The sequence below is a fragment of the Indicator indicator genome, chromosome 1 (assembly GCF_027791375.1).
Source record: "Indicator indicator isolate 239-I01 chromosome 1, UM_Iind_1.1, whole genome shotgun sequence".
NCBI lineage: Eukaryota > Metazoa > Chordata > Aves > Piciformes > Indicatoridae > Indicator > Indicator indicator.
The window spans coordinates 99,235,730-99,524,087 of NC_072010.1; the positions used below are offsets into that span (position 1 = coordinate 99,235,730).

A 288,358-nucleotide genomic window follows, 5' to 3' on the forward strand; every position below is an offset into this window, starting at 1 on the left:
AAACCTATAGTAATAATGTAGTTTTCATCTTTTCATCATGAAAAGGATGAAATAAACTGTACTGTAGTGAAACAGCTTTACTTGTACATACTTTGCCAAACTGTCTTCATCAATGATTTTTGAAAGCAGTAGTTAAACATTCAGAATGGTATAAAAACACTTAAAATTCATATACAAAAATCATGTGTTGGAAAGCTTTACTTCATTGTTACTGTATTTATACTTTGTAGAGGTTACACTATGCCCTTAAACATCTGTATTTTCTAATTATAGAAACACCAGCTTTGAACCATGACTTTCTTTATATCCACTGAATCAGAGAATACACAACTGTAAGACATTTCCACTTTTCTCATGTGTGTGGGACCTGACTCCAAACAAGCATCTCTATGCAGGTAAAAGTGGGATCTGTATACACACAGTGCCTGAAGTCTACTGAAAATGCCAGCTGTAAGGATTTCTGGAATGGCAACAGCCCATCATTGGAAAAAGAAGAGTTTATTTCATGTAAACATGTAAAGAGCTTACAGATTAAAATTGTTTACAGTCATTACTTGCATGGTCTGGTCTTGAAAGGATGATCAATTTTCATTTCATTCTACATAGTAACTGAATTACTCATCTCTCAATTAATGTACTGTGACATTAAAAATGGGTAGATGAGATCTTTCACTCCTCCCACCTCAAGAGACTGTGCTTTTGCGAGAAGGCAACACCTCTTCTGCTCACAGCAGTGATGGAAGGGTAGAGCTATCAGTGGTGCTGTCCAGATGTATATTTTCACAGTTTTGTCCAGGCAAACTAGAGTTGTTTATCCTTGTCTAGTGAAACTGCATGTTCTAACATAGTCTTTTATTTTTCTACCTGTGGGCCTGTCTGCTGTGGGCAATCATTTTCATAGAATCATAGAATCAACTAGGTTGGAAGAGACCTCCAAGATCATCCAGTCCAACCGACCACCCAGCCCTAAGCAATCAACTAGACCATGGCACTAAGTGCCTCATCCAGTCTTCTCTTGAACATCTCCAGGGATGGCGACTACACCATCTCCCTGGGCAGCCCATTCCAATGGGCAATCACTCTCTCTGTGAAGAACTTCCTCCTAACATTCAGCCTATACCTCCCCTGGTACAACTTGAGACTGTGTGCCCTTGTTCTGCTGCTGGTTGCCTGGGAGAAGAGACCAACCCCCTCCTGGCTACAACCTCCCTTCAGGTAATTGTAGACAGCAATGAGGTCACCCCTGAGCCTCCTCTTCACCAGGCTAAACAGTCCCAGCTTCCCCAGCCTCTCCTCACAGGGCTTGTGTTCCAGGCCCCTCAAGAGCTTTATTGCCCTTCATGTTCCAGTACCTCAACATCTCTCTTGAATTGAGGAGCCCAGAACTGGACACAGTACTCAAGGTGTGGCCTCACCAGTGCTGAGTAAAGGGGAAGAATAACCTCCCTTGTCCTGCTGGCTACACTATTCCTGATACAGGCCAGGATGCCATTGGCTCCCCTGGCCACCTGGGCACACTGCTGGCTCATGTTCAGCCTACTATCAACCAGCACCCCCCAGTCCCTCTCTGTCTGGCTGTTCTCTAGCCACTCTGTCCCCAACCTGTAGCGCTGCATGGGGTTGTTGTGGCCAAAGTGTAGAACCCTGCACTTAGCCTTGTTAAATTTCATCCCATTGGCCTCTGACCATCCATCGAGCCTGTCCAAGTCCCTCTGCAGGGTCCTCCTACCCTCCAACAGATCACCACCTGCTCCTGACTTGGTGTCATCTGCAAACTTACTGATGATGGACTCAATTCCCTCATCCAGATCATCAGTAAAGATATTGAACAGGATGGGGCCCAGCACTGATCCCTGGGGGACACCACTAGTGACTGGCTGCCAACTGGATGTGGCACCATTCACCACCACTCTCTGGGCCCGGCCTTCCAGCCAGTTCTTGACCCATTTCAGTGTGAATCCATCCAAACCATGAGCTGCCATCTTTGCAAGGAGCTTCTTGTGGCAGACAGTGTCAAAGGCTTTGCTGAAGTCCAGGTAGACTACATCCACAGCCTTCCCTACATTCACCAGGTGGGTAACCTGATCATAAAAGCAGATCAGGTTGGTCAGGCAGGACCTACCCCTCCTGAATCCATGCTGGCTGGGCCTGATCCCTTGACCATCCTGTACGTTCTGTGTGATTGTACTCAGAATGACCTGTTCCATAACCTTGCCTGGCACTGAGGTCAGGCTGACAGGTCTGTAATTTCCAGGTTCCTCCTTCAGGCCCTTTTTGTGGATGGGCATCACACTGGCCAGCTTCCAGTCATCAGGGACCTCACCTGTGAGCCAGGACTGATAATAAATGATGGAGAGTGGCTTGACCAGCTCATCTGCCAGCTCTCTCATCACCCTAGGATGGATCCCATCTGGTCCCATGGACTTGTGAGGATCCAAGTGGCTCAGCAGGTCCCTTACCACTTCCTCCTGGATTACAGGGGGACTATACTGGTCCCTGACTCCATCTGCCAGTTCAGGAGACCGATTGTCCTGAAGACAGACTGTCCCACTATTGATGACTGACTCGAAGATGTTAATTACCTCTTCTTTTTCCTCATCTTTTGTTACTATATCCCCCTCCACATCCAATAAGGAGTGGAGGTTGTCCTTGCCTCTTCTTTTGTCATTAATATATTTGTAGAAATATTTTTTATTCTCCTTTACGACAGTGACCAGTCTAAGTTGTAAATGGGCTTTTGCCTCTCTAATTTTTTTCCTACAAGACTTAGCAACATCCTTGAACTCGTCCTGGGATACCTCCCCTTTTTTCCAAAGGTGATACACCCTCTTTTTTAACCTTAATTCCTTTAGAAGTTCCTTGCCCATCCAGTCCGGTTGTCTCCCTCATCAGCTCCTCTTCCGTCACATGGGCACAGCCTGTCCCTCTGCCTTCAAGAGTTCTTTCTTGAAGTAAGTCCAGCCTTCCTGGACCCCTTTGTTTTTAAGGGCTGTTTCCCAAGGAACTTTCCGAGTTGGTTCCTTGAATAAGCCAAAGTCTGCCCTTCGGAAGTCCAGGATGGAGGTTTTGGTGCTGCCGCTCCTGGTTTCACCATATATTGAAAACTCAATTATTTCGTGGTCACTGGACCCCAGGCAGCCTCCAACCACCACATCTCGCACCAGCCCTTCTCTATTCGTAAACAGCAAGTCGAGCAGGGCTGAACCCCTGGTAGGCTTGCGTAACAGCTGGGATAAGAAGCTATCCTCCATACACTCCAGGAACCTTCTAGACTGCCTCTTCTCTGCAGTGTTCAATTCCCAGCAGATGTCTGGCAGGTTAAAGTCACCCACAAGAAAAAGAGCAAGCGATCTTGAGGCAGCCTCCAGCTGCTTGAAGAAAATTAAATCAACCTCTTCTTCCTGGTTAAGTGGTTTATAACAGACTCCGACCAGGACGTCAGACTTGTTGGCCTTCTCCCTAACTCTTACCCATAGGGACTCAATCTGATCATCCTTAGCCTCTAATTTATTGTTAAAAATAATCAATCCACTAATAATAACTGTACCTATAAAGCTTCCTCATGTTAGCTTTTGTCACTAACTGAAAAACATGTTTTTGTATTTCAAAAATCTACATACTTTAAGGAAATTTTCATATAATATATCCTGTACTTCCATTTTGGAAGTTTTTCTGATTTTATCAAGTACATAGTCAAAGTCTGTAGCATGATTTAATAGCTGATCAATATTCATAACTATACTCCTTTAAGTACTTACAGACTTTCTCATTAATACCTGTAAAGATGTCACAATAGATACTACACACCAGATGGCATTTACCAAAATCTTGCCCCCTGTATCATAAGCCTGTCATCCTGCATGCTTCCACAGAGCTCTAGGAGCCGTCTCTTCCATCATGATTCCTTGTGCCTCCAAGTGAGTGCTCAGTTCACCAGTAATACTTTGCAAACTGCTTTGTAGTAGTCACCATAAAGGTTTGGACTTCCTTAAACTTGTCAATTGACAAATGGAAGTGTGGTGAATAAGGATGGAGGATGTTATTAATTTAGGAATTATGAAATATGAATTATGAAAATCATTGCTTATTAATTATTAAGATTGTTAATAACAAATTAATCACCTTTATATATTGATTGTAATGCACGGTTGTGAAAATATATTCCATAACTGGTTTAGTATCATAGAATCAACCAGGTTGGAAGAGACCTCCAAGATCATCCAGTCCAACCCATCACCCAGCCCTATCCAATCAACTAGACCATGGTACTAAGTGTCTCATCCAGTCTTCTCTTGAACCTCTCCAGTGATGGCGACTCCACCACCTCCCTGGGCAGCCCATTCCAATGGGCAATCACTCTCTCTGTGAAGAACTTCCTCCTAATGTCCCAACCTGACCAGAGACAGGAGTAAGAAGGAGGGGAAAACAAAATCTTGATAGATAACTTCTCTGATTTTTTTTTTTTAATAGACATTCTGGGTTTGAATTGACTGAAATCTGTTGCATTGGTTAGAATTTGTTGTAACTATGTAAGTGACACCTATTATGATTCTTGAATTTGTGAAATTGAATAGGAAACTGCTACACATGGCTTAAAGTGTGTCATCTTAATTTTATGCTTGGATAATTTCTATTTGGTAGTAAGACTGATGCTTAGCAAGTATAGCAGAGAGCAAAGAACAGTGAACAGAGTATGAATATTTTGTCATTAGACCTTGCAATCTATGGGAAGGGTGGTTGTGAGCTCTGAATTAGTTAGCTGGACAGTAACTGGAAACATACTGATGGCCAAACAGCTAATTCACATCAGAGTGTCCTTAAACATGTTATCACTAGAAAGCATTAAACACATGAGTAGGTACCAAAATTATGCTCTTGGAGGTCTCAGGCTAGAGGAATATTTGGTTACAGTAGCCCCTTCCTAGATTCTTTGGAGACCTTCTTTATGCACACAAGGAGCAAGCTAGCAGCAGAACTGCTGTGCATATGACACACATCTTTGTTCCAGTCATAAGCAAGGCATGCTCCAGTAGACCTATGGAAGTATTGCATGCACTGAGTATATACACAGTAAATCAGGATTTTCTATGTTTGCAGCGTAGGTGTGGATGTATTTCATGAAAGAAGCCACTTAAGGCCATTAGTGGCCTTGTGTTTGTAAAGGCCAGTCCACAGAGGCTTGTATGAGAGAGGTATTCGTTAGTTTATACTTCTTCCCATGTAAAAAGGCAGCTGTGTTGTGTATTCCCAAAGGACAGCTTAGTTCTTGTGGATTGGAAAGATCACCTGTGAAAGTACTAAGAAAACTTGAGCTGAATTTCCCAAAGCTCGAAATAGAAACATGCTTATGTAGTAAAGATAGCTGAATCCAGCACTTGTTCCTGCTGTAGGCAACTAGTGGCAGAGCTGCATTTTGATGAGGAATTATATTGTCTGACTATATTGTGCCATTGTGGAGAATCCTTAATTTCTTTGAAGGAATGTTTTATTACAATTACGTTATGATTAGCTGTATCAAAATACAGGCATAAGTCAAGCAAGGCAGACTCTTACACTCTCATGAACAGGCAATTTGTGTCACTGTTGTTGGGTAAATAAGGCACATGCGCACCACGGTGAGGCAAGGTTCCTCAGTTAATCTTGCATCTGCAACTGATGTTCTGGTTGCCTTTTTCAGAAGGTTCTTCACATTTCTTGGATTTTGGAAAACAGAGTGGTAACATGATAGACTTTGATCTTGAAGATTTAAATTCTATTTGTTCCCCCGAATCCTTTGATATCTTCTTTGCTTTCATGAAGTAAATGTATTAGCTAATTTCTTTAAAACCACAGACAGCTGACTGGTAATATTCCTGTTAGTGTTAGTCACTTGCCTGACTTTTAACATGACTTACTACTCTTATAAATTACCTCCTATTATGTGCCACTTTGCCTTAATTCCTTTTCAGCAATTGCCATTAGTGCTTATATAATAAAAACAGAGCAACCTGTACATACTTCACCCGAGATTCTAGCTGTTAGGGTTGTTAGTCTTCTTAGTAGCTTTTCTAGAGGTAAAACCAACAACGTCTTTGAGGCTTTTATCAATGATGAGCCTATTGCAGAACTTATTACATATACCAAGAAATGTGCTATGTACCATTTTGGAGTGGTGGTGTGGTTTCATAACATTCTATCAGCACGTAAATACTGCAGTAAGAAGCACCTGATTCTGACACAGCTCTTAGCTTGTGCTGGAATAGCTCTGTTGTTTCAAACAGACATAAATGAATTCAGTTATATCCAGTAGAGTTGCACAGATGAGCTGGTGGACTAAGCAGAAATTCTTGGACCTGGTTGGTAGCTATAAACATTCTTAATTCTGCAGAAAAATTTTAATTCATCTCCCTAGGCTTGTCCATAAATATATTGCAGTCTTGGTGCTTGTAGGCCCCAAACCTTTTGTCTGCCAGTTTTATTTGGTTCCAGGTGTCCTCTTACCAGGACAATGTAAGTAGAGCAATACCAAGCATCGCTCATAGTGGGATTCTACTGCTTTCATGGTGTTACTGCTGCTCACAGGGCTTTTCCCAGATTAGCTTTAAAATACCTGCTTGGGTCCCTCTGAAAATATAGCTATGACTGCACAGCATACATTGAAGCTGCCTGAGAAGTTTGGTGCATATCTGGCCTTTCAGTCTGTGTTGAGATCCTGATGATGCAGCTATACAACTGTCAGCACATGACCTACTTAAATTAAAGTCAGTTTGAGCAGTACCTTAAGCAGCACTCCCCGCTTTTTATTTGGGGTGCATGAAGTCCCAGGTCCAAGTGTCTATCATTGCTGTGCAAATTAGTATTATCTATGTGCTCATACACTTGTATGCAATTATTTGCATAATTTCCTCCCTATATGACCACTAGTGTAAGTCTTAGTTAATGAGATGATTATACATTGGCAGTGGTTTATGGGTATTAATTTTTTAGAAATATAAATGTTTGTTACCCTTAAAGTTTTTCATTGTGGAAAGATGAGTGAAGTCTGATGTAACGAGTCTTTCCTTTGTAGTGGCTAAGACTTCTTGTATTATCCAGTATGGGTGCCCATTTTACACTTTATAGCATCTTGCAGCCAACCAAAACGACAATAGAAACTTCATTCTCTGAAAGTTAGAGTCAAAATGCATCTGAAAGTATTTTCCTGGAACTTCTCTCCACATCCACATATCCAGCCTTAGTTCTTCTTTTTTTTTTTTTTTCCTTTTCCTCCATCTCAAATTCTTGCAGGCCCACATCACAGAAATGTGATACTGCATTTTTGCTGTGCTGTATTTCAATTGCTGTTTCTGCACTGAGTATCCTAATAATGACTTCCATGATTATCCTTAATTGGAAGCACTGCCAGTTTAATGAGTTTCCTGCTGGCTGTGTTGGCCTACCGATCTAATCTCCTCCTTGGAGCTCTGGTGCTTATGTCTCTGTCCTCAACAGAACGAACAAATAATACAGATGGGTTTTGAAGTTCCAGAGAAGCTCACCTCTCCTCTGCCATTATGAGCAGTATCAGACCCTTGATTAAGGGTACTGCAGCACAAGTTATGGGTTGATTGATTGCTTGCTTCTTTGTTCTTTTTGGATAACGTTCACTTTACTCAGCATCCAAGGTGTATTAAAGGCAGCATTAATAGCTTAGGCAGCTTTGGAATTGCTGTAGTGATAAGAATTTAAGAAATTGCCTTCTGGCTTGGACTTGCTGTGCATTGTATCTGTGGCTGGGGCAGCCAGAGCAGCTATTTGGGGAGCCTGTCTACATCCTGCTGTTCATTCCCTTGCTGCTGCCCTAGAGTCAAAATTTGTGGATTGGAGATACCAACAGCACACTCCTGTCTGTTCCTTTTCATATCTGATTATGGACCTGTTGCCCACAAATGTGTGCATCTGCTTTTTGAACCTGTTGATACTCTCTTAATCCACAAACCCCCATGACAAGTGTGGAAGGGAAAAATTCAGCCTAAACCACCACAGTTACACAAAAATCAACAGGTTTTGGGAGTGTTTTATGAAAGATGACTTCTACCATAAATATAATCTGCCAATACTTTGACTTTTTACTGTAGTAGATAGCAGCATGAACCATGAAATCAGCAAGGCATAGAGGCATTTTAATGTGTCAGAAGACATTGAAACACAAGAAAAGGAGTGGTGGATCAGATAAAGGTCAGGGGTTTCATTCAGTTTCCTCTTCCCAACACTGGCCTTCATGCTTAAAATATGTCATAAACAGAGGAAATACCTGTATTACTTTCCCAGCACTTTTCCCAAGCTTCCAGTGATTTGCAACTCAAAAACATCCTGATCCAAAAGTGGTGGTCTTTGGGTTCAATATCAGTTTTCTGGATTTCTCTTTCACAAAATTATCTATTGAATTTCTATAGTCTGGGCATCCAAAATGCTCTGTAACAGCCTGTTCCCTCCATATGAATTCTGAAGCTCCAGCATTTGCATTGAGTTTCACTGAGTGCCTCATGTGTGTGTGGGGAGTTGCATAGATAAACCCCTTATTATTTTGAATAACAAATTCAAAGCATGTTTATGAGCTGTGAAGAGAAAGAAGGAATGATTTGTTTTAATTTATTCATTTGAATTTTTTATAAATGCTATTGACATGACATGCATGAACCTACTGCCTGATTCCTGACTATAATAATAATGAAATAAAACCAGAAACTTCTGAGAATCACAGTCCTAATTCTGCCAGACCCTTGAGAATATGTTGCATTTTAAATAAAGGTTCCTTCCTGCTGCAGTCCACAGTAGTGCTTATCCGAGAAAGCCTGGCTTGAGCCTTCAGATCTGGCACTGAACTGGAGCCTGTCAACAAAACTGGGATGGTGAAGTGTGTGGAAGGTTTGTAAACAGGTGAAGTGGAACCTTCTGGGTTTAGTGTTCCATAATCAGTTCAAACAGGGCAGAGACTGAAAACCTTAGATGTCAGAGTTACACAACAGCTCCTTCAGAAAAGCAGCTTTAAGTTTTCAGTGGGCTTTATAATAAAGAGCATGCATGAAATGTTCACCCACAGATAGTGAAGTGTTTGCTTTGCTAGCAGTACTCACCCACCATCAGCTCTCAGCTCACCCTTTCATAGGGGGAGAAATGCATTTAATATTCTTCTTCATCCCTAATGCATGTTTTACATTACCCTTCTGTTATCATGTGTGGGTTGTGTATAGCAGACTTAATGCAGCAATTTGTAGACCTGCATCAATTTAGTGCTTTGTTGTTGTTGTTCTTAAAGAAATGCTATATTGAGTGCAAAGCCTGGAGCTTTTTTCCACCTGGGCTAAGGTTAAGGACTTTGACTAAAAAGAGAGGGTTTTTTGAAAGTAACAGAAATTTTGTATTTTATATTCATACCTGTAGCTTTGTATGCCAGCAGTGTTCAATTGCGTCTGATCTATTTCAGCCACATACCATGGGATGTGATAAGCTGCATCCTATGAGCACCTGTTTCTCCCCTGCTTTGAAGGGTCAAGTCTAAGTACAAGCTGCTTGAAGATTCTCACACCAGGTAACCTTTTACATTTTCAACATTTCTAAAATTTCCCTATGAAGTACTGCAAATTTAGTGTTTCTTATGGACAGTGAAGTCAAGTTCCACATGGCACTTGTATTTGGCAGAGTATTCTTCTTTTCTACTGCATATGTATAAGAATGTATGTATGTATGTGTGTATGTATAAGAGCACTGCTACTTGTTTTACTGTCTCGTAATAACTGAATTTAAAACATTCAGTCTTTTTAAATAGAAATTTGTTTTGATACTGAGGAATGATTTAAAAGGACTAACACTGGTCTTTGTATTCTCATTTTGGTTAAGTCTAGTGCTTTGGTTTGATTAATAATCTAAACCATGATGAACTGTCAATAATGTGGACTCACATAGTCTCTCATATCAGTTTAGTTGAGTAGCTTTACTTTAATGCAACCTTTTCATAAAAAATAAAAATAAGGCTGTAGCTCTGCCATTCCATAAAATCCAAGCTGTCATCTCAAATTTCACAGTGGCAGGCCTACTTCATTGTGGAGCACTTCAGGTTCTGAATGCTGTAGGCCAAAGAACTTCACCTGATACTCATTGCAAGGCTCAATGCATCATATATTCTCTTGTTATCATGTGCAAGACTCTTTGGCTTTGATGCTTCCCATCTGCTTAGAACACCTTCAGACTGACAGTGAGGTTTTGCCACAGTTAGGACCTTGCTGAGCACGGTCTAACTTCTTTTTTATCTGTATTTTTCACTAGCTTTTGATTCTTGCTGTTGTGTATCATAAGTACTCTGATCTGTGCTCATGTGTGTTAATGACCTGACCCATTTGTTTTTTCATTTGACTGTAGTAAAGAGACAAAAGTTAGTCAGGGTGTCACATCTCTTCCTCTCACACCTCAGTATTTCCCTTACTACCTTACCTCTCTTTCGCTAAAGTAATTACTAATGCCTACCTCTAAAAAACCTACCCAGCAGTAAAAAAGCTTCTGCTGAGAGCAGTCTGTAATTGTTGACTAGTCTTGACTGGAGCATTGTAGCAGGATTTTAACAGGGGTTTTTTCCTATCAAGACTTGGTGAGTAAAACCTGACACAATATTCTTATTAATGAGATATATGACTGTTTCACTGACTGTTTATTTTTCATATTGTACTCAACAAACAGTGTAATATTATAAAAAATGAAAGGATGCATCAGATGGCATTTTGAATTTATTATAAATCAGTAATCAGTAACCATATTGTCTTACCTTATTTTGCCAGAGAACAGGAATACAAGTTCTATTTCCACAAGTGTGAGTTAAGACTTCATTAAATGACAATTTCCTAGGTGATTTTTCACCTTCTGTGTTTGATCAGCTGTACAACTCACTGCTTTCCCTTAAACACCACATATACAGGGAAGTAAAAGCAGAAGAATCAGACAGCTGTCCCTAGCTAGCACAAACCCTGATACGACAGCATGAGGAAAAGAACAAGGGCCTTTTCCTGCAGCACACAAGTAAGGTGCTCGCAGTAGCTTCTTCAGAGGCTTTCTGTACACCAGTTCTCAAACCACTTTGTTAGTGTGTGCTGCTGTGAGGCTATTTATGTGGTTCTTCACAGATTACTGTGTCCTACTCCACATCCATCAGAAGCAGTAATTGTAGTAGGGTGAAACCTTCCTTGCAGACATCATGGCACAAAATGAGAACAAGCCTCTGCAGTCCATTAAAGCTTTGCATTTTTAATATATGGAAGGGCTTCCTTGTATTATGGGATTAAAGTCTTTTACTGCATCACCAACAGAATCCTACCTATTGGGCTGACTATGTCACACATTTGAGGACTGAATTTGGGCTTGAATTGAATATGTCAGTGATCTGGAAATGACAGAGGTTGGGAATAGTTAATTACACGCTGTGTGATGGACTTTCACCTGTCTCAATATGTTTTGTGCTTAGAACAAGTTAACACTTTGTGCTAGCAGAGATGCAAAGGTATTAATCGGTATTTAGCACAGCCCAGAATTTGAGCTTAGGTGAGAGGTACCTAAGCTGCCCTGGCTATTATTAGGAAATCCACAAACTTTTTACATATTTTCAGCAAGCTTTAGTTATTCCATCATTTACATTTCCTACTTTCAATTTGAGCTAATATACCACAGGTAGTAATTTAAAATGAGGCTTATTGTCCGTTATAATAAGACCAATATTTTAATTTTTTTTTCCATATAGAATTCTCTTCAGTGTCCTTGATGCAGAAGTGTGAAATGTTTCTGTAATCAGGTGGGTTTAGCTCAGGACTGTAGTATACTGATGGCTGATGTTTTAGCCAGATGGCCAGGATCTTCTCTGGAGGAAACTTACAACAGCAGACAATGCTGATGAATGCCTAAAATGACTGAGAAACGTGAATTGCCCATTTTACTCCCTCCCACACTATGTTTTTTTCCTCTGACTCTTTTGATGTGGGAACAGCTCTGGGGTAGGAAGGAATAAGCTAATTTGTCAATATTTGTTTTTTTCCAATAACTTATGTTGGCAAGGTCCAGATGGTCCATACTTGAAAACTAAACAAGACATTCTTGCTCTAGCTGAACTGGCAGGATTACATTGCTGCAGCAGAGATGCTTGTAGGGTCTATTTCACTTCTGGTTTTGGACAGTGAGTGCCTTTTCACTCTGGGACAATGCAAATGCTCCTGCCTGTTTTGAGTGCATAGTCCTTAAACTAAGTATATCCCCTCCCCTCCTCACAAATGTGAGGACCCTACACTGGAGAAGATAAATTGAGTTTGTTATTATTACTTAGCTTTGTAGTGACTATGTTATTTATCATGACCTTTCTCTCATAGTTTTTCTCTTATGGAGAGAGCAGCTTAATACAACTGCAGGAGTGATGGGGTTGTGGTAAGAAGCATATAGAGCTTGCACCAAAGGGTAGTTTGAAAGCGTTGAGTCTTCCTAGAGCTCCTAAAGATACTGAAGCTTACTTGACTTTGACTCCAAATAGTGCAATTCTTTGTAATGATGTTCTAATACACTACAGTCTTGTTCAGTTAGCATGGCAAGCAGTCCTATTTTGTGAAATCAATTTTGTTTTGAAGGTTCAACTTTCATCTAAATTATAAGAAATACGTGAAAATACCATCTTCTATTTATCAGCAGGTAGATATTTTTCCATAATTTGTGGGATATGAAAATAGAAGTAAGGTATAAATGTGACAGAATTAATGTAGTACATAACTCTGGAGGCATTGCTGGAGTCATAACAAATCCTAATGAAATCATCAGTCAAAGGATGCTTCAGGTTACAGAATTAATATGAAAATTGTAGATTAATATGCTTAAAAAGAAGGTAGATAAATAGACAGGAGGTATGATTGAATGAAATTCAGATAACTTGGGTAGTTAGCATTTCATTCTGTATTTATAAATCCAAGTTATAGATGTCTAGCAGAGACAGTATTTTTCCCTGATTTTCTACCAGCAAATTATCACTGTGGATTTCTCTGCTCCACCCCTGACTGATATCACTGACTGTCCAGTGGCAACTACTCCCCAGCAATTTGCCACATCTATATTACTCATTTTTAATCAGATAAAGTATTTTCTTCAGCACCATCTTTCATCCTCAGCAGGCTTTTTTTAAACTTATGTGAATGTTACTAAGAAATGATTTAAGCCCAGTAATCTCTATTAAAAAACGAAACAAAAACAAACAAACAAAACCCCAACAGCAACAAAAACCCAAACAAAAATCAAAACCAAACCAAAGTATTTTTCTTGCACCGTAGAGTAAAATCTACTTTAAGGACTGTTTTATGATCACATTTGATGGCATTTAACAGGAAGTTATACCTTTTTCACTTAAGTGGCTTTATCTATGTCCAAGAAGTCACAACCTCGTTCTTGAAGTCTGCCTCCTCACACAATTCAGGTTGTCCCACTGAGTTCGAAATCAGACAATTTTTATGTGTTTCCTGTAGTTGTTCAGAGAGGCATACTTTACTAGCTTCTCTTTCTGTGATGCCTGTAGTTCCTGTGCTCCCAGAAAAATGCACATTTGACTGTGATGCCTGAGTTAGTATCAATTATTCCACAGCTCTAGTGAACTCCATGGGTTATGGTCAACATCTGAATTTCTTCTCCTGTGATGAGCAACTTTCTCTCACCAAGAACAGAAAGGCATCATTTGGTATGACTCTGTCCTACAGTCAGGAGCAATATTTTTATTTCCCTTGAGGAATGGTGGTCATATTACCCAGTTAAAATAGTCCAAGTTTTGATGTTCCATTTGGGAAACAAATTATTCATGTATAACCTCAGTTATGAAAGATTTACAATGAAGAACAGTACGAAACTGCTGATGCAATTAAAATGGAAACATTATTCACAGGTAAGGTTATAGGATGAAGAAGAATATATAAAAGCATTCTATTTAATAGGTTTAGGAAGAATTACCCTTCATCTATTTAAGATCTATTTTTATATATTAAAAAAAAAATTAGCCTGGAAGTTAATTAATTTTTTAATATATGCTTGCCTTTTAGAAATTTAGTGATTTAAGCACTGGTTTGTATGGCAATGGTCTAGAAATACCAATTTCCATGCACTGTATTTCCTCTGAAAACTACACAAATGGCTTTTTGTTAAAACTTCTTTCAATGGGTTGGGTTTTTTTGAAAATAATGCTCAATGCAGATTGGTCCACTATTGAATGGTTCCATGATCCATAACGTAGTTTGCTTATACAGGCCTGTGCCCTATATCTATTACCTTTCCCACGATGATCTTTCACATTCCCTCCCATGTAACACCATCAGATCACTGTGCGCTTAACTTCCCTTTCTTGTCCCTCAAAACCCGCATGACTCACTACAGGCTTCACCTTCCTTCTCTGGCTTGCTGGCTGAACCAGAGGCAGAAAAACCTGCTGGCTGACCATCTGGCTAGCATCAGACTGTCTTGTTAGAAGCAATAACTTCTCAAGTAAGTAGTGCTCTGTAGCGTTAATTAAAAGGGTATTAATCTAATCCATACATGGTGGCAGGTCATACTGTGAGGCAAATCTTTGACTGACAAAATCTTGTGCACTCTGACTAAACCAAGCACTTTGTTGGTTTAAACCAGAGCCTAATCCTGAAAGTAGCCAGGTAAGAATCTGCTGGATCATCTCATAAACTGAATTTATCACATCTCTTATCCTGCAGTTTTCTGCAGGTTACTATAATAATCCATTCTTACTTGGAGCCTGCTGTTGTTTCAAAATGCCTTTTTCAGAGATTCAGTATGTTCCAGGACTTCTTGGAGAAATCTGTTGATTTGCTTGTTTTCGAAGCCAAGTGGCATTCACATCCAGAAGAAGATGGCTTGTTTTGCAGGTTATTAAATAGAAGCTCAAGTCTCAGTTTAAAAATATGTATGGTTTTGAGTAGAGCCACATGTTTACAAGAGTGCCTGGGTGTGTAATGCCAAATATCAGCCCAAAACAATAAGAAAAGGAAACTTGTGTCTTCCAGTTTTGTCAAAAATTTTTATTCATGTTGCTAACCACACAATATTTGCTCAGTTTGCTCATGTGACTATTAGTTGTACATTCCTTACCTTGCATTGAAAATGCAAAGCAAATTTTGTTCTCAGTTACTGAGAGAACACCAGAATGGTGTTTTCCAGACAATCCAAAGCAAATAAAACCCAAGGGAGGGTAAAACCGGAGTCAACCAAAAAGCTAAGAAGTCTGTAGTCTAACAAGAAATCCAGATGGGCTCATTCTTAAAGTAATTTTTTAAAAGTCTATTTTAAATTATTATTTAGAGGCAGGTCAGCTCTTGGGTTTTGATTGCATTAGGCCAAAATGAATGTCTTTGTTATAATCAGGTGATTAAAATGGAGAAAATAACCAGCAGTCTTACCTTGTGGGCAACCTTCCAGAACGGCCACCTTCAATGCCTGTTTTTCCTAATACCGTGGCAATGTGGAAATGGACATCATCATCAGTGGAGGTCATCATAGTCAGCTATCGCTACTCAAGTGTCTGTTCAGTGTTAAACAGAATAGAAAGTTCCCTGGAGTTGCTAAATCGAGCTCCGGAGCTCGGGGCAGATCCAAGCCTTTCAACTTCTTGAAACTGACGTCCATCTAGTGGACACAACTCCGTATTACAGCAGCAAATAAAATCGGCTTCTTGAGAGGTATGCCAGCATTGTCTATACGTATAAATGTGATTTTTTTTTCTTTTTATTTTTTTCTTTTTAAGGAAATAGGATTTCTGTAAATTCTCGAAGCCTGTGGGGAAGTTACTTTGATGGCTGCTTTCCTCAGTAAGCCTATCATTCTTGATGGAGATAATTTTTTTTTTAATTTATTTTTTTCCCCAGCTTCTCACAGACATCCTGATGAGGCTGCTGGAATTTCCTTCATATACAAAATCTGAACTTTATCTGGTTCCCTGATCATAAATGGACTTTTGTACTTGATGATCTTTTGGACTTGATGATCTCTGAGGTCTTTTCCAACCTTGTTGATTCTAAATTTATCACCAGAAAACAAGTGGAAATCTTGAAGAAGAATGACTAATAATGGACTGAGAGACCTAAACTGCATAAATAAATTAAAGGAGCAGTTCTACAAACCTTCTCTATTTGCTTCAGCAGACATTACACCAGGAAGCTTCCTGAGAGATTTGAATGAAACCTCTTACTTGAGTACACTAGATCTTGCTGCCTAGGAGATGTACAATTGACATATGTAATAGAACGTTACCTGAACTATGTTTAAAAACAGGAACACTGTGAAACAGAAAGGTAAAGTCATGATTAACAAACAGGTTCTCATATAAATTTTATTTATGAAGAATAATTGAGAGCACACCAAATACTATGATCTTGACTACCCATGGAAGTAATCATAGGTCAGAGAACAAGAAACAAATCACAAAACCCTTTTGAAAATTTTATGTGACTTTAGAGACCATCTAATCAACAATATTCAGAATTAAAGCCTCAAACCAAAGAGTTGGACTGCCAGAAATGTGAATCCTTCGCCGTTTCACATCCTCCTCTCATATCAAAGTGGAAGAGTAGCATCGTTGCTGCCTGTATGCTGCTGAATGTCATCTACTCTCTCTGGAGCTTCTCTTTACTGGTGATGCCTGAGAGAATTAACTGAGAGATCCATGTCTCTGAAGCCCAGCCAACACAGTGATCATTTACATCAGTTGTTTAACAGAAGGGCTGAAACCACAGTGTAACTGGAAAGTGGCTGCAACTCTTGCTTTGATGGCTTCTGAGCATTGGAGCATCCTGCTGTGCATGCTCTATTTCTTCTTCAAGTACCCGTATCAGACTAATTAATTACCCAGTCAGCTGTGTTGTCCCTAATGCTTTGCAGAATGAGCAGGGCAGCATTTGCAACTATTGATGTCCCTTAAAATTGATGTTTGTAATTTGACAAGACATTTTCTTCTTGTGATGTTTTTTCTATGCTTGTTACAGCAAAGAAGTTCCACTGAAACAGTATACCACTATCCTGGTTTCAGGATTACCAGCTCAGCAATTCTGTATGAAAACGACACTTTTTCAGCAAGTTTTAATTCTAACAGCCTTTAAAGGCTAGTCTAAACAGAGAAAGTCAACAAAACCCTACTCAAGCTCTCATTCGGAAAATTAAAAAAGATAATAAATAGTGAGACAATTGTTATGTGTTAGTGTGTGTTGGTGTTTAAATATATGCAATAGGTTAACTTTCTGTTTTGACTAACTTAAAACTTACCATATGCATTCAGCATCCCTCTTTTTTTTTAAGACAAAGCCATGAATGAATGTAACAACTTTATTCTCTTTCTCACATCAAAAATGTGATTGCTGTTAGCACTAGTATTCGTACACCAATTCTATTTCTTGCAAATAGCAAGAGAAAACAACTACTGCAATATCAGAGCACTTTCCAGATATGCACAGTAATGTTTACATTCTCTTCAGACAGGTGCAAGTGTGAAGGCAAAGAGTTAGTTCAACAGATGTCACTGTCTGTGTTTTGGAGAAAGCAGTTCATTATATCTGACGGAAGCAATATTGAGGTTTGCAAAGACTTTGGGAGAGGCTGTCCTCTTTATATCTGTCTTCTGTGGAGATTTGTGTCACCTTTACTCTAAAGGTTTGGAAGCTCTGCCCTCAGAAACCTCATGAAAAAGAGGGTTTGTTTCCAACTAGTTTTCAATATGGAGCATTAGGCAGTTTTCCCAATATCCTGGAGTGACCTCCAGGCACTGACTGTAAAAGCAAGTGAAACACAGATCACAACTACTCCTTGACCTTAAGACTTATTATGATATTGTTTTGCAATATAGATGCCATTCAGAACAAGAGGAATATCTCTGCCAAGGTTAAACATTCTGAGAAAAGAGCACTTACTTTTATAAATATTGCAATATGCCTAAGAGACATTTTTTTGTTTTACATAGCATAAATTTTAAAAGCAATCAGATCTCCCAGGAGTGCAATGTCACATGAAGTGGTTTAAAGTGTCAGAAGAAGAACTGAAAAGTTAACATTCTCATTTTATCTTTGCCATTTTCTCTGGCAAAATATAATAATGCATGTAAGAGACCTGGTAGTCTGATGTCTGTCCATCCTGAGGCAAACAGAGGGAATCAAGAATAGAACAGCTGCTTGATTTTTGAACCACCTTGTTTTTATAGGCTCTTACATAAGCCTTTTCTTTTCTGGCTCTGTATTTACCAAGTCAAGGATCTATCTCATTGTTCTATTAGTGCACTACCTGAATTCACAGCAAGCTAATGACATATAGCAATAAATCTTATTAGATGCTATATGCGGAACATAGCTCAGTTCGAAACACGGTCCTTAAAGAACCCCATCCCTCTGAAGCAGCTATCAATGAGAGCAAGATTATATGCAGCAAAAGAGAACAACAAAGTTTTTCAAAATGATGATATCTAAATTGCATGGCCCAAATGCCATCCTTTGGGAAAGTGTGATTTTTCAAATGAATTCTCTTTAAAACCATGGATGGGATGTGCGAGTAGAATGGATGAAGTGCTCCCACCATCATTCCTGCCTCTCCCTCCCTGTTGCAGGCAGGAGTCTAAGTGGGGCAAGGCAATATAGGGATTGCCTCCCTGTGTTCAGACAGTACAACATCAAATGTTATTCTGACCAGAGAGATGTAGTGTTTTATTTTAAAAAACATTTTTTTTTTCCTTCTAAGGGACTTGTCCTTCATAATCTGCAGCTGAGTGCTTCGGAGACTATAGGATTGCCTCTCTGTTGTATTCCTTCCTGTTGTATGACTGCTGGATCTGTGATGTGTCGCTGAGCAGGCCTGTTTGGTTGCCATATTACAATTTACAATTAAGCCGGCTGAAACCTCTCAGGTTTGTCCTAGCTCTAGAAAGGCTCAGCACTGGGCCAGCACAAGCTTCCTCAGCACTGTCAAGAATGAAGTGTTTCTTGGCACATGCAGAAGCTGAATGGTAGGTACCTGGAGAATTTTAAAATGGAAATAGGTACCTACTTAGGTTTAGGACCCTTCAGAGCTGGGCAGCAGCTGAGCAGAGATTTTTAATATCATTGTTTGTAACTGCAGCTAAATTTTGCCTAGCTGCCTAGTTAGATAACTAAATATCTTTTTGGAATCTGGCCCTAAGGATTTCTTTAAACCTTCTTATGCATTAAATGATAAAGAGCAGACAATTAAGAAGTCTTGCTTAATTGGCTTAGCGTCTTGAAGAGAGCTACAAATCAGCCTGGTTTCCTCCTCCTGAGAATCATTAGATCATTTTTTACAAGGGCAAAGGGAGCCTTTGCAGCATTTCATACTAGAAGTGCTAGGGCTGCTCTGTGGAGTTCTCTGTTCAGTTGATTGCAAACCATGTGTGCTAGATTGAGCATCCCAGTTGGATGTTTCGTTTGAAAAGCGATATGTCAGTTGCCATTTAATTAGGACTCTACAACCTACCTTTCTCAGATGCTGATGCTTATTAAAATGTTTCATGGTTGGGAATACACAGACACTGTTGGGGGAACTAATAGTTGCCTTTAGTGAGACTGAAAGTCTCTAACTTGGTTGTAAGGGATTAGGTGTAAGGACAGAAGAGGCAAATAGGGTTCTAGTCTTATTCCAAGGAAAGATGGTGTCAGCAAGGGGTGTTGCTGTGTTCCCAGGCTAAGGTGAGGAAACGTTTCTCCATTGCTGCCTGTGTATACTGCTAACATTTCTTCTTGGGGTTTTTCTGCAGGAATTTCAATAGCAGGTGAGCAAATTCTCATTTTTGCAATATGAAAGACAAGTTTAGAAGAAAACTTTTTTTTTTTTTTGAGAATGCTAACTTTAATGAAGTGTTGAGTATTGTTCTGTTGGTCCACTTCCAACAGCAACAACAAAAAGCTGTGAAAGGCATTATACATTTTATCTACTTCAAGACAGAAGCACAATATTTCTACTTCATGTTAAGAATAACGCATGTGTATGTGTATAGGGGTGAGGGCTGTTTAGCAGGTAAGAAAATTCGATTGGGGAGGAGAAGATGGAGCATTTTAATCTTCAAGTTTCTTATTCCTGTTTTTGGGAATACTCATATTCCGTGCCTTGCTGTAGCATTGGTGCAAGGAAAAATCATTCTATTGTACTTCTCCCCATCCTCTGGCTTTCTGGGAAGTGGAGTCATCAGCAATATACTTCTTTAAGGTGTTCTTTCCAGACAGTTTCAGGAATCTTGTTTTGCTTCTTTGAAGATCTTCATTTTTATTAAGGCAATCACATCCCATAGCCCAGAGATGCCCATGGAGTAGGGAATAATAACAATGTCAATGAATCCTGCTCCCTACAGGAGACCAAGCAAGACATATGACTTAAGCCCATGCCTGAATGAGAAAAATTCTGGCCATGATCTTGAGACGATGAAGCCCACAGCCTCTGTATCTCCACTTCTAAAACAAATAGTGGCGATAGCATACACTGTCATTGTGGGAATTAATGCATTTTATATATAAATATTTTACACATTTTACTATACAACATATTAATACATCAAGAATTAACTTCTTGCTTTCCCATTCATGCAGGGTATTCTGGGAAAGAATGGTGCCATAGACAACTGAAAAGAGCTGATTAAGTGTGATTGATAACTGCATTTTATTTACCAAGAGACTGGTAATACTCCAGAAGTATTTTTCTAGCCATCTCCTTCACCAACACATGTTCTTTTGATAAGCAAAAAAAGCTAATGAAAAACCTGTTGTAATCAGGTCACAAGTGCAATAGGAAAAGAAACTGGGAAATGCTGACAGACCTTATTATAATAATCTAATAGAGAAGAAAATTTCATTATTATTCTAACATGCACTCTCAGCAAAAGGAGTAAAAAAACCAAGCCAAACAAACAACAACAACAAAACAAACAAAACCAATAACCCCTCCCCCCCAGCCAACCAAATACAAATAATTGAAAAATTGTTAAAGGCATTTATGAAATTGTGCGTTGTAGCAGCAAAACAACTTTTCCCTTGTATTTAACTTATATATTTAGAGTTAGGAAGTGGTGTGCAGTATTAAAAGTGGGGCTGTGTTTCTTGTGGTAAATGCTTTCTTGTCATTTAAGTCAAAGACAGGGTTTGCATTGCCTCATTTCTGATAACAAGAGGAGTGTTTATCAAATGCTCCTACAGACACTAATAAAACATATGGAGTGCTTCTAGCTGAATTATTTTAGAAACCATTTATGCCAAGAAAAGGAGGAGGAAGTAAAATGAGTCCACAGCAAACGGATACAGCACTGCAATGACCTTGTTTCATGAGAAGTAACCTGAAGTAACCTACCTGGGATTTGCCATGTTTGGTAACAAAACTGTATGATTTTGACAGAGGTCTGAGGGTGAAGGAGGAGCATAAAATTATCCCTGCTCTCCTGCAGACTGTAATACCTGAATGCAAGCTTGGGGCCAGGGGGAGTGGAGAAGGGGGGATATTATCTATGACAACAGGGATGGTTGTAGAAAATCTAGGTACCATTTGGGTGTGGGGAAGTCAGATTGTAAGATGGTGGAGTTTTGGTGGGGTTTTTTGTTTTGGTTTGGGTTTTTGGTGTTTTTTTTTCTCAAACTAAGAATTAATCCAAGATAAAACTGAACATTATTTTACTGAGTTAGTTCTAGCATTGACTGGTGTCTCTGTCCTATTAACTTTTTAGAAACACATCTGTGCTGACATGAGGGGAAGCAAAGGAGAGCAGTCAGGCAGAAAGGGACCTGGGGGTACTGGTTGACAGTAGGCTGAACATGAGCCAGCAGTGTGCCCAGGAGGCCAAGAAAGCCAATGGCATCCTGGCCTGGATCAGGAACAGTGTGGCCAGCAGGAGCAGGGAAGTCATTCTGCCCCTGTACTCAGAACTGGTTAGAACACACCTTGAGCACTATGTCCAGTTCTGGGACCCTCAGTTTAAGAAGGCTGTTGAGATGCTGGAACATGTCCAGAGAAGGGCAACAAAGCTGGTGAGGGGTCTGGAGCACAAGCCCTGTGAGGAGCGGCTGAGGGAGCTGGGGTTGTGTAGCCTGGAGAAGAGGAGGCTCAGGGGAGACCTTATTGCTCTCTAGAACTACCTGAAGGGAGGTTGTAGCCAGGAGGGGGTTGGTCTCTTCTCCCAGGCAACCAGTGACAGAACGAGAGGACACAGTCTCAAGCTGCACTAGGAGAGATTTAGGCTGGATGTTAGGAAGAAATTCTTCACAGAAAGAGTGATTGGCCTTTGGAAGGGGCTGCCCAGGGAGGTGGTGGAGTCACTGTCCCTGGAAGTGTTTAAAATAAGACTGGATGAGGAACTTAGTGCCATGGTTTAGTTGATTAGATGGTGCTGGGTGATAGGTTGGACTTGATGATCTCTGAGGTCTCTTCCAACCTGGTTAATTCTGTGATTCTGTGATTAAGAGAGGGGAACCAAAGGTAAGCAAGGAGAATGGATTTTGTTGTTTGTTGGTTTGGTTTGAGTTTTTTTAATAGCAATTATGCTTTAAGTGTCATCAAAAGCCTTTATCCTGTCTTTGAGCTGGTTGGACTGGATTAAGCCCTTTGCACTGAGGTGACACAAATGGTCTTTTCTACAAAGTCGCTTTGCTGGTTCAGATTTGGTCTAAATATGCTGCTGGGCTAATGTTTTGCTATGGGCTTCATGCCAGACCAGGCATTGTCATCTTGCCCCCAGCTGTTGTATTCTGGCTAATTCATCCAGACAGTGTTCCCGTGCATGCCATTCAGTAGTTACAGGTGGTGTATCAAAGGCTGGAATACCACTGAAATACTCTGTGAGTGGCTATGCTGATGACAATAGGACTGATTTCAGAGCAAAGCATCAGTCAGTGCTTATGCACTGGTTACTGGTCCCCAGTCTGCAGAACAATTACACAATATTCTCCCAGGCTTTCTACCCAGTTTTTGGGTGCTGCTGGGCTTCATTGTCAATCACTATATTAACTGCTTTTTTTGTAACCCCAGAATATTCCAAGAGGACTATGGAGTGAGTCTATGCTTCATCTGTGACCAGTTAGAGATGAAAGAAACCTTCAGGGTAACTGTGAACATCATTGAAGCTACCCTACATCAGGCCAGCTACTAACTGGAATTTTGAAGGAGAACCCTAATGTGCCTTTTTTTTCCCTCCTTTCTCCTGTGAGACAGAGGATAGAAGAGAAAGGTATCATACAGCATGTGAAGATTTCAGTTTTCTGTTCTCCCCAGCTGCTTTGCACTTCCCCCACAGATGCAACAGGGCCCCAGAATTCAACTGCTGAAATGGAAACATGTTTCATAGTATATTATGAAAAAGACATGGTGAAAAATTCAATATAGATGGAGGATTTGAGTACCAGATTGTGCCCTGGGATTCCTATACATATCTTCCATTAAAGCTATTAAAAATGTTTGCATTTCAAGGAAGAATTTGGACTTTTGACACAATTCCCTCTTTTTCTTTGAGAGCCAAACATTTTCTGTGGTAACAGAAAATATTATAACAAGAATAAATATAACGCATTTAGGCACTAAAATGAATAACAGTCCTTGATCTATTTGCTGAAGATTACAGGCATGAGATGTGAAAGCTGTTAGTGGCTTGAGGAAAGATATTTGCTGTAATTGGCACTGCAGCTTTACTTGTACTACAAAATATGAAGGGGATGAATAGAGAGGTTTCCAGATCCTCACATCATTTGGAGAGGTCACTGTGCATCTTGTGATCTTAGGGGAGGTTCTCCAGCCCTCTGATCATCTTTGTGGCTCTCCTCTGGACCTGCTTCAGCAGCGCCATGTCCCTCTTATGCTAGGGGTGATATGGACAGTGGGATTGAGTGCACTCTCAAGCACTCTCGGTGGCTTCAGAACATTCTTCAGGAGAAGGACCTGGGGGTGTCAGTTGATGAAAACTCAACATGACCTGCCAATGTGTGCTTGCAACTCAGAAGGCCAACTGTGTCCTGGGCTGCATCAAAAGGAGTGTGACCAGCAGAATGAGAGAGGTGATTCTCCCCATCTACTCTGCTCTTGTGAGACCCCACCTGGAGTAGTGTGTCTGGTTCTGGTGCCCCCATTCCTTTTATTCAGGAATGAAAGACAGTGCCTGGTTGGCTGCTTTCATCTTGTGCATATTCCCTGGGGAACAGGGAGAGTCTGAGCTCAACTCAGGAATTTCTGAGCTCTCTGTTGCCTTCTTCACATTTGGGATCTGCACTGCATCAGTTGGACGTGTAGACCACAGTGGTGATGGCACTGAAGTTTTACAGGGAAAAGCCTAGCAGCCCTGGAGTCCCTAGGTCAAGCTAAACTCCCTAGCTGGGCTACCCAGCATCATGTAAGCTGGTGTGAAACCTTTCATAAATGCATGGCAAGTTCTACCAGAAACTTAAACTTGCTTTAGACAGTGTTTTGTCAAAACTGAGTCACCTCTACAACAATGCTGTTTCATCAAAATCAACTTAAAAAACAACAACAACCAAAAAAACCCTATTTTTTTTTATCTCATCAGAGAATTCTCAGCCAGTTAAGAAGAAACATTATTTTTCCCATTCCTATTAATGTTATACGTGGATAGGCATGGATAATGGCTGGTGATTATTTCCTTGGGATGCTCTGTGTATCTTCAGATTTGGTCTCTGCATTTAGGAAAAACTAATGTGTTAGATATTTTGTCTGTTGAGTGGACCATAGCAGCAAAGCCAAGGGGCTTTGCCTGTAAATACTAGCCACAGCCAGCTAGGGTGTGGTTTCCAATGATTTAAATATGTATAGGATGCCAGCAGAGGGTGAAACAAGGCGGAGGAGGGAATGGATATTGAAGAGGATTTGTTAATTATGTTTGTTTTAATCTTTGTGGGACTGGTAACTCAACAGAGTTGTCTCCTCTGGAAATAATTGTACAGTAGTGAGAAGGAGGGGGAAGACCCTTACTTGCTGTTATTGGTCAAAAGGTTTGAAAGGCTCATGACTGTTTTGTGGCATTTATTCAGACCTCTACATAAATTTTGTGATGTGTGGAAGTGGTGAGCACCCCCAACTCCAACAGGAGAAGCTCATCTCAAAACAGACCAACAAATGAATTCTTGAAGAGCCTGTGCAGACTGATTCCACCATGTTGCCACACTTTTCCTCTCTTCTCCAGTACTACAGTGAACAGGACAAATTGCTTGCCTTGTGATGTTACAACCCACACGCTCCTGTTTGGCAGTGAGGCACTAGGTAGTGCTCTGTCAGGATTTTCTGGTCTGTGGTTGTACTTATCATCACTGAAATTCAGCTAGAACTGAAGAATCAAGAAGCAGTGTAGGCTGATGGATTTAAGAAACTAGAATACACAGCAAAGATGAATGAACCTTACTTAACATACAGCCAGTTGGTTCTGTTCCTTATTAAAAGAAAGGCTGTGGCATAAAGCTGAGGCATTTCTCTTCTGCAAAGATATCATGCCAGTCATACCTTAGCCTGTTCCTCTCCTCTCCTTTTGTTGGTGTGATGCTTCTGCACTAGCAAGCTGTGCTTTTCATTCCGGAGTGATGAAAGAGGACAACAATAAATTACAATGCCTTTTAAGAAATCTTCAAATCTTATCAGATCTCACATTTCATTCTGTCTGCTCTTTCATGCCATTCTTTTACTATTACCCTAATTACCACTGAAAATGTACAGTTTGCTGCTGTTCTTGGGCACCTAGTGCTTGAAGCTACTGTTGTGAAATAGTATGGAGGCAGAAAGTGGAGATCCTTTCTTCCTTTTTTGTAAATTCCTATTCCTTGTGAAATCCCCAAATTCACAGCTTCCCATGCTTCTGGGGAAAAAAAAAAAAGTGACCCTCAATGTACTCTGAGGTATTGTTATGTTGCTAAAAGTGGAAATTTAATGGCATTTCCTGTCGGGTCGAGGAGAAAAAGTTGAGAGGTGGTAGGTTTACCCTAACTGGCTTATGATGCTTGAATGCTGGGAGCAAAAAGCAATGTGACAAGTATCTGAAAATGCAGCCACTAACCACTCTTTTATATAAATTCCAGATTACAGGCCAAAGTCACTGTTGACATAAGCAGATGCAAATCTAATGAAGTCACTGCTGTTACTTCTACTTATGCCAGAGGTGGCTTTGTCCCTATTTTTGGAACATGCTAGTTTTGTGCTACAGCATTGGTACACTGTGTCATGTCAGAATCCTTTTCAGCAATGGCTGTGTGCCACTGGCTGACTAACATGATGCATCATGTCAAACATCTGCCTGATAATAGTCCTGTTCCGCTTTTTGACATGATATATCAGGCCACTGTATCATGCCGGAAGGCATCTGATAGGAATTGTGGTTGGATCTGATAATAAGGAATGTGTGCTAACTGAATATCAGAACATTTTGGCATCCTGTGGAAAACATATATCTGTGTTCTGCATATCTATAAACCTCTTGCAAGTGCCTCATGTACTTGAGTGTAAAAGGATCACTAATTTACTTCTACCTCAATGTATCACATTAGCATAATAGATGATTATAAAATAATGCTCTATCTTGATCTGATTCTGCTTTAAGGATTCTCCTAGGAATGATCATTAGTATTGAAAGAAGTTGTTCCTACTAGTGATTTTACAGACTTGTTTTGTTACTAAGAGTAGGAGGGTGTTGTTTTAGGTTTTTTGTTTTGATGAACTAGCATCAGGCCTTATTGACATAGCATCTGAAAGCATTTTACCTCAGATAGAATGGTGCTAAACAACATCTAACTTAAACCAGGGAACATGTTTCACAATCCTCTGTGGCAAGAACACAGATTCACTGAGAGGATCTGTGAGGGTGGATAGCAGCCAGTCGTCCAAATGTGAGGAGGCTGGATGCCAGGAGACAGGGCGGCCAAAGGAATGCCTGAGAGAGCCTGGCCATACGCTCCCACTGAAAACCTCCAGGTCAGGATCAGGCTCACGTCCAGCAACAGCAAACTTCGGAAGATGGTACTTGTTCCTCTCAATCCATAGCCTCTGGCTCCTGCAAACATTGCCATCGGCATCATGCTCTCTGCCTTAGGTTTGTTGCAGTACAAAACAAGGGGAAAAGAGACTTCTGAAGTTAATAGGGCCCAGATTGACTAGAGATCTGTAGATAGCAACCATTGCTTGGATTTTTTATTTCCCCAAAGAAACTGTTCAGAAACTCATGTATTTGGTATAGCAAAGGTGCATGCTGTACACCTATTGTGCCCTTGTGGAAACTTCTGAGTGGCTGCAAAGGTTAACACTTAAGATTGAACCCCTTTCAAAGTATTGCAGTTGAATGTTTCAGAGAAATTCTTTCTATAAACAGGGAATCCTACTGGGGTCAGACATAGCTATTTTAACCTTGTGTATCCATCTAACTGTTCTGGACAAGATTTGTGTGTGTGTTTGTGTGTATATAGACACACAAAGAGTATCAATTCAGGCTTCAAGTTTTGGCTATTATTAAATGTAGGTAAACTTCCAAACAAATTTTATGAAAAAGAAACAATGAAATAATTAATTTCAGACCAAATGAGAAGAAAACAAGAGCCAACAAGTATAGTCATTTCCAGGCTCATAAGCTGGGATAATGTTAGCAAGCCATAGGCGTAGTCTTTTCCATGTGAGGAATGGTATTGAAAGCCTTCAAGTGTGGGACTGAAGCAGGGCAGCTCGCTGGCAATATATGTGCATACAGAGGTAGGCTGTGAATGTATTTGAGTAGGACTGGAGCCATCAGAACCAGAACATGGCTTTCTGCGTGTTTTTTTCAAGTAGAGCAGTGCATTTTTTTTTCTTTTTATGTGTGTGTTGTGTTGGATTTGATTATTTAAAAAGAGAAACGTTCTGTACCAAATGTGGCAAAACTTTCTGGGCTAATCAAAAACTTACCCAACCTGCCATTTCCTTTGTTACAAATGGGTTCCTCCTTCCTTCCAGACGAATTTCCAGGATGAATCCCTCGGGAAGTGAAGGGTGGCAGATGCAGGTGACACCTGACTATGTAAAGTCCTTGCTGCTTTCGCGTGGCTGAGCTTTCCACGGATCGAAACCCAGAACCGAGATGCTTCAATCTCCCAGACAGCAGCCACAGGGACTCGCACCGCAAGTGAATGAATAAACCCTTTTGGGGACTAAACCTGCCCCACAGCCAAGAGCTGCTGCAGGACGCCCGGCACGGCTCCTCCGTGGGATGGGATGGGGACAGGTGCTGCGCGCCCGCGGAGCCGCTGCTGGAAGGGGTTGGGGGTTGGTGGCGAGAAGGCGGGCGGTTGGGCGCGGTCCCCGCCCCCGCGGCCGCGCCGCCGCTGCTGCTGCCGTCGCCGCGGCCGCCGGGGAGCCCCGCGCTGCCGTCGCCGCGCTATAAGTGCGGGCGCGGGGCGCAGCGGCTGTGGAAGATGCGCTGGCAGCTGGGGCTGCGCGGTGCCCTGCCGCGGCCGCCCTGCGCGGAGCAGAAGGAGGAAGCAGGCGGCGACGGCGGCGGCGGCGGCGCCGGGCAGCTGCGGCGATGAGCTGTTCGGACGTGGCCATGCAGCAGCCCGCTACGGCGGCGTGCGGGACACCCCGCTATCTGAGCGGCGCCGCAGTCGTATCCGCGGCGGGCTGCCCGCAGGTGAGCCGCGAGTTAGCGGGAGGGAAGTGTTGCGCAGGGTACCGCGCAAGTCGTGGCGGTACGGCGGACTGAGAGGTCAGGGAGGTTTTGGGGCAGCCTCCCCGCCCCGGCTTAGCGGGTTGCATAGCGCATCGCTGGCTGGCCGGGGCGGAGACCTCCGCCCCGGCCAGCCAGCGATGCGCTATGCAGCCCCCGGCCTGATTTGGATATGCGGGGAGTTGCTGAAGCTGCCCCACCGCAGCGAAGCCTGGTAAGACTTTTTTGGTTTTATTTAAAGAAAAATAATTTATTCCCGCCCTCCCCCCGAATTCTTCTATTTGAGGAGTGAGTGTTGGCTTGCTGGGCTGGAGTGGGAAAGAGAGGAAAGTTATTTCTTTCTTCCTCCTCCTCCTCTTCGCTCTCGTTCCTTACTTGACGAGCCTCCCCGCTTTGCCGTCTGCCGGCGCGGTGCGGTCCGCGGGTGCTCACACGGGCGCAACCTCCGCTGCTCCTCGCGGATAGGGCGTGCCATGACGCTCTACAGTAACTCTCGTGGAAAATGAGCTCCGGCGAGTTTCCAGCTGAATTTGGTGATCAGCTGTATTGTTTTGATAGCCCTCTCCACCACCCCTCCCCAAAAAAAAGAGAAAAAAAAAAGTGAATCAGGAAATTCTTATCAGGCTGACAGCATTTTTAGACTATGCAGTGCGTGGGTGAAGTGAGACTAATATTGACTTGGCTCTAATGTATTCATCTGAGAATACATTTTTTGGTTGTTGCTGCATTCCATAAGGTTTTATCATTATTATCCATGAAGATTGTTTTTTTCTGTACATGGGAAGTGACCCCTAATATCAATTTGCCTGGGAGACACAAATATGGGCTAAAGCATTAAAATTCCTATCGTGTGCTACGGGTTTTTTTTTGGTTTTGTATTTCTTTACTGTTGGAAGACAGAATGCTTTGCAGAAGTGATACCCCAAGCAAACTATTCCAGGTTGCTCACGTTGTTCACTGTAGTCACAGACTGGAAAACTTGTGAGTTTTGCCTCTTGCAGTGTGCCTTCGCTATTATTTCTTCTGTGACCTAGGTCATAGCTGGCATCTACATGGTAATTTTAGTTACGAACTTTAGTTATGAACCTGTGGAGCTACATTTTTTAGCCTCCATGATTTGAAGGGACAATAAAAAAATAATCCCAAATAACCTGATGCTGACTAACTTATGTAGAAGTAGAAAACTGCCATTGAAACTTTGGTGAACTTTTTGGCTTTTAATTCTGTAGGTGATAGTCTGTATTCCTCTTTCAGATCTGGAGTATAGAACACAGTACATGAAAATGATTAAATTATCATCAGCCACTTTGTCGCACTCACGTGCCATTGATTTTTATTTTTAAACAGCATCATGAAGTTTCTCCATCAGCTGAGAGCAGCACCATGCATGAAATGTCCCAAAGGCACCCTAGTGTATGCAGGGGTCATCTGAAATGTTATTTTAAACAAGCTGATTTCTGGTGGGTTATGCTATTTAGGAAAAGACAGGTAGATGCACAAGGCAAGGAACGTGGATAGCTCTCTTAAGCCAATACAGCTCATGAGGTGTGGCCAGCACAATCTATCCTATTGCCACCAAAACCTATTCTAAAACTTGCTATCCAATTCACTTTAGCTAATCCTGTTCATGCTAGTTTCCTGAAATCGTTGGAGCCGAGTCTTGAGAGAAACTAGTCAAATGTCAGGCTGGAAAACCAAGCTGCTGTTGCTGAACTAAGACTGTTGCATTCTCTAATTCTAGCAGCTGCAAACTTCAGAGCATTTACTGTATTTTCTCAGAATTTAATGCTTTTTGAATAATAAAAAAGTAAATGTAGAATGAACTACTCATGCCTCTGTCGTTGTAGTGGAAAGATGTATTGTTTGGGTAATGTATGATGTTTTGCAAGTCTCTGTTTCTTCAGAAGTGCCCTGTCAGGGACATTTAATCAACTGCTAAACAACATTAGAAAGAAGGATGAAAAATCTGTTACCAGGTTTTTATTTCTTCTTACACATGTGTTCAACATATAAAAAACACCCTTATGATCTTCATGAGGATGATGGTCGCTTTAAAGAATGTTCTTTGTTGGAATTAAGTCTGGTTTAAAAATAACAATGAAGGAGATGAATTAGTGTGATATCTTCAAAATAAAGCTGTGCGTTTGAGCTGATGAAGTGGAGCTCACTCTTAAAATATCTGAGAACTCCACTGAAGCATTTTTCGGTGGTGTACTACTCTGTTGTCTTTTGGCGCCCAGTAAAATGAAACTTTTTTTCCTGAGAAAGCTCGCTCCACTGTGCTCTCCTCCTGTTGGGTTTTCCTTCCTTCAGGGTGTGAGGAGACATAGATATATTGTTCTAACTAAGGCTTGTGCATCTTCATAGGTATTTATAATAAATCTGTCACAAATATGTATTTGGCTGTGCCAGCTTTCGATATCAGTTTTGTATCCTTTAAAGAGCAAAGCAGTCTCCTTAGCTGTGGAGCTGCTGTTGCAGATGTATAAGCTGAAGTTCTGGGCTATGATGCCTCTCTCTGGAGAAGTAAACTCATCCTGTTTCTGTAGGTCATGTGCTGCATACATGGTCCAGCAGAAGGGTCTAGCATTGGGTAAGTAATGTCACTTACGAAAGTCACATACGATGCCAGCAAATGACTGGCTAGTGCCACTGCTCTTCAGTGAAAGGTGTTTGAATGGATGTCTCTCTTTTTTTTTTTTTTTTTTTTTTTAAATAACAGATCTTGGTTTCTTTTAAATGATGGACTAGAACGCTCTCAAGTTGTGCAGAAGTGATTTTTTTCCCGAGGACATGCCTTTTTAGAGTTGCCCCATTCCAAAATTACTCCTACATTTCTGTATTTGTAGTTTTCACTGCCTTAAAATCAGCACAGAAATAATTTTTGCCTTGCACAGCAATGCAGACTTTCTGGAAGCCTAACTTTCACCAATCCATAACCAACAGAGGATTTTCTGGCAAATTAATTTAGATGGAATTTTTTTAAAGAGCTCTTAATGGACTGAAGTCTGAATTCCTGCTGAATGTTAATGGCAGTGGAGGCTTAGCACCTTAGATCTTTGAGATTGCCGAAGTTCAGGGTGTTTGCTGGAGGGAAGTAAGTTGAGTATGGATATATCCATGCTTGCATGGTGCCAGAAGGAACTGATGAAAATGGGATATGGCTCTAATTCTACAGATAAATTGGAGTTTCCATATTCCTTTGCCAAAGGACAGAGAATGTGTTACAATTAAGAATGTATTCCTGGGTATGGTAAAGAACTGTGACTGCCTCAGGTGTAAAGGCCTGCAGAATGGCAAAATACAAACTTTCTTCATCATATGCTTTCCTGAGTGGCTGTGCAGATATAGTAGTAACTTCTGGATTTTCTATGGATTGGGTGAGGAATGTGTATAAGAGAGGTGCTCATTTGAAGAGACCCTGGAAGCACATAATTGGTGAAAAATCCCATTCTATTTTTTGTGCATAAGAAATGCTGCAAGGTCTTGCCATGCCTTGTCAACCTATATATATAGCAAGCTGCAGAGCTGAAGCTAAGGTGGGATTCACCTTGTCTCACTAACAGTTGAACTTGAGACCTTTGAAATGAGAAGCTACAGTAAATGTTACTTTTGGAATTTTTGCATGGTATGTGCATGTAGCAAGCTAAGGCAGCACCGTCCTTGCTAAATTGAGTCTTGCATAAAAAGTTGTGATATGCTCAAGTCAGACTTAACTGCTGGCAGTACTGTAGAATGACTTTTTCCAGATAAGGGCTTGTCTCCATTAGCAGATTAGGTCACTAACTCAACTCTTCCTTCCAGACTAACAACATTGCAGACAAGGATGAGCCACATGTAACATGTCAGCTATCTCTAACTAAACTATAATTCACGTACTGTAACTTAGTTTTTTGGTAAAGTTTTTTGTATCACATGCTTACAACTTTGAGAACTGGTGTATTATACTCGAGGATGGGTGTATTATACTGCTTATATTATACTATGGGTCAGTCTGCAGTACCTACACAGCAGATAACAGCAGAAGATAGCTTCACATGAATTTTTTTAGTTTACATGCTTTTTTCAAGGCTTGTTCTGAAGTCTGGTGGTTGCCCTGCTACTGAATTTGCTAGAAACTGGATCAGACCTATATAACTCACCTTTAAAGGCTTCTCTTGGCATTACAGGATTTAAGCCTTGACCTCTGGGGGGGCGCTTTTATTTTGTGTAATCCCATGAGACACTGCTGGTTTAAAAAATTTGGTTTGCTTTACCTTGTTGTTCTGTTTGGGACCAAATTCTATTTGATCTTCTTCCATCTACATCAGAAAATACTTTTAGACTTCAATGGTACACCTCTGCTTCGTTGTACAGCAAAAGATGTATAAATGAATTGTTTTTCCACCACTTCCCTCCATAGAGTAGAACATAGCAGGAGGTTTAGGCTCTAGTACTGCAAATCCAGTAGCTCTCCTGAAAGCAGGCGTGTGGTTTTGCTCTCGGCTTGCTCATTTGCAAGGGTAGAAGTTAGCATTTCATGTTTTCAGGGCATGCTGTAAATACCACTTTTAGCCCCATCATTACATGCTCTGATTGCTTGAAATTGTCTTCTTCCTTGAATGCTTTCTGTGTTATCAACGGGAGCCTGCTTGGCAGACAGCTCCACAAATGGAGGACTGTCCATGATTTGCCTTGAGTTTGTTGCAGAAATTCCTCCTCAGAAGTTTATGTCAAATGACAGCCTTTTTCTCAGGATAGAATCATACAGTGTTTCCTCAGTGTAGTTATTCTTTTTTTTTTTTGTTTCTGTTCTTTCTCTCATAATGTAAAATTTGTAGCAGGTGGCCACAGGCATATTAGACTTTCATGCTGGGGAACATAAAGACCCATATGGTGTATGATGGCATGCATGAAGATAATAAGTTGTAGGAATAAGCAACCAGCTTATATGTAAGATAAGAGCTGGCTTGAATTTTTGATTCAAATTTGACTAAAAACTTTCTCAGCTGTGGCTGCTTGTTTCTGTTTTGCTGCCTACTATCTGGTTTCAGCTGGAAGTTTGCTAAGAGGAATGTTCTCTCGTTTTTACCAGACACCCTGGGTGAGATCTGGGACCCTTGAAGTCAGTTGGACTTTTGCCATTGGCTTTAATGTGGCCAGAATTTCACAGCATGAGAACTATTTTACTCGGTTCTGGATAGGGTATGTCAGAAAATAGCAGGCATCTTCAAGATGGTTTTATTTGTGAAATTTTGGACCACATGCTTTCTTGGTCTAAAAGTGGTCATTCTTCCTCAAGAAGACAGGATGATGCTTATTCGGCATAAACCTTCTCTTTAATATTACTGTATTAGCAGTGATTTGCTATTGACCTGTAGTTTCCTTTTGCTAGAAAATTTGCAGTAAAAGTTAAAATTCTCTTTAAAAGCCTGTTTGCAAATGTATGTAAGAATAAAAGTGATGTTGGGGTAAGCTGAATTCAGTCCATGTAATACAGCATTATTTACTCGAGAGGTTTTAACATTCATCATTCCAGTGTGAATTTATTATAAACTGACACCAGGTGCTATAGACATCACATTTCCCTATTTCCCAGTGCACTAACATGACTTCTAATTCTGTATTGTAGGTCTTGGCCAAAATGAGATTTTGCATTTTTGTTATGTTTTGTTTTTCAGAAGCTGCTTAATTTCAGTCTCTAGATATTAAGGAAGGAAGACATGGAATTCATGAATATATGAAAGTATTTGAGATCCTAGAATCATAGAATGGTTTGGGTTGGAAGGGACAGTCATCTAGTCCAACCTCCTCTGCAGTAAGCAGAAGCATCCTCAACTAGATCAGGCTGCCCAGAGCCCTGTCAAGCCTCACTTTCAATATCTCCAGTGATGGGTCCCCAGCCACCTCTCTGGGCCACCTGTTCCAGTGTTCCACCACCCTCATAGTAAAGAACCTGTTCTTAACATCTAATTTAAATCTGCACTCCTCCAGTTTGAAGCCATTGCCCCTTGTCCTATCACCACAGGCCTTTGTAAACAGTTTCTCTCCACATTTCTTGTAGGCCCCCTTCAGGCACTGGACGGCCATTATTAGGTGTCCCCAGAGCCTCCTCTTCTCCAGGCTGAACAACGCCAGCCTGAACTTAGGGAAGAAATAACATTTTGTTTGGTCAGAAAATACTCTTTGTAAAGATGTTGTACATACCATCCACTGTTCAAATATGTGCCAGAACTGTTCATATGAATAAAGTACAAGTGAAACTGTGCTAGCCCAAATTGGTTATCAGAAACCTAATCAGTTTTGGGTTTGTTTTGTTTTATTCCCCCAGCAGTTGATGATCTTGCATAGTTTTCCACTCACACAAGATGAGTCAGAAATACTATGGCAGGATTACTGTTAAGGTGACAATCAGGAAGACAAAATTTGTGTTCAGGAAGGATTAAAAACAGGGTTAGCAGGGGAAAGAACATTATTAAAGCAAGTATACAAGGGAAAGGATGTATATATGTTGCATGCACTTTATCTCACCAGTGTCCTACTTGCAGAGTCTGATAATTTCCTTCTTGAAATACAAATTTAGGCTTTATGCAGTTTTGAAAAATCTTTTAATGTAGAAGTGGCATCCCTTGCAACACATTCACCGCAAAACACAACTATGCACTGTAAATAACTTCAGTCCATACTGTAATTTTGTCCATCAATACTACCATCCTTTTTTTTTTTTTTACATTAAATAAAAGTCAGACTTGATGCCTTAAAAAAACACACAACACATGCTCAGAATATCTTGTAATGACTGTCTATGGAGTAGAGGTGAGGGATGAGAGTTGAAGCGGAAAATTAATTTGATTCTTAGGCTGGGGAAGAGGGAACATTCCTGCAGAGAGAAGCAGCTCTGGAGATAAGTTTTAATTTCCTGAGCTCCAGTCTCTATATAGGAACACTGAAATACTTCCTTCCTGATAACCAAGTCAGGCCAGGGGCTAATTTAAATGATGTGTTTCTGTATATAATTGCATTCTTGTGTAAGTATTTGCATACTCTCTGTATAAAAACAAATAGTGTACCTATGGTGATAGAAGTCAATTTTTAAGTGCATTGCGTGTACTCAAGGTCTGGCATATCCACACACCTGAGATACAATATATCACCATCTACTTAAACTTACATAAAGGATCTCTTTCATACTTGGTCTTTACATAAACCCAAAACCCAACCAAACCAAAAAATGACAAAAACACCCTCCTCAACCACTTCTTTGGCATTTTTAAGAGGTTCTGGATTATGATGCACCTTTAAGAGTTGCTGAGATATGTTACAGATTTCTAATGCATATATCTCCTGTATACACAGTTTTGTTACAACCATTTCTGTCTTACTAATGTCTCATCGGTCCATGATTATTTAGGCAAAACCATGAAGCTCACTATGAGTAATACCTTAGTAAGTAATCCATTAACAAACAGTAGGAGACTATTTAGTTGGGTTTTTTCCCAGGTACAAAGCATTTACCAAAAAAAGTACAGTTCACCCAAAACTCTGCACTTGCCACAATTGATTTCAGAGTCTCAGACTATGTTTCCTTGTAGTGATCAGTTTCTAGTAAAGCTGGTTTTATTTGCAGTGTCCATCTTTGTGGGTTTGTTTGTTTGTTGTTGTTGTTTTGGCTTCTTTTTTTCCATTTTGTTAAAGTAAATACCACAGTTTTTTTCTTTATATATTTTGGGATAAAACCATATATCTAAGTAAGTGATATTGTGTTAAGCAGAGACACAATATAATTTGCTTTTTGAAGCACAGATTTACTTGAATTCCAGATCATTGTCTAGATATCCCAAGCTGTAAAGTAAAATTACTTTAATCTCTCATTGCAGGTTGTGTAACAGCATCAGAATTAAAGGCATTACTGAGCTGTTCGACATTTATCAGTTAACCTACTGTATTGTCAGATATGTTGCTTAATTTCTATCAGGTTTTGTTATTGTAGGGTTTGGTTCCACTTGTCAATAGCTCTTTCTTACAACTATTTTTTTAACTATTCAGAATATCTATTTTTCATCATGAGAGAATTTGTGCCTCCTTACATGACTTGAAAGCACCAAATGTAAATATATCAATGGTGTACAAGATTGAAAAATGGCTTTCCGTTATTTCTAAATCAGATAAGCCTATTTATTGGATAAATAATATAAATGGAAGTCTGTAGACTGTGTAGCTATTTCTTTTTCTCTTTAGAACAACTTTGGAAAAGGGGGAAAAAGCCGTAAACTTCAAGAGATTGCGATGGCACTAAAGTGTTGCCAAGCAAACCATAAAATATGTCAAACTAGTTCTATAGAAAAGATATGAAAAACTTCTAGGTGTGTGTTGTAGCTGTTTTGGGGTTCCCAAAGCTGCTTGTGTGTAAAGTCAGCTGTGGAAATGGCTAACTAGCTAAACGCCATGATTCCTGCAGCTTGACTCTTGTGGGGAGGTTTTTTTTCTGTGAAAACAGTTGTAAAGTGGAACATCTGAAAAATATGTTCCATGCAAATTGCATCTTCACACGCATTTATTTTGACATTTAGGTTTGGTTTGAGAGAGAGAGAAGATTCTGAAATAGTCATTCACAGATGGCTTGTGCGGGTTTTGTTTTTCATACGCTTCTCTGCGTTTTTGGTTTGGGGTGGATTTTTTTTCTGCATGTGTTTGCAGACTTGTCAATCCCTCTTTTTCCCCCTGATCACATGTTTAAATTTTTATGACTTGAATTTTTGCCTTTTTTTTTTCTCCTAGAAGCTGATGTTTAAAAGAGAAAAAAGATAAAAAATGGGGGTTGGGGGTGGTGGTGGAGGGGAACAACCCACCTCAACCCCAAAACAACACTAAAACAACACCCCAAATCAATTGAACAACACCTCTCTCCCCTCCCAAACCCTACTTGCCACCCTAGGGGTATAGCTTCCTATGATAAAGATTTTCTTGGCAGTGAGTGAGAATTTGTGTATATACTTACATAATATAGTGAAAAAAAAATCAGGAATCATGGAATTCTCCCATCTGAACTCTTTCAGCAGTGAATAGATGTGGGGAGTCTAGAAGGCTATGTACTGTTGACTAGGGGAGTGCTGTTAGCAAAACCTGGTGTGCACTCAGCTAAATGGGTGAGATGCAGACGTATATCTGGCCATCCTTCTGCAGGGCTGAACTTGACCTCTGTAGCTTTTGCTGGTGGGAATATGCTTTCCAGGTGGGAGTCAGGAGCAAATTGTTAGAGTCTGTTTTCTTTTGAAGGTGTTGCGTGAAAGCAATTGCCAATAAATTGTGGTTGTGAAACCTGCCTGAGAAGAGGTCCATCTGTGTGTGAGGAATAAAAACTCCTAAGTGGCACTGGTAATTTCTTTGTAAAATGCCAGAGCAAAGTATCCCTGTATTCCAACTGTAGTTATAAAATGAATATCCAATATATTAAGTTATTTTTCTTTAAGGAAACCAGATGTTGAACTTGTACTGAATGCCATCAGTGATGCATCTCTTTTTTGTTTTGTTTTTAATCCCAGAAGAAGTTACCTGTATACAACAAGATGCAGGAGTCTCTGGAAGTGACTCTTCCTGGCAAGCAAGAAGAGGATGAGAAGGACCAGCCTGCTGAGATGGAGTACCTTAACTCTCGCTGCGTTCTTTTCACTTACTTCCAGGGAGACATTGGTTCAGTAGTGGATGAACACTTCTCAAGAGCTTTGAGCCAAGCCAGTTGCTTCAATCCAGAAACTGCCCTTACCAAGAGCAAGGCAGGGCTAAGTCCTCTGTGGAGAGGTAAGAGGAGCAGTAACTTGCTGTCTGTGGTACAGCATACTTGATCTGTCTTGTGGTTGATCTGTATTGCAGCTGAGACTTTGCTCCTCTGTGGAAGTGGAAAAATCCCCCCCAGATTTGAAGGGGCTGAGTTGCTTCTTGGGGTTGAAAGATCTGAAGTGTTAAAAAGAGGGAAAGAGGCATCAAAGGTGCGGAAGAAGCAGGCTTCTGCTTTCTTGCCATAGTCCGTGGCTCTGCTGAGGCCTTGAAGGAACTGGGCAAAGCTCACATGGCTTCACAAACATCTGCTGCAGTGTTGGAGGCTTGTTTTTAAGTTCTAAGTGTGAAACTTGGCCCATGAAGCAGGAGCAAAGCTGTTTGGGATATTGGCCTTGGACATGAGGAGACCCATGCAGCCTTCTCAGATGACTTTGCCAGGTGATTAAGATTTGTCTGTGGCTGCTTTCCAGGTTGAGAAGAGCCAGCATAGGCTGGAGCAGGCTCAGGTGCAAGCTCTCGCCCATGCGGTTGTAGGCATGTGGTGAGGTACATTGCAGCCTGCTCGCGAGAGACATAAAGCCATCAGTACTGGCTACCCACATGTAAGGTGGGGATGACATTGCTCTGCTTTCAAGCAGGGAGCAGAAATATGGTCAGTATTGCAGGTATTTGCATACCACTTAGCACTTAGGTCTTGCTACACATAGAAGTACGATCAACGTAACAAAGAGCAGATCTTGCCAGATACTTCAAAACTGCAGAAAGTGTGCTAGTAAGATGCTAGTTCCATGTTATTGAGTGGGTCAGTCTGGGTAGTTTTTTAAATCCGCAGCAGCATTATTTCTGATCTTATACGGACTAGCAAAGGCACATGAAAGAAGTATTGTGAACAATGATCTTGCATCATATTGACAGGGAGAGATACCTCAAAGATTCTTGTAGAAGAGATGGTGTTGATAATCAACAATGCTGAGGTGAGAGTGAATTGATGAAAGTCACAAATACTAAGGAGAGACAGGATTTTTGGAAACTGCTGTCAAGAGGATAATAGCTTTTCAGAAAGCTGATTACGAATCCAAGGAAGTTTAAGCAAAGGTCAGCACAAGTGGCTAGGGAGCTAGAGGAATTTATGGCTTGAGCTGGGACCATTAATGTTAATGGGAAATTTTCTGTTGACTCGATGGAGAGTGGAATTGAATCCATGCTTACTAAAAAGGAGACTGGAGCATTTATAAATGGCCCAGACAGGCTATAAGTGTTTTAGAGATGGGATCAAGGCAGTCCCCAGAGACCCCCTGCCTACAGCAAGCCCTCTTCACTGGGTTTGGAGACATAACATGGAAGGGGCTGTGTGTCTTCTCTTTGGCCTCAGACATACCTGTTGCTTTTTTCCTGGCTCTCCCTGCGGTTGTACAGCCTTCCCCAAAGGGCTCTGCAGGGAACAGGGTGGCCTGACATAAGGGTTCTTCACCCATGCTGCCTCCTGACCCCGTATGCCCCATGTTATCGGTGCATAATGGAGATCTGCATGTCCTGAACGTCCTCTAGTAATAAAGTAAGGGGATATGCCCTCTGCTGTAGCTATACCTGCTGAAACTGTATGAAGATCCCTAGGGAGGCTGCTAGGGTGTTTGGTTCTGAGCAGTGGACGCTGGGAAAGCTGAGGGTACATTCTTTTCTGGAGAAGAGGACAAGAGTTTTATTAGGCCCAAAGGCTTGAAAAAAGTAGGGCTGGAATGAGGCTAATGCCGCGGTCTTCTGCTTTGTGTACAGTTGTCAAAGATGCACAGTTATGCATCCCATTGCCTAAAGAAGTTAATGTACCATTAACTCAAAGATCTTTTGTAAACAACCTTCACAGGTAGTCAGCATTTCTGTCAATAAATTACTCAAAGATAAATTAAACCAAGAAAATAGCTTTTGTGTTTTGGAAGCTACAGATTTTAATGGAAAGTATGGCCATGAACTGACTGCTCAGCTCACTGTGTTATTTCTTGTTTACCTGAAAGGGGGCATTGGCAATGTTTTCTGTTTTTTCTCATCTTATGGTGATTTTTTTTTTTTTTGGTGTCCTGATGCAAGACCAAATTAAGGGGGATTTTTTTGTTACAAGGACAAATTTTGAGTGTATATAGAAAAGAGAACCTATTGTCCTGAAAAGAGTAAGTTTTTTGTCTCTATGTGTTGAAAGTATTGATGAGTTTAGGCTAAAATTAACTTAAAAGCTGACTTTTTATAAAATATTTTTCTGCAATGGGCTCTGGTAACATGGACTTTGAACACGCAATTAAAGGTGTAGCTACCCAAAATCTTTTGCAGGGGCTAATGAAACTAGTAATGGAACTAGTAATATCTTGAAACTAAATTACCTTTAATGATGTTTTTATCAATGTGTTTTTCCTAGCTGCAAGTGTCCGGGTCTAGTGTGGGGTTTTCTCTTCCTGCCTTAACTGATAAGTGATGTTGTACTACAGAAGATTCCATGCATTGTCTTCTGTACAACGCATACACCTTGGCACATTATCAGTGTGTTGTCCAGCCACCATGAACATTTGCGTTAATCACCACTTTGTAGTATCTGAGATGTTGCGTCTCCTGGCCTCCCTCTGCTGAGAATAGGCACTTGTGATAACTGTGGTGTCTTGGCAGATAATTTTTGTTAAAATACCTCCTTCCCCACTCCTGAAAGCCCATGGAGTCTATTCATATTTTTTATTTCCTTCTTTCTCAGAAACAGTGCTGAAACAACTATTTCTCCATTGTCATGTCCTATAGAGGCCAGATATTTGACATGATGGTATCTGTAAAGATCATTGGTTGTGCTCACTGCTTTAAAGGTAGGAAGCAAGTGAGAGCCTTTAAACACCATGGAAATGTGTGGTGGTCTGGGGTTGTGTCTTCAACACAGATATGGTTCTGCCTTGATAAGGTTGTCACACACTTAATTCTTAGTAGCATCCTCTGTGAGAACTCAGGGTGAATGAAGCTTTCTTGCATGTTCATATGATGTGGATGGACCCTGTATCTCCAGTTACATGACTTGCCCTTCATCAGTGAGGTTACATTGGCAGTGGTTTCTCAGTAGGGGCCCATGACAGTTTCTGACAGTGGTGTTGGCTTTGTAAAACATGCATGCATTTCAAAATGGAGAAGACCAAACATGTTTTCTGAGGCTTAGACCTTCTGTATGATTGGTAAAGCCAAGCTGATATGCAGCGTGAGATGAATTCATATTGGCAAATCCAGCGGTTTAAAGTGCTCTCTCCTGGTATTAGTTATCTTGCAGATACTTGGTGTTTTTCTGTGCTTTTTTGAAGTGAGATGATTTGGACTTAGGGCTTTTCCATGCAGGTAACAGACAGATAGTTTCCACAAACTCTGTTACAGAGGTTAATTTTTCAAAATACTGGCAATACGTTGTCAAGCTGTGCTTCTTTGTAGAGCAGTGGGGGAAACAACAGACTGGATGTGAAGAAGCTTGTTTTTGTTTTTTTTTCTTCTCAGCCCTGCTGTTAACAGTATAAACCATGTGCACTCTCCATCTCAGCCTAATCCCTTGTAACAAGGAACAATTTACAAACAAGGACCAATAGCAATTTTGTAGCGTTGCTGAGACTTCTGTAATAGGGCTTGAAGCTCTCTTTGGTCTTCTAGCATGAATTACAATAGTTGCTAAAAAACCCCAAACCTTTTGAAGAAAGCCATGCTGCAGAGCAATTTGTTAGACAGGCTGGCGGCCTCTGAAGCAGTTTGGCACAAAGAGAAGTTCTCCGTGTTTGTCCATAGCGCCTTTGCAAATTTTATTTCCAATAAACTGCCTAAATCATAGCAAACTGATATGTGGGGAAAAAAAAATCTGTGGTTTTGATGACTTTTAAAACCACATACATGAGTGTCCTAGTGATGCAGTCTAAAAACACATCCACAGTTTTTGTTTCTAAAATATTCTTATGTAAGCAAAGTTCAGAGGCAGGAGGAGCATTTGAAGAATCTGTTCATTCTCAATGGTGTCTTCACCCAAGTCTCCTTCCAGTTGCTTGTTAAACAAAGCAAAACAAAAGGTCATTAAAAAAACCACAGCATAAATATGAGGAACAGAGGATTCCTTGTCTCATCAAATATTAAACTTTCCTGTCTATTTCTCCATAGGCTATTTTTATGACTGCTCTTTCATCAGAAGTGAATTCCTGTATTTTTATGTTTCCATCTTTGACCAAAAAAAACCTATTAGAGCTGAGACAGATTGCATGAAACAGTACTTTCAAACATAAGCCGGCAAGAGGATTGTGAGAATGGAGATGCCAATACTTTCCTACACATGAAAAACACTAACAGCTTCTTCAAAAGAGGAATTTTTAGAATGTGATTTCATAATGTAGAGGTATTTGAATCCATTTAAATATAAGCTGAGCCCTAACTGTAAGAACAGTCTTTTTTTTACTGACAAAAAATTCTTTCAGTTGCATAGCTAGGTCAACAGTTGGACTCAAGATCTTAGAGGTCTTTTCCAACCAAAGTAATTCTATGATTCTGATTATATAGTTGTTTCTGCTTGTTTGATCCTATTTGGAAAAGGGCAACATGATATATTCTATAAGGAACTAACATAAAGATGCATTAGCTATGATCTGTGTTTCCTGTTCTGCAGTGTGACCTGGTTCTCTGTCTTTGAAAGTATTTACAGGCACAACAGCTGTCTTTCTAAATTATGTGTTCTGGTCTGGTAAGGTATTAGGCTTTCTTTGCAATTCCTGTAGCAAGATCTTGGGAGAGCCTTAAGAAGAAAAGTCTTCTTGGGAAGGATCTTATCAATATGAGTGAATATCTAATAAAAAGGAATGAAGATAGGGGAGCTCTCCTCAGTAGTGCTTGCTTTCAGGGTAAGAGGCCATAGACACAAACTAGAATACAGGAAATTCCATCTGAACATGAGAAAACATTTTTTTTCTTTTAAAGAACAACAAACCACAAAACTTTAAGGGTGGCTGGACAGGTTGCCCAGAGAGTCTGTGGAATTTGGATGACAGTCAAAGTCTGACTGGGACTAGGTGATCTCAAGGGATCCCCTTGTACTTCAGCTGTCCTGTGATTCTGTAATTGTTGAGAAAGCTTGAGTTCAGTGTCACAAATTTCAGAGTAGAAAATAATTGTCATTACATTTGTTGTTCAGCTTCAGTTATACTTTATTTCTCTCTTCTCTACCAGAAAGCTCAACAATTTCAAGCCAAAGGAGCAGTTTTCCAACTTCATTTTGGACCAGCTCTTATCAGCCTCCCCCTCCACCATGCTTAAGCGGAGTACACCCTGATTTCCCTGTTACTGCACCAGGCACCTTCCCAACACCAGATCCCAGCAGCTGGCCAGGACATGGTCTTCATCAGACTGTCCCACCTCCTCCCCCTGCTGCATCTGAATCCTGGCATTATCCTTTAGCATCTCAGGTGAGCCCTTCATATGCACACATGCATGATGTGTACATGCATCGCCATCACCCTCATCCACACATGCACCATCACCATCCCAGCTCGCACCGTGACCCACGTTATGGGTCCCTGCTGATGCCTTCAGTCCGCGCAGCCAGGATTCCTGCTCCTCAGTGTGATGTGACAAAGACAGATCCTGCTGCTGCTGTCACCAGCGCTACCTCAGCATGGGCTGGAGCCTTTCATGGAACAGTGGACATTGTGCCAAGTTTTGGGTTTGACACAGGTAAGATGGTTCAATTGCGTCCATGACTTGTTTTATCAGGAAGAATTTGAACAAAGTGGGCTCCTTGCACTTGTAGGTGGACTTGTTCTCAGAGCATTCTCCAAATATTTCTAGGTGGGAATCGCTCCTGAAATTGCTGTCGGAGTAGATGAGCTGTGAAACATTCAGCTCTCCCTGCCATTTGCTGATAGACCTTTGTCTGCCTTGGTCCCATTCAAGCCAAATGAGTTGTGACATGATGCACATTTTTTTGTTTGTTTAAATCTTGTGGGAAATGGTTAAACTTCTATGTGGAAGCTTCCAGCTTGTCCAATCAGTTCATATGTGCGTTCACCAAAATATAGCTCAAATGAGGACTGAAGTAATAACTTGTCAGTACATGATGACATGAGTAGATCTTACTCATCTAAATTGGATCAAATCAGTATTTCCCTCCTGTGTTGTATCCAGGTGTCACATAGACAGATGGTGGCTGAACTGTGCTTGCCATCAAACTAGACTTCTTTCTGTAGGATACAGGTAGAGGTCTGTGAATTAGATTAATTTTACTGTAGAGTCCTTAGCCATAGAACAGCTTCTATGAACTGTGTCTGCATCTGCAAGCTTTGACTGGCAGGCACACACCTCAGTATTAGGAGCGGTCTAACAGCCCTTGCTGTTCATAGTTGCTTGCAAACAGGTGATGGGTAGCTAACAGTTTCCATTGCATCCATCCTCGAGCTCATATGCACTGCTGAGGTCTTCTTTTTCTGCTTGGTATTTATCTCACCAGCATCAATCCTTGCAGATCAGTAGGTCTTAAAACACATTATGTTATTTATTAAGGAAATAATAAGTTTGAATCTCTGTTCCCTTTTCCCTGAAGTATCTGTCCATCTTGATATCTCTTACTAACTGATTCAACGTGTGAGAAGCACTTTCTTGCTTTGATTAGTGTGCAGGGCAACAAAAAGCTAGTGGAGTGTAACAGTGTGAGAGCTGAAATCCCTGTCCACACTGACAATAACCAGGCTAGCTCAGTCTGGAAGCAAATGAAAGCTGTATTTACAAGCAAATCTACAATCTATGATGAATGCAATGAATATGTACAAATATACACTATTCACAACATTTACAAATATGTACAATCAACAGAAAAGCACAACCAAGCCCCCTTTGCTTCCCCCAAGGGGACTTCCCCAAAAAATTAAAAAGATGGTCTTAAAACCATCACATGGGGAAAAAGAATGTTATTTTGCAAATATGAAGCGTTGTGAACCCCAACCCAGTTATTATTGAGCTAACCAAATACAACTCTCTCTCTTCCCTTAATAACCACTGGGAGCCAATAGTCTCTTTGAAGTAAAAGGCTACTTGCTGACTCAAGAAATCAAGAAAAAGCTTAACAGGATTCTTGACAGTGAACACTTTTATATCTCATAATAACACTTCTAGACATGTCAGTGATATGAGAGGAATTACATTTTATGCTTTAGGGTATAAAATGATAATCTGACAGGACTGGGATTCTTGAATTTTACCTTTCTGACAAATTCCATAAGGGAAGTGAGCTATCTTTTCTAATTGTCACTGCCAGTGGTAGAGGGGAATGAGCCCCTGCGTCTGACAGTAGCCCCAGCAATCCAGTTCCAGGGCTCTGATATTTTGCTTGCCCGTTGGGAATGGAGCAAAGAGTCGCATAAGGGATTGTTAGTCAGGGGAAACCACTACCTGAGTTAGGTTTAAGTCCAGTTTACATTGTGAGTTGTTTCAGTGTTGGGCAAGTTGGTTTGTTTACTCATACTAGAGTTTCTGAGTAGCTGTATGTCTAATAAACCAGGTGCTTTTTCTCTTTTCGATAAGAGTACAGTACCTCAAAAAGGACTGTGAGTTCCAGCACTAATATAACCTCTGCTTGACGGTCATGGCTCCTTTTGAAAATCCCTGTAGAGGGGAACAATTGGATGCTAATTTACAGGACCTGGCTTTGACAGGACTTAACAGAATTTGTATGTCGTATAGTTGTTTACTTAGCATGGGAGGGAGTGGAAAAGGCCTGAACCGTTAATTTTTGACCCACGCCTAATGTGTGGGTTTTAGTACGTGAGTTCCTATTGGGGAAAAGAAAGAGGAAAAATGTGTGACTGGTATGCAGGAATGGAGGATCTCAGCAGACCAGTGTCCCATGGTTTTGTCTACTTAATATAGCCATGAACTGAAACGCAGCAGCAAAACTTATCAGGCAGCCACAGTTTAGCTCATAAGGCTTTGGAGACAAGGGAGCAGGCAACAAAATGCAGCACGTAGTGGTAGCCTGTGACATTACAAATATTTGCCTATTTACCCTACACACTCAATCTCTCTCTTGTGCTCTCTTAAGCAGAGGCTTGCTGGGAAGGGCAGGAAGGCTCTGACCTCCTATTTCAACTTTGCCTGCAACTTGTACATTTGAGACAAATGCTTTGGTGACAAGCATTTAAGGAGGGACCATGGTGAAAAAAGGGAGCTTAACTTGCCCCAGTGTTTTGTGGGCATGTGAAATCCCAGGGAAGGTGTATTGTGCTGCCAGGAAGTGGGGTGGCCTGCTAAAGCACGACACTGAGTTGCATCCAGCAGTCACCAGCGGAGGTGAAGCTTTTCTTGCACCATATCCAATCCATGGGAGGATTATAATGGATAATACACAATTTCATTACATGTAACTCTAATGTGAGAAGACAATCTCAGCAGAGAGGCTGAAAGCTGAAGGGGTTGGAAGAGTGTCCAGGCTTTCTGTGGGATAGAAGTGGTTTGTACATAGTAAAATAAGGCCACAGTGGCAAGAAAACTTCAGTTCTGGAAGTCTTTGGTCATATGGCCCTGGAGAATAAAAGTCATCAACCTCAGGAGCTGTCAATATATCATATTTCATGAGCTTCAGATGATTTATATAAAAAAAGATCATTTGGTGTCCCCTTAAATGTTGCTTTTCAGAGCTATTCAGATGCCAAAATGATTCTCTTGCCCTCTTCCCCTTTATAGTGGGTCATGTTTCTTGTGCTACTGTCACATGCGATTATAGAAACATTTGCAAAATTCCTCACGCTGGATTACATGGAATGATAGTGTAGGGATCAGTACAGGCTGGCTGTAATCTTACCCTCCTCCAGCTACATTGTTGCATCTCTCCCATACTAAACCAAATATTTGATCTCATGAATGGATGATGCTCATCACTTCAGAGGTTAAGAGAGTATTCCTCTTGCATGCATAGTGTCATTTTGGAATTTGTATTTCAGAACAGATTGTGTGGGACATCAGCATGTCACTGTTCTGAGAGCTGACAACATACTGATCTGTCCTGCACATCTGTTTGAACTTACATGGTCCCAGTTTAGAGGATGAAGGGGGATTTAGCTATCTGATTCTCATTTAATGTGCCTTAATCCTCACATTGTGTGCTGCAAATTAACCCTTTTAAAAGCTTCTTTATTGGTACAAGTGGGATTAAAGAAATGTTAGTCTGCATCAAAATCTTACTAAAAACCTATTGTATTTGTGGCTGATGGTATGCAATGTCTTTCCAAAGTTGAAGTGCCCAAGCTATAATGCTCTATATAAAAGTATGTTTTGTATCAAGCGTTGATATAAACACATTAATACAAGCACAGCATATTTGTGCTTTAGGCCACAACTCCCTGCTTTGCTGATGTCAGGCAATGCAAGTTCAGTCTCTTCAAGAGCAACAACTGCATTTGTGGCATACGTACAGAGAGCATTGCTGCAGCCATAATCCCACAGTGTTGGGGTTAAATCCTTGTGTTTATGTTAAGGGGGCGCAAGCCAAGTTGAGCACTTATGACCAGAAGGGTGAGGAGGGCAATTGCCCTCTTGCAGTGAGGCTGATAGCTATGGCCATTAGTGTTTCCCTCTAGAGCAGAGTGGGAGGCTGCCCTGTGACCAGGTGTTTCAGGTGGTCAGTTGTATCTGGCTGTGCTGGCAGCTTGCCAGGTCTGTGAGCAGCCCTGTAGTAGGAGAGCAGACCAATATACCCTGCTAAGCCTATGAGGGTATCCTGCCCTGCTGTTGGACAGATGTGCTGGAGGAAGCTTTCTGTAGTCTCAGCACACTAAAAACAGAGTAGGATTTTGGCATATCTGAGGACAGTAAGTCTGTCTTAAGTTTGAGGTGCACATCCTTTATCATGCAAAATTATGTACATTGAGGTCTATTACATTTAGGTGAGTTAATCAACATCCTCTAATTGTCCTGGCTAACTGGAAAGTCCACTTTTGGAAATGCCTGTACCTCAGTGTATCAGGTTGAATATGGAATTGCAGTGGTTGGTTTTCTGCCTTCTGTAGAATTATCTGTTCACACACAACCCATGGGTTTGTTGCAACTCATTAAGTTTGTTTAGAACTTGCATTTTGCATGTGTGGCAGTTAGCTATAACATTAGTAGCCCAGAGATGTAGAATTGTGCTGGTATGCCAGTACTGACTTATGCAACACAAGCAAGGATGTCCTTGCTAAGAGGAAGATGTTCTTGCAGAAGGCTGCAAGTGAAAATTCTAGCTTAGTAGCAGGATTGCTCTTGGATGATGATGCATTAGAACTTCAGATAGTTTTGCCATGATGGAGATGGGATTTTTGTGAAGAAAAGGTATGGAAAGTGTTCAGTTCAGACACATTCAGTTCTGTAACCAAAGCAACTCTATTTTTTTGGATTGTTTTCTCTGGCTCTAGATATAATAGCTATACCTTAAACCTTGTTGTTATAGTTACTTCGATTTGTTGCAAAGACATCTAACTAGAAAGATAGCTGGTTATTCCCCTTATACTAATTGCTAGTATCAGGTGGACACCCTCTTACACAAGTGTGTGTTTATGTTTGTTTTTTTAGCAGGTTCAGCTGGTTATTCCCCTTATAATAATTGCTAGTATCAGGTGGACACCCTCTTACACAAGTGTGTGTTTATGTTTGGTTTTTTAAGCTACTAGGAGCCGTATAACCTGTTCTCTTTTCATTTGTTTCCATTACCTCAGGTAGTCTTTAGTCACTGAGAGGTGTCTACCTCTCAGTAAGTCACCATGGGTGACCTCAAACAACTCTTTACACTCTGAAACACTTCTGAAATCTTCTCTGGTTTTGGAGGGGGGGTTGTGGTGTTTTTTGTTGTTGGTTTTTGTGTGTGTGTGTGTTTGTGTCTTCGGGTTTTTTTTTTTTTGTCATCTTCAATGAGTGAAGAGCCTCTGAACATGATTTTATAGGCATATTTTTAATTGAGGCAAGTCCTGTTTTTTCCAGTATAAAAAAACCTGGAACTGCAATTCCATGTGAAATATATCAGCAGAATGCCACTGAAAGGAGTTTGTCATGTTATACCTGTATGTTCTACTTTTCCTCTCTGTTCACTGCTGGACACAAAAGTGTCTGGACACTGCTTAGGAGTCTTCATGTGAATAGAGCCATGTGTGGAATAGAGCCATATGCAGTCATCTTTTATTGCTATTAACTGATCACTTTGTAGCTCAGTTTGGAAATTACATTAATTGTTTGAGCTCTTAAAACAAGGATGTAGTGATCAGATCAGATGTGAACTCCTCAGGCTTGTTAGACTTGCTGAAAACATATGAGTCTTCCTTTGTGTTTCACTATATGATCAGATATGGAAATCAGAGATCCATGCTTAAAACATGGGTCTGTCATTTTTCACTGATTACATGTTAAATGAACATGGAGCTTCAAATGTTGCATCACAGAAGTCTGGAGGTGCACCTACTTGTATTAGTTGTAAAATTTCCCCAAAATTTTTAGCAGATCGGGTAGTTGATGCATTGGTCTAAGTGCACTGTGTAGCAGGGCAATGTATAGTATGACACAGAGTGGAGTATATGGATGATTTATAGTGGGAATCACAGAACTGTCAGGGTTGGAAGGGATCTTAAGGATCATCTAGTTCCAACCCCCCAGCCATGAGCAAGGACACTTTCTACTAGATCAGGTTGCCCAGAGCCACATCCAGCCTGGCCTTAAAAAATTGCAGGGATTCAGCTTCTACCTCTTCTTTGGGCAAACTGTTCCAGTGTCTCACCACCCTTATGTTGAAGAATTTCTTCCTAACATCTAGTCTAAATCTACCTTCCTCTAGCTTGGATCCATTCCCCCCAGTCCTATCACTACCTGACACCCTAAAAAGTCCCTCACCAGCTTTCTTGTAGGCTCCCCCCTTAAGATAATGGAAGGCCACAATAAGGTCTTGTCAGAACCTTCTCTTCTCCAAACTGAACTCCAACTCTCTCAGTCTGTCTTCATAGGAGAGGTGCTCCAGCCCTCTGATCATCCTCGTGGCCCTTCTCTGGACGCATTCCAGCATATCCATATCTTTGTTGTAATAGGGGTTCCAGAACTGGACACAGTACTCCAGGTGGGGTCTCACAAGAGTGGCGTAGAGGGGGAGAATACATCCCTTGACCTGCTGGCCACACTTCTCTTGATGCAACCCACCCAGGATACGGTTAGCTTTCTGGGCTGCAAGTGCACACTGGTGGTTCATACTGAGCTTCTCATCCACCAGCACCCCCAAGTCCTTTTCTTCAGGGCTGCTCTCAAACCAGTCACTGCCCAGCTTATATCAGTGCCAGATGCAGGACCCTGCACTTAGTCTTGTTGAACCTCATGAGGTTGTCATGAGACCACCTCTCCAGCCTGTCAAGGTCCCCCTGGATGCCATCCCTTCCCTGCAGCCTGTCTGCTGCACCACACAGCTTGGTGTCATCAGCAAACTTGCTGAGGGTGTACTCAATGTCACTGTCCATGCCACCAACAAAGATGTTAAACAAGACTGGTCCCAGGACTGATCCCTGAGGGACTCGACTTGACTGGCCTCCACTTGGACATGGAACCATTGACAGCCACTCTTTGGGTGTGGCCACCAAGCAGGTTCTTTGTCTACTGAGTGGTCCATCCACCAAACCCAGACTTTACCAACTTGGAGACCAGAATGTCATGTGGGACAGTGTTATAAGCTTTGTTCAGGTCTGTGTAAATGACACTGGTTGCTCTCCCTTTGTATATTGATCTTGTGACCTTGTCAAAGAAGACCATCAGGTTTGTCAGGCAGGATTTGCCTTTGAAATCACGTTGATTGTACCAAATCACCTCTTTGTTATTGTTCTGCTTCAGCAGTGCTTCCAGGAGGATCTGCTCCATGATCTTACCAGGCACAGAGGTGAGACTGACTGGCCTATAGTTCCCTGGGTCACCGTTCTTTCCCTTTTTGAAAATGGGAGTTATGTTTCCCTTTTTCCAATCAGTGGGGACTTCACTAGACTTTTGGAATATAATAGAGAGCAGTATAGTGACCTCATCTGCCAGTTCCCTCAGCACCCATGGGTGTATCCCATTGGGTCCCATGGACTTGAACGCTCTCAAGTTCTTCAGATGGTCACGAACCTGATCTTCACTTACAATGGGCAATTCCTTCTTCCATCCCCTGCCGTTATCTTTTGTAATTTTGGGAGTGTGGCTGGAGCCCTTGCCAGTGAAGACTGAGGTAAAGAAGTCATCGAGGACCTCAGCCTTCTCCGCATCATTTGTCACCGGTTCTCCTTTCCGAGAGGGGCCACACCTTCTCTAGTCTTCCTTTTGCCACTAATGTACCTGCAGAAACTTTTGCCATTCCCCTTGGTTTCCCTGGCTAGATTTAATTCTAACTGAGTTTTAGCTTTTGCAACTGGGTCTCTTGCTGCTTGGGCAGCTTCCTGATTTGAATTTCCTGATAGAATTCCCATTCTAGCTGTCCTTTCTTCCACTCCTTGTAGAGTTTTTTTTTGTGTGACACTGTGTCTGGGACCTTCTTGCTCATCCAGGCAGGTCTCCTAACACTCTTGCCTTCTTTGTCAGCGTACTTTGCTCCTGGGCACAGAGAAAGTGATCCTTGAATATGGACCAGCTGTCCTGGGCTCTCCTTCCTCTTGGCCAGCAGATCTCTTAAGCGATCAAAGTCTGCATGCCTAAAGTCCAGGGTTGTAAGCTTGGAATATATCCTCTTAGATGCTCTGAGGATCTTAAATTCTGTTGCTTCATGGTCACTGCTGCCAGGGTTATCCCTGAGCCTCACATTGATCACCAGCCCTTCCCCGTTAGAACAAGTTCCAGTATAGCACCTTTTCTCATTGGTTCCTCCACCATTTGGAGGAGGAAGTTGTCATCTGTGCATTCCAGGAACATCCTGGATTTCCGGTGCCTTGCTGTGTTGTTCCTCCAGCAGATGTCAGGGTGATTGAAATTCCCCATGAGAACCAGGTCTTGTGAACATGAAGCCACTTCTGTTTGCCTTTGGAGGGCCTCATCTGCTTGATTCTCTGGTCATGTGGCCTGTACCAGACCCCTACAGTATCATCACCTTCCCTTGTCTTCCCTTTAATCTTCACCCATATGCTCTCAGCCAGTTCATCATCCTTCCCCAGGTGGAGTTCCACTGATTCCAGCTGGTCATTGATATAGAGAGCAATATCTCCTCCTCTCCTAGCCTGCCTGTCCTTCCTAAAGAGCTTGTACCTGTCTATCCCTACATTCCAGTCATGGGAATTATCCCACCAAGTTTCAGTAATAGCCACCATGTCATATCATTCCAGCAGCACAGTGGCCCTTAATGCTTATTGTCCAAGCTGTGTGCATTTGCATAGAGGCACTTCAGCTGGGCTGGCTGTGTCACCCTCTTAGTTGAATATCCCTTGATTCCCTTGGGGTGTCTTGGTGCCTTGTCCCTGGCTTGCCTCAGGGCAACAAGTTGAGAGCCCTTACTAGTGCTCCATCCCTCTGCCCCTACTGTGCTGCCTCACTGTGTGTCATAGGCAGGCATGAGATTATTAACCCCTTTCTGCTTAAAGCCCTATCAATGAGTCCTGCCAACTCCTGCTCCAGATTCCTTATCCTCTCTGGGACAAGTGCAACCCATTTGTTGCTGGTAGCTCTGGTGCCCTGTTAAACTCATCAGTGATCATAAAATCCAAACCCCTGTCAATGACACCAGTCCCAGAGTCATGAACTGACCTGTTGGCTCTTCCTAAATGTTCCCTCATCCATTGCCGCCGTCGCTGATGTCAGAGGGATGGAGGAGACCACAGTCTGAGCTCCTGATCCCTTTAGCAGTTGCCCCAAGGTCCTGAAATCTCTCTTAATTGATTGTGAGCCTCTTGTTGCTAAATCATCACTACCCACCTGAGAGACCAGAAGCAGGTAATAATCTGAAGGCCTCACAAGGGTGAGAAGTTTTCCTATAATGTCCTTTACCTGGGCACCAGGGAGACAGCAGGCGTCCCTATGGAGTGGGTTCCATCTGCATATTGGGCCTTCTGCTCCCGTCGTGCGCTTTCGTTTCATGATGTGTGATTCACTTGGCTCAAAGGATGAAGGGGCAGGCTTTAAAACGATGAGTCCAAAGTGCCTTACCATGTCTGCAAATACTGGCTTGCACCTCTCTCCTAAAAATGAGTAGGAACGTATCTTTGGGAAATTTCATCCACACCTCCCCCTCTATTGTCTGGATTTTAGGTATACGCCCTGTTGGGTGTAAATCTAGCAAAGATTGAATCCCTCTGGAGTAGAGAAATCCCATATTGCAACACAGATTCCAAGTCTATAATGCTAAAGCCACAACACAGCACCAGTTTATTAGATAGTCCTCGCTTTTTATAAAGGAAAATGTTAGAGGAACTCATAACAAATGCAAGCTGAAAATCATTAATTTTTCCCATGTGGAAGCACTAGCTGTTCTTGGCTAAAAATCTGACACTGTAGGTGAAATTACTTGGGTTTCTTACATGCTGCAGGAACATTTTCCCTCTCTCCTCTGTAAGGTGAGATGCTATACATACTATAAGATCCTAAAGTGTCACCAGCCTTTTCTAAAAGAAGTAGCATCTGTTGCTGGCCTCTACCAGGAAAAAACACTGTTTTCTACCAGATTATCTATGCAGACCTTGCTGAAGGATTTCATCACACCATGCCATGCTCCAAATGAGATCAAACCAAGGAAGCACACACAGGATTTTATCAGCTTTCCTGAACTGCTTGAGCCCATCTAAAACTTAAGTGCGGTTTAAGCTTATCCCTCATAGACTCAAAAAGCCCTCAACCAACGCCCAAAACTATTCTGAGCAATAGTGATATTCCTAACAAGTCCACTAGGCTGGTAAGTTGTGGGGGTTTTTTTTCCTTTTCTTCAAAACTTGTTTGTCCTTATTTCAGTTGTTTGAGGAAGAAGAAGAAAACATAGTGTAAGATTTTAATTTTTTTTTTCTTTTCTTTTCTGAAATGTAGGTCTACAGCATCAGGACAAGAGCAAGGAAACTTCTTGGTTCTGAAGTTCAGATAAATTAAGACCAGCTAGAGCTGGAGTCAGCAGCTGGGCGGGTGATAAAAGAGTCATTGCCTCCTTCTGCAATGGGCAAAGGACACATGAAGATGAAGAGCCAACCATTCTGGTTTTGCTATTGAGCCTTTTGTTTATAAGGCCATTTTTGGGTCCCACAGTGTTGGAACAAACCAAAACCCTAACTTTTCTTTCTTTCCTCATCTGAGCCTGCTGCAGCTGGGCAACCTAAATCCTTTCCGCTCCTTTAACAGTGTTTTGTTTTGTTCAGCTTGATATTTGTACAAACAATCTCAATTGTCAGGAAAAAGACTTTCCCTTGATTACAGTGCGCCTCCTTTCAGGAATACAGTATTTTGTAGCTCATTGTGCATCTATTTTTGTAGAAATACAGAAAGTTTGGGTAAGGATTGCTGGGTTATTTTAGGATGACATATTTTTTTAAAAAAAATTGTAAAATTGTTAAGTTCTGTTTAAAGAACTTGCTCTCAGAGAAGCACTGGCAAAAAAAATGTATAAAATGCTATTTTTAGATGTCTGTGATGTGTTTGTGCATTTTGGGTTTTTTGTTTGTTACCTCAAATGTCCATCTTGCCTTTCTTTCTAAAGATCTAAACCTTGCTTCTTTCCATAGTACTAGATTTTGATGTTTTTGTCCTTTTATTCTAGCTTGATCAAGTACAATTCACACCTAAAGTTTCAATGAAATATCTTTCCTGATGTTAGATTGTAGCCAGGGTGTTTTTATTATATTGCTTCTAAAGATGGTTTTTTTTCTGTGCTGATAATCAGAAACTTGCAAACACCTTTAGCACTGAGCAAAATCTGGCGTTTACAGAACCTGCATTTTCAGGGCATCCATTCTTTCAAAATTGACCAAATACTCTTAGAGATTCAGATCAAACATGAGTTTGGGCCTGATCTATGATCCATTGAGGCTATTAAACACCCTTCCCTATGGGTATTGTTTTGGGCCCACACAGTGCTTATAAATATTAGTATACTCTTATTTTAACTCGTAAGGCAGGAATTTCAGCGAAGCCATTTCAAGAGTGGTAACTTTTATTCAGGAATAAATGTCAATTTTATAAAAATGTGCAAATTGTGAAAACAAAATGTTTTCAACTGGCCTGACTTGTCTGTTGAGCACCTCAATGAAAGCACTGACATTTTCAACTCCTGTTCACTTCCAAATCTGTTTGTCTAATCTAAGATTTGCTGTGGGCCTTACGAGACCCCACCTGCAGCTCTTGAATTTCGTAAGAATTTGCACGTCCTCGGTGTGCACAAACTCAGGCTTGGCTGCTGTCTCGGTGAGAATCTGAACTTGGAAACGACATGGCTGTGACTAGCCACAGCGCTCTGCAGGGTGTTTGGAAAACTCCATTTCTGGCCTGGGCCTTGGGTCTGACTTGCATAATGAGGACTTTAAGTTGAAGCCAAGGTGAGCACAATTGAATCCTGAGTAAGGACTTTAAGATTACCCTTGACAACCCTAGTCCTTTGACGGGCTGGAGCTGGGTCAGCCTCCAAACCCAGCCTTTGGTGACTCTGTTCTGTGTCAGCGTGCTCTTAGGTGAGACTGAGTGCAGACCTGGGCAGTGGTTTGCCAGATCCTAGGTATTGCCTGGAGATGTTGCCTTTCTGTTCTGTGCACCCAGGGTGCCTCTGTAATATTTTCTGAAGCTCTCACTGTTTTCATACATCCTTGTCTGAAAGACAAACCAACACATAAGCATATGCCTGAGATAAGAAACAGTGTAATTTTAAGGCAATGAGCATTGCAAATTCAGGTTTGTCAGGTGGAGACCACATGGATCTGTGTGTGAAAGAGGAGGGGGAGTGGTAGGATGTGCGTGCCACTGCAAGGTTCAGGCCTCCCTCCCTGCGCTGATGCTTTTCTCTCCAGTCTTTTTGATCTTGATCCTGTGAGGTGTTGAGTGTTCTCCCTTACCATGTGACAGGGCTTCGCATGCTGGCACTGGAGGCATTAGGATTATGTCATAGTTTGGCAAGAGCCTTAAGTGTGTACCTTGCTGATTTCAATTTTTGGACAGTGTAAAAGTGCTGAATGGACTATGCTTAAATACTACATTAAAATAGTAGGGTTGTACTTTCAGTGTTGGGTTGCTGAATTAAACATGATTTCTTTTTTCTTATTTTTATAGTCCATCAGCGTTTTTATTTTCTTAATTTCACTCTTATGACAGTTCCATGTATTATTGCTGCTCTGGTGAAGCTAGCTTCTCAATTTGTCAATGAATTAAGTATGCAAAGGGAAAAATTATGGTAGGAATCCCAATAATAGCTGCCACAGTTCATATTCTTATCAGAACAGTATAGCTCAGGAAATATCTCAAGAACAAGAGTTCATACTTAGGAATTCTGACAGAAGTACTGGGAGGAAAAAAAAATCCAAAAATCCCAGCTTTTTCAATTTAAAAGTATTTATAACTTTTTTCTGGATCTGGCAAATCTGGAAGGCAAAGAGGCAATGTGTCCTTTGAACTTCAGGGCTGGAGAGTTTGAGGAGCAGAGGGAGCAAAAGAAAAGGCAATGTTTCTTTTTGAGGTCTAGTATGCTTGAGTTCCTGAAATAGTTTAAAGTCTAGCAAGAGCAGTTAATTCACTCCCTTCCATTTTGGAAGTTCAAATGATGAGCACCTCCTCCTGTTCCCTAAAGATGTCAAAGCAGAATGGGACAGGGAAAAACCAGGGCCACAGTTTGCACTGGAATCCCTTTCTGGATTGTTTTATTGAGTTGATGGGTAGTGGGGATGAATATGTGGTGAAGCTATTGCCTTTTCCACCTCAAAGACTACTATTACATGTCCAGTTTCCACTGCTGAACCTGTGGTTGTGGTTAAGGAACTGAAGGGTCTGGGAGACAAGTGCCAGTTAAAACCTGCAATCATCCGTAGCCATTCGTGCACCAGTTAATTGACTTGGAAAGTGAAATTAATTATTTTTTTTTTCCCTCAGTCACTAACTGTCCCCTGTACTGAGTTGAAAGTAAAAGCACAAGTGCATAGCAGTAGCCCTACTTCTATGTTCTACATTTTGAAGGATAGAAAAGAAAAAAATCCTTCTCTGTGACAAACTTTTAAATTTGATTCAGCAGATTTACCTCTCTCTCTTTCTCTCTCTCTCATACACACATACTTATACACACGCACAAATGTGCTTATGAGAAGCAGATGCTGTGATGGTTTTGTTCTTGAAAGAGGAAGGGAGTGCTTGCTCACAACATTGCAGTTACAGAAAATTGATGGCAGTAAGAAAGAAACAGAAATGCTAAGATTGCTCATGTTTCCTCAGATAGGAAAAAGAAAAGGGCCCTTAAAATCAGGTCACAGACAAGTTATGTGTCTTAATGCATTGCTAAAGGAGTTGTTTCGTTCTTTTTATGTGTGGTGAGTTTTCAGATCCTGTCCCAAGAATGTGGATGATTCACTTTGCAAGGACTTATAAAACATGATGTACTCTGTCACTATTTCTGAGAGAACACAGGGAAATTACTGTTTTATTTCCAGAAAATCTACATACTAAACACCTTGAAGTTGTCCAGAATCTTATTTTGTTCCTATTGAGAAATCTGATGTCAATTATTGTCTTCATTTGAAGACTGGGAGGGTTCAAGCTGCCCACTAATTTTTGAAAACAAAATACCAGTTTGTTCCTACTGGGTATTTCCATCCCAACAAGATGACATAATAGTGCAGCTACTGACTGCCCAGCGAATTTGATTTCTGGAGAGCTGGATAAGCTTTGCAATAGTAAAATGCACTTTATTCTGATTCCTTACCAGACGCACGAATTCAGTTATCATTTTATTTGATACTTCTTTCATAGTGTGAAGATCTTCAGAGAATGGCATTTTTCTCTAAGTCATTTACTTCTTCCTCAAAACGTGCTTTTAAGGATGAATGTCTCACCGCAGCTTTCTCAGACAGCAGAGGTTGTGGGAGGGGAATGTCACATTTCCCCCCATCTCCACATAGGATTGGCTTGCCTGTACCCAGCCTTTCTGCTTCCAGGCTATTGTGCATGGCTTGTTCTCCTCCTCCTGCAATTCCTTATGTGCATATATATGTGTATATACGTATATATACACATACATGAGTGTGGTATACCTGGTTCCCTCCATTTCACTCTCATGCTTCAAATGGATATTCTTTGTAAATCAAGTGAACACTATCACTAAATCTCATCTGAGAGTGAGAAATGTAGGCATTTTATTACATTCTCTGTTAACTCAGGAGTGAATTGATATTTTCCGTACTTGTAAAATGTATACAACAACAAATACCCCCCAAAACCCCTGACCCTTTCAAAACCTCTGATTTGTTACATCTGTAAAGATGACTGCGTAGTCAGCAGAGTTGTGTGAAGAGGTGCAATATACTACCTTTCAGCAGAGGAGTATGTCTTTTTGAATAAGATTCTTGTAATTCATTTCAGGTACAAGTGTGGATTTTTTTTCCATATCAATGAACCAGCAACATATATTTCTTATAAGCAATTCAGAAAAGAAAATATATATACTTTTAAAAATTACTTCTTGGCCTTAGTATGTCAGCTTTTAAAGGATATTTGGATGATAAATATTGTTTATGTGTGGATTAAAAAAAAATGCATGCTATTTGGAACTGAAATCTCATGTAAAGTGGGAAGGTATTTAAAAATAAATACTGCTTTTACAAGTTAGCCCTATGGGCACAATCTGACAGTTGTGATGCAGGAAGATGTCCCTTTTTAAAAACTAAGGGACTCTTGCCTGAGCAAGGTCAAAATCTGGTCCCTGTGACAGGAGAGGCAGGAGCAGTGTTCTTGCAAAGGTTGAGCTGGTAGAGCTGTGAGCAGAGATGATCCTCTCAAGCATTGTATATAGATGGTTGGGTAGCCACTGCTCAACACATTAAAATGAGACTGCTGGAAGGTTTATACTTGCCTGGCATTATCAGGTAAACTGGCTGCCAGGGGTAGTTAGAGATGTACCTGGAAACGTGTTTCAGCTGCCCTTGGTGCCCTTAGCTACACTGCACAGCGCCCATGACCCTTTCTCTGTCCTTGCTCTGCAATCTCTGACACCACAGTGGGACACATGAAAGCTGGGCTGGAGTTCCCTGTCAAATGCAGGATATTAGCTCCCAGTAAAGATAGTTCAGGATGGGTGTAATTAAAATATCACAGTTATTTCATGCACCTGCTCAAAGGCTGAAGCCTTCAAGATGGATCAGCTGTGCATCATTGATAATGGCCTTTGCATACAGGAGCAAGAATACTGCTTCCTATGCTCACTATCTTTGGAAATTGATGGCATCGAGATCAGTGGGACCAACCTTGAATGCCTAAATAGTGTTTGTTGGCACTGCGTGATGGCCTGGGGTCTGGTGCCACACTGGTTAGACATCAGTTGGAAACAGCATTGATTCCAGTGAGCTTGGGCTCTGGTAACTGATACCTATAGAAAATTAATGTTTATAGCAGTTGAGGTTTACAGCAATCTAGTAAAGTATCTGCAGAGCTGTGCTGCACTTTCCCTGCTAGCTGTTTGTAGCTGTTGTTTAAAACCATCAGCCGAATCAGGGTTCCTCCCTTCCCCCTACCTGTTTTCTAGCCCTGCTTCTCTCAAAACTCCATTGAACTATTTTGCCCTTCTCATCAAAACTGATGTGGGGAGGCTTTGTAGAAAGAAAAGCATCACTGTTTTAATTAATAAATAAATAATTTAATGTGAATTTTATTGTCATATTTTTTTATGTAGCATTTCCAGTTTGGTCTGTATTTCTCAACAATTAGATAATGCTTTTTAGTCTTAGGCAACTGAAGAACTCATAAATCTCTTTGCAAAATTCAGCATCCTGAGTTTCTATCTTTTTCATAAGGTTAATTTTTAGAGCCAAGGATTTGTCTTCTGTTTAAAACATTGTAAAATAAGTGTTCTAAACACATTCTCTAGTAAAATTGGAAAAAGCATCAAAGGGGTTTCAAACAGTGCTCTCATGAAGGCACTAGATTTCCACTTCAGATACTGTCAATTCCTTCTGCTACAATGTCTTCCTTTTTTTTTAAATATCTTTTTAAGTTGCATTATCACTGGAGGGTATTTTACAGGCAGATACTGAGGGGCGAGCACGGTCTCCACAGGCTGCGTGAAGCCAAGATGTTTCCAAGCGAAGACAATTCCAAGTGAAGACGTTTATTACATTACACAGACAAGTTATATACTTTTCTTTAAGCAGAGTTGGCATATCCTAATTGGCTATTAATTCCTGACATGCATTTAAGCGAAGCATACAATAGGTTAAAATTAGCAAACAAGCTTTTTAACACATCCAAACAAATTCTGCCTAGTCTTTCTCTTCAGTTGCAAGATATTTACATTCTTTTCTAAGTCAAAGATTAAACATAGCTTTCTCAAAAGTTGTCCAAAGGTAGCTCTCTCCTCCTACATCTGCCCCTTTTTTTTCTTTTTCCAAAAAAACACAGTATTAATCGATAACATTTTTTGCATATATAAAAGCAGGCAAGGTAGAAAGTTTCTTTCCATCATAAGTTACACCTCTTCAAAATCTGAACAAAAATAGATTTTTCTTGTTTATACATTTGATTCCCCATTTTGTGCTCATCAAAAAAAATTAAAAACCCAAAACTTTAATTACCCCAACTGCTCAACTCTGGCCCCTTTGTCTTAATTCTTCTTCTACTTCAGTTTCTTCTTTTTATTTCTTTTTTTTTTCCAGAGGTGCTTTTAAGTTTTGTCCAGACTTTTACGCTTCATTTCAGCACCTTCTTAAGCTAAGTTGGGGAATGTTAGTGGCTACCTCTACCCAGCAGAATAAAGCCCCTTGTGAACCCCATGAGAGTCAACAACATCAGGGCCCACCATTTACTGATGAGCGAGCACGGTCTCCACAGGCTGGGTGAAGCCAAGATGTTTCCAAGCGAAGACAGTTCCAAGTGAAGAGGTTCATTACATTACACAGACAAGTTATATACTTTTCTTTAAGCAGAGTTGGCATATCCTAATTGGCTATTAATTACTGACATGTGTTTAAGCGAAGCATACAATAGGTTAACATTAGCAAACAAGCTTTTTAACACATCCAAACAAATTCTGCCTAGTCTTTCTCTTCAGTTACAAGATCTTTACATTCTTTTTCTAAGCCAAAGACTAAACATAGCTTTCTCAAAAGTCCAAATGTAGCTCTCTCCTGCAGTCAGACTCAGTAGAATCACAACCTGATGCTCTTTAATGTAAGACTCTTTTTGGTTCTATCATATTCTGGCACTTCTGACATCATCAAATAGAGACTTTCCATGCATGCTATTTATCTGAAATTGATTTTTATTTTGGTCAGAGTTCAGTGATTCTCCCTAAAGAGGTAACTTTTCCCTTGCTAAAATTTTTTACAGCTGTTTAATTAAGAAATGTTTTCATCTCTCTGTTCTGTCTTGAGGGCTGAAGATTTGGTGTTTTCATCACAGGTACATAATTTACTGTTCCAACAGAGGTGAAAAAAAAAAATCCTGCAAATTTTGGCCAAGCACTCAACTTTTGAAAAATTCCCACTTGCCCTCTATTGGCAAGGAGCTGCTAAAAGAGCTTAGTTACAAAATTCCTTGAAGATCCTGACTGTATGGGATGTACTCTGTTTCAGAGCATCAGCAGGTGGGTGGGATTTCCCCCACAAGTCCTGCTCCTGGCCCTTTTTCCAGGACCAGAGAGCAAATGGGATGCTTTTCCTCTGTGTGAAATCACTGTGTTCCTCTTTCTTAGACTGTGAGGAAGAGATGGAGAGAGCTGCCAGTCAGAAATTTAAGTAGAGGAATGCCAGGAAAGGAAGAGACTGGGTTCAAAATCTTCCTGTAGGAGAGAATGGGATTAGGAATTACCAGGAAAGCAGCAGTCTTCATGGACAGCAAGGGATGAAGATGGGACATGGACCACTGGAAAAAAAAGTGAATAATGCCTCCTGATTGTTTGACTAATAGATGAAAGACTTGTAGTGGGACATAACAGCCATCAAAAGATATCAGGATAGTGTGAGAACGTAGAAATGTAGCATAAACTAAGTGTCAAGGAAAACACGATAAGCATTGCAGGAAATTTCTTTTATTGAAGTGAGCTTTGTACATTGCTGTTTAGTCTTTAATAAAAGACGTAGGAGCCCTGTTGCTTTGAGACACAATTGCCCTCAGCAAAGCAAATATTCTTTAGGAAGCAAGAGTGTGTTAAGCTAGGGCTCCAGCTGTGTTGCCCCACACCTGACTTTCCAGGTGTTCATGGAAGTTATTTTTACATACTTTCAATCAAGGAACGAGAGCAGGGCATGTGATACTCAAGAGTAAGATTTATATGTGACTGATTTTGTTTGTGACAATTCACATCCTCTGTTAATGTAAATCAGTGTCACTCAGTTGGCTTTAGTGACCTTAACACCCATGAACTGATTACATGTGACCTTAACACCCATCTCATTGATTACATATGGAAAAATCATATTTTGGGAAATACCAGCTGGAAACCAGGTCCCCATCTGGTGTCTGGAGGAGGTGCTTTCCTTGAAGCCAGGATGCAGCTAGGTGACATCAGTGGTGCTCAGCCTGGCTTGTGAGGGGAAAATGCCATGGACAGTGTGAGCAGCAGGACTGACATCCTCTGTGTTAGTGAAGGAGGTGAGCATGGCTAGAGACCACTTGCAGGAACTGGAGCTGGTTGTCTCTGGTGGGACAGGGGGGCTTTCAGCCCTCATGGAGACTTTGGGCACGGCAGGGGCCATTCCTTCCAACAGGACGTTGGATTCCAAGGGGTTATGCTCCCTGCATGATGTGGGAGGCCGGGTGGAGACCAAGACATCTGGTGAGAATTCCTCACAGATGAGCTGTGTGTTGGGCTGGGATGCCAATTGATTTAGCTGATTTCATTTTTGGGGTTGTTGGAAGGAGGAGGAGGGCTGGATGCTGTTGCCTTCCAGTAATTGTATCTACTTCAGAATATCGCTTTTGCTTTCTTTGAAGACAAGAGAGAAATTATATTTAAAAAAAAAAAAAACCACCACAAAAAACCCAAACAAACCAACACCAGGAACTATACCAATGCATTTTCCTTGGCAGTAAATGTACATCTGCAACGGTTTATCACTATGGGAAAATAAGCAAGTAATAGTTTTGATGTTACCAGTTGCATGTACAGAGGTACAGAGGGCTTTGAAAATTATTTGGTATGTGAATGCCCATAGTAGCACCAAGGTTCAAAGGGAGGTGGTTTGTTTTTCATGCCCATTTATTTATTAATAACACTAGCTCTAATTTCCTCCTCCCACCAGCAAGTGGAGAGCCTTACACTAGAACCCAAATATAGCAACAAAGATTTCTATATCTGACCCAAAGCAAAAAAATCTGTTCCATTTTAAGAATAACACTATTCTTTTCTGATCAAGATAGATAAAGAGAAAATTCAAGGAAACCAGCTTCTCAGTGGGAAACTCCTTAGTGTCTCTCAAATGCCCAATGTAAAAGGTATGAACTTGCTTTTTGACAGCTGTGTAGAAGCCAATGGGCAGACTTCTAAAGCACTTCCGGGGTGGCAGTCTGGATAAATCTTCCCCACTCACTGATGTGCTTTTTCTGCCCTGATTTGACTGTCCTCTGAGCAACAGAACCAATGCTGAATGGAACTCCATAAGTTGCACAACTGTTTTTTCATCATCTTTTTCTTTCTGGTTTGCTTTTGTGGAGCATTCCTTGACTCTGAGGGACAGGTCCCTGCTCCATCCAGTGGATAAGCTTGATGAGGCAGCATGGAACAGCAGCATCGCTCCATGCTTGCTTCCTCCTTGGCTTTCTCATCAGGAGAGTATGTGGGAAGCCAGATTTATGGTTTTTCCCATGGCTAGAATATCAAGTTGTGGAGTATCCACAGAGGGTAACCAGGGATGGTGGGGCTGCCCAGTTTCCAGGCTGGCTGGTTGTACTGGAAGAGAAAAAATGTCTTATAGATAAAACCCAAAAGTGACTATGGCCAAATGCTTCCTTAGGTAATCATTTGACCTTTTATAAATAGGAGATAATGCTACTTGAAGATGAACACATAAATGGGTGTCACTCTACCTGTTTTTAAGGTAGAATATGCTTTTAGGAGGTAACACCCCCAACCATACCATGTCTTTCTGATCTTAAGCAGTTTCTTTGACTTCTCCACACCATTTGAAAAAAGGTATTCAGCTTTTCTTCTGAAGGATTTATTCCCATTCCAACCCACACGCACCACCCACCTGTAAGCAACTGGTATCTGTGGCATAAGAGCATAAAAATGCCCTTCTCTAAGGTACTGACAATCCTTGTTTCAGAAGTGCTGCCTCATTCATTGTCAAACTGTTTGGATGAAGACCTTTGCAGTAAAGTGATCACTTCAGGATTATGGAGCTAGGGTTTTTTCCCCTTTGGAAACCTGGGATATTTTGTTGTTGTTGTTGTTTTTGACTTCAGTAGAAGCAGCCTTGGATCCCTGATGTATTTTTAAACCAGTGCAGGGAAGTGTCATCCAGTGAATATATTTGCATTGGATCTGTTCTGCCAGGCATGTTGCTGATGGTGTTTTAAATAAACACAGGGATGTTTGGAAATATTTAGTATATGTAAATATCTAAAATATGCAAAACAAAGCTGACAGCTGTGGGGTGTACTCTACTCACGTGAGGAGGTTTTGTGTAATGTTTTTGCCATCATCCTGTCTTTTTGTTTTAAGCATCTCTGTCTGTTCCAAGATAATTCCATCTCTGTGATTCCCACTAGACAAAGAGGGAGGAGGCTGGATGGGCCTCTGTGATGCCCTAAAGTCAGCCTGAACTGCGAAGAGCCCTGTGGTATGCTGAAACCTGATTTCCACAGAGCACAGGAGAACATGCCCTGATGGCATCACACACCAATCACTTTTCATTAGGTTTGGGATGGCATCGGGGGTCCCACTGAACTTGGCCTTTCAGGAAGGGGAATGCAAGATACAACACACTGCACACAACATTTGCAGCTTTCCTTGTGTGCTTTCATAACTAGCCTGACAAAAGCATTAGTCACTGGTGTATGACTTAATTTCCTGAACTGAATCTGTTGCTTAGGAAAGGGTGACAGTTTTGCAGCCTTGAGTGCATTACATAGCCAGGGAGAGCTGAAGCCTACCTATGCATGTAATCCTACAGAAGACATGGGGAGAACTGCAGTAAGAAGCAAAGAAAGTCACCCAAAACAAGCTCAGTCCATATCACTTTTTTTTTTTTTTTTTTAAATCAGACATGCTGCTTTTTAGACATTCTTTCAAAGAGGGTAATTCATCCTCTATGCACAGTAACTCTCTGCACCACTTGTGAATTCTACAGGATATTTTATGTGACTTAGCCACCTGTTGTTTTTAATAATTTTTTCCCACCCTTATTCCTGCTCTTGTTTTCCAGTTCCAGTGCTTTAAGGGCAGTCTTCCAAACTCCTGGCTGTCTGGCAATGTGAATGTCCATGTCCATGGCCATGGCACAGCTACTCTGTGTCACATTAGTTAGTGTCTGTCTGCATGGCAATTTTGACCTGTCCATAAGCTGTGATGCTTGGAATTGTGGATGTCAGAAGGTGCAATACAGATACAAGCTCTGTTTGTTTATTTGGTTTCAATGACAGCAGATGGAAATGCTTGGCAGGAGTAACAGCCCTGGGTAAAGGGCAAAGGGGAAGTGGAGCATCACTCAGCAGGATCCCAGAAGATGTTCTGTCTCCCTCAGAAAAATCCACATTTACTCTAACAAGGGAAATAGATAAACTGCATACTGCAGAAACCTACTACTGCTTATTCTCCTTGCTCCCTTGCTCCTTGTCCTTTCCACTGTGCTCTCAATGACATTTCTGTTTGAATATGCTTGAGGGGATCTTCATGAGATCCAGTACTATTAGGAACCTCATCCTCACCTTTCTTGAGTTGCAATGCAAAAAAAAGCAGCACTGTAGTAACAGGACAGTCTGATTTTTCAATGCCTTAGTGACAGACTTTTATCATTTAGAAAGTGACAGGTTTCCTGTTTCCTCAGCTCTTATACTACACGACATCTTCCAGTGGTGATGCATATTCTACCACCAGTTTCCCCTTGCAGTGACTGGAAATTACTACCAGTGTGGATGATGCAGTAGTCTTTGAGACCACTGCTAAAGCCCATGACTTGAATAATTTACTGTTTCACAGCTCATATGTGGCCTGGTTAATTTTTCTATTGTTTTCTGTGATGGAGGAATAGTTAGACCAGAACACACTGCTCTTGCAGAGAGCCCCAGACATGGGTGAGCCAAGCAAAGACTCAGAGGCAGAAACAACTCAAGAACAGGGCACTGAACTCTTCAGTTTCCACCTCACTGCAATTCCTGTGTGCTATCCTGAAGAGACCAGCACAAGAGATGCCATCCCATTCTTCATTCCAGTATCCCTAGGCAGAAAGTAACTTGGTTTTGTTGCTTTGTATTTATGATGGTTTGCAGCATGTGCTGGTCTCATCAAGCGTGGACAGCAAGCGCTGAAACCAGTTGGTTAGAGATATACCTTCAGTAGCTGATGTTCTTCATGTATGCAAACTCATCACTCACAACATTCACTTGCGAAGTATCATTGAAGGAACGCTGAAATTAATCACGACCTTCACACTTCAAATCTACCCCTTTCAAAATCATTCCTTTCTAATATTTTGGACTGTATTTCAGTGGTTTTCAACAAAGGTTCTTCTTAGTAAAGGAGAAAAAGTAGCTGTCATCCACTGCAGACATTGCTTATTATTTCACCTGTGGCTGTTTGCTGATTTGAAGAGGTCTGAGAGGAAGGGTAGAGAACACAGATCAAATGGCAAACCCTTCAGGTCTCCCATGCACAGTTTAAATCATTATCACAAGGACTCTTCTACAAATATCAGACTAGTATTTTCTTTATATAAAATCAGTGATGATTATAATTTGATCTCTGATAGAATATTATTTCCCTCCCCCCCTGCCTTTTTTTTTCCTTCTCCTTTTGATGGGTCAGATTTAAACCATCTGCAAACAAATGGAAAGGAAAAGTGGAATTATTGTTTTCACCAAAAAATTTTGCAGCTGTCAGGGTGTGTTTGACACAAGCCTGATGGCTCAAAACAAAGACAGGACACATTGTCCCAGCTGGATATCAGAGAGCATAAGAACTCTTCATGGCCAGAAGAAAACTTGGGGCTAAATGAGGTAAACAAGGTCATTACTTAGACATACTCAAGGGCTTTTCAGAGAGAATTTTTCACTGACTTATGTACTGATTTTCCTGGGCCTCAGTGAGACCCTGTTGGTCTCAGCATGATGTGGGTGATTCTCTAAGTGATGATCACAATATATCATTTAGACCACTATTTTGTGACTAACCTGCCACATGGCAGAGGCTGCAGCAATTGCTTCCAGTGCCTGTCATGACATAGTACTTTCACAATTCAGTTTAATTTCTGGCCCCATTACTCATAACTGCAACCAATGAAGACAGGCCTAAAGCAGAGTTTCTGAGGAGGAGCATCAGGTCCACCCTTCCAGTGTGGACTAGATTACTTCACTGCTTTTTATTCAAACACCCCTTTGAGTTATGCCAACATGTCTTCTTTTCAAAGCAGGGCTTTCCACAGGAGCTTAGTCTGTGTGGAAGTCAGATCCACCACTGGGAAGGAATTCATCTTCCTGATGATGTTCTTGTTGTTACACAAGAATAAACATTCTGTCAGCTCACAGCAAGGTAGACATCTTCAAGGAACTTAAACATATTTCCAAAATGGAATGAAACTCCAATATTTTTAATGCTCTTGTAGGTGGCTATGCCTTTAGAACTGTAATATTTCACTGGCAGTGTGAAATTTACAACTGCAAGGCCTTCCTGATGTTTTTGTTTTTCATTTAATGGCAGACTTTTGCTGTGGTTTTGTGTGTGTTTTGAGTTGCTGGGTTTTTTTTAACTACTTCAGAATTAACATCAGCAATGTGGACTGAGAGATAATAATAATTTTTTTGTCATTTTCTTCGTGAGTTTTGATAGTCATAATCCTATGATGTCATTGGGATTTATACTTTCCTTCTCTGAAGTGACCACAATCATTCCCATCTCCTAGGGCTGACACTGTCATTTCAGTATTTATTCATTTATTTGTCTGTGTACATCTAAAGATAGAAAATACTTGAGCTAAGCTAAAACTAACAGAGTAAGACATTCAGCAGCTGTGAGGTATTATCATTAAGTCAGTTGAACTCTTGCAATGCACTAGTTTTGAGTTGCACTAGTGGTTACTGAACGTGTTGTACAGCATCTTTAACTGAAAGCAATTTGGGAACTATTTCACTGGATAGGCAGTCTTCTGAAATAGCTCAGAAGACCCAGCTTCACACCAATCTTGGATCAAGGTAAGATGAGACAAATCAGCTGCAGTTGTTACAGTTTGGCTAGTCTGTGAGGAAAGAAAAGCCCTGAAAACGTTTCCTTTCTGTTATTTCACAAAAAAACCTAAGAAATTGGAGATCTACTGGTAGATCACACAGACTAGAGGTCAAATGTCACTCATTAATCTAGCAAGTATAAACTTATCAGAAAGAGTAATGAAATTTAGCATTAAGTGCATCAAAACTGATTTTCAGAAAGGGAATATTTTCTCCTACCTCTGCGTTTGATAGACAGTGCTTGAACCTGTACTATTTACAGGCTTAGCAGAAGGATGTAAGGGAACCACTTTCCTATGTACCTTGCATAGTTATTTACACCTGCACAAAGCAGGCGTGAAATGTTCCTCTTCAGTGCTGGTTACACTCATTTGTATCCACTTGACACTGATGTTGAGGAGCAGAGAAGTGGCTGAACAGCAGGAAAACCATCCCCAGTACCTTGCTGTCAATGGCTCAACCAGACTCCTCAAAACATAGATGCCATTGCTGCAGGTTGGATCTCTGCTACCTCCCACAGTGATCAGTGTGAGAGTGAGGTGAAGGAGTCACATCCATCCAACTCACCTCTACTCCCCTAGGGGCTGTGCTTCTGCAGGAAATCTGGTTGCTATGTCATTTTCTTTGAAGGTTTGGTAAAAGAACCCAATACTCACTTGCACATTTATTGCTTTGCTGCCCATTGCTATCTTTGTAATTGGAAAACAGAGACAATACAAAATACTTTCAAGGAGCTGAGGCTGCCCTGGTCTCTCAGAGCCATGCATTTTCATGTCATTTTCTGCTGTCTGTAGGTTTAAGAGACTATGTCCCATATGGTAGATCCAGTTACAAGTGCCTCACTGTGATGCACTGAACAGGTGCATCTGTAGCAATCCCTGTCCCTCCATGAAAGAAGGAGGAGAATAGGCTCAAATAACAAGAGAGCCTGAAATAAAGAAGAAAGAAAGTGGTATAAAAGGTGGGAACTTACTGAGCTGTGAACTGTCTCCTTCTGTGGGACATCTTAAGGAGAAAAAAAAAAAAAACTGAGGCCATCACAAAGCACTTAGTGGAGAAAGTATTGTGGGATACAAATTCAACTTTCAGCTTCTACAGAGAGCACTCAGCCTCTGCCTCTCAGAAGAAAAGGTACAGATTTACATAACCCCTAAAAATAGACAGAAATACAGGTGTGCAATTCACTTAGTGGTGCAGCTCTGTTCCTTGGCAATATGTTTGCCAAGGTAATTCCATGCTGCTATCCTAGCCATGGTCTCTGAAAGTTCAAATGGGAACAGGAAAACAGCTTTCAGATCATTTTTTTCTCCCTCTGCCTACAAACTGACTTACTAGGGTGAAGCAGTCCACGACAATTCCCCAAAACTTCATCAAAAGAATGCCTCCTCTTTGTTTTCTCTGTCCTGTTAGGGAAGGCTTTCATACCAAGACACTATCCAAAAGCAGTGCCACTGTTGATTCTGAGTGTTTTGTGCACATAGTCCTACAACAGCTGAATATGGTCTGACTTAGAAGTGATACAATGTCTGGATGTGGGAAACACTAATTAGAAAACACTGTATGGTGGATGCTGTGCTGGTTTTTGTAGGTTTACTGAACAGGTATCATCAAAGAAAACTTCATTTCCATGATGGCGATGAACATTATACTTTGTGATCAGTATATCCCAATATAAAGCAAGGCAGCTTGATTAAATAATTAAATGTCAGAGTAATGTTATAGATGTTTTCAGTTGAGCATACTGCTGACCAAGATAAGAGGTTTTGTTGTATTTCATGAGACCATTATTGACAAAGATGAAAACTCAAGTAGGCTATAATCTATTTTTCACCAGTAAAAATAACTGCTCTGTTTTTTGTAGGGACTGTTTGGGACCACTGAAGTCAGTTAAGCAAATGGTACTGATCGGAGTAGATCTTATGTTTTCTGTGACTCTATTCCTGAGGTCAAGAAAGTTAGCTAGTTTCTCAATAACTGTTCTACATCTGTTCACACAGTAAAACTTACAAAAGCTGGCTGAGGTCAAGTAGGAAGAAGCTTAGAGGCATAGCATAATACTAATGTGTTTAGAGGTATGGCTATTACATATGTATTTAGTTTCTTCCCTGAAGGAATCATGCAGTCTTCTAGACTTGAGGTTCTCTCCCCCTCTTTTTTTTTTTTTTTTTCCTCTGGACCTAAGGGGTGCAGTCTTTTACTGTGCTGAGTGCACAATAATAGGTGTGCTTCTGGGGATGGATGTGACAGTGTGAAGTCTCCTGTTGTGGGTGTCCCAAATCGCTTATATCTAATGTGTGAGGCATGGGCATTCTGACCACCCCTTCAGAAAAAAGCACACATAACTTAAGACTTTAAGGCTGTTATAAGGATAAATATCTATTTTTCTGAAGACAGCATGTATCAGTTTCTTGGTTGAGTATTTGGAGTATTGATACACAGGTTGTGTTGGCAAAAAGTTTAAACGTGTCAGTGGACAATAATATTAATATTTGTTCTCACATTGTAGTTTTATGTTAAGAGCTCTAGTATGACCTTATGAATGAGCTCTAGAGGCTCATTCTGTGTTAACTGCAGCATGTCAACACAGTTCTTACTATTGAAAAAAAATGCCTTCTGTCTCGAAGTGCAGAGTTTGGAGAACAGGAAGGTCCCCCTGCTGTCAGGAGGCAGGTGAATGCAGGCAGGGAGGGTGTTGTGGAATAGCACGTTGTAGTAGTACCCTGTGAAACAAATGTCTTGTTGACTGAAAACAAGGGATGACATGAATTACGAAGGCAGAGGTTTAAACAAAGCAAGCAGATAGAAATCAAGAAAGGATTATTCACACTTTACCTCTGACTAGTTTTGTGTGGGTGGTTATAATTGTAAGCAGTAGGCCTGCCCTGTGGAACAGCTGGGCTGTTACCATTTACACACACATTAATAATATTGCTTAATTTCAAGCTGATATCCTCTAATGTGTCTTATGCTTGAAGCTTCTGTGATTTAAATACGGAATGACCCCATTACTCCTCTACTTAATTGACATTAATTGAGACTAATTAACATACAAAAGTTAAATCAGCTTTAATTAGAAAAGCATTATTGGCACTTCTCTAATTAGTCATTGGAGGCAGCAGCATTTTCAGTGGCACTGAACTGTTAACATTTAAAAGTAGCTGTATGAACTGCATTGAAAGCAAATGGCTTTCAACAGAATATACCTCTAGAAGTTTTGCTTTTTTGTTTTTCTTTCTCTTTTTTTTTTTTTTTTAAAGATATAAATTTAAACTGTAAATCTACCCTTAAAGATTAGATAAGGGCTCTCATATTTATAAACTACTTTGAAAACACCCGTATGTGTCTTTAGCTTTCACAATGCACTATTAAAACAGGCTGCTTTTCTGTCCTTAACAGAGAAGTCAAGCTTGAGATAATTTTCCCTAGTTATACAAACAAAGTCATTCACAGCAGGGTAAATTTCTCCATCTGTTTATGGACTGGATATGAACAGCTGATCTTATCTAAAGAAGTCAAGCTGGGAAACAAGGATTGGGGGGGGGGGGGAAATTTTTTGAGCAGGAGGTGAAATGGGTAATGATATAACTTATGAAACTGGTCATTCAAGAAAACTGGCTCCTTTACCTGCTTTTACAGTACTGTTTGGTTTGCTTTTTATTTTTTTACACAACCCTTTTACCACTATAGAATAAATCTTTGCTATTGTAACCATCTTGATATGTCAGGAGGCACATAGCATGGTTTCAGATGTGACCTTAAAAAGGAAAGTTTTTACATTGGTTAAAAAATGAGTGTATGTGAAGGAAGGGAAACACAACAGGAAATAGAATGGAAGTTGCACAGGTTTTGAAGCCAGAGAAGATTGTATTATATGGGAGATCTTCTCCAAGCAAGATCTGTAGCACCAGGAATGGCCATGTTTGTAAGCAACCTGTCCACAACAGTCCAGTGAAAATCTCCCACCTCTGCTGTTTTGGGGAAGTATCCCAGCTGAGGCAGAGCTGAAGACAAAGGCTAAAGCACAGCTTTATGTTTTCATTGATACCATAATTTTGAGGCTGTGTATCACAGACACCATCACCTCTCACTAGCATTCACTGAGATGTCAGCCTTTTCTGGTGATGGTTTAAGTGAAGGCATTCAAACTCTAAACTGTCATTTCTGCAAGGAGTGTATGAACCTCTTTTGAATGGCTGCTGCACTATTGGAGGAAACAAGCCTACATACCTTTAAAAGAACGCTACTTTCAATTTTCATTACAAGGCAATCTAAGGTGTGTGGTTGCTACCATAGTGAGAGAAAAATGGAGAAGGAAATTCTGTGGAAAGGGAAAATACTGAAGAATAAATGAGCAGAAAATGTTAACAGAAAAATCTTGAAAGATCAGTTCAATCACTACTATAATTTTTTTTTTAAGTATTTGAGTATGACCTATAAGTTTCAACGTGTTCATCACTGACATTGATGAGGGGCCAGAGTGTCTGCTCAACAAGTTTGCTGATGATACCAAACTGGGAGGCTTGGCTGATACACCAGAAGGCTGTGTGGCCATTCAGTGAGACTTGGACAGACTGGAGAGCTGGACAGAGAGGAACCTAATGAGGCTCCACAAGGATAATCACAGAATCACAGGATGTTAGGGGCTGGAAGGGAACTCAAAAGATCATCTAGTCCAACCTCCCTGCCAGAGCAGAATCACCTACACCAGGTCACACAGGAAAGCTGCAGGGGTGAGAGGCTGTATTCATACTCTTGATTTGGTCCCTCATAGAAAGGTAAGAACAAAGTGAGGGCAACAAAACATCCCTCCAAAACTGGCCTTACTTCTCAGATTCAGTTCAACAAGTACTGAACTAGGTATTCACAACCCTACTGAAACAATCTCCAGCATTTCCTCCAATGTAACCTTTGCACAGCCACAATCTCATTTCAAAGAGAGCTACAGGGCAAATGTCCACAGGAGGAGGACCTCAGGCCTGTCCCTGAGCCTCCACCTGACAGCTCTCACATGTTGTGCAGCACAGCCCCACAGCTGACCTGGCCTCGTTAGCTCTCAGCCCTTTATCACACCTTTCAGATATCCCTCAAGAGATGACTCGTACTTTACAAGGTCATTCCACTTCACATTTATTGCACCTTTATTATTATAAGTGCAGAGTCCTGCATCTGGGAAAGAACAATAAACTGCACAAGTACAGGTTAGGAAGCGATCTGCTAGAGAACAGCCCTGTGGAGAAGGCCCTGGAAATCCTGGTGGATAACAAGTTATCCATGGGTCAGCAATGTGCCCTTGTGACCGAGAAGGCCAATGGGATCCTGGGATGCCTTAAGAAGAGTGTGTCCAGCAGATCCTTCCCCTCTACTCTGCCTTGGTGAGACCTCACCTGGAATATTGCATCCAGTTTTGGGTTCTCCAGTTCAAGAGGGACAGGGATCTGTTTGAGAGAGTCCGAGGGAGGGCTATGAGGATGATTAAGGGACTGGAACATGTGGCCTATGAGGAGAGGCTGAGAACCTTGAGGCTTTTTCGTCTGGAGAAGAGAAGACTGAGAGGGGATTTAATAAATGTTTAGAAATAGCTGAGGGCTGGGTGTCAAGTAGGAGGGGACAGGCTCTGCTCACTGGCACCCTGTGATAGGACAAGGGGCAGTGGATATAAACTACAGCACAGGAACTTCCACCTCAACATGAGGAGGTACTTCTTCACTGTGAGGGTCACAGAGCACTGGAACAGGCTCCCTGGAGAGGCTGTGGAGTCTCCTTCTCTGGAGACTTTCAAGCCCTATCTGTATGCATTCCTGTGTGACCTGTGACAGATTCTTTGTTCCTGCTCTGGCAGGGGGTTGGACTCAATGATTTCTGGAGGTCCTTTCCCCTAACATCCTGTGATCCTGTGACCGTGTGAACTGTATTCTTATTTTTCAAGTTCACATCTTCTCATCCCATCATGTAAACTTGGTGGAGGCATAGAGCTAATACGTGATTGGCTGAGTCAGGATCTTTGCTATTAACTCAAGTAGGGTTAAGCTACTGAACAACCAACTACACATCCAACTGAAAAAAAGGGCCTCCTTCACCAACAGTCATGTTTAAAAGTGCCAAATTAAAAAGAATCCTTTGGATATGGAGCCAAAATGACTTGTATGGCATGTGTGATCATAAATGGTTCTTATTTGAACCATTTAATTTTGAAATGACAGACTTATAACACCCCTTCCTCCAGCTGAGGTTCCATTTGTGCAGCTATCATTGAGCAGAGCTTCTTGGTACAAATAACCTCCATGCAGGGATTTAAAAATTAAAAATGCCTGGAGAAACCTGGCTTTCTTTGACTTTGAACTGAGCTATCTCAGGGAGTCTTGTCTATAGAAAAACATTCTGTAAAATTTCAAGATAGAAGATTAAATTGCCAAGTATTGTGGAATAGATTCAGACAAGCACCAAAAACGAGACATGAAAATGTTTGAAAAGCTTTACTTACCTTCACCTAAATGAGATTTGAATTCACTTGCTACTCTGCTTATACAGTGGGCATGTAGTTCTTTTTTAAAATGTGAACAAGAGAGTGATGGGAAAGACAAGATACGGATGCTGCTGTGCAGTGGTAAAAGAAATGTAGCTGAAGAAAAAAAGCTTATTTCTTTTCAGTACAGGGAAAAGAGTTTAGGCCAAATCCAATTGCACTGGAGTGAGGGAAAAGATCCCCATTAACTTCTGTGCAGCTGGATGGAACCTTCGACTGGTATAACTGACTCTCAGTGGATCATATTCTACATCTCATCCTGTATGTTTTTAAGCTTTTTCAGCTGCATGCTACTTTAAATAATATTGACAGTTGTCAATGTTTTTTCTATTATTTTTTTTTTCCTTAAGCATGAAGGATGCCACTTAGTCTGAGACAAAAGAAATCCATCACCACTGGACAGTGTTTGGGTCAGTGCATTGAAAACCTATTTGAATGCTGTGGGAGTTAGATACTTTTGTGTAAATGTACATAGAGCCACAGGCTTAACCCCTTCTGTTTGATAATGAACTTCTGGAAATCATAATATCTTCATTCGCCATCAGGAATTCACCTTAAGATTTGTGACAGGTTTTGTATATTTATAGGAACCAAAGGATATAACTGAAAAAATAGAAAAGTGCTGACTGACAAAAAGATCTTTAATTTTGTTTATATATCATGATGTGACATAAAGAATGTTGCTTTAGGAGGTTAGATTTCTTGCAGAAAAAAAAAACAACAACAAAAAAGTACTTTTATGACAAAAGTAGGTCTATATCCCATTGCCGAGTAGTCATTAGTTTTTACAAGTTCCTTCATTCTTTCAGGTTCTAATTGGTGGCCTGTTGGGAGCTCTGAGAGCAGAGCTGTCAAATCAACCCTCGTTTTCACTTTTTGTCACATTCCAATGTAATTAGGACAGATGATTACAGTGACAAACACAGTACCAGCTGTTTGAAGCTTAATACTATTTAAGTATTACCATGCCTTTATTTTAAAAGCACCCAAACATGTGGGAATCATAAGCCATTTCTGTCTCTTTTCTCCACTAAGCTAGACTTTTGTATTCAGATGCTAAGCCTATGTTTGAAGAAAGAGTGAAAATAAATAATATTTCTGAAATACCTTGTGATAACTCCAACTCATCTGTCTTATGCATGCAACTCCGTTTCCCTTTTCTACTCCATCTCTTTACTGACATTATTTCTCTGGTTACAGAAGAGTGCCAATAATACAGAAACAGATTGATGCAGCCTTTGCAGCCTGAGACACAATTAATGGCAATAAAAAGAGTAACAGCAATAAAGATTTTTTTTCCTGAATGCTCTTTTCCTTGAAAAACTCCTGAGGCAGCAGATGTAGCCTTTCTATATGAGGCTACATCAGTGCCTGGGCAGCCACTGTAACTAATTTCCCTCCCATGATTCACATTTTCTACAGTGGAAGTTGCTGTCTGTTTTCAGATAGATACTTATTTTTTCTTACTTTTCCCATATATTTAAAAGGAAAGCTTATATAAAATTCTGAAAAGACAAGAAAGGAAAACACAGCAGTAAGTAATTTAAAGATAGCAAAAATTTCAGCCAAACTCACCCTGTATGATATTGCTCAGAAATCTGCAGAGCTATTCCGGGGATTAAGCTAACCACAGAGCTTGCATTCTTGGTTATGCAGAGCTATCTTTCTGCCAAAGTACTTTAAGACTTTGGCATCCTTTGCTTTCATGTAACTGAGAATCAGGTCCTATAGCTTTATCCTCTCAACTCAGTGCTCTGTTCAGTGAAATCCCTGGGCTTTGCTTTCCATGTTTATGGTGGGTGGGAGGAATATGCAACAGGAGGCTTGAAGGAAAAGTGAAGCTGAAGATAATAGCAGACTTGGTGCTACAGTATGTAATCAGGTTCCTACTCTGTACTGTCACTGGGGCATCTTGGTGTCTCATGGTACTGTTACCAAAGGGCATACTTAGTACCTGTTGGTTATGAGTTCTACTGCTCTCATTGTTCATAGTAATATATTTACCACTGCATAAGAAGGTTGTACATCTTAGTGATATAGTCTCTTTAAGTACTATGTGTGTTCACATATCCACATTCACAAGATAGCAAAGTGTCTTTACTCTTGGAACCAAATGTCTGGAGTTGTCAGCGGAGTTTTTGTGGTGAGGATTTGGCTGGGACCCGGGAGAGGTGCCCCTGTCCCTGGCTTGGGCAGTAACTTGCCAGGGCTGCCAGCACTGAGAACATGCAGCAGGTGCAGTCTCTCCATATCAGCCGAGCATCCTGTGGGATCTCAGAAACAGGTCATAAGCTCTATGTTTTGGTTTCTTTTGAAGGATTGTGAGGCTATAGCTGCTCTGTTTTTTAAATATGGGATGAAAATAAAGCATAAAGACTTCTGGTACCCTAGCCAACCATAGAACTTAGTGCCTGCTTTTTCTCAGAGGTACATTAATTCAAATAGTATGAAGGGGATTACTTCCTGTAAATTTAACAAGAATTTGTATCAATTTATGCTTTATAAATATTAGTAATAAAAGTGAAAGGAAAGAGAAATTTAAGATAGCAGAAAAATATTCTGGTTAATTTTGGGCAAAAAGTTTATTATGTGTGACAATGTTTTCAACGGAGCATTATGAACGTATACTCTGCTACATAAAAGATTAAGTACTGGGGGTTTTTTGGGGGTGGGGGGGTTGGGGTTTTTGTTTGTTTGTGTTTGTGGGATTTTTGCTTTCCTTTTTCTTCCTTTTCTCCCCTCCTCTCATCTCCATACCATTTTAAGCTTTGGAAATTAATCCTTTCCAACCAGCTAATCTTTTTTTTAATGCATATTCAGCAGACAATTGAGCTATTTCAAACTTGGGGAGCCAAATTTTGTCTCCTCTTGTGCTTGTTCAAGCCTAAAGTTGGACATCAAATGTTTTAATAGACACACAATTGCTGCAGGCACATTGTGTGGAAATTTACACTGAATCCCTAGGTATGCTAGTGTCCTGAAGGGTGAAACCCCCAAACATGCCCTAGTCCAGACAATGGGTTAAGCACCTGCAAATGTGCTAACCTGGACACTTCCTGGGGTCCACAGGCTGGTGAGAGGCCTTGAGCACAAGCCCTATGAGGAGAGGCTGAGGGAGCTGGGACTGTTTAGCCTGGAGAAGAGGAGGCTCAGGGGTGACCTCATTGCTGTCTACAACTACCTGAAGGGAGGTTGTAGCCAGGAGGGGTTTGGTCTCTTCTCCCAGGCAACCAGCACCAGAACAAGAGGACACAGTCTCAAGCTGCGCCAGGGGAGGTTTAGGCTGGAGGTGATGGGAAAGTTCTTCACAGAGAGAGTGGTTGGCCATTGGAATGGGCTGCCCAGGGAGGTGGTGGAGTCACCATCCCTGGAGGTGTTCAAGAGGGGATTGGACGTGGCACTTGGTGCCATGGTTTAGATAGTCATGAGGTTTAGGGTGACAGGTTGGACTCGATGATCTTTGAGGTCTCTTCCAGCCTTCTTGATTCTATGATTCTATGATTCTATGTACCACATGTAATTAACTTTGTAACACAGCTGTGAACTGTGTGTGCCCCTGGCCATGTTTGGATATGCCCCTATCCTGTAGGTCCAAACAAAGGGCATTAATTGTCTTGGGACAGTATTTAAATAGGCCAAGAAGTTAGGCAACTTGCCTTCTTCTCACCCAGCAATCAACAAGAGCCAAATGCTGCCCAAGGTAGCAGCTGAAGAGTGTACACTGACAAGCAATGACTACACTCAGGTCTTGCACCTGGACTAAGGCAGAATGCAGAAAAAGCTCCAAGAGAACTGAATCCCAGAAGAGGCTACAGCCGGGCAATGGAGCACACAAGAGAGAGGCCCCCTAGCCCTCTCCGAGCCAAGGACTGCTCAAATTCTAGCCACAACATCTGGGAAGATACCAGGTAGAGGAGCAAGTCATGAGTCCCTGGCTAATCTGCCATGGAATCCCATCTGTGGGAAAACCACAGATCACAGAACCTGTATTTCCAATTTGAATCACTGTATTGGAAATGTTAGATCTGTTCTTAAATCATTTAACTGTCTTTATATGTGGAATGTAATACCCACAACCAAATAGAACCTGTAAATATACCATGTAAATAAGTTACAGCTGTCTTTGAAGATACCACCACCCAAGATATTAAGTAGTAAAATATATAAAAATATACATTTTATTACAGCTAGGGAGATGATACTTTCCAGGATGAGAAATCATTTCACCTTCACCGAACAGTGTTGGGAATCAGAATGAGCTCATCACAATAAATGAGGAAGTGGTCAGTGATCTGCTATGCCACTTAGACCCACACAAGTCTGTGGGGCTAGATGGGCTACACCCAAAGGTGCTGAGGGAGTTGGCAGATGTGCTCGCCAAGGCACTTTCTGTTATTTACCTGAAGCCCTGGCTAACTGGGAGGTCCCAGTGAACTGGAGGATAGCAATCGTAACACCCATCTACAAGAAAGGAAGATCTGGGAAACTATAGACCTGTCAGTCTGACCCCAGTATCAGGGAAGGTCATGGAGCAGGTGATTTCAAGTGCTATTACATGTCATATAGAGAACAACCAGAGGATCAGGCCCAGTCATCGTGGGTTTATGAGATCAAGTGCTGCCTGATGAACCTGATCTTCTGTGACAAGATGATCCAACTATTGCATGACGGAAAGGCTCAGTGCTGGGTCCACTTCTGTTTAACATCTTTATTGTTGATGTTGATGAAGACATAGAGTGTGTTATCAGTAAGTTCACAGGTGACACCAAGTTAGGTGGGAGTGTTGATCTGCACAAGGGTAGGGAGGCTCTACAGAGGGATCCGGATGATTGGATAGATTGGCTGACGTTAACAGAATGAACTTCAAAAAGGCCAAATGCCAGGTCCTGCATTTGGGCTACAACAACCCCAAGCAATGCTACAGGCCTGGGGAAGTGTGGATGGAAAGCTATCTGGCAGAAAGGGACCTGGGAGTTCTAATCAACAAGCATCTGAATATGAGCTAGCAGTGTGCCCGGGTGGCAAAGAAAGCCACTGGCATCCTGGCTTGTATTAGAAATGTTGTGTCCAGCAGGAGTAGGGGGGTGATTGTCCCCTTGTACTCGGCTCTGGTGAGGCCACACCTCGAGTGTTGTGTTCAGTTTTAGGCACCTCAATACAAGAGAGATGTGGAGGTGCTGGAGCGAGTACAGAGGAGGGCAACGAAGTTGGTGAAGGGCCTGGAGAATAAATCATATGAAGAGCTGAGGCTGTATAGTTTGAAAAGGAGAAGGCTGAGGGGTGACCTCATGGCTCTCTACAACTACCTACAATCTACAACTAAGGATGGTGTGAAGAGGCTGATGATGGTCTCTTCTCACAGGTAATTAGTTATAGAATAAGAGGGAATGGCCTCAAGCTGCGACTGCATGGGTTTAGACTGGACATTAGGGAAAAAATGTTCATGGAAAGAGTAGTCACACATTGCAATGTGTTGCCCAGGGAGGTGATTGAGTCACCAACCCTGGATGTGTTTAAAAGGTCGTTTGGATGTGGTGCTTGGGGATGGGGGTTAGGGGTGAACCTCGTAGAGTAGGGTTATCAGTTGGACTTGGTGATTCTGAGGGTCTTTTCCAACCTGAATGTTTCTGTGATTCTGTGAAATAAATGGGCTTAAAAATACTGAACAGAATTAGAGGACAGAAGGTATGGTTTAATTGCTCAAGGGAAGGCTGAAGGAACTTTAATGTCATCCTCTCCCTTTCACTAGCCCAACCAAGCCTCTGGAATATATCAGAGACATAAATCAGAGGGTCAGCACTGTCTCAGCAGCACTCCTTTGCTCTGGCCTGACCTTCCCTCATCACCAGAAAATGGTGCTGCAGTGATCTTATTATCATTTCAGGATAAAAAGTCAGACTCTTGCTTCACTGAGACCTAAGTGAGGGAAGATGGGGGATTGACTGTGGTCAGAATCATGGCAACACATACTTTCCCAATACACTGGACACTTGAGCCCTGTGGGAGTAGGAAAAGCTGAGAGCCCTGGGGCTTTTTAGTCTGGAGAAGACTGAGAGGGGAATTTAATAAATGTTTATAAATAGCTGAGGGCTGGGTGTCAAGAGGGAGGGGACAGGCTCTGCTCACTGGCACCCTGTGATAGGACAAGGGTCAATGGATATAAACTACAGCACAGGAGGTTCCACCTCAACATGAGGAGGAATTTCTTCACTGTGAGGGTCACAGAGCACTGGAACAGGCTCCCCAGAGAGGTTGTGGAGTCTCCTTCTCTGGAGACTTTCAAGACCCATCTGGATGCATTCCCGTGTGACCTGTGCTAGATTCTATGGTCCTGCTCTGGCAGGGGGGTTGGACTTGATGATCTCTGGAGGTCCCTTCCAACCTCTAACATCCTGTGATCCTGTGAAAGTATTTATTATATATATATATATATATATACATATATATGTGTATATATATATATATATATATATGCTATTGGATTTTAGCTTTTAACTGAATACCTTTAACCTGTAGTTTGGCCTAAAGCAGTTCCTTTAATGATGATACTACAATGAGACCATACAGACAAATATAGCTGCCACTTTATGCTTAGCAGTGGCTCATGTACAGCCCTAAGAAAAGAAAAGCATTCTCTTGACATGCTGGGAATGATGCTGAGGTGAACCTTATTCTCTCTCTGCATCAACTCCTACTCCCACAGGACTGTTCAGAAATGGATGGATAGATGGACCTCAGTGCAAAACTTTGTCTGATTAATGGTGCCTGTACCAGCTCAGTGTTTCATTTTTCCTTTTATTTGTTTTTTTCTTCTCCCTCTTTGAAACTTTCTTGCTAGGAATAAGATGGTCTCCTACTAGGATAATTAAAACCTGACTCTGAAATGAGCACACTGTATAGATAGTGCAAAAGATGTGAGATGATCTGAGAAAGTTTTCTTTCATCTATCTGCTCTACTGTTGCACCAATTAAAAAACAAGCAAACAAACAAAAAGGTAACTCCCCCTCCCATACTTATTTTGAGAAAGCCATATTGAATATTGAAACACTTGAATTATTTTTACATCAGTCTTAAAGCTGAGTTGTGGTTGTTTTGGTTTGGCTGCTTTTAATAGCACTAAAATATACAATGTGTGTGGATTTTTGTTATTAAGGATTAAAAATCGTAAGCAAAGCATGTGGAAAGTGAGAGAGGATTTTGGGTTTTTTTTGCTCTAAGTGGACTGGAGGGATGATAGTATCAGAGAAGATATTGATATTCAAGACATTATTTTGTTGAAAAGAAAAAATCCTTATTCTGAGGATATGCAAATGCAGCACAGTACTGCACAAGTCCATTAAGGGCAGTATTTGGAGTGTGTAATATCTACCTATTAAAATTAAGCAGACTGTATGTTCTCCCTAGTGCTTCCTTCTACCGTTGTATTGTGGCACCTTTTAGTGTGAAGGAGAGTGAAAAATCATAACCAGATTTTCAACACTATGAATGCAAGGAGGTGAGGTGCCAAGACAGAATCATAAGGTCATATGATTTGTGCAACTTCTTTAATTAAGCTGCCTAATGACCCTCTGTGAGGAAGCTTACAAAATTAATTTGTACATACAAAAGTGATAATGCAAGTGACATGTGGCCTACCTGACCCTCAAGGGAAACAAATTGTTTCCAGAATAACAGATGATAAAAAAGTTATCACACTTGATGGGCACATAGCTGCATTATGTGGCACAGACTATCTTATGGAAGATACCTGGAAGCTTAATAGTATCAAGGCCATTTTCATAACAGAATTTGCAATTTACCAATATGAATTGCTGGGCATTTCTTTTACTGGAAAGTAGCCACTTCTATGTCTGGATGGTAAACTCTTAAGTTTAGATCACAAAGACACACCTAGGGCAATCATTTTATTGCCTGTCTGGAGCCCATGGAAAATACAGCTAGATTTTGGCTTGTGTTGAGCTCTATGCTGTTTAAATGTTTGTATGTGGAATTGGATTAGGTTCAGTAGCAATGCAACCTGCAGCTGCACCTGTTTATTGGTGGGTAACAGTTGGTTATGAGAGTTAAACTCAAACTTTTAATTTTGCATGGAATGTGCTTCGGTCAGAACTCAGAAGTGATTTTTTTTCCCTTGTTTTCCTGTCTTTGAATGCTATTGAAATGCTGTATGCTCTTGTTGATGAAATCTACTATGAAGTAATTGTCAAAATTCTGAGGAGAGCCATGTAACTATTCAATTTCAAAGGTATTTGGAATTTTCTGTGGATTAGCTTTGGTCCCACAACTGTCTATTTAAAACACCAGTATGGTTTCTTCTCAGTGCTTTGTAGCATGAGACTGGCTTATAACACAATGTATTTTAACCATAAGAGGAAAGTGAAAGACCACTTCTGCTAAGCCACAAGCATTTTGTACAGAGATATGTTTTGATTCAGCTTCCTTCATCCACCCTAGACTATAATTTGCTTTGCTGCAAGCTCTCTACAATGCACAACACGTGTGTATTTTTGACTAGTTATTTCAAAGCAATCTTTAAAGCTCACTGAAAGCAATTTTTAATTTTAGCAGGGGAAAGAGAAGGAGATAATTGGCTTACTTAGAAATAATCACAGTACATGCCAGTTAATGATTCTTTTCAAAATATTAAAGGTGGCTAAGTCCAGGTCTAAAGACCAGTGTAGACTTCATGTGTGTGTGTGTGTGTGTATAGCATTTCTACTTCACTGTTCACAGAGTGGTTAAGGTTGAAAGAGACCATTGGGATCATCTAATCCAACCCTCCTGCTCAAACAGCATCAACTAGACATGGTGGACCAAGACTATGTTCAGGTAGCTCTTCAATATCTCCAAGGCAAGAGACTCCACCACCTCTCTGTGTATACCCTGTGCAAGTGCTCAGCTACCCTCACAGTAAAAAAGCGTTTCCTGATTCACATCCATTCTGTAATGACTTTGTGAGATGCCAGTATAACCTTTGATTGGCTTTAGTGGCAGATATTGGATGGACAGTATGAAAGAAACAGTTAATCCCTTGCAATCCAAGGCTACTGAGGGTCAGTGCTCAATATCTTGAATCGCTTGCTCTTTTCCTTAAACTGATACATGGAATGACAGCTAATAGTGACCCTCTTGATGAGCAAGGCTGTCTTGGCAATCTTGTCTTCCTGCTCTTATCCTGCCTGTTTTCTTCTCCTGTTACCAGAAACAATGCTGACACCTCTGCACATGGATAGAATTATCCGTCTTGCATAATCATTGTGTATACCTAGTGGTTATTACCCATTTCTCATAAATTATGTGATGTGAGAGGAATTATGTCTGTGTTTGACCACCTTGATGGGTAGAGACCAGAAGTAATGAGTGTCTCTCCTCCTTGCACTCAATGCATTCATTTATGTTGGTGCAGAAGTGGGGGCTGGGGGACGGGGTGCTGGTGTGTGATTTATACTCTAGTTTCACAGGCATAAGTAGTTAGATGGAGGACTTAAACCTTATTAAAATATGTTCAGTGTTGCAAAGCAAGGGGAACACCTGCAAGAATGTGTAGCTTTAGAGTTGTACATGCTTTCAGTCTCAGTGCAACTAAAACCAGCAAAATGTTCTTGATGTCAGAGTGGAGCTGGAGGTGGTGAGCACCTGGGAATCAAGCTTTCACCAGAAATCAGCTGGCTAAGGATTTTTTTTTGGTTGTTTTTTGTTTTTCGAATGTGTCCTGTTATGCACTCAAACAATTCCTTTCAGGGAATGTCCAAGATGCCTCTTGTAAAGCATGCAGTGCACATCAAGAGGCAGCATCAGCAGCTCAAGTCTATGCTAAATACTTTGGGTACTTGCCAGTTTTTTTATTCATGTGTTTAATAGCTTTCTTAATGTCCTAGCTTTCTGGATTAGCTGAAAGACTTAGCAAACAGAAGCCAAAGAACTCTGTGTGCATGCTTATGGGTGATAGGGACAAATTATAAGGGCTGTGGGAAAGGAGACCCCTGAAGAACAGCTGTTGTGCCATGTGCATGACCATGCTGTGGAGGGGGAGAGCAGGTGGTTTTCTGATCAATAATGTTATACTGGTAGAAGCCATCTTGTGGATGAAGTTATGGATTATGTCCCTTTCACATAATATGAATTTATGCTTCTATCCCCATAAGAGGATTGGACTGCAATCAATTGTATAGCTACAGTATGGTTCAAATTATGTGAGTAGACAAGACTTATTTCCAGTTTTTAATGAAACAATAGGGACAGATCCAAAGATTGTCCAGATTAACAGCAGGATTCCTGTGGGCTGCTTTCCATTTATTCAAGAGCCACCTAAGAGAGCACTTTACCCTCTAGAAGGAATTTAAATATAATTTTTTATGACTTGTGGGCTTATTTTCCTTCCCAGGCTAGTGGAGAGGATCCATACTATTGCTTTTGGGAGGTGTCTGAGACACTGGTATTGGATGTGAGTTCTTTGAGAATATAATTAGGAAATACATCAGTTCAGCATTGTTTTTATTGTAAACATATATCACTATAATACACCATTGTTATAAACTAAATATCTGATATTCTGGAACTATGTAACAATCCCATTTCTTTTAAGAACAGAAGGAAGGCAACTTTTCTTCACAATCACAAAAATATGCCTCTTGGTTCTGAAAACATGCTTTGCATTAAATGACAGGGACAGTGGGTCTAGGCCCACGTATGTGTTGGCAGGTGTGCCTGACTGTCGGATGTATAGTGTATAGAGGTGGCAGCAATTCTGTGAGGTTGGTTAATGAAGACGGGCACAACTTCTGATTCTCCTTGAGAATTAAACCCATCCTTTTCCCTGCCAGTCTTGTAGATTTTTGAAAGGCATCTGTGGAGTTTGCCTAAATCATAGACTACACCTGGTTGAAAGAGACCTCAAAGATCATCCAGTCCAACCCTCGACTCAGCACTGAAGGGCCAACACTAAACCATGACCCCAAGCGCTAGGTTCATATGCTGCTTAAACACCTCCAGAAGTGGTGTCCCACCACTGCCCTGGGCAGACCATTCCAATCTTTGATACCCCTTTCTCCGAATAAATATTTCATAACATCCAGCCTGAAGCTCTCCACTGGCACAGTTTGAAACCATTTCCTCTAGTCCTGTTGCTTGACACCAAGGAGAAGAGGCTGGCCCTCTCCTCACTCCAACCTCCCTTCAGGTAGTTGTAGGAGGTCTTCCTTCAGTTTCCTCTTCTCCACACTGAACAACCCCAGCTCCCTCATTCACTTCTTGTAGATCATGTGTTCCAGGCCCTTCATGAGTCTAATTGCCCTTCTCTGGACACACTCCAGCACCTCAATGTCTTTCTTGTAGTGCGGGGCCCAGAACTGAACACAATACTTGAGGTGTGGCCTCATCAGTACTGAGTACTGGGGGACGATCACCTCCCTGTTCCTGCTGGCCACAGTGTTTCTCATACAAGCCAAGATGCAGTGTTTTGCGTTGCTTGTGTGAGCCTTTACAAATGTCCTTCCTTGTTGTGTCCTAGTACTATTGCTAGTGTGCTCTCTTCCTTTCAGATACTTTTTCTGTTTGAAACCCTTCCAGTGCAAAAGAAACTATGGCCTCAGATACAAATGCTTACTTTCATGAATCTCTCTGTACTGTAGTGAGTTGGAAGCTTAAAACTACTATTTGCCTGATCCAAGGCACAGACTGCGAGAACCTGTGTATTTGTAGCCATTCTATTTGACTGTTTCTTTAGTTGTTTTCCACGTTTGATTTCCTGTGTTTTCTTTTTTTTTGGTTTTTTTTTTTTTGCTTTCATTGATAGCTACTGATATAGCTATTATTTTTGAGAAGTGAGTCCCATGAACATTGTTCTGTCTTATGCTGGCACAGCTGATGGCTGATCTTTCCCTTAGAAAATGGTCATTCATCAAAATAAGAGCATTTAGCAGAGATGAGTTTGAGACATTGCTGGGTTTTATAACATTTTAAAATACTCTATTTGCTCAAAGTACATTTTTATGATTTCTTCTTTCCTTCTATTTTTAAATAATTCTGTTTCTAATTTAAAAAAAAAAATAGTCACCATTCAGGCAAAAGTGAACTTATTTTGTGCAACGAAATACCTAAACTGAGGCCAGAGGGATTATTTTCAGAATTTCCTTTTATGAGAAATCAAATATCTTACAGTTTAAACTTACACAAGTGAACAGTGCCAAGATGGTTGAATTTACACACATGACAACTTCTAGATTCTTTTCTCTGAAAGTGATTTGTCTGGCACCATGGTGATTTAACTAAGGGAACAGTCTAGCTGAAAATGTGCAGAGCCCAACCTTTGAGGTAAATAGTACTGTCCACATGCAAGTGTTGCCATGACAGTAGTTGGCTCCTGCAGCTTTGACAAAGAGCATTCAGAAGATGCTCTCCTGTCCAGTCTGGATCACAGGTGAACTTAAGAGTGGCCATGGTCCCACAAAGGTGATGTTTCAAACTGTCCTACAACAACTGTTATACTGCTTCCTGATCTCCTGCATCTCAGTTTTTGGGAAGACTCTGCTTCAAAAGTGCATTTTAAAGGGAGTGCAAGACCCGGCTATAAAACCCATGTGATAAAATTGTGACCAGGACACATTTTCCTGCTGAGCAATAGCAGAGTGCACAAAACAAAACAAAACAAAACAAAACAAAACAAAACAAAAAAACAAACAAACAAAAACCATACAAAAAACCAAAAAGAAGCTGTCATATCCTGGGCTGTACCTCAACTGATTGTGGCCCTGCCTGCTGTGTGATGTCCAAGTGCCAGCAATTCTGCTTTGACCCTGGCTCTGCCTCCTTTACTCCCTCTGTGTTTTACCTTGCATAGCTCTATTTGAAGAGTAGGATGAGGAGTGAAGGTGAGGAAAGAAGGCAAATTTATCCCTTTAAAGTGACTCCAGAAAAAGCTCATTGGGGAAGGGCTTACACAGTGGCAGTGGCCTTTGGCCAAGGAAGATTTAAAAGTAACCACACCCTTTCACCCTTTCCCATGCACTTTAAAATCACGTTTGAAGTGAGGGTTATCACTAACGATGTAAACAACTTGCACACCCTCAGGCTGCCCTGTCCATTTGAAACAAGCTCTGCAACCCATCTCTCCTGTCCTTGCTGTGCAGACATAGGAGGACTGCAGAGAACAACATCGAGAACTAAATGTCTGAAATGCTTCTTCCTCTGAAGAGGTCAGGTACTGAGGAAAGGTACCATGCTGAGAGGTGGGTTGTTTTTTTTTTTTTTTTTTTTTTGAGCAGGAGGAAATAATCTACATCTTACCAGGAAGCCACTGTGCTGCTAGTGCTGTAGCAGGTTTCATGTTTGCCAAGAAACCTCACAAGCAGAAAGGCCTTTCTGCTGCCTCACTGCTTTCAGAGATATGAAAAAAAACACTGAAGAGAATGCCCCCTCTGAAGTGACAGCTCAGAAATAAGCTGTGATATAATACAACTAGCCAGGTACTTCAAAATGACATTTGATTATTACAGGAGTGGTTTGTTTTTTAGATCAGTCAGTCTCTCACTTGGGACAATCTATGGCATTTTCATTAGCTCAGCTTTTACAGGAAAAAAATAGTGGATAATTAATTGTTTGAATTTTTTTTAAATATAATTTTCCATATACAATTTACCAGTTTAAAGTTTCTTGATGTGTATGCTTGGAGTTTGTTGCTTTTTCTTATTTCCTTAGCAATCATATATATTAAAGCACTCCGTGAGGAATACAACCTTCTTTCAAATTTACAAACAAAAGCTCAGAACAACTACTTGGTGTTTAGAAAAATCCCACATAATTCAACCTGAGAGCCAAACACCTGAAGTTGTTAAAAAATCTGTTCTGTGCAGTGTGTTGTTTTTATCATGGTAGCATAAGTGCTCTCCGAACGAACCAAAAAATCCACTTCTGTTGGTCAATATAAACAATATTCTTACTATCTCTTTTCAAAGAAATGTTACTGAGATAGTTATTTACCTAATTTCTCAGGTTTTGAGATCTGAATGCACATCTGTACGGAACACCAAAAGTTTGATTGCCTTAGGATAGTTATCAGACTAGGTTGAGCTAATACTGAATTGCATAGGTTTGGGCCTGAACCTGAGAAGAATGAAGCAGCTATTTTCAAGAGGTATCAGAGTTGAATAGAGTTGATGATAGTAAATGCGAACAGGGTGCAAGACTTAAATGCATAGATAAGCCCAAGCCTAAAATTGAAGACTGTTACTGAGGGGCAGACTTAAACCTCAGGATTTCTCGAGAAGCAGCTTGAGAGAGTTTCAAGTTTTTCATTTTTGTTGAGGTTGCCTATTTCTAATTCAGATAAATTTGAGATTTGTAATCTTGTATGGGAAGGACAAGAACTGTTGTAATTGGAGTCAGATCATTGGCAGTGAAGAGCTAATGGAGTCTCTGACTTGCCATGGTCTATTACAGGCAGTGCTGATTGCAAGTCAGTAAGGAATGAAGGTCTTGAACTTGTGGCCTCTCCTTGAGGATCCCTTGGTGCACTCCCTTAACCATTGGAGTCAGCTCTCTAGCAACTGCCTCCCAGAAATTACATTTTCTTTTGCTTGCAAACATAATTCTTCTTTCATGGATTTAATTCTGGCTAACAGAATTATGCCATATATCATGCCATATGATGAAGTCACAACCTGGCACCCATGGGTAATGGTGATTAAACTCTGACACAAGTTACTGAAGAATTCCAGTAATATCCTTGAATCGTCATTCAACCTTTTCTCCCCTTTACCCTGAAAGAGCAGGAAAGTAGTTGAGGAAGAAGGGCTTGAGGTTTCATTCCATCAGTCTTTTGTGAAGCTGAACCAGAGTAAGGTGACACATAACTATCTCCTCTTCTTGTTGAGGGAGCAACATTGTCTGTGCATTACTCATCTATCCTCAGTAGTGCATTCACTATGATCACCCTTGGCCATTTGTGCCAGTGATTAATTACTCTGCCCAAATTCTAGTCTCGATTTAGACAGCAACCCTGCTGCTGTAGATTAAGCCATCCCTAAGAGCCAGTCTCTGCCACTTTTGCTCATATTGACTCACACTTTATAATATATAGGAACACTGGATGAAGAAGTTCATAAAAGACAGACCTGACTCTATATTCACAGTAATTTAGGCAAGAGATTTGGCTTCTGGCCTTGCCCATATGCTGGAGAAGTGAAGAAAATTCTTTCATTAGAACAAAAAGGTTGTTTATCAATTACTGTAGTGTAAAGTGATTCACTAACTTTCCCTGGAATCACAGAGGAGTAACAGCTTCCCTGGGCTGGTTTGATGGGAATTATGAAAATTGTATCCAATGAGCAGTAAGCAAAAGGCAGGAGATAGTTCTGCCTTTATATCCAGGTTAGCTCCCGGGTGCCGATTTTTATACTGATATTTTATACTGATAGGGCTAAGGGGAATGGAAAAAAATAGAAATGAGTAGATTCAGATTGGATGTTAGGAAGAAGTTTTTCACCATGAGGGTGGTGAGACACTGGAACAGGTTGCCCAGGGAGGTGGTGGAAGCCTCATCCCTGGTGGTTTTCAAGGCCAGGCTGGATGTGGCTCTGGGCAACCTGATGTAGTGTGAGGTGTCCCTGCCCATGGCAGGGGGGTTGGAACTAGATGATCCTTGAGGTCCCTTCCAACCCTAACAATTCTATGATTCTTGTGTGACATTGCTTCTTTTTCAGGGACATGTCAAATATTTATAAAACACAGTGAAATTTTCATGTTTGAGTAATGATTAATTTCCTGTAATTTTTGAGATTCCTAGGCTGAAACACGTGGTACAACTCACAAATTCTGCCTAATAGAAACATCTTGTTTTTCTAGCAGCCAGTCCTTGGTAGGTTCGTCACAGAATAACTTTTTTTTTTTTTTCTGTTCTCTGACTAACTGTAACCATGCAGGCAGAAAGATGTTTTGAGGTTCTGATAGTGCTATCTTGAACAAATTACTGATCTTTCCCTACTCCATAATCAAAGGTCACAGTGATATTAGTGATACACCACGTGGACCATACTTTCATTAGATCTGACATTTGATACATTTTGGCAAGGCAGACATGTCTGAACGAACCGCAGAACTTACCTGTGTGTCAACTACGCTGGATAAATAAAAAATATTTTTTGCAATGACTTTTCCTTTTTTTGAGTGAATTAAGATAAATACTCCCTGGGAAATATTTATTCACATTGAAAGAGTGTCTTAAAGTCTTCAGGATATAGCATACACTTTCACTTTGATAACAGGTTCTTCCTCAGCTGCATAGAAATCATAATGACTAAAAAAAAAAATATATTCTGAGTTTTGAGGCTAGTAAAGCTCATTTATGGAATTTCTTCAAAGCAAAAAGTTTACCTGGAAACCATTTGTATTATTCCAAACTACGAATATACCAAATTAATACAGGATTTAAAAGATCATGTGAAAATCTCGGGTTTTCAGAAATAAAGGATTTCCCTTTGGAATTATAAATAATTTACTATCACTTCAATATTCTGTGAAAATAACATCAAGTTACAGCAGACTAAAAGCTAAATATTGCTTTTCTTTATAAAATGGCTGCAGATATATATGAGGAATTAATAGTTCTGTAATGCCACCAAATGACATATACAGGAGGCTTAGACTTACAGCAGTAATATAATATATAGTCTTACTGTTTACAAGGACCTTCTTACAGGAATCTAATTCACCATAAATTGATACATTGTTTCTTGACAAACGGGAACTCTAGTTTGTATTCACCCCCACTTTATATTCAATGTTCTTTAATTATCTTACTTTCAACAAATTTACCCTTTCAAATGTTCTAAAACAAACATTCATGCATTGATGTTACCCTCAGATCAGAAGAACTACTGAAATACCATATATATCCACTCAACTGAAGCATCTTAAGAAATTAATATTAATTACCAGCTTCTTCAATACTTACAAGTGTTTCGCTGAGTACAAGAGTTCCTTGCTAACAACTCTTTTCTGCTTGCTACACCTGGACATCAGTGACACTCCCCCGTAGTCTAGTGCAGCAAATGGGTGCTGTGGACTGGAAAGGCTCTTGGGATAAAAATAATTGCTTTAGTGTTGATTTTGCCCATGTAATGGAAGTACCTTGCATACTCCAGTAATTATTGTCCTATTCAGTCTTGCATACTCCAGTAATTACTGTCCTATTCATAAACTACATGGATTTATTTTTAATTTCTCCTTTATACTTGCAGCCTCTTTGAGCACCTACATAAATGTTATGGTATGTTCAGTGACACTCATCATTAAAATGTTTCAAACCGGAGGAAAAATAGGAAAATAAGAATTTGGAGTATCTTCTTTTGAAGTTACAGAGACTCGTACACATACATGACTCAGAACAGGTCCCTTCTTGTTACCAGACGTGTTAAAATAACAGTCTCAAAGATATTTATTTAAGAATCAGAATTAGATCGTTTTGGGTTTACTTTAGTAAGTAGGCCTTTATATAAGCCAGTCAGCTTATTTTGACTGAAGTATCAAACTTTCCCCGCTCCTTGTGAGAGAACAGAGGGTAATCATGTCACAGCAATAGCAAGCAAGGTCACCAATATACTTTCAGAAGGACTTTGCTATTTAGAGTATTTTGGAATACGGGTCGAGACAATGTTTATTTTCTACTTTAAAAGCGTCTGTCCTCAAACACCAGATACTTACACAGATGATTATAAATACAGCGAAAATATAAACAATGACAAAGCCTTTCAGATTCAGCCAGGTTCCAGAGTAACCAGAAAGAAGACAAATGTCTTCCAGAAGTTGTGTGATTTGCCTTGTTTTCATAGAGTTTTCTCATTACAGAGAATTTCAGCAGGTAAAGTTGTTTTAGAAGGTTCCTTGAAAGTTTACAGATTTTGGTGTGGGCCTGAGATGGCTGAAAAGGGGATGGGTAGTGGGTGACCCTGAACTGGATCATCACTCCCAACAGTCCCCCTCCTCTGCAACTTGGAACATGATAGTTTAGTAGTTGTACTGGCTTGAACCATAGCAGTAATTCAAAGATAATTTCACAGGCTACATAGTTTCAGACCACACAGCTCATGGAAAGCAGAACTGGCAAATCATGTTTGAGGTATGCTTTTTCCCCCTACAATTTCTGCTTGCATCAACTCTGTGTTCCTGTAAGTTTAGGAGAGAACAGAGTCCTCCAGATGTGACTTGGAGCATATAGGAGCTTAGTCCTTGCTATTGTCATAGGAGAAAGCCAATGCTCGGGTGACAAAGTTAGAGGGTGCAACAACAGCCTTCAGTGTGAAGCAGTAAGCCCAGTGTAAACTACTTGATGCAAGCCATATGAAATATATCCTTCAGTACTGATTTTTTTCCCCCAGTTTCCACAGAGATGAATGATCTGGCTTTTCATTATTAACAGCAACTCTTCTGGAGGGGAAGAAAAATAAATGAAAATGCACAACAACTTTGATGAATATATTTTTTTACTTAATAAAAGAGGTATGTATGCCCTGTTTTTGAGACAAAGTCAAGGATCATATTGATGATAAGCTACTTCCGACAATGTTTGATTTACATAATTCTGAAGTTGCAAGAAGGTTCTAACTTTGTGTGTCTTTCTTTTCATGAAATAAAATTTTAAGTTTGGCTCTGCTGAAGTCAATGGCATTGCCCCCCATGGAATGGGAGTAGCTAGGTTTTGCCCAAAGTGTGACTGAGAAGATCTCCTACAATGGAGCAGAAGACAAAAATAAACATTGCCTTAGTGCATCTTAGACCTCCAGCAAACAATAATAAAGGCTATTTGAATTAACCTGGATAAGCTTTGACCAGACTCCAAAAACTGAAATAGTCTCTTGCTCACTTCCTCATCAGTTGACTTGCTATGTATTAGTGTACGTATTGTTGCTATTCGGTAATAATGCACAGGAAAATTATCCTTTATGACTATCAGCTTTAAAAAAAAAAAGTTATGTATTATGGTTACTCTTCTTATTCTGGGTTTCTTGCTCCTTCTTTGTTAGTGTCCTCTACCTGTCTGAACCAGATTAAGTCATTAAGAGTTTATATCACTACATTTGTAGTGGGCATAATTTTGGACAGTGATGAGTGCAAAATATTTCAGCACATACCATTGCTAGTAAGACAGTCTTACGTGTCACTTGTGACAATCAAAATGGATTTATTAATTTCAGACTTTTAGGATTTTTTTTCTTTAATTGTTTCTCTATTTCTCTAAAACTTAGTACTCAGGTACCACAAGTCTGGTGTTTGCAGAAGTGGAAGCATTCATGTTTCTGTCTTTCCTCAGTACCCAGACAAAGTTGGGAAGCTTTGTTGAAAATTATGGTTTTCTGATCATGTTCCTAGCCTTGAAACACAAGAAATAGAGGTGCAGGAAATTGATTATCAGGGTGAATTAATGTAAAAAGCTAACACAAAATGAAACTAAAGTACAACTAAACCAAATTTGGGACAAAATCTGCACTTTTTCCCGAATAACAAATCAGTTGTTTGACTTGTGAAGTCTGGAAGAAAACAAAGGCTCTGCAACCTTACTGCTACATACTAATACAGTTCTTTAACCCTACCATCATCTACAGCAATATATCATGTTCATGCCTGAAAAGTTAGTAGGGTATATTGTCTGCTTTTGTAATAATGTAATATTAACCTAGGCAAAAGTATCTTCACCTAATATTTTTTCTTTGTTCATTCTGTGAATGAATGTGGAACTGTTTCTTGGGGTGGAGGAAGAAGATCAAAACTGAGGAAAGGCAAGAGTGTTTTTAACTGAATCAGGAGGCTGAGGTAGAGAAAGGGGAAAAACCCTCACTCTCCTGGGGCAGGGATAGAAACATTTTCTTTGTCAGCCAGTGAGACAATTTGTACTACTGTGAGCCTGTATCTACTTGGAGGCATGAACCTTCATGCTCTGTTTTCATAAGGTCCACAAAAATAAATCCCAACTAATTGCATACTTTATTTTCACTCTTCCTGACATAAAATTGCAGTGTTTTGTGAAATTAATAATTTTCAGCTGAGGCTAAGTATGAATTCAGCACTCTATCAAATATGAAGCCTTAAAAAAAAGAGAGTAAGAAGGAGAGTTGATTCATTCCAGTTCAATAAAGAATTTGACTGTATTTAACAGCTGGATAACCTCTTAGTTTTTACATGTAGACAGCCTCAAAAGTGTTCAGAAATAATAATGTAGCATGGCTATTTGATGAGTATGAGAAATTTTTACACAAAACAGTAAAGAGGGTTTGATTAATGATAGGGGACAGCAATTTATGAATATCACAGTAACCTCCAACAGGTCCCAAAAGAAATCTCTGAATCACCATCTACCTTCAGAGGCTGCATATACTCAAAAGGAATACTCCCTCTTCTGCTCTTATCTTCTGCATCCTCTTTTACCTGCCAACAGCTGTGAAGGTTGGTGCACTGCCTTAGATGACTTTGCACAGTCTAAATTAAAGAGGCATGTAATTTGGGAACACTTTTTCAAACCTCTAGTAGGTGATTGATATGCCTTAATTCTGCCTCATTCATGCTCTTTTTGTGAAGAGATCCTTTTTCCAACATACATATTATGAGACACATCTGATGGACCAATGTTAATTTGTCTGTTTGCCAGGTTGTCTCTGTTCTCTGATCAAATAGGGCAATATGGCCAGCATCAGAATTGTACCCATTCATTAATTTTATATATTTTTCTGGACATGATTCTATAGACAGTATTGATACAAAGTCATTTTACAAAGTCAGGGATAGCTGCTGTCATTTTGGATAATATGTCTGAAGGCAGAGGAATTGCAGCCAGGATGGGAATGGCAGTCCTCAGTGAGCAAGATGTCCTCTGGGCACAATTTAAAGCAGCCTTGACACTGTTCTAACCTGTAGTGTGAAAAGGTAAAATGTCTTCCAGCTGCCTGCTGGATCTGGAAGCAAGAAATATCAGCAGACTTTCCCTGCAATGCCCTGCAGAAACTATGTGCAGTAGCAGGGAATGCTGCTTAACTTTAAAGGAAGAAAATCTGGGAATTTTTAGGGAAGTTTCATGAATGAATTGCTTTGGGTTTTGAGGTTCAGAAGAAAGCAAGAGACGGAAGCCCTTTGGAAAAAAAAGGGAAAAGGATTGTGCAAGCCTTAGTTTAGCTTTCTAAAATTTCAGTCTGCCAGGGAGGTCTATGCAGGATTCAGGACCCAAGGGAACAGCAAACCTACTTGGCTTAAATTGGCTTTCCTGCCAGCTCACTGAGACAAGTGGGAAGTCCAAGGTTTGTAATCTCCTTTTAAATTTTCTCTGGACTTCAGTTGCTTAGAATTTGTTTGCTTGCTCCCTTCCCCCCACCTCCCTGACATTTTAATAGGAAAACCAAGAATAAAATGTTATGTCTCTCCCTCTTATTAAAATACCCCAAAACAAGTACAGAACAGAGTGGAGTGAAATAACTCCAGTGACCACTAGCCAAAACTCACAGTAGTAGTATGTGCATATCTGAAATAGTTGGTGCACTCGCATAGGAAATCGCTGGATATTTTACACCTCTTGCAGTGGTTAAGTAACTGGCTGTGGAAGCTCATTCCCCACTTGAGAAAGTCATGAATTATACAGTTTTTACATCTGTTGAGCATGTTGTGCTTCTCAATCATCCAACTATACTGAGCCCTAAGTTTTCAGCCTTCACAATGAGATCACTGTTTTCAAGCACGTTCTAGTGGCATTTTGTCAAGCCATGTGTGTTTTCAGGATGGGGGCAGGGAGAGAGAAACAAAAGTATGCTGCCATTTCATAGGATTACAACTACTTTTCAGCCTACATAAAACTCTGACTGACCCATCAAGAAGAAATATTCTTTGTTTACTACTTCTCCTTGAAACGGTCTGACCGTTGTTGGGGGAAAGAGTGTAAAAGAGAAGAATATATGCTTCTCACTCAGGATATCAGTACTTGATAGTCTAAAAAAACTCCAACCAAACAAAAAACCCCCAACAAAACCAGCCATCCAAAAAACTCCCAAAATAACAAAAGCCAAAAATCTCAGGCCTCATCTTAATATATTTATTTCACTGTGTGAAGACTCATTTGTGCTTTGGCTGCATGGTGTTTTGAGTGAAACTGCTATTAAGCAAGGGCTGACCATGTGAACTCTGTCACAGAGATTAAGAGAGATACAGTATTTTCATTTTGCTTAGGCAGAGGCATAAGGAAATTGCATATACTAATTAATAGTTTTAAATCAAAGTACTCCAGGCTCACAGTAGCAGGAGGTAGATCGTCTAGAACTAAGAACAAACAGCTTGGGAAGGGGCAAGGGGGGAAAACCTTTGTAGAAATTATTCCTGGATACTTTATTGCAGTGCAGACAAACAAAGAAATTAATACATTTATCTTGAGTCACCCAGGACTCATTGAGACGCCTCACAGGCAAATAATGATTCCTTGTACTGAATGGGTTTCATCATTGCCATAGAAAAAAAAATACAGTTTTTTTTTTTTCATGGTCAGTTGAGGTAACACTTCCACAGACCAAAATTCAGATGCAGAGAGCACAAAAGCCATGTATATGATGAACATCAACCACTTGATATATAAGGGGCAGTTGAAGGTTTTATGCATCTTTTGTGCTTGCTTTTTTGCTTTTGGACTAAAATCCACTTGTTTGTATAATTTACATAATTTGATAACAAAGAATGGGCATTCCCATCTAAATAGATAACAAGCATCACACTGATAGAAAGACACTGAAAACTATAACCTCATGTAAAATATATAGGACTACCAGTTGGATCAAAAATGTTTCTGTATTCTTGGTGAGAAATAAAGCATGCAGAGAAAGCCCCTCTAAAGGCAAAACTCTTCTAAAGCACATGGATCATCAGTGCTTAGTTCAGGTAGTCTAAGTGACTGTACTTCATGGTTTCCCATTGCTGGGAATGGGGCCAGCTGGGCACAACTGAACTGATGTGTGAGGACAGAAAAATTTGTGTCCTGGGACAGATGGTTGCAGCATATGTTTTCCCCACTGCCCATGCAGAGAATTAGGCATGGAAGAAAACATGTCAAGCAGGAGCCACGGAGAGTACTGTACAGCTACTTACCCACTGACCCATGGAGCCTAACAGTTCTTGCTGGTCCCTGAGCATGCCCTAAGCTCCCTCCTGGGGCTGCTCCTTTGTGATTGTGTTGACATGTACAAAAAGGTGTCTCAACTCAAGGACTAATCTTTACAAGGGAGACTGATCTTAAATTAGATTGAGTGGAGTTCACATCCACCAGCTAAACTTGACCAGTTTCAGCAGTTTTCTCCATTAGGCTCAGGATAATCCATGCTACTTGTGGAGTATCGGAGTATCACAGTATATCAGAGGTTGGAAGGGACCTCAAGAGATCATCAGGTCCAACCCCCCTGCCAAAGCAGGATCACTTAGGATAGTCCACACAGAAATGCATCCAGCTGGGTTTTGAAAGTCTCTAGAGAAGGAGACTCCACAACCCTCCTGGGCAGCCTGTTCAAGTACTCCGTCACTCTCACTGTAAAGAAATTTGTCCTCATGTTAAGGTGAAATCTTCTATATTCTAGTTTGAACCCATTGTTCCTTGTCTTATCACTGTGAACCACCAAAAAGAGGCTGGCTCCCTCCACTTGACATCCACCCCTCAGATATTTATAGACATTGATGAAATCCCCTCTCAATCTTCTCTTCTCCAGACTAAACAGCCCCAGGGATCTCAGTCTCTCTTCATAGGTGAGATGTTCAAGTCCCCAAATCATCCTTGTGGCTCTGAGTGGAGAAATTAAATTGCCATCTCTTAACCTAAGTCTATAATACACTTATTTTCTCTATTTTTTCCTACCTTTTCCTCCCTCTTTTTTTTTTTTTTTTTCTTCTTTTCCCACTCTGGCTTTTTTTTTTTTTTTAATATTCATTTGGCTTACTAGGATATTCTAAGTTCAGAAACATCTTGGTGAAAATTTTAAGAGTATCAAAGATGAGTTGACTTTACCCTGCTCTGTGATGTTATTATAGCACTTCTAATGGTAATCAAGTCTGTATAGCTGACAACCCCCTTCAGCAGGTTGGGTAGAGGTTATGGCACTGCAACTGCAAGCCTGTAGTAGGGGATCTGGGCTGCACAGCTCTGCCACAGGCCCACAGAACAGGACGTTCTGACAGACAAAGAGTGCTAGTAACCCCGTCATTGATCCGCAGATAGCAAAATCTCTCTCTGCATACAGAGCAAGACATCCCACACCAATGGTTTCCACTGATGCACTGTAAAGTGGTGACTTGTTACCACCTAATAATGTGACAGTAATAGCAAGAGCTTGGCCAAGACACAGGAAAAATCCCTCTTTGTGATTAAATTACCTGCAGCTAAACACAAGGTGCATGCTGTTTGTCTGAACGAAACCAAATAATTTTCTGTATAGAACAAGACATGGCTGAGGTCTCTGCTGGTTCCAACTAAGTGTCTTTGTACTGTATTTAAGTTTTAGCTGCACAAGCTCACTTTAACATCTGTGGTGCCTTTGCCTTTTTTGTTTAGATCATAACTTTCAATGTTTCTGTTGTACATATGGACAGTATCCTGACCCTAGTATGATTTCTGCATCCTATAGCAAATCATCTTATGCACCCAGTTTTGCCAGGATGCAGAAATATTATTAAACATGGGGGGAAAGTAGTCTGTGACTGGTATTTTACTTGGCATGTAACAACTGAATGCAAACTGATGTGTAAAAATCAAAACTGTCTGAAAGAGAATGAAGCTCATCAAAGAAGTTGTTCACTGTAAATAACTAATCTACATTTTGATTTTTATGATATTTACATTGAACTCAGTCATGACAGAACATAAGAGACAAGACGAGGACTTGAGGTGCTGGGGGGGGGCATCCTGTGGGCTAATATTAGGTGCCCTGTTTAGTTTCAGGATATTCATAAAGGGGATAAAATACTAAAACATCTTTGGTATTACCACTTGCATGTTAAATGAGATTCCCTCCTTGAAGATATTTTCTGCATTGTCAGAGGAAGGAAACAGCAGCTGCAAAGTCGGGCTCCTCTCATGCCGACCACAGAGCGCCCCCCCGCCCCCTGGAAATCTATGCCAGATGCGCGGAAGAATGAACAAGATTTTCAAAGTGGACACGCAGCATATGGGAGGGAATATTTTAGCAACCAGAAAGCCTTGGATAATCTCAACAGCTCTCAGTACTTGAAGCAGTTCTTTAAGAAAATCTGTTCTGAGACTCTCAATGGTGTAAAAGAAAGACTTGTGTGTCTTCTCATCTGTGTGGAAACAGAGTTTTGAACTGGCCTCCTGAAAACCTCTTTTTATGTGTTTTATGGTGTGAAGCAGGAATAGTAAATGCTTGGTCTGGAGGAACAGCAGCTGAGGTAGTGAGGTATCTATGAGAAAGCAAAGGTATTTGACCAGCTTCTGAGAGAACTAGGCCTTTTCTAGCTTTTTGCCTCTGGTAGGTACCTTAACTCTTCAGCCCAAAACCATAGCTATTATAATTAGGAAATAGTAAACATGTTCCATATAACAGAAAAAAGTCAAGAAATATTTTGTTTAAAAATATTAACAGAAATGTTCATCTGAAACATCTGAACACCAGGAAGTCCAGCCCTATTTTCCAATTTTTGGGAACATTTTGATATCCTGGCTCCTAAAACTGCGGATGATCTATTTTTGGCTTACATAGCTATAGACAAAAGAACCTGAACAAAACACAGTGTCTCCAAAAGTATCCATTTCAGGAGAAGCTTTTTCCTTCTTTTGCTGAAAAATATTTTGACTGAAATAATCTGACCATCTACATTTACTGCACTGAGTATAGAAAGTTAATACAGAACACCTCGGTTCTGTCATGAGCACTTAACAGTGAATGGGCTCACTCTGTCCCTCACTTGGGAACAAAACCACCAAGTGAACATAGCTTTCAGCTGCACAGCCAGAAGTTGATTCAAGAAAAAGAAAGAAACAGGTGTATAAAGAACATAAGAAAGAAGAACAAGGTCAGACACTGGGACAAGGTTAGATCTACTGAGAAAGAAAACTGTTCTTCAGCTAGGAAGTAAATTACATGTAGAAAGGAAAGAGAGATAAAACAAGGTCACATACTTAAAGGAAAACGTGTACTTGCTGATTCCTGAGTTTCAGTAATAGACTTGTGTTCTCTAGCGCTCCACTACAGCTATCTTTTTAGTGCCCTAATTTTTTTTGCCTCACTAGCTGATAAACAATTTAAATGCCAAGGTACTACGGATATTTTCCAAAGAGCTTTTAATATTTTCTCTCTTCTAGTGTTGTAGCAAATTGCAGTTATTTAGGCACAGCTGCTGCCTGCTCCAAGCATGCTTATAGTGTCAAGGTAGGCTGTATGTTCAAATCTGAAGGTCAGGTCACAGAGCTCCTGCCATTAGTTACACTTGTTTTCCTCTTGTACAATGTGCACCTTATTCTTCATGACCGATGGATTGAATATACACTCTTATTTCAATTTACGTCAGCATTGGATTCAACTGGGGATATTATATCTCATTTTAAGGGGAGATACTTATTCTTATATTTGCTGTTGTCTGTCATGGGTATACTTAATATCTGTGCTGTGCAAAATATAGAAAATTGTATTAGGTAATACCTCCTTTCATGGGTTTGCCAGCTGGAACCAATAAATCTTATTTCTATAAACCATACCCAGGTATTCCTGAGTACTCAGAATCGAGAGGGTGCTGCAGCTCTCCAGCAGCAGAAAGGGTCTTGGTAGTATAGTTCTACTTTGCCTTTTCTATTCAGTAAGGATAAGGACTGCCTTTTTAAAAACTACCCAAGCTAAACTGTGTGTTAGAAACTCTTGCACAAATAGTCCCTAGTGGAGTTCAAACACAGTGCCAAACAAACATTAGCTTTGGTGCTCTAGCCTGCTAACCGAAAATCACACTTCCAACAGTCATTTAAGCACAAGCTTAAATAGAGATACTCTTTTAGTCCAATACAAAGACACTCAGACCAGTATTATAATGATAGAAAATGGTATGTAGTCTGAGAAAATTATTATTATCCTTGATTAGAATACATATTTCAATGTCTTACTGATCATTAACCATATAATATTCTTCTCTCTGTTGCTATAGGTCATCTCTAATTCTCAGCACAAAACTTTTCAGCACCTTCTGGGAGGTCGATCATTCCTTGTCTACATTTGGAAAGGCTTAATTGTATAATGTAAGTACGATAGTACTGGTAGCTGATCTGCAAATGGTATATTTCTTAAAGGTTGAACTTGTATCACATGCAGGATTCTGCTTTTAGAAATGTCTGCTTTGAGTTAATACTATTCTTTTAAAGTCTTGTTTCTTTCATATCTTTCAAAATCCCCACTTTGTTTCTATGAGGTTATAATAAGTGATGGAATACTGAATTAAATGATACAAAGTACCTTTTTTGGGTTTTTTTCCCTGAAGGATTTTCAGCCTGCAAGGTCTGGAAAGTGAATAAGACCTCTTCTAGATAGTGGAAATAGTGCAGTATAACGATAATACCGTTTGCCATATCACAACACCAGTTTATTAAGTCCTGTTTATGTGACCCTCAGAGCTGGAGAACAAGGAACTTAATAGCATTCAAATTTAAGCTAAGTGAAACATAAAAATAAAGTGTATTTTGACCAATGTAATTTAAATATAGATGATTCCATTAAAAAAAGGAAAACAAACTCCTAGAAAAGAGCTGTTTTTCTTTATTTTAATTTCTTTGAGTTTTCTTTTTTTCTTTTTTTCTCCTTAGTGGGTTTGAGTTCAAAATCTTAACACATTGTGTAGAAAAAAATGTACAATATTACAATAGCAAAAACACTTTGTCCTTTATAATGGAACACCTATTCAGGATGAGACTTTCATAAAAGCCTAACAAAAAAAAATTACAAATAAAGACAGTTCTGATACTTCACTCCATTTCAGTCACTTCTACCAAATATATAGGAAAGCATGTTGAGCATGCTCATGATCTGGATTAAATCAGGAAGATCTTCTAAAGATGGTTTTAGATCTAAGGAGAACTAGAGTTAGTAAACTTACTTTAATCTGGCCTGTGGTACAACAACATCTTTATAAAGAATCTCATCTGAGGGACTTCTGAATGTTGCTGCTCAGAAAATAAAGCGCTTCGGGGTTTCTTTTTCCTGCTGAGAGGAGTGTCCCCTTCTTTTTATCAGACAATTTAAAAGAAAACTTCTGTTGCAAACAAACCAAAATATGCAGGAGCAGAATGTTCCCACTGTAACTACTCGTGGAAAGACTACCATTTCCATAGCTGTCTTCCATTTTCTTCTGTCTTCAAAAGAAAAATTCCACTAACACAAAGTGACTTAAGCAATTCTCCAGGTTGAAAAAAAAAGATTCTGTATGAAATGTGACCTTGCATTTCTTTTGATATGAAATTTCATGGAGTCATGGCAGGTACAGAGAAGAGAGACCTTAATTTCAGGTTTTACCTATGCATTGGTCCTTGGTGACATTTGCCATAAAGTGAAAGGGCTAGAAGCTCTTATGTGTGGTAGTATAACCTGAGAACAACATATTCAAGTAATACGAAATTAGCAGCAAAACTGAAACCCCAGAAACCAAAAGAAGTCCTTTTGGTCATTAATGGGAAGAAAGCTGACCACCATAATCTGTTTGGAGATACCGAATTTACATGCAATTTATTCCCTTATGCACCTCTCCCCCGAGTCTCTCTTGGAATACTTAAAGAACATGAAGAGACAAGCCAGGTCAAAGGTAGAACACTTCCTCACACTCTGCATACAGAGTTACTCCTTTGTGTAACTCCTTTGTGTGTTAAAAAATCAACTCTCAGCTGGTGAGCTGAACTATCTATAATCTCTTCACAGCACTGGCATTGTCCAGATCGGGGCCAAGATCTTGGCATCAACTATTTCTTCAAAATACTTCCAGCGTTCCAATCTCTATTAATGCTCTGGGTATAATTTCTGGGTGAAGTCTATAATGCTCTGGGTGAAGTCTAGTGTGTAGTTCTCCTTTTCCTATGAGAACTGCTCTTCAGTGTGATAATGTGACATAAGCATGAACCAGAGAGCTGTTGTAGAAAGGGCCCTTTTGCAGAACAAGGGCCCTTCCATGTAACATTGAGAACAGGCTTTCTAACTGTCTACTGTAACTATTCTCTGAGCACAATTAAATTGTCTTATAAAGTTGCCTTAAAAACTTGTCTACCATGAGTTTTTGTCATATGCTACACTGTTAAATTGGTTGTTTACAACCAATAAATACAGTTCTGCATTCAGTTCTGTAGGACTTTTGGAGCACAAACTGGATCAAGATTACTTACTGGGACTTAGGTTTTCTTTTCTTCCTATTCTTTTGGACTCACACGAACTCACGTGTCATATGAGCATGGTCAGGCAAAGGCAAAGTGATAGTTATTCTACCATTTTTATTCTGGCCAAAATTAAAACTGTTCAGTTATACACATGCTTAGACAAGATGTTACTGTTTTTAGTTTAGGCCCCAATGTAGTAATATCTTGTCTCTGATAGATAATACATTCTTGAGGGTATTGAAAACAAGGCATGCCTATGGAAATGTTCTCAGTCAAGGAAAAGTTGTAGGGTTGATTTAAGAATTTGGTGATACAGTCCTATATCCTCTGTTATTCAAAGCATGTGATGGCTTGCTCATGGTTGTCCTTTCCAACTTAAGGAGCAGAGAAACTATGAACAATGATAATATTAAGTACTCAGTCTGGTTCTAATTGTGTTTTCAACTTTGCCTTTAAGTAAACTCATTTACACTTACGTTTTAGATGTGTCAGTCTTTGCATTTTCCCTGCCTAAACTGTAGACATCTGCACAGCCAAGTGCTAACGTTGTTAGAAATGGAATATCTTCAGCAATTGGCTGACATATTCTGCTGTCACATTTTGCTTGCACTCATACTAATAACTCTTCTGAGGAAAACCCCTTCAGTGAGACTAAGGGAACTTCAGTACCTCACAGAGTATACTTGCATTCTCTCTGTTGAAATCCTATGTGATAATCACCAGCAAGAGTGTCAACTACTGATAAGCAATGATGTTAAACCAGTCCCATAGATCTACCCATTACCCAAAATCCTCAGAGGCTACCAGGTTTCCACAGCGTTCGTCATGTTCCAGGTCATGCCTAAGGAGGATTTGGTCTCAAAAATATTTTTACTAGTAAAAACTGCACTGTACCACCCAGGTATTCTTCTTCTAACTATAGCAGTATCCTTCTCAGATAACTGTTGGCAAGCAAGGAGGGGAAGAGTACAGCTGATCGCTTCTTGGACCAGTTGATAGCCATGGTAAGACAGTTTTCTAAAGTATGCCGAAAAGATGTGCTTCTTAATACCCTTGATGATTGCACTGTAACTAATATGTTTTAATTAAACATCAAATAAATTGCTGTTTGCTGCTAGTGCATTCATCTCTCAGCAATATTTCCACAGAAGCAGCTGCATCAAGCTTCTTTTTTTTTCCTTGTATTTTTCTTTTCATAGCAATAGTGTATTATAAAGGAGATTTAAAAAACCCCAACCAAAATACCAAAAAAGCAGTTCTGCTTTTGCTAAGACTGGGTTTGTTGAGGAGTGAAACTTCTTAATCAATAACAACAGAAAACACCGGGTGGGGAAAAAGCATGACGCATATCCTGAGAGGAATAGTAAAATATGCCTAGTTTATATGGTTAATCTTCTCTGTAGGCTTGCTCTGCAAATTTAAGGAAGATTAAATTTCAGATATGCTGTTTCTTGTTTTTTCTGGCAACAATAAACTTCAGTTTGGGGTAGGTGGGGGAGGGAGAGGCTGAGTGGGGAGAAAGAGCCACAGTAAAGTGTCTGCTGTCCATGTAGTTTTGCCAGACTGCTGTCTCAATTGAGAGCTGTGATCGAGATTTATTGGGCTTAAAATATGAAACAGACCTTTCATGTTGGAATTCTGAATATCTTCTTAAGCAGTAGTGAGTACCACCAAATGCTTAAAGGCAACACACCAGAGTTCAAACCCACACAATGGTTTCTTCTCTCTTGTGAGCTACAGCTTGTAGGAATTTTGCTCCATCTTCTTGTTTCTGAACTGGGGAAAGAATATGTTGGATGTTATCATCATCATCTGAAAATTACTTTGTTTTGTTTTGTTTTGTTTTGTTTTGTTTTATATTAGATTTTGGCTCAGATGTTCAAGATTACTAGTATTTGAACACATGCATTGAATAGCCAGGTTTATCACTTAAGTTAATAAAGAAAATGTTTGAATGCGTGCAAGATGTTTGCATCTTGGTAGCACATTTTATTAAGCTCTTAGTTATGTAGTGGCAGCAGGAACAGTTTGAAAAAGATCTAGACTATTTGTTTCATCCCATTTTGCCAGCCTTCTGTTCCTCTGTTATGCCAACAGCTATGTTCTACAGGAAAAATAAAGCTGTCTGCTGAAGAAATAAAACCAGAGCCAAAGTTTTCTCTGTGAACCTCAGGAGTTAGAGAGCAACAGGGCTACCTTTTGCTGCTTTTCCATCATTCTGGAAGAACTCATCTTCTCCAACTGAATTAGGAGGTGTAGGAATGAGATTGATTAGTTAGGATTGGGTGATCAATTGGACTTGATGATCTTGCAGGTCTCTTCCAACCTGGTTGATTCTGTGTGATTCTGTGATTCTGCGTTAGGCTGTACATTATTGTGTATTCTGAGATCTGACTAGGCTGGAGGTCTCGTATCAGTTATATTGAGTTTCTGATATGAAATCAGTAGATTTGATTTCAGGCTTTTCACTACTGAATGGAGTTCCAACCAGCAGTTAGAACCTAGATAATTGCTTTTTAGTGGCTTACACGAAACGGGTCTTCAATAGCAGTTCTAACAATGATATGTGGACCGAGTGACTTGCTGAGTGTTCATTGCACATGTGCTCAAAGACTGTTTACACCAGCTGCCTCAGTGGCACTACATGAGAAAACATGGGAAAGCAAGTACTACAAACCATAAGAAAGGGAATGTAAATGTCAGCATTTTTCTTCCCTTCACAAAGAATGTCACTTTACAAAGAGAGAGATTGAGGTGAGAAGGAAAGTCCCTATCTCTGCTTACTGGTGAGTAGACAACATCTGATATATGAATTTCAGCACTTGAGTTGAATTTCTTCTTTGAAGGTGCCGTGTTTCAGCCATGCTCATTAGACTTATATTCCTTTTTATTGCCAGGTACACACTTTTCAATTCTTCAGTCTAGGAAACTAGACTGTGTCTCACGTCATTACTCCATGCCATAGCAGACTAGCATGGATACAAATTCCAGTGTCTTTGTCACATGTAATTCTGTTACTAGCTCCTAAAGTCAACAATATTAGCATGACTCCTTGGGTTGAAAAAAGTGCCATGAAGATCCTGGAGGTGTCCATTTCTGACTTGAGCTTAGACGGTGCATGCAACCAAAGGACGATTCGGAAGTGCTGTGCTCCTCTTACACCCCAAAATGTTGCACCAAGAATGTAGCACGCTTGTGCTCTGTGGTTTGCCTGTGGAAAAACAGTGAGCTGAATTTAGATTTGGTTAAAATGGCTTGAGATGTTTTTAGCTGAAAGATGATGATACTTCTGAAGCTGACTAAAATCCTGTGAAGGATCCTTCACTCAAAAGTTCACTTGCCACTGCTGCTCTAGAGCCCAGATTTGTTAACATTCCAGGCATACTGCAGAACTCATAATTTACACAGTCTCCTGACTTGGAGTGGGTTGAAGGGTGATGAAGATTGAATAGTTTCATTATAATTGTTTTTTATTTTAAGCAGTTATATGTCTCTTCCAGTTTTAATAGTCTTCATTAGCAGGTCATTTATGGTTTTGCATTGGGAGCTTTATTCTTTTTCTTTATTTGCAGTTGTTAGGCCAGATTTAGAGCAAAAAAAAAAAAAAGTCCTTATTAATTGTACAAAGCATTATATATTATATATATATATATATATTATATCAGTATATACTTCAGTTTCATCTGTCATAACTGGTATTTGAAGTCATAAGATAAAATTATCTGGTTTCTCCAGAATGAGTGTATGATTTTATTTATACCATATTGTGTGTGCTGTTTCTGTCAGGCTACAAAAGCCTTATTAAAAAGCTGGCAAATCTGATGTGAATGAAGAGACCATGAAAATCCAAAGCCTCTAGTGATTCTTCTGTGAATGCTATAAGAATGCAGAAATAAGAGTTTTCTACTCATAATAAGTGCTGTAAATGTCTACATTATTCATTCACAATTATTATGGTTTGCTGCAAAGTAAGTAATAAGTAAATTGCAGGGAAAAGAAAAAAAAATACAAAAATCCTCTCCATGTGTGTTTGGCTTTCAAATTTGATATGTGTAACAGAATAGATGGTGGTATGACTATTGGTCCAAAATCTTAGGTCTAGAATACTGTGCATACTTTGGAATCATTGCATTCCCCTATGCAATGACCCTGATCCACTTTTCATTTCTTGTATAATGTATGCTGCACGGCACTATAGCTCCACAGTGGTCTGAGATTTGCATTGGCAGCAGTAGGATTCCTGGGTATAGGAAGAATGACAATAGCCAGTGTGAGAAGGAATGGATGACAGTCAAGAAACTAAACAGATGTAAAATATCTTGTCATTCTTCTTAACAACTGTCAATCACAAGGTCTTCCTAAACAAGACATCCCTGAGGGTGACAGCTAGCTATTCTGTTGTCCTGTTATCTTCACAGAAGCTTCCCAGCAGGAAGCATGGTGGGAGAGCTTACCTGGGAAACCCAGGCTTCTGCAACCTGTATCTTTCAGACAAGCCTAAAAACAAATAAGCATGGAAAGTGGGAGCTCCTTTTCCTGGGAAGGTCATTTGGCAGGGACGGCCTCATTGGAGAACTAGGCACAATGGAATTAGCATCCAATTTGTATCAATTTCCATTAGGGTCAGATCAGCCCATGTTATCCTATTAGTTCGCAGCAGTTAGAGAAACACACAGATGTGTCTGTGTTCTGAAGACCAAGACAAAGCCTTGTTATTTTTTTTTTTTCCCCTGCCAATGGGATTACAATGGTCCCTCTTGTCTGTCTTTGTCTTCGTACTCCTTGATTGACAATACCCTAGGAGATGTCACTGTCCTTGTTCCATGCATTGTAATAGCCTAGTGTACCAAGGGTGCTTTAGGACCTTCCCCTCTCTTTTTTTTCAGGTGTTATAAACATCTGTCACTGCACCACAATGACGACCTCTTGTTGAGCTTACATGTCTGATGCTCTATCAGTCAGTGTCTGAGGGAGGTGTAAGAGAAAACTTTAGGTAGTGACATGAATAGAGGGCAAAGAAATAGGGCAACTTTATTATGGACTGTCATCAGAAAGTAGCATGTGTGGAATGTCAATTTAATAATAGAATTGACAGCTTTTCTCTGGTTTCTGCAATGCCACAAGTGTCTCTTTGACAGTTTAAAAAATAGGCCCTTTGTACCAGCCAGTGAGTGGCACTACATACATTTGTGAATGCCCTGCATAACTGAGATTCCCCCAAATGCCACTGTCCTAAGACCAGTCCCAAGAATTCTGCATTAACTAAGAGTAGCGGTGTACGGAGACCTGGTGAACCCAAGCAATGTAAAATACCATGTACAGTAGCCAGAAGGATACAGCACAGCTAAAATGATACTGAGGTACCATTCTGTCAAGGGGGAGTTTCTAAATCAAAGAGGATGCATGTGTCATGTCAAAAGTTGCTATGTAATTGGCCATAAATGTACAGACTTCCAATGAAGATTATTTTTCCGTTTTCATTCAACAAGCTTTCACAGAAAGCTTCCATTTACTCACCAGAGAAAAACAGTAGCATTTAGTGAAGAACTAGACGTCCATACCTTTTCTGTTTTTCAATCCAAAAGTGAAAAAAAATTAAAAAAAGCAGAAATGTACAACATTTTTCCCACACTAGGGAAGAAATTCTAACTAATTTCTCTGCTTTTGTGATCATGAGTACAGCTGGTTTAGACGAGAAAGGCACTTGGTCTGGGAAATAATATTGCTGTTCTACATACTACAAACACAAGAAAAAAATTAGAGATGTCTTTGTGTTTAATGTGTTATTTTTAGTGTTGAATTTGACATGAATTATCCCAGCAGAGGACAAGGCATATTTCATAATCAGCTTGCAATTCTAAAACCATAAACTTCATGATTTTTTTTTATTAATTTTATTACAACTCTGAAATGACAAATAGATACCATACCTTTGTTTAGGTGTCAACAGAATAATATTTCTTTCTTTTTTTAAGAAACAGGATCATTCTAGTAAAGAAAGGATGATTGAAGAGAATGGAAAAGAGAATGAAAGGAAAACTCTAAAATCCATACACTGGAAAGTGGATTTTATTCCCTTTTCAAAAAATCATATTGTGGTGGGTTGGAATTCCCCTCCCCCCCCAACATTATCTTTACCAGATTAGTTCAGTTTGGAAGCAAATGGAGCTATATTTACAAGCAAAACTACAATCTACAATGGAATGCAATGAATATGTACAAATATACAATGTTTACAGGTATTTACAACTAGCAAAACAGCACAGATACCCCCTGGCCAGACCAGAGAAAGTTGCCTCCTTGCCTCCCTCTCCCTGACCCCCCTGTACAAAGAGAAGAGAGAAAGAAGCAGAGATATATTAATACCAAAACAAAGCGATGCAGCCAGGGTCACCAAAGCCTGTTAGTACAGCTCTCCAGCAAAGAAGCAAGAAGAGAGCAGAACACACTGCCACACTGCTAAAGATTGTTTTGAGAGCCAAATCTTATGGGAGCTATGCCTCCAAAGAAATTGTTTAACATAATCATTATTTTTCCTTTTTACACCCAATAGTGATTTATTTACATTTTTCTATTTTCCTGCTTGAAATCTGTAAAAAATTTTAAAGACATGGCCTCAAACTGCCACACATATGCTAAATTATTAATTTTAAATGCTGGAATTTTCTACCATGGCTAAAAATTAAAGAAAAATAAAAGAACAAAAAAAGGCAAAACAACACCTAACAAACAAGGATTTCCAAATGGAATCATGAAATATCACAACCATTAAATCTACAGAGTTTGAGAGAGACAAGAAAAACACAGAGCATCCATTACTACTGGAGAAGACAATCTAAAGGGCATATAAATTATGATGATGATAGAAACTTGCAATATAGGCATCTACACAGATGCTGCCTAATAGCTGAATTTATCTTTCTCCATGGGTACAGGCTTTTTAATTAATTTTGGTTTATAAGTTTGGATAACATATTTGTCTGGAAGTCTAACAAGAGAGCTATCCAACCATTACTGATTTTCCTGTAACAGTTTTCTAATAGGTGCTGACAAATATGTGGCAAACATATAACTACACAAAAAAGAAAAAAATACATTTCATTGGCATTTGTTGCTTTAGTAAAGTTGATTCTACTTCACTGTTGAAATGGACAGTCATTGATTGAAATCAAAGCGAGGCAAAGACAATGAAAAGGTTGAGATCCCTTATACCCTCCTGTTACAAAGTTAAGCAAGCAATCTTCATTAATTTCCTGTGATGTGTTCAGGAAAAAAGCAATAGTTAGGTCTGAAAATGTTTTTATTTTTAATGAAAATTTATTTGTTGCCAAAATAGCATTAAGTTTTCCACCTATGGCTATTTCATGAGGAAAATAACCACCCAGCTCCCATTTCTCAACTGCCAGACATACATACTCTAAGTCAGACTGGTACCTTTTTAAAATTGAGTTATCATTTGGATTTAAGACAAAAATAACTGCTTAAGGATTTCTTCACTCCTCTGGAAGTAAGGAATCTTTTAAGGCCTCTGTAATATTACAAGTTACTATTAGGTGAAGTCTTCTTGTATCAAGGTTCTCAGAGGTTAACATGAATGTTCTTTCTCTGATTCTTTCATTTATTGTAGTTTATAATTAGAATATTAGTACACTTATCAAATGTAAACTCCATCATTTCCCTTTTAAACATACAGTATTTTTGAAGAGAAGGCTTAAGTCAGACAAGCTTATGTCAGAAAAAAAGGCATAGCATTACAATGCTGTCACTACTAGGAGTTGTACCATGGCCAGTTTAGGCAGTCTTATATCATTGGAATTAAACTGGCTTCCTGTTCCCTTGAGAGAAAGTCATTAAAAAAGAGAGAAAATAAAAAACAATATTCTTGTGTTTGACTTTTCAAATTTATGGTCTTGTGCAGTCTCCCCATCACTGTCATTATACAAAGAAGTAGGTTTCTTTGTTTGAACATACAAGGCTTCTAATTGGATGTTGTCTCTAGCATGTTCTTTATGGGCTACATTACATGAAGTAGTTGTGTAGTGTTTAATGAGAAACCCATCCCCACTGTAGCTGCAGGAAAGGTTCAGACACTGGGGAAAACAGAGTCCCTCAGAACAAATTTTTACTGTTCAAAGGCTGCAATGGAAGTGGAAGAGGACAGTATTATACCCTTCAGGGCTGTGCCCAAGAAGCAAAAACATACAGCACCAGGAATTGACAGGCTCTTGACAGACCTTTTCCCAGGTCATAGAAGTTGGTACAGAGTGTTCTTGTAAACCCAACTAGCGCATACAGCAATCTGCTCCTGCCAAAGTGTTAAGGTCAAAATGCCTTGTATTGTCTGGATGGATAGGAATGCTTTTTTTTTTTTTTTAAGTAGATCTAAAACAACAGAGAAAGCATGAATTAACTTTTGTATCTGACTACATTCGGGGGGCTGACAGGACAAATTAAAACAGTCTGGATCTTACCCATTCCTCTGTGGTCACAAACAAAATGGTTCAACAATCAACTAAGAATGCATTTCTGAGAATTTTAGCTTGCTTCCTGTGTTTAAACAGAATAAAAAAGAACACTTTATCAGAAATTCTGCTCCCAAAACAGTTTCTCTGTATCTAGCTTGAAGACAGGGTTTCAATCAACTTGACTTCACAGTTAAAAAATATTGGTGGTCTCAACCTGACACCTAATTAGTGTTTCCCCACCTTGCCATCATACTGTCTTCAGTTTGTCATGATCTGCAATTTCTCCTCAGGAGACCCTAAGTTGTGCAATGTGGAGGCTAATATAGGTCATCAGAGGAACCTCAGCTGGGCTCCAAATGGAAGTTCATAGAGATTCCATCCATGCTCAGCCACTGCCATCAGTCCTGTACTTTCACCACTGAACTGAAAAATAACTAGTGAAAATGGAAAGACTGAATTCAGTGAAATGAAACACAGTCTGTGACATTTGTGGTGCTTTATGGAGGCTGAACTCTGAACAAACTGTGAAAAACTTCCAAAATATATCTGTTGCCCCAGTTTACATTTCGTCTGTGACTAGAAGATTGATGGACTCCTAACAGCTGCTAATTGGTAATGATAGTGCAATAAGCATAGTAGAGAGGCTACCCATTTATGAAGCTCTCCATAAGAGCCAGCAAAGACACTATAGAGTAAAATGAAGAACATATCAATTCACAGAATTAAATGTGCACATTTTATCTATAAGGAGAAAGCAAGTATTTACAGACTAAAAATGGTTTCCATATCCCCATTCTTGAGGGATTTTTTTGAGGGAGTTAGTTTTATTTTAACATTATCACTATACTTTAAACTCCCCAGGGTACAACTTGAGCTTTTGCTAGGAGTAAAACTTAATTTAAAATGTTTAAAATTTGTATGTGACCAAAATGTTAGCAGTTATCACTTCATGACATAAATTTCATGCATTTGATGAAAATAAAATACTTGAATCCTTTTCAAATAGAGATGTTTCTGTAATCTAACACTTAGAACATGTATAGCACATGCATCAGGCACCAGATGAGGTGCCAATGATTTGAAGTCATTGGAAAATAGGAGAAAGACTTGCCTGAACCAGCACAACAAGCAAAACAGTCCACAAAAGGATGGCAGTTCTAACCACTGACTATAAGAAAAGGCATTGTCCCTGATTTCATCTGGTCTTAGTCCTTGCTTCCTAACTGTAACACCTAGGAATCACTCCTTTTGGGTGGGGTCAAACAACAATCAATTTATCTTAGAGAGAAAAAAAGTAATTTGGTGTTCTCTTTTACCCTAAAGGAAACCTCTGCTCTCTCTATTCTATATTCCTTTTGCCTTGAGGAAAGCCATGCTTCCTGCATCTTCAAGGCCAATCTCGATTCAGTTCTTCTGAACCTTCCTAACCTTTCTAAACTTTCCCATGAAGATTGTGCTATTACATCCCTCATATCCTCCTTCTACTCTTTTCCACTAATAGAGAATCAGAATCATTTAGGTTAGAAAAGACCTTTAATATCATCAAGCCCAACCATTAACCTAGCATTGCCAAGTCACTACTAAACCATATCACTGAGCACCATGTCTTTTAAATACCTCCAGGGACAATGACTCTATCACTTCCCTGAGCAACATGTTCCAGTGCTTCACAATCCTTTCAGTGAAGAAATTGTTCCTAATACTCAGTCTAAACCTCTCCTGGTGCAATTTCAGGTCATTTTCACTTATCACTTGTTACCTGAAGATAGTCAGTACACTCCCTTTGCAACAACCTCCTTTCAGGTAGTTGTAAAGAGTGACCAGGTCTCCCTTCAGCCTTCTTTTCTTCAGAATAAACAACCCCAGCCCAGCTGCTCTCATAAGTCTTGTTCTCTACATCCTTCATTAGATGTTCCAGCACTTCAACATCTTTCTTGTAGTGAGGGACCCAAAAAATGAATGCAGTATTCAAGGCGCAGCCTCATGAGTACCGAGTACAAAAGGACAATAATTTCCTTCTTTAGTGGCTTGCCAGGACACTAAACCCTGTTAGTCTGACTTGTCATACAAGATCTGTGAGAGAGGAAAAGGCTAGAGTCAGAAAACACTATCCTCACACCAGCAAATGGCTTGAGTATGGGGATCAGCTCTTACAGAGAGGCTTCTCAAACTCATAAATGTAACATTTCAAATAACTCAGTTTAGAGTATTTACAATCACAGGATCCTGTTGGCAGCTAGTAACCATTATGTACAGGGCTCCCCCCATCAAAATCACTGCTTAACCTGGCACTGACAATGGGAGTCACACTTGCATGTTTTGAATTATTTCTGACTGATTCATAATTTTTGTGGAGCAATCAGTTGGTTTGCCCCTCTGCAACTCATTCCTCAGGTACTAGAGCACAGTAAGGTCACTTCCAGCTCCTCTGGAGTAGTAGATCTCACTTGAAATGAAGAAGGTTGGGCTTTGGTGCAGCCCTTGGCATGGACATGATGCAGAGTGCTTAGCCTCCTCCCCTGAGCCCTCCTGCACCAGGAGCAGCTGGTGAGCAGATCACAGATGAGAGCAATCAGCATAACATATGAGGTTACAGAGCAGGAGGGTGTCTGCTTTGCTGCACTGTAAATGCTAAATGCCAGGATGACTTTTGCGGGATGAGGGAGGACATCCTTAAGGTGGTGCTAGCTGAGAATGTCTCCAGAACAATGCATATGATTTGACACAGGAGTTCCATGCACAAAATTCTTTAGTCAGAGGTGCTTGTTATCCCTGAGAATTAAACTTACTACATATGTAAGCCTCTCACTTATGAGTGCTGACTTCTGGATCTTCTGTCTAGTCCAAGGGGGAGCTGTACTTCAAAATTCCATTCCAACCTAAATTATTCTATGATTCTTAGTAAAGCTATATAGAGATAGAACACCAGCTAGGTCACAATAACATGTTTTACTAAAGAGGTGAGTTTCCATTTTAAGACACTTAGGTACAAACTCTCCTATAGAATAAGACAGATTGTCACTGAAGCAAAGGGATTTGCCCACCACTTCTATACAGCCCTTGTATACACAATGAGCACTTTGCAATCCATGGTGTACTTATTCTCAGAACATCCCCATGAAGTAATGGGTGCTGTCATACTTATGTTGACTGGGGATGATATAAGTCAAAATGATGTACCTTTGTTGGTCATCTTGTAGCTTGCTGCTGCCAAAAGATCTCTTTTCCCACTTCTTTTGGGCTAGAACTGGCATTCCATAATAGTCTTGCAGCCTGATGGGTGCAGGTGGTTCTGCTCTCTAAACTGATATAAACTTATTCTTGCTTGCTGATTAATTTTCTGCCAGAGTAGATGGTTCAAAAAAATAGCCAGATGAGGCCAAAAGAGGTCGTGGCATCTTGAAGCAAAATAAAAACATACAAAAAGTGGGGCTATTTCTGTTACAAAAGAATGTTCTTAATACGATGTAATTATTCTCTGAAGCTGATCTTTTCTTAGTAATACTGCTGCTTGTTGAAGAGCAAAACCAGAACATCCATATTACAATACTTCACCTTAAGTACCTTAACTTAGGTTACGGCAGGGTGCCAGTAGCTGAATAGACTGAATTTTAGATTGAATTCAAGCCCTCAAAGGATGAGTATGGCACCATTCCTATGGGATCATCCTTCCTCCCTCTCCTAAGCTATTGTTTGCTTTCCTTGTCCTGACTTCCATAAAAGGAGACTACAGGAAGAGAGTATTTTCTCAACTTGATTGTAGCACCATTAAACACACATGCTGACAAACATTCTCTGTTTCTTCTGCAGTAATGACTCATCAAGCATTACAGTAGAAAATAGTTATGTATGGAGAGTAGGAAAGAATGTGGTTGTGCAGTTAAAATCTGAGATGGAAAGCTAAGCTAAAATTACGTATAAAACACTAATTTATCAATTTCCTAAATATAATTCTTTGATCATCCAAACAGATGGTTGCATGTAAAATAGCAAGCTGCAGGTTGTTTGGAATAACTTAATTATTACTCTACCGTTAACCAGATACTGATTTCATTCATTGACTTCAGTCTTGGCTTTCCCTAGGGTATGATTATTACTAAGTAGATCACATTTTAATCTGATCAATCTGTACATTAAAAAGTTGTTAACAAATAATAGAAGTTACTGTTTGAGTCAAGTTAAATCTACTCATATAATGTTTCACATTTGAGCGAGAGACCCATATTTTGGTTAGGAAGGAGTCTAGTTTGAATCCAGGTGTTTGAAAATACACATGCTCAGATGTTGTGTTTAGTAACTAATACTCAGATATTTTTGCTATAAGAGAGGTTTCTCTCTTACTAACAGAAAAATGTTGTCTGAAGTAGAGTTTTTCTTAGCAATGTTGCCATTTGTTAAAGAGCAGAAGAAAAATATTTAAGTGAATTTAAATTAATCTCACATTTACCTGAAGAAAAACTTCAGCTCAACCATCTGCAGGAAAAGGCTATTATAATTCAAGTTTCTATAAACAGGCTGTGATGATAGGATCTTTAATACCGCACCTGAAGGAAAAAGATAGTGAAAAAATGCAATGCACCTGCTGGCTTGGGTGTTTATATGAACAGCTAAGCAGGAGCTCTTAATATTCCCATCAGATCTCCACCAGTGGGCTTGCTATAAATCCTTCTGCAGCCAGACAAGTTGGCCTTTATTTTTTCATATTGCTCTGGGCATCTCACATGACATTCCCAAATAAGGAATTGTACTACAAGCCTGCTCTGATTGCTAGTAATGACTTAACTGCAGAGGAATTATAACAGCATGAATAGCAGTGGTTTGCACTGCAAATGCCTAAGCTACTCCAAAAATGCCAGAGCAACCAATATAATGTGCTTCACACTCATAAGTTCGAAATGGAAGAGAAAGTCAGGACACTTTACAACTACTGCTAATCTGTAAACACTGGTTGTTCATTCAACAGCAGGAAGCAAAACCAAACGGAAATCAAATAATAGTGTTAGCTGTTGGCAAGTACTATGGAAGCAAAATTATGCAAACCATTACATTAAAAATATGAGAAGGGACACCTTTAAAAATCTTTGCTTTAAAAGGGTAATTTGAATCAATGTTTTGCCAGCAAAAGTTTTCTCTATGTGCCCGTGTTTTGTTAAAAAGCATTAGATGCCTGACTCTTTGCTGGAAACATTGTTTATATATGAATTAGACTGCAGACTCCCTGGGGACAGAATCTTCCTAATTTTTTTGCCTTTCAGCTTGTTTAAACTGGCCTGTATGTTTGGTCTGTACATGTAAACTGTTAGTAGAGAGAGTAGATACAGAACATCTATCTGGTACTTATCTAATAAAACACACCAATGAGAAGACCACAGGTTTGAAATATTTCAAAAGATTTTAAAAAAATAATTCAACATGTAGGTATCTTCAGCAAGTCTATTGGATTAACATACCAAGCAGGGAGGTGCTTACAAATGAGCACTGATTCTCAGATCATGTTGATGCAATAAGCTTCAAATTACTGATGTATATACAGGGGACTTTTGAGAAGGGGAAACTAAGACCAGAAAACAAGTTGCAGATCAAGTGCAGGGAAGTAAGGACAGCCTGGACTTAAGCTCAGCAATTCACAACTGATTTCAGCCACCCTCCAGGCATGATTTAAGTAAATTCTTGGAAAGATTTTCACCTCGCAGTTGCTACTGTGCTACTAATGAGGAAAGCAGTTTTCCTAGGTGCGTCTGGTGCTGCCTGGCAGTACAGGGGGAATGAGAGAATGGTGCCTAGAAAGGCTGTTTAATAGTATGGACTGAGAGGAGAGAGTGGGTTTCTTTTTTTTCTTATAGAGAATCTGTAGGTGTCTAAGAGAATTCAGAGCTTGGTGCAATGGTACTTGCTCTGAGCACTCTGCTGGGTGGGAATTATGATGGGCTTTGCAAGGTTCTGCTTCAAAAAAAGAACACCTGAGGGATGTACTTGACCTTCTTGGCAGGGGACCATGTTCAGGAATCTGCAGGGTACAGTGCAGGGGTGCACCACCTGACTGAACGAGTGTGTATGGGTGGGCAGCACCAGGCCTGAGAAGCAATAAATCTGTTGTTGCAAGGTGCATCACCAGGAAAGCTTCAGTGCTGCTTTTTCTGTGTGTAGCTTGTGATGTTGCAGCACCCTGAATAATCCTGAGGGTGTCTACTGTGCCACCATGGAACACCCTTTGGGGCAGGCTCTTGACACAGATAGCTTTGGTATTTGCAGCTACAGTAAGAGACCAAAAGAATTCCTCCTTACAGCTATAAAAACCTGCATTCCTTCCTTTGAGCAGAGCAGGCTGGATTTCTCCTTGTCTGAATTCTCTTACTTGTGCAATTTGCCAAAAAGTCTGCCTCCCTGGAAAAAGAGTAGTTACCACTAATTGTTGTGCCTAAGAATCACTCTTTGAGTTGACAACCAAAGCTGCCTTCTGGCAGCTACTCAGGTTGCCATAGTTCTAGACAAAATGAAAATGTTATTCAGTGAGGCATCAAAGGGAGAAGTGGTGGAAACATCGGTCAGCAAAACTTGTGATGCTCTGCCTAGGAGGAGCAGCCTCAGTACTTTGCGCCACTGGAAGAGGGTGATTGCAAAGAGGATGAAACTATGAGAGCTGGCCATGGATTCAATATTCCATATAAGGAAGAATTCAATTTTTCGGATTTAGTTTTCTTCAAGATACAGTGTGTCTTGGGCTCAAATCACTATTTTCTCATCTACTTGGCTACATGATCAGAAACATAAGGGAGGAAAGATCAATACTTTATAATTTCTGCACTAGCCTTTGAAAAAATATCTATTTTTGGATCTTATCAAATCCACTAAACCAAGGTTTACTGTTGTGGAGGGAAAAAAGAAAAAGAAAAGTTTGCAAATCTGGGACACTGCCTTTTCTGGGATGACAGTGTGCCTCAGTGCTCAGTACTCATTTGGCCTATAACAGTAGGAGAGAGCCAGATGTGTTAGTTTATCCTATGATTTTGAATGGGAAAGGACTCCTTTATCCTTCAAGGTGGTTTGTCTGAGTCAACAGAAATGTGCACTCTTGTGCTATTTCTATAGTTTGAGAAGAGATGGCCTTTTTCTGTTATCCCTGTGGTTTTGGAGGAATGGTGAGGCACTATCAGAAAACACTTGTGAACTAAGAGAGGAAAGACAGTGTTTACTAAATGGAACACCTGCAAAAAACATAGTGTGTAAAATTAAAGTTCTTTGTGGGGAGAAAGCTCTGTTGACATCATCTATGAGGACTCAAACAGCCCGTGGCAAGTGCCAATGATATTGCAAATGTTTCGGTGTGACGTCCAGACCTGCACCATGAGAAAAACCTCACTCATTGGTGGCAGACTAACGTCTCACAAGTATGAAGAGGTAGCCTATTTTATGCACATGTAGCTTTTTTCAGTGTATATATTTACATATATCTCTCTGTATTAGTAAATCATGATTTTACTGTGTGACCTCTCTAAACTGACTTTTGCTCATTTATGTATACCATGCCCTATTTAATTGAAAATAGGTTTTGATAACTATCTTCAAAGACTGTATGGAGATATCTGTTTGCCTGTGACATAGTGTACATATCATTAAACCAGTAACCTTTGTGTAAGAATTTAGTAGTAGAATTCTCTAATGTATGGAAACTCCAAATATATCAGCTTCAGGATATATTCCATGACTTCAGGAATTACTTCTGCCTGGGATGTAGGCTTTTTAAAAATTGCCAATTAATTGCTAAAAAGTTTAAAAAAGGTTTATCAGTATATGGTAGGATATTTAGTAATTTGATACGTTTTCCTGTAAGTAAAGAAAATGACTAGGACAGGAAAAAAAAAAGAAAGGGCTAAACCCATGGAAATATTTTGAACATTAAAAAGTAATTTAGAAAAGAGAAGCAGAGGTTGAATTTAAATTAAAAAATCTGTTTTTTTAACCACAGAGGAAGATCAGCTGATATTTCTTTTTTTCCTGTGTGTTGATCCAGCTTCTAATGGCACACATGCAAAGCATTTTTCCAAGTATTTTTGCTCTTAGAATAATGCTAAATGATATAGCGTAGCCTGACTCTCAATACAACTGGTCCTAACCAGAAGAGAGAAGGATGAATTGACCTTGCCTTTGACTCTTATCCAGGATTCTTCTACAGCATATGTGTGGCCATGTCTCTGAGTTTTTTGCAATGCAAACTTGGTAGTTTTAGTCACCTGCTAAGCACCTTGGATTAGGGCATTTTAGGCACCTGTGCTAGTCACAAAGAATGGGTAATTGGAAGGGTGTGCCCCATGTTATGCATGCTCCTTACAGCCACAAAAATGATCAGGGGGTTGGAGTACCTCTGCTACAAAGACAGGCTGAGGGAGCTGAGGTTCTTCAGCCTGGGGAAGAGGAAGCTCCAAGGAAACCTAATAGCAGCCTTCCAGTACCTGAAGGGGGCCTACAGGAAGGATGGAGAGAGACTATTTACAAAGGCCTGTAGTGATAGCACAAGGGGCAATGGCTTCAAACTCGAGAAGAGCAGATTTAGATTAGATGTTAGGTATGGGTTCTTTACTATGAGGGTGGTGGAACACTGGAACAGGTGGCCCAGGGAGGTGGTTGTGGTCCCATCCCTGGAGATATTCGAAGTGAGGCTCGACAGGGCTCTGGACAGCCTGATCTAGTTGAGGATGCTCCTGCTTACTGCAGAGGGGGTTGGACTAGATGACTGTCCCTTCCAACCCACACTGTTCTATGATTCAATGATTCTTAAATGTCAGTTCTGAGTGACCCTAGTAAAACCCTGGTCACAGCTCCAGGTTTCCTGCTGAATTGGTTGGATCTAATTTTGAGGTGAGCTCAGGTCACTCAGCATCTCAACCAATATTGGAAATATCTGCATATGTCTGGCCAATCCGTTCCTTCATTTGATCAACCTTGTGGCTTTCAATGAATATCAAGGCTTGTATGTGCAGAACACAAAGAAAGTAGAAAAATGGAGGTGTGAGGGGGTGCGTGTTTGTATATTTGCTTTTTTAAAAATTCAGTTCAGTATTTATTATTTTAATGACTTCTTGATTCTTGCATATTAGTTACATCATCTTGCTAATATGGAAAAATTACAATTGATCTTGTGCCTCACAAATTAATTTTTCTATGGCTTCAGCCCTGGGATGTAATGTCTCTTCTGATGGGGTCTATCATTTGAAGCACGTGGAGATACATGAGAATTTTAATGAGGGCAGATGATAGAGTGAATATGATTATATGCAGTTGAACATTTGAATGAACAGGCAAGCCTTCTGACAAACACTTCCTAGGGACCAAGTCATCTCTGTTGTGACTTTGCAGGCTATGAAGATAAAGAGATATAAATACTTGGTTATCATGTCCAGTTAGATCATATCCAGGGTCTAGAGAACAAGTCTTATGAGGAATGCCTGAAGAATGCCTGTTTAGTCTGGAGAAGAGGAAGCTGAGGTGAGACCTCATTGCTCTCTACAACTACCTGAAAGGAGATCGTAGTGAGGTGAGGTCAGTCTCTTCTTTCTAGTATCAAGTGATAGGATGAGAGAAAATGGCCTGAAATTATGGTTTAGATTGCATATTAGGCAACATTTCTTTACGGAAAGACTGGTCAGGCACTGGAATATGAAAGAAAGGTGTGGACATGGCACTTCACGGTGCGGTTTAAGGACCATGGTGGTATTAGCTCAATGGCTGAACTCAACGATCCCAGAGGTCTTTTCCAACGTAAACGGTTCTACGATTCTATAAGAAAAACAGAATTAAAAAATAAATAAGTTGTACTAATATGTCAGTTTCTTTTTGTGTGTCACTCTCAGTAATGTGTTAAGCATTTCTATCTAACTCTGGAATTTTACTGATTGTTTTAACAATAGAAATTGTGTGGAGCGCAGTCACAGATAATTTGCATTTGAGTTTTTCAATGTGCATTCTTCAGTGTCCCAAGATAATAGTGGGATGCAAATTTTTGTTAGACTATTGGCTTTATTATCCAGCCTATGATTCACAGGAAAATGTTGTAATGACCTCTTGCACCACCAACTAATTCTTTTAAAAGATGAAAGTTATTTCTTCTCCTGGCACAATATCAGACTCTGCCTTCAAAGAATGATATGGCATTAATAGTACAAGCTGCCCAACACTTCTAAAGGAATAAAAACAGCAAAAGCGTGGGTTTTTTTGAGTGTATACACAAGCCAGCTGTATTTTTTTTTATCCTTTGCTTCAGAGGCAGAAATGTTTCCTCCTGCTACTCAGACACAGCACATGTTACCAATAAGTGAATCACTGGAGAAGAAAAACAACTCAAGACAGAAGACTGACCCAACTCCCAAATCAAAACTATCCTATAAAACTAGGTTTCATTCAGATGACCCTTCACAGCTATACTAGTTGCTATTAGTATAAAAGTGCATAGGTACTTATTCCCATCTGGAGTGTGTACCATTAATGACCATCTATATAGAGGTGCAGTTCTTGCTGCTAGTATTCATGTAATATATACCCCTTTTCTGAACAACACTACTGTGATTTCTTGTCCTGGCTGCTTTTGATAAATACTTGCTCAAGAATATCACTTTCTTTATGTCGATTTTCAAATTTATGGTCAAAATTAATTGACGATCTTCTAAAACTCATTTGAGTGGTGGTGTCCCTTATCTTAAATGACTTTTCTACTTTCCTGATGTTTTTACTTCATGAGGATAGACAGCAATCATTTCATCATAGTAGACCTGGTGAATCACTCTCTTCTATGTATTTTCTACTTGTAATGTTAACAGCCTGAGTGGTTTACAACTGCGTTTTGTTTTGGAATAATTTACTCATTGTTTAGGTGTCTTGTATCACCAGAAAAGAGCTTACCAGTGCTTTGTACTTTCCTAGTTCTGTGGAAAATGTAGCTTGATGTGTCACATTTGTCCTTTCACAGTGATATGTCATTGGTAGATTCACTATTAGGTAGAGGAACAGTATCTTCCTTCTTTTCAGTCTATTTGTATTCATGAGCGTGGTAGGTTTGTAGGATATACTCTTAGCAAACACTAAGTGAATGAGCTTTGATGTCATATTCTGTTTCCCTGCACTTAACTCAAGTTTCTCAAGTCCTTTTTGCATGATGTTTCAATCCCTTTCAATCTGCCAAAGAATAACCGTTTCATTCGTGGCACTTAGTATATTGTCATATTTTTGTGCTACCACTTTTAATTAATTATTTAGCACTCATGTTTGTGGACTTTCACTCATAACTTCCCTCCATGTCAGTAATTTCCACCAGCAAATGCTATTCCCATTTTTCCCTTAGACAGTTCTTAATCTGCTTTACAATTTTATTCTTCTAGTAAACAGCAGATAAGGTGCATATATTATACATTTCATGCCTCTTAGACTAGATTAAGTTGGCTAAGCATATCTGGGGCTAAAGCAACTCCTTTGCTGATAAAACAGGTATCTTAATGAAAAAGAAGTTGCTTTTCTGAGATATCTTCTGTGAACATATGCTTCATTTTCTCTGCTTTTCCTCTTTATGACTGTTTTTAATGACCTCCTCTAAAACGTGTTCGTAGCTCTTGGATTTTACTAAATGCAAATTAATGGACATCTCTTATCTTCTTTTTACATACAGGTGTTACAAGTCCTTGCTGTTCTCTAGGTATCTTAGTTTGACATCTTCAAAGTTGAAATAAACCAACCAACCAACCAACCAAGTGCAAGATTTGTCAGCATTTTTGGAAAGAAAAGACCCAACTCTTCTGATCTTAATGCACTGGGTGTAAAGTTTGACAACATACTTGTATTTATATTGTATCTAATGACTCCCTGTTTCATTAGCTACTTATACTGGCTAATCAGGGAGATCCCAGTTGACTGGATGTTAGCAATTGTGATACTCACCTATAAGACAGGCTGAAAAGAGAATATGAAGAACTAGGAGCCTGTCAAACTGACCTTTGTGCTGGGGAAAGTTATGGAGGAGATCATCAGGAGTACCACGAAAAGAAGAGCCTGCTTGACTAACCTGGTCTTTTATGACATCCACTTACTGGACAAGGAAAAACTGTGCATGTTGTCTACTTGGACTTTAATAAAGACTTTGACACCCTTTCCCACAGCCTTCTCCCAGACAAACTGGCTGCTTGTGGCTTAGACAGTTGTACCCTTTGCTAGGTAAAAATTGACTGGATGGCTGGTCCCAAAGAGTTGCAGTGAATGAAGTTAAATTCTGTTGGTGGCTAGTCACAAATGGTGTTCCCTAGGGCTCAGTAGTGGGGCCTGTTTCTCTTTAATTTCTTTATCAGTGAACTGGATGAGGGGATTGAGAATACACTCAGTAAGTTTGCAGATGACACCAAGTTGCATGAGAGTGTTGGTTTGCTTGAAGGTGGGAAGGCTCTATAGAGGGATCTGGATGGGCTGGATGAGTGGCTGTATGAGGTTCAACAAGGCTACATGCTGTTTCTTGCACTTCCTCACAAAAACCCCAGGCAATGACACAGGCTTGGGTTAGTGTCCCTGGAAAGCTGCTCATCAGAAAAGGACCTGGCAGGGTTGACCAACAGATGGCTGAATCTGAGCCAGCAGTGTGCTCAGGTGGCCAAGAAGACCAACAGCATCCTGACCTGTATCAGAAATAGTGTGGCCAGCAAGACTTAGGAAGTGATTGTCCTGCTATATTCTGCGTTGGTGAGGCCACACCTCGAATACTGTGTTCGCTTTTGGATCCCTCACTACAATAAAGGAGTGAGGAGCAGGTCTGGCAGGGCGTCAGGCCCCTGGAACAGCAGAGGGTGAGTTGCTGCAGGTTGTTTGGCTATTGCGAAGCAGGTGACGGCTTTGCAGGTAAACAGTGAGCGTTCTCCAGCCCACAGGCTCAGCAGGAGCAGACAGATCTTGCAACCATGTGAGACTAATCTGGCCCCAAGGTGGGGGCTGGGGTTAGGACCCAGCACAGACTATTTAAACACCCCTGGGGAGCACCGGTGAACAGGGTGACCAGACAGGACGTGGTGTGTCAGGAAGGGCATTGCGCAACAGTGTGAGCAGCAATTTGTGTTGGCAGGCTCTGTGGCAAAGGCAAAGTCTCTCACGTCGAGGAGAACAGCTTTGGTGCAGGTCAGTCTGCACTGGGGAAGGGGATTGTGACAAAATAGCCTGGCAAGGAGCTCTTTTTGGGGATTCAGAGTAGCCATGCAACCACTCAGGCACTAGGCTGCAGAGTATGCCCAACTATGACACCAGTGCAGGAGGGCAACACAGAGAACTCCTGTGGGAGATGTGCCCAAGTAGAGAAGCTCCAAACCTCTGAGAGGAGGTGAGCAGGTAAAGCAGCATCAAGGGAGTGTGAGTCAAAAATAGACCTTTGGAGCCACACCCTGATTTCCCTAAAGCAGGCTCAAGGGTTTGTTGGAGCTCACAACCAGGGGGAATGGAAACACATCCCTGCTCAACGCAGCAGAAGACTTCCCTCATGGCCTCCCACACATTCCCAGTTGTCCGTATACAACAGGTATGGGGCTCTGGAATCTTAGGGACAGACAAATGAGGACAAAGGTGATAATGTGCCCAAGGAGATACCAAACACAAGGCAGCCAGCACCAAGTGCCTCTAACCAAGAAAAAGAGAAGAGTTAACTGATGTAGGTGATTTGCTCCTGACAGGGACAGAGGGTTTGATATGCTGACCTGGCCTATCCCACAGGGCAGTCTGCTGCCTCCCTAGGGCCCAGGTTAGGGATGTCATTAGGAAACTCCTGGGTTTGGTAAAGCCCTATGATTATTACCCAATTCTGGTGATGCAGTTGGCAACAATGAGGTTGAGTGGAGAAGACCAGAAAAAATCAAAAGGGACTTCAGGGTACTTGGGCATATATTCTAAGGATCAGGTGCACAGGTGGTGCTTGCTTGAATCTCTTCAGTAGCAAGGAAACATACAGAGAGATTCAGAAAAAAACACACCTGATAAATACTTGGCTTAAAGGACAGTGCCAGCCGTCCACATTTGCATTTTTTGACCATGGGGAAGTCTACACTGCACCTGGCCCCCTGAGGTCAGGTGAGGTTCAGATGACTGTACAGGGGAAGAGGATCCTGACATCAAGACCTGGAGGGGCTCACTGAGAAGGCTTTAAACTAGGTATGAAGGGGGAAAAGGATAAAACTAATCCCAGATCATCTCCAGCAAAGTTGTTTCCTGACTCCTGTTTCCTGAGTTGTTTCTCATCCTGTTTTGTGGACTTATCCTTGCCCAAACACAAGCACCTGTGCTTATTATCATCTAAAGGAATTTTTTTCAATGTATCTTGAAGGTTTTGGGTTTGGTGTGTTTTCTAGACTGCTTCTTAGTGCTTACCTGTGTCTTTTCACATTTAAAGTCCTTGTCAGCATGGTCATGTTTCCAAACTGACTAAGGACACCATTGCACCTCATTCAGGTCTCTATAGAAAACTTGGAACAATGCAAAATCCAAAACAATTCCTGCATAATCCTTCTCCTGTTTGTAGGGATTTTTTTTTGGTTGGTGATGTTCTATCTTTTCTTTTATTTTTCCTTCTCATTTTTGGTGCCTTTGTTTGTTTGGTGTTTTTTGCTTTATTTCTTCTATTTGTTTGGTGTTTTTTGTTTTATTTCTTCTGTTTGTTTGTTTGTTTTAAATAAAGTTTCAAACCCGCCACATTGCTCTCCTTCCTAATAATGATGTGTCTCAGGATATGAACATGTCTTGCTAACAGCAAGATAAAAAGTTTACTTCTTAATCCTAAGGCTTGTTACCCTGTCTGAGAGGGAAACTAGACCAGGTTGATATGGTTTGTTCAGCACTGATCCAAGGAGCAGCTGCAGAGAGGTCAGTAATGGACAGTGGAGCCAGCAGAACTTCAAATGAGACCATCACTCCTCTGCTGAACAGAGGTTAATTTTTGGCCTCTTTGCTGTGGAAGAGTGCTAAAATTGTAAGCTTTTAAAGTCATCGGTAAAGCAAAACAGTTTACCCTTTACTATTCTGATGCGAGTAAAGATAGTATTTCCATTATGTCTTTGAAAATTAACTTTTTCTTCTCTTTGTAACAGAATTTAGCTTACCAGTGTCCTTATGTGACCATAACAATACAGTATGAGACTGAGCTCTCCCTTTCTTAAGGATCCTTATTGAATCCATGAAAGGGAAGAACTCAAGATCCTTACATTTACAGAAGTGATGGGTTTGTCTTCGGTTAGGATCAAAGACTTGCACTGTAAGCAGTCAGTAAATGGCAAACATGTCTTTGTGCCTTGCTCCAGAACTGTGAATCTGGCAGATCCAATGCTTCATAGCAGCACTCATTGAAGTAGCGCTAATGAGAGAATTAAATCCATGTGATTAGAAGCAAAATACAAATGACGTAATGAAAAGCTGTTGAGCATCTGATGATCTGAAGATGGGAGTGGACTAGGGAAGAAAAGAGTCACACTTTGTGCTCTGAATGGGAGGCTTGCTACCATCTCTGTCTTCCCAACCTGTACTTTTTTTAAATGTCTCATATGCTTAGCAATGAGTTTTCTCTCTAACTGTGAAATATTCACAGTTGAGGAATGGAGAAGATGTCTGGGTGCTCTGCTTTAGCTTGAGTTGTGCATCCCTCCTTCATGCCCTTGTCACACTCAGTGCTCCTGCCCATGTACAATGACTGTGATCTAGCAGGTCTTTTCTCCTGGTCCCAGTATGAATTGTCAATATTGAATGAGATAAATTCTGGTTTCAGGGCTGTCAGGCTCACTGCTACTCTGATATTGTTAAAGTTCAATTTTCCTACTGACTTTCTGTTGGCTTATGGAGAAAACTGACTTTCTGCAAACACTTCTATTGTTATGGTCTTTAACATTTCACGTCTTCTGTTAGCCATTCTGCAATGACAGGTATGACTGTTCCTTTAACAGGCTAGTGGAGAATTTATCATGTTTGAGAAACTACATTAAAGAGACCCCCAGATCAGCCATAAAAATCCTGAGGTCTTCTCCCCACAAAACCTTGTGTTTCTGCAGGAAGTGCCTTTTTTTCTTCTTCTTTTTCTTTTTCTTTCCTTTTTTTTTCCCCCAAGCTGAAACAGTGGGTGAAACATTTGAGAAAATACAGTGCAGCCTGATTATCCATTTCGCTTAAAACTGTCATTTAGCTTAGATTAAAGTTCCTTATTATAAAACACCATCATCTAAGAAGTTTCCTGTTAGCAAAGCATACATGAATTTGCTGCAGAGCGCTGCCACAGGCTTCCTGTGACATGGCTTTATCTGTAGTAGCTTGATACTTGCTAAGTTTTTGGCTTCCCAAACTGCCCACTGCATGTTGGGCATAGCAACTTTTTGTACAGCATATAACAAAAGAGAAGTTGTTTACTTCATGCCTCTTCTCCGGATGGAACTCGCACATTTGTGGTAGTTGTGCTTCTAGAAAGAAAAATAAAAGGGGGGTGGGGGTGGGGGGAGAAATTAACTTAAACATCTGTATAAGTAATGGTATTAGTCATTCTCACTTGGGATTATTTATTTACAGAATTACCAACTTCAGAAAAACATTTTTCTAGATTTTTTTTTTTTTGGTGAAGGCTGGTATTTTGGCAAAATTTGCACGAGTCATGCAAATTAGTTTTGTGTTCTACTGAAGCAAAATTAAGTGAATACCTTTCAATACTTGCCACAAATCCAGAAAACTTTGTTTAATTTCAATTAATAGCTGGTGCCTAACCAGTGTGTAACTACCGAAAGCCTTTTTCCCCATGCACAATGATTGTGAAAAGGAAAATGTACTGAGTGACAAATAGTTTGAAACAGTTAGAAGAGGATGAACAAAGCATCAGTTCTAGGAATTATGGGCAGAGGATGATTTTTCTGTTACTCATTCTTTTTATTGTTAACTCAAATTAGGGTCCAGCTTTTTCTGTGAAAGGTATTGTGGTCTGGATTCTGTTGTTCTTGCAATATGGATAGTTATGAGACTACTGATGAGATTTCTTATGACAAATATTTGGTATTCCAATGTTCCACATATGAAATGTGAACATCAGTGATGGATGGTTTTTAATTGGGTCGTTGGTTTTTTTTTTCTTTTTAATACTGTATCCCTTTAAATGTATGCTCTTCAGATAAATCAAGTGTTGCAAAACTACTTTCTAGAAAATGAAGCTGAAGTGAAGGTGGAATAAAAATTAAGTCAGAATCTAGATATTACTTACAGTGCTGGAATGCTGTTGTAGATCAGATTTCCTTAAATATTGCAAGTGTTTACAACCCTGCGTGTTACACACGCATAGATATTAGATCTATCAGTATTAATTAGTGGAAGAAGTTCCTTCCCCGCCGCGTTACAAGTTGACAAGTAAGGACCAATGAAGCTTTCGTTAACGTCTCCTGCCACCTTGTGGACAATGTGATAAATAGCTTTTCCCACTCTACAGTAAAGCCTGACGAAGTACAGGGTTCAAACATATCAGCCATTGAGTTGAGAAATTCTCTTAGCCTCCCTACTAGCTGCTTCTTAATATATACAAATAAATGTGATTCCATACATTATTTCCTCCAGGAAATTTTTCTCAAATCGCAGAGTTAAATATCAAAACCAAACTAAAATTCTAGTCCTGTGAAAGTAAAAATCTTTGCTACAGAGGTTTGAGTACTAAGTAACAAATTATCCAACTGAGACAGCACTGCCTTTCACTGATAACCAGAGTAAGAGAATAGCCTTTTTAGTAAAAATCTTTAATGTGTGGATGATAAGTTTTTGAAACATATTATGGGACGTCCTTGTCCTAATCTTAGGCACAACTGTTTTTATTGGCTAGGTTTTATGGTACATTGCCCTAAAGTCAATTGTAAATGCTGAAGGGGGGTAAATGGTGGTGTAGATTTAATGACGCTCATTACAGACCTAGTCTTGCAGTTTATGGTACTCATATATTCAGATGCAGAGATGCTTTCTGTTCTAAGTCTAACCACCATATTGAATGCTAGTTCATGAAGTCTCATTCAAGATGAATGTTTGCAGTACTCTGACAGTGATAAAAAGCAACTTAATTTCCCTCCTAAGCATCCTGAGTGTCTATAAGCACTTCTGCTCACACTACTTGCAACTGACGTCACCAGATGCTCTCTATTGTGAAGTCACAACAGCAAATAAATAGTACATCATATGCCTCCTGAATGCACCTTATTGTTTTGAATCTGCCCTAATGAATGTTTCTCCCTGGATTACCATATATAATTTATTTTCAAATTTAAAATTCCTTAGCATGGTAGTTTAGTTCTACTGAATTCTTTTGGTGTGTGTTTCTAGTGCTATTATATTCCAGAAAGATGATGTATTGGTTCACACTTGCTAAAGGTTTTCATATTCACCAATATGTTGCAATGTAGTTTAAAAATACTTTCTACGACTTGCTTTCCACTAGCTAGTGAAATTAAAACAGTGACTTTCTTATCACCTTCTAGAATATTTCCCTAGTATATATATATTCTTAATTTGCATTGATTATGGCATTATCTTTTGTGAAAAACTCACTTAACAGAACCTTCTAGATGGAAATATTCAAGGCAATATAATTGTGTTTTATCTTTTGTGAACCTCAGGCCTTAACATCTTATCTTGTAATTCCTTCATCAAGCTTGCAAATTATATTTGAACTGTACTCTATCTCAGAGAAAAACAGCCACACATGAGTGCATAGCTCTTCTTGGTCCTATGTTCCAGTGATTTATTAGCTTTTTTTCAGTCATTGACAGAAGGGTTACCTTTCTCTTAGGCCAATCATCTGCTGTTGATGTGGAAATGGAATGACAGAAGCTGAGATACATATAATTGGTAGATTTACCCTGTAAAACTGCTGCTCTTGGTAGTTAAATACCATGTCAACTCAGATTAAACTTGGTAAACAGTTCAGTGCTATAGAAAAGTTCAAAGTTGTCTTTATGTAGTATTGCTGAAATGAAATGTTACAATTCTTCTCAAATATTTTTTTAAAGAGCTAGGACAAGATTGTGTCTGGTTTTGAATTAATCTAAAATTTTAATTTCTCTTTCAGTTAGCAGAGGAGGGAAATGATCTGTTTTTCATCTATTTCTCTTTAGAGATGTAACTTCACGTTTTTTCCAGTTTATGTAGCTGGTGATAGTTGCACACGTGGAACAAGTCACTTCTACAATTGACCATTTGGGAGACAATTTGCAGTTTCAGAAACATTAGGTACCATTCCACATCTTTTGCCCCAATGGATTGCTTCCCAAGCTTTAATGTCAAGGACTTTCTTAAGAGAGAGTTTGGCCCATAGTTTTATAGCTCACCTAATGAAAACACACTTGAAGAAACACTGTGAGGAGATGTGCCAAGCAGAAACTACACTATAAAGCACTTATAAAAGAAAAACAATTTGGGAGCACAAAATGGAAGTATCAAGTCTGTTTTTTTCATCAGGAGTCAGAGATGGGAAGTGTGGCTGGAAAAAAAAAAAAAAAAGGCATAGAAAAACTACCAGCTGTCACAAAATCAGGAAAGAGTCTGAGTGAGCTGAAAATCTATCTCAGATCTTGATTTATGGCCTCATGGTTCAGAATCAGAATCTTCCTACCTGTCATGAGAAAGCTCAAATATAGTATCACAGCACATACCTTGCCACAGCATTCTTGAATAACATTTTCTTTTTCCTAAGGTGTGTGAGCCAAGACTTGACACAGAAAAGAGGTGGTCTTTTTCTCTCTTTGAAAGGACATTTAGCTTGCAAGTACATTGCTGCGAAATCTTCATTTTTGCAATTCAAAATCCATAATTCTCTACATGGATACATTGAGGATAAGAGTTATGATATTGTTGCAAAATGTTCATACCAAATGAATGCAAGGACTTAAGACTATGTTGGAATCAAGCATGTTCTTAGGAGTCCATGTCAGATGGTGGAGTTACATGGCCAGAACTGCACCTGAGGGGCTTAACAATACTTTGAATTCTTTGCAGTTCTTTTGAAAATAACTTTTTGCACATTTGTTTTTCTCTGTAAGGTATAAGTGTATTTCTGTGTTGTTTTTCTGTTCCCAATACAGGCACCATTGGGTGATGAATAAAGGGACAAACCCTGTTGTTGCATAGCAACGAGATTCCAGAAATGCAGAGGGCAGAGAATCTCAGAAGTCCTCCCAGAAATCCCCTATTGCTGAGTTGTAGAATCCCCAGCATTACAGAGTCTTAGAGTCCCACTTACAGCAGAAGTCCCAGAAGCCCTTAACAGAAGCAGCTAACAGAAGTCCCTCGCATGTCCCTCACAGCATCCCTACACTGAAGCCGTTGCCAGACAAAGTAGTGAACTAACAGAAGCAGAAGTCCCTAGCAGCCCTAGACAAAGATCCCTAACCTTAAATTCCTAACTGAAGAGAGGGAATGAAAGTAACTATTGCTCAGAGTGGCTGTCTTTTATACTTTTTGTTATTAATCACTTAACTGGTAAAACCCAACCACATATATAAGCTAAAATCTTTTCCCAATAAGAGGTGCTAGCATGTCAAGGAGGTGGCTTCTGCAGCATGTTCCAACCAAAGGGTGCCAACATAAGGATGTTGTTCTTGGCTTACATGGAATGTTATTGTTTTGCTCTATGCAGCTAGGGAATTGGTCACCTAAGGAATCATGCACTCTGCACACATCTGGCAGCTGCCCTCAGCAGCGTCCAGTGGCTGCAACATTTCTGCAAGAAACTGGTATTATGTGGTGCAGAAGAGTTATCTTGGTTTATGTTCTGTGTTTATGTTAAATCTTTAGTAGCAATATATAGAAATAAATACACCAGATATTTGAAACATGTTAGGTTCCTGGACGGTTTTGGGTGAAAAAATCTTGGGGCAAGAAGGAAATAGAAGTGTTCTCAATTTCAAGGTAATTTTGATTTTTATCGAGTGAAAGTTTCTTATCTCTACTAAAAATAATTTTAAGAAAATAGTGAAAATAATTTTTTTGCTGGCTTCCTCCTGTCTGCAGAGACATGATTTGAAAATGGCTCACACCATCACTGTGTCTGTCTTGTCCTCTGAGTCTGCAGCTTGATGCTTTAAAACTTAAGATACTGAGCTGCATTTAAGAAACCTGGGTTTGAAACCTGATTCCAGTTTCCACTGAGGCCAGCATCCTTACTTCCATCTTCCAGAGTCTGAGTTTTCTCACCTTGGATGAAATGTATTGGTATGAAGGTTTACATCCCAAAAGCCTACAAGTGCAGTGCTCAAGCATCATGAAAGAGCATGTGCACTCTTCTAGCATGTGGCATAATGCCATAGTGTTTGTGGCATTATTCTGTCACTGCATGAAACTTGTTATCAGGGGGAAATAAGGAAAATGTTAAATGTAGTTGAATATTTCAAATACTTTATTGGACAGGTTTAGAAGCTTGCCTCCTAACAAGAGCCACTTGAAATTAATGTTATGAGAAATAAGAAAATAAGATTTGTAGCTCTTCATTTATATTGAAAGCATAGAAACCAAGATGTATTTCTTTAAAAACACTCTCATAGGTGAATTGAAAAAGGCACTTAATGTTCAAATGAGACAATATTCCAGATTATGGCTTATGTTATGAATACTACAGTGCCTTTTACAGTTGCTTAAAGCAATTGAAAAAAAACCCCAAACTGCAGATGCTACCAGATATGACTGTGATTGTCTACATCTATTTCCTTCTTGCGTTTTGCAAATATGTTTGTAATGTCCTCTGTGCGTCACTGGAAAGAAAATACACAGAAATCTTCCCATAGTTAAGCAACAGTATATTTCCACATTTCCTGTGCCAATATGATATCTTATATTGGTTACCAAGGCGTATAGCTTTATGTAAAAGAATTGCAAAGGAGTTTGTGTATGGATTAGTGTTGTCAGGCAGTTGCAGGTTGTTTTTCTGCTAGCACAGCTAACAGCTGCAATGTCAAAGGGGTATTTAATTTACACACAGTCTAGAAATGCTTTCTATCATCATTGTTACTGCTTTCCAGTAGAGGACAAAGATGTATTGATAGAGAGATACATTCATATGAGAATTACATCATTATACAGTCTGTATTTCTTTAGTGCACTTAAAATTGTATACATTTTATGTGAGAATAAGTTCTAAAATCTTTTGGCTGTCCAATTCCACTGTATTCAGGTGAAATGCCCAAATCTCTTTCATTCCTTACTGTACAGAATCACAGGATGGTGGGGGTTGGAAGGGATCTTTGGGGATCATTTATTCCAATCCCAGTGCTAAAACAGGTTCACCTAGATCAGATTGCTCAGAAATGCTTCCAATCAAGTTCTGAAATCCTCTAGAGAAGGAGACTCCACAACCTCTCTGGGCAGTCTTTTCCCATGCTCTGTCACTCTCAAAGAAGTTTTTCACAGGATCACAGGATGTTAGAGGTTGGAAGGGACCTCTGGAGATCTTTGGGTCCAACCCCCCTGCCAGAGACTCTAGCATGGGTCACACAGGAATGCATCCAGATGGGTCTTGAAAGTCTCCAGAGAAGGAGACTCCACAATCTCTCTGTGGAGGCTGTTCCAGTGTTCTGTGACCCTTACAGTAAAGAAGTTCTTCCTCATGTTGAGGTGGAACTTCCTGTGCTTGAGTTGTCCTTGTCCTGTCACAGGGTGCAATGGAGTGGAGGCTGTCCCTTCCTTCTTGACACCCAGCCCTCATATATTTATATATACATTTATTAGATCCCCTCTCAGTCTTCTCGTCTCCAGACTAAAAAGCCCCAGGTCTCTCAGCCTTTCCTCATCAGGCACATGCTCCAGTCCCTTAATCATCCTTGTAGCCCTCACTTGGCCTGTCGCAAGCAGATCCCTGCCCCTCTTGATCTGGGGAGCCCAGAAGTGGATATAATATTCTAGGCGGGGCCTCACTAGAGCAGGGCAGAGGGGGAGGAGAACCTTCCTTGATGTGCTGGGCACACTCCTAATGCACCCCAGGATCCCATTGGCCTTCTTGGCCACAAGGGCACCTTGCTGTCCCATGGATAACTTCTTGTCCACCAGGACTCCCAGGTCCTTTGCCATGGGACTGCTCTCTAGCAGATCACCTCCTAACCTGTACTGGTGCAGTTTATTATTCTTTCCCAGATGCAGGACTCTGCACTTACCCTTGTTGAACATCATTAGGTTCCTCTTTGCGCAGGTCTCCAGTCTGTCCAAGTCTTGCTGAATGGCAGCACAGCCTTCTGATATGTCAGCCACTCCTCCCAGTTTTCTATTATCAGCAAACTTGCTGAGGGTAAACTCTATCCCTTCAGCTAAGTCACTGATCCTAGAATCATAGAATCAACCTCCAAGATCATCCAGTCCAACCTATCACCCAGCCCTATCCAATCAACCAGACCATGGCACTAAGTGCCTCATCCAGGCTTCTCTTGAACGTCTCCAGCAATGGTGACTCCACCACCCACCTGGGCAGCACATTCTAATGGGCAATCACCCTCTCTGATGATGTTGACCAAGACTGGACCCAGTACTGATCTCTAGGGACGCTGCTAGCTACAGGCCTCCAAACAGAGTCCACACTGCTGGTCAAAACTCTCTGGGCTCTGCCATTCAGCCTCTTCTCAATTCACCTCACTGACCACTCATCTAACCCGCACTTCCTAAGCTTACTTATGAGGGTGTTATGGGACACAGTGTTGAAAGCCTCGATGGAGTCATTGTAGGCAACATCCACTGCTCCTTCTGCATTTACCCAGCTAGTCATATCATAGAAGGCTTTCAGACTGGTTAAGCATGTGTATCCATATTGACTACTCCTGATAATCTTCTTTCCCTCCACATACTTAGAGATGACCTCCAAAATGAGCTGTACAAAAATGAGCTTTGCCTAAAGTAGCTACAATGAAGCTGAAGGTTTTCTTCACGAAGAAGATCAATAAACAGGAAAGAGAAAAAGCATGTCAGCTGAAAAATAAGAGGAATACAAGCTCAAACCATGCTACACTCTTCCTTCCTCTGTATTAGTAAGCATGCAAGCTCCTGCTGAGGAGGTGGCTTGAAAAGAGGCCCTAATGCTTTAGGAAGCTTTTAAGAAGTACACTTAATGGTGCACAAAAACTGCCTCTTCAAAAGAGTCCTCTGATATGTGTAGAAGGAAGAGACTCATGGAAGCCAAAAATTTCTATTTTCTTAACGTAATGGCTATATTATACTGATTTTGTTCCAGAAGTCATCCAGAGCAGGTGTTGCCAAATATAATTTATCTGGGCATCACAAAAACAGTCAGGTACCTGCTGTAGCCCCAGGACTGGGTTAGTCGCTGCCTGCACCTAGGAGCATGGGATAGGTTTTTTTTCTCTTTTCCCTCCCTTGCCATTGTGCTCATCTCCCTGCCCTCACCAGCTGTGTCAAAGCAACTGCCCTTGGCCTGGCAGAAGGCTAGCAAAGGTAGCTCCAAAACCTAGCTACAAATATATGCACAAGGGGGAAGTTTCTGGGGGAAATAAAAAGAGCAGTGTTGAATGAGAGGCAGTAAAAAGAGTTAGGTTTGATGTTGAAATGCTGGTCTAGTGTGGTATGTGCTGAAAAGCTGCAATCCAGGCAGCTGCTCTTCAGCCACCAGGCTCATGGCTGCTCTTCCCAAGGTGCACTGGCCAGCCCTCAGGGGGCTGCAGCGTGAGGGCTGCCACTCTGTTGTGCCCTATAGACAGTGTAGGTGAAAAAGGAAAGACCTGTTTCATTGTTCTTTCAGGCAGCAAACATGAAAATCAAAACATGTTCATAACACTGAGAGGAAAATTGCAAGAGATTAACTTCTTTTAAGATGGACACCTGGGCCCTGTCCTAGCCCAGGGGCTGTTTTCCTACCTGGGCCCAGGGCCTGCAGTGGCACCCAGGAATGGCTGAATTGTGACTGACCCTGGTGATCGGCTTATCACTGCAGCCCCTACATGTGCTCTGGTGGTCACTTGGTCAGCTCTTCTTGTGTAATTTCTTTTTTTTGTCTTGTAATAAAAGTGTATTTTTCCTGGGGTCTGTAAGATTGAAAAAGAGTGGGGCTTAATTTGTCATGGATGGTGGAAAAAAAAAATCCCACTCTTGTTTTTTTATCATTTGCTTAAATATTTTTTTCTTAATTGACTTGTAGCAAATGTACAGTGTAATATGCCTCCAATTTCTTTTTTTTTTCTTTTCTTTTTCTTTTCATTAAGGACACAAATAGTCTTTCTTTATTGTTCCTAACACTAAGATCTATAATAGACATTATCAGATTCTTGAGAAGACAATCCCTCAGCTTCATTTATTCGTCCATCACCACCTGAGCCTGAGCAATACAAATATCCTGCCCTTTCAGTGCGGCTTGATGAAAAATAATCTCAGTGTATTAAGGACAGAGCCAAGAAAATTTATAGGAGCTGAAGAGGGAAGGAAGGATAGATAAACACAAAGAAGCAGAAAAAGGGAGAAAAGTGCCAGAGGGTAAGAGCCACCTACATACAACTTTCTCTCTGTTGGCCAGGCAAAGCAATGCAGTGGGTGGAATTGGAGGGGCAACAACACCATGATCCCTTAGCAGTTCCACCTTGATTAGCCAAATGCTGCTACCTTCTTTTCTATTGCTGACTCCAATGCAAGCAATGGTAGCAGAGTAGCCTCTGATATTAGTTGGAAAGATCATATAGCCAAGCATAAACTGCCCAAAAGCTTCCTGCAGTGCATTGACGACAACATTCTCCTCCAAGTAGTTGAAGAACCAATGAGGAGAAGAGCGATACTGGACTTTGTATTAACACGCAGAGAAGGACTGGTTGTAGATGTTAAGGTTGGGGGTAATCTTGGCTGTATATCAACAGACAAGGAAGCAGGGTGATAAGTAAAATTTCAATCCTGGACTTTAAGAGGCCTAATTATGCCCTCTTCAAAAATCTACTTAGAAATATCCAGTGAGCTAAGGCTCTGGAAGGAAGAGGGGGTGGGGGAAGAGGGGCCAAGAGAGCTGGTTAATATACAAATATTACCTCCTCCAAGCTCAAGAATAATATATTCCCTTGAAAAAAAATCAAGTAAGGCAGGAAGCAGACCTGCATGGATAAGGAGGGAACTCTGGGAAAAACTCAAAAATAAAAAGGAGGTTTACGATATTTGGAAAAAAGGTCTGGTCAATTGGGAGGATTATAGAAATATAGCCAGAGAATGTAGAGATGTGACAAGGAAGGCCAAGGCTCTAACTAAGTCTTGCCAGGGAGGTGAAAGAAAACAAGAAGAGCTTTTGCAAATACATCAATGACTAAAGGAAGAGCAGACAAAAGGTGGGCTCACTACTGAATGATATGGGAGATATGGTAACAGAGTATGCAGAGATGGCAGAGTTGCTGAATGCCTTCTTTGCCCCAGTCTTTGCTCCTAAGACCTGCCCTCAGGAACCTCTCGGGAAGCAAGGGAGCAGAACTGGAGGGAGGAGGACACTCCACTAGTCAGTCAGGTCTGGGTTAGAGATCACTTGTACAAACTGAAAACACACAGATTCGTAGGCCCTGATGGGATGCATCCACGAGTGCTGAGAGAGAAAACAAGAAGAGCTTTTTCAAATACATCAATGACAAAAGGAAGAGCAGACAAAGGGTGGGCTCACTACTGAATGATATGGGAGATATGGTAACAGAGCATGCAGAGATGGCAGAGTTGCTGAATGCCTTCTTTGCCTCAGTCTTTGCTCCTAAGACCTGCCCTCAGGAACCTCTCGGGAAGCAAGGGAGCAGAACTGGAGGGAGGAGGACACTCCACTAGTCAGTCAGGTCTGGGTTAGAGATCACTTGTACAAACTGAAAACACACAGATCCGTAGGCCCTGATGGGATGCATCCACGAGTGCTGAGAGAGCTGGCTGTTTCTGTTGCTGAACCTCTCTCCATCATCTTTGAAAAGTCATGGAGAACAGGAGAGGTGCCTGACTACTGGAAGAAAGCAAATGTCACTCCAATCTTCAAAAAAGGCAAGAAGGATGACACAGGCAACTACAAAGCAGTCAGCCTCACCTCCATCCTGGAAAGATGATGGAGCACCTCACTCTGGAGGTCATTTCTAACCACATGGAAGAAAAGAGGGTTATCAGGAGTAGCCAACATGGATTTACCATGCCAAAACCTTCCAGAGCCTTCCAAAAACCTCCATCCCACTCAGCCTCAGCAGGCCCAAGAGAAGGACAAGCCCCCCCCCCCCCCCCCCCAAGTAGACCCAGACCCCCCACAGGCTTCAACCGGCCCCGTGGCATAGCTGAATATTTGCTGCCAGCCAAGGCCAAGAGAAAACTTCTCCCCCACAAAAGATAATGGTGTGTGTGTCCTGAGATGGAGAGAAAAAAAAGAGATTTGTCTGTATACTCCCTTAAATAGAGAAATACAGGAAAATGGAATAGAATAACAGATAACAATATCCTGGGATGAACTGCCCATCTTCCTGGGACTCTAGCCTCTGGAGGAGACCACCGAACCAGGAAGAAGTTACTGACGAGGCCTTTTACAGGCAGCTGGAAGTAGCCTCAAGATCAAGTGCCCTGGTGCTCATGGGCAACTTCAGCCACTCAGATATTAGTTGGAAATATCACACAGCCAAGTGTAAACAGTCCAAAAGCTTCCTGCTGTGCATTAATGACAACTTTCTCCTGCAAGTAGCTGAAGAACCAAAAAGGAAAAGTGCAATGCTGGACCTGATATAAACAAAGAAGGACTGGTTGTAGGTGTTAAGAGGTTTGTGCCAAATGACCTGGATGAGGGGATTGAGAGTACCCTCAGCAAGTTCGCTGTTGATACAAAACTGGGGGGGTTGGCTGACACCTGTCAGGCTGTGCAGCCATCCAACATGACATAGCCATGAGTTGAGAAGAGCTGAGTGCAGGCAAACCTCATGAAGTTTAATAAGGACAAGTGTGGCGTCCTACATCTGGGGAGGAATAACAACAAGCAGCAGTAGGGGCTGCCCTGCTGGAAAGCAGCTCCACAGACAAAGACCTTGGAGTGCTGGTGGACAGCAAGTTCTCCATGGAATAACAATGTGCTCTTTTGGCCAAGAGAGCCAATGGTATCCTGGGATGCTGTGCTGGGTTACACCCATCCTGGATGGGGCTGAAAGAACCCAGCCCCCCGGGTGGACAAAGGAAAGTTAATCCAGGTGGGACTTGGTTCCTTCCCCCCCCACTAGGAGAAGGGGTCCCCTGACTCGAAAGTGGTCTATTCCACCCCTCTTCCTGTCCAGCACGCCTATAAAAAGGGCGGACACCTCGCTGCTCGCTCTCTTTCCTGCCTTGTCTGCTCAAAAGAACACCGCTGCTGCCACTGCCTCCTGCACTGACCATGTGGCTGGGGCCTACTTTCTTCCAACTGAATCCACTCACATCCAGGGGAATACAAGGCCATCCAGGCTTGGTTTTGTATATTTTCCCATTTACCCTCCTTCCTTACCTTTGTGAACTCTCCCTGTTACTGCTCTCTCTATATATATACATATTTTTTTTTTTTTGTTAAAAATTTACCTCTTCTACTTCCAAACTGATTCCAGACTATTTCTTTTGTGAATTTACCTCTTCTCTCCCCTACCCTTTTTTTTTTTTTTTTTCTTTTCCTCCCTCTCTACCTTGCTGGGGAAAAGGGAGTGGGGAGGAATCTCAATGTTATCATTTGAGCTCCTAAACTCCAGTCAGAGCTCAAACCAGCACAGATGCATCCAGAAGGGTGTGTCCAGCAGGTCTAGGGAAGTTCTTCTACCTCTCTACTCTGCCCTGGTGAGACCATACCTGGAGTACTGTGTCCAGTTTTGGGCTCCCCAGTTCAAGAAACACAGAGAACTGCTGGAAAGAATCCAAAGGAGAGCCACGAGGATGATTAGGGGGCTTGAGCATCTCCCCTATGAAGAGAGACTGAGAGCCCTGGGGCTGTTTAGTCTGGAGAAGACTGAGAGGGGATCTCATCAGTGTGTACAAATATCTGAGGGGTGGGTGTCAAGTGGAGAGGGCCAGGCTCTTTTCAGTGGTTCACAGTAATAAGACAAAGAACAACAGGTTCAAACTCGAACACAGAAGATTTCACCTCAACGTGAGGAGAAATTTCTTTACAGTGAGGGTGATGGAGCACTGGAACAGGCTGCCCAGAGAGGTTGTGGAGTCTCCTTCTAGGGAGACTTTCAAAATCCACCTGAATGCATTCCTGTGCAGACTACCCTAGGTGATCCTGCTTTGTCCGGAGGGTTGGACCCGATGATCTCTTGAGATGCCTTCCAACCTCTGATATATTTTGATACCCTAGGTAATCCTGCTTTTTGGCAGGGGGATTTGACTCGATGATCTCTGGAGGTCCCTTCCAGCCTCTAACATTCTGTGATTCTGTGATTCCCCTGCTCTGTGCATTTCCAAATGATGACTCTACCATTTTCTTCCAAGTTTTTCACTGTTGCCACCTCCTTGTGCAGCAAGTTGACATTACGTCTACGTTTCTGAAATCTCTTAAATTATGTGCCCCTTTTTTAGGGGCATTTTTTGTAGAGCGACAAGCAGAGCGAGAGGTCGCATTGCTTTGTCCTTTTAAGTACTCACTTTGTTAAGGAGCCCCCATTTGAATGGGTTGTAACACAGATGTCTTGATTGCCAACTGAAATGAACTTGGAAGCATTCTTTCTGTTTAGTGAACTTGTAAGTCAAAGCAGTGCATGCAGCGTGCAGTTTCATTTTATTCATGCTTATCCTCATAGAATCAAATGAGGAGAGACAGATTTTCTAATTAAAAGAGGGACTATATATTTATCTGTTGCCAGAATGTTAAATAAATGGGTTCTGGATATAGTTAGTTTCTTGCATGAGCAGAATTTGATGAATCACAGTTTTCATTAGTTATTTTGAGTGAGGATGGATTATTGCACATTTTCGGCAAGAAGCTTAATTTTATTGTTAAATGACATTCCTTACATAGCATAAAAAGTGAGTAACTGCATGACATTAAAAAAGCTGAGAACTCTCAGCAGCATCAGTGGAGGGAGTATTTTCGATCCTAACATGACAAAGATGCCTTATCTATGAAATCATGTGTAAATTCTCAGATTTCTGTAAAGCAAAGTTTCTCCTAACTGCTAGCTTCAAGAGCCACTCCATAATGGGAAAGAATCCTAGAGACATAGTGATTTCAAAGACAGACAATACATGACTTCTTTTCTACATAATGAGCTATTTACAAAAAGCAAATCATCAGCAACTTACTGTTTTGCAGCAAAAGGAGACAGAACATAACATTTGTGGTATGGATTTGCTGTTCTGGATCAGCCTAGAAGGAAAAATAATGCCTGTTAAAACTGTTAAAAGTATCTGTCTTCTCTTCAAGTTGATCTAAGATTATAAATGTCCCAGAAGTTGCCTAAACATTAAACAAAAATCTTAATTTGTGTGAAGTGTAATTATTAGCTACAGAAAATAATCTGTAAATAATTTCTTCTGTTGAAATAGTTTCAGATCTGACCAAACAATTTAGGACAAGTAATGCCTAATTTTGGCTCTTATTTTTCAGGTTGTGAAATGCGAGTGGCTTACTTTTATTAGCAGCATCTGATAAAGTTAATTATTTTAACTGCTGTTTGCTGATTTTCTAAAAACAACTCAGGGAAAGGTTACTCTGTGTATTACCTGTAGATATCTCCTACTTGCTGTTGTCAGAAATGGCATGTTGGTGGACAAATCTTTGATTTGGCCTGATACAACTTTTCTTCTATTCTTGTATGGCTGTGAACACTGTGCATTATACAGTGGTGAGATAAATGTGCCAGCATTACTGATTCAAATACTTGTGTTTAAGATTTTACAGTTTTGTGTGCAAGAATTCTTCTGAATGGGATATTGAAAATTGCATTTTGTGTATTCTAATAGTAAACTTAAATATAGAGAATTTTCTTGTTTCAAATTTAATTTCTTTTAGCAGTCAGCTCCACAGATCCAATACATCTATGATAGATACAACCCCTTGCTAGAAGCTGATAAAGATCAGCTTCATGCCTATCAGACTTTAACCAGTGCCTAGGCTCTTACTCTGGTTTTGTGAGGTTCTGTGGGCTTGGCCCTCCAACTAAGTACACCCTCAATTTAGGATATAAAGGGAGTTGCACTATGGAGATATTTTGAGCTGGTCTTTATGCAGCAAGTGGCTTGGCAGTCAGATACTCTCTTCTTAGAATGGGATGCCATCTAAGGATACTGCCACAAAGTCCTCACTCTCTTTGGTGAGTGTATATTTTGAGTACACTTGAGTGGGAGGTTTCCCCTTATGTAAGTGAGTACATGCACATCTTGGTTCATCTTTCTAGAAAGAATATTCCTTAAAGCTTAAAGTTAAACCTCATTGGTTGTGTAGTAGCATATGTCCGACTGACATCCAAACTTGTAATGTAATTGTGCTGGAAGGAGTGTGGGGTAATTCTGGTTGCAGTGAATCCACATTTTTGGGTGGTTGTTGCTGTCTGTTTTGTGGGGATCTCCTTGACAACACCTAGCAGAACTGCATTTCATAGGAGGCTTTAAGTGTAGAGTATGCATTCCCTTTCTTCTATTTCTAAATACTCAGTTCAAAAAAAAAGCGTTTGGATGGATGTGACAGTTTAATTTTTAGAATGGTAATCCTCAGGTGAGATGGATCTGTGGATTTTCCTATTCAAAGAATATCCATTTTTAGATGAGTCAAATTTTCTCACTCTTTTTTCTAGGGAGTGTCTGGAAAGCTATTAAATAATGTGTCCAATAGTAACTTGTCACAAAGGAGAAAAGATGAATAGGAAATATGATTGTCTTTAAAATATCTTGGTTCTTGGAAAACAGTTTATAAACATTCCACCTTTCAATGAGCAATCCCTTATACCCTTGTTGATTTTACTGATGTTAATAAAGCTCTGTTTGGCAGGAAAAAAATTTCCATTTGTGCATATCTCTTTCCAAGGAATTTGTTTTAGAGGTGGTTATTTCTGTAGAAAAGAGAGAAGGAGAGAAAAAGTCATTGGTGGCTTTTGGACCAGACCTACTGTTCAGATTCTATCAAATTTACAAAGTTTAATTTGAACAGATGTTGTCTGGCTAGTGGTGTGAAGAAATGCTGTCCATTTGTCAATTACTCCTTTTCCGTGACTTTTTGTTTTTGTCAGGCAAGTCCTCTAAGGGCCATACATTAACACATTACCCTAATTACTTTCACAATCTCATTACTGAGGCATGTGGAGTAAGTCTCTCTGCTATATGCAACCTTACAGATGAACATGTAGTGAAATTCACATCTGAAGAAGGTTAAAAAGCATTGGAGTGAATTGTCCTTGGAGACTATATATTGCAAGCAATGTGTCAAGAATAACTATTGCAAGCTGTACTCCTTTGCTGACATAGGCAATCTCTTACTGACTCAAATTAACAGTGAATTAAAGGCAGTCAATGTGGTGGCTATAAACAGTAAGAACAACCAGATTATAGTCTGACTTTTTAAAAATAGCTGCTTTTTGTGTGTGTGTGTGTGTCCCAATCAAAGGGAGGTAATGTGTGGGCTATTGCACTCACCTTGGTAGGTGAGTTGTGTATCTGAGAATGAAAATTAGATAGTCAAAACATGCAAAAGAAATGCACAAATTCCACTACTGGTTTTGGCTCTAACTCTGAACCTTTCATGTCAGCCCAGATCCATCAGTGTGAGAGTAGTTGTGCTGAGCATTGCTACACTTAAATTTTAGGCAGGTGCTTCCAGAAGTGGAATTTACAAACCTCAGCCAGGTGCTGAAACTTCCTGCACAGTGCATGGGGGGAGGAATGTGCCCTAAAACCTAAGTGGAGAACATGCTTCACATGGCCCATTGGCAATGCAGGTGAGTTTAACTGAAGTGTTTGTGAATGCAGGATATGTGGCCCTTGTGTAATATCCGCATATGAGTTTATTTTCATTAAAGTCTCGGGATGCGTTGCCTAAACAGCATCTCAAGCAGATGACTTGTGGTGCTGGGGAATCATTAGTTTGGTTTCTAAGGAGGGTAACATCTCCAGTTGTGTGACGTATATGAAGTTACTTTCAGCACTAGTCTAGGCCTTTATGCAGAGAGCTCATTAGCAGCTGGAGAGCATCAGATGCACACCTTGTCTTCCGGGACAAATTCACTTGAAAGCCTCTGTGTGTGTGTGTGTGTGTGTGTGTGTGTGTGTGTGTGTGCATGCATGTCCTGTCATCAGTCCACAGTGTGAACTAAAGTACCATAAGTGAGGATCATTTCAAAAGTAATTCCTGGTCTGAACTGAAGCACTGATGCTGACACAGCTAGAAGTATAGCCCTCAGACACTATACCCTAGGAAGAAGAAAAGTTGGCTGCACGACTGCACCAGTTCAGGAAGATGCTTATAGTACTGTATCAGTATCCTGATTTGTTCCAACAGCTCAAAAAAAGGATGAAGGAACACTGTCAGTATTTCTTCCATCACAATTTCCCTCTTTTGCATTATCAACTAAAGGTTTAGGTCTAATTCCTACACAGCCAAAACAGAATAAATTCTTAAACTAGCATTTCATGAAAGCAAGAAACCAGAAATTCACTCTTCTTGTTACTGCAGAGAGCACTGAAGGAAGATGCTCTGTGCTATACTGTCTATGTATGTAGTAGTAAGAATCACTCTGTTTCCTTCCAGCCAGCTCTCCTGCAGCACGTTTCCTTCCTTATGTGCATGAGATTTAAATTCTGATTTTATCAAGCTGAACTCTCCACCTGCATGGTCCAAGATTTCCTCTACCCAGATACATACTAAAGCTCCAGCATGATGCCCCATCTGCCTCCCTCACCTGTAGTACCTTCTGTGTACTCCCTCGCTCCTGATGTGTCTGGATTAGGAATTAGAGGGTCAACATGGACTAGCTTCCTCTAGTTTACTGTTTACTGGAAAAACTTGCAGAATGAGGAATTCAGCTATACCCAAGCATGGGTTGTGTATTATCCTGATTTGCCTCAAGATACTGACCCTATAGCTCAAGCAGCATCCCCACAGATAGCTACCTAGAAACTGTCTGTGTAGAAGCATGCAGATGAGCTGTGAAATTAAGTATTTGAAGACACATACCTCCCATAACAGTAACAGCTGTCACATAAGTACCTCCAACCAGGATTAGAACCTGTCAATATTACTTCCTAACACTCTAAAATGATTTATACATCAGTCTCTCCATTGCATATTAAAGAAGCATAACTAGGATATAGTTATAGACCACATCTAAGGCAGTAAATTAAAATAAATAGAAGGGTTGATAAAAACACAGAGGAACAATTTCAAAAGTTTGTAAAAGTTTGAGTAATCATTTCATTAAATTAAACCTAATGTTTTATAATTTAACAGTTGCTTAATTATTTTACATTTGCCCTCCTTAACTTTCCCTTAGCTGCCCTTACTCAGAATCCAGGAGGTAATTGCATTGCTCATATGAGGAAGATGCAACCACAGACACTTTATGCGATGAACACAAGTGCAGGTACCTCCTCTCCTCATGTTCATTTTGGCTCTGGTACAGTAAACAGCTTGGCACAAGGACTGCACTTTAATGCAGTGGATGTCAATATCTTTCTCAGAATCTGACATGTGCACTGTGCTGTGTATTATTGCTCATGAGATGCTGCAAAACTCGGTTGGTTCGCATTCTGAGCAAATAACTCCTTTTATTTGACAGACTTTAAAAAAATAGAGAAAGAGGGAGAGAGAGAGGGAAATAGAGGCTATCAGACTGTTCCCAAACAAGAACATCCAGAATGGAAAGGACAAATGCTGCTGTGTTACACAACCATTAGAATTGCTTACCATTAAAGGTCAAAAGCATTAACCACATGTTGGCAACATTTATAAATAGACTCTCTATGGAGCTTTACCTAAAGTAGAACGGATAAAACACTTTGACTCAGGAAGACCAATTAGAACCAGTAGGATCTTTTAATTTAATAGCAGCATTAGGTAAGATGCATGAATATTGGTACACACAGACACCGAGAACTAGACAGTTTCAGTGCTTATAGAGTACAATTTCAGCTTGACTCATGGAAGGAACACAGTACAGCTGTACCTGGTGTGGCTGAGTAAGAGAAGGAAAGCACAGAATTTTTTTTTCTAGTCCCATTAAAGCCATGTGACAAGTAATGCACCTCTTGTGGAGACACTCCCTTTATGTTCTCAGGACTAAAGTGACCCCAAAAATGACTGGGAGCTTAAATCCCTTGCATAAACAGCAGCCATCAAATGCAGTCCAGACCACACTCTCCCAGAATGCAATGTTTACCACTGCATATTGGTTAAAAATATTTGCCAAACATTAAAAAACTGAGAGATGATGGAATTAAGTGTGCTTTGGGCATTTTAATTTGTTCCATTTTTTCCTGCCTAGCATGCATTTATTATATAGAATCATAGAATAGTCAGGGTTGGACCTCAAGGATGATCTAGTTCCAAACCCCCTGCCATGGCCAGGGACACTTTCCACTAGATCAGGTTGCCCAGAGCCACATCCAGCTGGACCTTAAAAATGTCCAGGGATGGGGCTTCCACAACCTCTCTGAGCAAACCATTCCAGTGTCTCACCACCCTTATGGTGAAGAACTTCTTCCTAACATCTAATCTGAATCTACCCTCCTCTAGCTGGGATCCATTCCCCTTAGTCGTATCACTACCCAACATCCTAAGGATTCCCTCCCCAGCTTTCTTGTAGGCCCCCTTCAGATAGTGGAAGACCACAGTAAGGTCTCCTTGGAACTTTCTCTTTTCCAAACTGAACCACCCCAACTGTCTCAGCCTGTCCTCACAGGAGAGGTACTCCAGTCCTCTGATCTCCCTCATGGCCCTTCTCTAGACACATTCCAGCATGTCCATATCTTTCTTGTGATAGGGTCTCCAAAACAGGACATAGTACTCCAGGTGGACTCTCATGAGAGCAGTGCAGAGGTGGAGAATCACCTCCCTTTACCTGCTGGCTATGCTTCTCTTGATGCAACCCTGGATATGGTTGGCTTTCTGGGCTGCAAATGCACACTGGTAGCTCATGTTGAGCTTCTCATCCACCAGCACCCCCAAGTCCTTTTCTTCAGGGCTCCTCACAAGCCATCCACTGCCCAGCTTACACTGGTGCCAGATGCAGGACCCTGCACTTAGTCTTGTTGAACCTCATGAGGTTGTCATGAGACCACCTCTCCAGCCTGTCAAGGTCCCTCTGGATGCCATCCCTTCCCTACAGCCTGTCTGCTGCATCACACAGCTTGGTGTCATCAGCAAACCTGCTGAGGGTGTACCCAATGCCACTGTCCATGCCACCAACAAAGATTTTAAACAAAACTGGTGCCAGTACTGATCCCTGAGGGACTCCACTTGTCACTGGCCTCCACTTGGATATGGACCCATTAACAGCCACTCTTTGGGTGCAGCCATCAAGCCAGTTCTTTATCCACTGAATGGTCCATCCATCAAACCCAGACTTTACCAGATTGGAAACCAGGATGTTGTGCAGGACAGTGTTGAAGGCTTTACTCAGGTCCAGGTAAATGACATTGGTTGCTCTCCCCTTGCGTATTGATGTTGTGACCTTGTCATAGAAGGCCACCAGGTTTGTCAGGGAGAATTTGCCCTTGGTCAATCTGTGTTGGTTATACCAAATCACCTCTTTGTTATTGTTTGGCTTCAGCAGTGCCTCCAGAAGGATATGCTCCATGATCTTACTGGGCACAGAGGTGAGACTGACTGGCCTGTAGTTCCCTGGGTCATCCTTCTTTCCCTTTTTGAAAATGGGAGTTATGTTTCCCCTTTTCCAGTCAGTTGGGACTTCACCAGACTGCCATGACTTTTGGAATATAATAGAGAGCAGTATAGTGACCTCATCTGCCAGTTCCCTCAGCACCCATGAGTGTACCCCCTTGGGTCCCATGGACTTGTACACTCTCAGGTTTTTCAGATGGTCATGAACCTGGTCGTCACTTACAATGGGCAATTCCTTCTTCCAAACCCTGCCGTTATCTTCTGTGATTCCAGGAGTGTGGCTGGAGCCCTTGCCAGTGAAGGCTGAGGTAAAGAAGTCATTGAGAACTTCAGCCTTCTCTGCATCACTTGTCACCAGTTCTCCTGTTTCCTTTCTGAGGGGGCCTACACCTTCCCTAGTCTTCCTTTTGCCATTAATATACCTGTAGAAACTTTTGCCATTCCCCTTGGTCTCCCTGGGTAGATGGGTCTCTTTCTGCTTGGGCAGCTTCCTTTATATGCCCCCCATTCTAGCTGTCCTTTCTTCCACTCCTTGTACAGTTTCCTTTTGTGTGACAGTGCTCCTAGGAGCTCCTTCCTCATCCAGGCAGGTCTCCTAACACTCTTTCTTGCTTTGCTCTCTGTCAAGATACTTTGCTACTGGCCACAGAGAAGGTGATCCTTGAATATGGACCAGCTGTCCTGGGCCCCCCTTTCCTCTAGGGCTTTGTCCCATGATACTCTGGTCAGCAGATCCCTGAAGCAATCAAAGCCTGCATGCCTAAAGTCCAGGGTCATAAGCTTGGAATACATCCTTTTAGATGCCCTGAGGATCTTAAGTTCTAGCACATCATGGGCACTGCTGTCAAGACTCTCTCTGAGCCTCATATTGGTCACCCTCTTAGTGACAACAAGTTCCAGCATAACACCTTTTCTTTTTGGTTTCTCCTCCATTTGGAGGACGATGTATCTGCAACCTTTTACAGAAACAGGGTGATCTGGGTTTGAAGTGGCTTTTGCCCAGTAGGAAAGGGCTGACAGGACTCACTAGGATTAAAGCTTTCAAATTCATACAGTGCAAGTCTCTCTTGACTGTCCAGACTGATTTGTTGTAAAGGGAGCAGAAGTGAGAGCTCTTTCAGGAAATCAGATGCTGGTATGTTTTTATTTAGAGCAGGGAGAAGATGAATGGCTCTCTCTTGTGCTAGGAAGACCATTCCCTGGCTTACTAGGTTGTCAGATGGAAAGCAAATAGCAGTATTACAACTTTGATTGCAGTTTCTTCATTGTGGAGTGGAAAAGTCTTATGACTTTATGCTCCTAAATGTTACTGTTTTCAGTTCTCCTTAAGGTTTGTGGTGAGAAGTCCTGTGATGAAGATGTATATTAATTCCTTCTTTTTGCATTCTCCCCATCACTATTAAATGCTGAGATGGTAGGAGGAAGAAACTTGGGGAATTATGCTTGATCTTACCAGGCACAGAGGTGAGACTGACTGGTCTGTAGTTCCCTGGTTCTTCCTTCTTACCCTTTTTGAAAATGGGAGTAATGTTTCCCCTTTTCCAGTCAGTGGGGACTTCCCCAGACTGCCAGGACTTTTGGAATATAATAGAGAGGGGTTTAGCAACCTCATCTGCCAGTTCTCTCAGTACCCCTGGGTGTATCCCGTCGGGTCCCATGGACTTGAACACTTTCAGGTTCTTCAGGTGATCACGAACCTGATCTTCACTTATGAAGGGCAGTTCTTCCTCCTGGTTCTTGCCATTAGCTTCCATGACTATTCGAGGAGTGTGGCTGGAGGCCCTTGCAGTGAAGACTGAGGTAAAGAAGTCATTGAGAACCTCAGCCTTTCCCAGGTCACTTGTGACCATTTCACCTGTTTCCTTTCTGAGGGGGCCCACACCTTCCCTAGACTTCTTTTTACCATTAATATACCTGTAGAAATTCTTAGCGTTCCCTTTAAGCTCCCTGGCTAGATATCTCCCTCCACCCTCCAAACCAAGGATATTAGTCCCCACAAAGCAATAATTGGTAGACTACCAGTTGTGTTTCAGTCCCCCTGTAATCCAGGAGGATGCAGTTAAGAGACCTGCTGAGCCACTTGGATCCCCACAAGTCTGTGAGACCAGATGGGAGCCATCCTAGGGTAATGAGGGAACTGGCAGATGAGCTCACTAAACCACTCTCCATCATTTCTCAACAGTCCTGGCTCACTGGAGAGGTCCCAGATGACTGGAAGCTGGCCAGTGTGATGCCCATCCACAACAAGGGCCAGGAAGAGGAGCCAGGGAATTCCAGACCTGTCAGCCTGACCTCAGTGCCAGCCAAGATTATAGAAAAGGGTTAGGGTTAGGGTTAGGGTTAGGGTTAGGGTTAGGGTTAGGGTTAGGGTTAGGGTATCTGGATCACCAAACTCTTTAAAAAATACAGGCCCCAATACATCATCCTGCAGATGTACTCCTTCAAACTTCAGGAGTGATTTACTAAAAGTTATTTGGTTACTTACATAATTAAGACAGGTGACAAAATATTCATCGTAAACTGATGACCCTAAACTTGTCTCCTAAACAAGCAGGAGAATTAATTAAAGATTGGCATAATCTTCTAAATTGCATCTGTGATGATATAATAATGCAACATGCCTGAAGGAGTATGAAACTCTCTTAAAGGCTCCTAATTTAGATTTGCTTTGTATTGGCAAAATGCATGCAAACCCCACATACTCAGCTGAGTTCATTTTAACAATGTCAGCACATAATTAGAATGTGAGGATAAAGTGATGGGATGACACCGTCCAGATTCCATGGCATTTTACTAATCTAGGGGCAAGAATTTATAGCACTCGGTACATAAAATAAGGAAGTAAAACTAAAATGCAACCCCATGCATATTAGCATAATTAAAATGCCAAACTTTAAAATGCAATTATCAAGTAATAGGAATGCTATGCATCTCTAATACTAGAATTTCCTTAAAGCACATTAAGGACAAGCAGCACTCAGCAGATTCCTAACTACCATTTAATTACCCTTACCATTTATTGCTGCAGAGATGCAGAGTATGGAAAAGATACACATTTGCCTAAGCAAAAGGAGAATTAAGATATTTTTGTTTGTAATTCTAGTACAAATATCCTTTTATAATCTACTGCATACCTTGCTCAGTGAGAAACTAGTGAAATAATCTGTATATCTAAATTTTAAAACTGTCATTTGAATATTTCAGTTAGCACCAAGTGCACCCTATTGGATGAATATCTGTTGCCCTTGTACAAAGCTCTGTGGTGTAGGAGCTTCAGAGTGCATCTTCAAAGCTCCTTTGTAGTCACCAACTTGTATTTCAAAATAAAGACTTACCTTTAATACATTTGTAATCAAATTTTTGGTTAAGAAGATAGTTCAGGCTTTTATAACACTCTTATTTCTTTCATTAAACTCTGTAGGGCTTCCAGTTTTAGAGACTGACTCCCTGTCTTTTTTTCTACAGCATTTTAAAACAGTTCCAAGAGTCTTGTGTTGTTTTTTCCTGTTTGTTTGTTATGCCAGCAGATTAATACCTGGTTCCAAGCCTGGTGTCACCAGCAGGGGTTTGGGGTTTTTGATCATGGCTTGATTTACAAGAGGCCAGGCGTTTTGGCAACTGATAGGAATAGCCTATGCCACAGGGGGAAAAGGGATTTAGGAAGGTAGTTGGCAGGGCTCATTGACAGGACTTTAAACTAGACTTGAAGGGCGAAGGGGACAAAACCAGTCTCTGCAGACAGGAGAATGAGGGTGGTGAGTGTCAGGGGAGAAATCAGCAGCCCAGTTGAAGTGCACGGACACTAACGTGCATGGACAGTGTGGGTAACAAACAAGAGGGTCTGGATGCATTGGTACAGCAGGAAAGCTATGATGTAGTAGCCATCACAGAAACGTATCAGGGTGACTCACATGACAGGAGTGCTGTGATCAAAGACTACGGGCTCTTCAGGAGAGACTGGTGAGGGAGAAGGGGTGGAGGGGCAGCACTGTACATTAGGGAGGCTCTAGATGCTATTGAACTAGAGATGATTGGGTCAAGAGCCTGTGGGTGAGAATTAGAGGGAAGGCCAACAAGGCTGACATCCTGGTTGGTGTCTGTTACAGACCACCCAACCAGGGTGAAGAGGTTGATGAATTATTCTATAAGCAGCTAGAGGCTGTCTCAAGATCACCAGACCTTGTTCTTATGGGCAACTTTAACCTGCCAGGTATCTGCTGGGAATTTAACACAGCAGAGGAAGCAGTCTAGAAGGTTCTTAGAGTGTATGGAGGATAGCTTCTTATCACAGCTGCTGTGTGAGCCTACCAGGGGAGAGGCTTTGCTTCTTTTTACAAATAGAGAATGGCTGGTGGGAGATGTGATGGTCAGAGGCTGCCTGAGGTGCAGTGACCATGAGATAACTGAGTTTCCAATATGCAGTCAAGCTAAGAGGGGCATCAGCACTCTGGACTTCAGATCATCAGCACTCTGGACTTCAGATTACTTAAGGAACTAAGTCAGAAGATACCTTGGGAAACAGCCCTTAAAAACAAAGGGGTCCTGGAGGACTGGACCTACTTCAAGAAAGAAATCTTGAAGGCTCAGGAACAGGCTGCCCCAATGTGCTGAAAGATGAGCCAACGGCATAGACGGCTGGCCTGGATGGGCAAAGAGCTTCTGAACAAATTAAGGGAGAAAAAGAGGGTGTATCACCTTTGGAAAAAAGGGGAGGTAACCCAGGAAATGTTTAAGGATGTTGCTAGGTCATGTAGGAAAAAAATTAGAGGGGCAAAAGCCCATTTAGAACTTAGATTGGCCACTGCTGTGAAGGACAATAAAAAATGTTTCTATAAATGTATTAATGGCAAAAGGAGGGACATGGACAACCTCTACTCCTTACAGGACATGGAGGGGAATATAATAACAAAAGACGAGGAAAAAGCAGAGGTACTTAACACCTTCTTTGCCTCAATTTTCAACAGTAGGATAGGTTGTCTTCAGGACAATTGGCCTCCTGAGCTGGCAGATGGAAACAGGGAACAGTATAGTCCCCCTGTAATCCAGGAGGATGCAGTTAAGAGACCTGCTGAGCCACTTGGATCCCCACAAGTCTGTGAGACCAGATGGGAGCCATCCTAGGGTAACGAGGGAACTGGCAGATGAGCTCACCAAGCCACTCTCCATCATTTCTCAGCAGTCCTGGCTCACTGGAGAGGTCCCAGATGACTGGAAGCTGGCCAGTGTGATGCCCATCCACAACAAGGGCCAGAAAGAGGAGCCAGGGAATTCCAGACCTGTCAGCCTGACCTCAGTGCCAGGCAAGATTATGCAAAAGGTCATCTTGAGTGCAATCACAAAGCACCTACAGGACGGCCAAGGGATCAGACCCAGCCAGCACAGATTTAGGAGGGGCAGGTCCTGACTGACAAACATGATCTCCTTCTATGATCAGGTGACCTGCCTGGTGGATGTGGGGAATGCTGTGGATGTAGTCTACCTGGACTTCAGCAAGGCCTTTGACACCATTCCCCATAGCAAACTCCTGGCCAAGCTGTCAGCCTGTGGCTTGGACAGGAGCACTCTGTGCTGGGTTAGGAACTGGCTGGAGGGCCGAGCCCAGAGAGTGGTGGTGAATGGTGCCACTGCCAGCTGGCAGCCTGTCACTAGTGGTGTCCCCCAGGGATCAGTGCTGGGCCCCATCCTCTTCAATTGCTTTATTGATCTGGATGAGGGGATTGAGGGGGATTGAGGGGATTGATCTGCAAACTTCAATAAGTTTGCAGATGACACCAAGCTGAGAGGAGGTGTTGATCTGTTAGATGGTAGGAGGGCTTTGCTGAAGGACTTTGACAGGCTGCACAGATGGGCAGAGTCCAACAGCATGAGATTTAACTCATCTAAGTGCTGGGTTCTACACATTGGCCACAACAACCTCATGCAGTGCTACAGGCTGGGGACAGAGTGGCTGGAGAGCAGACAGGCACAAAGGGACCTGGGAATACTGGTTGACAGCTGGCTGAACATGAGCCAGCAGTGTGCTCAGGTGGTCAAGAAGGCCAATGGCATCCTGGCCTGGATCAGGAACAGTGTGGCCAGCAGGATCAGGGAAGTCATTCTGCCCCTGTACTCATCACTGGTTAGGCCACACCTTGAGTACTGTGTCCAGTTCTGGGCTCCTCAATCCAAGAAAGATGTTGAGTTGCTCAAATGTGTCCAGAGAAGGGCAACAAAGCTGGTGAGGGGTCTGGAGCACAAGCCCTGTGAGGACAAGTTGAGGCAGCTGGGGTTGTTTAGCCCTGAGAAGAGGAGGCTCAGGGGAGACCTTATTGCTCTCTACAACCACCTGAAGGGAGGTTGTAGCCAGGTGGGAGTTGGTCTCTTCTCCCAGGCAACAGTGACAGAATGAGAGGACACAGTCTCAAGCTGCACCAAGGGAGGTGGATGTGAGGAAGAAATTCTTCACAGAAAAAGTGATTGGCCATTGGGGTTTTTTGTTTAATTGTTTTATTTCTCTTTTATTTTTTTAATTTTTTTTCTTTAACCAATCGATACCTAAGCTAAACACAGTTTCAATTGTCTCCTGATCTGAGAGGTGGATGGGGGAAAATGGTGTCCCAAGCAACTGCACCTGTGAGTATTTCATGCAGGGCCTTCCCACTTTGGTCTTCTTGGACAGTTTACAGATACCTGTGGAGAGCTTGCTTGAGTGTGTCGAGTGCTGCTACCCGATCAGGAGAGTCAGGATGTAGGGGTCTCATATACTGCATGGAGACTATCCTGGTTGAATTCAGGTGTGAGCTTCCAAGATCCTTTTAAGATGTTAGCCAAGACTTTCTTGAGGGAAGCCTTTTGGAAATCACTGGAGACATATCTTGGTTGCAGATCCTCTTTTTTCCAAGTTTGATGTCTTCATATCTGTGCTGTTTATAAGGGAAACAAGGGCAACGTTGATACGATTAGGAAAAGATTACATAATACCTTTTGAAGAAAGATTAAATAGAAATAAAAAAAATAGGGAAAAAAAAAGAAGAAACAGAAAGACAGACTTCTGTAAAGAAGGATAACACCAGGAATGGCAAGAGGAATAATGCCAAAAATTTATTTTTTTTTTTTTAATAAAAGCAGCATCTGAGAAATGGGATTTGCCACAAAATGCAACTCCCTCTGAACACTTCTTAAACTAGCTGGGTGTCTTTTCTGTGCTGTTTCCACTTTGAATAGAGACAGGCAAGAGTAGGAGCTAGAGTTATTTCCCTTGGCACAAGCCCAGAGACTCTCTGAGTTCACAGTATCACAGTTTATCAGAGGCTGATCACAGTTTATCAGAGGCTGGAAGGGACCTCAAGAGATCATCAGGTCCAACCCCCCGGACAAAGCAGGATCACCTAGGGTAGTCTGCACAGGAATGCACGCAGGTGGGTTTTGAAAGTCTCCAGAGAAGGAGACTCCACAACCTCCCTGGGCAGCCCGTTCCAGTGCTCTGTCACCCTCACTGTAAAGAAGTTTCTCCTCATGTTGAGCTGAAATCTTCTCTATTCAAGTTTGAACCTGTTGTTCTTTGTCTTATCACTGTGAACCACCAAAAAGAGCCTGGCCCCCTCCACTTGATACCCACCCCTCAGATACTTATAGGCATTGATGAGATCCCCTTTTAATCTTCTCTTCTCATGACTAAATAGCCCCAGGGATCTCAGTCTCTCTTCATAGGGGAGATGTTCAAATCCCATAATCATCCTTATGGCTCTCTGTTGGATTCTCGTTGATAAAGATATTGAACTAAAACTGGACCCAGTACGAATCCCTGGGGAACACCACTGGCCACAGTCCTCCAAGCTGACTCTGTGCCACTGATGACAACCCTCTGAACTCTGTTGTCAAGCCAGTTGACAGTCAAGCCAGTCAAGCCACCTCACTGAGCAGCCATCTATGCCACATCTCCTGAGCTTTTCTATGAGGATGTTATTGGAGACAGTATCAAAAGCTTTACTGAAGTCAAGATATCTGACATCCACTGCTCTTCCCTCATCTACCCATTTGGTCATAATTTCATAGAAGGCTATCAGATTAGTCAGACAGGATCTCCCCTTAGTAAATCCATGTTGGCTACTCCTGATAACCTTCTTGTCTTCCATGTGGTTAGAGATGACCTCCAGGATGAGCTGGTCCATCATCTTTCCAGGGATGGAGGTGAGGCTGACTCTTCTGTAGTTGCCTGGGTCTTCCTTCTTGCCTTTTTTGAAGACTGGAGTGACATTTGCTTTCTTCCAGTCGTCAGGCACCTCTCTTGTTTTCCATGACTTTTCAAAGATGTTGTGCTAGTCTAAGCCCTTGGAGCACTCTCTGTGCTCTGAATGAAGATATGAGGCATTGCTTTCAAAAGAGAGGGGACTTATGTATTGATGCTTAATTTTTTAAAAATATTTTCAAAATTTTCTTGCTTTATCACAAATCTTATGGAGAAGAAGTGTTGAAAAGTTCATGCAGGCCCAAAAGGTACTCATAGTATTAATGTCTCAGAGTCTGCAACAAGTATCCGGTTTCAGTGCAGGCACCCAGAGTTGGCTTGATGAATGAGAGCAGAAAAAAAATAATTCTGCAAAGAGGAGTTGGTCAAGAGTTCATTTCATTTTCCTCTACATTCACTGGATTGCTAAGCACAATTAACAGCTGTTTCTCTGGAAAGAGTTTTCACTCAGTTATTTCCTTCATCTCAGAGTTGGACTCATGCAACAATTATTTTTAACATGCTGACTTTCATATCATCGACTCTTCTTCCCAGTCGTGCACAGTAGTGACAAAGGAATTATAGTAAAGTCAAGTCATTGATTTTTACTCTTTCCTCGCTGTATGCCTGTTTTTCTTATAAGTGCAGTAATTTCCCCTGCCATACTGAGATGTGTACTGTATCTTTCTTAGGAAAATGTAGCTATTCAATCAAATATATCAACCGGGTAAGCTAGATGACACACCTACTGCTGTTTAGAAAATAGATTCTGCATTGAATTAACTACTTGAAAAGAAAATCTCCATTATTTCAAGCAGTGGTAAGATTGTCTCTCAATACTCATTTCCTATCAGTATGGGATGGGTAAAGCATTGAAGTGGAAGTCAGAAATCTATCAAATGGCTCATTGACCTTGGACGACGTGAATTGTTTCTCCTTGTGCTTCTTGACTGTGTGCCTCCTTCCGTACTTTATAAGCTCTGTGGAGGAGAAATCATATCTGTACGTGTCTATTTTGCTTGAAGTCTGCAGGTAACAAAATATGTCTTATTTAAAAACAAAGCTGTGGAGCAGTGCAGCTCCTATCTATTTCCTTCCAGATTCCACTTGAGTAAATAGCTTTGCCTGATAGTAAGTGCACTCCTGCAGTTTGGATTAAAATGATGTGCAGTCCCAGTACTTTTATCATGTGGCCTCAGGAGTTCCTTGGGAACTACTGCTCTAAGGCTTCTGAAGAAAAAAAATGCTTCATTTCAGCCTGTGACCAGAAAGTAAACAAATGCGAATGTGAATTAGACCAATTCAAATGGGCTAGCCAGATGTGGTGATATCAAGGTGGGTAAATAACTGGCACATGGATAAAATCAATGGACTAATGCTGGTGTGTTAGACATTCACTTAAATAGTAACCAGAGTAATGAAAGCTTAAGCTATTCTGTCTATCACCCTTTTTCATGTTCAGAAAGCAACAGTGCTTGTAGAGAGTGCCAGAGAGTACATCAGAAATACGACACCACTGGGTTGACAACATCCTCCTCTTGAACCCTATGAACCCTTGAACTATGAGACATGAAGTCCAGTTCTCACTTTCCCCTCTTTTTTTTTTTTTTTTCCCCTCCTGTTTCCAGGATTCCTTCCCTTCTCTTCCCCTTCTTTTGCTTTGTTCAAGAGATGTGTTTCGGTAGCTAGGGTTGTTTTGTAGTTTATCAGTGAGCCAAGGCTCTCAAAAGCTGCACAAGCAAAGTTTTAAATAGCCTGACATGTAAAGATTTTTCATACCTAAGCACAATAAGTAAGACCTTGTGCTGGGGACTTGCCACAACCTGACAGCAAGAGAGACAGCCCCAGCAATGAAAGCTGCATTTTAAAAATCTCCATAGTTCTTTACTTCCTGCCTTTTTCAAGCTTGCTTTTTTCTTTGAGGAAAGAGGATCAAGCTACAACAAACAGCTGTAGGAACAGTAATTCCAGCTCACTTCAAAATCTGTTTCCTCTTGCCATCAAAAGTCCTGTTATTTCCCTTGTTACTACCCTCTGATAGACTTGCCAAACAGCATGGTTTGTGTGTTAAAACTCTGGTGGTAAAAGAGAAGGGGAATAACGGAGGCTGACTAAAAAATGAAAATTTTATTTAATTCTGTAACTTCCATATGCTTTTTTTTTTATTTTTTTATGTGTGTCCTGCACTTGTAATAATCCAAATAATGAAACCAAATTATTACAATTATAATGATGGCTGAATATAGCAAAAGAGATGGCTGATGAAGGTCTCATAGAAAAGTTTCTCCAATACATCACTAGACAAATGGTAGAAAATGAGCTTTAAAATTGAAACCTTTCTCTATATAATTGGGTGGTTTTCTTTAATAGGAACGTGGAATACCTCCCCTCAATAGGATTGTCTTTCCAAAAAATCTAAAAATAAAAAAAAAATACAGCTCTGCTTCACCTTTGGAAAAGAGTTTGAGAAGGATAGGTAATTTTGGGGCCCATTTAAATCATGTAGAGCATCTAATAATTTTTAGACTTCACCTCATGGTATGGGTCTAGATCCATCAAGGTTTCTAAATGTATTTGAAAAGACAAACCTATTGAGTTTAAAATATCCTCTTCTGAGGCTGGGGGAAAGAAATAAAAGGGAGACTTAACAAGTGGGCTTTATAAGCAGTGCAAGTTTTATGATGAACCAAAATTAAATCAGTTTTTATGTTTTTGAGCAAGCCAGTATCTTTTACTAAAAGGTGAGCTGAAGTATCAGTCATTGTATGCCTCAAGAGTCCTGGCATACTGGAGCCCACCTAACTGTCACCTTCAGCTGTGACCTCTGTCTCTAGCTACAGCAACAGAGCCTTTCCTTGAGGTGCAGCTTCCCAGGGAACAGCTTGTTAGCCTATATCTGCTTTATCAAAAGTAGGAGAAGGTTTTCTTCAAAAGCTGAGAGGGCTTGTCTTTTATGAACCTTTCAGCCCTTTTCAGAGTGACAGTGAGCTCATCACAAAGGTGTTTTATGCAAATTAGATAGCAAATTTAATTTGCTTGTAAGGAGTAATTTGCAAGGAACAGTAAATAGATACTTTTAGTATTCCTTGTTTTGAGCACTAGGGTTGAATACAAAGCTGAGCAGAATTTGTTGCATGCCTTTGCAGTACATATTTGAAAATGTCACTGTTGCTGGGGGTTAGGGTAAGAGATGATAAAGGTTTATGGCTTCCTCAGAGACAGAGAGCTCCTTAGGGATCTGGGGGAATAAGTGAAGTGTCAATACATACTGAACATAGGAATTTATGAGAGACACTAGCCACTTCAGGAAAAATGCAAACCTAGTGGAAGGTGGGACAGCAAGCTATCCCTGAAATAATACCATAACAATATTATAACCCTCTTGCTGAATTAAAATAATATAAATCAGTAACAAGGAGTGTGTGAAGCTGGTTTAGCCCATATACAATGATTTCAGCGATACAATACTGGGAATATTTGTAGTACCCATATTTTAAAAAGATTGCTTGAAAGCTGGAGGGAATATGAAGAAAAACTCAAAACCAATAAAACAATTTGAAGGATAGAGGAAAATGGCTTTTCTTGAGAAACTGAAAAAAAAAAAAACCCACTTCATTGTAATGTGATGACAGTACTCAAAAGCCATTTGAAAACCAGTGCCTGGAAGTAGGAGGTAGAGAATGTCCAGGTAGAGAAATACCATTGCAAGCAGCCTGAAGGACTCCATTCATCCTGGTAAATGCATGTTTTGAGGTGGGATCTGGATTCAAACCATCTTTAAGTGGCAAAATCCCAGAGGGCATAAATGTGTGAGCTAGCAAACATCATCACTGTAGATCAATGTCATTAGGCATCATGCAGGTGAACAGAGTTGTCATGGTCCAGAGGCATAATTACCCACTTGCATCAAGTCACCACCCTCCAAAGGCTCTCTCTCCTTTCGGGTTGTTGGTTTTGTTTTTTTTTTGGTGTCTTTTGAAGAACAATAATTATTAAAGAAATATTTAACTTCCAGATGGAAACTGGGGATTCTAAATGGGGTCAGCATACAAGCTTAAAGTTACACTTTTTGCAGTGGATGATGATGACAATGTTTCAAACATTGCATCTTAAATTTAAGCAGTGATGATCCAGTTTTTTGAAAGAACACAATTCTTAGATTGAAGAAAAAAACCCTTCCCCACACCACCCTTTTTTATGTGTTTGGTTTGTGTGGGTTTTATTGGTTGGTTGAGGTTGGTTGGTTTGTTTGGTTTTGGTTTGTATGTTTGGTGTGTGGGCAATGATGGAAATTATTATGACTATTGAGTGACATCTAGTGGATATGATGCTGAATACCAGCATCTCAAAGAATGGTAGTGCTGGCAGTATGATAATGTAATTAAAATATTATACATTGTAAAAATGTGCAAGCAAAAAGCAAGGGAGAGAGAATTCAACTCTTCAAGAAAACAAAAACTTCCTCAAATCCAAATGTGCCAGATTTCTCTTAATTCTCATGAAAAAAAAATCAACCCAACCAAACCAAAACCAAAACCAACAAAAACCCCCACAACAACAACAAAACCCCAAATAAACAAAAGCCAAAAAACCCCAACAAAACCCAACATACTACTTGCTGCACATTTTGGATCACTTCTTGTACTTTCATATAATCTACATTTTAATCTGCATACATATGTCCTTTACTAACCCACTCACTCTAAAACACAATTTGTCACATATTGTCATTCATGTAGTGAAAAGGGTCTTCTGATATTTTTTTGATTTTCATTTCCACTTCGTTTTTCACAATGAAGTTATTCTTCAGCTTTACTGGTCACACTCCAGGTTGCTTTACAGAATCACAGTATATCAGAGGCTGGAAGAGACCTCAAGAGATCATCGGGTCCAGCTGCCATGCCAAAACAGGATCACTTAAGAGTAGTCCACACAGGAATGCATCCATTCAAAACCCACATGGTGGGTTTTGAAAGTCTCCAGAGGAGACTCCACAACCTCCCTGGGCAGCCTGTTCCAGTGTTCCATCACCCTCACTGTAAAGAAATTTCTCCTCATGTTGAGGTGAAATCTTCTATGTTCAAGTTTGAACCCATTGTTCCTTGTCTTATTACTGTGAACCACTGGAAAGGTGCTACAAGGCCTTCTTTCTCCAGGCTGAACAGCCCCAGCTCTCACAGCCTGTCCCCACTGTGGAAGTTCTCCAGTCCCCTGATCATATTTGTGGCCCTCCTCTGGACATGCTCCAGCAGCTCCAAGTGCACACTGTTGGCTCATGTTGAGTTTATTATCAGCTGACACCCCCAACATCCTTCTCCTTGAGACTGGTCTTGACCCTCGCCCAACCTGTATTTGTGCTTGGGATTGCCCCAAACCAGGTGTAGGACCTTGCACTTGACCTTGTTGAACTTCATGAAATTTGCTTGGGCCCACCTCTTGAGTCTGTCCAAGTCCCTCTAGATGGCATCCCTACCCTCCAGTGTTTCAGCTGTACTACAGAGCTTGGTGTTGTCCACAAACTTGCTGAGGGTGCACTCAATACTGCTGCTCATATTGCTCACAAATATGTTAACACTGGTCCCAGTACTGACTCCTGAGGGATTCCACTTGTCACTGGTCTCCATGTGGACATTGTGCCATTGATCACTACTCTCTGAGTGTGACCATCCAGTTAATTCCTTTTCCAGTGAGTGATCTACCCTCCAAGACCATACTTTTCCAGTTTGGTCATCAGGATGTCATGTGGGATAGCATTAAATGCTTTACACAAATCCAGTGTGGTAAAGGGTGCATTATGCCCAGAATTATGCCCCAAATATTGCCAAAACTTGTCCCTACATGTTTTGCTTAAAGCCCCCTTCCCCCTCCTTTCTGGAGCGGGTGGTTGGCCTAGAGCTGAGAAAACAAAGGGCCAGGCATCCACAAGCCTGGGTAAACAACCCAACCTGCCTTCTTGGGGTAAACAAGAGCAAGCAGCCATCATGTGGGATGATTGTGCAGTGTTTGTGCTTCTTCCAAGTATGGGCATATTCTGGTCATATGCTCTTCCATTGGTTAATGACGTGTTGACAGAGTTTGACTAGTGGCCAAATCCAAGCCTCAAGCAAATTATAACTATTACCTGAATTGTAAACAACTTGCTCTTTTGCTCTTTTGCTTTTGCTCTCATTTCTTGCACGGGCTCTGCCCTCGTGCACGTGTTCTGCTTTGTCTGCAGTCTAGAGAGAAGCCTTATTACCTGGGAAGTGCTGTCTTGCCTCAGTTTACCTGGAAACCAGCAAAGAGTCCTTCACATAAGCTACACTGAACTACAGCCAGCTTTGCGTCGTACCCCAGTCTGGGCAGTGGGAAGAAGCTGCCTAACCTTACCTTGAAGGGACAGAGCCCTTGTGTCGGTGTGAGCTGAAATTCCCCCCCCCACCGACAATAACCAGGCTAGCTCAGTCTGGAAGCAAATGAAAAGCTGTATTTACAAGCAGATGAAATGCAATGAATATGTACAAATATACAAAATTCACAACATTTATAAATATATACAATCAACAGAAAAGCACAACCGATCTCCCTTTGCTTCCCCCCAAGGGGACCCTCCCAAAGGGGCCTCCCTCTCCCAGGAGCTTCCCCCCCAGACCCCCCTGGACAGAGAAGCAGAGTTTAGTTAGAGCAGAAAGTTGTTAACTTAACTGCCAAGGTCAGTGTGTTATCTTCAGCCAGAAGAGAAGAAGAAACAGCAACCAGACAGCCCAGCAACTGCCCCCACTGCCGAACGCAGAAAGTGCCGAATGCCTACTTTGTTTTGGGTAATAGTTCTTAAACATTTCTATCTATCCAATGGAAGTGTTTAGAACAATCGTTATTTTGCTTTCTTACACCCAATAGTGACTTATTTACATTCTTTCACTTTCTCTGTTCTGAACTTTGCAAGGAAAAATTAAAAAGACAGTTTCAAACCATCACAGCCCTGTTGGCTAAGCCTCGCAAGCCAGGGAGAATTTACCTAAACCCCTTTTGGCAGTTCCAAGTGCCTGCTGCAAGCTAAGCTGCAGACCGGCAAGCGAAAGCCGCCCTCTGTGCGCCGCTCACAAAAGCCAGGACCTCGCCCAGCCGTTCTGTGTCAGCTGCTAAGTCACGCGGGAAGAGCGGCCGCCTGCCGCTCCACGCCTGTAAGCCCAAGTGCAAGGCGATTCAGAGCTCTGTCCGTGTCCTGCCGGGACCGCCTGTGAGTGTTCACGACAGCTCGCTCTTTTCCGATCTGAGCCAGGGGAAAAGCCACTCTGCACCGCTCCCTCACCCCACAACCCCCAGCGAAGCACCTGAGAGCTTGTTCTAGGTGAACCAGTCCACGCTGCACTCCTGAAGCCATGGGAGAAAGCTGTGCATCTATGCAACCTTGATATATATTCAATGCTGAGGATTTTCATGCTGTAACTTCTTCTGTACCCGCTTGCTGATCTTTCCTGCCTTCTCTATCCAGTAAGATTTTGATTGCACAGATTGCAGATACTCCAAAGTTCATCCTTGCTGGAGATGCCACTCCATGTCCTTCACCTTCCCATCTTTATCTGCAATCTCATACTTTCTTGTTGCAGTCAGAAGAGGAAGCTTGAGATGTAGCAGCTACTGTTCCTGTTCAAAGCAGAGCCAGAACGGCTCAGTCTTGGGGCAGGTGGTTTGCAAAGCTGCAGCCATCTGGTAGCAAAATTTCAAATAACTCTTCACAAGCCACTGCACATTCCTGCCAATGAGATCTCAGAGTGGAGCAGTGGTTCATCCATAATGGTCTATTAAGTCTAGGAAATCAGCATCAGATACCCACAAGATGTGAAGGAGTGGATTGCAGGGTGCAAGGAATGATTCAGAGGTTATTCAGATTTTAACTTTCTTCCTCCCTCCCCAACTGTAATGCAGTGACAATTTATCTTTAAAAAAGGATTTTATTTGATTTACCCTTATTTTTCCATAAAACAGTGTGGTAGTTTTAGGCTGTGCCTAGAAAATTTTCTACAGATCTTGAACAGAAAGCAGTAGAATGTAAATAAATTACTATTGGATGTAAAAAGGATTATAATGATAAATTCTAAATAATCCCATTGGACAGGTAACAAACATGAAAGTTAGACCTGTAAACTAACTTTCTCTCTTTTCGCTTCCTCACTCTAGCAGATGCTAACTTCTGGCTTCTGCTGGCATTGCTGACCTTGAATGCATCCTTGTTGCAAACAGGTACACTTCATAATAATGTCTTCTCTTTCTGTGCAGTTGTGTCCACACTGGAGCTAAGCAATTTTAGAGGAAATCACATTTTTAAAACAGAAGACCACTTTCTCTTTCAGTGCATATTATGTTTACATTCACTAAATAAATGAATTGGATAGCTTAATCTCTAAAAAAGATGTATCCTACTGATAAACTAATTTCATCAATGCCAAATTTACTTTTGTAATACAGATTTCAAATTTTAAATATAAATAAAACCTGATTCAGTGGATCTTGACTGTAAGTCAAAGTTTTCCTTCCATAAACATTTTCAGTATCAAGCTATAAGGATCCAAAAGTGAACTGGCTCCAGGTATATTATTGACATACTCTATTTTATTCAAAATATGAACAAAATCATATTCCAGTGCTGCCAACTCTGAAAGTCTTATCTCCTGTTTTGTGATGCCTTGTGTTTGCATTCAACCTACTTGTAAAGATAACATTTTCTTAGACCTTTTATTAGAGGATATTTATGATCAGTTCAGAAAAAAGCTTCAAAAAATGTGAGCCTTTTGATATTCATGAATGAGAAAGCAAGCAAGCAAAAACCAAACTTCTAATCCAGCCTGAGGAGAGCCGTGTAGAGAGCATATGTGACTCACGAGTAAGGAGGTGCTTTGCCTGAGACAACTGAAAAATAGGTGAGACCCAGGGCTGCAACAGGAGCCTCACCAGCCTCAAAAAGGCAGGTTCCACATTTTGTACTATTGCATTGTTAGTGCTGGACAGCAGAGGGCTTTGTGTGAGCTGATTGAAAAAGAGATGGGATCCCAACGCTTGCTGAAATAATTCTGTAGCTTTTTAGTGAAATAAACTCGGGAGAATCATTCAAATCTTTTGACTTAGCTGTGTGATAAGTCCCTGTCAGATTACTGAGTATTGCATGAATTTTCTTTCCATTTCTCTTTTTTATCCCGGCACTCAGCTCTGATTTGCTTGGAAATTACTGAGACATTCAGGAGAGGTAGGAAGCAGAGATGTTGCACACAAATAGAGTGGCTTCTGTATGAGCAGTAGGACCTTACTGAGGAGAAATAAAAAGTGCTAATAAAAATGCTGTTTCCACAAGCCAGGGCAGCTGGATACTAACAGCTTCCTTTGAGCCTTACAACTGAGGATGTGGAACTTGACATAAGATATAAAGTGTAGCTGATTTAGCATTTAGGGCTTTAAGCCATGTTTATATGGCTTGTAGACTGGAGGTAATTCACACCAGGAGACCTGGAAGTGTGCAGCACTGTTTAGACCTGCTATTAGTCTGAACACATTTCTGGGTCTGGGTAAGTGTATGTAGCCAAATTAATGATATTCAGTTCCCAGGAACATCCCAGTGAAAAATATGGCACTCCAAACCTAAATGAGGATTGCTGAAGAGTTTGAATTTATTGCTGTTGTTGATCTTTCAATACCCAGCCTGGATGCTGACTGTGTTTCTTGTTTTGCAATATCTTTTTTATCAGGCTGTCCTGGACAACAAAGTCCAAGAACCATTCCTGAGGTTGTGCACTTTCCCTCCTGCCAAATACAACTATTGACAGGCTGTTTTCTTCAGAAAACAAAGGCAAAAGAAGTCCTGTTTTGTGGCAGTTTTAGAGAAGGGGAATTTTAAAATCAGTTTTCTGAGTGAGTGTGTTCTTGTTAGCTTTATAGATACTTGAGATTTAAGAGGTTTGAGCATTATTTATTTATTTATTTTAGAGATCAATATCTCATCTACTTCAAATACTGTTACACTCATGCTTGCCAAAAAAGTTCCACTCCAAATCTATTTTTTCTATGCACGTACATAAAGAATTTCTACTTTCAGCTCTTTTCTATTGATGATTCTGCGTCAAAATATTTTAAATGGATTTTTTTCATTTTTACTGCTCTTAAGCCTGCAATACCTGTGGTTTTAAGTGTTGTTTCAGACAGTGCACTTGAAACATTAGTTGGATACCCATTCACAGAAGCTAAATTTGTGAAGGTAAAAGACTTTCAATGTCGTAAATTCCTGTTTCCAGAATGGGAATAGCTGACATATTTATTTTCTTTTAAGCACAGTTTGGAAGTTTGGAAGAAGGGGGGAAAAAAAGCGAGAGAGAGAGAGAACCAGCATAGAAGCTATAAAAAACTTTTCTTTGGGGGAGGGGAGGCTGTGTGGATTTATTTTTGTTTCTTTGATTGATTGTTTTGTTTGGTTTTTTGGTCATAAAGCTCTGATCCTGTATGCCAAACTTTGCAGGAGAATTCTGGATGAAGAACCTGCTATCATTAAACACAGACATTCATAAAGATGTTGGTCATCCATTACTGATTTCAGCAAACCCACCTTTGGCTGAAAATATATTTTTAAAAGCAGTTTTGCTAAAGCTCAAGAACACAGTGGCATTGCTTTGTAATGCATTGCTATGCTTTGCTTAGCAGATATCCAGTCAGACACATGAAGAACAACATTAGGAAAAATGTTTCACACCAAAAACACAACGTGTGTAAATGATGCAGTGCTGTGATTGACCCACACCCATGGTTCCAGCAAATCACCTGGACCACGCTTGAAAGGGAGAAAACCTGACTAATCCACTGTTTGGGGGATCACAGAAGGTCAGACTCTTGTACATTTTCACTCTCCATGACTGGGGGAAGGCTGCTCTTGTACAGTTCCTGCAAAGGTTTGATACCAGCAGTCAAGTGAAAGCCATGCAATTCACCAGAACAAGGGAATATTGAAAAGTATAAATATAATTCTCCTTGTGAAGATCATATAGAGTATATATATATATGTATATATATATTAGGTACATTTTGTCTTTCAGTGGTTGCCAAAGTATAATCTTCCAGTTTTAGATATGTTTAACAACAATCAGAATGGTTTGGGTTGGAAAGAATATTAAAGATTATCTAGTTCCAACCACCCTGCCCTGGGCAGGGACATCTTCTACTAGATCACGTTGCTCAAAGCCCTGTGCAGCCTGGTGTTCAACACATCGAGGGAGGGGAGCATCCAGAACTTGTCTGGACAATATGTCCCAGTGTCTCACCACATTCATAATGAAGAAATATAATGATCAATTTTATGTACTGAAAGTACAAGTGAAAACAGACATGCCTGGAAGACCTGAAAATGCAACCAAGATAGAAATTAACAATGCTCATTTCATTTTGTCCAAAAAAATGTAGCAGCAAGCTCTCTTTCTTTCATTTAATGTGCTTCATAAGGTCAGCATTTAAATACCAAAAAAAAAAAAAAATTTTTTTTTTTGCTTGTTCATTGTAAAGAACCCTTTCTGTCACAGGGTTATACTAGAACTAAAACTGATACAGGCTTAAATGCTCATTTTCCACAATTATTAATACAAACAGTTTTAAAGTCTTTAACATGTATGCCATAAGGAAAAGAAGAGTAAGAGGCTTTCCAGCTGAGCTGTATGCAAGTGTCATGATCCTGGGCAGCATAATCTTAGGCATGTGAATTTTCCCAGTGACTTCTCTGGGATTTACTTGTATGGGCAGAGCTGCTCACAGTGAAAGAGCTTTTTCACTTCTGGAGCCACAGTCGTTTCTTCCCTGTAGAGAGAAATAGAAAAAAGTTTGGTAACCTTAGCTGTGGCTATGCAATATGCCAAAAGCAAAAATTTGTTACTCACAGACCGATCAATGATAATAAATTGTAACAGGAAAATCAATTGTTTCTTTGAATCAGGATTAAGAACAGCTAAAATTGCCTGCAAAAATGCCACAAGTAGGCAAGAAATGCCAACAAGCATAAGCAGATGAACAAATTAACATCAAGTACTATAATGTCCTTCCCACCTTTTAGATGGGCAGCAAGTCAAAACACAGAAACAACATAGCAGCTACTTTTTCCTGTGTTGAGCCTCTCCAGTGTTTAAATTAGGTTAATAAATTAAATTAGACATGTTATTCTATACTAGCCTCTGTTAAATACTGTTTCCTCCTCATATCAATAAATTACCCAATTCCATTTGTGGCTTCACCATTGGTCATTAGTTTGCTTTTGGCATGTTCTGTGGGGTTTTGTTGTTGTTGTTGTTTTGTTTGTTTGTTTGTTTTTTTGCAGAAAAGCTGTTTAAAGTATGTACCTTTCCCTATAAAGCCCAACCATGAAACCAGTGATTTGAAAGCATAACTTGCCAGAATTGCTTTTAAGAATAGAGTCCTGAAAATTCACAACTGTCAAGATCAAATTACACAGTTGTAATCAATGAATATGAGACTGGACTAGACAGTTTTGTGGAAGGAGTCTATCAACATATAGTGTTCTGGTATTCACTGCAGGTCTCTGTGTCTCTGCCTTGTTTGGATGGCAGTTGGTTCCCACTGTGATCTCCAGAAGACTCTCTAAGAATTTATTGCAACTGTACAAGATGATCATGTGAAAAAATCCCTGGGCAAACCTCTGGCTGCTGTCACATCTTCCTCCGCCATATGTTGGTAATTTTCAGGATTATTGGAAAAGTTTTATTATTTATTTATAACCATTTTTTTAAAAAAAGAGAACAAAGCCAACCAAACAAAAAAGAAGCATTTTGCTTACTTCTTATGATTACTTTTCCTTGCTTTCCCTTTCCCTTCCTTTTCTTTTCCTCTTCCCTCTTTTTCCTTCCACTTCTCTGTCCCCTTTTTCTCTTTTTCTCCTTTCCCCCCCCCTCTTTCACTTTATTCTTTTTCCCCTTCCTTATTTTTTAATGACTCTTAGGTGTTTTGCTTTTTTAATGACCCATAGGTATTTTGCTTCTACCACAGTAAAGGACAAAACAAGTTTTGGGGTAAAGGTTGTAGGGCTTTTGGCTCTTGTGACAATGATTCTGATGGTTTTAAAAACTGTATTTTTAATTTTTCTTCACAAACATTTTTCTTCTTCAACATGGAGGCTCAGGGATTATTTGCTGCAAGAGCTCACATTATAATTGATGCTGGTTATTGAGCTATTAGCAAAGACAATTCATTATTAGGTGAAAAATATGTTTTAACAACATCAAGGAAAAGGCTTTATCTGAGGTTAGAAAAAAGTGGGCAAGGGAGTCCATCTTAGCAAATCCACACCTGTCTTAGTCCAGACAAAACATGCAGTTTGAAACAACCAACTTTTTACTTTACTTTTTAATTTCATTTAATTTCATTTCACTTTATTTTATTTTATCCTGCTTTGTTCAGGTTCTTGTACCTTTTTCTTCAGCATTGTTTCTCGAGTGAAATAAGTTACCTCACATCTCCTGCTGACATTTTTTTCTCTCATTGTTTCCCCACCAAAAGTACTATTTTTTTGGAAAGGACTTGGGTTCAATACTTATTTTTAAATGTATATGTGATTGTGTATTTATGTGAGAGAAAAGAAAATTGTGGCTTGTGTAAGTGACGCTAGATGGTGCTGTGAAGAAAAATATCTAAGCTAGCTCTTAGCAGGTGCTGAAATTTGGATAGTCACATTCATTATCTGTATAAAGCAGAAATATATTTCTTTTTAGGATTTCACTAAGTTACTTCCCTTAGGACTGGAAAGTGGTGAGAATCATTATATGACCAGTACCCAAGAGAGGTCAGATGCCACAGTGGTACTTAAAATTGCTGCTAAGCGAAAGCTTCACATCCTCCTGATGAAACATGATCATGTGGTCAGATTTGACAAATAATTTATACAGCCTCCAAGTTTTATCTACTTTTGCATTTTTCCTCTGTTCCATCTCTCAGCATGGAGCACAAGCAGAGTACAAAGGTCCAAAAATGCTACTGCCATTTGTACCACTGTGTAGATTGATCTGCCTCTACAGGCAGTGGTGCTGAGTGCATCTCTTCCAAACTGAAGCATTGTGGCAAGGTGTAGTAACTTGCAGCTTCAAGACGTCTGTCTTGAAAGTGTCTAGTGCTTACAATGAGGTGTTCATACACTCCATTCAACCACTCTCAGCTTTGCAACCAGCTGAGTCCTGGATTCACACCAATCAAACAGTTTTCCCCAAAGACAAACCCGAGTGGCCAAATCCAGCCCCACAATGCATCTATCCTCAACCCCTCTGTAACCCTGTGTTAGGTGTTTCCAGTGACATTGTTATCTCCTTTATCACCATGGATTCATTCAGAAAAAGCTGCTTCTACACTTCTCCCCAGCTGCATAGATCTGTCACTTGAGTCTGGATCTTTGAAAAATTAATTCACATCATTTTATTTTATGTTGGTGTTATTCCTAAACTTCAAGAGGCACAATTTATTTTGCCATCTTTACGGTGTTCCTACTTATTCTTAAAACAAGAGAAAGGCACTTCAATGTCTGGTGAGTGGGAGTTTTAAGTTAAAATTATAGTATTTTAATACTTCACATGCAATGATCTCTTTGTAAAGTTTTCATAATGTCAGACAAGTTTATAGAGTAAATTAGTTTGACTTCACTCAGATTTCTAACATTTATAAATCTACAGCACTGCCTTTCTGAATTTATTTACTGCTGCAGAGAGGAAGCGGAGATCAAAGGGCTCTAACACTTATTTCTGCCATCATTTCTCATCTTTGGCACAGTTTGAGTTTTGTATACATAGCAGTTTCCTGCTCCAGAGATGTCAGAAATTATCTGGAGCCTGTTTACAGGACATTAGAAGAGGATATGGAGAAACTTGCAGAAGCGTTGGTACTGCATATATTAAATATTAATGGCCCACATAAGTCACGAATCCAGATCCACTTGCAGATTTATTGTATGCTGTATTTTACAGTGTGGGAGTAAACCTAGAATCTGTCTCTTCTGAGTGCATTTCTTCCCCACATATTATTTTAGCCTTGACAGTAAAAAAAGGAGAGAAATAAATAGTGCAATATTAGTGATCAAAAGCATCAAAACACATGAGGAAAAGGTCTCATTGTAAAAGATCACAAAGGAACAGCAATAGTAATTTCTGCTTCTGCATAGCTTGATGCCATGAGATGTTAAATTCACAGAGCTTGTGAGGAGTTTTGAGCTCTTAGTGTGTCACAACCATGAAATACTGAACCATCCAACAATGAGCCCTTTTCCCCCTCAACAAGAAGGTAATATATTTTTATATTTGTCAGCAGCACTAGCCACTCTGGGATATTGCTATTTGAAAAGCTCCACCACATAGAAACACATGATTTCTGGAGAACATGATGATTTTGACAAAAAAGTTGAACCCTAGAAGTTCATGCCCCCCCCCCCAAAAATCAAACAAGCAAACAAACACCAAAAAAAAAACCCAACCCCAAAACAAAACCAAACAAAGAAACAAAAAACCCCAAGAGACAAAGAAAGACAACAATTTTTCAACCATTATTTCTTGGCAAGGAGTTAATAATTTTTAAAATTTTTCAGAATAGTAGTACTATGAAGACCACATCTTGCCCTTATGCTGAGCAATTTCCCATGTGATTGAATGAACCACCACCACAGCAGTTTGAAGAGCCACAGATGTTATATTTCTGGGTGAGGATGGGGGAAGTAAAGAATTTTCCCCCTTTATATCTGATTTTGGGCAATATTATGTAAATCTGTAGTTAAACAATGAAGGGGAAAAAAAATTGCTGTGAAATACTCCTTGAGTTTAGAATAGTTGGGGATCATTTCAGCCATAAAAAATGTTTTCTGTGGCACAGAACAAAAATCACCCCACTTGTCCCTTCTTAGAGCACAGAATTCCTTCTGAAAGGTATCTGGTCTTGACTTCAGTACTTCAAATGTTTACAGAAAAAAAGACAGGTCTGTTAGTGCAATTATTACTGCACTATAATATTAGAAATCTAATTATAGGAGTGAGACCTCCTGAGGTGACTGACCTCTGGACTGTTCTCTCAACCTACAGCAAGCTTATCTGCACCTGCCTGTGTCACTCCAAATAGCTCTGTCTAAAAGACCTCCTGTGTTGGAGGCTGTACAGGCTCTCTACGAAGCTAGTGCCTAACACACACGTGGGGCCTGGGGACCATGTTATGAAACATGGTACTATGTAACTAACCTTCCATTTCTTTTTCTTTTTTTTTTTTTCTTAAAAAAAAAAAAAGAAGAGTGTGGCAGTTTGGGCTGGGTGCCCCCTGCCACTGCTGCATGAGATACACCTCTGGTGTCCTGGGTGCCTACCCAATAGGGGTGGACACAGGAAACGGCGTATTTCTACCCATAAATCCTGCGCCCTATAAAGCCATCTGCAGAGTCATATTCTTCCTCTTTCTTCCCTCTCTGCTCCCATGGGAGATGTCCTCTCTTATTGGGTAATGCCAGGGGGGTATCTCAGGCCTCTTAGGCCTGACTAGGCCTAATGCCAGGAGGAGAATGGAGGGGGGGGGCAGTCTCAGACCTGGCCAGCCTGAGACTTGCCTAGCAGTGGGAGGGGGGGGAAGGAAGAGCCCTGGGGGTTTTGGGTAGACCCTCAGGTGGGAGAAGGGAAGGATTGGGAAACCTCTGGGTACTATGTAAGGGACTCTGTATGCTTTAGGATGTTCTTTGCCACTAAGCTGTGTAGTTTTTCTGTAGTTTCACCAATTGCTTTTCCATTTAAACTTTCCATCACTCTCCAATCCGTTTGCGTGTGTCATTCTTTTGTCCCTTTCGGGGAAAGAGATGTTCTGGCTGGCCTCAAACCAGCACAAAGAGGAAAAGACAGTTGCACCTGGTGAACTGTGGGAAGTTTTAGATTTCTGATTTTCTATAGATGTTGTCCATTTCTACATTTTACAAACTTGCCACTGCAGAAACTTCCAAGATCCACTAAATTTTCTGTTTGGCAGTAATTTGAGAGGAATTATTTTAGGAAGCACATTCAGTGACTGGATTTTTGTAGGAATCAGAACTTCAACATCTACCATGTAGACTTTGCTGTTTGCTCGGAGCTAGGGAAAGGGTGTTCTAAAGTGATTTATCTTTTGTGAGAGTTCTGGAATAGAAACCATGTAATCATTTACCCACACAGCAGCTGAAACCTTGCTCCTTCTTGTAGGTGTTAAATAAACGTTATATGCTTTCTTCACATAAATGTTATATGCTTCTCCTGATCTTCTCCTATCCTGAGCTGCCAGTTTCATGCCTTTAGTCATGAAAGAGGGCACTTAGAAAGCAAATGAATAAACAGTGGATACTTCTTGTGAAAACCAGTCATGTTTCTCAAAGTCACTGAGCATATATTTGGGGAGGTGGGAATTTAATTTTTGAACACATCTCCCTAGGCAGCTTCCTGCACAATCTGGCATTGTCACAGAGTGAAAAGAGATTTTAGGGGCAGTTTCACACAACTGCTACATTTCTTTAGTAAAAGAAATATCCACGAATCAACAAAACTGTAGCATTTACAAGTACCCTACCACCTTCTGCGGTGCTGTCAATGTTAACATAGAAGGCAGAAATGCTGAGTTAATGCTCATGGAATTGTGAAGAAAAGGCTTTGTAACAAAAAGCTTGCAGCGTGCAAGGAAATAAGCAGATACAATTTTTGAAATTACATCGCAGTGGGGGTTTGTTCCTTCCTCTTTTTAATTAACCTTTTTGTTGTTCGAGTTAAGTTTTAAGAAGTAATTTAGTAGAGCATTGTGGTATTATGTTTATTAGTGAATTATGATCCTATCAACAGAATTGCATTTGTTATTATTGTTGTTGTTATTATTATTATTATCATTCTTTTCCTTTATCTTCATGACTACCCCACACAGTTTCTGGAAAATAAGTGAATACTGACACTGCACCACCAGTAAAATATGTATATGAAAGTGTGTCTAAGATTTAAATATATTCACCTCTCTTCCACACAACACTTCAATATCATTTGCTTTTCTACTTTATGTGGTAATTTTATTTCCATCCACTGATAAATTAGAATTATTTTCTACTTACATCATTAAACTCATCCTGATTTATCCAACTGGTATCTGAGATAGCTTACATACTCACTTTGCAATTTTATTGACTCTTCTTACAACATTAACATATTTTAAAGGAAGGAGTGTAAAATGTTTACTTGTAAATTCACTTGGCATCTTCTAGAAAGGACAAGAAAAATTTAAAAATATGCTTACCACATAAGAATGTTACCAAGAATATTGCCATAGCTGGACAGAAATAGAGAGGACAGACTGAAACCAGTAAAATGCAAGACTTATTACCAGAGTTGGAATTTAGTTTTGAAACTGTTTTTCAGTCTCCTGGTATCAGAAAATAGTTACCAGGCAACACTGTAGATACTGGTAATGCAGGCAGATCTATTAAAATAAAAATATTCAAACCATTGTTATTATTGTGGAAGTGATGTTATTGCTGGCTTCATAACATTTGGTATCTGAGCATTTTCATATTCTACTCCTTGAGCAAAAATCTAATTTTCCTGAAGAAGATGCTCTTAATGTCACTTCTTTTAGATTAAGCTTGTAGGGATATGCTACCATCTGCTGCAGTTCCACCTGTATTTTGCTGGGCTGATACAGTAATGGATGCCAACCACTGAAGGGCAAATAAATGGTGAGTACATGCACAGTGCATGTGAGAAGAAGTAAATGTTTCCTAAAAACATTTTTGCAGTGATTGGCATGGGATTTTAGCAGGAACTTTTGTGTTTAATTGTTGTTATTTCTCAGGAAAATAGCAAATAAATGGTTTAGATACACAGTTATCTCCCTGTTACCTCGAGTCAGTGTACATTTTAGAGGAAGCAGGCAGAAAAATTGCTAAGTGTTTGTCTTGCAAGCTGGCTGCAGTATGGAAAAGAGTCATGTTACACAGACAGGGATTACTATTCCCTTGCCATGTTTCTTTGGGTAGATGAACCTAGGATGTTGTTACAGACTGGGTCAAACTGTCGAGAAGTATCCTAGTCCTCCAGGTTGGCTGAAAGAAGTTCTAGAGCTCCTCTGAATGCAGATGGCTGAATTAAAGGTCACATCTAAATCCCAGAAAACAGACCTTCTCTATTAAGTTCTAATGGACTTCCACTTCACAATATATTGAATTTGTAGATGTCACACAACCACACACTGTAGGCAGACAGTGATGATTCTTCCAGCACAATGTAAATATGTAAGGTAAGTCTAGTCCAAGAAAAGATCCTGAAAGGCCCTTTCAGGAAGAAAATTTAATTCTGACAACAATGGAAAAAGTGTAGGTTTTTCAGTTCCTTGTGAAGAGGTAAAAAGGGAGAGTGCCTGTTCTTGTAAAGGAGCACAATTATCTACAAGTTATTTGGTGTCTTCATCAAGTTGTCCTCCTGGATGAAACTTAACAAGATTTTGCTTGGCTGCTTGGGCCAGGTAGTGAAATGGCCCTGAGACCTATGATAGAAGGAAAATAAAGTGGCAAGAATTCAGGGAAAAGGTATAATAATAAAAAGGCAATTTAAAAAAGGAAAAAAAAGACAGGTGTTGGTGGGTCTGACTTCCAGCAATAACACCAAATAAGGTCAACCTGTATTTTGAACAAGTTGCTCTAAAGAGCTACTCTCTTCACTTCAAAGAAGGATCTCTTGTGCTGGGCTTTCTGCTCTATGAAACATCATAAGGAGAACATTTATTTGTAGAGTTTGGAGCATCCCATTTCTATCTGGTATCTAACTCTATAAAACAGTATCTGAAGCAAGTTTAAAAAGCCTTCAGCTTGGGCTGAATCAGCAGGTTGTAACTCAGATTCTGTGAACAGTTCTGGGGCCAGCTGTCATGAAAGGCTGGGTAAGACAGGAAGGGAGTCTGCTTTTGTTGCTAGTGGTCTCCTGATTTAAGCAAAACAACTGAGACAGTCAGGGCTGCTCTACCCACCTCAGTACTACAGAAAACAGAAAACAGCAAGCAAGGAAGGGACATCTGCCTTCTAGCTCTACTGTGAGGGCAAAGGAAGCTGGGTAAGCTTTTCACTCTTAAATTTGATCTGAAGGAGATGAATCCATTTGCACATGCAGCTCAGAAAACACCTTTTCAAATGATAGTGATATGTTTCTTTCTTAATGCAAATGCTCCTAAGGGCCACGGTTTAGATCTTCAAGGGATGTATGCTGGTGACAATTAAAAGGTTCTGATAAACCTTTCTGATAAATGAAGATCTTTTATCACAGCCATCTCTTTTCATAGGGAGTGGTAAGAATATTCCTCTTGCTGGATGATAAATACTAAGCTGATTATTACAATTTTTAAAGGCAAACCGTGTGACAGAAAGCCACACTACTGCTCTGATCGTGTAAAGATGTTACATCCTGTATCTGTCTGAACTTCTGTTTATGCCATTTTATAGTGTATAAAGAAAATTGTTACAGTAATTGCACCCAATTTAATTTGAGAAATTTGTGAGTAGGAGGAGATGGTGGAAGAGGGAGTGGGTGAGAACTGTTCCATTTACAGCTCTTAAAAATAGCACAGGAAGCCTGAAACTTGTACCAAACTGAACTAGCCATCATTCATACGCAATGCTTCTCCAAACAGAAGCTACCCACACTACTTCCCAATTATGTTCAGTTCTCTGTAGCAGGCAGCCCCAATTTCTTTGAAAAATCTTTATAACAGTTCTTTTTAGAAAACCTGCATGAGGTGCTGGGAATGAAAGCTGAGGCCATAGAGCTGCACTTACTATTTCTTTCCAAAAAAAGTGTGTGTATTACATGACCAGGGAGAGAGATGGAGGATGAAGATGTGACACTGGCACATGTCAGTGGCAGGATAAATTGAAGATCATCAAAATTAAGATCTCCACAATGAGTTTTGGAGATAAGACACCCATTGTATTCATCACCTGAAGAGTCTATGTCCTGCCTCTATGCCTTCCTCTTACTGCTCCCATGTGCCCTGTGGCTGCTGTAGGCTGGCCCTGCTCTTCACCAGCCTGGTGTTATTGATGCTGCTGGGGTCTCAGCAATGGTGATGCTGCTCTGGTGGCTGCTGAATGTGAGGATACATTATGGTCTCTAGGCTTGGAGGACTTAGCAGCTCCAGTGCAACAGGGAGGCTTGTGCTCACCCCAACAGCACAGAGCCAGGTCCTGTCCAGCCTATTCTCCTGAATGCTTTGGCTCCTATCTGGCCCATCCATACAGATGCATGGTATATAAACATCTTGGAGTGTGCCTCCAAAAGAGCTCTACAGTGAGGTCCTTAATGTGGATGGAGCTGTAAGCTATCTATTTTCTACTGTACCTCTGTGCCCTTGTTAGAAAAACGCACTCAGTTTAGTTTCATGAGTGTTTTCAGAGCAATGTTATAAGAGAATATAGCTGATTTTACTTAATATTTATTTTAGTGGTGTTGACATACAAATGATGCAATGTAACACAAAGGGAACCAATGAAATTTCCTGATGACAGCATGAGGAGACACCAGCTTAAGGATCATCAGGCTGTCATGAGAAGAGAACTGGATGACCTCAGGGAAAAAAGTAATAGAAGTGGAATTAAATTTTATACTATAGAGTGTAAATGGGCTTGGGGACTAGTATCGCTTTTTTTGAATATATTTATACTGGAAGCTTGTTAGCTAGGGATGACTGATGCTGAGAAGGATTTGGGTGTATTGGCAATGGACAACTGAGAGCCACCAGTGCTGTGAAAAGACAACAGCAATCCCAAAATGCTTCTGTCAGGATATTTTCAGGAGAGAGGAGGGAGAGTTCATGACATTGTACAATGCACTGCTGAGATCTCATCTGCAATACTGCATCCAGTTTTAATCAGCTATATCTAAGAAAGTTAAATTCCAATAGAAACTGTTTGCAATAAAAAGTTAGGAGGTGTCTGAAAATGAAAAAAAAAAAGGTTGAAAATCATGATGCTGAAGGAAAATGTCAAACTGACTTGGAATTTGTCTTATTTGTTACTTCAGCACTTGGGGTTCTTTTATTATTTTGGATTTGTTTGTTTATTTTAGTTTTGAGGGTCTTTTGGTATTGCATTAATACATTTAAATGGCAGATAAAATGCAATTTGTTTCACAATGGAGAATTTCTCCTCTATCAGTTTGTGAGTGTAAAGAAGTATGTAGCTTTGTGCTAAAATAGGCAATTTAAATTGGATTCCAAGGTTATAGTTCAGCCATCATCTTGAAGTTAGTTGCAGCATGGGCCTGAATGTCTAAAATAATTTCCAGTGGTCCATAAATCATTTTATGGGATTTGGAAGTGTGTACAGGAACGACTCCCAAGCCAGCAGAATTTAATGAAAAGAAAAAAGAAAAAAGCAGAATTTATGTATTTTCATAGCAGCTTTAATCCGTTGTTATACCTACTAGAACATATACTATTCTCATGCAAGCATGATTGTACTTCATCATCCTTGTTATGCCATCACACGCTTTATGGCTAATTTATCCTCTTTTCACTGCTTTCCACACAGATGCCATCTGCTAGTGCTCTGTGACCTGAAACAGGACATCTTGGTCATAAACTGATGACCAGCAGGAGCCAAAATATCACAGCTGTCTCCTCTCTTATCCTTTACACTAGGTCTCTTTGGAGGCCTGGAGCTGAAGGGTAGCAGGGTGTGGGGGCTCAGCAGTATTTGAATCTCTCTCCACATGCCCTGTGGTCAGTGCAGAACATGGGCAGCTTGTGATGGTGCTATCCATCCTCTGCCTGATGGTGCTCAGCTTCCACAGAGCCAGTCTGGAGGCATGTATCAGTGGGCTACTCACTGCTGTGGTCATGTTATAACCAGGATGCCAGAGGGAGTTGGGCAGCTGCTGTTGACTGAGAGCTATTTCCTGATATTTTCAATGGACCAGGTGAAGAAGCAAAGTCTCTGACGATGGTCTCACTTATTTTCTTCCCTGCAAGTTTCTACAGAAAGACCGAATGTTACTTTTTCCACAGATATCCTATTCCTAATTCTGAAAACTGATGCAGTTGCTCATTTTTGTGTTTGATCCATCTTTTTAGAGTAAGAAAGGTAATGAATGTTAAAGTCAAGTAAACTGTGATGTTCTCTCCAAAGCTTCTTGGTTTCCCCAGCTTTGTGTCTGATTTCTCACAAGCCTTGAAGAGGAATGATGGTTCTTGTAATACGCATCACAGTTACTTGTTCTTTTCATTTATTGCCAAAATACTTTGTGTTTAAAGGAATTCCAGGGCATTTTGATTGAAAGGTCTGAGGTGTGGTTTTATTGAATAAACAACGGGAGAGTAAACAGTTTCCTAAAGGTATCTCAAGGCAGGGAGTAGCTACAGCTCATATAGGTAACCCTGTGTCCTGCTCTCCTCTGCCCTTTTCCTCAGGAACCCTCATAGCCTCTCACTTTTCATACAACCTGAGAAGCATCTGCTGCTTGCCTAAAATTTGGATATGCCAGTTGTGTCACAGGTGGGAGTGTGGTCATGTTTAAGGTGTGCCTCTCACTTGTCCGGATGCCTTACTCAAAATTACTGGATGTGTTTGGGGGGGGTAGGCCTTTTGACCAGCTAGCAGCTGATGTCTTATCCTATAACAAAAGAAATAAATGGTTAGACAATCTTCCTATACCTTCCTACAGGGTGTGAGCCCTGTCTCTCACTCAAAAGCTTGAACTCCACTGGTCAAATACAACAGCACTGCTGTTTGTTTAAGACAGAAGAAAGAAGAAAGTAAGATTCAAGGCATTAGCTAGGTGAAGCAGGGAAGTATTTGCATTGAGCATCACTGCACAGTCTAGAAACCACCTGCTGCAACATTTTGTAAAATATGTTTTGAGACTGAAATGCCAAATGGTATACAGATGTTAATCAGTTAAAACCATCAATATCTGTTTTCTGAGCATGGATCAGAGAACAGTATCTTGGATACAGCATAAACCAACAAAGAATATTATTGTCAAGCAGAGAAACTATCAGGTCATACTTTAATTCTTCTCAACTCTCCAGGGAGTTTATTTAATCTCTATCACAAAGGAAGGATTCACAGACATATCTAGCTGAGGCAGAAGGGATGTTGTAAAGGCATATTTAATGACATGTTGTTAAGATTTTATCGCGCTCACATCTGAGCTTGGAAATGTGGAAGGTGCAACTGTTCTTTTGCTGTAGCAAAGAAAATGCTTTTTATAACATAGTTTGTGATCTGCATTACATGATCTTTACTGCAGATAGCATCCTGAAGATTACAGGTTTTATCTATTTCTTCGTCAATTTGAACTCTTATTTTATACCCTGTGAAAATACCTGTATGTATTTTTGTACATGTCAGCCAAAGGTGTTTATAACATGTAGAGGTACTCTCTGTTTTGCCCCACTGTTTCAGGAGCATCAGGGATCTTTCTGTAATAGATGAGCCTGAAATAGTTCTAGTATGAAGTATCCTTATATAAGCCAGCCCCAGATGATCTCCTGATACATACCTTTCCTCCTCACAGGTGGCAAGAGCCGATTCGGGTTTAGAACATTCAGTTGTCTTCTCTGGCTTTGTGAAGTTCAGATATTATCCTGGATATAAGATGCAGTATTTTGCAAGATTCAACCTAACTTGGCTATAATCATAAAGAAAAATGAAAGTTCTTTCATGGGATAGCACCACCTACTCAAAAGCCAGTCAATTTTTTACTTTCAGGTTTTCTAAAGTTCCTGCAAGTAGGCCACCTCTCCCTTTTCCTTAAAAATTTGCTCACAGTGTTCAAAACAGATGCCCCTTTCATCTACATCTGGTGTTCTCCACAGAAAAAGATGTATCTGATGTGATTTCAGACTACTTGGAAGTATGCTTTTTGTTGCTGCTGTTCTGTGTTATCCTGGTCCATAGTTGAAGATTATAAAGAAGCTAATAAAAAATGTAAAAATAGCCTTTGAAAACCTGCTTCTTCAGTGTTGTATGCTGGATCATAAACAGTGTTGTCTGATGTTGCCACTTCTTCAAATACCTTTCAACTCTACCACGATACTAAAAATAGGTTGTTGATTTTCTTTTTGAGCTACAAGCTGTTTCAAATTCTTCTGTTACATCAGGCGTAGAGTTTTATGATCTCCTTCATACTGAAAATAGTGATAATTTGGCAGGAACAAAAGAGTACCAGGGTCTCTGTATCTGAACATCAATCACCCAAGTTGCCAGCAATTTCGTTCAGCTATGAGCTGTGTGTGAAACTTGATGTTGAAATGTGTTATAGATCTCAAATGTTTTCCCTTCTGATTAAGTGCCAATCATATCCTACAAGAGTTGGACAAACCCAGTGGGTCTTTGTTGTAGTGCTTATTGCTCTTCCTACATGTCATCAACTTGGTTAAGTCCAAAATGTGCAGTGTTGCATGTTCCTGCTCTACTGATCCACTTATGTCTTGCAAAAAAACCCAAAAAACCAAAACACCAAACCTCTGATGACCACCAACCAAAATAAACCCCACTGATGATATAGGTTCAGTGCATATCATTTTCCTTTTGGATAAGCTAGACACTGTTGGTATATGCTCTTCTCTGAAGGAATGTAATGTGATAGAGTTTGATCTTTCCAGCATCTCTCTAGCTGAGAAAATTCTTGCATTTGAAAAGTTTAATGGGACAGCTCATTCCTCATTTGTAGGAATGAGGCCTTGAAGTGCATGACTAACTTTCATGGACAGTGATTGCAGTTATTTCTCTAAACCCTTTGGGCAGCTATGGACAAAAGGAAAACAGCAGTACATTGGAAAAATGAGTATTGAGTATGTTTCTGATTAAAGTGACAGCTAGTACAGTATGAAACAATAAATCCCACAGAGAACTTCATGGAATCACAGAATATTAGGGGTTGGAAGGGACCTCAAAAGATCATCTAGTCCATCACCCCTGCCAGAGCAGGACCACCTAAAGTAGGTCACACTGGAGTGCATCCAGGCAGGTTTTGAATGTCTTTAGTGAAGGAGGCTCCACAGCCTCCCTGGGCAGCCTGTTCCGGAGTTCCGTCATCCTCTCAGTGAAGAAGTTTCTCCTTATGTTTATGTGGAACCTCCTATGCTCCAGCTTGCACCTGTTGCCCCTAGTCCTATGACTGGACATTACTGAGAGGAACCTGGCTCTGTCCTCTTGACACTTGCCATTCACATATTTATAAACATTAATGAGGTCACCCCTTAGTCTCCTCCAAGTTAAATGGACCTACCTCCCTTAGCCTTTCCTCATATGGGAGATCTTCCACTCCCTCAATCATCTTTGTGGCTCTGAACTGGACTTTTTCTAGTAGTTCCCTGTCCTTCTGGAATTGAGGGGCCCAGAACTGGATGCAATACTCCAAATGCAGTCTCACCAGGGCAGAGTAGATGGGGAGAAGAACATCTCTTGACCTACTAGCCACACCCCTTCTAACACACCCCAGGATGCCATTGGCCTTCTTGGCCACAAGGGCACATTGCTGGCTCATGGTCATACTTCTGTCCACCAGGACTCCCAGGTCCTGTTTCCCAGAGCCGCTTTCCAACAGATCAACCCCCAACCTATGCTGGTACATGGAGTTCTTTTGCTCAGATACAAGACTCTACACTTCTCCATATTGTATTTCATTACATTTCTCCCTGCCCAACTCTCCAACCTGTCCAGATCCCAATGAATGGCAGCACAGCCTTCAGGTGTGTCAGCCATACCTCCTAGTTTTGAGTCATCAGCAAGCTTGCTAACAGTGCGCTCTGTTCTCTCATCCAGGTTGCTAATGAGTGTATTGAATAATATTGGTCCCAGCACTGACCCTTGAGGACTCCACTGGATACAGGCCTCCAACTAGACTCTGTCCCATTGGCCACAACTCTCTGACTTCTTTCCTTCAACCAATTCACAATCCACCACACTACCCGATCATATAGAGTGCACTTCTGTAGTTTATCTGCAAAGATGTGTGGGAGATGGTGTCAAATCCTTTTCTGAGATCAAGATAAACCACATCCACTGCACTACCATCTTCTATCCACCTGGTTATCTCCTCATAAAAGGGCTTGAACAGTTACTTTAAATTCAAATGGGCACATTTGACTGTGATGCAATATCATTAATATCAATTGACATACACCACCTCTGACATTGTGACCACAACACTTTTCACAGTGACGAAAATATTTCCATCTAACTTTAAAAGATAAATTAGAGATTAGAGGTGTTTTAGCAGGATATGAACAAGAAAGCCAGTATTATTGCTTGGTTATTTATTTCATGCACCTCTAAATGATTACCTTAGAAATCTTTAAGTTCAGACACTCACCAAAAAAAAAAAAAAGGGATAGAATTTCAAAATGTGGCCTTTTGGATGTCAGTCCTATCTGGGCTTCTGTTACAGTGTGGCTGTACCACTACCTATACTATTGCAGGCATAGCAAAAATCACAATTGTAAAGGTGATGGGTTGACATTTTTGTTTCAATAATTCCAGAGGGCAAACTTTGCTAGGTATTCATTGAACTGGTCTAGGTTTGCGTGTTTGTTTAATCATTTAATATATCTTTAAAGGTAAAAAGAGCAAGCTGCTGTCACTGCTTCTCACCCATATCAGTACAATGCCACCACAAACATTTCTTTATGGTAATAATATCTCCTTCTAAGTCACTTAGAATCATAGAATAGTTCTGTTTGGAAAAGATCCTTAAAATTCTTGAGTTCAACTCTACCAAGTCTGGTGCCAAACCATGCCCTTAGCACCACATTTTTGTGCCTTTTAAACACCTCCAGGTTTCAAGGCATTCACCATCCCGGGGAGCATATTCCAGAGTTTAATAACCTTCCAGTGAAGAGGTTTCTTTTAATATCCAATATAAACCTCCCCTGGTGCAACTTGAGGCCATTTCCTCTCATTCTATCACTTGGTACTAGGTAGAGGAAAGCAACACCCATCTCACTCCAGCCTACTTTCCTGTGGTTGGAGAGAGCAAGAAAGTCTTCCCTCAGCCTCTGTTTCTCTAGATTAAACTTGTTTCTCAAATCCTTGTTCTTAGGGGAAGAAGAAAGCACAGAGAATATTGTTGACACTTCTGCTGCATAATTCTGCAAATGCTATCCCCAGTATTTCCATAATCACTTTTGCTTTTAAACATATTATTAGCTATAAATTATCACCCTAGCCATGAGCACTCCCTTCATAAACTAACTGAAAAGCTAATTAACCTTTTCTCTCTAGAGTGAACTCTCCTATTAACATGACGATCAATTCAGTCATTTTTGTCTTGGTTGCTTCAGCCTGTTAGCACTTCCCAAGCTTTATAGTGACTGGCCAGTTAGTTAGTTAAACAGGATTAATTTTAAGAACCAATTAAATCTAAAGAAACACACCCAATAACATAGTAAGTGGTGTTCTGGAAAGCTTTTCATTTCTTCATCTGTCCTTTCTAATTGCAAAACAGAATGTCTAATTATTCCATCCTGACATTGGACCAGATCTATAGGTAGTGAACAGTTTAACAGCAGCCCATATCACCTTCATGCTTTTCAACTGGCTACAGACCAAACCCCTGCATCTTCCTGAGTATATATTTAAAGTCATTTCTCCAATTAATGTCTTTATCAGGATCAAATTTCCCTTTTCATATTGTAAACATTATTTAGAACCTGTTCTCAGCTGGCATGCATAAAACCTTACTCTTTAGAAATGCACGGATGTTTTATCACCCAAGAAAAAAGATCATCTAAAAGCCAGAAGCCCACCAAGATCAAAGGAACAAAGTCTACATGCAGTGAAAAACAGCTGTAATAGAATCCAGGCACTGGACGGGTACAGGCGTACAGGATAATGGTAAAGGTTAAACAGGATTTTCTTTTGTTCTCACTTTTCTGTAGTCATAGAAGATGATAAGTTTTATTGTCTCTACTTTTCAGGCTTTGTTTCCATATACAAATAATTCAATCATCATACTTTATGCTATCATTTCTGTCAACAGGTAAATATGGTTAGTAGAAAGCTGTTTCTTCTTTCTGTGTTCTCATCCTTTTTTCTAGACTATATGTATCTTTGGTTCTCCTGCCTCCACCATAGTCAATGAATTTCTCTCCTTAAAATACATACATGTAGACTTATGATATCAGCAAAATAATTAAAACTACAGTAAAACACTGGCTCATGTGATACTTCAGCAAAATGTCAAATGTCATGGTGGCACAGTTTTGTCCGTAGGCTTTCAAGAGTGTTGTTTTAGGCTCTTGGGTGACTCAAAGGAAGTTGAAGACATGTTTTTAGTACACTTTCAGATACATATAAAAGAAAGAAAAAGAAGAAAGCTGAGTTTGTGTAGAAAAGACTAAAGGTTCCTGCAGTGAGGAATGATGAGGATAGCTCTGTGAAACAAATTCTGCCTACTTGCAGGCTCATGAACAGGATTCAAATGCAAAATCACAACTGCAAGTCTAGAGCATCCCCACTTATTTTGGAGTTGTCCAGACACTACATGGAATTTTCATGTTCCTAGTGGTATATAAAGAGCTGCTCTGTTTCTCAATGGATCATAGCAAAGCTCACATCAGTTGGGATCAAGGAACAAAACATTCCTCCCAATGAGGTCTGCTCTGTAGGGGTTTTGGAGGACATGTAGAGAATACAGAGGCAATGGCTGTTTTCTTTTAAACCATGGCCAAAGGAGAAGAAGGGCCTGCTTTTCACAAAACAACCTTATTGTTTGGGCAGTCACCCAACAGCTGAGAAAACGAGAGTTCTTCCCAGGACTGCTTTAGTGTTTTAAATACTTTGGAATAAGCTGGCATTGGATAAACATCCCTGGAAGTGGCCTGGTACATCTTGGGTTCATCTCTGCAGCATGTTTACTTTGTCTCTGTGACCTGGCAGGTATTTAACTATTTCTCACAAAGGGAAACATGAGATCTCTCCTGTTTCCCTGAGAAGAATTGCCACACTGCAAATTCTGCAAAATCTTGTATGCTTCAAAAAACTGTGAGAGCTCTCCCTGTTCCCAGGGAAAAATTGTACACCACAATGCACACATGGCTGCCAGCACAACCCTCTGCTGCCAGGCACATGCAGCATTTGTCAAAGAGTCAAGTGTCCCTGTAGGTCTGGATCAATTTGCTTGGTGATTGGTAGAAGGAGAGAGAACCTGGATCAAGAACAGAAAGTTAACAGAGAGGCAGGGGAAGGAAAAGGTAAGACTCTGTTTTCCTTCCATCTCTAATAATTGTAAACCCACATTCTGATGGATTTCAGGCACAAACACTACTTTAAAAAGTCATTTTTTGGTTAGAATTTTCTCCTGAAAAAAACAGTGCATCAATTCACTGTTTTGAAAGAAATCATTACCTTTTTGTCAATGTTTACATGTATGCTGGGAACACATAACTCTTTCCAGAAGTATAATTTTAGTACCTGTAAATACGTTGCTGGCCTCTTTATCTTCTTGTTCTACCATTTGTCATGTGCTGCAGGGCCAGTGTTACTTTAACAGCCATACTGAATAGCACAAGATGAGTATAAGCTTTGAAGTGTCTTTGTGTCTGTTCATTTGCTAAATGCATACATTGCTTTTTCTAATGGTGTTATACTGAATTCCCTAGACTAAGCAGTTAATATAGGTCGAAAAGAGTCCTTTACAGATGGGACAGACTCTGCCTGCTATTCCTGTTAGCTGCAGGGTTAAGCTGCTATATTTGCATCCATGTTTAAATTCTGTGGTGTTCTTGGGTGCTTTCCAGTATTTTCAAATACCAGCAATAGCTTTGCTAATATCATCTCTCTATAAATCTCCCTTTTAATATGCCACTGCTTAATTTCTATTTTTTTAAGGCTGATTCAGACCTATATTATTAAGGAATGCCTACACACTGCCTTTACCCTCATAAATAGAAAGACCTCCTTAAAGCTTTCAAAGTACTTAACTGCCCTGCATAGTGTGGTAAAGAGGGTGAAATGGAATATATTATGAAATGTCAAACCCAGTCCAAATTGGATGAGCAATTAGTGAACTAATAATAAGGTTGCAGCACTACTTCTTCAGAAACCTTTAATTTTTACATCAATAGGCATCATACATATCTCAGTGTGAAATAACTTTATAACTTTGGTTGATCTTATGATAGCAATGCTTAGAAAACAAAATAAAGGCACCTATAGCACTGTTAATGGAACAATTAAGGCAGCAGATGAAAGTATACAGAAGTCAGGATAAGAACTGTAACATTAGCTAATTAATTTTGTACTTTTATACGGTCTGCTGTGGGAAACTGTTGAAATCTAGGTCTGGTTGCACAGGTATTGAATAACTGCAAGCTTGACACTAGTCATATTAATCTCCCTAGGCTGCCCCTGTAGTTAGTGAAGACATAGAAACCTTTTTTGCCACTACTAATTGCCCTGTCTCACTAGGCGAGTGTTAGCTTTTGTGAACTTATCCTTCTGCCTCCTTACACATTAGTTTATTGGTTAAAGTGAACACAACTAGTCCTCACTATTTCAGTTACTGATATTTGCAAATGGAAATTGGAAAGCCTTGTTCTACACTAACATGGGCTTTTACATGTAATTTTCCAGTTTTATTTATTTATTTATTTAATAGAATCATAGAATCAACAAGGTTGGAAAATACCTCAGAGATCATCAAGTTCAACCTATCACCCAGCACCTCATGACTAACTAAACCATGGCTTCAAGTTCCACGTCCAATCCTTTTTTGAACACCTCCAAGGATGCTGCCTCCACCAGCTCCAATGGCAGATCACTCTTTCTGTGAAGAACTTTCTCCTCACCTCGAGCCTAAACTTACCTGGCACAGCTTGAGACTGTGTCCTCTTGTTCTGGTGCTGGTTGCCTGGGAGAAGAGACCAACCCCCATCTGTCTACAACCTCCCTTCAGGTAGTTGTAGACAGCAATAAGGTCACCCCTGAGCCTCCTCTTCTCCAGGCTAAACAACCCCAGCCCCCTCAGCCTCTCCTCATAGGGCTTGTGCTCCAGACCTCTCATCAGCCTCGTTGCCCTTCTCTGGACACGTTCAAGTGTCTCAATATCCTTCTTAAATTGAGGAGCCCAGAACTGGACAGAGTACTCAAGGGCAACTTATTTATTTTTGAGAAAAACAAAGGGGACACTGTCCAAGTTTAGTGGCAGCTCAGCTTTATAGGCCTTAGTACAGGATTCATCATTAAAATTAAGCATGTGCTTAATTGGTTTTCTGAATATGGATGGATTTAAAGCACACGCTTATATGCCTTGCTCACTTGAGGCCTTAATAGACCATGCAAACTTAAAAGTTCAAGTCATTGAGATAAATTGAGTGGATAATAATAGACTTATCAGAACAGAAGCTACTTCTCACTCTATATGTATACAGCTCCTTGTAGTATAGTCCTTTATCTCTGACTAGGATATCTAGATCATGCCTAAATAAAATAGTCACAGCAGATTAGAACTGTTATTTCTCATTCAGGTCAGTTTCACAGTACAGTATGTGAGGTGATTAGTGAAAGCCAACATGGCTTCACAAAAGGCAAATCATACCTTATAAATCTGGTTCCACAGAGTTACAGCTCTGGTAGATATGTGAAGAGCAACTGATGTCATCTACCTTGACTTGTGCAAGGCATTTGATACTGACATGGCATGCTTGTCTTTAAGATGGAGAGACATGGACTCGATGGATGGACCACTCAGTGGATAAGGAACTGGCTTCACAGTCTCACTCAAAGACTTGTAATTAATGGCTTGATGTCCAGGTAGAGATCAGTGACAAGTGGAGTTCCTCAGGGGTTTGTCCTGCTTGGCATCTTTCTCAGTAATATGGACAGTGGCGCTGAGTGCGCTTTCAGCAGGTTTGCTGATGACACCAAGCTGTGTGGTGCAGTGGACTCACTTGCTGGAAGGAATGCCATCCAGAGGGATTTTGACAGGCTTGAGAAGTGGGCCAGTGCAAACTACATGAAGTTCAACAAGTCAAAGTGCAAGGGCTTGCACCTATGTTGGGCCAACCCCAGGTACAAATACAGGCTGGGTTCAGAATAGGTTGAGGGTAGCTCTGAAGAAAAAGGCTTGGGGATGTTGATTGATGAGAAGCTCAACATGAGCTGGCAATGTGCTCATGCAGGCCAGAAGGCAAACTGTATCCTGAGATGCATCAAGAGGACTGTGGCCAGGAGGTGAAGAGAGGTGATTCTTCCCATTTACTCTGCTCTTGTGAGGCCCCACCTCAAATATTCTGTCCACTCTGGTGCCCCCATCATGTGAAGGACAGAGAACTATTGGAGTGATTTCAGAGGAGGCCACAAAGATGATCCAAGGGCTGGAACACTTCTGCTATGAGGACAGGCTGAGCAAGCTGGAGTTGTTCAGCCTGAGGAAGAGAAGACTCTCAGGGGACCTTATAGCTGCCTGCCGATACCTGAAGAAAGCCTGCAGGAATGCAGAGAGGGATTTTTCATAAGGGTTTCTAGCAGGAATAGGGGGAATGGTTTTAATCTAAGGGAGAAGAGGTTTAGACTGGATCTTAGGAAGAAGTTCTTCAGTACGAGGGTGGTGAGATTCTGGTATAGGTTGTCCAGAATGGTTGTGGATGCCCCCTCCCTGAAGGTCTTTAAGGCCAGATAGAATGAGGCCCTCAGCAATCAAGCCTAGTTGGGAGGCATTCCTGCCCATGGCTGAGGGGTTGGAGTAGATGATATCTGAGGTACCTTCCAACCTAAGCCATCCTATAATTCTATGATTTCAATCATATTAATGATAAATTTTGATGTTTCATTGTATGACTGTAAACAAGATCTTTAACTACCTATTAAAGATATTTTGAAAATATACACTTCTTTTACACTAGTAGATAGCAGTGTAATAAAATACAGTGGTCAGAAATTGATGTGGACGAAACAAGGAATTTCTATTTGTTATATGCTACCAGTGGTAATAAATGCATATCAAAATAAAAAGCAAACCATGAAAAAGAGGAAAATGTTCTTAACAAAGAAATGTTAATCAGGAATGTGCATTTCACAGTAGGAGTTTGTTTTGGCTTTGTCATTTTGCCAACAGCAAGCTTTAGGCAAGAGGAAAATAATGTACTGCTGTAGCTCATGGATATAATCTGCCCTACCTACTACATTTGCTAGGGCACTGCCATTGCACTGGCTGTTAGCACTTTCTGGCTCCCTGTTTACGCTCCCACAAACTCTTCAAAAGAAGAGGCATTGTTTAGGCTCATGGAGATTTTCCATTAGGAGAGGGGAGAGGGAGATCATCTACATGCTTCTTCACTCTCCCTTGAGCTTAGAAAAAAATGCTCTCTTCACTGAAAGACCTTGGCTTTTCAGAGGCTGTGAAAGCTGTACACAAAATGAATTTTTTACTGCCAAAATGGATCTTATTATTTGGAGTATTTTAGGCTATGTTTGTACAAAACAGCAAGCAACTGTTCTTTGGAGAGCTATGGTAAGGTTTTATAAGAACATGGAATGGAAGCAGAGAGGTCACATTAGTTTATGCTTTCATAATGTCAATGCTGTAAGGAAATATATTTTAAATAAGAATTGACATAAGAGACCTCCGTGATAACAGCTTATATTGAAGGAAATCATTCTTATAAAATATATTTCTCAAGGCTCATAAAAGATAGCAATAACAAACAACATTATGCAGTATCTGGGAAATTCTATTTACTTAAAATGTTTTCTGCTTTTATTATTATCCAGACTCAATCCTTCAGTGAAAGTTTTGATTGCTGTTTGAGCAATATGTATGATCTCATTACAACAGGGCTGTATTAGAAACTCTGATAGTGATAGCTCCAACAATGGCACCTTTCTCTTATTAGCTGTCACTTGACTACAACAAGAACGGTGCAAATTTCCTGCCATCAAATTCTGGCAGGTGGCTGAAAACCAATCTAATATCCCCTGTTGCACTGGATAAAAAAAGCATGTTCAATATCCTGACTTGAACCGGTTCAAAGCATAGGTTGGTGCACCCGCAGCACTGGGGGCTTTGCTGGGGACCATGCAGAAGGTCCACCATGTAGGCTCTGATAAGGATACACATCAACATGATGCTTTTGACTGTACACTCTCAAGTAAGTCACAGGTAGCTTTAAGAGCAGTCATTAATTGATTTCTAGCAACCAGTTCCTTATTTCCTCCTCATTACTTTTCTACTGTATGTTCATGTCCAAGGTCAGCTAGATTTTGCCTTTGGAAGCTCCAAGAGGCTAGGCAGTGTCACTTAGCTCTGAAATCACAAATGCTTCAGATTTATGCTCCCAGATTTTGGTGCTGTGATGAAAGAAGGAAGGAGGAAGAACTATCTCTCCTTGTCTCTGTACATCTCTCCTGTGGTGTTTCAACATTATTCCTTAGTTATCCTCTGCTTTTGTAGGGTTTGTCAGTACTGACTTGTGAGGGTTTTGTGGCCTTTTAAATTAGTTTTACTTACAACGAAAAAACCGAAACAAACAAACAAACAAATCCCAACAACCAAACATAGCCAAATCTCTCACACAGTAAAACAAAATAACCATGTGAGCAGGAAAATTTCAGAATGCACAAAGTGAGAAATAAGACATGTGGAAAGCTGGAAAGTCAACACCCCTCTTGAGAAGGATGGGTCACTTTCTCCAGAATTTCCTTCAAATTTATCAACATTCAGTGATTCTGTGGATGAGAGAAAGTGTCCTCTGCTTGCTTTAAAATCTATTTCTGGCAAGAGCAGTGCAAACCCTTGGCTGAAGGAAGCATGCTGCCATCTGCCTTGTTCCTTTCTTGTCTTATTCTGATTCCACAATGTGGGCTGTTTGTTACAAAGTTGTTGATAAGTCTTGGTGGAAACCTCATGCTGGCCATTTTAAATACTTTTTCTGATAACCTCGTAGGCTGAAAAAAAAAAAAAAATATATTTTGAGCATATTACTTTTTTTTTTCCTGAAAGAATAAAGGTATTAGAGCAAATTGTTAAATTGGTAATGTCTTCCCTTTGTTTAGGATGTACATCTTGATGAAATTCTGTGACTAGTTAGCTGCCAAAAACATTTAACTTTATGAATTAATAAACCCATGAATTTTGTATAGGATGTTTTCTGGAAGGTCTTTCATATTGCTGATTGCCATCTTTCTTAGTGGAATAAATCCTGCCTGAGGTTGTTTCAGTCTTTAGAACTGACATCTCAAAGTAGCTCATTTATTCGGGGAGTAAAACAGACTTAATGAACCATGTGAGACACATGATTTTTCAGAAGTGACCATAATGAAAATGATCCATAGATAATAACAAGCTATTTACCTGTGCCTGAATTGCTTCAAATTTATTTCTGTCAGAAAATTTCCTAACCTTGGTTACAGTAACAATATGATAGAGCTATAGGTCCACAAGGATTTTTTTTTAATTAAAATTAATGTTCATATTGAGCTGTTACATAAGCACATAGGTCTTCTCAAAGAAAGCATAATCAGCTAACCAAACAAATCTTTAGGTCTGAACATCTTAAGAGAAGAAGGATTTCTCACTTCAGCCTTTCTGGAAGTTGTATACGTTTATAATCGGAATATCCTTAGGATTACTGATTCTCCTTTGTAAAGTGTAAAGCCTGTTTCTATTGACATCGAGGTTATTAGACTGATATGCTTACCAGAGTAAGAAAATCTTTAATGTGAGCTAATCAGATTTACACATGATCTGGAGAAATAAGATGGATTACCAGAGACAGAATCAACAATAGAGCCTTTCCTACATGCCAAAGATTCCTATCTATGGTTTATTGAACTTTGAGAGTGAAGAGAAAGTAGAGAAGTATCCAGTCGTCCCTGTGTCAAAATTTAAACTGATGCATAAGAGGACAGCAATTGCAGGGTTAATAAGTATACATATATAAGAAATATATGTATATGTATATGCATATATTTCTAGGTAACCAAAAAAACCACTGGGAAAAAAATCTATTCAGTGGAGGCAGTTAGATATCCCATATAGGTTTTCTGTGTGACTTAAACACTTGAATCCAAGAAAACAACTCACAAAACCATTGCTTAACTTCCTCAGCATCCAAAAGACTAAGAACACTTGGGTTTTCAGCATACAGTTGCATAGTACAGGCTGTCTGGCATGTGATGCTGTTCAAAAGTGACAAAAAAGGCAGTTCCTCTCTCCAGATATCCCCTTCCAAGGAGGAGTCAAGGCTTCTCCTTCTTGCTTTTGGCACCATTTTATAACTTCCTTTAATGTTCACAGATTCAGGAGAATCTTCTTGGAAAGAGAAGGGTGAGATGGGATCTTATTAATGTCTATAAGTATCTGAAGGGTGGGTGTCAAGATGAAGGTGATGGCCTCATTTCAGTGGTGCCCAGTGATAGGACAAGGAACAACAGGTTCAAGATGAAACACAGGAGGTTCCACCTCAACATGAGCAGAAACTTCTTCATGGTCAGGGGAATAGAGCACTGGAACAGACTGCCCAGAGAAGTTGTGGTCTCTTTCTCTGGAGAATTTCAAAATCTGCCTGGATGTTTTCCTGCATGGCCTGCCCTAGGTGATCCTGCTTTAGCAGGGGGGTTGGACTAGATGATTCTGTGGCTTTGTGGCATCATGCTCACTGGGCTAAAGGACTATGTTCCATGCGCTGTCCCTCCATTTTTGCCCCCAAAGCATAAGCCTTTATTAAAATTAGAGATAAATAGGTATCTAAATCTGAACACTTAGCACTTGGCTGCTAATGTCCTTTGAGAATGTAAGAGCTGGGTTTCCTTGTGCAGCCAGGATTTGGTCTTGGGGATCATACAAGTGAGCTTGGATCTGCTTTGTGTTAATAGTTTTATGTATCATAAATACCAAAATACATAATACAGCTTTCACAGACAAGCTTGCATTTCAGAGTAGACTCCTGGATCTATTTGATGGAATATTAACTTTAAACATTTTTAATAGACAGTTTGGGCATTTGTGTAAAGGAAAAAGGATGTAGAGAAAAGAGCTGCAGTGATAATTTCCAGTGAGGCAAGTGTGTGTGTGTGTGTGTGTGTGTGTATATATATTCTTTTATATATTTTTTCTTATATATATTCTTTATATATATATTCTTTTATATATATATATATTCTTTTTTATATATATTCTTATATATATTCTTTATTTATATATATATATATATATATATATATATATTCTTTTTTTTCCCCACATACATCCCACGTTTTTTGAAAGGATCTGTACTGCATCTTCTGTAAGTGGTTAATTCTGAGATGTGCAACATTTCCTGTGTAACAACATATCGGTTTCAGGCTGTGATGAGAAAAATTGCTTTAAAATATCACAGGTTCAGAAGTGCAGCTGAAATTTTAAAGTATTAGATTCACATGCTGCTTAATAAAAACTGTGAAAAGAGAAGCAGAGAGGAGACTGAGGATAAATATCTGTATCTAGCCAGACAGTCAGTATTACATACATCTATATAATACTGTGTGCATGACAAATATGGTAACAGGGCATTAAGGATGCATGGTTAGGTAATCAAAGTTTTGGAAACAGCCTAGTTAAGGTTGCTTACTGTGCTGCTCTGCTCCCTCACGTTGTGAACACATTATGCCTTTTTTAAATTGCAATATTTCCCCACATAGTCTTTCTCAGAAAGGCTAAATATTTCTTTCATATAACATCAGGAAACTTGAAATGTTGTTTATTCCTCTAAATATTTGTGGATTTTCATTATCATAGTGGTGCAGACAGTAACACAGATGCTCAAGCTGTTTTTTAGCCTTTTGTACCATTCAGATGGCACAAAAGGGCCATAAGCCAGACAAAACCAACCTACCTCTCCACTGTCCTCACATATTTCTTTCTGCTCCTATGCATAACAAAAAGGGCAAGGTAGCCTATCCTGCAAGTCTTCATATGATTTATCCTTATCTGTCTCTAAGGCCAGGACAAAGACCCGCCATACTTTGGAGATTTAAGTCTAACTTTTGCTTTATACGAGTTATGGTCATGTTTCACCCCTCTCTCCCTGCTTCTGCAAACACATGATGCCCATAAATCCTCTGTCTGGAAAGACTACTGAGTCTTCAGAGAGCAGCTTTTCCCCACCTGATTTCTAAGGCGGTCTCTTGACTCAGTGTTGTCAGTCAACAGCAAAGCTTCCCAGCTATAGTCGGTCCACCTACATAGAGCTATGAGTCAATCCACCTACAAACTCGACTGCCTAATAAACAAGGAATCTTTGACTGTCACTCTCTGGAGTTTTCCTTGCCGTGGAACAGTCTTTCCAAATATGATTCCTTTAATTTTCATGCTGGTGACTTGCATGGCTTATAACCTCTCATTCTTGAAACAGTGTACAGTACTGCAAATCCTGTACCCATTAAAAACCAGACTAGTCTGTGTAATTAAAACTACAACATCTACTCTAATCCCTTTGATGCTCATGAAAACCTGCAGATATCTATAGTCTCACAAGAGTTGCCCTGATTCAAACATGGATAACAACTTCTAAAGACAGTCTAGCTCTGAGGTTCCAAATAATTGCTGGAGCATATCGTGGAGAGAGATTTGTAAAAAATTTTAAGATATCAAGAACAGTCCTGTTCTACATTTTCAGGCAATCTAGAGTGCAAAATCACAGATGCATGCATACCTCTTCACTTTCCAGTTAGGGAGTGGACAAACACCCTGTTTTGAACATGGGTCGTAACTTTACTCGCTCCAGATTGTCAGCACTCACCTGCTAGAGATCATTGCCCTCATTTCTTAGACTTCATAACATGGGTGCTCTTCCATTCATTTTCATGATAAATCTGCAAGGTTATTTTGCATAATTTTCATCATCAGTTTAAGCTAAAATGGAACTCTTGGCACTGAGGCAGATGAGGTAGCTTTCTAGCAAGTCATATGTGTGTATGCATGTATGTATGTATGTATACATTTAACCTGCAGCAGGGAAGCAGGAACGGGGAGTGAGGGACACACTTGCAAAACAAAGACATTTGTGTGCTTTTATTGTATCTGCTGGAAGCTTCTGATTCCCATATTTGATTTCTCAAAGCTGAGGCTTCAGCATTAGCTTGATTCTTATGTGTTCTCTGTAATGCTAATGTGGAGGATTCAAACCCATTTTACTGCAAGGCTGACTAAGAGACTAAGGTAAAAGGGCAAAAATACAGACTTAGAATGAGGTGGAAGCAACATAGGAAAATGTCTCATATTATCTTTCTAGCTTCTATTTGTTTGGGAGGATAGCACGACAGTCTCATCTGGAGTGATGGTTTTAAACATTAAGGAATGCAACTTCACGCATTTGTGAAGGGCTCTTGCATCTTCCTGGGTAAACTGAGGCACGGCAAAAATTCTAGTTACAAGGGGAAGTGAGGCTTGGATGCTAAGGCTCATGGCTTCTTGGCTTGTAGTGAGTAGGCTCGTGGCTTCTGTCCCATGTTTTGGACCAGGCAGCTCGAGGCAAGGCAGTTCAAACAAGGCAAACTAAAGCAAGGCAGGTCCAAGCAGGCAAGGCAAGGCAAATACAAATCAGCCTGTATATATCTTGCCTGAGATTCAGTTGGGCCAACAGAGTAACCAAAGCCAGCAAACAGTTACCCAGTGAAAAGGGATTCTGCCAGGCTGTGGCCATAAAAGGCAGAAACATAGGCCTGGTGAGGGAGAAGCAGTGGACAGTACACAAGAAGGAGACTTGTTTACCAGACATGTTAGATCCTGTCCTTTTGTCCCTTTTCCCTTGTTACCACGACTCCTGCAGGAGTGAGGGGGGAGAGTGCGACCATGTCTAGACACATCAGGACCTGTCTGGGTTTGTGCTGGGCCCGTTTGACCCTACCATGACAAAACCTTATAACATTGGCCTGAGCCCATCGACCCAGCCTGTCCAGGTCCCTCTGAAGTGTCTTCCTATCTTCCAGCAGGTCAACACTGCCCCCCAACTTGGTGTCATCGATAAAGATGTTGAATAGGGCTGGAATAACCATCTTTTGTAAACCTGAGCTTAGCTTGATAGATTTCTATTCTAAAGTTATGCTACGACAAAGAAGAAAAACATTGTGTGTTAAAAATTTGGTCTGGGAAGGTCAGCAACTCTGTAGCAATTTTATTATAAATAACTCAATTATATTGCTTAATTGCCATGATTGCTAGAGACATCATTGATTGCTCACAATGGTACTGCATTAGAATGCTGCTAATGAGATGTTTATTTTAATAACTATTCTCTATGTAGATGTACTAGTTCACAGAAGCACTAGGTTAAGGATACTTCAGTTAAGTGAATCCTGAATGAATTTAACATAAGGAGGACAGACAGGCTTTCAACTCTGCAGCAACAGTAAAGAAAACAAGACATCACTGAAGCATAGACCTTTTCATGCTGGTTTTGTTTTCTGTTTTTTTTTTTCCTTTTTGCAAATACAATGTACTACCTTTCAGTACATCAGCTATTTCTGCTTAGGATGGTTATATTACATAAAGAACTCAGAGTTTGAATCAATAAAGGCTAGACGCTTCTGACGCTTATGTTAAGCAGCAGTTTACCCCATGTAGGAAAATTTTCCATGTTTCTTTAACACATATTGTAATAAATGGAATTGCACTGGAAACAAGGTAAACCTTCATCAACCAATGCAGATTCAGGCCTAAAATTGTGAGTTAAAAATAGAGTTTGATTTTTGCCAGAGAAATAAGATTCTTTCTGTCTGTTCCTGTTTCTCGTCTCCATTTTGCAGGCAAATCTTGGTTCCCTTTTTACTGCCCCCATAATACCTCTTCAATGAGCACATTTCAATATGTGAGTTATTATTCGGTGTAGAGAGCTCTCCTGAGAATCCAGCTGCAAGTCCATTTCTGTGCTCAATGTCATTATCTCTGTCAGGATCCAAAGGCATTCATAACATCTACAAACAATCAAGAAACAACTAAACATGCCATTCCAGCAACTGGAGTTTAAAAATCTTTTTCAAATACAGAGGTACTATACTCTGTACAAAATGAGTATATTTCACACAACTACTGAATTATTTTGACAATTTAGTCCTTAAAAATCTGTACCAATAACTATATTGCAAAACATAAAGGCATCAGCACAGCATGATACAAGTCTTTGATCTCAAGATAATCTTAAAAAACAAAATGACCTAGAAAGAATCTATTTCATTTCTTATATTGCTGAGGGTTTTGTGTTACACTCTGCAGTTAAGAAAGGCCTGGAGAGGATTTTGTTTGCTACATCTCATTGTCATTTCTGTTGAGCCATTACTTACCTTCCTCAATCTTGCAACAGATTCTGCCCAGCATCTTCCTGTATAAGCAGGACTTCACTGATGGGAAGAATGAGCAGGATGCTTGGTATGAAGTCCAACATTTGGGCCACCATATCACACACAATGTGTGATATCAACTACCTGAAAGGAGGTTGTAGCCAGGTGGGGGTTGGACTCTTCTCCCAGACAACCAGCAGCAGAACAAGGGGACACAGTCTCAAGTTGTGCCAGGGGAGGTATAGGCTGGATATTAGGAGGAAGTTCTTCACAGAGAGGGTGATTGCCCATTGGAATGTGCTGCCCAGGGAGCTGGTGGAGTCGCTGTCCCTGGAGATGTTCAAGAGAAGACTGGATGACTGGATAGGGCTCGGTGATAGGTTGGACTGGATGGCCTTGGAGGTCTCTTCCAACCTGGTTGATTCTATGATTCTATGAAATTTTTTCCAGACAAATTTAAGAGCTGTAGCTGCAGCCACCCTTCCCCACTGAGACTTTGTAGAAGTCTTTTGGAGAGACTGTGCATTGTCCTGTTGTTCTTAATTAGTCTGTGTTGGGGTTTGAGGAAATTCAATTTTTGCTGCCCACTGCTTTATGCTCTCTCAGCATCAATGCTGCTTCACGGACCCTTTGTTTTCTGTATTGATGCAGTGGTGTGTGAGTGAACCCAAAGGGCAGCTACCAATGGATGGGTCCATGAGTCTTCACCAGTAGTTAACAGTCTCATTCATCACAGATGGCCCTTAAAGAGTACAGCAACCCCATCACTACTACATACTGAATAGATGTTTATCATCCAGACATAATATTACTCCCCAGCATCAAAATGAAACAAATTCACAAACATATATACAAGGAAAATGCTGGGCAGGGCCATAGAGAGGTATTTTTGAAGTAAAATGCGCGCACATATGCATATATACTTCTGTGTGAAGATATGGATGTCTAGAGACATCTTTATACATGCTCTCATGGCTGACAAATAAAGGAGCTGTCACACATACACCCATCCTTTTAATAGAAAAGGTGTTATGAGGGGTTTGTGCTGATTATTACAATATGTCGTGCTTTCACCTAAAAAAAGAAATTACACTAAATATGTAATGAAAATATTTTAGTGGATGCTCAGTCACTTTCAACCAAGTTATGCGTCATGCTTTGTAAATCCAAGCTGTAGCAAAGGGAAATTTTCTTGTCTTTTCTCCAGAACAGAAACTGAAGTTTGTGGCAGTTAATTTTCTTACACAAAGACCAGGGAAATAAACTGTATTAACTTCCCTTGTAGAATATAACATATATAACACTCTGTTTTATTAATTTGAACTAGGAATAATTGTTTCAAATTTTTACTTTCTTATTATGTTAGATAAAAGCATTAACTTTTTTTTTTAACTTTCTAAGATTAAGAATCTTATGGGAAAAATGGAACTCTTCTCTGATTTAATTCTGTACACAGATTTATCTTTGGCCTTACTGAAATCTTTCTCTTGTTTACCAGAACACATTGTAATGACAATTTTCAAAGGCATTATCTGAAAAATAAGGCCAGCTTTCAGTCAAGTCAAAAGAACAAGGTACCATAATAAATAGCTATTCATATGATTTATGAAAAGAATAATTATTTTTAAAAAAAGGAGGTATGAGACCAAATAAAATTAACACCAGAAGATGATATACAAATCAGGGCAGAGAAAGTATTTGAAGAAAATCCATCACTACTTTGTTTAATCCTACATTTTTTAATTTGGTGCCTAACCCTTTTACCATGTTTCTACACAAATTTAAGCTGGTTATATGTCTCTCTCTATGTTCACTTCTGTTACTGGAGCTTCAGATTCCTTAAGAGTAACATGAGGACCGCACATCTCTGCTTTACCAACCAATACAATGTTCAATTATTAAGGTACAGAAAAAGACTTTCTACCTTTATGAACAATAGCAGCTTATTTTTTACAATCTGTAAGGATTTCTTCCCTTATGCTGTTCTTCATCTGAGTAAGGCAGTTGGTTCCTTGAATTTTTCCTCAGACCTTCTGTACCCTGTCCTCTGCTTATGGTCTTTGCAGACTGTGTTTAAACAAACACTTTAATACAGGAAATCCATCCCTCATCCCCGCAAATACTGGTGAATGAAATCTATACTGGCTTCCCATCTTGCTCTCAGTATACCACAGTGAGCATGCAACATGGATGAGTGTGTTCCAGGTAGGGCAGAATAGGAAGGCAAATGGCAGCATTAAATGTGTCTTGAAAAACAGGAAAGGTGCTGTTTGTTGTTTGTGAAATATCAGAAAGCTAAATGCAAATTTACCCTTGAAGAAGGGAATGGAAAGGAGAAAGACAGTAGAAGGAAGACAGGAGATTGAGTTTAAGTTTTAAGTTTCAAGTTTGTCTGAAAAAGAGACAGTTTGACTCTCAGTGCTGCTGACATTGCATAAAGTGAACCTACCGGTGAGGTTTAGATGAAACCTAGGTAAGCAGCAGCAGATTTCATGCTGTTCTAATACAGACCCCTGTGAAAGCACAACTGTTCAGAAAAATATGTAATATGCTTCAAGTATGTGGGCTTACAAACCTCAAAAGGCACCACTGCAATGGTTCCAGCCGAATTACTTCCAATTTGACACTGAGGAGGCAACCTACCAAGTAATGACTATGAAAACTGCACAGGGACAATAATTCAGCTCACTGTAGCTGTGTTTTAAGCACAAGGAGACCTGCTATATATTAGTGGTAGCCTTAACACAAAGCTTACCTTGCTATCAAACGATTGTTCATTTTTAAATGTGTATGATACAAACAAAACACAAATTATAGAATGTGTAATAGTATATGCACAGACATGTTTGATGTACCACATGGTGTACTAAAAGAAAAAAATAGAAACATTTGTAGCAGAAGAACTAACGTAAAACCCAAAATAATTTTCCCTCTGAGATCACTGGCAAACCACCCATGATTTCACTGCACAGAGCAGGTAGTCTCTCTAGATGTCTCCTCCGAGACCAGGATAATTTCTGAAGCCCTGTTCCATTGCAAACATAAATCTTCATTTCCACATAGCATTTTCTTATTCAAAAAAAAAACCACTTGAGCAGTAGCTGATCGGCAGAACAGCTCAATGCTATATGCAAGTACTATGTCCATTTTCCAGAGGCACAATGGATTTCAGCAGTATCAATCCAGGCTGGAACATGAATTAAAATCATCACTTCTGGCCTGACACTAGTTCCTTCCAGTCCCCATGAATATAAAAGCAAATATTAAGGTGAACATTCATTTATTGATACTATTGGGTACTGTTATGCATAAGACGCATGCCGAATTCCCAGCCCCTTGCTCTGCAGAGACCACAAGCACTTAAACCAGAATGTCTCATCACTTCAGTAACGACATCTCCAGGGATCTCCACTGTGGGGCAGATGGGCTGAGAAAGTGACTAATTCTGCCTTTCTTGGTGCAAATACTTATTCCCTAAGTAAGCATGAAAAGCTGCTGCAACATGGCATAATGAAAATTCTTAAATATTCTCAATGCACACCTGAGTTTATAGCCCTACAGTTCTGAGAAAGCCTTTTATTAAAGTGTGACAAATTATGATGCAGAAACATTTTTGTGTACTCTGAGTGAAGACAGAACAAGACACAGAGTGCAGAAAAACGGAGCAAAGGCACAGCAAAACCCATAGATACCTTGCTACATAATCAGTTTCCTAATCCAGTCATCAGTCAGGACTAATAGAAACTGTGCGTTTTTATTCTGCAGTGCTTCAAAATCTGGGTCAGCTAAAACCCGCCCCCGGCTGCCTGCGGAGCTCTGGTGTGTGCCCGGCAGAGGGAGGCATTGCCAACTTCGACCGCTCCGAGGAGCCACAAGGCAGCAAAACACTGCCTAAACCCCATAAAATCCAACTATCAGAGATGTCCATTTTGTTTGTAACACAATCTCTTTGAGTATTATGAAACTTCAAAAATGCTTAACACCTTCTGAAAGTCAAGCAAGATCATATTTAACATGTCTCAGTAGTAAAATGTCTGGCATATCCTGAATGCAGGTAAGAAATTATTATGGTGCAAGGACAGCATTAAAAAAAGATATTTGAAACATTAGCTAGCTATTTGCAGACTGTAATGTGAGTACAGCAGTCATAGACAGCTGGGGAGCAGTGCAAGATCAGCACCCTTACCTGGCTGGTGCCCACTGATATGAGCTACACCCTTAGCATTAATTAGTTACCAAAATAGCACCCAGAAAGATGGGGTGTGCTGCTGCCTCTCAGAGGTGAAGGCTAAAGAGGTGACTAGGCTAAAGAAAGGAGAGAAGAGCTAGCAGACCACCTAAGTGTTTCAAATAGGAGGTGATGTGTGGGGGTTGAGAGTAGTGAACAGCTCTGCCACCTCTCTTCCCACCAGGTATGGCCACTGGGCTGGGGCCAGCTCTCACCTTTGCTGTGGGGCCCTAGATCAGACAGCCAGACCATTCAGTCTAAGGGGAAAAGTATGTACTTGTGTATGCACAGTAAACATGTGCCATGTGTGACTCTAAACCAGGAAGGAGAGAGAGGTAGCAATGCCTGCCCTTTCCTTGAAGAAATGAGTAGGAAGAGAAGGGGAGAAAATGCAACTGTGGCATTGCCCTGGGAACTCTTGGAACCCTTTCAGCAATTCCTGTGTCTAAATCAATGTAGCTGTTTTGGGTTTCTGTGAAACAGCCTTTTGACATATAGAAGACTGTGAGAGATTCCCTGACCTCTGATATATTTAGCTGTGTGCAAAGGCTCTACCATGTGCCTGGACCTCTCAGAAACGTTAGGTTACTGTGTTGGTCATGGTCCAGGCATGCACTGAGATGCTCAGGGTTTCTGTAGTTGTGCTGTGTAGCAGTGCTCAATGAGGCTGAGGGTTCCAGGAGGTATTTGCTACAGCTGCTGAGCTGCTGTAGTGTATGATACATCCCTGAAACATTACCTTTACTGCTTTTGCACAGAACAAGTGTTTGGCACATAGGTACACGCTTCTGTCTAGGAAATCCCTTGCAGCTATAGATGTATGGAAAGGAGAAAGAAAGCAGTAGCAGGGAAAAGAAGGCTTTAAAGGCAGTTTGCCCCAGAGGAATGACTCAAGTGCACTGACTACCTTATGTTTTCACATAAGCTGTACTTAAAGACATAGCTTGGGCACTAGAGTGCAAGCAACTCTCCCACAGACACCTGCATGTCTTTAGCATTGCATACTTTCTGTTATGAGTAACAGTAACACCTTGATTTTGTGGAAGGATTGTGAATAAATTCTCACACAAAATCAGCCAGTGCTGTGCAGACAGTTTCAGCCTCCTGTGATCAATACTTTATGGATAAATTGATGCATGCAGTCTGAAGAAAATTAAATGAAATGTACCATGTCAGTTTACATAATCTAAGACCCAATAGCCTTCTTTTTCTAGGCCACCAAAACAAAGACATAAAGAGAGTCAGAGGGTGGAATTTAATTCCTGCATACTTTGACTTTTTTAATTAAAAAAAAAACTTAAAACCTCTTTAAGTGGAGAAGCAGCTAAGAGTGTCATAGCCTTTCAGACACAGGCTGAAAAAAACAGTATAAGCTGGGAAAAATGCTGCACAAACATACTTTTTTTTTCCCCCTGTATTGTGCTAGCTGCTTGACATATTAGATAAACCAGTGAAAGGCAATACCTTTCAGTGTCTGCCATCTGAATTTATCTCAGGACTTCAGTTTTCAACTGAATTTCTGTAGCACCCAAGAAGAATACAGGGGCAATACCCCTGGAACTGTGGACAATCAAAGCCAAGACCATGAGTGTGGTCTCACAGTTCCCTGGTCCTCCTCCCTTTGTAGCTTTATGGCTATTATTAAATTTATGTGCTTGTGCAAATGTAAAATGTTGTTTCAATAACAAGAGCTCTTTAGGACCCCTCTTGCTTAAAGCATCATGACCTTCACATGCAGGTAATGGCTTCCGAGAATCCTGTCAGCTTCAGGTCCTGCTTATTCACACAAACATGGACATGGGCACTCTTCCATATATGGCTGCTTGTGCACAAAATTCATGACTATGTTGGAAAATACTGGTTTGAATTAAAGATGGAAGAATTCCCTATTCATGTTTGTCCTCTCATTGTTTGAAATAGGTTATGCATAAGAGTCAATTTCTTCTCATAGAATGATCTTGGACAGTTACTCTGATAATATGACTTAAATAATACATATTTATGCAAGAGAGATGTGTGGCAACTACATGAAAATAAAAAAAATATTTTTAACAAATATCATGACAATTATCATATTAACAAATAAGTGCTAAAAAATAAGCAAAGACAATATCATGTCTGCCAAGTTGGCAGTTAGGTGCCTAAATACCCTTATAAATCTGGAACACTATAGTGCTACAGCTGGCCTACCTCTCATAACTGCCTTTAATTTCAGGGGGAAAAAAGCCCAAACCAAGCTAAGGACTTTGAGAAAGGAAGAAGAAATTGGTTGCCCTTTATGTAGATACTCATGTCTGTACTTGAATATTTATATAGATACCTTTATGTTTGTAGAGTTTTACATTTGCTTTTTGCATTCCCAAACATTTCTGTCATGATTTACAAGTTTAAATAAAAGGTTAAAAAGGTACCGATAAAGAAAACACTACAAAATCTCTAAGTTTGGACAATTTATACATATTAGAATTTAGTACTTTGGGGCAATATTTATGTTCCACTTAATCAGGTAAGGTCTCAAGAGAACAAGCAGTTGCTGAGTAGTACCTTTCTAACCCTGGGCATCTATCAGGTTATCTGAAATCCCATAGCTTTTCTGCAAAGTACTATTAGAAACCCACTTCATGGTAAGTGCTCAAGACATTTAAGGGATGGACCTTACTGCCTAGGTGACCTTGTGATGACAGCAATGGACGTGCTTGAAAAGCACAGTCAAAGTCTGTATGGAAGGTCCACCTTTCAACTCAGTTGAACCAAGGGCTAAGGGAGAAGAAAGTGTTTTAGTGTTAATGGAGATGTCAAAACTGACAAGGAAAAGTCAAAACAAAGCTATCCACAGCAATCAACATAGTACCAACTATTCAAGACCAGAATCTGTTGCTAAGCACTGGCCAGGAAGAAAATACATGCACTGTCTTCCCTGTTTTCATCTCCCCTGTCAGCTTGCCCCACTAAGTTATTTCTGTACTACTTTGTCTCCTCACTGTAGTCTTCCTTCTTGTGTTTTATATTACAGTGCTTCCCTAGAGCCGTTTCCTCATCCTGGGCTACTAATCTGTGGGATGATGAACCCAGGAGATGAAGCTTTCTCGTGCTGTTGAAGTCATCTAACTTGGTTTTTTAGTTCTTTGTCTGTCTTTTCTCCCATTCTTACTGATCTCCTCTGAAACACACAGGGAAGAGTATAGTATAGAGGGAAGAAGTATAAGTGAAGTTATTGCCCAATGCAGAAGGCTCAAGTTACAACATCTCTAGACAGAAAAACTATCAAAAGTACGGTTTTAGAAGACGAAATGTCTTCCCTGCTGACAGCACTGTGAGGGATAGCTTCAGGGCAGAATTTAAAAAACAAAGGTTGTCTTGACCTCTCTCCAGCCTTGCATGGTGCTCAGCATGATAGAGAAGAGAAAAGAAATTATGCTAGGTCAGGGACAAAGACACATCACACTGCAGTGGACATTCAATAGCCTCCCTGATTTTTCAGTGGCTCTGGATGGTAAAACTGGAACACGGCTTTCAGCATGACAAGAAAGATTTGAAAAAAGGGAGTTCAGAAAAAAAGCAACAAAATAATTAAGGGGCTGGAGGGATTTATCTGTGAGGAAGATTAAAAGAACTAAATAAATATGTATAGTTTGGCTAAGTGATAACTAAGGAGACACACGCTCACCGTCTACAAATATTTGACTGGCATGCACACTAGGGAGGGAAAGGAATTACTTAGCATGAAATAAGCAGGTATATCAGGAAGTAATGGAATAAAATTAAGAAATGGAAAATTGAGGCAGAATTTAAGGCATATCCTCTTGACAATGAACTCTAATAGTCTGTGGAAAACATGCCAGCATATGTGCAGCAGGGAACTGATAGGAAAGGAGACTTAAATTACTTGCTGGGTCCTTCCAATCTCAAATATTTATGATTCTATAATTAAGTATTATTAAATTTAATGACATGTGCCTTTTATTTTCATCAAATTCTGACTGTTGCCTGAGGTCAAAAGTGTGCAATTAATTTCTGTCTAGAGGTCTTATATTTTAACTTGTGAATTGTCCCAAAAATTAACTAGGTAGGTTTCTCTCTTTTTTTTTTTCTTTAATTGAATTTTCTCTTATTTTCACATACCAACTATCTTCCCCTCCTATCTGCCCCTTCTAGTGACTCAGAAATCTCTCTTTATGCAAGACAAGCATGCATAATTAAGACTGCACTGCTCAGTGCCTGGACCTGGTCAGCCTCAGGTTGAATGCCTGCTGTTTCAAGGGAATCACTGTTCCAAAGCCCAGATGAGCACAGATGCTCTTCTTACTCTGAGGCTGAACTGCATGCAACAAAGGAAAAAAAAATTATACAACATTGACCACAAAATGCTGCTTACAAACCTTTGAACCTAGATTGTGTTTATATGAGGAGCTTCACATCACCATTGAACTCCGTGCCAGAGCACCATTCATAAATTACAAATGGGTGTTTATGTGGTTAGTTGTCCGAGCTCCCAGCCAGTATCACAACTGGTGGATAGCAAGTTTCCTCTATTTCACATCAGAAAGCTCTTTCGTTTTGGCACATTACACCTGCTTCTTCTGACATATACTCCTCAAATGTGTACAAATCTAGGAAGTGATCAGAGGGTTGCAGTCTCATGTGAGCAGTCTTTTTGGGGACCCAAATGGTTTGTACTGATCTGTCCCAGATAGCATGTGCTGCCTGAGGTAGCAGTGCTGCAGTTTTTGCAGGTATTCTACCATTGGAGGATGTTATTTGCACAACCTTCCAAAAGAATTTATACATTCTAATTCTTTGTGAATTATGACATAAATATATCTTTTGTGCACGTAATAGTGATTTTTCCCTCCCACTGTGGAAGGACATTTGTGACACAATGTTTTTGTGATACTTCCTTTTAGTTTCACATGCACTGCAGCTGCAGGCCAGACAACTTACCAACAGTTTGTCAACAATCTGTGACATTTGTATTCACTTCATTCTTGACTGATTGCTTAAAGTTCCTTTTTATTATATGTGCTAGGCATCAGCTTCATCCAAGGCAGTAAATGACAGCATAATTTCATCCGGAATTAGGGTGTGGTAACAGTAATGCCTACAACCAGGTGGAATAACACAGCTATTGTGGGCTTGGTCATAAAGGATGAATTGCCTCTCTCTCCAGCACTGACATGTAGTCCTCTCTTTGTTACCTGCCACAGGAGTGCCTCTGATCCATGATCCTGGTGCACTTGTCTGCTTGCATGTCTGATAGCTGGTGTCTGAGGAGATTAAAGAATGTGAGAGGCTGAATATTTCTTTCTAGTGAGAGTAATCCCTCATCAAAAGACCTGGGTGCTAGCACTGCAATATTCTGAACGCTAATTACCAGAAATCTATTTGCCACATCTTTGCACTTTAAAGATAGTACTGTAGCAATCAAGCTGAAGTAGGATAATTAAACAAAGCACTTTCTCCCCTTCCCCCAGTAAATCTGCAACCCTGTCATTTCCCAGTGCTGAAATGCTGAGGCACGGGTGGCTTTTATGAAAGTTCAGTTTGCTGTATGCATTTTACAGGAGACATGGCTTCAGTATGACTTCCTTACAAGGAAATAGCCACAAGCAGCCCTGTCTACTCACGTGGATAGTCTAACATGAGACTGTGTTCAGCCAGGAGTAGGTGGAAAAGCTGTAGGCAAAGGAAGGTCAGAAGGAATGAAAAGATCAGCTCGCTTTCCCTTTTTAACAGAAGTTTTGCGAATGCAGTGTTGGCAGCAATGCCAAACATTCTTACTGATAAAGACATTTGAGGGTGCAAGAACTGGATTACTGCTTGTCAGAACTTTTCTCTTTCTCATGTTCTATCCAAAGGAGTAAGCAATTCAGCAATAACATGATACTGATAGTTCTTCATTAAGATGTGTCAAGGGTTAGAGCTTGTCTAGTCAATAAACAAGTGAAAGACCCTATTAACCTTTTCCTCTCCCAAAGGGCAAGGGAATAAAAGGGACTTAGGAATTGGAAAAGAAAACTATAATAACTTTAATGAAAATTAAAATAATTGAAAAAAAAATATATACACACTGTCACCACTGATGCTGTGGTCTCAGACCGGACTCAGTGGCAGAGGGTAATCAGATTCAGGAGTTGGATTCTGGAGCTGGATTACAGAGAATCACAGAATGATAGGGCTTGGAAGATCATCTAGTCCACTTGCTAGGGCAGGATCACCTAAAACAAATTGCTCAGGAACATATCCAGGAAGGATTTGCAAGCCTCCAGAGATGGTGACCCCACAGCCTCTCTAGGCAGCCTGTTCCAGTGTCTTACTACCCTCAAAGTGAAGAATTTTACATGGAACCTCCTGTGTTCCAGTTTCTGTCCATTGCCCCTTTTCCTGTCCCTGGACATCACTGTGAAGAGTCTGTTTCTATCCTCCTGACATTCACCCTTTAGATATTTATAAGCATTAATTAGTTCTTCCCTGGGTCTCCTCTTCTCCAGTCTAAACTCATGGATTGGGATTTAAGGCAGAATAGACAGTGTCCTCCTGGGACATCAGCCACTGAAGAGGAAAACTTTCCCCTTGTGATCCTTCAGCTTTATATTGAATATGATGTATGTGGAATTGAATCCCTGGTTGGTCAGTTTATGATCACCTGAACTGTTTGCTCCTCCCTGCGGTTGTCTTATTTTACTATGCCCCCCCAATATGGTACACAAGATTTTGCAGTGACCTTGGTCTGCATACCCATCCTCAATACTAACTAGAAACATTGAGCATTATCACTACCACAAGCAGACACTGTCTGTGAAAACATGTTAACTTCAGAAAGTGCAGTTACTTAGAAGAGACTGAGCTGAAAATTAACATCACCAAACAAAATTTGTACTGGTCTAACTCAAGCCAGGACAAGGGACATCAAGCTTTAGCCATTCACCTAGTACACAGTCTTCCCTGTGTCCCTATGGCTTCTATTGAAAGAGCTTCTGAGACCCCAATGTGTGACAGTTTTGGTTTTAAATCCTTGAGAAGAGAGATTGTCCTTTTCCTTCTAGTTGTTAAATAAAACTTCCTTCTCCAGTTATGGATTTTTTAGGAACCTATAGCTTTCCCATTATGTATAGAATTTTAGGGTATGTACTACACTGAACATAATTTTAACCAGTGTTACCAAATAAGGTGGAGAAAAGATCTTGTGTTTATAGGTTAAAAGCATCAAATAAGACCGTGGTTTCTAGATACACATTTTTTTTCAAGATTTTTTGTAGACACCATCTTAGTTTTGTATTCATTTTCACTTTCATTAGGTAGGTATGTTTTTTCTTTCTTAAGAGACTTTACTGCTACAAAATGTCTTCCCCTGCATGGTCCACATTTTTACCTTCTTCATTTTAGGCCATAGTTGCTTCTTGCACATGCCCAGCCTTTGGGAAATCAAACCAAACCAAAATAAAACAATGCAAAACACCCAACCCTCATCTTCCTTGTATTTTCTGTAGGCTATTTGCTTAACTTTTCCATGGTGACGATTGCTGCTTGTCTATTGATTATTTCCATAGTGCAGACACTGTTCAGGAAAAAATACTAATATAAATTGAAGAGTCTTCTTAGACTTCTAAACTGTGAGTCAGGCATTCTGCATCATAACCATACAGAGCTAGCAGTAATTTATATGTTTTCTTTCATGCAGAGTTTCTGTTGAGTGGGAAACAAAATGCATACTTTTGGAGATGCACAAAATAAAACAGCAGTTTACTCATGCATAGAAAGCAAATTACTTTTGGGTAGAATAAGAATGCTACAGTCCAGAGCTGATGTGGTTTTCATGTTGTCTTAAAGAATAATGCCAAATCTTTCCTCCTTGCATTGTTTTTAAAATGAAAATTAGATGTAGCTTTGCACCACTGAGATATTCTTGGATTCAGGACATTTCTGTACTCTACAACACCTTGCAGAGCTCCTGCCTTACTTATGTGAAGGTAATTTCACTGTCACAGCTGTGAGATAGCATCTACAGATTGTTCTGCAAAATATAATTTTCCATTAGGAACCAAGGTGAGTATTCTCTAGCAATCAGAATTCTTTGATAAACATTTATTTTTGTCTTCTTCACCTAGACAAGACTCTGCCACAGTGTTTGGAACATCTCCCAGGCTGGATCTAGCTATATTTCTTGTAGGTGCTAGAAATCTATATAGTGACAGTTGCTGGCAGTGATAACAGTGGACAGACAAGCAATGTAATTTTTTAAAGTTTCCTGTTTACTATATCCCTTCTCACAGTGAAGATCTTGTCTCCTTATCAATCCAGCATAGCTAGGAAAGAGCTGATGAAGGACAAGGGGACACACTGCAATTGCACTGAGTGCTGTGCTTTTGTGCATGTCAGAGTAATTCCTATCCACCATGACTTTCTGATCTCTGTGACCTAATGGTGGTGGCGGGCTGAAATTTCAGCTTATTTCTTCTACATTAATCCCTCTCCTGCGAGAGGCCAAAGAGGCTGGCTTTATCATTTCAATCAGTTTCCCCTCATCAAACAGCTCACCTTGGTAGAGAAAGGTTTTGGAACAGATATTTGCAACAACTTCAGATACAGTGCCTCTTGGACAACTCATAGTCAGTGGAAGAGTAAAACTGCTATTTATTTAAATGAAGCTGTCACTTGACCTGAATGCATGTGCTTTTGTCATAACTACCTTAACTCTTCTCCTTTTGCAAGAAAGGAGACATAGTTTCACAGAGCCAGCAGTCTGTTTTTTTGGCATGATTAACTTGTGCACTTTTTAATCTTCAGATTTACCATGGCAGCAATACATTTAAAAAAAATCACGGTTGTGGGGTCTCAATTCCATAATTTCCATTCTTTCTCTGCTGTTGTTCTTTGCAGAGCATCTAATTTGCATTCCTGGGAGAGTGTACACAGCAGCTGACTGGTTAACAAGAGGCAGCTGTCTGACAAAGACTGGGGAAGGACTTAGGCTTTCTGTTCTAATAATCACAAGTGCCAGCAACAGGACATGAGGAGGCACTCAGACACAAATAAATTAATTAGCAAGGACATTATTTATACACTGGGAATTCCTGGTGTATGTGATGTCTGCTCTAATAACCCATAGAAAAATCGCCTTCCCTTGCTATAACACCTTAGGGAGAGGGCCAGCAGAGAAAGACCACGGCAAGTTCCCAACTAAAGGGAAGAGGATAAGAAGCAGCTTGCAAATCTGCAGGGAAAGACCCTGAATATATATAAAGAACACAGCAATCCATATGGACACCTGCCCCTCACAACAGCTTCTCTTGCTCCAGGCTAGATGTGTTACAGAGTGACCCGTGATTAATACCGATAGGATTGTGGTACACGGGGATTTGAAGACTTCAAGCTTGCTTTTCCTAATTCAGTGAAACACAGGTGAACATGTAGCTTTTAGGAGAAAAGACAGCCTTCCACAAAGGTCAAGGAAAAAAAAAAAAGAAATATCTTCCTTGCTTATGTATCTTTTATGAAAAAGTCTAGATTTCATGTACCATATGAAAATGAATGAAAATAAAACTGTAGTAAGGACTCTTTCTCCTTTCCTATCCACAGTATTTGGACCCAGTTGTTAATTGTTGAGGGAAAAAATGCCAATGTTGTCAGGGGAGCCCAAATTCTTATTTCTGGCCCATAGAGAGTGACACTTTTTATTAGGCAGTTTAGATACTTTATAAAAGGAGAAGAATGAAAGGAGGAAATGGATGAAAGCATTGAAAGGAGGATCCAGAGAACTACAGGCCTGTCAGCCTCACCTTGTACCAGGGAAGATTATGAAGTTCATCTTTGGTGCACTCATATGACAAGTGTGGGATAATGGAGAGATCAGGCCCAGTCAGCATGAGTTCATGAAAAGCAGGTCCTGCTTGACCAACCTCGTCTCTTCCTATGACCAGGTGACCCACCTAGTGGATGAGGGAAAGGCTGTGGACATTGTCTACCTGGAATTTAGTACAGTCTGACACTATCTCCTACAGCATTCTCCTTGAGAAATTTGTGGCCCACAACATAGTCAGGTGAACTCTTTGCTGGATTAAAAACTGGCTGGATGGCCAGGCCCAAGGAGCTGTGATAAACAGAGTTAAATCTATCTGGCAGCTGGTCACAAGTGGTGTCCCCCAGGGCTCAGTATTTGGACCACTTCTGTTTAATATATTTTTTAATGATTTGGATGAGGAGATTGAGGGCACCATCAGCAAGTTTGTAGACAACAGTAAACTAAGCAGGAGTGTTGATCTGCTTGAGGGTAGGAAGGCACTGCAGAGAGATCTAGACAGGTTAAATAGATTTGCTGAGGTCAACAGAATGAAATTTAAGAAGCTCAAGTGCCAGGTCCTGCAGTTTTGCCACAACAAACCCAAAAAACACAACAGGCTTGGGGGAGAGTGGCTGCAAAGAAGCCCAGTGGAAAATGATTTGGGGGTGTAGGTGGATGGCCAGCTGAACATGAGCCAACAGTGTTCTCAGATGGCCAAGAAGGCCAACAGCATCCTGTATCAAAACCAGTATGTCCAGAAGGAGTGGAGAAGTGATTGTGCCTCTGCAATTTGCCCTGGTGAAGTCACAGTTTGAGTACTGTGTTTAATTCTGGGCCCCACAGTACAGGAAAGACATTGGGGTCCTGGAGCATGTCCAGAGAAGTGCAGTAAGGCTGGTGTGGGATTTGGAGGGCCTGTCATATGAGATGTGGCTGAGGGAGCTGGGGTTGTTTAGTTTGGAGAAGAGAAGGCTAATTACCTTCTACATTGCTCTCTACAGCTACCTGAAAGGAGGTTGTAGTGAGTCTAGTGTTGGTCTCTTCACCCAAGTAAATGTGGATAGAATGAGAGGACATTAGAAAAAACTTCTTTACTGAGAAAGTGGTGAGGCTTTGGAACAGGCTGCCCAGGGAGGTGGTGGAGTGGCCATCCCTGGAGGTGTTCAAGAAGTGTGTAGATGTGGTGTTTCAGGATATAGTTTAGTGGTCATGGTAGCTGGGTTGTGGTTGGACCTGAAGATCTTAAAAAGATCTTTTCTAGCCTTAGTGATTCTATGATTCTATATACTCTTTGATTGCTTTGCTATAAGTCCATACGTGGTAGATCATAAAATTCTGACCTTTAGCCCTTGCTTAAGAAAAATAAAAGAATAAGTTTTCCATTAAACTGTTGACTTTTATTGTATCCTAAGCTATGAACCACATGTTCCTCTTGTATTGCTGAGTCACTCCATTTTTCAGTACTGCTCAGAACTGTTCACAATAACACCTGAGCTTTTCTGGGGAGTTGAATTAATCTGCTATTTCATGAAGAAGTAAAAATGTTTCTTAATGCAGATTTTTGTTTTCTCTAATTGGTCTGTAAACATGTAGGAACGGGGTATTTAGCTACATGATGTAATTTGTCACATTTATTGCTGCAACACTGATAGCCCAGGATGATACGAAGCTGTGGTATATAAGACAGAAAAGACTAATGATATTGAAATGAACAGCACTTTAAAGCATCAGAAGTTTAAAAGAGGAAAGAAATAATGAAATCAAAAAAGAAAAATTTCCCACAATATTTTTTAAAGAAAAACATAACCCTGTAATTTATAGTACATGGTAATTACTTCTCTGTTTGAGATGCTGACTATTTTCTCCCATTGTAATTTTGCATACTGGATAATGAGTATCCTCGGCACAGAAACAACAGTAATGGTTGTGCAGCAAGAGGATGGTTACTTGATCATTCTACAATAAAACACCTCTGTTATTCTCAGTGCATGACTCAAATACAGGTGTGCAGAGGAGTAAAATAGAGAGGCCTGAATATTAAGTTAGGGGAAAAAAAAAAAGGCAAGATACTTTGTCAAATAATCCAACAGAGCATAGCAAAGTCATGCTGTATAAAACTGATATGAATATCAGTTCATGAACTGATAGGAACATGAGCGTGAAATTTGTGTTTTGTAAAAATCCCCTGCAGATGACCCTTAGGATATAGCCAATGTCTCCATACAGACATAAAAGCACGCTTCTTTTTCTTTCAGAAGGAAATAATAAATCCATGTAGAATTTTATCCAAAATGCAGATTAAAAAAAAAACAAACCTGGCTACTGGTTCAGTGAATGAGTATCACATGAGTTGTATTCAAATTCCCATTCAGTTCTATGGGAGTAGAATATGGTCTGCTGGGAATTAAACATTCAGCTTCTATTCTAATATAAATCAGTCAGTGGAGGACTATATAATGGAAATTTTAGACTAGACAGGGAATGCCTAGAAATTCAGTTAGTACTGTGGGGTTGGTTTTTTTGTTTGGTTAGTTTTTGGGGGTTTTGGTGTTTTGGTTTTTTTAAGCATTTGTTAATCTATTTTTTATATCAGTCTTAAATACCTCTCACCAAACTTTGCTGTTAAGCATATTCTTTGAAACAATTGTATTTGTTTAGTTTGAAACATGTTTGCTAATGGATAAGGCATGTAAGTTTACTACTATTTCACTGTATATCTGTGTTACCAAATTCATATAAATATATTTGATGTAAATGTGGTCAATATTGACAACACAAGCTAAAACCCAGTGCTTCACCAGAGCACAAGGATACTATGATGGAATGATGGATGTTAAGATATGCCTAGGGGGAAAAAAAAGTGTCTATAAATTTTTGAGTGATAAAGTTTGTGTTTACAGATCGACATGAAGATCTGAATGGATGCTTCAATCCTCTGATAAAGATGACTTTCACTTTGGTTGTTACAGTGCTACGCTCTATATGAAAAAAGGACAAATGCTTTTCCTTATAGACATTATGACTTACCTGCTGCAAAATGGAGGGGATTCCCAAACACCATTATTGATAGTTAAAAACTACTCTTACAGGCAGTTTTCTGAAGGCAAATGCGCAGACTGGTCACAGTGAGCAAACAGCCTAGAATAATAAGTATGCCTGATCTCATCCAAACCTGAGAAATAACTCCCTATATATAACCAAGAGGAAATAAATGTTACCCAAATCATACCAGCCAAAAAAGGGTATAAAGCAGTTGCATATATTGTAGATCCAAAGAATATTATTTTAATACAGTGCCATCATACTATTTCTACACAAATATAATTTATATAATTTATCAGACTGTTATACATTTCAATACATTGGAAATCAGTTTAAATTTAAATTACAGACTAAGGACCTTATGCCTGAGTGGATCTTACAGGAAGTCTGCAGAGGAACTTTTCATAAGGATCTCTAGCAACAGCACAGGGGGGAATAGTTTTAAGGTGAGGGAGAGTACGTTTAGACTGGATCTTAGGAATCATTCTTCGGTACAAGAGTGGTGGGACTGGGGAATAGGTTGCCCAAAAAGGTTGCAAATACCTCCTCCCTGGGGGTGTTCAAGGCCAGGCTGGATGAGGCCTTGAGCAGCTGAGTCTAGTTGTGGGGCATCCCTGCCTCCCATGGCAGGGAGGTTGGAGTAGGTGATCTCTAAGGTCCCTTCCAACCTAAGCCATTCTATGACAATAAAGATAAAACTTCAAGAGAAAAAAAAAAAAACCAAATCTGATAGAATCCTCACAGAATTAATACTGAGTTTCTCCAGTTTAAATTACAACAATTCCATCCTCAAGTAAGTCCTCAATTAACCTCATCTGATGTTCCAAGTAGAATATTTTAAGGGTTGTGAAGCATGCAAATAGAAGCTTCAATTAAAGACTTTCTTCCTACATTGGGCAGCCTGTGAGAATGTGAAAAATTATATAACCAGCCCAGTGCCTCAGTAAACATCCATAGATGATAGAGAGGAGACTGACAAAATTGAGGATCAGCATCCTAATTCCTTTTGCAGGTAGAGTCTAGAAAGATTAAGAACTTATTTACACAGGGGAACAGGGGCTCTCTTCACATTCAAAGCCTGGTTTCTGCACATTTGGATGGCCTGCATTCACATAGCACAGATCTTATCATGAATTATCTGCAGAGATAAAAGATATTCTGTGCTGCTTTTGTAACTATAGTAGATTCAAAGTGCATTAAGTGAAAGCGTGCTAATATTCATTGGCTGCAGGTGAACCATAGGCTTTCCTGGAGATCTGTCAAAGGCTCTTTCAGGGGACAACCCTGCGTGTGCACTCCTGCCCTTGCCTCTCATCATCAGGTGTTGCTGCCTGGTTAGACACTGGTATGCAGCTGGGGTGAGACCCTTGCTGGTAGTAATCACAACCTGGAGGTCACACTGGCAAAATACCCTAAATAATGTAACTGTGCTCTGGCTTAAGAGCATTGCCTGTCTCAAGTGGGACAGACATCCTGGAAAGGAAAAGGCAAAGGTTCATGGTGCTGTGTGATGAAATGTGGCAACAGAGATATCACCTCAAGTGGCTGATTTGCTGATGGTTTAGAACTGGGTTTTTCAGTTGTTCTGGACTGAAATGAGGGGCCAGCATGAACCTTTTTACACCCCTTGTGTACACCTTGTCAGCACTTTGCATAGGCAGCTTGTTAGTACCAAAAAGTGGTCTGGGCTTCTGATTACTTCTTTCCTTGACTTCTATGGATTTTACCTTTAAGTTTGCTTCCATTACATGCAACCAATATGATATCATTTTATAAACTTCTAGGACCCATTTTTACCACATATCTGCTGGAGACTGGCAGCTGTTAGGATTTTTAACCTCTCCTCATGTGCTGAATGCAGTGACTGTGTCAGAGAAAAATCTATTCAGACTTACTGCTTGTTGTGTAAATTTCAAATTCCCTGCTCCCAATCCAACTATCAAATAGGTATTTGTATGTATTTGCACAAGCTCTATTTTTCTTCCTGCATGCTGATAGCCATTTCCCCTAAATATTCAGATGGATAAGTACTTTCTCTGTTGAACCTTTGAAATACCAGTTAAAAAAAATGTTGTGAGAATGCGTCACAGCTATCCATTCCTAGCTGTTCTCCCTTTCCCTTCTGCCATCTGACACATTTTTCCCTTCCACTCTTCTTTAGCTCCATTCAGTGGGAATGCTACTCTTCCCATATCACTCTCAAAATGGTGATGTCACCTCCTGCAAAGAAACCCAGAAAGATAAACACTGTGCTCCTGCCCCTCAAAAGCCTATTGATTTGTACTTACTGTGCATAATGTGAACTAGTAATAGTGTTAAGTACTGTATCCTAATTAACAGAGTGCATTAATGCTTTCATTTTGTATAGTATGTAATGATGCACATTTCATAGTCCTGTGTCATCACAGAGCTCTCTAGCATACTTTACAGACATTTTCTTCCCCAATTACAAAGGGCAGAATTTCTGTAGCAGAAACACATTTTTGAGGTCTTTTCCCAGGACGAAACTTAGTAATGCAGCTGTAAATCAACCTTGCATAAGAAATGCATAGACTTAGTGCGCAGTGAGGCAGGAAGCTGTGAACGTTGTCAACCCCTGATGTTCTGGACAATTGTTTCAAAACACTGTTTCTGCATCTGTGAGCTTTGTACCTGTGCTGAAGAGGTGCAACATGAAATTTATGATACAGCTAATTCAAGGTGAGAAGCAGCAGGAAAAGAATTTAAGCATGAGGCTTAAAGGCTGTGAGCTTTTCCCTCAGGGGTCCATATGGGGACCAGTGCTGTTCAATATCATCATTGATGATATAGACAGTGGAATTGAGTGCACTCTTACCAAGTTTGTAGATGATACCAAGATGAGTGGTGTGGCTGACAAGACTGAGGTACAGGATGCCATCCAGAGGAACCTAGATAAGCTGGAGAAGTGGGCTAAAGAGAACATCATGATGTTCAATAAGGTAAAGTGCAAGGTCCTGCACCTGGGTCAGGGCAATCCTCATCAATACACGCTGGGGGATGATGAGACTGAGAGCAGCCCTGCAGAAAAGGGCTTGGGGGTACTGGTGGATGAGAAGCTGGACATCAGTCAACAATGTACTCTTGCAGCCCAGGTAGCCAGTCACATCCTGGTCTGCATCAAAAGAAGTGTGGCACGCAGATCAAGAGGTGATTCTGCCACTTTATTCTGCTCTGGTGAGACCTTACCTGGAGTACTGTGTCTAGCTCTGGAGTCCTCACCACAGGAAAAACATGCACCTGCTGGAGCAGGTCCAGAGGAGAGTGTGATGGTTTTAAGACTGTCTTTTTAAATTTTCTTCACTAAGTTCAAGCAGAGAGAGTGAAAGAATGTAAATAAATCGCTATTGGGTGTAAGAAAGCAAAATAATGATTATTCTAATCATTTCCGTTGGAGAGATAGAAATGTTTAAGAACTAATACTCAAAACAAGGTTGGGGAGCTGGGCAGTTCTCGGCTTGCTGGGCTTCTGTCTGTCTGCTGTTTCTTCTTTTCTGGCTGAAGATAACATACTGACCTTGACAAGCTAAGTCTAACAGCCTCTCTGCTTCTTGACTCTGCCTTCTGCCAGGGGGGTCTGGGGAGAGTCCTTCTGACTGGGGGGAGGCCCCTTGAGGAAGGCCCCTTAGGGGAAGCAAAGGGGGCTTCGTTGTGTTTTTCTGTTGATTGTACATATTTGTAAATGTTGTGAATAGTGTATATTTGTACATATTCTTTGCATTTCATCATAAATTATAGTTTTGCTTGTAAATACAGCTTTCATTTGCTTCCAGACTGAGCTAGCCTGGTCATTGTCGGTGTGGGACAGGGATTTCAGCTCTCACACTGTTACAGAGAGCCATGAAGATGATCAGAGGGCTGAAGCACCTCTCCTACAAAGACATGCTGAGAGAATTGGAGCTGTTCCTCCTGAAGCAGAGAAGGCTCTGGGGAGACCTTATAGTGGCATTTCAATATCTGAAAGGGACCTACAAGAAGGCTGGAGAGTGACTGTTTAGAAGAGCTGGTAGCAACAGGACAAGAGTCAATGGTTTTAAAGTAGAGCAGGGTAGGTTTTTGATTAGACAGAAGGAGGAAGTGCTTCACAACAAGGGCAGTGAAATACTGGAACAGGTTGCCCAGTTATACAACCAGAGATGTGGTTGAGGCTCCACCCCTGGAGACATTCAAGATCAAACCTGATGGGACCCTGAGCAATTTGATACAGTTGGAGGAGTCCCTGCTCACTGCAGGGGGTTTGAACCTAATGACCATCAGGAGTCCCTCCCAACCTGATGCATTCTGTGATTCTGTAATGATTTCAAGCTGTTTCACCCTTATGACCCTCACTGTTCCTTTCTTACCTTCAACTTGGCTGGTTTTCTTCAGAAATGAAGCATGTACAAGAAAGCTTTCCATGTAGCTGTATGTCTGTCTTTCATCCTTCCAATTCAATAACTTTTGAACTGACAGACTCATTTCAGCCACATTTGACAAAGGACATCAGGTTTCAAATATACAGTGCACCAAGAAACTGGGAAAATGTGGGACTGGGTAGAAGACAGAAACATGCTGAAAGACAGGCAGGGACGCCTCAGCACACAGCCTTTCTGTTTGGCTCTCTCTGGATCCAATGGCCATGGCTGACTGGCCAGGCTCCTCCTGCTCTGAACCATTAAGGGCATGCTGTGCTTTTCTGTGTACCTGTTATGGGTTTAAGACTGGGTGTCTTACTGTAGAGAAAAGTCCTCTAGAAGTACCAGAGAGTACAAGGGGCTAGAGGGTGGACACAGGAAAGTGTAATTATTGTTATCCCATCCCATCATCCTGCATCCCCCTGTACAAAGGCAGTTCACAGCCAATTCTTTCTCTTCTCTGCCTTCTCTCTGCTCACAGTTTCTCTCTGTGGTTTGTGGGGGAGTTTGGGCCTTCTACAGCCTCGGGCTCGCAAGCGAATTTCTTGCTACGTGATACTGGCCTAGCACGGGGGGGCAGTGAGGCTAGGGGGTGTGGGGGTGACATTCAGACTCGGTCAAGGTCTGGTGCGTCCAGCCTGGGGGTGGAAGATGAGGCCTGCTGAGGTTGAGTGGGGGCTAAGTTTTGGAAGGTTTTGGTCTGGTAGGCCCTGAATACCTGTTGTATTTGTGTATGTGTTTGCAAATAGCATTCATATTTAACCTCCAGTTCTATGTGAGTGTTTTTATTTTACTCCCTTGGGGGTAAAATACCTTTCCGTCCTTTCGCCCTGGGCAGCTCGTGGGTCAGATGAGGCCAGTACCATACACACACAGAGAAGAGGAGTCCCTGCAGTCAGGGGAACTGGAGGCACAAAGTGGAAGCAAGAGTGTGGTAAGCGAGGGATCTAGGGAAGACAGAGGGACATTGCTGTGATATGGTGTGTGTGTGGGAGGGGTAATTGTCGGAGGGTGTATGGGTTTATTGCAGATGTGGGAGCTGCGAGGTGAAGGGATATAAGGCACAAATCTGTGGGAAATCTAGCTTTATTTCTACCCATGGATATGTAACAACGTGTTGGCAGCAACATGTGTAATTTTGCACAGTTTCTTGAAGCAGTACTTAAATAGTTGTATCTTCTTACTTGCATTTTTCAAAAATAAAGATTTGCTTTATTCAGCTGACATATGTTTTTTTATGTGGCTTATAACACCAGCTGCATAAAAGAAAAGTATATGTCTTATGCTTAAGATTTTTTTCATGGTTCACTACTTAGTTTAAAATAAAATAGATTAGCAGTGGGAACTTAACCCCACCACATAACATAATGCACAATGAAAGCAGTATTTCCTCACTCTTCAATGCCCCCACACGTTCACAAAATAGTATGTGAACCCCTTGAGAAATAATCTACTAAATGTTCATGAAATACTTAAAAAATGCTATTAAAAAAAATCATTAGCCCCTAAACTCCGAATTTTAAACCATCACTTTTTATTCTTCATGTAGAACTGTACAGCCTTCTCATATTAAATAAATGTCCAAGGCAAAAGGATTTTAGGGAGGATGTCTCTCTTAGCTGTACAAATTGTAGAATGCAATTATATGAGATGAACAAATACTGCCCAGCAGCTAGTAGCCTACTTACATTGCAGTGACATCTGCCTTCCATTTCCAAAACCTTCTGTCATCCTCCTGTATCTCAGGCGATAATTAAATTGCCCTTTCTTTTAATTTTTATTATTTAGAAACAGACAAGTGACAGTTAGCAGGGTCTCCCAGGATAAAAGTTCTGTCGTCTCTATTAATGTGATCAAGGTGGGAGGAACTATCTCTTTCAGTTAAGAAAATAGGTATGGCTCACTGGCGAGCAGTGCATCTTCTGCCTTTGCTAATCATAATTCAGTGATATTGATAAAGTTGCCATAATAATGTACAAGGCCAAAAGCTGGTCTGACTCTGAGATCTGACCTACAGAGCTGAGGCCAGCAGACAGGATTAAGTTAAACCCATGCCCTCCGCCAAAATAGATACATATATGTAAAGACCTACAATGAAACAAACACTGGGCACTGTGAATTCAAAGCAGTTTGAAAAGGTAACAGACTGTGAAAGGGGACAGATGTAGGAATAGGTACATATGAATTTGGTCCCAAAATCGCAGGTGTAGAGAGGTAAGGCTCCCAGCATACCAAAAGAAAGGAAAATTCACAATGCCTATTTACACACACACACATAGAATAGAGTGGGTGGAGAGGAGGAAGCAAATTCACTGAGACAGATATAATGCAGTACTGAGTATGTGTTACAGTGTGAGAGCTGCTAAAGGGGTCATGATTTTGTACAAACCAAACAGGTCATGTAGGTTGGTCTGGAGGCAGCTATTTTTGCTGATATTCAAAGCCAGCTCTCCATTTCAGAGCATCATTCCCTTGCTTTTCCTTATTACCTGTTTGCACAGTGACTCTTCTTCCCCTATTCTGTGTTTGTAATTGTTTGTTGTTTGATATCTCCTACTGACTAGAAATAATAATACATAGAATATGTAGATTTGGAAAAAAAAAAAAAGCAAGACTTCAACCTGCCAATTAAATTAGGTTAGGAAAAAGTGTTCAAGATAAGTTAGAAGTGATATAGATGAAAGCCAAGTTTTGCTCAAGAGATTGCCTCTACACACTAGAGAAAGAAGAGTGAACTTGCTTCCCCGAATGAGGAATCCACTCTTATGTAGTGGCTAGTATTACAAAATTTCTTTTTTCTGTCTTTTTTAAGGAAGATCTTCACCACATCCCACTGGGCACAGATGTAATCAGAGAAGTTTTAATCTTGTCTTGCAAGTCAGTCCCCTCAGCAATTACTAGCATTGCCTTTCTTTGAATTCCCTTCCAAGTGCTCTGTAATGTTATAGTAAGAGTTTCTTCAGCCTCATATACTCCCAGGCCAGCTTCTTTCTGCATAAGAGGGGCTTAAGGGCATTCAGTGGGAAATATTAAGCATCTTCCAAGATCAATCAAGATTTTCAATTTCACCATTATCAAAGAGATCAGGATTATTGCTCCTTCTTGGATAAAGGTATCATGGTTCTTCACTGGCAGACTGAAAAACTAAAAAGTAAACAAAATTTTAAAATGGCTCTTTTGCTGTGATATTGCACTGCGGATTGACATCTAATTTCTTGCTATTATTACCCACTCAGTCTCTTTTGACATTGTTGTTTTCAAATTTTTCCTCCAACTGAATCTCTAGTTTTGATTAATGTTTTCCCAGATGCCTGAACCTGGGGAAAACCAGTACTTTCAGTCTCAGTTTGTTAAGGGCTAAGAATCTCTTTGATGATCCATAACTAATTTTACTGTACTTGTCACAAAGCAGATGTGTGGCATTAGTCCCCTAAGCACTCTGCATTCAGTCATCACAAATTCCGAAGTTCTGCTTTCTTTTTTCCTCTCTCTCTTTTTTTTTTTTTGGTGTGTGCTTATTTTTCAATAGTAATTAACCTTCATATTTTATCATATTCTCATTCACTGGTTTAATGAAAACATTTGACACATGAGTTATGTAATTGTTCAACCCACATTTTATCCCTCTTTAGTTTCATCCCTTTCTAGAATAACATATTAGGAGGTAGTTTCAGGAATTTAAGAGGTCTTCATTTTGGCTACTTTGACTCAGTCACTCAGTGCATTAACCCTTCTTATTTTTAATGTATCTGAAATATTTTTGCATTCAAAAGATGGAGTGTCTTTCAACATTAAGACACAAAACTACTAAAATGAAAAGACTGTAAATAATTTTTACTGAAGAGGGTGTACTCTGTTATCTCTAACTCAGCATCCATAATTTGCAATACCTTTAAAGATCACCTTTGTTTCAGCCCTCTCTCCTGTAAAGGCAGAAGTTGTCTCTGAATTCTTTTTTATTTCTGGTAAACTTGAGCTATTACAAAAACACAAAGATTATTGACGCTATGGAATCTGACAATGACAGGAATTAATGGAACTATCTAAAAAGAAACAACCTCTTTTTGAATGTAGAGTCACAAAGTAGCTGAGGCTGGAAGGCATCTCTAGAAATTGTGTAGTTCAAGCCCTTGGTTCAAAACAGTGTCACTTACAGCGGGTTGCTCCGGGCCATGCCAAGCTGTGGGTTGAATATCTCCAATGGTAGAGACTTAGCCTCTCTAGGCAAACATGTGTCAGTGTTTGATCACTCTCAGTGTTATAAAAAGGTTTTGTTTATTCCCTTTTGTTTTAAAAAGAGTTCTTTTTACTTCAACTTGTGCCCACTTACTACTTTTAAAAGATGCATCTCACTAGACTGATAAAAGAGTTTTTTTTTGCCAGGGTATTTTCTGCAGGAAAAATAAATAATCTACAAATGTGCATCTGTTTTTATTTTAGAAGTCATCAAAGTGCAATTATAACACCAGCCTAGATACTTGTGATCACAGAATCATAGGATCATTCATATTGGAAAAGACCCCTGAGATCATCAAGTCCAACCATTGACCCTGCTTTATAAAGTTCACCCCTAAACCATATTCCCAAGCACCATATCTAAATGACCTTTAAGCACATGCAGGGATGGTTACTCAACCACCTCCCTGGACAGCTTATTCCAATATCTGACCACTCTCCCTGTGAAAAAAAAAATTCCATATGAAACATAAATAGTATCATATTCACTGTAATGCATATGACAAATACACTGGATGTATCCACAAATAAAGGAAGTATTTGCCAGTCAGCATTGGAATAAAAGCCACAGATTAATTTTTATCATAGAAATATCAGTATGCATTAAGACAGAAATTCTAGTGTTGTTCTTGTCCCTTCTTCTAAAACTGCAGGAGGATTAGCTTGTTTGTTTTTTACTGTTATATTCCATTTTAAGGTATGTGAGAGGTGAGCATGTGCACATGTATGGTTGCATGCTAACCTGGAGAGTGGCACAGTGTTTCTAGACCTTGGATCTTAGTCATAGACACCTTATTTGGGTAATCCAACAGCCTTATGCTCTACACTTTGTAGGAAAGGAGCCAAGGAGTACTGGCTGTGCTACCCCATCTGGATGACAGGGCCAGGAGCTTGACTTTGAAATATATCATGTATACCTATTACTCAGCCCAGACATGGCAAATAGCTGAAAATGAGAAACTGATGTAATGGACAATTTAATTTTGGCAAATCAAGTTGGTGCTTTGACAGGAACCAAACTATCATCTTCATTCTAGAGGTTTGGCAGGTGAGGGATGAAATTTCTCTTCCAAACAGGAGAGGCAAATCCACAAAGATGCAAGTGCCTAGCTAAAAGATACTACCTTTTGATGGGAAGACTTAAATTTTCAATTTCTCAAATCACAGGTAAGTTCCCTGATTTGTCTAGTTGTAGCTCTGTTTATCCTTGTTTCTGCCCTAGTTAGTACTCTTTATTCTCCTGATATAAAATGAGATTCTTTGTGGTATGTCAGGAACTACGGTCTAGGATGCAAAAAAACCTACTTCCTGCACAGCTATGCTCTGAACCCTTTTGACAAAAATACTTGAGAAAGCATATTAAAAATGAAAAGCATTACCATTTTTTGCTTTTTTTCTTCTTCTTTTGACAGTGGATTTGAAAGTGGTAGCCACAGGGTAGAAATGGGTGACGTAGACATTGTCACAATCCTGAAAATTATCAGGCTGGAATTCTGCTGTGTGATCTGGGAGAAGGGAATGGCATTAAAGAGGCAAGAGAAGGGAGAGGAGAGGGAGAGGGGAGAGGGAGAGGGGAGAGGGAGAGGGGAGAGGGAGAGGGGAGAGGGAGGGGAGAGGGAGAGGAGAGAGGGGAGAGGGAGAGGAGAGAGGGGAGGGGAGGGGGAGAGGGGAGAGGGGAGGGGAGGGGGAGAGGGGAGGGGGAGAGGGGAGAGGGGAGAGGGGAGAGGGGGGAGGGGAGAGGGGAGAGGGGAGGGGAGAGGGGAGGGGAGAGGGGAGAGGAGAGGAGAGGGGAGAGGAGAAGGGAGAGGCCATGCCACTTCTTGCGTTGGAGCTTCTCTAAGCTTCCAGAGGAGAGGGAATTCAGATGTTTAGCTGGCAGCAGTTGGTGGTGAGGGAAGAGCCCTGGCTCTGTTCCCTGTTAGGCACAGGGAGCAGTTTCCCTCCATCTGTTAAGAGCTTCTGATTAGATGAGGTAGGTTAAATCTTTTTTCCCTCTGCTCCCCCTTCCCAGCGTTTGTGAAATCACTTATTTATGTACCTGGGAGCAAAGAGAAAAGAAATTAAATCACAAAGCCAGTGCAGTGCTTTCTATGCTCTTTGCAGGTTGCAGAGGCTAGAAGGAGATGATTAAAGTGATTGAAAATTGATGGAAATGGTAAGATAGGTGAAAAGGTAGTGAGAGGAGCAAGGAATGCTGCATTTCCTTAATGGAAAATCTTAAGTTTCTCTGTAAGGATGCCTTGTTTGCAATCTGTTTAATATTTGCTCTTCTAAAGAACAATGGTAGCTTATTGTACTTTTTCTAAAATTGTTTTCTGAAAGGAAAAATTCATATCTACAAGTGTGTGAACTGATACAAGGTAAGAGTAGTTACTACACTCTTTCCATGTGCCAGTATACCTTATCTCAATGCCACGCTGAAGTAAAATCAACAGCATCATGTTACAGTTATTTTTTCTACCTATAGGTATTTCTTAGTTAACTGTTATAGCAATCAAACTAAGATTGTACAGGATTGCAAATAGAGGCCAGAATAAGATCTTCAGGCAGCAACTCACTGACATCCAGCTCTGTCGGGTTTTATAGCAGAAAAATAAACACACAATTAGAAAAATAATAATTAATAAATAACTAGAGGCCCAGGGAAAAGCCTTCCAGCAAACCTCAAATATATACAGACACACAGACTACATCTGAAAGTAAAGGAAAAAAATTCTGAAGGAGAGGAGGAAACGGTCTTCCTTCCTCTTCTAGCCTCTTCTGTCTTCACTCTTCACCTTCTGTGACTAATCTCCTTGGATCTTTACCTCTCCCACTGTGATATCGATCCATCTCCTGTGAGGACATTAAATTGCATAACACACCAATACAACAGGCTGGTCTATTTGTGTAGCAGCCCCCTGTTAGTTCTTCAATAGTTGGCTGGCCTGGCATAAAATAGTAAAAAAAAAGACAGCCACAAGCATCTCACAGATCAGGGCTGCAGCATTTCACTGTGCGTTGCCTCGCCACCTCCCTCTGCTTTGCCAGCTCTGCAGTTTGCATTGCTGGGTCTGTCTGCTTTATCCAGATGTTATTATAGGAGTGGAAATGATAGCAACCTCTTTTCTGTAAGAGGGAAAATGAATTTTGTGATGTGGATTCTACAACAGCTACTAAATCAGCAGCTTTTCCTTTGGGGGTTGGCCAGAAAATTAAGCTGAAATTATACAAGATCCAGTTAAAGGCAGTTACTTTTCCTAAATTCACATTTTTGAGTTTATTACATAAAGTTCACTTAATCAGAAATAAAAAATTGGTTGTGGGTTTTTTTTTGTTTGTTTGTTGTATTTTTTGTGTCCTAGTAGGTGTGAAGAGGCACTTCTGCAAAGCCAAACATTGCCTTCATACAATCACAGAATGACAGAATAGTTTGGTCAGGCACAGACTTTAAAAGTCATCTAGTTTCAACCCTCCTGCCATGGACACAGACACCTCCCATTAGACCACGCTGTTCAAAGCTTCATCCAACCTGGCTTTGAACTCTTACAGGAAGGGGACACCCACAACACAGAATCACAGAACATTAGAAGTTGGAAGGGACCTCCAGTGACCATCAAGTCCAACTCCCATGCCAAAAGCAGGATCACCTACGGTAGTCCGCACAGGAATGTATTCAGGTGGGTTCTGAAAGTTTCCAGAGAAGGAGACTCCACAACCTCCCTGGCCAGCCTGTTCCAGTGCTCTGTCACCCTCACTGTAAAGAAGTTTCTCATCATGTTGAGGTGAAACCTTCTACGTTCAAGTTTGTATCCATTGTTCCTTGCCTTATTACTGTGCACCACTGAAAAGAGCTTGGCCTCTTCCACTTGACACCTACCCCTCAGATATTTATACACATTGATGAGATCGCCTCTCAGTCTTCCCTTCTCAGGACTCAACAGTCCCAGGCCTCCCAGTCTCTCTTTTTCAGGGAGATGCTCAAGTCACCTAATCATCCTTGTGGCTCTCCATTAGACTCTCTCCAGCAGATCCCTGTCTCTCTTGAACAGGGGAGCCCAATACTGGGTCACAATACTCCAGGTGTGCTCTCCTTAGGGCAGAGTAGAGGGGTAGAAGAACCTCCCTAGACCTGCTAGACACACTTTTCTTGATGCACTCCAGGATACCATTGGTTCTCTTGGTCACAAGGGTAAATTGTTGTTCCATGGAGAACTTGCTGTCCACCAGCACTCCAAGGTCTTTTTCCGTGGACCTGCTCTCTAGGAGGGCAACCCCTAACCTGTACTGGTGCCTGCTATTATTCTTCCCCATGTGCAGGACCCTGCACTTGTCCTTACTAAACTTCATGAGGTTTGTCTTCACCCAGCTGTTCAGCTGGTCCACATCTCATTGGATAGCAGCACAGCCTGACAGGGTGTCAGCTGACTTCCCCCCCCCCCCAGTTTTGTATCATCAGCAAAGTTGATAAGGATATACTCAATCCCCTCATCCAGGTCATTAACAAATATATTGAACAAAACTCGACCCAGGACTGATCCCTGAGGAACACCACTGACCACAGATCTCCAAGTTGACACAACTTCTCTGGGCAGCTTGTTCCAGCATCTCCCCATCTTCACAGTAAAGAATTTCTTCGTAATGTCTGATCTAAAACTACCCTCTTTCACTTTGATTGCTGTACCTATCACTACAGTCCCTGAAAAACCATGCCTCTCCACCTTTCCTGTAGACCCCCTTCAAGTACTGGGATACCATTATGAATTCTCTTAAGGTTTTCATAGCCAAGAAAGCTCCTAGTGAGCATTTTTTAAACATGCACATTTATAGCCCACACTAGCTAATTTACATCTCAATTAACATATATCCCACAGTGCTTTATTCAATTGATTAGACATCAGTATATTTACTTTTCCATCACGTCCACATTAACAGCAATGATAGGTCACAGCGACCTTACAAATATCTTGTCAAAACCTTTTGTGTCAAAACAGCCCAACCTCAGAAACGCACTATCAAAACATCCCCATCATCCAGTGTCAAAACAATTTCATCACAGACTCTAAGCACATTTAGATCCAACAAATTAAAATATCAAGGCTTTATTGCTTTAATATCCAAGTGAAAAACAAAAAACTAATGCCTTGCTTGTGAAAAGAAAATCATTCTTAGTCCCATTTCCCATTGCTAATTAACAAAGTTCCTATCTACTGGGGTGTCTCAGGAGTGATTTTTTTTTTTTTTTTGACAGTGCCACTACAGTGACTGACATTTTTATTTAGTCAAATTTGTAGAAGTGGCTGGAAGATGCTTCTGGGGACTTAGCTTCAGTGATGGTCAAGTCAGTAAAATTCCTGGCTAGATACAAGACTCTTCAACAAAGTGAACAGCATAACTGAAAAAAATTACAAACAAAACCTATAGACTGCATTTTAATTATCTCATTCTTCAGCTTTCAAGGCAAAGCTATCTTAGTGCTTGCTCTCACTCCAAGTTACTAAATGAATGGGGAAATAGAAAGCACAAACTACATTCTCTTTTTTTTTTTTTTTAATTGATGTAAATGAAGGAAGATAGGTAATCCCCAAAGATGAAATCTAACTGTTTATAAATCCTGGTCTCAGTGGTTCCCTTGGTCTTCTGCCTATTTGCATACAAGGCAGGAAAAGTACCTAACTTGTGCATAATCACACATTTTTCACACCAGTGCAACTAAATCCATTTGAATCCCATAATTTGAATTGTAATGCCTCTACACTTCTGCTTTGTGAGTGGGGTGTCTATATGAGAGATTTTCAGAGACAGCAACACAGAACAGCATATTTTAATGTAAACCTAGCTGATATCCAAATATAAAGGCAGTCAGGATAGCAATGCTTAGTGTGTTCTCATATAAGGACATGAATCATCTGAAAATACAATAATACAGTAAACTAGACAGGAATGTCAGCACTGCAAATATTCATGTTCAGGCAAAACACTCAATTTTAAGCAATGACAACTTAACAGATAAAGTTTTCAAATATAGAATGCATAAACATAAATCAGCATGCTGTATACTTTCCACATTTTTTCAGGGTATTAGCTAACAACTAAAGTAATTACATTCACACTGAAGAAGGTGGTCATAGGCAATCTGCTCTTAACTGACCTTGTAGCAAAGACATTGTCTCACAACCATTTGTACTAGGGTAGGACCTGTTGCATTTTTCACTGTTTCCCATGAGTCATTTCTGTGGCAGCACAGAGTGATACTACGAATTCTTATTGATTATATCAAGGCAGAACAAATCAGAAGCAGCAGCTGCAAATTTACAGAAATAGACCTGACTAGTGTATTACTGTTATCCCCAGGAAAAGCAAGTGGGGATATGACCACATACCTTGACCTTGTATAAATGTTTTCTATTTAATTTTTCAGACTTGATTCATTCTGAAAGTCATTCTTTTAAAATTCATGATGTTTTCTTAAAAGATGTACAGCAGCTCCCATGTAATCTCTCTGCTTCAAAATTTTGTCCCAGTATGGGAGATACTCTCTTTTCTAAAGAGGAATAATGCTGCAGAATTCATGAAATTCTTGTGGCTGATGTGAAGAGAGAGAAAAACAATTCTTTTTGCTGTAATTTTGGTCTTTAGTTTAAACTTCACAGAATCACAGTGCATCAGAGATTGGAAGGGACCTCAAGAGATCATCAGGTCCAACCCCCCTGCCAGAGCAGGATCACTTAGGGTAGTCCACACAGGAATTCATCCAGGTGGGTTTTGAAAGTCTCCAGAGAAGGAGACTCCACAATCCCCCTGGGGAACCTGCTCCAGGGCTCTGTCACCCTCACTGTAAAGAAGTTTCTCCTCATGTTGAGGTGAAATCTTCTCTGTTCTAGTTTGAACCCATTGTTCCTTGTCTTATCACTGTGCACCACCAAAAAGAGCCTGGCCCCCTCCACTTGACACCCATGCTTAACTATGCTTTAACAGATTGTTACATTTATTCATACTTTTCTTCAATTTGCTAACAATTAAAATACTGATTTTCAATCTGTAATCTGTAATCTATATCAGGATTTCAGTGACCAGGTTCACAGTAGTAAAGTCTCTTAATGTTAGTGCAGCTTATTTTCATCTGCTTCTCCAAGTTCTTAACTGAAAAGAACAAAACTAATTTAAAGTCAAGGGGAGAAGTACTTTAGATCTATCCAGTAGAAACTTATGTTTCAGGAGAGCTGGAGAGGAAATAGGATCTGTTGTCACAGGTTGACGTGACCTAGGGGAATTAGAAAAAAGTCACACGCACACATGTGAAACAAAAATATATGGTGAAGGGGTGCTACAATTACAGAAGAGAACAGAAAGAAAAGTGATGTGGTTGGACGAAGAGTCAGAAGAGAGACATATACATGAAGGGGAAAAAATATACATGAAGGGGAAAAAAAGATCTCATTAAATGGAAAGCAGGGCAAATTTATTCCTACATAACTTGTGATTCCACTCAATTTCTGCTATCCAAAGCAACAAGGATGGCTGAGGGACTTCAGTCTTGCCATGAAGAACAGGAGGAGTGGCGGCTGCTGCTGCTGCTGTAGGACTTCCAGTGAAGACAGCTGAAATGTTTGCTGATGGTGAAATGGTAAAAAGCTGCTATTAGTCTAGGATGTCCCAGAGGAGTACTGAGAGAAAGGCTGCCTCAGCTGGACCAATTATTATAGATTCAAGGGAGGAAGAATATTAGGGACAGTAAAGGAAGAAACTCCCTTAAAATTAAGTTGATCATCTAAGTTATCCAACAATTTACAGTAGGATTGCTAGTACCTCGCTACAGCTGCAGCCCTTGGGCTTAAGCTTTCAACCCTCTCAAGAGTCTGTGACAGCTCTGAGATTGCTGTATGTCCCAGAGAGCAATCAAGCACCATGCAACTGCTTGATCACTCCTCCCCACCTCCCATCCCAGTGGGATAGGGCAGAGAACTGAAAACAAGTAGAATTCAGAAATCATAAGAATAGTTTAATAATTGAAATAAAAACAATAATCAATAGTAACAGTAACAATAATAGTGTTGTAGTAACAATAATAACAGGAAATAAAAGGAAGATAATAAGAGAATGAAATAAAATGCAAGATGGACAAGTGATATCATACAACTTCTTTACACCTGCTGACCATCAAGTTTCCAAGCAGTAATCAGAATCTACCAGCCAAGTCCCCCCACTTTATTTCTTGGGAATGATTTCATATGTTATGGAATATTCCTTTGGTGAATTTGGGTCAGTTGTCCTGGCTGTGTCCCCTCCCAACTTCCTGTACCCTCCAGTCTTCTCACTGACAAGGCATGAGAAGCTGAAAAATCTTTGGCTTAGTAAATACATTACTTAGGAACAGCTAAGACATTAGTGTGTATTATCATGATGTTATTATCATAATAAATCTGAGAAACAGTGCTACATCAACTATTAGAAAGAAAATTAACTCTATTACAGCTGAAGACTGTACATACATGAGCCTCACAATAGTGTACTAGAGCAGACAATCACCCACCTTCTTGGCAGCAAGAAGTCTGGCAAATTGAAGTTTCCAGTGTTCTTGTAATTTGTGGCACAAATGACTTCTACTCGAGTTTATTGCATGCAGTTGAGGAGCTCTATACACAGGGCACCTGTGTATCGTGTGGTATGTACATCAATGCTGGCACAAAACACTTCCAGATTCACTTTCCAACTAGAGGTCAGTTGCCTCTGTGGAGCCAAAAAATCACCATGGCCAAGAAAGTTGGAAATGGCTCGCAGAATAAACGAGCTAGATGGTCTCCTGAGGTCCCTCCAGCCCCTAACAATCTGTGATATATCATTGCCAATTACAAATGGTCCTTGATTTGATCATTAACCTGATAACATAACAGAAACTTAGTGTCATCCTTCTGACTCATCCTTCTGGATTGTCAAGAAAATAAAGCAGCAGCCAAAAACTTCTCAATAATACAATCCTGTATCAGAGACTTCTCTCCCAAGGGAAATAATTCCAGTGGAATACAAAGCTGAGCATTACTTCAGATAACTATCCTTACAGCAGCTAAATACGGTCCTCTTGTTTAAAGGTGTGGGAGTCACACTCTACATAATGTTATTATACAATAAGCTGTTTGCTGTTGCCACTAGTGAAAATCAGTTTGAAACAACAGTAACATTACATTATTTCCACATGGCAATTCTGAGCAGAGGGAACTGTGCCTATACATGTTATTTTTTGAGCTAGCTGCAGGTCCATCTCTTTACAGAGCCTGATTGTCCTAAAACACTGACAATGAAAAGTTTGGACTGACAATGAAAAGAGAAAAAAAAAAAAAAACAACAAAACTGAAACCAAAACTGAAACCAAACCCAACCAACCAACAAACAAAAAAAAAAAAAAAAAACAAAACACCCACCACAAAACAACCAACACCCAAACCAAACAAAAAAACTCCAAAAAACTTGAAATACAAAAGATGTTTCAATAACATTCACCCATCACAGCTTTTTAATTCAGTGTTTTAGCTCTACCTGCTTAAATATTCAGAGGCTGCACTGACAAGTAAAAAGAAAAAAAATCTAATTACAATGTTTAGTTTGGTCTTTTTAGCATGTTCTACAAGGCCTGTCATTATTTGACTGTTGGAAGAAGTTTGGTTTTATTCCCTTTATCAAGTTCTTCAGTGCTATTCCTGTTAAATACTATACCAGAGATTCCTTTGATCACTTAATTACGTTAAAATTTGCATTAATGCTGCTCCCCTTTGAAACTTCTTCCTATAGATTTACTTAGATTTACTATAGATTATCTAGTGGAGAACTTTATTTGGGTTTTTGTTTGTTTAGTATCACACACAAGGAAAGTATACATAAATGCTTTGTGTCTCAGGCTTCACGTGTCATTATGCTGTATCAAAAATTTTAATAAAACCTGTTAAATCATAATCCTATAAAGACATGGAAGTGGAATGCGGCACACTGACACTGGGTTTGGTGCACAAACAGTCTTTCTGAAAAGAGATGAAATCTCAGTTAATGTCTTTTTCTCTTCCTTTAAATACTTTTTGTTCACAGAATCATATACTTGTGAAAAAAATAAAGATGGATAAAATTTGTAAGGAATAAAAAAGCACTAACCGATTTTAACATGTCCTTGTTTTTAATCTGATTTCAGTACTAATTTCCTCTTACTGTTACAAAATAAATATAAATATATTGAGAAACACTGACATTTACACTGCCAACAGAAAAAAATATTCACAAGAAAGATGTCTTACTACAAGAAAAAAAAAAGAGAAAAGATCACCTATTTGTAGGTTGTTACACGTTAAACATCAGTGTGATGGGGATTGCAGCATGCAAAACATTGTTCATGAAGAAATGTATAATAAAGAATGTTGTGAAGGGAAGGAAGAAAAAAACCCAAACAACCTAAACCTTTAAAGTGAAGTGAGAGAGGTGAGAAATAAGAAGCACTGCAATCATTTTGGGGAAAAAAAAGAATTTTTGCATGAAAATATATATTGCAATAAGTATGTGAAAAAGACAAACATAATGAGAAGCTTCTAATGGAAGTCAAAGCACTGATTAATCATCATCCATGGCCAAGAAGTTATTGTAAAGTTTCACCAAGTATTTGCAATGAGTTTTCATGGCTCTGTGTATACTTCTTTTTCTTCTCCATAGCAGGCAGGTGCTGATTTTTTCTTTTATATTTAAACTAGTAGGGATGTCTGCAGACAAGACAACTCCTAGGTCATCTCTGCACTGATTGGCATGTTTTTTTATTGATTTGTTGATTTGGATGTTTGTGCTTGCATTACTTGAATGGTCATCCATTTGTCACCAACAATGCAGAATGAATAAGAAGTGTTAAATTCTCAGAAAGACTCATGTGGATGTGCCTATACTTTTAATATGGCTGAAATTGTATTTGAGAGAATTCAGTTTAAAGGATCCACTTACTATTTAATGGTTACATTCATATGAGCACAGTCCTGCTGTTTCACCTAAACCTTATCCCTTGTCATGTAGTAAAGCTGACAGGATGACAAAAAAGACTTTAGTGTTAACAAAATTTGTCTATTGCCCCTTTTGACTTCCCAGAAAACACCTGGCAACTGTCACTGGTATATATTTAAAAGTGGAAGATGTGCAGCACATTTAGGATGTTTTAAAATAGCAAGCTTTTAGGGGAAAACAAGCAAACAAAAAACAATCAACAAACAAACCCCAACAAAACAAAACCAACAAACACCCCAACGAAAATCAACCCAAACCAGCAAAAACGTGAAACAAACACACCCTGGCCCCCAAAAAGACAAACCCAGAGATTTAATTGGGGTGGCTCTGTACTGTTTTCAAACACTTTTACCCCATGAGCTATGAAACTTGATTGCAAGAGAGTCCAAGAATCATGCTTCAGTGAAACCTTTCACTCTGTGACTTTGAGAAATGGAAAATCAAATGTTAAGGAGACCAAGAAATAAAAGCAATAGAGAGAATGCTCCCCAGATCTTTCTCTCTTCTCACTGTCTCCCAGTTAGGACACAGCAGAAGAAGCACTTGCGCATGGTGTGCTCCTGCCATTGTAGCTGCTGTGGCTGCAGCCCTGGCTTTGGCTCCAGTGATTCCACCACCACAGCCAGAGAATAGTCCTCAACAGCACCAGGGGCTCTCTGAAAAGGTCTTTCCCTTGGAAAGAATACACAGAAGTCAGGAGGCAGAGCAGCACTGAAAGCCAGATAGATGCATGACATTCCTCCTTGCTGTGGCTGGCAGCCTGATCCTTGCTCTCCAGAGACTGAAGCTCAGAGGAGAGTTTTTGAAAGTCTGAAGGTGTTTTAAACTGTCCACATAGATGAAGATAATAAACTGGAAAAGAGGTGATGATCATCATCTCAGTTGCGTATTAGATCTGCTAGATAGCTGTAAACTCAATTGAATGTAATGCATCCATCTAAAGCTTTGATGGCAAGCGTTCCTCATATTCACCAAGGAAAACGGGGAAAAATGTGACTGATAAAACTGCAAAGAAATTTTCTTCCCAGCACAAAGTACTGTGGTAGTGACATATGTGAAAGGAATTAATCTCTATTTCATCTCATCACTGGAAACTGGTGGGTGACATTGTGAGCATTTGCTGTAGTCTGTTCTATGTTGTCTAGCTGTGGAGGCAGGGAGTACAAAGGCAGATGTTTTTAAGAGAAGGAAAACACGACATTGTGATGTTACCTGTGACCTTAGGCATTGCTTTCAAATGGGAAGGTTGATGTCAGGAACTAATAGATCCAAGTAACTGCCCTTAAAGGGGAATGGAGGATATTTTACCTACTGGTTCTTTATGTCTGACTGGTAGAGCAATTTCTCAGGTCCCATTTTTCTATGTTTCACAGTATTTGAAAATAGAATATAAATACTGTTTTCTCTGAAGTTAACAAAAGTTTTGCTTCAGTGGGGCCACGAATTCATAAATAAGGGTTATTTTCCTGTTGACTAAAATGTTTTCATTATTGCTTTCAGCTCACACTCCATAAGATTAAATGACACTGCACTCTGAGGAGTCGTCCTGGTCCTGCCCAGCTGACAGCCGAGCTCCACACAGCCGCTCACTAAAGTACCCCCTACCCCCATCCCTATTTACCCCTGTAGGACGAGAAGGACAATTAGGAGAAAAAGGTAAAGCCTTGAGAGTTGAGATAAAGAGAGCTTAACAGAACAACACAAAGCCACGACAGCAATCAGGAACAACAATAACACTAATGAAATGGCGTATACAGTGAGTGAGACAAACGGCAGCACTGACCTTGATAGCCTGGACTGGACTGGTCTGGCCAGGCCCATTCATTCCTGCCCTGCTGCTTCCCACACCGTGTTGCATCACCTGCTGAAAGCACCCATTTTTGTCCCAGCCAGCCCTGCCTTTATATAGTGGGCATGCTGTCAGTATAGTGTCAAACACCCACTGGCTAGTTCAGCTGTCTGTCTTGGTTGTGACCCCTCCCAGATTCTTGTGAAGGGGAAAAAAATTCCTGCAATCCAGAAGCTTAAACCTCTCCTAGGCAAACCCAAGACAAGCATATAACTTCTCATTGCTAATCACACCATATGTGCTCTCACATCAGTGAGCAGAGGAGTAGGTCACAGAATCATAGAATCACAGAATCACACAATGGTAGAGGTTGGAAGGGACGTCTGGAGATCATCTATTCCAACCCCTTTGCTAACACAGGTATGCCTAGAGTAAGTTGCACAGGAACACATCCAGGTGGGTTTTGAAAGTCTGCAGAAAAGGAGACTCTTTGTCCTCCACAATCCTATTCCAGTGCTCTCTCACACTCAAGGTAAAGAAGTTTCTCCCAAAGTTCAGGTGAAACTTCCCTCTTACAGCAAATTATTTTGCTCAAAATAAAAATTCATTTAACATGGCAGGATCTTCTGGGAGAGGTTATGTGGTTTTTTGGACAAATGGCCATAGCTAAAAAGTGATGAAGTTTTGAAGTGCATGAGCTCTTCTGCTTTGATGAGAGCAGACATTTCCTATATTCATAGACCAACGTCACTGCTATGCACAAAATTGTAGCATGTAGGACTACGCTCAGGAAGGAGATGATTCTATCATAAAGTAACAAAGTACTGTATATCCACTGGAAGAATAAAGGGTGCAAAATAAGCTTGAGATTGTGCAATAGCTTAAATCTGTGAGCTGAAATTCAGTGACCATATTAAAGAAAAGCAATATGTAAGGCAAATTAACCATTAAATTATTGGTTGCTGGGAGAACTAGTCTGCAGATCAAAGACTTCATGTTGCTGGAGAAGAATTTTCTTTTGCCATCAGAGAATGAGAAAGAGGTGAGTTGTTATTGGCCCTAGTTAGCTCTCATCCCTCAAGAATATTGCCCGGAATCCTAAGGTCTGACAGGCACAAGGCAGTAGCAATCAATTTGATGCAATGGTTCTTTGATTGCTAGACTAAAGTTCAACAATTAAACTTTGATTCAGAATCTCAGAGCAAATGTTTTACAAATTTCTAAGCCACAATAGGAATTAAGTGTTCGCTTTGTTTTTTTCTGTTATTGCTCATATTGCATGTAGCACATGAATTAATTTGGCATCAGTATCAGTTCGTGGAAAGATTCAGATTCCCAATTGCATTCAAATTGGTTTAGTGGAAAATTTTTTACATTATCTACACTAAGCACAGAATGGTTTGGGTTAGAAGGGACCTTAAAGATCATTTAGTTCTAACACCCTTGCTATAGGCAGGGACATCTTACAGTAGACCAGGTTGCTCAAAGCCACAGGTAAACCTCTCCTTGAACCTCTCCTTGAACCTCTCCTTGAACACTTACAGGGATGGAACATCCACTGCTTCTCTGGGCAATCTGTTCCAATGTCTCACCAACCTTAAAGTAAAGAATATCTTCACAATATCTAATTTCAATCTAGCCTTTTTCAGTCTGAAAGCTTTACCTCTCAGCCTGTCACTACACTCCCTTATAAACTATCCCTCCCCATCTTTTCTGTAAGCCCCCTATAAGCACTTGAAGTATGATTTAAGGTCATCCCAGAACTTTCTTTTCTCCAGGCTGAACAACTTCCTCAGCCTGTCCCCACAAGGAAGGTGTTCCAGTCTCCTGATCATCTTCAGGGCAGTTCTCTGGACCCACTAGAGCACGTTCCTGTTTTTCTTATGCTAAGGACCCCACACCTGAAACACTATTCTAGGTGGGGTCTCACCTCAACCTGCTGGCCACAGTTGGCTTGATGCAGCCCATTATGTGACTGTCTTTCTGGGCTCCAAGTGCCCACCATCACTTGCTTTCATCACTTGTTACTTTCATTCCAGTCATCTCCCAGCCCATATTTGTTCTTGGAATTACCCTAACCCAAGCGCAGGATCTTGCACTTGGCTTTGTTGATCTTCATGGGGTTCCCCTGGGCCCATCACTCAAACCCATTAAGTTCCCTCTGAATGGCATCTCTTCCCTCTCATGTCTTGACAGCACCACATAGGTTGGTGTCATTGGTAACCTCGCAGACAGTGCACCTAATCCCACCGTCCATGTCGCTGACAAAGATGTTTATCTACCAAAGACATATATGTCTACCAAAGGATGTCCTGTCTTAGTCTCCTTGTACTTCACTTGGGTCTCAATTATTTTAATATACCTTCTTCATTTTTAATCATAGAGTCATAGAATCAACCAGGTTGGAAGAGACCTCCAAGATCATCCAGTCCAATCTATCACCCAGCCCTAAGCAATCAACTAGACCATGGCACTAAGTGCCTCAACCAGTCTCCTCTTGAATGTCTCCAGTGATGGCGACTCCACCACCTCCCTGGGCAGCCCATTCCAACGGGCAATCACCCTCTCTGTGAAGAACTTCCTCCTAACATCCAGCCTATACCTCCCCTGGCACAACATGAGACTGTGTCCTCTTGTTCTGGTGCTGGTTGCCTGGGAGAAGAGACCAACCCCCACCTGCCTACAACCTCCCCTCAGGTAGTTGTAGACAGCAATGAGGTCACCCTTGAGCCTCCTCTTCACCAAGCTAAACAACCCCAGCTCCCTCAGCCTCTCCTCATAGCGTTTGTGTTCCAGACTCCTCACCAGCTTTGTTACCCTTCTCTGGACACATTCCAGTACCTCAACATCTCTCTTAAATTGAGGAGCCCAGAACTGGACACAATACTCAAGGTGTGGCCTGACCAGGGCTGAGTACAGGGGAAGAGTAACCTTCCTTGACCTGCTGGCTACGCTATTCTTGATACAGGCCAGGATTCCTTTGGCCTTCCTGGCCACCTGGGCACACTGCTGACTCAAGTTCAGCCTACTATAAATCATAAAGATTTATTTACAACCACTAAACCCAGAACAAAAGCAATTTAAATTGGCAGCTTCATCATCCACACTGCACAGTTCAGCTCTGTTTACTTCATATTTGGTGAAGTGGTAGCAGTTGCAGATGGTATAGAATGAACCGGAGACAGTCACCCTTATGTCATAGATGTCCATAACCTAGATGTCCATGTCCATAACCATAGATGTCCATGTCCATAACCAGATAAATTTTAACATCTGAAAAATCTCAGATTTGTATGCTCAGAGAGCAGTTTTTAAAGGGAGACAAGGAACAGAAGTAGGCAAGGAAAAAAAGAGAGCAATAGAGATAGAAAAAACACCTACTTCAAACAAGAAAGCTGTTGTTGTGTAACCATAAACATGGAAGATAGTGGAAGAGGCTAACAGTGGAGGCTAACACAACAATCACGTAAGTGTATTGAGAGTCATCTAATAGTTTCCCTTAAAATCTTCTTCACAGACAATGAGAATGAGGAATCTGGAGAGGAAAGTCATGAAAGGATCTACTGGGTGAACTGTCTGATGGAGAAAGACATGACTGAAAATGTTTTATGGCCCAAACCATTTTGTCCTTGACTGATAAACTAAATGAACGCAGAAGTTCTCAGCATGGCAAAAGTAAGGGTGCTGAAACATCACACGGCACCTTAGAAAATAGCCTGCTGGCTTGTCTGAGTGGAAGAGAGATCTACTCTGTGTACTTCAGTGTCTGTTAATTGTCCCCTGTATATTGATGAATCCCCATGCCAACCAGTGCATATCCTTGAGGCATGTGGGCATCTATTTCAGACAGAGGGACTGGGAGCTCCTGCAAAGGAGATGGGGGCCATCCCAAATGCTTTTATTTCTGGGATGTAAATTTACTGTTCAGTGCACTGTCACCAGGAGCCCACACACCTTACCTGTGTTGAACAATCTTTAAAAGGACACCTGTCTCCTTGTGACGAAAACATTGGAAAGAGACAGTGAAAAGGTTTTCCCAGCTTCTGCTAGAAATACAAGTCTTATGTTAACAAAAATCATGATGCGGGACCCAGCCTTGGCAGATTGATAATATGCTCTACAGCAGTGGAAAACTAATTACTGCTTGGGAGAAGCAATCCTATCAACATCTCATCAGCTTCTCTCCAAGCTGTTTGTAGCAGTGGAAACGAAGCCTCTGAAAGACACAGGTAGCAGTGCAATGCTTTTACTGCTTCATTTCCCTCAATTTGCCAGAAGACATCCTAGGATTTTTTTCACATGCACAGGCATCGGTGTCTCCCTAAGAAAACTTGCAGAAGACACAGATGTAGTTGCATGAGATTAAATGGCAAAGATGCTTAAAATCAAGCACAAGGTTCTCGTGTAACTCCCTTTCTTGAAGTCAAATTTGGTAGTCTGTTGGCAGGAGTATCTGGTGTGCATTCATTATTGTATTGTCCTGAATTACACAATAACATTTTATTATTTTTCCATAAGCTGTTGATGTGAAGGTATTTTGATGACATAAACTACTTAGATCATGATAAAACTGGCTATCTGACTAAAGCAACTAAAACTGTTCCTTTTTTGAACTAGAGGTCTTCTGTTGCTCATTTTTGCCATTTCTTTCCTCTGTTATGTTAATTTCCCAAAAAGCCAGTTCTTTGAAAGGGTATTTTTTTTAAGTTATTGGTGTGGGTCTCACCACTAGCAATGTTACAGTCCTTACAATAATATTTTCCAATCTTACAGCTGTCACAGACTCGAGTACTGTCTAACTAGTTGCCAAAAGCAGTTTTTAAAGAATTATCAGTGGCTTTGTTTGTAGAAGATAGCATTAAAACCATACCAAAAAAAAAAAAAAAAAGAAAAGACACAACATTAAAATGGCATCTTGGCCTGTATCAGGAATAATGTGGCCAGCAGGACTAGGGATGTAATTCTGCCTCTGTACTCAGCACTGGCGAGGTCTCACCTTGAGTACTGTGTGCAGTTCTGGACACCTCGCTTCAAGAAAGACATTGAGGTGCTGGGGCGAGTCCAAAGGAGAGTGATGAGACTGGTGAAGGGACTGGAGGGAAAATCTTATGAGGAGAGGCTGAGGGAGTTGGGGTTGTTTAGCCTGGAGAAGAGGAGACTCAGGGGGGACCTTATCACGGTCTACAACTACCTGAAGGGAAGTTGTAGTAAGATGGGGGTTGGACTCTTATCCCAGGCAACTTGTGATAAGAAGAGAGGGCATGGCTTGAAGCTGCACCAGGGGAGGTTTAGGTTGGATGTTAGGAAGCACTTCCTCACGGAAGGGGCAATTAGACATTGGAATGCACTGCCCAGGGAGGTGGTAGAGTCGCTGCCCCTGGAGGTGTTTAAGGAAAGATTGGATGTGGCACTTAGTGACACGGTCAAGTCAATGTGGTGGTGTTAGGTCATAGAGGTCTATTCCAGCCTCAATAATTCTGTGATTTTTTAATGTGATTTATGTGTGGAATACACATCTTTGCAACTCTTTGCAAGTTAATGAACAGTAGATCTGTGTCTTCATACACTAAAATGATCTACAATGAACTAAGGCAGTTTCTAAGATCATTGCACTAAATTTCTATCTGACTTTGAGTCTCAAACACATCTGTGTTGTTACTTTGATAACTCATATCCATGGTTTGACTGTCATGTTTTGATAAAAGGTTAGTGCTGCAGTGTCATTACTGCTCTGTGGCAAGAAATCACATGTTGAAGGAGAGAGCAAAATAGCACTATCAGGAGCTGCTGTCTCAGAATCTGGTTCAAATTTGTATACAGAGCCATTCTGATACCCTGCTCTGACTGATACTGCAATGTTTTACAGTACAATTTTATCTACAAATGTTGCCAGAGGACAATATTCTACTACACTGACTGATGCATTTCTCTGGAAATAACCTTCTGATTTTAGTGGGGCTTGATGCTGCAAAAGATGTCATTCAGCATGAATAAAGGTGTCAAAGTATGGCTCGGAATTATTATCCTTATAACCTAAACCTCAGTGAAGTAACCAGATACCCAGATTAACGGCTAATGCACAAGATGACATTCTTATTTTAACCCATGCTGTTTGAAGGGTAATAATAATATGTGCATAGTATGTCATCAGACTCCCAAGTACAATCACAACAGTATGAAATTTTGTAATATATACCCATCTTCATTCTCTTTTATTCCCCCTGTGGAAAAAAAAGTCAGCTCCTTAAAATATTGTTTAATATGATTTTAGAGATTTAACAAAAATCTTTTGTCCAAGTGAGAGCAAACGTCAGCTCACTCTCCAACTTGTTCTCTGTGGCACAAGTTTATTTGAGATCCCTTTTTCCATTTTAATCATATATTATGAAATACTTTCTCAATTATCTTTCAAGCCGTCACACAACACATTCTATGAAGTATTTTGGGACACCTTGAATATAAAAAACATTCCATCAATCTGGATTCCATTTTTATGCTGTATTGTATAATTTTCCATACAGATGAATTGCTAAGCAAAGTCTAACTGACATATGCAGAACATATGGGCATAAAATAAGAATTACAGTATCAAAGATTCATAGAATGGTTTGGGTTGGAAGGAGCCTTTAATTGTCATTTATTTCAAACCCCCTGCATTGAGCAGGGACAAGCTCCACTAGATCAGGTTGCTCAGAGCCCTGTCCAACCTGACCTTGAATATTTCCACGGATAAGGCTTCTACCACCTCTCTGGGCAACCTGTTCCAGTATTGAAAGGTCACAATAATGTCTCCTCAGAGCCTTCTCCAGGTTGAACAACCCCAATTCTCTCAACCCTTCTTCAGAGAAATGTATTTGACTGATTTTGTAAAGTACTCCAGACTATGATCTTCCACTCATATCATGTTTCTGAATATTTTAATAGAGAAGAGAATGAAATTAGTTGTCATTCCTTTGTTAGTTCAGAACCTTTCATCATTGTTCATACAGCAAAATTTCCATTCTTGCACCATTACTTAATGCAACACAAACAAGTCTGTTAGAAATGATGGTCATGTCCATAGTTCAGCAGTCTGGACTTCTCATTGCATTTCCAGTGAATGCATACAAATAAAAAGCCAGAGTAATCTAATGCCAAATTTTGTATTTATAAACCCAGATTAGGTCCAACATTCTCTTATAAGTGGACAGAAACAACAAGACTTCCAATGAAATGTGAGATTCATAACAACTCAAACTGCACAAATGTTTAGAAGAGGAATGTGCATTTGAAACATTGTCTTTGACTTAGAGATGTGATCTATACAAGACTGGGATATACAACCAGAATATATATCCAGGAAATTAATTCTTAATTTTAGGCACAAAGTGAGTTTTTGAGGAAGAAGTCTGGGGTTTAGAATATTAGGACAAGAAGTAGGCGTATCATTTCTATCCCATAATTATATGAAGATAAATTTACCTGAGTACAATTCTTGACCTTCCTTAGCCAGAAGTAGATTAAGTTCACAGCTTTGACCTTCCTGTATCCACTATAGTGAGGCAGAGAAACATTACCTTGCTAGTATACTGAAAAAAAAAAATCCAGGATTCAGAAGACCAGACAATAGAGGGAAATTAAGAAAACTGTGATTCTAATAATTAATAAGAAAATTTATTTGGTAGGAAAGTAATATATGTTTGAACTTTTTGATATTTAAGGTGGAAGTCTTCCATTTTCTAAATGGAAGCTTGAGTTACTAACATTCAAAAATTAAAGAATGACATCATCTCCTCAGGTTGCAGTTTTGATAGAAGTGCCCATCACTGCTGTGATTGCAAAGGCAATTTGCCTAGAGAACAGACTTCTCTAAGCATAGAAAATGGTCTTAAGGTGTGAAATCATTGTCATTAACTCAGGCATGATGGCTGTGCTATTGGGTACATACATTACTAAAACTTGAACAGCTTTGAAGGTAAAAGTTTAAATCCAAGGAGATGTTACAGACTGAAACAGATATTGATTTAGACATTGTAGCTTGAAAATGTCCTTCTTATATTGCACTTGAGGACATCCAGCCCGTTCATAAAAGCAAATATATTTTTATAAAATTGTGAAGAAATTAAGAGAGAGAAAAAAAGGAAATTATTTAAATATTGAAGAAATTCACGTTGACATCTTTTCCTCTGCTATAGTTTCAGCACCGGAGTGTAGCTCATGTAAATACATTGCCATGTTTTCTTTACACTGCCATCAACTTTGGGATAGTCGTACTCAGAAACAAAAAGTCATCCTTCTTTGAACCTCAAAATATGCACAACGATGCACCAAGGTGTATTTTAATAAGAATTTGGTTTATAGATATGTGCATATGTGTGTTTTACTATACTTAGAGTTATATGTACACGTATACTGACACACAGTTAAAATTGAACTACAGTAAACAAATTTGTCTATCTAGTAAATGGATGTCTTGACAACAGAACCACAAGCCTCCCAGATAAATAAGTGTCCTCTATAATTACAAATTATAAGCAGCTCCATAAAGAGGAGTTTAATTCCTGCTAAAATATCTTTGAAATGAGATGTGAGTGCAATTTACTGAATGTTTTTGATGCTGACAATAAACAATTGAAATTGCTCTTCAAATGACCACCACAGTAGAAAAGAAAAAGTGCTCTTAGATTGTAGACTTCAGCTGCATTTGATATGACCTGCAAAGCTTGAGGTATATTGACAACTCAGTATTCTTTAATTGGGTGGGAAAGTAACTCAAGGCAGTCCATATTGACTTTTGCTTTGACACAGTCACAGAAGGGAATATTTTGGGAATCTAGAATTAAGTCTGGTGACTAGTCTAGCTAGTTGGGATCACTGATTTGTTAGAATATATTGCACCTTTTAAGTTTAGACTTCTTGTTTGTTTTATTTTGTTTTATTTGTTTGTGTTTTGTTGGGTTTTTTTAATTGACTGACTGACAAGATAGACTATTTCATACCCTTGAGGTATGGAATGAGCTTTTGATGTGCAGAATATGATCATTAAGTTCTGAAGTCTTGTTTTAAAAGTAATCATTTAGCTTTTCCTTGAATAGCACTCTGAGAGGGATTATGGAAAAAATCATTATAAGGTTTCACATCAGACACGATGCTTTCTGCCCCTTCTCTTTGATTTAGACTTACACTGACAAAAAAATCAACGCTAACACTTGGGAGCTGTATGTTGATGGGATGGATCTCTGGAGAGGAAGAGAGAAAAATGAAGTTTAAAAAAAGAGGATGAGAAACATAAAGAACAAAAAAATGTTTCAGCAAGTGTTGGCTCTGCTGTCAGTCAAAGGAAGGAGAAGGGACAATTTGATCTATTGCAAGCTCATAGCTAAAGATGAAGACATAGAAGTTCTTCCTGGCAGAAACAAACAAACACGCATAATTTTGATTTGCCCAGAGCTGCATCCAACCTGATCTTAAAAACCTCCAGGGATGGGGCTTCTGCCACCTCACTGGGCAACCTGTTCCAGTGTCTCACCACCCTCATGGTGTAAAACTTCTTCCCAATATCCAATCTGAATCTATCCATTCCCCGTAGTTCTATCACTACCCAACATCCTAAAAAGTCCCTCCCCAGCTTTCTTGTAGGCCCACTTAAGACACTGGAAGGCCACAATAAGATTTTCTTGTAGCCTTCTCTTCTCCAGACTGAATAGTGCCAACTCTCTCAGTCTGTCCTCATAGGAGAGGTGCTCCAGCCCTCTGATCATCCTTGTGGCCCTTCTCTGGACATGCTCCAGCATGTCCATATCGTTCCTGTAATAGGGGATCCAGAACTGGACACAGCATTCTAGGTGGGGTCTCACCAGAGCGGAGTAGAGTGGGAGAATTACCTCCCTCGACCTGCTGGCTGTGCTTCTCCTGATGCAGCCCAGGATGTGATTGGCTTTCTGGGCTGCAAGTGCACACTGGTGGCTCATGTTGAGCTTCTCATCCACCAGCACCCCCAAGTCCTTTTCTTCAGGGCTGCTCTCAAGCCAGTCACTGCCCCAGCCTATACTGGTGTTTGGGATTGCCCTGACCCAAATGCAGGACCTTGCACATTAAGGATACAATCTCTTAATATCTCTAAAGATTTGACTATTGAGCTTTGAGTGCAACTACCACTAATCAGAGGTCTGCAATACTTGATATGCCTTCAGAGAAAAAAAATATTCCATGAATCATCTTATTAAATCTGTGATGCCATGTCACTACAAACAGCTGCCAGCATAGGCAATTTGTGTATATGGAATGAGAGGTGAAAAGCTGCTGTAAAGGCAGTCAGAATAAGCATATTGATTTACTGGAAGCTGAGTTTATACAGAGTTTCTGAAATTTCCATAGCTGGAAATGGCAAAAGTATGTAATACACCTTGCTTCAGTAGTCACCTCTAATAATTACATGACGTTTTCCCCCTTGTGTAAAGTTTTGTATAGTGGCAGGATGAGCATTACTTCAAGTTGAGTTCTTGAAATGGATGACTTAATTAAATAAAACTGTTTTCACCTGTGGCTGTACATAACATATCTTGTAAAAGCTTCTCCACAAAGTATTTTAAGCTGGAATGAAGGAGCTGAGAGCAATACGTGGGACAGATACACACAGAAGTCATTAAAACAGAGTGTAGACTGAAAGCAATGTTTTCTTCAAGATACCTAAATAACCTCCACAAGGTCAACAAATTATAATTAAATTTCCATCCAAACCCAACAAAAAACTTAAATTGATGCTAATAAAATATATCTCAAACTTTACTTTGCCCTAATAAAGTTGTGATGTTACGGCATGCCCAGAGCAATACTGGAAGCATCTCAATTTAATTTTTAACAGGCTGCCTTCTGGAAATCTGTATTTAAGTGAGAGAAATCATTAAAAAGTGTAGCAGAGAAAAGTGTTGAATTAATCTGTGAACTTTAGTCCATGATTTTCTGGCCTTAGAATATTATTTGACACTGCATATGGGTGTCAGATACTTGCATAGTGAAGTCTATTGCCTGTAACTTTCACTCCCAGCTTGCAGCTGTGATGGGCTTACACTTGAATACTATCCTAACTATACATATAGTTTAACCAGATCTTTATATGTGCAGACTCTGTATGCAGAAATAACACTATGACATCTTTGCAAAAGTGCATGTAAATTTTTAATACATTTTTTCTTCATTTGAGTACATATGTCTTCAAAAGCAGAACATATGCTTTGAAAAGTAGTGTTCTCTATGTGTCCAGTGATAAAATACAAAACTTCTAGCATTTTGAATATATGTGAAAGAAAGAAGCCTACGTGCATTTTTTAGGTAAGATTACAGTGATTACTGATGGTTTGATGAAATCCCAGGTTTGCATTCAATGCAACGGTCCCTAGTAACTGCTTAGTTACTAAAAAAGGCAATAAATGCCTTTTTTTTAAACTTATGAGCCAAATCTGAGTGTTGGATTCACCTCTCCTGACTGAAGCAAGATTAAAACTGGTTGCACTGGCATGGCCTGTTGCGCTTTCAGGGTTTGTTCATTATATGTAACTTTCCTGAAAAATAATATATACTCAAAACAATGTGTCTGCAAGTAAAGCTTTATCAGTGTTTTCCTTGACCCAGGCTTTTCACTCCTTTAAGTGAGACCAGGGATTTGTAAGATTACTGTACATAAATCTGCTAGATCCTCTCCCTACAAAACTAGAAAGTACAGAAGGATAAGCCTACAAGTGCTTATAAGATATTCTGCATAGCTGCATTCTTGTTCCTCTTACTCCCTCAGGAAGCCTCACACCAGCTGTAGTCTCTGACCAGTAGTGGGACCTCCTGCTGTTGTAGATCTTCTGAGAGATGCATGAAGTGAATTTTCTTGTTCTTATTGATGTTATTGTCATTTCAGAGCTGGTTGTCTATTTATATTTGACCAGACTTTAGTTTTGTGTACACGGGAAGTGTTTTTCTCCTTGTAAACTTAAAGAAAAATAAAATTTTAATCTTCCTTAGAAATATCGTTTAATCTACCTTAGAAAAATCAGCTTGAGACACTTTCTTATCTACTCTTTTTCTTTTACCTTAAAGAAGTGAAAATTTCAAGAAGAAATTAAGAATTCAGATGAATGTTCTTTTGTCAGAAGAAAAATTAAAATCTATTTTCTTAGATCTAGTCTGTGTTCCTTACCTCCTCAGAAGCAATGTATAGCAGAAGCATGAATCCATTTCCTTCTGACTTTATAATGATTAACAAAACTGAAATAAGGTTGGTAGGAGGCTTCTGGGAAGTTGGTTGGGATTTTCAGTGGAAGTTTTTTTCAATGGCTGGTGTTTTATTGACATTTTTAAACTGTAGATGGATGAATACAATCTAAGGATTTCTCCTCCATCTAAAACCAGTTGAGTTATATGTGAACTTAACATTTGACTTGTTCCAACTATATGCTACCAATATATATTCTGGGAATGATGTTTATTTATATACATATGTAGTCCTATCTCTTATAACAGATTTTTGTGTGAGTTATAAATCTTTTTAAAATCTAATTTGCATGAGATACAAAACAACATAAGCTAACAATAAATAGAGATTCAATTCACATAAAAACTTCTACTAAAATAGCAGACAATTGGGAGCATTTTATTTGCCCAACATCCCTATATGGCTTCACCAACAGGAGAAAATGTATTTTTCTAAAGAAATCTGCATTGATTTTAATTATATAAGATCAGTATAAAACAGTTCATTTTCAATAGATACTGACATTCCAATATTCCACAACCTATTGATTCTAAATTGTTGTTTGAGTAATTACAAAGAGAAAAGAAAGCGCAACAGAGGCATGCAACACAGTCTGCTCTATGGAACAAGGTAAATCACAGCTTCCAAAATAATTTTCCCCTCTAACAGAGTCAAAAATTGTTATTATGCTTTAAGGTTGCTGCACTTTATCTACTTTATTCTTCCATTCCCTAACTGCCTAAACAGTTTTTTTTCAAACACTGCACAATCCATCATATGTTGCATCTGTTTTCTCTATGCAAGAAATTGTCTTGATTTACATAACAAAATAATAGACTTTGAGCTATTGTAATACCAATACTGCAGCAACCTGAGATATCCACTATGGCTTCCATCTCTGCCTTTTTGTCCAGTAAACTGAGATTTCATCAGCACCATCCTAATTCAGTAAACCAGGGCTGAAACACTGGTAAAAGAGTATGTTGCATTTTAATAATGATATTCATGTGCTAATAAGCCATCTGTACTATTTACTTCTTGTGCCGTATTCCAGTGAAGGAATTTTTTTTAACATCCAATCTAAACCACGCTTGGTGGAACTTGAGGCCATTTTTACTTGTCTCAGTGTGGTAAGGCACCCTATGCCCATAATTATGCCCCCAAATACCAGCAAACTTATCCCAACATGTTTTCCCAAGTCCCCCCTTCTACCCTCCTTTCTGGAGTAGGGGACAAAGGCCCAGGCGCCAACCTGTCTCCTAAGGGGTAAACAACTACATGCACCCATCGCATGGCATGCTCATGCTCCTTCCATCTAAGGGCATAATTCTGGCTTCACGGTTTCTACAGGCTAAAGCAGGTTGCTGACAAGTGTGCCCATTCCCCCACTTGTTTACCAATTTGCTCTCTCCTTTTGCTCCCTCACTTTGCTCGAGCCTTACAAGCTTGCAGCGCTTAAGCTCTTTGCCTGTAAATCTTATCACTCCCACATGCAAGCATACTAGATGCCTCTGCAATGCGGAGCAGAAGCCAGCACCCCAAGCTGCCCAAGGAACCAGCACAGGAGATCCCTTCACTGAAGCTACGAAAGCCAGTGTCGCAAGCCCAGTTGCATCTCAACGAGGACTGGAACCCCAAGGGTAAGCTTTAGCCTAGAGGGGGAGGGACTAGCCCAAGCCCAGCAATCCAACATCTGCTACAGCTATAAGCAGCTGACCAAGCAGCCGCGTGTTCTGCGTGACCCCATGTGGTGAATGATGCCTATGCCCAAGACTACATCCCAAATAGTGCTAGGACATGCCCTTACATGTTCCACTTGAACCCCCTCTTCCCTCTCCCTTCCAGAGAGGGGGCGGAAGTCTTGGTGCCACCTAGTTTAGGTAAACAACCTCCCTGGGCCCGTTGTGGTAAACAAAGCTCAGGTGACATGCTCGTGCTTGCTTTGTTTAAGACGTATGCTCATACTACATTTGGTAAAGCATAATTTCATTGGTTGATTACTCTGTTTGCAAAGGATGCTCACTGGACCAGTGTTCGTGTGGCAAATGTTAAATAGGGCTTGTTTTGGTAAACAAGTGCTCCATGCTCTGTGCTTGTACCTATGCCTGTTCCCGTGTGTGTGGCCATGTTTGCCCTGCGCCCTGCATTGCTGAAGGATTCACTTTTGCCTGAGACTCAAACCAGCATGTCCGAGTGCATCGCCACAGATCGCCACCATTGCCCAACTGATCGCCGAGTGAAGGATCCCATCGCCAAGCAAAGTAACCAATCACTGAGCGAGGGAACCATGGTAACTCGTGTTCGCTGCCTGTCCTCTGCTGCAAAAGCCTCCGAAGCTCACTGGAAAACTCCCAGGACCTTTTTGTTTTGGGAGAAGCAGCAACCACACAGCACAGTGGCATGCAGTCGGTGCCATTTTCAATTTCTTTATTACGGCACATCCATGCTACAATTCCAGGAATACAAGCGCAGTATCAAGTAAAGATCAAGAATCAAGAATCAAGAATCAAGAAGGTTGGAAGAGACCTCAAGGATCATCGAGTCCAACCTGTCACCCTACACCTCATGCCTATCTAAACCAAGTGCCACGTCCAATCCCCTCTTGAACACCTCCAGGGATGGTGACTCCACCACCTCCCTGGGCAGCACATTCCAATGGCCAACCACTCTCTCTGTGAAGAACTTTCTCCTCACCTCCAGCCTAAACCTCCCCTGGTGCAGCTTGAGACTGTGTCCTCTTGTTCTGGTGCTGGTTGCCTGGGAGAAGAGACCAAACCCCTCCTGGCTACAACCTCCCTTCAGGTAGTTGTAGACAGCAATGAGGTCTCCCCTGAGCCTTCTCTTCTCCAGGCTAAACAGTCCCAGCTCCCTCAGCCTCTCCTCATAGGGCTTGTGCTCAAGGCCTCTCACCAGCCTCGTTGCCCTTCTCTGGACATGTTCAAGTATCTCAATGCCCTTCTTAAATTGAGGGGCCCAGAACTGGACACAGTACTCAAGGTGTGGCCTAACCAGTGCTGTGTACAGGGGTACAATGACCTCCCTGCTCCTGCTGGCCAAACTATGCCTGATGCAGGCCAGGATGCCATTGGCTCTCTTGGCAAAGATCTCACAAAGTTCTTTGGCTCGTGAGTAAGCCAAATATTTCTTCATAGAGTTTCTGTGGAGGTTAGTGCCAAACCACCTGTTTGTGGGCTTGCTGGTCCCCGACAAGCACTCTCCCCCCTCTCTACCTCTTTTCAAATTGGTTTCACTTTCTAAACTTCTAAATCCCCTCAAGCTGTTCAAATCACTCATATATATACATTCTGCAGAATTGATTCTTTCCAACTGAATACTAGGACTTGCAAATATCAACTGTAAAGAACTTGTAATATAGCGTGTAAATAAATATTTATACAATTTCTACAAATATCACTGCCATTCCTTTCTCGGCAAGAATTTACATTTCACATCACCCTGCTGTTTGTGGGTGATAAACGGAGCAGCCCACTTTGCCACTCCGCTGGCCTGTGTCATCAGGGTAATGTAACCCTGGATTTCCCAGGAGAGAGAGACATCCTCTCCTTTGAGTTCAATCCAAGGACTGCATCGTAACCTTAAATGGGAAGCAGTCACTGAGATTGGCATAGATAGCTCACTTTGAGCCAAGAAAGGGGGAATTGCCGCTTAACTGCGCCCCTTCCGCAAAGCCCGTCTCCGGGATCGGAGGCAGGCAACCCTGCCACTGGGAACCATCACCTCGACCACAAGGGCTGACCCTGAAGGACCCAGCCCCACATTGCAGGACCACTCCCAGCGCCGGTCCCACCAGCTCCCACCACCGCAGTCTGACCATGGGACCACCTTGCCAAGGGAAGCCACTGATCGGCAGAAACTCACCCCTCTCACGGACGCAGAAGGAGAAAGAAAGCCACTCTCCGGAGGAAAGCCTTCCCCTGCCCAGCCCTGGGCCAGTCCCGGCAGACAGCGAGCAGCCAGAGTAACCCAGCAACTTGCCTCGCTACAAGGAAAGACACAGTGTATCTTTTCGTGCGTACAACACTCAGTAATGTTCTGTTCAAAGCGCCTGTGCCTGGCCACGTGATATTCCATCTTGAATTGCCTCTTGATAACATTGTAAATTTCTCTGTTCATAGTGAAAGCCACCAAGCTTCTTGTCGAGTCACCATCTGGTGGACAAATGGCAGAACTGCACCCTTCGTTCCCTTAATTAGAAATGAATTCTGTAAATATTCTAATTGGGTCAAATTGTATATAACAAACCAGTTATGGAATATATTTTCACAACCATGCATTAGAATCAATATATATAAAAGTGATTAATCAGTTATTGATAATTTTAATAATAAAACTAATTATCGTAATTCATTTTTCATTCACAAATTAGTAACCTCCTCTTCACCACACTCAGGTAGCTGTAGAGAGCAATAAGGTCTCCTTCCAACCTCCTTTTCTCCAGATGAAACAGTTGCAGTTCTCTCAGACACTCCTCAGAAGACCTGTTCTCCATTCCCTTCAGCAGCTTCATTGCCATTCTCTGAACCCAATAAAGCAACTCAGTGTCCTTCTTGCAGTGAAGGACCCAAAACTGAATACAGTATTTGAGATGAGGCCTTACCAGTGCCGAGAACAAAGGGAACAATCTCCTCCCTGTTCCTGCTGGCCACACTATTCCTGATATAGGCCAGGATGTTGTTGGCCTTCTTGGCCATCTGGGCACATGCTGGATCTTGTTATCTTTAACAGCTGAAGACTAATTTCTCGTTGGGCTTTATACTTTTCTTCCTGCATAACCTCAAGAACATTTTATTTCTCCTGACTGGACTACCCCTTCTTCCAAAGACCATGGACTCTCCTTTTTTCCCTGAGTTGCAACCAGATCTATCTATTCAGCCAAGCTGGCCTCCTTCCCTATTGACCCATCTTTCAGCACATGCCTCTTCCTGTGCCTTTAAACCTTTCTTGAGGAATGTCCAGCCTTTCTGGACTCCTTGGCCCTTCAGGACTGCCTCCCAAGGGACTCCATCAAACAGATTCTGAAACAGGCCTATCAGAAATCCAAGGTGGCAGTTCTGCTGATCCTCTTATCTCTCCAACAATTGATAACTCTACCATTTCATGATTGCTGTGCCCAAGACAGCCACAAGTCTTTCTCTTTTTGCAAATGACAGGTCCAGCAGAGTGCCTTCCCTAGATGAGTCCCTCACAAGCTGTGTCAGAAAGTCATCCACACACTCTAGGAACCTCCAGAGCTGTTTCCTTTCTGCTGTGTTTTATTTACAGTAGACACCAGGGACGTCAAAGTCCCCCATGAGAACAAGCGCAAGAGATCATGAGACTTCTCCCAGATGCCTACAGAATATTTTATCTGTCTCTTCATCCTGATTGGGTGCTCCATAGCAGACTCCCACCACACTATATATCCCTCATTGATCTTCCCCTTAATTCTTAGCAATAGACACGATAATTAATTTCTAGACATTCATAACACTGCCTAGCATACAGGGCCACCCCAACGTTGCTCCTTCTGGAGAGTTTGTAGCCATTGATTGTGGCACTCCAGTCATGTGAGACATCACACCAGGTTTCTGTGATCGCAAAATCACAGAATCACAAAATGTTGAGGGTTGGAAGGGATCTCCAGAGCTATAGAGCCTCCCACATGTCTCTCAGCCTCTCTTCACAAGATGAATGTTCCAGTCCCCTCAGCATCTTCATGGCCCTTTGCTGGACTCTGTGATGGCAAATATATCATAGTTTTCCTGATGCACAATGGCTTCCAGCTCCTAGTGTTTGTTGCCCATGCAGCGTCTGTTAATGTAAATGCACTTCAGTTGAGCTAATGGTCTCATCAGCTTTTTGCAGGGAGAAGTCCTAATTCCTACCTGACTGGGTAGTGAACTTGACTTGTTGTGAATTTTACTTTCTAAAATAGCCATCTCTGTCTCCCTACCCAGACCTCTCCTTTGTACACTGTTCACCAGCCAGATATTTTCCCTTTTTTACTTCTATTTCTTTCTTCTAAAACTTCCAGGCTCCAAAACTTCAGTACCTTCTTAGGAACATCAAGTCACTTGACATGCTAATTGCTTTTCTGCTAGAAGCTGTTATCAAGTGAATACACTATTTTCTATAGTAATTACAGAATGACCCTAGGGCAGAATGTGTACAACAATAAATCTCAGTAAGAAGGCAGATCCCTACTACTGTAAATGGGTAAAACTCCTCTAATGTCAATGGGGTCATATCTATTTCTATGGGCAGATAATTTGGTTTGCATTGCTTGGCCATTGGTGGATACTTCCCTTGTCTTTTTAGGAAGTATTCTTGTATGAACTCCACCTGTCATTGCAGGAAGACAATTACACCTTTCTTACCTCCAAGCTTATAATGACCAATACTCTCTTAGAACCAACAGCAGCAAATGTAATTCAAATCATTCTCTCCCTTGCCAGCACATGAATCAGTCTACTCACTTTAAGCTTGAAAATATTTCAAACTGCTGCTTGATAAAATCCTCAAATGGGAGAGCATTTAGCTTTTCTTCCTCAGTCGATAAGAAATACATGTTTCTTTAATGCTGTCCATTAAAAAACACAGGTGCATTAGAGAAAATTTCATTTTCTTTTTCATATATTCAGTTAAGTATTTAATTTCTCTGCATCTGTTGCTACTAGGACAAGGAATTTAATCCTACAAGCAATGCATTACTTTGTTGCTTGTACAGACTTGACTACTTGTACCAGTGTGAAGCAATAGCCATTATTGGTCGTGTGAAGTCACGAACATAGGAGGATTTTAAGAAAAGCCTGCTACCCTATTACAGTTCTTAATTTATATGTTGCAATTTTTTTCTGAAATCTCACCAGTCTTATGAGCTTCCTGATTTATTTTCCTTCTTCCATTGTCCAGTTGAAATAACATTAGGTTGTGTTGGTTTTTGGGGGGGAGGTGATTTCTCTTTTTTTTAGGAAGATTTTAAAGGAAAGGGTTTTAAATTATTAGCCATGAGATCAGGGCAGTTCACATACCTGAAGACAAACAGGAACATGGTTTTATCAAGGTATCAGTTCTCTCATACCCGTTACCTAGCATGTCACAGGCCTTGTTTAAAGATGTTTGTTTAATAATTTAATTAATAAATTCATGGGTTTTTTCCTTGTAGTTATTTTGTCTACAGGAAAAACAATGTTGTGTTTTATGATGGCTGCCATTAACTTTCTCAGTGCTCTGAGAATAAATGGCAACTGCAAGCAGTAAGCCTAAATCAGAGTTGTCAAGATGCCTATAGCAAGGGACTTGAACTGTAATCCCATCTTCACAGTAAAGAACGAAAGCCACAGTGATAAAGGTGATCGCTAGTGGTCAGAAGCAAGACATTATAGAAGAAAACCTGAAGCCTGTTGAAAATATAGTTAACCCCGAAACTGCAAAAACATTTTCTTGTCTGGACTGGTCCTATTTTTAAAAATCCTAGGGAAAAGCATTGCCTGCCAAAATAAATTATGACAGAGCTCTAAGTATATGTCATGGTAAATAATCAAATGAACAAGTAAGTATAATTTATCTCCATAAAACATTCCTTAATGATCAAACATTTTTTTTCTCTGCCCCAAGTCAGGTTAGTGTTTCAGCTGCATTATATGTGATCTAGTTTGAATACATGACTTCAAGTACACTAGGTCTTTGTCTTTATTTTTGTTGTTAATCTGGATTTCTGGATTTAGTCAACTGAATTACTGTATTCTTTATTGTGGTGTGTCTTGTTATTTCAAATGATACTATGCCATTTCAGATACTACAATGGATATTTCCTTCAAAGAAAGATGGCATTTACTTAGAAAGAATTAAGACACTGTCAGCTACTTGGAAAACAAGTACTTATATTCTATGACTCTGACTGAACCTGTCTATTAGTTTACACTTCAGTTTCTCTCAGTAGTTCTAGATAAATTCACAGTGAAAACATTGGTCATCAGAAACAACTGGATATTGAGGAACTCATCTACCAGTAACAAACACCAGCAGCAAATATGGCCATGACTTGAGAAAGCAAAGCAAAACAAAACAAAGCAAAGCAAAACCAACCAACCAACCAAGCAAACAAACACAAAGAAAAGTTAATTGAGAAGAAGAGATTTTGCAGGTTACCCAGACAGTCCAACCCATACAGGATGAAATTCAGGTGAGAAAGTGTTGTGGCTTTGCATAAGAATGACCAGATTCTTCATTTGAAAAGATAAGGACATTTACCTCAAGATCGCAGCTGCCTGTAGTTGCAAAGTTAAAACTTGACGAATCATTTGATTGTCAAGAACAATGTTTATAGCAGCAGAACCAAGATGGTAAAGGTGCTCATCAGAAATCCTGATGAGCCATCTTTGGAAGTGAGTCTTCATCACTTTTATGTCTCCATAGCAGTAGAGTTCTAAAACCTTGATCAAATTAATCTACGCAACATGCACAAAGCTTCATTGTTCATAATCCCAAGATCACCTTTTAGTCTTCAAGTACTTCCCAGTCCTGGTTATTCTGTAATGACAATGTGTTGAACGACAGAGAACAGTGCTTACTATTTTAATTTTGATTTGCTAAGTGAATTCAAGATTAAAATTTTTCCCTTTATAGTATAAATATATGATTATTAAAACATATCTCACATTGAAGGAAGGAAAGATTTCAGTCTTGATAAAAATATTCCAAGTTTTCAAGCATACTAGGTATCAGTTTCTCTGATATTTCACTCCATAGAGTGTGTATCTGTAAACACTATCCAAATTTCTAAGCAGATTATTTTTCTCCAGGGCACTGTGATTTTGCTTCAGGATAGCAATAAGTCCTTTAATATTGATAAATTAAATAAATAAGTAAATAAATAAATGTAAATTGTTTTATATTTACATTAAGCTCCTAAAAGATCCTCTACATTCTATTGTATTCAAGACAGTTTTCATTCTTACCCTTTATCTCAAAATTCCAGATAGATACTAAAAGCTGTGTATTTCCAAAGTGGTATCACTCCTTGTCAATTAATCTTTTCCACCAAAACAACCATGTTGAGAGAAGAGAGATTACAGGAATCTTGTCATTTTCAGAAAACAAAAACAAACCATCAAAAATAAAATTATATTGAGACATCATGGTTAACAATAGGTATATATCACCGTACGACAAATGACTCTGTACAAATGTTTACATTTAAATGCAAATATTCCTAACAAAAATGTTATTGGGCATCAGCTGCTTTTGGTCTTGGGTTTGAAAAGTGGGTGAGAGCAGATATTCCAGGAGTTTGGTGTAAATTTCAATTCAGCATAGTCTGGCATTTCTGAACTTGGGAATAAGATGTTTTTGAAAGTTTTGTTCACATATTTTTGTTTCCATGATTTCCATACTTCTGTGTCTGTACCTTTTTTGTTTCCATACTTGCCATATTTCTGTTTGTAGTTTTTTTGCAAGTCTTCTTTTGCATATTTCTTTCTCTTCATTTATATTTTCCCTTTTTTTTATATTATTCCTGTTTTGTGTGGTTAGATGCATTTTCCAGCAGATGCTTTAGGAAGAACTTCTCTGAATACCAGAGAACTGGCTATGTCCAGTTCTTATGTGTGTATAAGATGATGCCCTGATACAAGAACATAAAGCAGTTAACATTGCTTTATTATTGATTAGCTTAACTGCTTCTGAGAGCTTGAACTCCTGACATATTGAAAACTTATAAAGATTTTAATCTGTATTCTAGTGGTTTCCCTAGATGTCTAGAAGCAATTTATACTTTTCCACCTTATACCAAGAAAGAATTTTGAGCCAGTAAGTGAAGACTGTTCAGAGTGGAGGCATTACAGTCAATATCACTTTGCAAATGTTACACATGCAGTGAAAATGCAGTAGAATGCAATCTTTCAGTAAATACAGCTGAAGTTCTTCTCAGATAGTACACAATTTGTGATGTCTCATTAAACTGACATCTTCTTAGATAAGAGAGCAAATTGAATTAATATATTATGTGCTGTATATATTTCCATTCGCTTTCTATAATTCTTAAGTAATTAAAACATAAAGCATAGATTATCTGTGGGTATAGGTAAAAGGCAATTTCAAGAGAAATGGCTACATAGTGAATGGCAAATTAATGTGACATTGTGTGTATAAGAGAGAAAAGTATGCAACTAGTAATAGAGAATATTTTGATACATTGATAAATAATTAATTATTTTCATAGATTTTCAAGTGTCTGATGCATAGATTATTTTTGAAATGTCATTTCACTTTTTCTGTAGTTGTCGTGGGAGGGTAATTAGGGATGGAGGGTGATGGTTATTAATTATGAATTATGAAATATGGATTATGAAAAATATTAATTATTAATATTATTAATAACCTATTAATCACCGAATATACATGATTCGAATGCATGGTTGTAAAAATATACATACATACAATATAGTCTGTAACTGCTTCATTATATGCAATTATACCCAATTATAATATTTACAGAATCGATTTCTAATTAAGGGAATGAAAGGTGCAGTTCCGCCGCTTGTCCACTAGATGGAGACTCGACAAGATGCTTGTGGCTGCGGCTATGTACAAAGACATTTATAATGTTATCATGAGGCAAGTGAAGCTGGAAATATCATGCGGCTAGGCGCGGGGGCTTTGAATAGAATGTTACTGAATGTGGCACACATGGAAAGATACATTCTTTCTTTCTTTGTAGTGAGGCAAGTTGCTGGGTTACGCTGGCTACTTGCTGCTTGTCTGCCCTGGGCTGCTCCCATCCAGGCAGCGACTTTCTCCTCCCACCTCCGCGGGTGGGGCGCAAGGCTTGCTTTCTCCTCCAGCGGCCGTGGAGGGGTGAGGCTTTCCTTCTCCCGTGGTCATGGGGAGGTCATCTCTGATCTCGGAGACGGGTTTCGGGGGAGGCGTGCAGTGGAGGGGCGCTTCCCCCTCGGCTCAGCTCAAGCTGACAATGCTGAATCTCGGCGACTGCTTTCCATTAAGGTTACAAAGCAGTCTGACTTGATCTCAAAGGAGAGGCTATTTTCTCTCTCTTTCTTTCTGTCTTGGGGTTTACCCCGGGTGCTTTGCCCTGATGGCACAGGGCTGTGAAGCGGCTACGGCTCTTTTTCTCTCCTGCAAACGGCGGGGGTTACGCAAGATGCGTTTCTGCTTATGGCTGCTTAATTAGCTTGCAGCAGATCTGGACTGCCTGGCTCGGGCTTAGTCCTTCCCCTTCTGGGCTAAAGCTTACCCTCTCTTGTGGTTTCCTCAGTCCTTTCGATTGGGTTTACAATGCCGGCTTTATGCATCAGCGAAGGGTTCATCCTGTTTGCTGGTTCCTTGAGCAGCTAGGTGAGCTGGCTTCTTTCTGTGGTGCAGAGGCTTCTAGTAAGCTTGCATGTAGGAGTGAGAAGACTTAGGGGTTACGAGCTTCTATAGCTTGGCCAAAGCGAGAGAAAGCAAAAGGAGAGAGCAAAGTAGTAAACAAATGCAGTAATATTTATAGATTTCTCAAGGCTGGATCTGGCCAATAGGCACACTTGTCAACAACCTGCTTCAACCTATAGAAAGGTTGAAGCTAGAATTATGCCTTAGATGGAAAGAGCATGAGCATGAGCATGGCATGCGATGGATGCATGGAGTTTTTTACCCCTTAGGAGACAGGCTGGCACCTGGGCCTTTGTCCTCCTCTCCTGAAAGGAGGGTGGAAAGGGGAGACTTACCAAAACATGTTGGGACAAGCTTGCTGGTGTTTGGGAGCATAATTCTGGGCATATGGTGCCTTCACTGCAGTAGTAAACGGTTAGTTAATAAAAAACTGTATCTCCATGATTACAGCTGAAACATATGGTCTAAAAACCTCAGAAACATAATGTATCTCAAGGTAGATTTCTTCAAGGTAGTCATGAATGCCTGGTATATCACTGAAACCAGAATAAACACAGAAGAGAAAAACCTACTGCTTTGTCTGAGGAGTTATCTTAAAATATTTTTTGTTTGTATGTTTGTTTTTTAATAACCAAAAGTATCATCTGCAGCCAGCACAAAGCTGAAGCATTTGGACTCGTCTTCCAAATCGTGATAATTTTCATAAAGTTGTATGATTCATAGAATGGTTTGCATTGGAAGAAACCTTAAAGATCATCTAGTTCCAACTTCCCTGCCACGGGCAGGGACATGCTCCACTAAACCAGCTTGCTCAAGGCCTCATCCAACCTGGCCTTTGAGACCTACAGGGAGGGGGTATCCACAATCTTCCTGAGCAACCTGTTCCAGTGTCTCACTACACTACCCATAAAGTATTTCTTTCTAATATCTAGCCTAAATTTACCCTCCTCAGGCTTCAATCCATTCCCTCTCTTCCTATCACATCAAGCTTTTGTAAAAAGTTCCTTCCCAGCTTTCTTGTAGGTCCCCTTCAGGTACTGGAAGGCCACTATAAGGTCTCCCTGAAGCCTTCTTTTCTCCATGCTGAACAGCCCCAACTCTTGCAGCCTGTCCTCATTGCAGAGATGCTCCAGCCCTCTGACCATCTTCATAGCCCTCCTCTAGAACTTCTCCAGCAGTTCAATGATCCTCTTATGCTGGGGGCACCAAAACTGGACTCAATACTCTAGCTGGGGTCTCATGAGAGCAGAGTACAGGGGAAGGATCAACCCCCTTGTACTGCTGGTTGCACTTCTCTTGATGCAGCCCAGGATGTGGTTGCCTTCTGAATTGCAAGTGCTTATTGCCAGATCATGTTGAGACATCCCCAAAATCCTTCTCCCTGAGACTGCTCTCAAGCCACCCCTCTCCCAGCCTATATTTGTGTTTGGGATTGTCCCAACCCAGGTCTTGGCCTTATTGAACTTCATGAGATTGTCTTGGGCTCACCTCTCTAGCCTGTTCAAGTCCTTTTGGATGGCATCCCTTCCTTCCAATGTGTTAACCAGACCACTCAGCTTGGTATCATCTGCAAACTTGCTGAGGGTGCATTCAATCCCACTGTCCATATCGCTGGCAAAGTGGTCCCAGCACAGACCATTGAAGTTTGCCACTTGTCACTGGTCTCCATGCAGACTTTGAGCCATTGACGGCAACTCTCTGAGTGTGGCTGTTGAGCTTTATCCAGTGAGTGATCCACCCCTCAAGCCCACTTTTCCAATTTGGTGACCATGTTGTTGTGTGGGACAGTGTCAAATATTTTACACAAGTCCAGGTAGATGACATCAGTTGCTCTTCCCTTATCCCCTGATGCTGTGACTCCATCAGAAAAAGCCACTAAGTTCATCAGACATGATTTGGCCTTGGTGAAGCCAAGATAGTTACCTCCAATCTCCGCTTCTTCATTTTCTGTATGCCTTAGCAAAGCCTTCAGGAAGACCTGCTCTGTGAGGCTGATTGGCCTTAAGATTCCAGGTCTTCCTTTTTATCCTTTTTGAAGATGGGGGTTATATTTCCCTTTTTACAGTCAGCAGGGACTTCACAAAATTGCCATGGCTTTTCAAATACAATGGACAGTGGTTTGAAAACTTAATCTGCCTCAGGACCCATGGGTGGATTTTATTGGGCCTCACAGACTTGTGCAGCTTCAGGTTCTTTATCTGGTCTCAAACCTGATCTTTGCTAATACTGGGCAGATCTTCCTTTTCCCACTTCCTACCTTTGTTTTCTGGAGCTTGGGCAGAGCATCTAGAGTCCTTAATGGCGAACACTGAGGCACAGTGGTCACTGAGCACTTCAGCCTTCTCCATATCCCTTGTGTCCAAGTCTCCCTTTTCCTTTTGGAGATGCCCCACACCTTCCCTAGCCTTCTTTTTGTCAGTGATGTACGTGAAGAAATTCTCTTATTCCCTTTTATATTGCTAGCCAAGTTTAATTCTATCTGCACTTTTACTTTTCTAACCTGATCTGTGACTGCGCGGACAACTTCTTTGTAGTCCTCCCGTGTGGCCCATTCTTTCTTCTGTTGCTTATAGACTCTTTTTCCCCAAGTAAGTCCAGGGGCACCATGCTCATTTATGTTGGCCTCTTGCCACTCTTGCTTGCCATCTTCCTTTTTGGGATGTACTGCTCCTGAGTTTGGAGGAGATGGTCCTTGAATATTGCCCAGCTTTCTTGGGCCCTGAAGATCTTAAATTCATCATTTTGTGGTTGCTGAGGGAATGGATTCACTGAATCTGTTGGAGTACCAGGAAGAAATATGCCTTTTTTTTTTTTACTTATTGAAGTGGTTTATTTAAAGCAATTTCAGCTATCCAGAAATGAAAGTTTACAAAAAGGCCCCAAGGATAATAAAATGATGATGTTTCCAAAAACTTGTGTGTAAGTTGTCTTTTAGTCTCCAAAGGATGAAGCTTAACCTGAGATAGCACATTTTCTAAAGAAGCTCATATGCATTTTCTTACATTTTTATACTCTCCTAACATGGAAATATTTTTAAATGTTCCTAGACAGATTTAATATGCTTTTTAGAGGAGAAACTCCATTGGTGGCTTTTCCTTTGTCAATTATGCTAGTTCTATAAATACTCTTTTTTACAAGACAGATTCCTCAGTAAAACTTGGCAAGCCATTGCTGAGTGGGTCTCTGCACACCATGATGTCCCAAAGTTTGCATTTGATGTCACAGAATTTTTTTTACTTCTTTCCCTTTTTTCAAAATATTATTTTCTCTATCTGACCACAATTAAATGCCATATTTTCACTCTAGTTTTAGCTTCTCTCCTCAGTTCTTTTCCATTCTTTCACCTCGTATTTCAGTGATACGGGTCCATTTTCTGCACTTCCTTCCCTGCTCTCTTTCTTTGTTGCTACCTCTTCCCATTTATTCAAAAGCAAGATAGGTGCTATGTAACCCCACAGGAGTAGATTTCTCACCTTCCTTGAGTATTCTATTAGTTGTTTGTAGCAATGCCTTATTTCTATGCTGAACTTTTCCTGTGTTAACACTCCCACTGAGTTAGTGCATCCACACACTCAAGAGAAGTTACTAGAAAATGTTTTGAAGCATTTACTGGACAAGAACCTGCAACCAGATCTAGCATTTTTGAAGGAACACTCAGCATGTCTTCCATTCACTGCTTAAAGACCAGAAGAACACCTCACAACAGGGTTTGTTGGACTGAAGTGTTGTGCAGACCTGTCTCTAGCCTCCTCTCTTGACTGAGAAAACTGACAAGATGAACTGGACCATGCTGAAATGAAAGTGATAATGACTCAAACATACTCAGGCAACATTTGTAAAGCCTAATTCAGAAAATTAAACACTTATTTTACTAAAATTCTAAAAAATACAGAAACCTGTAGAAGTACCTGGTATTTCTCAGTTCTGTACACTTCTGGCACATTGTATTATAGCAGAAAAGTAAAAAAATAGAGGAATATGTTTTGCCATTGAGAGTAATAATATGATTACAACAAGACAGTTTCAGATGCATTGAATATTTTAAACCATTCATTTTAATGTGCGTTTCATTAGTTTTGGGGTGAGAATGAAAAGAAAGCTCCCTCATGTGTTTTTCATACTGCTCCACTTCATTATTAAGCAATGATGCCAAGCTGTTCACCAGGATTGCTGCTAGCAGGCTTGAATAGCTTCTGCCAAGTGTGATTAATGCAGATCAAACAGAGTTTATTCAGCAGAAGAGATGGTCAGATAACATTTTTCATCTCTTAAGAAAGTTGGGATTTCCAGACTGAAGTCAGGCTGGGGATAACCTTACAGGTTGAATGATATTTGACCAAGTAGTTTGCATATTCTTTAGAAGAAAGTTACACTCATTTTGATTAAATTTGAAACCTGAAGAGAACCTGATTCACATGCAAAGGTTCTTCCAGTGGTTAACTTTGTTTTTAAAAGGACAAACGACATGGATAGTCTTAGCAGGGATTATAATTTTTTTTTACATGAGAACTATGTGTTAGACTGTATGTCTGTCGTCTGCTACTAAAGAGCAGCTTGCTGCTGACCAAAGTAGCATCTTCTGTAGGGTGGGGGAATAACAGTCTGGATTTAATTCCTGGATTTGCTTTGTTACCTTGGGCAATCAGGTCCTCTGTTTTTTGCTCTTTCTGTCCACTTGACAGCATAAACTTTTCAGAGGCATAGGCTCAAGAGAAGAGCTGAAATACAAAACAGCAACTTGCTGGTTTAGGTGAACATCTTTTTAAATAATGAGAAGATTTTTAATGAGCAAACCAAAAGATGTTAAATCTTTATCTTTCTGAAAAATCATTATCTCCAGGTCAGTTTCCTCAGTGCTGAGCAACGCAAAAGCTATGTTAAGAAACTCATTCAGTTTCTAAGATCTGTTGCTTGGCCTTGAGCCCAAACACAAACCTTTGCACAAAGATCTTGTTAGAATAACAGTTCTCTACTTCCTCCTCCTCTTTCCTTGACCCAATGCAGCCCTAACAGCAGTCAACATAATAAAACATCTCAAGCACATAAAAGAAACTTACTAACTGTAGTCAGCTTCAAGATATTTTATGTTGTCTCACCTATTCTGAGGCAGCAAAAACCTCATTAGCACCAGGTGAATCACAACCCCAAGTTCAGCTAGCTCATCCTGGGTTGGTTATTGACCACCTAAAGCTGTCTTGGGCACAAAAACCTTTGCTTCCATCTCATTTTGGCAGTACACTGACATAACCAGTTCTGCCAGGGCACTCATTTGTCTGCAACAACAGAAGTCCACTTTTTGTATCACTGTGACCTAAGACCTGTTTCCCACCACTGATTTTCATAGACATATTCTCTTGAAAGTATCTTAGTTCCCAAGGCTCCAAAGTATAAAGTTTGTTTGATTTGTCTTTTTACAGAAAGGATACTTCAGAAAAACAATAATAATATAGATAAATAATCTAGAACAAGCATAGTTTCTTTTCCATATAGGAAAAGTGAACAGAAAGAAGCCTATTTCCTTATTTACTGGTTTAGGTATTTTTAGTGGTTACAGGTGGTATTTTTGGCAGTGTTTTCTTCAGTACGGCTGAGGCTATGACTTAGATTTTCCATTTCTAAATAAAAACCTTTTAAATATGCCCTTTTATTTATTCTTCTGAAGAATTTTTTTTTTCTACTGATAACTCATTTTTATATTGCTAACATAAGTTTATAAATTTCACTATCTCTGATACCCTGTGCTAGTCTTAATTACTTTGCTTGGAATCTCACACTCAGCAGTGGCTTTGACAAGGAAGCACCATTTTATCCGAGACCAAACAGCAATTTTAAAAGAAAATAACAACAAAACCAATATCCCAACTCATAAAATCTAACACTGGAGTTTATGCCATGGTTCATCTGGCAGATGTTCTGAAGCATGCACCTCCAACTATCAGAGCTCTGGTTTCTCTTCTGTTCTCAAATGATCTTGTATGCCAGATCCCTCTGGACAATGGCAATATGTTCCACTTAGTGTTTCAGCCTTCACTAATCCAAAATATTTTTAAAGTAATAGTAATTTAGATTTACAACCACAAGGGTAATATGACTGTACCAAATTTATCCTTGGGGTTCTTTGTGGACAGCTTAGTCCTGTGCTTAGTGCAGGAGAACCCTAGCTCTGAGGTCTCCTTAACATGCTCCACCATGTCACACTGGAGGACTTACAGTCCTTGTCCTTTGCCTGCCCCCAGAACACAGCAACTTAAGGCTGCTGACTTGGGCAACACCACAGTTACCCAGTCAGCATGGGTTCATGAACGGCAGGTCTTGCCTGACAAACCTGAAAGTGACCCACTTAGTGGATGAGGGAAAGGCTCTGGATCTCATATATATGGACTTTAGTAAATCCTTTGACACTGTCTCCCAAAGCACCCAGCTGGAGAATCTGGTTGAATATGGTTTGAACAGGTGGATGCTTCACTGGGTTAAAAATTGGCTAGATGGCTGGGCCCAAGGAGTGGGGGTGAATGGAGTTAATTCTAGTTGGTAGCTCGTCACTAGTAGAGTTCCCCATGTCAAGGTATTGGTGTCAGTTTTCTTTAATATCTTTATCAATGATCTTGATGACAAGATTGAGTGCACCCTCAGTAAGTTTGCAGATGACATGAAATTGGATGTGAGTGTTTATCTGCTTCAAGGTAGGAAGGCTCTACAGAGACATCTGGACAGGCTGGATAAATGGACTTCATACAACTGTATGAGGTTTAACAAGGCTTTGTGCCAGGTCCTGCACTTGGGTCACAACAACCCTGTAGAATGCTACAGGCTTGGGTGACAGTAGTTGGAAACCTGCCAAGTAGAAAAGGACCTGAATGTGCTGGTTGACAGTTGTGTGAACATGATCTAGCATGTGCCCAGGTGGCCAACAGCATCCTGGCCTGTATTAGGAATAGCATGGCCAGTAGGGAAGTGATTGTGCTCCTGTACTTGGCACTGGTGAGGCCACACCTCGAATATTATGTTCGGTTTTGGGGCCCTCACTACAAGAAGGACATTGCATTGCTTGAGCCTATTGGGAAGGGCACCAATGCTGGTGAAGAGCTGGTCTAGAGAACAGGTCTTCTGAGCAGGGTCTGAGGGAACTGAGATTGTTTAGTCTGGAGAAGAGGAGGCTGAGGAGAGATCTCATTGCTCTTTACAACTATGTGAAAGGAGGTTGTAGAGAGGTGGGGGTCAGTCTCTTCTCCCTAGTATCAAGTGACAGAATAAAAGGAAGTGGGCTGATATTGTGCCAGGAGAAGTTTAGATTGGATATTAGGGAAAAAATTGCTGAAAGTGTGGACAGGCATCGGAATCATGCTCTCTGGAGGTGTTAAAAAATCATGTAGATGTGGTGCTCCAAGAAATGATTTAATGGTCATGGTGGTGTTAGTTTGACAGCTGGACTTGATGAACTTAGAGGCATTTTCCAACAAAAACAATTCTATGAGTCCATGATTCTCAGTTGCTGTGCAAAGTTCATTGTTCCATTTTTACTTCTTTGGATATCTTCCAGGTGCAAGACTAGTCTGCCTCAGGAGCTCAGAAGAGAATAACGCCAGCTTCATGCAATGCAACAGCTATTTCTGCCTTTCTTGCAAGGTCCTTTTAAAGCTTCCAAATTAAATTTACTCCTCTTCAGCTCCCTGCAACACCACTTGAGAACTGCTGCAGCTCATGTCTCCACTGGCAAATGTGTACTGCTCCACTATTCCCCTCTATCATAATCAACTGCAGTAAAGCAGCTATAGGGTCTCCTGAGTTACATTTCAAGATACAACTGGAACCAAGCCAGCTCAATGCTTTCTATCAGTACAGACACAGTAACTCAGAAGATGGCATGAGGTTTGGACAAGGAGGTGGAGTTTTCACCCCTATCATCTCCAGAGGTTAGGGCATGTCTGCTCCTCAGTCATCACCCTCACTCTGCCCACCACACCACTACAGGAGCTGTTCTGGGAGCTGCTGGAGCCCCACATTTCTCAAAGGAGGCAGCTGAGACCACAGACAACCATTTACCCCTTCCCTGCACACATCCACCATAGCAACCTGCCTGGTTTGCCTGTGACTACAACTAAGCCATGGAATGAACCACTCACTTTCATCACTAAATCTGCCTTTAGCAAGGAATAGCTGCAGCACCTCTTAATGATAAACCTGCACTGAAACACAATTTGAACATTCATATTCTCCTATATCAGGTTCTCACACCATTAATGCCACCAGTGCTGTGACCTTTTAGCAAGATATCAGGTACCAGCAGCAGGCTCAGAATTGCAAACTTTAATTAAAAACTGTATTTTAAAATAAAACTCCATTTAGATGCCCGGATAAGTGATTTTCACAGTGTAAAATTTCAGAGTGCTTTACTGAGAAAAAAATAATTGCAAGCTTCCTATTAACTTCTGGTGTAGATGGGCTTCAAGGACAAATTTATTAAAAATGAGTAGAGCCTTATATAATAAACCCTTTGCAGTTGTTATGACCACCTGTGCTACCTCCCACTCTGATCCACAACATGACATAGCACAGCTAATTTTCTCACTTCCAAGCAAGGAAATTGAGCTGCTACAATTTTAGACCATGGGGCTTACAGGCATATATTTTAGACTTCATTATTTTCTGTATGGCAAGGCTGGAGCTGGTAGAGTTTGTATCTAAACAGCTTTAAGAGCCCTTTATCTGTGCAGAACTGTGTAAAAATTCAGATAATATTATTAAAGTTTCTGAATGGACATGAAAGCAAGAAACTAAAGGAAAATAAAACTGGGTTCCTAGTTGAAGTGCAGAGCACAGTCTGTACAGAAAAGGTCTCAAAGGAGACAATCTTAATGGATTACTGTTAATAAACATTACAGTTTATTAAACAGTTTATAAAACAAACAACAGGATGGCACTTATCTAAACCTGAAACACAAGCAGTGGAATTATGACTCTTGAGGATTCCTCACCACAGACAAATTACTTCCTGCTCTCATCTCAGACCAAGGTCTAAGTTTTATGAAAACACTAATTACTCCCCACTGTCATTTTTAACCACCGATGATTCAGTGATAAAGAAAAAAAAATAAATAAAACTTAAAACACAATCAAGCATTCATCAGCTTGAGCAGGTCCCCATAGACCTGCTGTGCCCACCTCTTTTTAATCTCACAGGGGAAACGCCATTGTCTTTGTCACACAAAACAAAATAACAACCAAAAAACCTCACAATCAGACTAACAAAACCAATGACAAACAAAACCCAAACAACCACCTAAATTAAAAAAAAAATACCAAAGAAAACAGAACACCAGAAGGCTAATCCCTTGTCACATGGAGAAAGCAGGACAATTTGGTTAGGGGAGAAACTTGGCAAACTGAAAAATGCAAGGTAGGGGAAGAGATTATAATTAATGCATACAGGTAGTTATATGCTGTCTCCTTTCCATGGTGAGAACACAGCAAGCTATCTAATTGGAGCCTGGTTTTTGGCATGTCACAGTATGCATAGTTAGATTTTGTAGGTTTGGCTTACAGGAGAATCCTAATAAAAATACAGGGATGAAGAGTGCAAACTGTTTCCAGTATAACATTCTTGAGCAATGCAAAGAGGTCATAACTGGTGAGAACCTGCATGAAATTGCATTAGGCACAGATGAAGTGTCTGGTCATCTTTCTGACCAAGTACACACAACCATCATAGTCACATCCTATTTTTATACCCAACAATTGTCCTCATTACTGGTCTCTGACAATTAGGATCAGTTGTTGCTTGCTTCAGCAGAATTTTTGATTTTGATTTAAAATCCTACCTTGGATATTGTCAGTGGATTTGTGCCCAAAAAGGCACTCTAGCAGGCGAGGAGATGGAGATGATTCTGGTACTTGTGCAGATCCTTTGTGACACCTAAAAGTGAAAGTTTGATTACCTAAATACTTTCAGTTAAAATATTTAGATCTTAAAAAACCCTTTAAATTTAATTCTCAAGATGCAAAAACTAATGTTAAATTGCTAACAATGCCTACTAGTATAGCCAAATAAAGTGGATACCTAACCAGTAGATTATGCAGCAAATTACCAGCTTCGTGAGATGGGTCTTAAAGATGAAAGCCTGGAAGCTCTTAACGTTTCATAGCAGACATTCAGAAGAATGAATTGGTTGAGTGAAGACAACAGAGTCATCTGGCAGAGAAGCAAAAAGACTAGTCATGAGTGTTAACATGATTTGTTTCACTGTGGGCACCAGCCCCAGCTTCATGACTCTCTGTGCCTGGATGCTCTTGTAGACTGTAGCTAAAGAATAAGAAGAATTTAAGTAAAACAAAGACTAGAAAAAAAAATCAGTGTCTTTTAGTAACATGCAGTTAGCTATATGGCCTTTCAGTTTTAACCTGATATTTTAGAAATATGATGCGAGTGACTGCTTTTCAGTGAAGTTAGAAAGTGCAACTACTAATGAGGTTTAAGGAGACATCACTCAACGAAATGGTGCAAACAGAAGGGCAATGATACAGCTTCAAAGACTTAAATGGAAGTATCCCTACTCTGAAACTGTTTACTGAAGTCCCAACCTTTATTAAGACATATTTCAACCATAAATTATTTGGAAAGGCCAGAATCTCCACATTAATTTACTGAGACTTTCATCCTTCTGCACAGCAGTATTTTTTTAATACTGCTTGAAAGATATCAAGTACCTTCTTTCCAACTTATTCACCAGCTCTAAATAGGATTTGGCATTACGAGGTCAGCTTTGCTTTGCCTCATAGATGACTAACAAATTTGCAGAGACATAAGTTCACTGGTTTCATATGGATCACTGCTCAGCAGACCACCAGCTTTGGATGGCAAACATTTAACTTTCAGCCATTAAGCAGAAGAGGAAATCCAGGTTGTAACAAATTACCTGGCATCTAAACAGTGTTAAAGTTACCCATTAGGAGTGTCTTTAGACAGTGGAACAGCACATTGGTTTTAAATTGCAATGGAGTCAATGAAGTGACAGAGTTCAGATCTGAAACATTTTACCAAGCTATCGAAAGGCCTGCACAGTGAAATGTATTTATAGTGAACAAGACTGGAATGGAAATCCATTTTTACAGTCAGAAGAAGATGGCAATCTCCTGTGACCTCTCCTCCCTGCCGTCCCCCTGCCAAAGTAAACCGAAATTCTGAAAAGCACTGTAAAATATAAAGCTAGTTGTAACTGATTTGCCTATAAGGTTGTCATATTAACTGATTTTACTGTGCAGACATCCTGATGAAACATATTTTCACTATAATGATATTATACTGTGTTATTCCTACCTGCTATTAATTAATCCTTTCTCCTTTATAATCATGTTACCTATACGGTTGTTGACATCACCTTCCCTGTTAGGAGTGTTTTCCATCTCAAATAAAACTGGAAACCTATATAAGGAGAAGAATACAAAGAAGGGTCATATAAAGGAAGAATACAGCTAGTGATGCTGTTTGGGACAGCAGTATAAAGATGAGATCACTTAATACATTAGACTTTAGAAAAATGGTCCGCTGAAAACATTATTTGAATACTTGGCAAATTTTATTTACTGGTTGCTTTTAACGATGTCATGAGTGAGGGATCACAAAATACGTATCCCTCATGAAAGGGTGGTACAGAGAGAGTTAAAAGTGCTGGTGAGAACATGAGAAGTGTGGTTTTATTAGTGAACTAATTGGAAATGCAGCTATGGGCATGATGCAGGGAACTCTCATAAAACATGGTGATTTCCTCCTCAGCCTTACTCACTGTTTTGAATTTCTCTGCTTCATACATTTTTAGTTCTCTATTGAAATGTCTTGTATATACACCTCCACTTTCAACCCATATTGCAGTTTCTTGAGTGATCCCATCTTTTTGCTGTACCAGAAATCCTAAAAGTAAAAGTAAATTACTTAAATGGAGAAGCTGAGAATTAAACAAACAAAACAAACAAACAATCAAACCTAAACAAACAAACAAAAAAAGGTGAAAAAAAGAATTTATATTGCCTTCATAGATAACAAGAGTAAATTATGCTTTTCTGTTTCCTAATACATGCTAAGAGTGTGTGCCTTGAGGGGAGGATGGATAAACATAGAACCGCTGTTTATGGAAGAAACCTGAGAGATGCAAAGAAGAGATAGATAGAGAAGGGGACACATGAATGTAAGCAAAAAGAATATCAGGGATGATACAGAGAGAACCTCAAGAACTGGAAGGAAAGCATCAACAATAAAGGAAAAGAGATTAAGGAAATTTATGCAATTCATTATTTTATACTGTTTATTTGGTCAGCCCATCTAAGCTCTCTTTAAATGATTCCACTTTGCTAACAGCGGTAGATGAAAATTCACTAGTTAAGCTAGGCAGTATTTGACATAATAGGGCTCATTACAGAGTTGTTTATAAATGTTGTGAATATATCAGAGATCTCTATGCAATTCTACATCTCAAGACAACTGTACAATTTAAGAGGTATTGCACTCACCCATCACTGAATGAGCAAGTATCAGGCAGGAAACTGCTAAACTAGAAGCCCAGGTGAACTCCTCCCACATGACTGCTGTGACTTGCTAAGACCTCTCAAGAACGCAGGAACATATTACCACTTAGGACTTACTGGAGACATTTTCTCAGTTTTACAAGTCTAAAAGCCAAAGGAAATAAGTACCATGAATAAAATGTGTCATTCTCCTTCTTCTATAAGAACTGGATAATTTACATACCTCCTGATTGTTTTCTGCCATTATGGTGGCAATTAATCCATTAACATTGAAGAGAGTTGATCACTTTCCCTATCTAGTGTAAATGTTTGTTTTTCTAGAAATGAATTACAAGAAAGCTTCATAGGGAAAAAAACCCCAAATTATCAAAAAAAAAGTAAGCAAAACCCACACCTGTAATAAAAATTCAAAATACTTAAATTGAGCATTGTATAACCCCCAAAATGTTAAACACATATGCTACCCCACTACTACTCACTGTGGTTGCTTGATCAGATTGAAGTATGGAACATTTCACAACTGAAGACCATAAAAATGTGCTCAGAAGGATATATTTATAGGAAGTGTTCTGGATCCTCACTGTAGTTTGTATGGGAATTATTGTGACAGGGAGTTCTGCTCTTTGCTTGTAACTATTGTGACAGCTCCTGTTGCTGAATTAGTGCTTTTATGTTTAATAAAAGAAAAATATTTTTTCAATTTTTTTTTTCAGAACTGATGATGCAATTTCAAATCTAGGAGGAAGGACTGATTGTTTAAACTGACCTCCAACTAAGACAGAGTTAAAAGGAGAATATATATCCTAAAGATCATAGAACTTTATTTCTGTGCATGCAGTCATTATTATTTCACTTCACTCTGAGGAGACCTTACTACGGCCTTCCAGGATCTTAAGGGGGCCTACAAGAAAGCTGGTAAGGGATTTTTTAGGATGTCAGGTAGTGATAGGACTGGGGGAAATGGAACAAAACTAGAAGTGGGTAGATTCAGACTGGATGTTAGGAAGAAATTCTTCACCATGAAGGTGGTGAGACACTGGAACAGGTTGCCCAGGGAGGTGGTAGAAACCCCATCCCTGGAGGTTTTTAAGGCCAGGCTGATTATGGCTCTGAGCAACGTGATCTAGTGTGAGGTGTCACTGTCCATGGCAGGGGGGTTGGAATTAGGTGATCCTTGAGGTCCCTTCCAACCCTAATAATTCTATGATTTTTGAGATTTAAAGAATATTAGGAGACCTTTATTAAAATTATTTAGTGCAATTAGAACAAACCCCATCTGCCCTGCATAAGGCATTTTAAATACATTAGAATTATTAAGACAGTAAAGCCTGAGAGCAACAAAATCATACTGTGGATCGAAATCAACGATCTCTGCTTTTCTTTACAATATATAAAGTCTTTTTTTCTTTTTTTTTTTTTAACTCTGTTGAAGCAAACCCCCAAAAAATCTTCATCTATATTTATGTTACTGTAAGTAGAAAAAAACCAACATGCTACCTAAATTGACAACTGCTTGGTTTTTTTTATATGTGCTTCTACATTAATATCTCTCTGTTTATTCATCATGTGACAATGAACGCCAGGGTCAATTTAGCACTATGATCCAAAACCCAAACCAAACCAAACCCAAAAACCTGCATAAATTTAGGATATCTTGTACTTCTGCTTTACTGTATGTGATATTAATTTATTTTCCATCAAATGTGGGCTTTTACTACACCCACTGTTTAGCAGGTAGTATGAAAACTACAGTGTTGGAGGTGAATAGTCAGCATTCATTCACAATATTAAATACTTTTTGTGTATATGTGTGTCACCAGTTCTCTTTTGCTTTCCGTACTAAGTCACATTACTGATTGAGCTGTTCAGAACAGCACTGAGGTCTTGCAATTTTCAGCAGCTACAGGGGCACAAGAATGCTATAAAAAGTTCCTGACAATATTAGGATATTCAGCAGAGAACAGAGCAACTTGGCAAGATCTGTAGGACTTTTTTCTCAATGATTTCACACTTGACAAGGTTAAATTTTCAATTTCCAAATTTTCAGTGTCTTATTCTTGATGCCTTCAAATTACATTTCTGCCTTCACAATCACATCATGTTAGATAATTACACTGTTCTCTCAAAAAAATACTCCATCAAGGTATGGGAAAGTACTGTCTCACTACTTAGAGGTTTTTCTCCATCTCTCCCTGCTCTGCAAAGAGAATTTCCATTTCTTCTTTTGTAGAGGGTGGGAGTAATGAAGTCCTGCACTATGTTTTCCCAAGTGGCACCAACGATGAAGAATGATGGTAATAGATGTGGCAGAGTGACATTCTTCCTGTAAACCTTAACAATGGTTGCATAAATTAGAGTCATCTGACAGTGTATTGTGCTGGGACTGTATAGCTGAGAGATGCGTACTGGATCAGCTTTCATATGATCTGTAATTCTAAACCCAGTCTACTGGAAAATGTTGCCCTAGAAGTAGAGAAATCACAAAAATAGAAGCAGTTCCTGTATACACGCAAAAATGAGAGGAAAAAAGATATCAGTAGTCAACCAGCACTCAGGGTGGGTTAGAAAAATAGCATATTCTCAGTATTTCCTTGAGGGAATCTTATTTTTAGCAAAGGCAAGGATGTCTCACCTGAACACCCAACTCATTTAAAAAGTGTCATCAGCTAGGTTCAGAAGAAATAAGTGCTAAACTCACCTCTAGTGACCTTGGTATTTTCATTTGAAGAAGAAAACTTGATTCAGATAATAAATCTGGGTTGGTTTGTTTCCTTTCTATAAACTTTATTTCCCCGGTAGAATTATTTCAATAAAACTCATTTTAAGCAAAAATTTCCACATAAAGCAGATACATCAGCAAAACATCACATGCATCAGTTCGCAAAAGCTAAGGCACAAGCAACTTACTGAATAACAATGGTAAAACCCAAATCTCTCCATTACCCCATGAAGAATGTTCCCACTCCAATTTCTTTGTGAGATTTCTCATTTAAATCAGTTCAGCAAGTTCTGTACAGTGCTAACCTTTACACAGGACATGAGGACGTATGTCAGCTACTATGACTGTCCAGTGGGAAATGCAGATTTTAAGAAACTTTCTCTATAATACATGCATTTCACACAGATGTAGAATCAACTGACTAATATTAAGGCCTGAAGAATGCAATTTACTGCACAGGTCTGCAGAGGTCAAAATTGATAATGTTATTAACTGCACTACCAAAGAACCCAGTTGTATAAACTGGGTTTATAGCCAATATCTATTCATCATGTGTCATCTTGATAGGACAGATGATGCTTCCAGAAAAGCCTGCCATGTTGCTACCTGTGTTTATAGCATTCTTGGTTTCTTCACATATACATATTAACATGGTGCATTAAAGTTTTGTTACTCAGCTTTAGAGAAACTCATCTACTACCCAGTGGTGCTGTCGCATCTGAGTTAAAGCCATATGGTGTTTCCTTAAGAGCTAATAAGTTCTCTTGTCAGGAAGATAATCATATGTAGAGTGGTGATACACATTCATTATATGAAGTCTTATATCAATTTAAACCCACTGGGGTAAAACATCTGTGAGAAATTACAATTGTAATTGACTGACTACCATAGCACACAGTTGTCATCAAATCCTAATGCTACTTTCCAGTAGAGTCACGTTTCTTAAGGAGAAGCAGAATGTTGAAATGAATGTCACAAAGCTATCAATGTTAAAAAAAAAATCAATCCAGAAACTATTTTAATTCTTTCAGTAGAAATGTGATAAGTTAAACTTAGACAATACCAGTATATGGTGAGAATATGTAGAAAAGGAACACTTGACATGGATATCTAACATTTAGAGAGCATGTATTTTTGTCTATGTGCAGAGATACAAAATACTATTATTTCTACCCAACATTAATCCAGCTGAACATGACAGGAAAAAATATAGTTTGCATCTCACTCTTTAAACCAAGTGTCTATTCTTCACTGCAAAGTAAGCTGCAGTTTAAAATTCATTTCACAGAATAATGCGTCTCCAAGTTTGAATTTTTACCACCTTGTGAACAAGTGTTTGAATAAATAACTCCTTAAACTGATTAAGTCTCTTGTCTACAAAGTCATAAACGTGTATCTTTTATGTCAACTACGTTTCTGTCTCTATATGAACATATTTGCCAACCTTGAAACATAATAGCATAAAAATATTTTTTTTAAGAAACATATAGATGAAATTTCCTGCTTCAACATATAACAAAATAATTTTTCATAAAGTATCCCTCATTTGTAAGACATCTAACCTAGGTATATCTTTCCCTGGCTGCTGAAAGAGATGCCTAAGGAACATGAAATTATATATGTATAGTAGCCTCTTAGGTTGTCAAATCTTGGGCTGCACAAGATTAACAGCGCATCTCTTTTAGCAACGCTCCTCAAGCCCAAAGGCTCCATATATCAATGTTTTAAGGGAAAAGCAATAAAGGTTCACTAACATGGAAAAGCTGCAGTTTGATTCAGAAGCAGGTCATGGAATTCATTAACATGTAGAATTATAAAGATAATGGATTGGGAGTCCTATGGTTTGGTCATATAAAAGATTGAGGTATTTAAGTTCATTTTGCTTTATTACAGGGTTGATGGTTATTTGCATATGGTCTGCATATCTCTTATAAATGCTCTTGCTCAGCAAAGAACACAAAGGGAGGTACAAAGAACCTCAGAATTTGTTTTAGTTCTCTAAGTTTAAAGCAGGAATGGCTCACATACCACAAGGGGTTCTATACACTTTCAGCTGTGACAGAACTAAGAAAGAATTGTAAACCAGTGTGACACTCTCAGAAAACAAACCTGTAAAGGAACAAGATTCAAGTTCAAATAAACAAAATGAGCAATTTGCAGTCTGGAAGACTTCTGGGGGTTTTGGGTGATTTTTCCACTGGAAACTGGAACAGTTTTCTTCTGGGGAAAATTTCCTTGTAATTCACTTATGCAGCTAGGACTGAAGTGGGTTTTCTTCCCAATTTACTCATGTCCTCCTCAGTCACATAATTAAAACCACAGGGTACATCATGGTGTGTACCTCCCAGATTCTCTTCCTTGAACAGGAAAGTGTTAGGACTTTCCATAGGAGTCCTAACCTATTATCTTTCTAATTCTACATGTTAATGAATTCTGTGACCTGCTTCTGAATCAAACTGCAACTTGTCATTGTAAGTGACCTTTATTGTTTTTCCCTTAACATTGATATATGGAGCCTTTTAGCTTGAGGAACATTGCTAAAAGAGATGTTCCTAATAGCTGAACCACAGGACCATACAAGTGGAGAATAGGACATGTTCTCTTTGAGTTGATGGGCCTCCTGGAACAGTTCCTTCGCAGCTGAAACACAGGCCTGCAGAGAGGAAGAGAGACTTCCCTCTTGTTGCAGAAGCCTGATAGTTATTTCATGCACTGTCTGTCATTGGCCATTGTTCAAGGCCAGGGATGAAGACCAAGTGACCACCACTGGCTCTTCTTCTTGTTCACCTGATGACCCTAATTCATCCTCACCATTTACAAGATGAACTGCTTTCCTTGTATGTTTCTTTTTTTCTGCACAGGGGTGACTGATACTGACACAGGCTGGTTTTCTGGTGCAGCTGCCATGTCTGTCGTTGGGGTTTGAGTAGCCATGCTGCCTGCTGGTCCATAGAGCTTCACTTGCCCATAGGCACAACAAACAATGATGGGAAGGGTTCAATAGGCATGGGTCAAGCCCCAACACATTGCAGGGTTTTCTGTCTCTTGGGAACATCTAGGCTGTCTGTTAACAGATTTTTCCAAATGTTTTACCAGTTTGTCAGGATTTTACACTTGTTTGGGGGTGAAATTCCAAGACATTGGAGGTGGCCATTGCCCTAGGTACTTGCCCATACTCTCCCACACAACCTGCCACTCAATAATTATCCAGCCTAGGGGCAGATCCCCAGGTGCTATTCTTAGGAAATACCTGTATTATTCTGGACAGGAATGGACAGAGTGAAATTACATCTAAACCAAGTGGCTAGTGGAGTAACCACATCATAATATGACAGTATACAACATGGTAGATTTAAGCCATTGCCTTGGGATGATGAGCGCCACCAGAAAGAGCACAACAAGTACAACTGCATAAGGTTTTATGTAACTTAACCAGGACTGGACACCAGCCAATTGGTCCTAGCCACCCCCAGAAAGCAAATACATCAACAAGACAAACATACCACAGAAAGAAAAAAAACAAAACAAAACATATACAAAATTCTTTTAACAACCCTATTTGAATCATTATCTCACTTCTCATTATCTCAACCCTTTTGTGTCCCACAATTGGGCACCAAATACGTCCAGGGCATCCTGGTTTAAGACAGCCCTCTCTTACAAGCAAGCCTCCACACAAAGTTTAGGAGGAAAAGTAACACAAAAAGCCTTGGGTTGAGATAAGGATTTAAATGGAAATTATAAGATGTACAATTACCTTAACTATTTTGTGGAAAATCACAGAAACTGCAGCAATATCAGCAGAAGCCAGCCATAACATGACCCCTTCCACCCCCCAAATCTGCAGCTAGCCCAGTGGAAAAAGCCAGCACCTCCAAAACAGAAACCAGAAGCTGCAACTGGAAAGGAAGCCTCTTATGTTACAATCTGAACTTCAAGCCCTATGATACTTTGCTCCAGCCAGCACTTTCATTTTAAAACTGGCATGATGTCAGCATAGTATTGAGCATTCATCAGCAGATTCCATTGGCTAAACCCATGAGAAATATAATGCTGAAAAGTGTTTGAGGTGTTCAATGATAGATCAACCCAAAATACTTTTTAAACAGGTGAATGCAATTAATTTTGACTTGCAAGTCATTAGAGCTGTGATTCTTTCACTAGGCTGCTGGCTTTGCTCAGTGTATGCACGGGAGCTTTGTTATAATTGAAAAACTGCCTTGGGTCACTTTCTTCTACCAACACTGCCAAAAGTTTTTTCAAAGTGTTGAACAAATGTCCTAAAGTGTGACAGCTTTTGGAAATGAAAGGTTTAATTAGATAGTATACCCTCAAATGGATCACATACTTTGACTCATAAGGAGAAGAGTTATGCTGTCTTGCTAGAGCATGCAAGAAGAAAGGTTTGTCTTGTTAATGCAAGTTTTTTAGATACTTTGATGCCATTCACCTAAAAGTCTCATTTCTGTCAAAGACCTGACATCATTTGTTCATGTTGAAAATTTTGCTCTTTGCTGAATCAGATAAGTATGTGCTCATTAAATCACCAAAGCACTCGTAACTTGTTCAATGAAAAGGCATGAGACAAGATCCTGTTGAAGTGTTCATTGGTTACTAAGAGGTATAGTCTTTCAGAGGTTTGGAAATTATGAGGCTAGAGTGTTTGTAAGAGATGAGTGAAGATTTATTCATTAAGACTGCAACAGATTCAAAGAGACAAACTGGTTAAGTGATTTAGCTTTTCTAACAAACTCATATTTCATCCCAACAGCTTTACTGCAGTCAGTTTAGATGTCACCACAAACACTTGTGAAAATCCTATATTCCATTGCTTTGTCTCTACTGCAGAGTTCACAGGTGAAGGAGCCCTGAATAGTTTTTCCTCTCCCTTCCATGCTGCTACTATGTCTTTGGAAAAAACATTCCTTCAAATCACTGGATTTTTGGAACAAATTACCTACATGACTTGGTCTTTTTTTGACATTATTAAGGAAAACAGAAACTCTCAAATGAGTGCAAATTTCCTTCTCTAAGGTGAGAGGTGCCTAGACATTGTAAAATAAACAACAAGGAAGATGGGGAAAGTATTTTGGAAGGAATTCTAGACTTATGTCATGGATTACCTCTCACCACTACACAGAATTTAAGCTGTCTGATACTGTCTTCAAATCTTAACAGCTGAAGGAAGATCTAAGCCACTACCCATGGTCTAAATGACTTTGAACAACTTTGTGATGGTTTTAAGACTGTCTTTTTAATTTTTCTTCACAAAGTTCAAGCAGAGAAAGTGAAAGAATGTAAATAAATCACTATTGGGTGGAAGAAAGCAAAATAATTATTATTCTAAACACTTCCATTGGAGGGATAGAAATGTTTAAGAATCTCTATTCAAAACAAGGTTGGGGAGTTAGGCAGTCTGGGACTCAGCTTGCTCGCTCCGTTTCTGTCTGCCTGCTTCTTCTTCTTTTCTGGCTGAAGATAACATACTGACTTTGACAAGATAAGTCTAACAGCCTCTCTGTTTCTTGACTCTCTGCCTTCTGCCAGGAGAGTCTGGGGGGATTCCTTCTGGCTGAAGGGGAGGGAGCCCTTTGGGAAGGCCCCTTGGGGGAAGCAAAGGGGACTTGGTTGTTCTTTTCTGTTGATTGTACATATTTGTAAATGTTGTGAATAGTGTATATTTGTACATATTCATTGCATTTCATCATAGATTGTAGATTTGCTTGTAAATACAGCTTTCATTTGCTTTCAGACTGAGCTAGCCTGGTTATTGTCAGTGTGGGAAGGGGATTTCAGCTCTCACACTGTTACAAACTTTTACAAAATTCCTCTACATTAGTATTCAATTTCAGACCAACGTTTAAATTAATATTCACCATATCTTGGACTGGATCACAAAGAAGTCTCAGGGTGTACAAATTGGTTCCTTTCAGATCAAGCTAAACCAAAGGATAAACTTTGGGAGATCTCACACACTTCAGCCACAACTGGGTGTTCAGTCCATGGGATCAGTCTAGAGCCAGCTCAAAAGAAAACACAGGAACGCCAACAGCAAGGCTGCTGGATCCTCAGGACTACCTGCTTTCCTACACTGAGCCACTCTGTTTTATAGCATATCCTGTTAAGATATAAATGTTGGGAAGACTTGTAATTTTGTAAGTATATGCGGAGAGAAATACAACCAGCTCACAATTGTACCTTGAACACAATCCAAACTGTAACTACAAAAAAGTTAATACTAGCTATAATGGCTTGGCATTAAAAAAAACCCAAACCCCCATATACTAAAAACAAACAAACAAACAAAACCCACAAACCCACCTATAAAAAAAAAACCACAACCAAAAAACCCTATAGATTTAATTTGGAAATCATTGATGGATAAAATAAAGAGGGCAAAGTAGAAATCAGTGGAGTTAAAGCCGACTGTGCCATCTGCGAACTTGGCTCACAGGCTCATATTGCTGCTCTGTGTTGGAAATAAAATTGCAATACACTAATTACCTGCTTCTTAGGATCCCCATGAATACACTGAATATGGCAACAATATGCTTAGGCACTTCCTTACTCCACAGACACTATCATGATAAACTATTTTCAGTCAGCTCTGACCCATTATGTGAGTGAAACAGCAGACAACCCTGACAGCCACATTACATTACAAATCTAGCCAAGTGGTATGTATTTTAACAATGCATAAAATTTCTGAATGTCACCTATTTCAGAGTATTACTACTTCCCATAACTTTTTTCAGAAGACCACTTAATCATCAGTTTGGAATCACAAATTGTTTTGCAATTTCAACTAGCATTTTAATCATATAAGATATAGAAAAAAACATAAGTTATTTGCAAAAAAACCCCAAAAATTCCAAGATTGGTAGCTGTAGAGTTACAAAAAGAAGAATTGCCTGTCTTTTATTTTATTGTTGCTAGTAGAGACAAAAGTAGACTGCAGTTCCCATCACAATGTTTGCAATGCCACTGAAAAATAATTAGCATTATTTTAGGATTCATTGAATTTCAGACTCCTAACATTACATTACTTGATTGCATTGAAAATTGAAGATCTTTATGACTAACCCTGTAAACTGAAGGGTCTTACTTTATCTTGTGAATCTAGCTAGCTCTTCCTGCCTTCCTTATATATTTCAAGACAGAATGCTCACTGCCTTTTCATTGTTGGATTCCAAACCTTTACTGCACCTCTGATGTTTCAAATGCATAGTTTTCATTCATGGGGCCAGACTATTCTGCCAGGCTGAAGGGCCAGGGTAAACATATTTCTAATTTCAAAGCTGTTTGTTTTGGTAATTCTAGGAAGAGAGCATTTGAAACTGGTACACACTCATTTTTTGTGTTTAAGAAAAGGCTGGTTTAGATCAGAATTATTCCCACAGCTCTCAACCTGCCTGACTTCACCAAAGATTTCATTCCACTTAAGAAAACTCTTGCTATATTGTTGTTTATTGAGGGTGAGGGAGAAAATGTGTATTTTAAGAAAATTGAGAGGAAAAGAGCTTTAAACTACATAGACTGGTGATAACATGGAGAGTGCCTTTAATCTAAAGGACATTTGAGAAACTTGTCAGTTTAATGTTACTGTGGTAAACTAAACTGCAACCACAAAGATGCTGAGGATTAGATATTTTGGTGCACTGTCTTGTCACAAGTTCTCTGATGCTATTACTGCCATTATTATCTTATCTATGTAAGAGTGGTGCCTAGAAAACTCAGATGAGATCAAATCTCTATCGCTGCAGGCATTTTACAAGTGCTCTTGTATTCACTCTCACAGAATTACCAATGAAATACAATGAATGAAGGAAAAATGCAAAGAATTGGAAAACTAGTTACTCTGTGTCAAAAAAGACATGTCTATCCTGCTTTGCATTGGTCTAAGAGTGGACTCAGGCATGCTGTATTTCCTATACCACACATAGCACATTGTCAGAAAGATCATAGAAGCATCATAGAATGGCAAGAATTGGAAAAAGTCTTAAAGATCATCTAGTACTAACCCCTTTGTCATGGGCAGGGACGTATCCCATTAGACTAGGTTGCTCAAAGCTTCATCCATCCTTGTCTTGGACACTTCCAGGCCTCCACAACTTCTCTGGGCAACCCATTCCAGCATTTCACCACCCTCATAGTAAAGAACTTCTTCCTAATGTCTAATCTAAATTTACTCTGCTCTAGTTTAAAACCATTGTCCCTTGTCCTATCACCACACAACCTTATAAAAAACCCTTGTCCAGTTTTCCTGTAGTCCCCCTTCAGGCCACTATAAGATGTTGCTGGATACATCTCTTCTACAGGCTGAACAGACTGAACTGCCTCAACCTGTCCTTGTAGGAGAGGTGCTGTAGCACTATGATCATCTTTACGGCCCTTCTCTGTCATTCTGGTGTTGGGGACTCCAGAGCTGGATGCAGTACTCCAGGTGGGATCTTACCAGAGCAGAAGGGCAGAATCACACCCTGCTGGCTGCACATCTTTGCATGCAGTCCAGGATATATTTGGCTTTTTGGGCTACCAGCACCTCATCAACAAACACCCCAAAGTCCTTTTCTGCAGAGCTTCTCTCAACCCACTCATTACCCCAGTCTGTATTTGTGGTGGTTTTGCCCTAACTCAGATCAGAATCTTCCTGCTAATTCACATATTCACCTCCTACAACATAACTGAACATCATAACTGTGTAAAGCAATTCAGTAGGAGATTATTGGCTCCCTCGGTAGCAAAGATGCAGAGTTTACACTATAAGCATTACACTGGGCTTTACTTTGAGATAACTAGTACAGCCCTGTGGGTTGAATTCTTGATAGCATGCTGGATGACGTCTTCCTACTTAATTGAATATCAGGAGAATCTTATTTGTGTGCTCTGAGGTTGCTTCACGGTGCAAACCAATGCTCATCACATAAGTGAGTAGGTGAGGATAACTGGTGTATTTGAGTCAAAGCACACTGCTGACCCAGACTTCAGCACTAATGTGCACATATACATAAGTGTTCTGCTATTCTAGGAAGAGTCTTGTGTGCTCTGTCAGTCAGCCCTGTGGTATAAAGGAATGGCAAGAGGTAGACACAGCCCAACACAGCCTATCCACACTTCAAGAGATGGCATGCTTCGGGTGACTGGACAAGACTTCATCCTCATCAAGTCTGCACCTTGGATTTGAGTTTCTTCTAGATCAACCATCTAGTTCTGGGAAAATAGGCAGAATGAATAAACTCAGATCCCCTCTCAGACCAGTGGCTTACCATCCAGAATTCATTTTTTTCCTCATCTAATATATACTCCACAGAAATGGATGCCATAGTTCAATAACTTTACTATTATAAAGGAATAAATTCACTCCCCTTCCAATATTTTTATGTTGTCGTAAGTTCATTTAAGCAGTTGTATTTTAGAGCTAGCAATATGAAATTTTCAGTGGGACCACTATCTTTATAAAAGTTATACAACAGAAGGAAATTTCATTCTCCATGTAATTCACGTGTGACTTACAATTCTTTTTTTCTCTTGGTAATTTTTGTTTCATCAGGAAACTGTGTTTCATGGGTACGTAATGCATCATACTTTAAATAACAAATTTAGTGCTATCACATTCATTATTTTACATAAGGCTAAGGAATCTAAAACTAGAAAAAAAGAAAACAACAAAAACCCCCCAGTGTCATATATGTCTAATACATAAAAAGAAAGTTTATTAACCACATAAATATATAAATAAAGGTCCTATATTAAAATTTGGGGAAATACTAGTTCCTTGAGACCTAAATGGAATTGTCTTGCTTCTAAGTATATCAATAGCTAACCATTTAAAATGGATTTAATGTATATATACACATGCTTGTATACCTAAAATTACTTAATATGCATATATTTAAACTTGCATATATGCAAAACATGCAAAGCTGAGGCCAAAATGACAAACTATTGTTTACATATTTTGTTTCAAAACACATTGTTTTAGGCTGTATTCTCTCTTGCTGATTTAAGAAACACATCATCTTTAATTCATATGGACCAAAGCAGCAGGAGATAAATATATTTTACTTCTACTGAAAACTTTATGACTTGTGTCATTTCTGCCCTAACCTTGACAATACATAAGAAACATTTTTAATGATATTTAAAATATTTCATGGGTTCACAAATATGACATCTCCTCAGACATATGAAAAGACAATCAGGGAAAATGAGAATTAGAATATTTACCCCACTTTAAGCCAAGCAAGTTCAGTGAGCAGCCAGAAATGGCAATATGGCCCAGACTGGTGTTCAACAACATTGTGTTGCAGCATAGTGGTGGAAACTGGTTTCTAGAACATAGCAACAGAGAGAGTAAGGAAAGGAAAAAACTATCAGTGAAGTATTTGTGTATAAAGATATTATAACACAACGCATAAAATTGTAAAAATACTTTCTAATTTGTTCTTGAAAAATATAAATGGAACTCCTTTATAATTTATAATAGCAAATATGTATTTAAACAAGTGTTAAATA

General features: G+C 40.3%; 1 protein-coding gene across 1 annotated transcript; it reads left to right on the plus strand.

Annotated features, from left to right (window-relative positions):
• Positions 1–28,522: 28,522 nt before the first annotated feature.
• Positions 28,523–222,535, plus strand: VGLL3 (vestigial like family member 3). The gene is made up of 6 exons (XM_054392005.1): positions 28,523–28,627; positions 38,185–38,440; positions 43,625–44,128; positions 165,275–165,453; positions 220,319–220,516; positions 222,491–222,535. Exons 1-6 carry the CDS (start codon positions 28,523–28,525, stop codon positions 222,533–222,535), a joined length of 1,287 nt encoding a protein of 428 aa, XP_054247980.1.
• The last annotated feature ends 65,823 nt before the right edge of the window (positions 222,536–288,358 follow it).

Coding starts and splice junctions, on each gene's coding strand:
- VGLL3 (XM_054392005.1), top strand. CDS start 28,523: ATGAGCTGTTCGGACGTGGCCATGCAGCAGCCCGCTACGGCGGCGTGC. Junction 44,129..165,274: donor AAGTTTTGGGTTTGACACAG/GTAAGATGGTTC, acceptor CTGCAAGCTAAG/CTGCAGACCGGCAAGCGAAA. Junction 165,454..220,318: donor GTGTCCTGCCGGGACCGCCT/GTGAGTGTTCAC, acceptor CTTTTCCCTCAG/GGGTCCATATGGGGACCAGT.